At 50.0% G+C, this 279,078-nt stretch overlaps 16 protein-coding genes across 22 annotated transcripts in view; 11 read left to right on the forward strand and 5 right to left on the reverse strand.

Moving 5' to 3' along the window:
- Nucleotides 1–5,116: 5,116 nt before the first annotated feature.
- NOS1AP (nitric oxide synthase 1 adaptor protein) lies at nt 5,117–27,308 on the forward strand. Of its 2 annotated transcripts, none has more exons than XM_084290895.1 (10): nt 5,117–5,386; nt 11,631–11,702; nt 22,673–22,765; nt 22,920–22,993; nt 23,494–23,602; nt 23,701–23,842; nt 24,559–24,716; nt 24,981–25,148; nt 25,965–26,130; nt 26,430–27,308. In XM_084290895.1, the coding sequence occupies exons 1-10, from the start codon at nt 5,282–5,284 to the stop codon at nt 26,831–26,833; spliced, it is 1,491 nt and encodes a 496-aa protein (XP_084147021.1). In that variant the 5' UTR covers nt 5,117–5,281; the 3' UTR covers nt 26,834–27,308. The 2 variants fall into 2 exon arrangements, with proteins under 2 accessions (XP_084147021.1, XP_084147022.1); XM_084290896.1 differs by having other exon boundaries at nt 22,935–22,993.
- A 2,434-nt stretch (nt 27,309–29,742) lies between these two features.
- Nucleotides 29,743–30,288, reverse strand: SPATA46 (spermatogenesis associated 46; the record flags this gene model as incomplete). Its single annotated transcript, XM_084291183.1, has 1 exon — nt 29,743–30,288. One exon carries the CDS (start codon nt 30,286–30,288, stop codon nt 29,743–29,745), a length of 546 nt encoding a protein of 181 aa, XP_084147309.1.
- A 1,010-nt stretch (nt 30,289–31,298) lies between these two features.
- On the forward strand, nt 31,299–33,212 carry LOC311211894 (uncharacterized protein C1orf226). Its single transcript, XM_084290897.1, has 2 exons — nt 31,299–31,656; nt 31,757–33,212. Exons 1-2 carry the CDS (start codon nt 31,406–31,408, stop codon nt 32,202–32,204), a joined length of 699 nt encoding a protein of 232 aa, XP_084147023.1. The 5' UTR covers nt 31,299–31,405; the 3' UTR covers nt 32,205–33,212.
- Nucleotides 33,213–34,056: 844 nt separating this feature from the next.
- UHMK1 (U2AF homology motif kinase 1) lies at nt 34,057–43,581 on the forward strand. Its single transcript, XM_084291091.1, has 8 exons — nt 34,057–34,520; nt 34,740–35,032; nt 37,795–37,986; nt 38,380–38,474; nt 39,037–39,113; nt 42,104–42,202; nt 42,893–42,981; nt 43,339–43,581. Exons 1-8 carry the CDS (start codon nt 34,217–34,219, stop codon nt 43,483–43,485), a joined length of 1,296 nt encoding a protein of 431 aa, XP_084147217.1. The 5' UTR covers nt 34,057–34,216; the 3' UTR covers nt 43,486–43,581.
- A 2,800-nt stretch (nt 43,582–46,381) lies between these two features.
- Nucleotides 46,382–51,768, forward strand: UAP1 (UDP-N-acetylglucosamine pyrophosphorylase 1; the record flags this gene model as incomplete). Its single annotated transcript, XM_084291184.1, has 10 exons — nt 46,382–46,865; nt 46,952–47,156; nt 47,280–47,455; nt 47,775–47,947; nt 48,648–48,841; nt 48,964–49,107; nt 49,244–49,432; nt 49,865–49,912; nt 51,093–51,159; nt 51,245–51,768. 10 exons carry the CDS (start codon nt 46,382–46,384, stop codon nt 51,335–51,337), a joined length of 1,773 nt encoding a protein of 590 aa, XP_084147310.1. The 3' UTR covers nt 51,338–51,768.
- Nucleotides 51,769–53,820: 2,052 nt separating this feature from the next.
- On the forward strand, nt 53,821–61,699 carry DDR2 (discoidin domain receptor tyrosine kinase 2). 4 transcript variants are annotated; one of them, XM_084290690.1, is made up of 17 exons: nt 53,821–53,898; nt 56,174–56,268; nt 56,949–57,051; nt 57,193–57,424; nt 57,504–57,651; nt 57,759–57,864; nt 58,030–58,213; nt 58,293–58,536; nt 58,664–58,726; nt 58,884–59,014; nt 59,163–59,373; nt 59,450–59,718; nt 59,848–59,984; nt 60,121–60,312; nt 60,404–60,638; nt 60,725–60,874; nt 60,998–61,699. In XM_084290690.1, exons 2-17 carry the CDS (start codon nt 56,184–56,186, stop codon nt 61,133–61,135), a joined length of 2,628 nt encoding a protein of 875 aa, XP_084146816.1. In that variant the 5' UTR covers nt 53,821–53,898; nt 56,174–56,183; the 3' UTR covers nt 61,136–61,699. The 4 variants fall into 4 exon arrangements, with proteins under 4 accessions (XP_084146816.1, XP_084146817.1, XP_084146818.1 ...); XM_084290691.1 differs by having other exon boundaries at nt 59,471–59,718; XM_084290692.1 differs by having other exon boundaries at nt 59,495–59,718.
- Nucleotides 61,700–62,166: 467 nt separating this feature from the next.
- On the forward strand, nt 62,167–67,651 carry HSD17B7 (hydroxysteroid 17-beta dehydrogenase 7). The gene is made up of 9 exons (XM_084291285.1): nt 62,167–62,227; nt 62,336–62,539; nt 62,648–62,740; nt 63,295–63,409; nt 63,956–64,150; nt 64,693–64,797; nt 66,096–66,152; nt 66,396–66,494; nt 66,731–67,651. The coding sequence occupies exons 1-9, from the start codon at nt 62,193–62,195 to the stop codon at nt 66,824–66,826; spliced, it is 999 nt and encodes a 332-aa protein (XP_084147411.1). The 5' UTR covers nt 62,167–62,192; the 3' UTR covers nt 66,827–67,651.
- A 6,566-nt stretch (nt 67,652–74,217) lies between these two features.
- OLFML2B (olfactomedin like 2B) lies at nt 74,218–82,375 on the forward strand (the record flags this gene model as incomplete). Its single annotated transcript, XM_084291287.1, has 8 exons — nt 74,218–74,346; nt 75,004–75,267; nt 76,846–76,953; nt 78,661–78,819; nt 79,825–80,062; nt 80,571–81,107; nt 81,324–81,500; nt 81,740–82,375. The coding sequence occupies 8 exons, from the start codon at nt 74,218–74,220 to the stop codon at nt 82,339–82,341; spliced, it is 2,214 nt and encodes a 737-aa protein (XP_084147413.1). The 3' UTR covers nt 82,342–82,375.
- A 1,340-nt stretch (nt 82,376–83,715) lies between these two features.
- On the reverse strand, nt 83,716–157,529 carry ATF6 (activating transcription factor 6). Its single transcript, XM_084291606.1, has 16 exons — nt 157,426–157,529; nt 157,234–157,310; nt 156,500–156,587; nt 156,113–156,207; nt 155,512–155,641; nt 155,135–155,338; nt 152,382–152,602; nt 146,257–146,442; nt 145,752–145,843; nt 135,001–135,144; nt 133,336–133,461; nt 132,270–132,372; nt 131,085–131,149; nt 126,961–127,075; nt 99,409–99,493; nt 83,716–85,506 (listed from the first exon to the last, which is right to left on the reverse strand). The coding sequence occupies exons 1-16, from the start codon at nt 157,499–157,501 to the stop codon at nt 85,298–85,300; spliced, it is 2,016 nt and encodes a 671-aa protein (XP_084147732.1). The 5' UTR covers nt 157,502–157,529; the 3' UTR covers nt 83,716–85,297.
- A 210-nt stretch (nt 157,530–157,739) lies between these two features.
- On the reverse strand, nt 157,740–166,923 carry LOC311212223 (P-selectin-like). 3 transcript variants are annotated; one of them, XM_084291450.1, is made up of 18 exons: nt 166,693–166,923; nt 166,254–166,344; nt 164,256–164,639; nt 164,064–164,171; nt 163,742–163,924; nt 162,377–162,562; nt 161,844–162,029; nt 161,529–161,714; nt 161,215–161,400; nt 160,901–161,086; nt 160,589–160,774; nt 160,274–160,459; nt 159,961–160,146; nt 159,316–159,501; nt 159,082–159,204; nt 158,734–158,764; nt 158,100–158,155; nt 157,740–157,909 (listed from the first exon to the last, which is right to left on the reverse strand). In XM_084291450.1, the coding sequence occupies exons 1-17, from the start codon at nt 166,810–166,812 to the stop codon at nt 158,101–158,103; spliced, it is 2,769 nt and encodes a 922-aa protein (XP_084147576.1). In that variant the 5' UTR covers nt 166,813–166,923; the 3' UTR covers nt 157,740–157,909; nt 158,100. The 3 variants fall into 3 exon arrangements, with proteins under 3 accessions (XP_084147576.1, XP_084147577.1, XP_084147578.1); XM_084291451.1 differs by lacking the exon at nt 166,693–166,923 and adding an exon at nt 166,498–166,549; XM_084291452.1 differs by lacking the exon at nt 160,589–160,774.
- A 3,444-nt stretch (nt 166,924–170,367) lies between these two features.
- Nucleotides 170,368–171,384, reverse strand: LOC311212078 (1-phosphatidylinositol phosphodiesterase-like; the record flags this gene model as incomplete). The annotated part of the gene is made up of 1 exon (XM_084291185.1): nt 170,368–171,384. The coding sequence occupies one exon, from the start codon at nt 171,382–171,384 to the stop codon at nt 170,368–170,370; it is 1,017 nt and encodes a 338-aa protein (XP_084147311.1).
- A 915-nt stretch (nt 171,385–172,299) lies between these two features.
- HTATIP2 (HIV-1 Tat interactive protein 2) lies at nt 172,300–174,778 on the forward strand. Its single transcript, XM_084290965.1, has 5 exons — nt 172,300–172,511; nt 172,591–172,698; nt 172,875–173,012; nt 173,804–173,865; nt 174,399–174,778. Exons 1-5 carry the CDS (start codon nt 172,338–172,340, stop codon nt 174,622–174,624), a joined length of 708 nt encoding a protein of 235 aa, XP_084147091.1. The 5' UTR covers nt 172,300–172,337; the 3' UTR covers nt 174,625–174,778.
- Nucleotides 174,779–178,277: 3,499 nt separating this feature from the next.
- Nucleotides 178,278–185,559, forward strand: LOC311212130 (regulator of G-protein signaling 5). Its single transcript, XM_084291276.1, has 5 exons — nt 178,278–178,372; nt 181,213–181,323; nt 182,064–182,125; nt 182,236–182,402; nt 182,486–185,559. The coding sequence occupies exons 1-5, from the start codon at nt 178,329–178,331 to the stop codon at nt 182,645–182,647; spliced, it is 546 nt and encodes a 181-aa protein (XP_084147402.1). The 5' UTR covers nt 178,278–178,328; the 3' UTR covers nt 182,648–185,559.
- A 2,006-nt stretch (nt 185,560–187,565) lies between these two features.
- On the reverse strand, nt 187,566–192,738 carry RGS4 (regulator of G protein signaling 4). Its single transcript, XM_084290866.1, has 5 exons — nt 192,613–192,738; nt 190,486–190,590; nt 189,528–189,589; nt 188,610–188,776; nt 187,566–188,077 (listed from the first exon to the last, which is right to left on the reverse strand). Exons 1-5 carry the CDS (start codon nt 192,654–192,656, stop codon nt 187,826–187,828), a joined length of 630 nt encoding a protein of 209 aa, XP_084146992.1. The 5' UTR covers nt 192,657–192,738; the 3' UTR covers nt 187,566–187,825.
- Nucleotides 192,739–218,366: 25,628 nt separating this feature from the next.
- On the forward strand, nt 218,367–229,074 carry RGS18 (regulator of G protein signaling 18). The gene is made up of 5 exons (XM_084290922.1): nt 218,367–218,659; nt 219,338–219,439; nt 222,392–222,453; nt 224,735–224,901; nt 227,497–229,074. The coding sequence occupies exons 1-5, from the start codon at nt 218,541–218,543 to the stop codon at nt 227,749–227,751; spliced, it is 705 nt and encodes a 234-aa protein (XP_084147048.1). The 5' UTR covers nt 218,367–218,540; the 3' UTR covers nt 227,752–229,074.
- A 48,560-nt stretch (nt 229,075–277,634) lies between these two features.
- LOC311212138 (regulator of G-protein signaling 1-like) overlaps nt 277,635–279,078 on the forward strand; it is a 3,517-nt gene continuing 2,073 nt past the window's right edge. Inside the window, exons 1-3 of the mRNA XM_084291286.1 lie at nt 277,635–277,775; nt 278,150–278,233; nt 278,861–278,922. Of these exons, the coding sequence (XP_084147412.1) occupies nt 277,672–277,775; nt 278,150–278,233; nt 278,861–278,922 (250 nt within the window). The 5' untranslated portion in view covers nt 277,635–277,671. The remainder of the gene's footprint in view (nt 277,776–278,149; nt 278,234–278,860; nt 278,923–279,078) is intronic.

The following is a 279,078-nucleotide window of genomic DNA, read 5'->3' on the forward strand; positions in this document are numbered from 1 at the left end:
GCAAGGACCCGTCACAAATTGCTCGCCCATGTCACCTGGTGGGCAGGACGAGGCTGTCCCTGTCCCCGCTGTGCCACACTCCGAAGTCCCCACACATCCTCCACAGATCTGGCATGTGTCAGAATTAATCACTCTGGCAGCTTACACAGCAATTAAAGGAAGGGGCCGTGTGCCTGATTATACAGCAAACAAGGCTCGGCAGATTGCAAGCACATCTCAGGTAGCTCCAGTTAGCTGCGTGCTCACGGGGGAGAGCCCCCAGGACATCGGCTCCTCCTTGTGCTGGGGTCTTCTGGTAATGTTCCACTCGAATATGGCTACTGGCTTGTTGCACACATAAAGAAGCTGCTCTTCCTTGCTGCAGAAGCTGACAAAAGCTACAGGTCTCCACATCTCTCCTGATGCACCATAAAAGCCAGGGCCAAAGCCACACTCTCCGGACTGGGGTCAAGGGGGCCAGGCACCCACGGAGGGGGCAGGTCTGGCCATGCAAATTCTCTGTATTCAGACAAAACTGACCTCAAGACCTCCCTTTCTGCCCTGAACCTGCCTTAGGAACACCATCGTGACAAGCTGTGGATGAATTTCAGCCCGATGGCTGGCAGAGCCAGCACAGTGCCCTGCTGCACACCCAGAGGGCTGCTGCAGGTGGCCCCTTGGGATGGATAGCACCTGGGGTCCTTCCCTCTGCCCTTAGCAACCCCCATAGCTGTTGGTTTGGCATTTTATTTTATTATTTTATTATTATTATTATTATTTTATTTTATTTTATTTCATTTTAATTCCCCCCCCTCCCTGCAGCAGCAGCAGCGTGGTGCAGCTTGTTTCCCTCATTCAGAGCACCTGGAGAGTGGTGATTTAAGGAGCTGGGACTCCCCCTGCAGCTGGGGCCAGGTCTGTGTGCAGTAGGGTGGTGGTTTTTATGGGGGCAGGCAGCAGTGGGGTGGCTGCACTCTGCTCTTGGTGCCTTGCTGCAGGTGCTTTCCAGTCCCATCCAGGTTCTTGGAGCTGAGCTGTGGGGTGCGTGTGGGGATAAGAGGCCCCACATATCAAGGTAAGCACTTATTCTTGAATGAATGGCTGTTAATACGTGTATTGATAAGTTTACCCAGAGCTGCTACGGCTGATTGTGCTGAGGGTGGTTAAGAGCCGTGTTTACGCAGCGTGTTGACTTTCTCCTAATGGCATTTAGGCACGCTTATCGCTAACGGGCCGCTGAGATTAGCACAGGATGAGTAAGTGCTGCACGGGCTGCCTGCAAAATGCTCAGCGTGCGGCAGCGACGCTTCAGCCTGCCGTGGGAGCTCCCTGGCTGCTGGGCCTGGGTAGTGGCACAGTGTGGAGCCCTGCAGGAGGCTCGCAGGGACGGGTTTGCACAGCCTGCAGCTCCCCTGGAAGGTCCTGGAGGTCCCAAACCTCCTGGGGGTCCCAAACCTCCTGGCTCTCGCTGCCTGCTTGCAGCCCGTGGTGGAGCTGGCTGAGGCTGGCAGGGAGGAATGTGGATGTTAGCAGGCACCTGTTTTGCCCCAGGGGGTGTGTTTATTTCAGGAGCACCGAGCGTTTGTCTTTCTGCAACAGAAATGCTTCGAGACTGGGGGTCCCCGGAGGGCTTCCGAAAAACTGGGCTAATTGCAAGTTGAAAGGAAATGGTGTCGTGAAGAATCAGAGTGTCTGTGAAGGCCAAACCTGAGTTTTCAGGCTGTCCCGTTAATGTTTTTCTCTGTGCTCCAGCAGGTATCAAAGGCAGGCTTGTGGCTTTAAAAGCAACTCTGAAACTGTTCCCAGTTACACCTCTAAAATAAATACATAAATGTGGCTGGCTGATGAGCGCTGCCAGCTCATCAGAACAAAATGTCAGAAAATGCCAGCAAGTTCCTGACCTTAATTCCAGCAGGCTTGCCTTCCTCCCCTTCCTGAACCTTTTGCTTCCTTCCCAATCATTGCAATTTAGATGCTAATCACCGGGCTTTATTAGGCAGAAAATGCATCTCATTGCTGTGCTGACCCCTGTGCACCGCGTAGCGCTCCTCCCTCCTGGGACTGTGCAGGTGGCAGGGGACAAGGTGACTCCCTGCTCAGCCCCACTGCGGTGTTCAGGGATGCTTGGAATGCATTTTGGATGAATATTGAGCTTTGGGATGCTCTGTGCCAGCAGGGACTTGATGTTAGCAGCGTAAGCTCTACTCGTTAGGCTGTTTAATTGCAGGGCCATGACCCTAGCAGAGTCTTGCTACAGTTTGCTGCTATAGGAGTCTGTGGAAGGGCATTAAAGCAGACTGCAGCGCTGAGCTCTGAGTTGGATCCTACCTTTCCTATCTGACTTCCTGCCGGAGATCCGATTTTCATTACGATTTATTGCTTAGAGCTGCAAAATCTGCCATCTGCCCGTTTCCTCCCATTGCCATGCTCCGTGACGTTTCTCGTTCCCACCCACCGCCAGCAGAATAACAAAAATATTTGCATATGGCCAAAAGCCCTTGTTCTTATCGCTCCCTGGAGGAGGGGCCTGCCGAGCACAAACAGGGCCCGGTGTGTTTTCCCAAATCTCTGCCACTGTACAGCCATGGAAGCAACGTGTGTGATGATGGCTACGGAGTAGCTGGCTGTAGGTACATCAAATGACTTGTTTCGAGAGGGCTGGCAGCAAGAGGAGGGTTTTGTCCTCCTGGGTGTGTGCTGAGCTGCTGCCAGTGCCCAGGTACAGGTGTTGTCCTGCAGGGCTGGGGGCACGAAGCTCTCCGGAGAGGCTGCGGTGCCTGGAGCACAGCGAGCACTGCAGGTGCCTTCTGCTACAGGCTGCGAACAGCCACGAGCACGTCCTTCTGATGCAAAGGGTGCAGAGCCCGAGTAGCTTCGGGGGAGCAGGAGCAGACAGTTCCGGACACGAGCAGGACACTCGCTGCCGGCTCTCCTTCAGCCTCGCCACGCCGGCGCTGCGCGGCGCTCCCCGGCTGCGCTTCGGGGCTTGCCCAGGAGGTGGCAGGGCAGCGCCAGCCGCCGCCCGGAGGGGGCCCGAGGGGACACACGGAGCTCCCGGGACCCCGGAGGGACCCCACAGAGCCCCCGGAGAGCCCCCAGCGAGGGGGCTGCAGCGCATCTCTTCTGCACCTCCGCTGCGCTCCGGCACTTGTGAGGCCGTTCCAAGCAGTCCTTTGCTTTTTTATATATACATAAATATTAATGGTAGTCCTTCAAGCTGTCCTTGTGGTTATTCTGGGTTTATACAGGCCGTGTTCCCCTCAACAGGTCTCCTTGGCCTCGGTGGCAGCCGTCTGCTCCCGCTCGTGTGGCACACGGGACCTTTGTCCCCGCCGCTCCGGGAAGCGACTGAGCAAACAAGCGAACCGGTTGCACAGCTTACGTGCATAACTGCGGGGCTCGTGGTGATTGATTTTGAAAGGGAGGAAGCAGGTTCCGGACTTGCAGGGCAAACAGGAGCGGAAAGCTGGCCCTCTGGTTGCTCCTTGGGGCAGCTCCCGTGCCCGCAGCCTCGGCGCGGGGGTGGCCGGCGCGGTGAGCGCTTGGCAGGCGGTGCTGCGAGGGCAGGAGGGTTTGGACGTTGCCTCCTTCTCCCCAGATCGTGGTTACGTCGCAGGCTTATCAGGAGCGTGGAACTGGGTGAAATGTCACGGGTATCCTCAACTCCCTGCGGAGCGTCTGGGACCTGGGAGTGCTGCCCAGTGCTGCAGGCAGCTCACACGTCATGCTCGCACTGGGGACAGGCTGGCTGCAGGCAGAGCTGCTGCCCCTCCAAGCTGTTCCACATGCTGCATCTGCTGACATGAGAGGGCCAAAGGCTCTAGAGGAACCCAGAGCATCAAATGCCACGGAACAGCCCCAGTCTCGGTACTGTCCAGACACTGGTTTCTGCCTGTTCCAGTCTTCTCTGATCCCCTGCCCCTTCCAGAAATAAGGAATTAATGTTTTCAGGAGCACAGGGCTTGCTGGCTGTTCGCCTCTGATGGAGAACCATCCCTCAGTTGGCTTGTCTGAGTGCTGACAGCTCTGGGCAATCCCAACCAAGCCTGGCACAGGGCGCTGGCACCCGGCAGGCGTTCCTGTGGGCACTGCTGAGCGCAGCCCTTCCTTATCTCCTGGCGTACCTGGCCGTGCTGGGAGCGCCGTCCCAGCCACCACAGCGAGTGATGGTGGAAAGTTCACCCGGCGAGTCAGATGTGGCTCAAACAGCACGCCCGGGGGTGGCTACCAATGAGGTCTGAAGCTCAGGAAAAGTTTCAGTGTGCTGATTCAGTCTGAAAAATCGATGGCCCTGAACCTGCTGTCCAGGGGTGGGTAAGGAGCCTGCACTGCAGTCACTTAGAAACCCAAGGCACGCGCAAGCAGAGCAAGGGAAGGGCTCCTGGGAGGCACGGGGGTGTCCTGTGCAGGGGGCATGTGGGTGCCTGGTGTTCTGGGTGCCACCTCCAGTGCTCACAAGGGACCAGCCCGAGCCCTGCAGCCATATGTTGATGAGCCTCTGGGCTGTTAAAGCACCCAGGGACTGGGCCCTGCCTGGGGGAGCACCATGCATGTGATGCAAGGGGTGAAACACCTCAGTTTGCGGCAAACACCGTGCAAGCAAGCCCCTGTACAAGTGGAAAGCAGCGCTGGGGGGTTAGCCAGCTGGGGAGCCAGTTCACAACTTCTCTGGGCTTTTACAGGGCATGGAGTGCCCAGGTCACCAGGGCTGGCTTTTCATTAAATAGAAGGCAGAGATTTTTTTCCTTTCTAGCTTGTTTGATTTCCGTGCTGTCTGATGTTGGAGTACCTGGATACGAAGCTGCTCTTCCCTTTTACCTCCCCTCCACACCCAGGGCTCAGCTCCCAGCCCGAGGGGTCTGAGCATGCCACGGCTCCATTCCACCAAGCCCCACCGCCTCTTTAACCACTTGCCAACCTTTCTCCTATTTATTTATTTTTTTCATTCCCCTATTTCCTTTTCCACCCTCCCCGGCGCCGGGCTGCAGAGCCGTGGCCGCGCACTAGATGTCAGCGGTGCCTTCCCCAGCGCGCGCGCCTTTTGGCTGATTTTTTTTTTGATTTTTTTTTTTTTTCTCGGGGAATTTTTTTTTTCCCAGCCCCTCCTTCCTTCCTTCCTCCCCTCCTTCCCCGGGAGCAACGCGGGGCCCTCCGGGGGCTCCCCCCCCCCCCCGGACCCCGTTCCCCCCCCGGCGCTGCGCTGCGCGGCGGCGGCGCGTCCCCGCCCCGGGGCCGGTGGGTGGCGAGGGGCGGAGGGTGCGCGGCGGCGGGGCCGGGCGCGCCGCAGGGCAGCGGGGCCGCCATGCCCGCCAAGTCCAAGTACAACCTGGTGGACGACCGGCACGACCTCCGCATCCCCCTGCATAACGAGGACGCCTTCCAGCACGGCATCTGCTTCGAGGCCAAGGTGGGCAGCGGGCGCGCACCCCACGGTGTTTTTTTTTTGTTTTTCCTCCCCCTCCCCTTCTCCAGCGCTTTTTGCGCGGTTCTTCTGCGCCTTTCCCTCGAGGTCCCATCCCTTCGTGGTGCCCCAGCTGAGATCTGGGAGTTGGGGGAGTCCTTCTGCCCCGTCCCAAGCGGTGGTGGAGGTGGCAGGAGCTGGGGTCACCCCGCTGCTTCGCCAAGGAGCCCTCCCGAGCCTCTCCGCAGCATCACCTGGGGACGCGGCCCCCGGGGAGCTGGGCACCGCGGGCATCCTCCGGCACGGGCACCCTGGGGTGCCACGGAGGGGTGCAGCAGGACAGCTTTTCTCCCAGCTCTCCAAGGCAAGGAACTCGCAGTGTGAGCGGACAGAGGAGCCCCGTGCCATTTGTGGTGTGCTGGGAGAGGTCAGGGCCGCCCGCCTGAAGTCAGGGCTTGCTGTTTCCCTGTACAAATATAAACCATTCTTGCCTGCGGATTTGGCAGGAAGCACTGTGTTGGTTTTCTTCTGCTGGGACCTCTCGGGCTCGTACTTCGTTCGGGCTGTGGCATCCCACAGCAGAGTGCTCGTGACCTCTGAGCAGCACAAGGAACAGCCGAGCATCCATCTGCTTTGGGCAGGTAGCTGGGGGCAGGCAGGGGGGCAGCAAGCCATGAGATTTGGGAAGCAAAAGAGTAAAATCCGACCCCCTTTGCTGTTCATGGGGGATACGGTTGTCACGATGACGAGATACTCCAAGTGGGGTTGACTTGGATAAATGCTGGTGTAAAAGAGCTCCTATAAAAGAGCAGCAGGGAGGTGGGCATCTCTCGTACACCATTGTCCTTGGAGGAGAGGTGCTGGCAGGGGAAGGACCACGGGTTTGGCATCGTGTTCTGTGCAGTGGCCTGGTAGCATGCCCACGTCCTGCTGGATGGTGCAGAGCTGTGCTGGGAGGGTTCGTCTGCGGAGCCTGTTGCCCATCCCGTGGTGGGCACCGCGCCGCGGGGAGCACAGCAGGGGAGTTGTTTATGGAGCAAACTTAACACCTGCCTTGTGACTGTTCCTGGGAATGGCTGCTCCAGTTCCAGGAGCGAAGGGATGCACGGTGGGTTAAGGAGCTGGGTGCTGTTGTGCTGCCAGCACCTGCTGCACAGCGGCACCCTTCCTCCGTCCCTTCCCCTGGGTGCTCTGCCCCTTCCCTGCCCACCTGGGGTGGGAACGGGGGCTCGGGGGGAGCAGTGGGGCACGGCTTCGTTGCCCCCAGTATGCTCACATCTCATCTCTCCTCCCTGCTGCTGGTGTGGCTGTGGCACCGGGGTGGTGCGTGAGCCTTTGTTAGCGCCTCTTTCTTTTATTGTGTGCCCCGTGGCACGCGTTACTGCCAAGCACGAGCCGTGGGAGCCCTGCTCCTGAATTTGTGTGTTTCTCCAGCAGCTCCTGATGCCAGATGCAGGATGCAGATGGCTTAGGCAATTACTCCATCCTTTTATTAGATTGGTGGAGATTAATTAAATGCTTACACTCCTTTAGTTCCTTTTATCCCCAAGAATCCCGGGCGCTTAAACCCACACGGCTCTTGTCTGAGCGAGGCACGGAGCGCACGGCGAGGCGGCAAAATGAGAAACGTGGGTTTAGAGCAGAGCTTTGGGGGAGCACAGAGAGAAGAAAACCCCTTGAAAGAAGAAAACCCCCTGTGTCCTGTCTCCAGACAGCCTCTGGCAGAATTACACGGGTGTTGGGAGGCTGGAGCAGCCCAGGCAGCAAGCGCTGTGCCTTCCTCCTCCTCCTCCTCCTCTTTTCCTGGTACCCAGTGTTGGTCCTCTACCTGCCAGCTGCTGCATTTGTCCTGGCAGTGGTCACCACTGTCAGGTTTTGGCCTTTCCCAAGCACACAAGGTGATGAAAAGCAAGCAGTGCTGTCGAAGGCGATGCTGTCAGGAGAGGGGCTTGAGCTGTGCTGCGCGCCGGAGCCGCTCGCAGCCATATGCTCTGGCACGGGGACACCCCGTCGGAGCGCAGCGTCCTCCGAGGATTGTGTTAATCCGTTTTCTGGAGATAAACCCCATGGCTGGAAAATCCCGCTCCATCTCCTTAGGGATGGTAATGCGCTTCACACCTTGTGAGCTGTTTTTGCTGGCCACCTCTCTTGGCACCGAAAGCCTCCGAGTCTCTGAAGTGCCTCCATCGGGCCAGTGGGAATCGGGGGAGCTGGCTCCGAGGGAAGGCAGGCTTCAATTTCTGCCCATTGTGGTCTGAATTGTTGAATAAAATCAAAAGGCAGGCCTCTGGAGTGTGCTGAAGCATTCGGATGAAAGAGCTGTGAGCTGCAGCGTGTCGCAGGGGAGCTGGCATGAATTCCCACTTGTGCAATGGTTTCCTGTTTAAATAAATGGGTATTTATAGAGTAAAGACACCTTCTGTCCTCCTCCACCTCTCTGCCCGGCATGGCTGCTCCGCTTGGGGCAGGGAGGAGGGGACGCGAGCTTGCTCTTTGTGTTCCCACAGTCACGGTGCTGCGGAACAAAACCCAAAAGCAGCTCAGGTGTAGCTCTGCCGTTCCCAGGCCCATTATTTGGAAGCAGCTTTGATCCTTTGATCCTGCACTCACTGATCTGTTGGCAGAGCCCTGCTGTATGCGGTCCCCCAGGAGAGGGGAGATGTGATGTCCGCAGCACTCTTGGCAGGCAGGGTTTTTGGGGTTTGGATGGGCTTTTCTTTTTTATTCTTTTCCCTACCCTTAAGGGATCTTGGCAACCGAGCGTTTTCTGCGGCGTTTGTCAGTACTTTTTCTCCACTTTAGTGCGTGGGAAACTGAGAAGGAACCGAGCATCTGCTGCTGGCTATGTTTGGAGACGGGACACGGAGGAGACTTCACTGGGATCCAGTACGGCCCTGCCCGTGAATCCTGCCAGCTCCCAGCAGACGGGCAGCTCTCCTGCCTGTCCCTTTGCAGGGCTGCGATGGTGCCAGTGCCCGCTGGCCGCGGAGGGGACCTAAATGGGCCGAGCCTCGGGCATCTCCCACCCGGTCCGACCCCCTCGCCTGCTGCAGGCTCCCCTGGCAGGCGTTTCTCGCCCCCTGGCCGGGTGTGCTGGCACCAGGCAGCGCTGGCAGGGGGTTGTTCGAGCAGCAGGTTGCTCGAAGCTCTGCCCCTCTAGCTGGCTGCGGGAGGCTTGGCAGCTGCGCCCGGGGGCTGCTTCTGCTGGCAGCTCTCGAGCAGCGAGCTCGGCGAGGGCTGCTCAGCCAGGAGCTGTGGAGCGATCGAGCCCGGGACCGCTCGCTGCGGGCTATAAATAACCCTCCCCAGTGCCACACGGCTTCCCTGCAGCAGGGACCTGGTTTTTGCCGTGCTGGTGAAGTCGTTTCATGGGTGAGAAGCCCTGGGGGGCTGTTGGCTCCCACTGCCTGGGGGCCTGGGGCCGTGCGGCTCTGGCACCTTGCGCCCAGGGCCAGCCCCGTCCCTGTGTCCCCACGTCCCCATGTCACAGGGAGCTGGCACATGACTGTCTGGGCTGGGACGCCGAGGCTTTTCCACGGAAGGCGGCTGGCACGCTGACTTTTCCTTTCCTTCTGAGTAAATCTCCCCGTGGCTGGGGCAGGGCAGAGCGCAGGGGGCTCGCCTGCCTCCTCCCGGGCCGCTCAGGGATCACCACCATAAGGTTTCCTCTTCGCACCGTGCTGATTTTAGAGGTGCACTCCCCTAATTCTGCCTTGGCCCTGGCTGCAGCCTCATTTTTTCCCCCTGGTGTTGCAGCATCCACGGCACGGTGGTGGGGAGGGAAAGAGCAAAGCTGGAAAGCGCTGCCCTGCTTTTCGTGGGACTGGAGGAACGCAGGCAGGATTTTGGGGTGAGCACCCCATGGGCGATGCCTGCTCCTGCACCGCTGCCTGCTCACAGCTTCTCTGCTCCAGCAGCTCTTCCCCCGTGTCTCGGGGAGGCTTTTGGGGCTGGCGAGCCGCCAGGCAGCCTGCCCGGGCTTCCCTGGCCGCCGGGGATGATTCAGCCCTGACCTTTGCACGGGGTCTGGCCGGCGGGGAGGCGACGTGCCTGGCTTCGCGGCTCCTCTCCAGCAAGGCTTCCCCGGCCCCGCGGACACGGCTCAGGAGGTGTCCCCGGGAAAGCACCTCAAGGAAATTCTTTGGGGCAGAAGGGTATTAAACAACCTCGAGGCGGGAGAAACAAAAAAATAAAATAAAATAAAATAAAGAGAAGCTCAAGGAGCTGTGCAAACACTGCACTGGCAACATGAGTCTCTTGGTTTTCCGGGGGATGAGGAGGCTGCTGTGCTGAGCGGCGTCCCCGGCTCGTTCCCACAGCTCGTGGCAGGACAAGGCTCAGGGCTGTGAGTAAGAGGCTGGAGGAGAGTGGGACCAGAGCGCTTATCTCATGCGAGGGGCTGATAAGCACGGTGGTTTCTCACGCCAGCCCCGCTCCTTCGCCGGGGAGGAGCTGGCTGGAGGCTGACCTCCACGTCTGCATTTTTTGGGGGATGCTCACCACTCTTTGAAGGGTTGTTCCTCTGCAGGGCGCTTCCCGCTTGTGGTTTCTGCCCTCGGCGCTGAAATAACCCAGGGCCTTGGTCCATCTGTTGGTTTTTGTGAAATGTGAAGAAAAAAAAAAAAGCTAAAAAAAAAACAATTTGCAGAGCAAGGGGAGAGGTGGGTGTTTGGGGCTGAGCACAGTGGCTGTGTGAAGCGAGGTGTGGCTGATGGGGTTGAGGCAGATGGCAGTGGGATGCTCTGGTACCCGGGTTTGGGGCAGAGGTGTGTCCTGCGGGGTGCCAGGCACGGCGTGGCTGTCTGGTGGCCATCTCGTACTTCCTAGTGATGCTTTCCAGGCTTTGTATTAAAAGAAATAAAAGGGAAAAAGAAAAAGGAAAGTGATTGGTGGAAAAGACACCTCTTAGACCTGAATCTTGAAGAAGGAAGGCTCCATGCAGGGTGTGTGATTGTGAGCTGGCCAGGACTGCTGCCTTTGTGGCCGTGGCCTCTGCCCGGGCTGTGGTGCAGGGCTTAATTCCCGTTGCATAAGGCTTTCCTGCACCGCCGTGGCACATGATGGCCAAGCCAGCTGTTTGCTGGTTATTTTTATATCTGCTCTGTGTCCTCACGGCACCGGCTGCTCGGTCCTGTCGGTGCTGGGGGCTGTGGCCACTGCCTGCATCCTCCCATGGGAGCAGGATCGGTGCGGGTGCTCGGGTCAGCCAGAGGAGCTCGCTCTGCTCCAGCGTGCCCAGGATAGGATGTAAAGGGCAGTAATTAACAGGGAAGGGCCGTAATTAACAGGGAAGGGCCTGTCACAGGACAGGCTGCCCCAGTTATCTCAGGGTATTCCAGTATCCTGGCTGTTGCAGGTGCAGCCGGGGGGATTTTGGGTTACCCCCGTGGGCTTTGATGCCAGCAGGGGTGAATGAGTCCTGCTTGCTGAGGCTGTGCTCCTTTACCAGGGCTGAAGCCTTGTGGCTGTATCTGCTGCTGTGGCTCTGTTTCGTGCCCTGAATTACCATCAGTCTCTCTAAAAAACGTTGGTTGCAGGTCAGGAGATGTTTGAAAGCCTCCTCGCCCCCCTTGGTGCGTGATGCCTGCTTAGTGGGGAGCAGAGCTGCTTCGGGGGGCACCAGGCTCCAGCTGGGCTTTGCACAATTCACGGTTTTTCTTCTCGATTTATTAAAAAGATCGATCTGGTTCTTTCTGGCAAGCAGGAATACCAGAAAGAGCAAACAGTGGTGTAGACCATCTCGTGTCCCTTCGTCTGCTGGGAAGCCCGAGCTGCGCTGCACCCAACAGGCTGCTGCACCGCCTGCAAAGGACTACCCTGCTTGAGTCACTGGAGCTGTTGTAGGGTTTTCTTACGAGAAAACAACTCTGTTCGTCTGCCAGGCAGAAAGGATGCTTGTACGGGGACTTGTCTTGCTCCTAGGGACAGGCAGGTGGGGTAATGCCCGGTCCCTGTGCCCGCCCAGGATCACCACACCCTGTGCCACCCCAGCTTTTGTCTGTCCCTTCTCCAAGTGACCCAGCTTTCTGAGCTGTCCCCAGGGCCCGGTTCCCATCTGCTCAGTGGAGTTTCGAGGTCCTGCTGCAAACGGGTCGGCATTACCAGCCCGGGACATGCAAGGGGTGCCTGGGTGCGGGCGGGAGGCAGGGCTGGGAAGCACTGGGGGACCTCTGGGCGCAGTGGGGAGGCAAGGAGGCTGCTTGCCGTGCTCCGAGCTGTGGCTCCTAACATGTTTTTTCTTTTCCCTCAGTACATAGGCAGCCTGGATGTGCCGCGGCCCAACAGCAGGGTGGAGATCGTGACGGCCATGCGGCGGATCAGGGTGAGTGCCGTGGGGGTGCCCCTCCGCGCCCCTTCCCCGGGGTCATCCCTAACTCTCCACCTTTCCCCATCCAAATATCCATGTGCCACGTGGCACGCTGCCACCCCGGAGCATCCCCAGCACCTGGGGTACCCAGGACATCTCGCGTGGGCTGCCTGAAAACACACGGGTGGTGTGCGGGCAGGTTCGCTCCTGGCTGACGGCCCCGTGCAAATTTCAAGCCCCGAGCGCGGAGAAGCCGGCGGCACGGGGGCTCAGGTCAGGGGATGTCAGCTGGCTATGAAATCATCCGACTTCCCGAAATAGGCACGGGCAGGGTGCTCGGCGCTCCGGCCGCATAATGCCTGGCCGGCAGCCACCGGAGCAGCTCTTCCTCCGCTCCCCTGCCTGCCGCGTGCGGCCGGGAAGCCTCCAGCCTCCCCCTGGGGCCCGGCGGTGATGTTTGGGTTTATTTGTTTGGTTGGTTGTTTGCTCCCGAATTTCAGCACGGGGAGAGCTCGTGGGCTTCTCTTCCCTGCACGCTGCCCTCGGCAGTGCTTAATGTCGCGGCCTGAGGGCAAGTTGGGATGTCTTTGGGTCTTTTATTTGTTTTTATTGTTGCTTTTTTTGGCATTAGAATTGCTCACCTTGGTTGCAGGCTGGGGTTGGGATCTGTTACGCCGTGGAGAGCTCTCTGAGGTCTGTAGGCGGCTGTTTCCTCCTCGTCCCCCGGGACCCCTGTTGTTCTGGGAAGAGACATTTGGGGTAGGGCTGCTAAAAAAAAATAATAATATAATAATAAAATAATAAAAAAAAACGTGGCTCTGGTCCCAAAATCACACAGCTCTGCATCAGGGCAAGAGGACTGGCACAGCTCTGGGAGCTTAAATAAACCCAAATGTTTAAAAGCAAAACAAACCAAAGCAGCCCTCATGGGCCGATGGAAGCAGCCTGACGCCCGGCCTAGACAATTCGTAGCTGAGCGGATGCAAATTAGGGTAAAATAATGATTTCTTCTGACAAATGATGTGTTTGAAACGCGTAACGTGGGACAGATGCGCGTTGTTAGAGGATGCGAGTCTGCAGATGTGGTCTGCCAGAGGGACTGGGAATTTATTTCTCGCTTTGGGGTGCTGCTTGTGAAGAGGGTGCCAGGAGGGGTGGCGTGATGGGGGGTCACGTATTTGGGGCTGTTCCTGCTCCCTCATTTGGGGCTGTGGGGGCATGGGCTGGGTGCTGGGGCTGGTGATGGCTCCGCTGGAGGTCAGGGAAGTTCTCAGGGAGCTGTGTCCTTCAAGGAGCACAGCACTTACATAAAATCCTTCAAGGATTTTACGCAGCTTTTGATGCCTGTTTTAGGGCAAACGTGGGGTCTCCCTGCTTGTTCTCACCGCCGGTGAAGGAGCAGCCTTTGGGCCACCTCCCCGCTGGGTTTTGGCTCCATGTACCAAAGGATAAAACCGTGCACGGAGGCACCCTGCCTGGCAGCGGGGGTCCCGGGGAGGGCGAAAACACCCGGGGAGCCCCCAGGAGCTGCTGGAGGATGGGGCTGGACTGCGGCATCCCGCTGGGATGGAGCCCTGACCCGGGGAGCGGGGCAGGAGGCGCATAGCAGGCATTGCTGGCATTCCTGCGCTGCCTGCCGCCCGCCCGCTCCCCCGCAGCACAGCACGGCTCCGCCGGAGGTCTCTTCCTTGGGTCTGGAGCCAGAGAGGCTTTTTTATTTTTTTTAATTTTTATTTATTTATTTATTTTTTGCCTTTCCCCTCCTCATCTCAAAGAGGCTGACCCAGTGCAGGTCGCTGGGCGTACCTCCCAAACGCTCCCTGCCTCTGCAGCCGGGAGGGATTCATCCCTCAGTCTCCTTAAGTTGTCGGTGGGCACCCAAACCTCAGCAGGTCCCGAGTTCAGCAGCGATTAAATGTTGGTTAGAGCTGCAGCCGGCCTGCCCTGCGCTGAGCTGCTGAGCTGGAGGGGTTCAGAAAGGAGCTGCTGCCAGCGAGGGACTTACCGCGCCAACATCTTCCCAACCCCAGGCACTATCAGCTGCCGAAGAGCTGAGTTTCAAACTCCTGAACTAGCTGCAAGACGTCCTTTTATTTTTTTTTCTTTTCCCAGAATGCCTGAGCGCAGTGGTCGGTCCCTAAATGGCAGCCCTAGCTGTGTGTTTGCTCATGCTGTTGCGATGTAAATGTATGCAAAATGCACAATCCTCCTCGTGCTGCTGGCGCCTCTCCAATGCAGCCCAAGTTACCTGGCCGGGGCTTGGCACAATCGTCCTGGAGGGTTTCGAGCTCTCCTTTTTGCTGAGCGTGGCCTTAAGCCAGGTTTTCTCTGGTGCCAGGAAGGATGAAATCCTATATAGGCGCTGTTTTAAATGCTGCTTACGCAGAGGTCTCCTGCAAGCCTGCTTCTGGGAAGTGTCCAGCAGAGGTTTGCAAAACCACGAGGCACTTCAGGCACTTTAATGCCTGGCTCCTCCAGACCTCCAGCTCCGTCAGGTACATCTCATTTCGTGGGACTTCTACTGCTTCGCCTAGCTGAGCTTTTTTTATCTTTTTTTTTTTTTTTTTGAGCAAATTGGCAAAATTTCTGCTTTTCAACAAGCTTGTTGAAAGCCCAATTTTGCATCCTCCGACCGCCACGTGCGCAGCTGGTGTGAAAATGGGTGCGTTTGGGCGGTTCTTTGCACAGAACACGTGGTGTCACCTGGAGCCCATTTCACTAAAACCTTCGAGATATACCTGCTTGCACCGCAGGGGGTGCAAAAAAAAAAAAGCGTTAGGTCATTTATATCTTGCTTGAGGAAAGGGGAAAAAAAGAAGGGAAACAGCACAACCAGCGCGGTTTGTGCAGGGAAACGGAGCAGGGTTTGAAAGCAATCTGCTGAGGGTGGGTGGGCTGCGGTCCCTGCAGGGGGGGTGCGTGGTGGTGGGCTGGGGGTGCGCCTGGAGGAGGCGAGGGAGGCAGCTGGCTCCTCGCAAGCAGCGCTGGGTTTGGGGCGAGCTAATGGTTTCCCGGCGTCATCCAGGGCAGGCAGGATTGCCTTCCCTCTGGGAGGGCCTGGTGCGGTGTTTGTCATCGTTTCAATTGCTCTTTCGGCGTCCTGACAGTCAGAGCAAGAAGGGCAAAGGTTCGCAGGCGGGTTTATGGCTCTGCCAGCGCTGCCTGACGTCGTAAGGAAGCAGCCTCCTGTCTGTGCCAGGCCTGGCACCGCTGTCGGCGCTGGGCACGTACCTGTGTGACGAGGGGTGTGGGTGCCACGCCACGCTTGTGCTTCTTCCCGGGCTGCAGCGAAATGCTGAGGAGCCGGCAGCTGGACGGGGCTCTGCCCAGGGCCCAGCTCTTAGGTCAAGCTAAAACGAGTGAGTCTGGGTCAGCCCCTGGGACTTGAGCCTGGGAAATGTGCTGCGTAGTCCTGTTGCTCCCTTCTGAACCCTCTCCCATTGCTTCATGGAAGCAGGTGATGAAACAGGTGATGCTATGTCAGGATGTGATACTAGGGATTTCCACAGCGCTGTGCTTTGAGATAATTTCGCCCTTCTGTTTTGCCACGCACTCCCTTTTTCACGTGCCTAGGGCCGTGCTGAGTCCATCGCAGCAGCACGACGGGGTGCTCAGGTCACCATCCCCCCTGCCGGGTGGCACCGCTCAGTTTCGGGGCCTTTTTCAGCCTTCTGCATCCTGTGCATGCAGCTTCTGTTCCTTTTTCCTTTGGGAAGCCGCCTGGCCGTTGCCACATAAATCCAGCTGAACCGAATAGATACCAAGTTCCTGCACGCTTGACCTGGATATCAAAGGCACTGCTCCCTCCCAGACCTGCATGAAAATCAGCACTGCGCTCCCGCTGCTCTGGGGCTTGCTGAAAGAACAGTGGCATTCTGTCAAATTCCTATTGTTGCTTCGTTTTGGGATCCAGCAGCTAGTGGATGGCATCCCCTTAGGCCGGGCTGTGCTATTGTTTCAGATAACGTTTGTCAAATTGCTTGCAGGGGGGAAACTTGGAATACATTCTGTAAATCTCTCAGAATGAGATGCCTTTGCGTGGTGCGCTTCTAATGTTATTGGGACAGCTTAGGATCTCATTTTGCAAAGGGCTGTTGCCGTGCTGAGTTGTGCTGCAGTCCTTGTGGTTGGTGTGAAGTCCCACATTGGCTGTTTTCTAACTAAAAGCTCGAAACCTTTTGTCAACTTGGAGGTGTTTTTTTTCCAGGATCTGAGCCTATACCTCCTTACAAAACCCTCTGAAGGGCATTACTCAGACCTGCTGATTTCAAAATGTAGACTTCAGTGAGTAATTTTTAATACCTGTGTTAGCTCTAGCTGAAAGAGGAGCCTGGGAACAAACGTGTGATGTGAAGAGCTGCCTCTCCTCTCCAGCTACAGACCAGGAGCATTGCTGCGCACCGCTAGCATCTAACGAGCCCCACAGGGCCGCCTTGTTTCTGGTGCGCTAAGCATTCAGTGCTGTTGCTCATTCATTCTTTATTAATTGCCTGAATTTCATAATTGCTGATTTAGTTACGTTATTGCCAGCTCGCCTTCTTTGGGTTTGCCATTGCTGTTCCGCCCGGCCACTCTCGGCTGCTTTCCGCGCCGCGTTGCTCAAGCTTTTCACGCGGGGTGGGTGAGCGCCTCGTTGGCGGGCAGTGAAATGGGTGAGTGAATGAATCCTGGCCGTGTTTCGCAAGCCGGGCTGTAAACCTCGCCGTGTTCAGCTTCTGCTCTCCGTCAGCTGCATGGGTACGTGTGTTGTGTCACCCCATTTTGTCACCGAGGTGGAATTGGGGTGGGCGCACTCCCCGGCGGTGCTAGCCCTGTGGTTGCCTTGGGGCAGTGCCTCCCTTAGTGCTGATCCTGAGCATGTTTTTCTCTTCTGAAGGTACCTGCCAGGCATTTTCTGGCTCTCTCAGTACCCATGCACCCCGGGCTGGTGCAGGACTGCCAGCCAGCCCTGGCCTCGGGAGCGATGTCCCGCGGGATGCTCGGTGCCTCTCACCCTCCTGGCAGCCCTGCCCCGTGGGATCTTCTCCCTGCTCGGAGGAGCTGATGGGTAGCTAATTAAAAATACCGCAAATTCCAGCCAGATATGGGGTTTCCGAAGAATGTGCTGCCGCTGCTTATATTAGCAAGGGCTGATAAATAGCAGAACGCGTGCGGCTCAGCGCTGGTGTCTGCAGGGCGGCCTGGTTGCTGCTGCCCCATGGGGGTCTCCAAATGGGAATTCTGCAACGGGGGGCTGAGAGGCAGCTGTTATCCACAAGAACCTTATCCCCTTGACCGTGTGTTTTGTATTGATTTTTATCTGCTCTGATTTCTCCTGAAATGCTCGGGGGGAGGGCGGCTGCGGCGCGTGCCCCAGCGCGTCAGCTCAGCTAATGAAACTTGGGGGCAGAAAGGAAGGGGATGGAGGCAGCTGTATGGTGGGAAAGAGCGAGGCGAGCAGACGGAATTTATTGTGGAATAGTCAGTGTTATTGGAACACATATTTTGTGTGATAAATGGGCGTGCTGCTGTGATCTGGGCTTGTTTCAAAGCACCGAGCCCAGCTCTGCTCTGCCGCTCTCGCAGCGCGGGTATTTTTAGACCGATTCCCATTTATACCCGTCAGGACGCACGGCCATCACAGGCAGTTACCAAAATTAAAGCAGAAATTGGATGGGAATATTGGCCCTGACCTTGTCAGCACAAACCACAGCGACAGCTATTTCGGATGCACGCGCACCTCGGAGCTGTGCTGATCCATATGCACAAGCGCAACCTCTGCTGACCCGCGGAGGAGCTTCACAAAGCAGCGTTAAGCCCAAAAACCAGCCTCCAGCGCTTCGTTTCTCTCCCTTTCCACATCCCTGTGCCCCTCGGTGGATTGATAGCCACCGGCAGATCCTGACAGGGGCTGGGCAGGATGTTTTCAGCCCCGGTTCTGGCACCATCACAGGGAGGGCTTCCTGGCGCGCCTGCGCGTCGCCGGTGTCCGTGCGCACGGGGAGGACGCCATGCTCGGCCCAGAGCTCTCCCCCAGCCCCGGGGGACCAGCAGGGACCTGTCTCTGCCTGCCCGAGTAATCTGCTCAGCGTCCTCCTGCTGGGGCTGGGCTCGCTGCAGCAGGCTGCCTGCTGGGGAGGGGACCCAGCGGGAGAGGGGGGCGAGGGCAGCAGCGCAGAGAACAGGCTGGTGGTTGGCAGCCTGCGCCTGCACCCCTTGCCAGGTGTGTGTGTCTTGTCTACATGCGAGCTCTCCCAAGATTTTGGCCTAAAACTTGGCTCACGGGACATGTGGGCATGCCGCAGCACCACGCTGCATGCTTTGGTGTGATGCAGCCCTGCCCAGGGCTGGAAATCATCCGTGGACCTTCTCCTGTTAATGGCACCAGAACCAAGAGACCTTCCTTGTGCTTTGTTACTCTTTTCCTGCAGAAACCATTCTTGCTCTTTGCTTTCCCAGCAATGGGCCAGGGCTGTGTCAGGTTCCCCTTCCATGGGGCAGCTGCTGGGGCTCATCAGAGCTGGGGTTTTGGTGCCATTTCCTCGTGTGGGTCAGGCGAACGCAGCCCCAGTGCTGCTGTTAGCATCCCAGCAAGGTGCCTCCAGGGTCCCCTCTGGGTTATGCCTCACATTTCTGGCAAGCGTTGTCATTTCTTGTGTTTTCGCTGCCAGAAATGGCCAGATACGTAGCTTTCCCCCGGAGCTGTTAATTCTTGGGTTTCTGGAGCTGCAGAGCCTTGATTAAGCTCGCCCTCAGCTGTCACTTGGGAACAAGTTAATCCTTCATGAGCAGATCATTACCGCTGCTCCTCCGAAGGGCTGGGGAAGACTTCACAAGGCTGCTGCTTCTCTGTCCTTCAGTACTCTGAGATGATGCTGGGTTGAAGCCTCGCTTGTGCTTTACCAGCTGGGACGGGGACAGCCCGCTGCATCTGGAGAGCTTCCACTGAGGAATCTCACATTTATTTGCTTTCTGCTACCACTGACAGTAGTCCGCCCATTTCTGATGGAGAATGCTGGTGGGCAGATTGGGGTCTGCACCCACCGAGGTTTAGCTTTTGGACTGAAATGAGGGCGCCTCTGTTCAGGCTGATCTGTTTCAGATGCCTGTGCGTGTGGGGCGATGCCGAACCTGGAGAGGCGCCGTCTCCCTCCTCCAGCATCTCACCTGCCCGACAGCCTGCAGGCATGGCTAAACCTTTCCTTACACTTCTGCCGTGTAGGAGCCGTGAGACAGGGGCAGATAACACGTTTCTAGGGATGTGGAGGGTTTTTTTTTATTGTGCTTTTCACACATACCCATCGCACTCAAGGCTCGTACATAATTTTACTCCAAACTGACAAGGGTACATGCGCTCCCTATTAAGTAACATATGTTCCTCTGCTCTCAAGAAAGGGCAGCTCTAATACCCTGCCAGTAGAAATGTGTTGTGCAATGATGCACACACCAGCTGGCATTATTTTCCATCTAAGAGCATGCCTTTGAAGTTATTTAAATAGCCAGCTCTGCATAAAAGACAGATGTTGAAAATAGACTCCCACTAACCTGAGGTCAGTACTGAGGCTCTTGTGCTCCGCTGTTTAGAAATGTTTCTTTCCTAATTGAGAAGATAAACGTGTTTTTTTTTGTGGGGAATGTAAAATTAGAGGGTAGTGTCTTTATTCACTTGCTTCACGGCTGCTTGGAGTTTACAAGTCATCTAATAAATTTTTTTCCATTAGTGAGACATCCCTAGTTTCTGTCTTGAATACATTACCAAATAAAAAGCATATCTCAAAAGTCTGTTTGCAAGCCTTGAGCGTTTTAGCAGAGTTGTTAACTGGAGCTTCAGTCGGGCAAACTGAAGGACTGGGGAGCTGTGCAGGCCCAGGAAGAGAAGCATTTCTCCATGGCTCTTTCCCATTTCTGGCCATTTCCCTGAAGTTGTGCATCTTCTGGGATCGTCACATTGCTATAGCCAAGGATTAATATAATTGATGTAAGCTTGCAATATTTTTATGGATGTTTCAAAATCTAAAATTGTCCCCGAGAAGGGTAAAACACCTGGGTTGAAAGCCCAAAAACCTTCACGCCATCTGGGTAGTTGTGAGAAAGACGGTGACAGGCAAAGGGGGTGGGGGGGGAGCTGCACAGACCCTCTGCCTTCCTTCCTTCCTTGCTGCCAGGCTGGGTGATGATTTCTGAGCCTTTTCTGCATGAAACAGCAGGCTGGGCTTCATCTCTGCGAACTGGAGACATCTGTAGCCGAGCCTATCCTCCTGGTTCCCCCAGCGGGGGGAAATGTGGGTTTTTTCTTGAAGCAGCTGCTCCAGCACCGTTAGTGGGATCGGTTTTGCTCTCCCCAGGTTTCCTTGCGGGTTGGTCCTTGGGCCCCAGGTGAGGTGGGTGTGCAGGGCCATGCTGAGCGATCTGCTGGGTTTTGGCACACGTGGAGCCGTGCTCGGTCTCGGTGAGGAGCTCGTTAGGGCTGGGAGATCTTATCGTGCGCGTGGGGATGCAGGATGTGACTCCCAGCGAGAGCTGCTCTGGCGTCGGCCCAGCATCCCTGGAAACGTGCGGGTTGTCTTCTCCTCCGGATCCCTCCTGGCTGATCCCTCTGCAGGCTGGGATGCAGTAACAGATCGCTGAGCGGAGCAGCGGCACCGTGAGCTGGGAGGTTTGAGCAAGCCCTGCACAGCTCTGAGTTCATCCCTTACAGCCTGTGTGGCTCCAGCCTGGCTCACAGAAACTGCAGGGACCTGGCCCCGGCTCTGACCCTGCCCAGAGCTACTGCTCGGGGTGAAACCCGCTCGGTTTGCTGAGTTACAGCCTCGTGAGCGGGGCAGAAATTGTGTGCTGTGGCTGCGAGCAGGGGTGAAGCAGCTCCCACAAGGTGCCGGTGTTCCTACTTGCCCTGCTGCTCCCTTCTCCTGCTGCTCTCCCTCCCTCCCAGCCTGTTTGTTTCAGCTCGGGGTCTCTTCCCCAGGGTCACCCTCAGCCCGTGTGTGTTTTGGGGCGCCCGTGCTAACGAGCTGTGGCTGGGGCAGGACGTGGGGCAGCTCCAAGTGCGTGGCTCAGGCTTGCAGGGGAGCTTGGCTCTGGTCTAGGCACTGGGATAAAGGGCGAGATTTATGAGAGCGCTCAGCAGATCTGGCTGCTGGGTCCTCCTGAGTGCTCGCTTCCCTCACTGCCTTCAGTTCCTGCTGGAGTTCTGCCCTCGGCACGCGGGGATTTGGCTTCGGCACGGCGCGGGCGGGCGAGGGATGAGCCCGGGCAGTGCCCCTGGCCTGCAGCCATGGGTAGGGCCAGGCGTGTGGGAGCGTCTGCCGGGCTCTCTGTATCCCCTGTGTCCCATATAACCCGTGTGGGGTTTGGTAACCTCTCTGCAAAGCGCCCGGCTCTGTCTGGGCGGCTTTACCAGGGCTGGTGCTCACCGAATCCCAGGCTAAAAATAGTCCCTCTAACCACGAGGTGTTTTTTGGGTTGCTATCTCTCTGAGCCCAGGTTAATTAGCACTCGGGGTCACCCGGAATAGAAATCCCCTGGCTCCAGCAGCTGGGTGCTGATGACCAGCGAGCAGCAGGACCTGTACAGCAGGAGGCAGCACCGGGGCCGTGGAGCATCCGCCATATGGCACGTGGGGTTTTGGAGAGGGTTTTGGGTTGCCTGGTGCTGAGTGCTCAGGCTGGAGCCCACCTTTTTGGGGCTAAATCGGGATGGTTGGCTTTCAGAGGCACCGCTGTGGTCTTGGCACTGATCCTTAGTAGCGACAGGGGGCTCCTCGTTGGCCAGCTTTGGGGGCAGCCCCCTCCAGCAGGGACACAGGGACCGAGCCCTGCAGGCAGCTCATGGGTAGGGGATTTGGGGGCTGGCTGTAGGCTCGGCAGGAGCCCGAGCTCTGCATCCTGCAGCCCATCACCACGGCTTTGGAGCACGTGGGCTTGCCCAGGCTGCCCGGTGTGCGCAGGGAGAGGCAGAGCTGCGTCACCCCGCCGGGCGCTTCTCTGAGTCATCGGGATCGCTCGTCCCCGCCAGCCGCTTCCAAGTGGCTTTGAGGAATTGTATTTTCGGGTCTTTTGTCATGAAATTGCAGATCGGGGCCAGCAGCTCTCCCTGCTGCCGGAGCTAATGCAGCACGCGGCGCTGGAAATGGCACGGGGCAGGGCTGTGCGTGGGGCTCCCGGCTGGTGCTCCCCATATGGGCTAACGAGGGGATTAATTAAATCCCTCTTCTGCACGTAGAGGCCGTGGGGCTGCTGTGCCGGGAGGGGGCTGTGCCCTGTGTGTGGGACTGGTGCTCTGGGGACCCGGTGTGAGTGTTGGAGCGGTTCTGTGGGTCCCCCGAAATCCCACTGGGATGGAGGTGGAGGCGAGGGGAGCAAAAAGGGGGTCACGAGCACGATTCCCATGCTCACAGTGCAGGGCTGTGGATGCTTGGTGGCTCTCAGGCTCAGCTGGCCAAGTGCCTGCTGTCCCCAGGGCCACGAGCGTGTGCCTGGACCCACTGCTGGGGGTCCCTCACCCCACAAAACGCCGTGGTTTTACCCCAAAAGCGCAGCTCCTGCAGAGGACAGGATTTCTGGGTGCAGTGCAGGAGTTTGCTCAGCCAAAAGGAGCGCCTGAGCTGTTCCCCCCCCCCCCATTTATCCCCTCGCTGCTTGTAGGGCTGTGCGTGCAGGAGGGGCTGGATTTAGGGGCATCGTGGTCTTCCCCCGGGGCTGGGCCGGAGCTTTGTGTTTAGCCGCTGATCTTTGGAAGTTCCTGAGTTTTATTTCCCATCCAGTGACTTCTAACTGAAGTGGGTAATCGCATTATGCCACCTCCCCCGGCGCAGCTCTCGGAGCCCTCAGGAATCCTGTTTCCGTGCCGAGCCCCCCGCACCCCTGCTGATGTAGCATTTCTCCTCCTGGAGCTCTCCGACGGCCACAAACCCCCCCAGCAAACCTGTGGGGCCAGGAAATTGCCCCTCTGCAGGGGATGTGGACCCTCAGAGCATCCCCAGGGCTAACCCAGGCCTCTCTCTGCAGTATGAGTTCAAAGCCAAGAACATCAAGAAGAAGAAGGTGAGCCTCGTCGTGTCGGTGGACGGCGTGAAGGTCATCCTGAAGAAGAAGAAGAAGGTAGGGCACCTCGGGGCGATGGGGACCCGTGGGGTTTTTGGGCTGCAGGCAGGGGAGGCCGTCAGCTGGGGCTGGAGAGCAGCGAGCAGCGTCCCAGCACCGCCTCGGCCCCGTGCTCGATCTCGAGGGCAGCATCTGACGTACTCATTTTCAGCTTCTTCCCTTGCAGAAAAAAGAATGGGCCTGGGATGAGAACAAAATGCTCGTCATGCACGATCCCATCTACAGGTAAGGCTGAGCCCCGGGTCCGGCAGCGGCCGCTCGCAGATCCCTGCCCTGCTGGGAGGAGGAGGGCAGCTCATGCAGAAAAGCCTCCTCCTCCCCCCAGGCTCCCCAGGACAGCCACTAAGCCCTTGTTAATGATCCCAATTAGAGCCATAATTAGTGCTGGGAGGGGGCAGGCGCCCGAGCCAAGAGGCCACCTCTCCAGAGAGGCACTCGGGTCTCGTTCCCATGGGTGCCCCGTGGTGCTGCCCTGCGTGGGCTGAGCAGAGAAATCCCTGGGCAGCCTTCGCAAAGTGTTTGCTGCAGGTTCATGTTCTCCGTGTGGGCAGCACGGCTGCCAAAAAAATAAAATATAAAACGGATGGGCTTTAGCAGGGCTGTGCTGCAGAGGCTGGGCAGCTGCCAGCACCCCGGAGAAGAAAAAAGGCTGTGGCCTTGCAGCGTCCTGGCCACGGTGGGCAGCGTGTGCTGGGGGCAAACCGACTCCGTTTCCCTCCTGGCAGGATTTTTTATGTGTCCCACGACTCCCAGGACCTCAAGATCTTCAGCTACATCGCCAGGGATGGCTCGAGCAACGTCTTCAGGTGCAACGTCTTCAAATCCAAGAAGAAGGTGAGGATGCTGGGGGGATGCCCCTCGGCTAGGGGGGGGGGTGTCCCGGCGGGGTGGCCGTGCTGACGGAGCTCTGCTCGCCTCCTCGCCCGCCGCAGAGCCAGGCCATGCGCATCGTCCGCACGGTGGGGCAGGCCTTCGAGGTCTGCCACAAGCTGAGCCTGCAGCACACCCAGCAGAACGCCGACGGGCAGGAGGACGGGGACAGCGAGAGGAACGGGGACGACCTGGACGTCCCAGGTACCGTGCCGGGGTGAGGTTAGGGGGGGGGGGACTTCAGAGCCGCCGTCTCTCCGCGATGCTGGCTGCTGGCTGCCACCTGCGGGGAGCGGATTTGCACGGCGCTGTGCCCCGCGGAGCCGGGGGATCTCACCCAGCGAGGAGCCTTGGCTAGGTGTCAGCCGGCATCCGCGCAGACATCCCCCGTGCTGCGAGCCCATTAGCGGGGGCAGCGGGTGCCCGAGAGCTCTCCGTGCTCGGCTGCGCACACCACAAGCATTTCCACGCCACTGCCAGGATGGGGGCCAAAGCGGGGACTGTCCCCATGTCCCCAGGCTGGCTGCTGACCCTCTGAGCGTGTACGGGTGTGAGTGTGGAAATGCTGCACCCCTGGAGGCTGCGGGGTCCCCCCGGCACAGCCCACCCTCTGCAGCTGCATTGACCTGGGCAGCTCCCCGCTTGTTTTTCCTCTGCACAATGTACCGGCCGCGGTGTGCAGCTCCCCGGGGGATTTCTGAGCATCTGTTTTTTTTTATTTCTTTATTTTTTTTTGTCTCTTTTCCCGTCACCTCCTGTTTACCTTTAGCTCTCTGTGCCTCCCGATGGCCCATTTCCCCTGAACACATGCAGGGGCTTTGGCTGCCGTTCCCCAGCTGTATTTCGGCCACGAGCCCTGGGCAATGGGGTGGCGGGGGGGGATGTATGGGGGTCCCAGCTCTGTCCCTGCCCTCCCGCAGCCTGCCGCCTCACCGCCGTGGAGCGGGCAGCCACCTCGGCCGAGGAGACCGACATCGATGCCGTGGAGCTGCCGCTGCCCGGGGCCGGCATCCTCGACTTCAGCCGCGGCGTCACCGACCTGGATGCCGTGGGCAAGGAGGCGAGCGCCGACGCCAAGGTTTGTGGGACCTTCTGCATCCCCGTGCCCAGGGGAAGGGGCTTTTTTCAGCATTGCCCAGCTCCCGGAGCAAAGCCATCGGCCTCTGCCCTCTGGCTGGGGGCCTGGGGTGCTCCTGCAGAGTGCTGGGCTCGCTGCAGCCCTGCAAAAAGTGTCTGGGGCAGAGCTGATGGGTGTGTGCCCTTGCTTTGAATGCAGCAGCCTGTCCCCTGCGTGCTTCGGGGGCACTGAAGGGGTCATGCTTTCTCTGTCGGTGTGTTGCAGGGCTGCCTCCACCCCGAGGACATCCTGACGGCCTCGCCCAAGCTGCTGCTGCCCTCGTCCGCCCCGCTGCCCGACCTGGGCACGCCGCTCTCTGCCCACCACCAGATGCAGCTCCTGCAGCAGCTCCTGCAGCAGCAGCAGCAGCAGACGCAAGTGGCCGTGGCGCAGGTTCGTCCCACCATGAGTTCCTGGACCTCTACCGGTTACCCCAGCTTTCCTCGCCCCCTGACACCCCCCAGAGCTCCCCAAAGGTGTTTCCAGATACGTGTAGAAGTTCCTTGAATTATGCCAAGCGCCCTTCCCGGGTGCTGTCCCAGGGGGCTGGTGGCACAAGCCTCCATCCCTGTGCCAGCGGTGACATTTGGGCTCTGCTCGCTGCCTCCCTGCATCCCCGGTGCCTGTGTTGGAGGCAGCTGTGGGGCCGGGAGGAGGGATGCTCTCCAGGCGGGTGCTGTCGGCTCTGAGCTTCTGCACCTGCTTAGCATTTGATTGCGGCTCCACCTCTGCCAGTTCCTGCTTTGCCCACCAGCGTTGGGCAGAGAGCTCCTCCACCTCCCACGTGGTCACTTTTCAGGCCAAAGTAAAACTGATTTTGATTTTCTTTCTCCATCAAATTCATGCTTTGTCTCCCTGGGGGTCTTGATCCATGCTGGAGAGAGGAGCGCTGTATGCGCACAGGAGCCAGGGATGTAGGCAGGATCGGTGCAGTGCCAGCGTGGCTCCTGGGTGGCTCTGTGCTGCTGTCCCCATGCCTGGAGCACGCTCCTGGGGCTCTGCTGCCTGCAGCTGACAGCAGAGCTGCCCCGGGTCCCACCCAGCAGTGTCCCCATCCTTCCCAGGGCCCTGGGGCAGGGCTGACATATCGGTAGCTGTGCTGAAACAAACAGGCGCTTTGCCCCTGGGCAATTCCCTGCCAGCTTTTCCACCCCTGGGCTTGTCCATCGTCATCACACTGGTGTGACGGGGCTGTCCCCTGTCCCTCAGGTCCACCTGCTGAAGGACCAGCTGGCCGCGGAGGCAGCAGCCCGGCTGGAGGCGCAGGCGCGCGTGCACCAGCTCCTGCTGCAGAACAAGGACCTGCTGCAGCACATCTCGCTGCTGGTCAAGCAGGTGCAGGAGCTGGAGCTGAAGCTGGCGGGGAACAACACCAGTAAGTGCTCCCTACCCCGTTCTCTCCCCCTGCAGCTAACAGGATCCCCGTTTTGCACATTTCCCGTATTTTGTGCAGGGCTGTGTTAGTGCCCTTCTGGCCCGGCTTGTGCACGTGCAGATTGTGTGGCCGTCAGCTCCCTGCAGGAGCTGGGTGGGAGACGGAAAACCTTTCCTCCTGGCTCTTTGCAGGCCCCCTGGGACTGTCCTTCCCCTGGAGGGGCTCCGCAGCCTGCTGTGGCGGCCGGGAGGACCAGGGTGGCTCTGTGACCACCTCTCAGCCGTGCCCTTCTCTTGCAGCGGGCTCCCAGGACAGCCTGCTGGAGATCACCTTCCGCTCCGGCGCCCTCCCCGTGCTCTGCGACCCGACCACCCCGCAGCCCGAGGACAGCCACCTGCCGCAGCTGGGCCCCGGCTCGGGCTTCCCCAGCGCCCTGGGCAGCCCCATAGGTAGGAACAACTGCCTGGTGAAGCTGGAGTGCTATCGTTTTCTGCCGGGCTCGGGGCCGCACGCCGCGGAGCCGGCGCTGGGCAGCCTGGAGCTCCTCAAGTTCCGCGAGTCGGGCATCGCCTCCGAGTACGAGTCCAACACGGACGAGAGCGAGGAGCGTGACTCCTGGTCCCAGGAGGAACCCCCGCGCCTGCTCAACGTCCAGCCCCGGCAGGATTTGGGAGACAGCCTGGAGGACGAGATCGCGGTGTAGGGCACGGCGGGAGGTGGCGTGGAGAGACGGGAGCCCTGGCGGGGCCGGGGACGGAGGAGGGAGCGCGTGGCACCGTGCCGTGCCCGGGGGAAATAAGTGGCACCCGGAGACGTGCCAGCTCGGCAGGAGCAGGGCACAGCCCTCGTCCTTCCCCAGGCTGTGTCCCTGCTGCCGGCCCCGTTGTCCCGAGCTCAGCACCCTCAGCTTCGTGCCAGGCTTGCGCTGCGCCCTGGTCCCCCGTGCCTGCCCCCAGGCTGCGTTGAGAGGTCAGGAGGAAGGGAAGCAAAGAGCCCCCAGCACCATCGCGGCCCCGCAGGGCCCTGTCGTGCTGCTGGCATCGCTGCCAGAGCCCCGTGGCACACAGCAGCCCCAAACTGCAGGGGTCAGCCCGTGCCTCCCGTGCCGGGTTGGGAGGTGGTGGAAGTGGTGGAACTGCGGGGGGAGCGGTGAGAGAGGTGGGGGTCTTTGCTGGGGGAATGAGGGAGCAGTTGTGGGGTGGTGAGCGGGGATGGGAGGGAGCCAAGAGGCAGTATGGGGTGGTGAGTGGGGTTTCTGCATGTGGAGGTGGTGGGAGAGGAGGCGAGAGCAGGGGGACTCCGGGGATGAGCCTGGGAAGGTGAAGGGGTGCGAGGAGGTGGCACGGGATGGCCGGGCACGGGCAGCATTGGCAGGGTGCTGGGGTTTGTGGTGTTTTGGGATGGGGTTGGTCCCTGCCCGAGGCAGGAGGGGGGTGTGTGGGCACTGCCTGCCCCTCCCCGGGGCTGCAGAGCGGGGAGCCAGGGAGCGCAGCACGGGGTGTGCAGTCCTTCCCCTCGCTGTCCGGTCCTCAGCACGGCTGCCAGGCTTCGAAGCCTTTCTGGTGCTCATGTTTTTAAGTCCTTCCCTGCACCCACCGCCACCACCGGCTCCCTGCTTCGCTTTATGGACAAAACCCACCCCATTTCCCAGCAGGTGCTTGCCTGCAAACCAGGGCTGGCAGTGGCCGTGCGGGGACACGCACAGAGCCTCCGTGGGGAGCGAGCTCTCCTCCTGCAGGCACCCTGCTCGTCTGGATTCGGGGTGGTTGCTTTGAGGGGGAAGCTGAGCCCTATTTGGGGGTCTCTGCCCCCCCAGGAGGTGATGCCAGCTGTGCACACTGCTGGGAGCTGCCCGGCAGCAGCGGGTGGCACAGGTGAGGAGCGGCTGTGCACGGGGGCTCCTTCAAGAGCCTGGTTTGCACCCTTCAGAGGGGCGAATCGGGGATATCAGGGTCCCCAGCAGCCCCCCAGAGGCCAGTGGTTGTCTTTAGGGCCCCCCAGAGGAGCCTTTCCCTTCTCTGCGAGCACATTTATCAGCTGCCCGCTGCTGCAGCCTCCAAGAGGCCACGAGCCAGAGCCCTGATGCCCCCCTGAGGAAATGCTGGGAGGGCTGGGGGCTGGCACGGTCATTTTCCCCTCCTTCCACCCTCCTGTCCTGCTTCTGCTTCGCTTCGTTGCTTGCCTGCTGCTCTCCCCTTGGCTGGCTCTGTCTCTGCTCGCTGTGCCTAACCCCTGGCTGCGCATCTCCCCGCCTCAAGCTTGTGCTCTGCTCCCTGCCGAGGGAGGCCGGTGGCATCCTCCTGTCCCCATCCCCTCGGGGCTGAGGGTGAGCCCCCCGGGGTGGGCGAGGGCTGTGCTGGGCGCTGCCCACCCAGCAGGAGGGTGGGCGCTGAGGGCAGGAGCTGGGGGTCCCAGTGGGCCTCCGAGCAGCAGCCAGGGGCTTGCTGGGGGCACGAAGGTCGAAGGGACCGTGGGATGGTGGAGTTCAGGGCCCTTAGGGCAGGGAGGAGGGTGAAAGGCAAGCTCGCAAGCCTGGGCTTCACCCGGGGGTGAAGTTAGGGAGGCTGAAGCCAAAACGGAGCTGAAGCTGGTCAGGGATGGGGGCACCCTCACGAGGCTGCCCGTGGCACGGAGCTGGGGGCAGTGGGTGACACCGGGAGCCCCGGACGGGCTGGAGAGGCGGCTGGAGGGACCGCAGGAGCTCCACGAGGGGCAGCACCAATTCCCTCCTTGGAGATCCTCAAAAACCACCGGGACGTGGTCCTGGGCAGCCTGCTCTGAGCATCCCCGCTTGAGCAGGGCTGGGAGTGGGTGCCATCCCGAGGGCCCTTCCAGCCTCAGCCCTTCTGTTCTCCTCCTCACCCGGCGCTGCCTACCGAACGCCTCTCTGGCCTCTCACTTTTGTTACGGACCTTGACTGGGAATTTATAGCTCTATTTTTTGTCCTTTCTTTTTCCTACAACTGTCGTGTTACTAACCGTCGACTCAGCCTATCTGGGAAACCGATCTGTCAATGTAAGTGCACTTAACCCTTGGGTGTCGTCATCAGTTGATTGGCTTTTGCTAAATAAATCTTTCTATTTCTCAAGGCTTTCTGTTGTCTCTTCCTTCTCGCTGGCTCTCTCTTTCTGTACTCCTCCTGCCCTCCACGCTCTGCCAGGCCGGGCTGGCAGCCAGCACCGACACCCCCAGCATCACGCAGCCCCCTCAAAACCCAGCATCCTTCCCCGCGGGACCCCCAGCCCTCCCCTGCAGCTCGGCTCTGCCTGGCTTGTGGTGCCAACAGCAGGCTGGCTGTGAGAGCGAGGTGCCCCGAATGATTTTTTTGGGGTAGAGGCACCGTGTGGGCTCATCTCAGGGCTGGCAGACAGTCAGAGGGTGCCCGATGCTGCCTCGAGGGTATCCAGACGCTGAGCGGCGCCTTCCAGGCTCCGTGACTTTTTTTGGGGGGGGGGCTGCTGGGAAGAGAAAAGTCAGAAACGGCCTCTGAAAGGACATCAGGAGCAGTGTGTCAGCGAGGGGCTGCGGGAGAGCAGCAGGCCCTGCTCCGCGTGGCGTTTATTGCGCTGCTGGCTGCAGCGATGGAGCAGTGCCCTCCCGCGGCGGCTGGGGCTACTGGGGTGCCGGGGGGCCCTCCTGCGCCTGGCTCTCCTTCTCCAGCAGGACCTTGAGCTTGCGGTAGTACGCCTTGCAGCTGTAGCCCTCCTGGGAGCTGTGCTGGATGTGGGTCTTGACCGCCCAGAGCGTGGGGAAGACGCGGCAGCACGCCCTGCACTTGTAGCCGTGCCGCGGCACCGGCTGGCCCCGCGCGGCCGCCAGGATGTCCCGCACGGTGATGCTCACCCTGCCGCTCGTCTGCCGGCCCCTCTGGGAGGGCTGGGGACCCTCCGAGGAGCAGGAGGAGGAGCAGATGGTCTCCGAGAGGCGGTCGGCTTCCTCCGGCTCCTGGGCGCCGGTGGCCAGGCTGGAGGAGAGGTGCTGCTGGGGGGCTGCCGCGGTGCGGATGAAGTAGCTGTACGGTGAGAACCAGGGCCGGTAGATGGTGCGAGCAGGGAGCTCGCTGCCCGCTGAGGCTGCAAAGGGAAGGGCAGCAGTGAGGTGGGGGTCCCTGTATGAGCCCGGTCCAGCACGGAGAGCATCCCCTCCACCGTGGGACATGTGCGGGATGCTGGCGAGACACCCACCAGCACGAGGAGGGCTCACCCTGTGGCCAGCTGGGGCTGTCCCTCGTGGAGCTGCAAGGGCACGGGGGCGAGCTGGCACTGCTGGAGGCAGCACCCGCCGCCTTCGGGGTTCCTGCTGGGAAGACGTGGGGTGAGAAAGAGGGCAGCGCAGAGGTGGGCTGCGCCAGCAGGACCCCCCCGGTGTCTAAAAAGCACCCTTTGCCACGTGGGGCCCCCTTCCCCTGCCCACCCCGGCAGGTTTGTCCGGCCAGAGCATTGCGTGCCCCCCTGCCTGGGTGCTGCCCACGGGCACCGGCCTCAGTGGGCAGGCCCCGGGGGCAGGGGGGCTCCAGGCTGCCCCTCCCGGTGCCACGGGGCATGGCCCCCACCCAAAGGGACGGCACCGCAAAGCTCTCCATCGCCCCGGTGCAGCTTCCGTGCCAGGCCCCAGCGCCACGCTGCCATGGTTTCAGCAGCTGATGTCACTGAGGGCACCCCAGGGAGCTGCTGGGCACCGGGCACAGCCCCTCCGAGGGTCTTCAGGGACCCGGTGCTCAGAGACCCGCTGGCTCCATCCCTCGGGGCTGCCAGGGCGCAAGGGGCGAGGTGTGGGGGTGCTCAGCCACACAGGCTGCAGCTGGCCCAGCGCAGGGTGGTGCAGAAACATTGGGGTTTTGTGCCCGCACCCGCTGAATCCCATCGCTGTAGGCAGCCAGGCAGGGGATCGGCACCGCACCTCGCCTGGCAGCATGGAGAGAGCATGCAGAAGGGCCAGGCCTGCTGTCCCCTTGGTAAACCCTCTTTTTCTCTCTTTTTTTTTCCCCACAACCTGCTTCCCAAGCTGCTCGGCACCAGGTAAGAGACGCTCTGGGTGTGCTGTCAGTGCCAGCATGGTGCCCTGGGCTTGCTGCTCCCTCGTCTCACCCCGCGCTGTCCCCGCTGCATGCACTGCCCTGCGCAGGCACGGCACGGCTGCGGGGCCATGGGAGCAGCCTCCCTGTCCCCAAACCGTGTCCCCAACTTGCTGCTGGTGGACAGCCCTGAGACATTCACCCCCTGCAGCCCAGCTCACGCCCGCTCTCCACTCCCTTTCCCTTCCAGTGGACCAGAGCATGTTTGAAAACGCCAGCGCCAGCACGGCCCCCACCCCGCGCCCGCAGCACGGCCCCGCGGGCGCCCCGGCGCAGCCCTCCCGCCCTGCCGGCAGCCAGCACCTCCGCAACCTGGGCAAGGCCGTGGGGGCCAAGGTGACCGATCTCCTGCGCCGCAAGGAGCCGGCCGGCCCCCCCGGCGTGGGGGTGACGGAGGTGAATGCCAGCGCCGGTGCCGCGCTGGGCACGGGACAGCCGGGAAACGAGGAGGGGTGAGTGTCGCCTCTGCGTGTGCCCCGGGGCAGGGAGGTTTGGGCAGGCTGCAGGGGTCCTGGTGTGGGGCTGCGTGTCACTGCTGCGCTCTGCTTGCAGGCCCCCGGGGCTGGACGCCTTCCCCCGGCTGGACCCGCCGCCCCCCGTTGCCAAGAAGAGGACTCCGCGTGCCCTGAAGACCCCGCAGGACATGCTCATCGCACCCCAGCCCGTGGGCAGCAGCGTGGCGGAGCCCCCCGAGCCGCCCCCAGCGCACCCTGACCCTGCCGAGGAGTGGCTGGGGGCAAGGGACCTGTCCCCTCCCGAGCACCCTGGGGTGCTCGGCGCGACCGGTGCCTCGGCACCGAGTGGGGACCAGCCGCCTGGTGCCCTCCCCGTGCCCGACCTCATCCACAAAGGCAGCCTGGAGACCTCACCCCGCAGCGAGAAGTCCCCCCGGGGCCCAGGGCTGGAGCATGAGCTGCCGGGGAGCGCGGGGCACCCAGAGCCCTGCACCCCGAGCCGGGAGGCAGAGGGTCCCCATCCCGACCTGCTGTCCTTCGAGTAGCAGCAGGAGAGAGGCACCGTGGGGGCTGGCTCTCCCAAACACGTCTCTCGCTGCCGCTTGCTGTTCTTGGGGTCGCTATTTTGGGGATGGGGTGGAACCCCAGGCTAGCAGGAGCCACTCCTCAGCCATCATTCCTGAACCCCTCCTCCCTAGATGCCCAGGAGGAGCACTGCCTGTCTTGCCACCGCTTCTGCAGCCTCATGTGCGGGTGCAGAAGTGCCAGGACCCTCCTCACACCCGCATCCCACCCCCTGTGCCCACTGAGCAGCCCCATTTCGGGCTGCCTACAGGCCCTCCCAGCCCTGCCGCGCGCTGCCCCCAGCCCCGAGCCGTGTCCAGAGGCCGTCCCGTCCCTTTGCGGTGCCATCTCTTTGCTGTGGAGCCCCAGCCCGTGCTCGTGGCATGGGGAGGACCGAGCTGCCCCGGTGGGCACCTCACTCTGTGCGGGCCACCTCCCCTGCCCTATGGTATTTTGGGGGGCGGTGGAGCTTCTGTGGGAGACCGGGACACGAGAAGCCACGCAGTCCCCTGATACCACTCCATGATCGTTTCTGGAGAGGTTATCCTGCACGGGGACCCCAGGGCAGGTGCAAGGAAGCAGCTATGGGATGGCACGTGTTACCTGGAGCATCCTCGCCTCAAAAGTGGGCACAAACTGCCTTTGGGCAGGGCTGGGACAGGTCTCACAGCCCCACCGGTGCCACTGAAGGGTGGACAACCCAAATGGGACCTTATAAAGCCACAAACTGCCTTCCAGCAGTAGTGTTGAGGGCACCGTGTCCCCTGGAGCTGGTGGCAGGCGTGCGGCAGGGTCTGGGGCACCAGAGGTGGGCTGAAGCCTCTCCTCCTGCTGCCCCCGAGCCCATGGGTGCTGGGACAGGGAGCCTGTAATGGGACTGTGCTGTGCGTGGCTGCTGCCACCCCAAACACCAGTGTGTGTGTCCATGCCACCCGCTGAACGCCTGTAGGGCCGCATCGATGGGGACCAGGGCTCGCAGCCCCTCTCTGAGCACCCAGTGTCTTCCACCCCTGCGCCCCACAGCGGGTCCCGTCCCTCTATTTATGGCCTCCGGGCTGCACGTGTACTTGGGGCCAAAAGATGCGGATTGCACAATAAATGGCTGGGGTTGTTTTTTTTATTATTATTATTATTAATCGCTGACACCTAGCACCCCTTTTGTGGCCCCAGGGGGGTACTGAGGGGGAACCAGGGAGGAACTGGGGGAAACCGGGGTGGTGAAGGGGGAACCGGGGCTGTACTGAGGGAACTGGGGGGGTGTTTGGGGGGTAACAGGGAGGAACTGGGGGGGACCAGAGCGGTGCTGGGGGGAACTGGGGCTGTACTGAGGGGACCAGGGGAGTGCTTGGGGGGTACCGGGGCCGTACTGAGGGGACCCGGGGGGTGCTTGGGGGAGACCGGGGCTGTACTAAAGGGGACCAGGCGGTGCTGAGGGGGACCGGGGCTGTACTGAGGGGACCGGGGGTGGTGCTTGGGGGTACCGGGGGGGCGCTGAGGGGAAACTGGGGCTGTGCTGAGGGGACCAGGGGGGTACTTAGGGGTACCGGGGCTGTACTGAGGGGACAGAGGAGTGCTTGGGGGGGAACTGAGGCTGTACTGAGGGACCCGGGGGGTGCTTGGAAGGACCGGGGAAGCGCTGAGGGGAAACCGGGGCTGTGCTTAGGGGACCGGGGGGGTGCTTTGGGAGACCGGGGCTGTACTGAGGGGACTGTGGCGTTGCTTAGGGGTACCGGGGAGGCGCTGAGGGGAGCGGGGCGGTGCTTGTGGGGTACTGGGGCTGTACTGAGGGGACCGGGGCGGCGCTGAGGGATCGCCTTGCCGCGCTCCGCCCCGTTTCCGCCGTCATGGCGGCCGGAGCCCGGCGGCAGCGGCGGCCGAGCCGGGCTGCGGGAACCGGAGGCGGCAGCGGCGGCAGCAGCAGCAGCAGCGGCGGTGGCGATGGCGGCGATGTGAGGCGAGGCTGAGGCCGAGGAGGCCGAGGCGAGGCGGCGCCATGTCGGGCTGCGTGTGGGGCGCGGCGCCGCCGCCGCCGCCGCCGCTGCTGCTGGAGGCGCTGGGCCGGCTGTGGGAGGTGCAGGCGCCGCTGGGCAGCGGCTCCTCGGCCTCCGTGTACCGGGTGCGCTGCTGCGGGGACCCGCGGGCCCCTCCGGGAGCCGTCAAGGAGTTCGTGGCCCCCCCGGCTCGGCCCGGCCCCGCTCGGCGCCCCGCTGCCCGCCCGGCCGCCGCTGACTGCGCCGAGTACGGGTTCCGCAAGGAGCGGGCCGCCCTCGAGCACCTCCGCGGCCACCGCAACATCGGTAACGGGGGGGATTTGGGGGGCAGCTGGGGACAAGAGGGACAAGGAGGTGCCCCCCGAGGTGGGCAGCGCGTCCCCTGGGGTTGGGAAGGGATCCCGTGAAGGTTGAGCCGCCTGCTGCGGGTCTTGGGGCCTCCCCGTGGTGCTGGGGAGCAGCGGGGTGCAGTACTGGGGGGTTTTTGCCCGTTCCTGACGTGCCCGTGGCCGTGTCTCCCCGCAGTGACGCTGTACGGCGTGTTCACCAACCACTACTCGGCCAACGGCCCGTCGCGCTGCCTGCTGCTGGAGCTGCTGGACGTCAGCGTGTCCGAGCTGCTGCTGCACTCCAGCAACCAGGGCTGCTCCATGTGGATGATCCAGCACTGCGCCCGAGACGTCCTGGAAGCCCTGGCCTTCCTGCACCACAAAGGCTACGTGCACGCCGACCTCAAGCCACGCAACATCCTGTGGAGCGCGGAGGAGGAGTGCTTTAAGCTCATTGACTTTGGACTTAGCTTCAAAGAGGGGAATCAGGTTTGGATCCTGCTGCTCTCGGGGCAGTCTGCTCTCCCTTGCGTTGCGCGGGCCTGTGATGCTCTCAGCTCCCAAGTGAAGGAGCGGAGGTGGTCTGGTGGGGATGGCAGCTTGAGCTGGTGCTGAGGGTTTCCTGGAAGGCTAAAATGTGGTCTGGCCCATGAAACAGCAGCCGGTGTTCCCGTTCTCCCCGCGTGTCTCTCGTTGCTGTTGATGTCAGTCCTTGTGCTGCCCACAACGTGGATTCCAGAGTTAACGATTCAGCTTCCTGGAAAGTTTGCTAGTTTTCATGTGGTCAGAGGAGCGAGAGCAGCCAGATCTGTAGGATCTCTCTTATCATCCCTTATCGTACGTAGTAGTAATCCAGGCTTCGCCATCGGTCAATTGCATTATCTCTAGCGGCGTCCTTGCTCTTGTCTTTACTTTCATCCTATCTTCAGCAGCTTCCCTTTTTAAGTCTGGATGTTTCTTTCCCACGTGACTGGGTTGACCAAAGCCCTGATTGTGGCTAGGCAGCGTCTGTTCTGTCCTGACGTGGACAGATCTGTGCCTGTTCTGCTCTGCTCTTCCTGTTCGCTGAGCTTTCACTCCCTCTTCATACTGTCACTTGTTTATTTTGGTAGTGACGGGTTTTGTAAGTTTGTCCTTTCCCCTCTTGTTCCCTTCTGTGGCCTCCAGTGAAAGCACAGGGACTGTCTGCAGAGAGCCTGGGGAGGTTCTGCTGGTGGCTTGACAGAATTTCCTTTCATCCCTCCCTCTCTGAGTAACCTTCTGTGAGGGGTATCAGTAAAGCTTTTTATCAGATAGCCCTGTAGCAAATTAGCCTGTAATCACTGGGCGATGGGCGGTAAGTCGTAAGTGAGCTTCTTTCCACACACTGTCCTGGCTTCTCCTTGCACTCTTCTCATCTAAGAGGTTTTCAGATTATTATTTTTTTGACTGCTTTACCTGGTATTGACAGCAAAGCTCACTGATCCGCCAATGTCTGAGGACTGCGTGGGTGACCCGTCCCTGAATTCCTTGGTACAACATCAGATTTTAACGTGTGCACTCCTTAACGACTCCTCCGTGTTGTGCTTTGGTCCTCCCACGCTCTTGGCTGAGCACCGTTCCGTGCTGGTAATCTGCTGCTGTCTATCAGCAGAAAACACTCTCCTGGTGTCCTGTGTCTGAGGCAGATATTTTTTTTTTCTTCAGGGCTGCGTTTTGCTGCTCGCTCTGGGAGTTGCCTCATAATACTTGATCGTGCATTTTATTTGCTTCGACCCTTCTTCCAATCTGCCTTCTTTGGGCTGAGTTTCCTTCTCTGGTTCCCGTAAATACGCTGCCTGCTGGGGCGAACCTTCTGACCCTGCTTTGAATACGTACTGGCTGGCAGCCTCTCCTCCCCGCCCCTGCCGTGTCTAGCTGCGGACATGTATGAATTCCTTATCTGAGTCAAGACCGTGTTCCTTGCATTTGGGACAACTCTGCTCGGCTTGTTCTTGCATAACTTTCTGCAGTTACTGTTTAACAGGGAATGGCTGTACACAGAGCAAGGTCTCAGCCACATAAATCTCTGAAAATACCTCAGATAGTGGGAGTGAAATTTCCTCTCTCTGTTTTTGCTGGTGGCGTTGACCACGGCATTTTCTGTGTCTCAGTGTTGTTTGGTGGGGCTGCTGAACTGCTGCTTTCACCATGCCCGAGGTTTTGCTCTTTGCTGATTGGAGGCAGTACCCTACTGAGCAATTTGTGTATCTGTTTTTTGTTTTTTTGGTTTATGAAACAATTCTAAGCTCTGTTGCCTAAAAACACCTTTTGTAGACTTAATTTCCAATTGAAGAGCCAGCTAATTTTGGTTTGAGTATACTCCATGGCTAAGAATTCACAATCCTGTGCCTTCTTCAGGAAGTAAGCTTGCATATTCTTCTGTCATTCCTCGAGTCACATCAGGGCATTTGAAACGAGCCCTCCTATATCAGAAAGATCCAGCACCCAGGTTATCACCGGGCATTCAAAGGACTTGATGAGCCCACAGCTGACTGATCTGGCGTCGGCTGTGAGCAGGAGGTCGGACTGGAGACCTTCCGAGCAGCCTCTCCAATCAGCCCGCGTGTGATCCTGTGATTTTGCTGTTTTCTTTTCATCAGACAGTGTGTGGGTACTTGCCTCTGCCAGCCCCAGCAGCCGAGCAGGTATTGATTGCTGCAGCACTTCTCGCTGCGAGGGGAGAGGAGGAAGAGGCGCGTGGGAAGCGCCTTTGATAATTTCCTTGTCTGAGTGTTAGATGCCTGCTTCGTTCTTGTGATGCTGTGTTCCTGAGAACAGCAGCAGCACTTGAGTAATGGAAGCTGTTACTGATCCTCACCGCTCCTTCCGAGCGTTTTGTGCTCGTGCAGCTGATGTGGGAGCGTGCAGTGGGTGCACCACCCGTATCCTGAAGCTCCCGGTGTCCTCCGTGCTTGCACAAGGTTAACAGGCCAGTCCACTGTCACGTCCAGCCTCTTCCTCCAGGCAGTGCTGTCGTTCAGAGAGCTCAGATGCTCGTGGGGTGGCTGCTGTTTAGCTGGAAGATATTTTCCCTTCCAGTCTTTTTTTTTTCCCCTTCAGTTAGTTCAGCACAGCAAGCTGAACTGCCTTCTGGCGCGGTGCTGTCTGTCAAGCCAGCAGCGGCATTTTGGTGACCCGTTAGAAATTGCCCCTGTAAACTGATTTAAGGTTAGAGCAGAGAGCCTGGATCTGCAAAATTAACCTCTTTGTGTTTGTTCGGCCTTCTGCAGGATGTGAAATATATTCAAACAGACGGGTATCGGGCTCCAGAGGCAGAACTGCAGAACTGCCTGGCACAGGCAGGGCTCCAGAGCGAGACGGAGTGTACCTCTGCTGTGGATCTGTGGAGTCTGGGAATCGTTTTACTGGAAATGTTCTCAGGAATGAAACTGAAACATACAGTCCAATCTCAGGAATGGAAGGTGAGTGAGAACGGCTCTGGGCGTCCTTGCTTATGCCAGGCAAGTCCTCCTGCTGCTTGTGTGCACCTTGGATTTGTAAGGTAGCACCTGGCAACTAGAGAGCGTTTCCTTGATGTGTCTCTAATCCTATTGTCCTGGGTATTAAGGCTTCAAAGCCTTAGAGACCTGCCTGCCCTGTGGGACTGACGTGTCTGAACACTGCCTGTGTTCAGGCTGCCGAAATCCTACAGCTCCAGGATTCTGTGTTTCGGAGCCTGTGTCTCCCCAATTAACTGGAAGTTAATTGTGCTGGCCGTAGTGCCGCACAGACAGAGGAACGGTGTACACGGATGATGGCTACTATTGCGCTACTATTTCCTTTCATCCCTAATTACCACTTATTTTTCTTCCCAGGCAAACAGTTCTGCCATCATCGACCGCATTTTTGCCAGTGAAGGGGTGGTTAATTCAGCCATTCCAGCTTATCACCTCAGAGACCTTATCAAAAGGTATCTTCCTGCATTTACTAAGTGTTGCTTAAAGATGTGTCCTGTGAAGTCTTGTGCCTTGGAGCCCACACCTACCACTTTTTTTTGTAATGTCCTTGCCACTATGCTGGTCACAAGTGCAAGCATTAGCTATATTAGCTGTGCTTTCATTAACCCTGTATTATTAGCTGCTCTGAATCCCATTTTTGACAAGATGTGGGAGCTTCTTGAAGTACGATGGCTTTTATGAGACTGCATGTGTGTCTGAGACAGGAGCAGAGTGGCCAGGAGAGGTGGAGCTGGAACATGCAGTGTTCGTTCGGAAATTCTAATGAGCAACTTCCATAATTCGGTGCTGAAAGACATCTCAAAGCAAAACCTCCTGTATTATGTACTTGAAACGCTCTCAGAGGATCCTTCTGGTGTGCTTAAGCTGTGAATTGGAAGATGGGCTCTTGACTGTTCTCCTTGTACCATAAGCACCCGAAAGATAGGCTATTCCTCGGTGCTGGCTTCCAGCCCAAGGTGAATTGGATGCAGGAATGTCACATGCAGGAGCATAAGGATCTCTCTTCTCTTGCAGCATGCTTCATTGTGACCAAGGAAAGCGAGCCTCCGCTGAAAAGGCTTTGTGCAGCCCGTTCTTCAGCATTCCCTTTGGTAAGCTGTGCACGTGGGCCCCGCTCGCAGCTTGGGCAGCATATCCTGGGAGCAGCAGGGGTGTGCAGCTGCTCCTGCTTTTGTCCTTGCTGCTCCTCCCTGGTTTTGTGGCACTTTCAGCCCTCTGGTAGCCAGGTCAGACAGGGCACTTAGCTGGCATTATGACCCTTAAGGTGCATTTGAAGAGTGCAGAGCTATTTAGGGGAGGCTGATGGCTTTTACGTGCCTGGAGTTTCCCAGTTCAGAAGCTGGGAATGGGAGCAAGCTGGTGGGTGCCTCTGCTGCTGCCTGCTCCTTGCAGGCCGAGCAGTCCCGGTGTGCTCTCACGGTGCTGCAGCCTGTCTTGGGGCCTGCCCAGGAGAGTGTGAGCCTACATTTGCAGTGACAAAAGTCACTGAGGACATCAGGGCCTGCCTTTCCTCACATCCGCATGGCAGGTCAGGCAGTTGTCGCTGTTGCTTTGATCTAGCACTTCCTCTTCACTTGAGGAGAAAGGTGGTGTTCCCCCAGGACTGCATGTTTCCCCATAATCCCCCCCCCATGCAGACTGTCAGCAAAAGATGGGCAGGGACTGCCCTGTGTAGGCTCCTATCCCTCCCCATTTTCTGTTCCAAAAGCACCACAGCAGCATTCTTCAGAGCTTGCTGGCTCTCAGAGGACCAGCAAAGAGCTCTGCATCCAGCTCTTCTGCAGCATAAGTCAACGTTTCAGGCATCCAGCTTCTTGCTGGGCTAGTATTTTCTCTTCAGGCCTTGCTTTTCCTAAGCTGCTTGGTGTAGCTTGCAGTGAAGGCTGTTAAATATCGCATCTTCCAAGGCTGCACCTAGATGTTGGCATCCCTTTGTACTGGCAAAGGTAAACAGCTCATCCTGGTTTTAAAACTGCTCTTGCATTTCGGAAGCTGGGGCTGTTGTAATCAAAGCCACCTTCCGTGGAAGGAGCTGAACCTTCCTGCCAGTTCTGCCGTAGAGCAGAGGGAGCAGCGTTTTGGCAGTACGTCCACATCTCGTTATAAACACGCAGACCTCTAACTGTACCCTCTTGTACTAGAAAGGTGCTTCTGTGGGTAGTGCTACAAGCTCATAAAGCAGCTTCGATTTTTCTTTAGCTGCTGGTTCTCTCCTTTGCCTAGCTTACACGTAAGCGTGTCTGCACAAAGAAGCATTCACTGCTGCTTTCCTAGGAAGTCAGAATGTGAGCTGTCACTACCTTCCACTTGGCCACAGTTGTTCTGTTTAGAGCAAAGACAGCTGAGAACGGCCTTCCTTGTCGTTTCCAGCCAAGACGTGACTTTCCAGTTACTCAGCTTCTTTCCTGAGCTGCTTGTAGGCAGCAGCCAGCTGTGTTGTCAGTGCAGTGGGTGTCACCTGGGACTCTGAATGGGAGCAGAGGTGCTGGGCAGAAAGCTTGTCCTAGGACAGAAGGGTGTTGCAAGTGCATTTGTCACTTGGTTATAAGAAGACAGATGGCTCCGGGTTGTAGGGGTTGGTTTGTCTCCCTCCTCTGAGAAAGACACAGATGTATTTGAATAAAAGGAGCTGCATGTAAGGCTGAGGCAATGGTTAAATGTTTCAGTTCCCTATTCCTCTGATGCTATCTCTGGGTTGCCAACAGCCCTAAGGAAGAATGGTCACAGCAGTTCTCTGGGAGCTGACTGTGATACCTCTCTTTGAAGGAATGCTCCCGAGTGCTGCCTGGGCATCGTCTAGATAAGGCCTTTCATCCTCCAGGCTTCTCGTAAGGATTCCTCCGTGTCACACGGTAGAAGATTTACAGCGTGTTACTTGACTGTCATCTCCTCTTGCCCTGTGAAATCAAGGCCGTGCCTGTGCAGGGCAAAGATGTCAGCTTCTTGCACGCTGTGTGCTTAGCGTGGAAAAGTATTTCCAAGGGAGCAGTCACCTGCTGTCTTTGCAAAGCCAGTCAGAGGGCTCAGGCTGGAGAACCGGAGCCATTTCTTCCCTTTTCTCTCCTGTTTCATTTTCAAATGTGAGACCCGTGAGCCCTGCTGTTGTGTTCAGCTGCTGTAGGTGGCTGATACAAGTAAAGGTATGTTCCTGCTCTTGAAGCACTGCAGGTTGGGCTCCCAGATCTTATATTGACAGCCCTGCTGGGCCCTTTCAGGAACATGAAATCGAGGTTTCGTTGTTGAAATGGCATTTCAATGGCCTCCCAGGTGTGGTTCTCATAGTCTGACATTAGTCTGGCCACCTCGTTCCACAGGAGGATCCATGCAGCGCTGCTCCAAGTCATCGTGGAGCTGCCTGTTTTCTTCCAGAGCCAAGGGTCCTGTGGCCGTGGGCTTCATTTCTGCTCCTGTGAAGCCTTTCACAGGATCAGTGCTCACCCACTTGCCTCGTGTGGCACTGACTTAGTCCGTAGCACTGCCTCAAGTAGCTAAATAGCTTTCTTTTTCTGTTGTAAGGTGCTCTCAAAACACCATGTTGCAGCTGGATTTTGATGGTGGGGTTTCACACAGTGTTTAGGGAAGAACCCGAGTATAACCTAGAGTCAGCTGAGGCTCAGGCCTCAAGAACTGAAGTTACAGAAGCTCTCTGGCCCCTTTCCAGCTTGGCTGGAACCGGTAACAGGAGGAGCAGGTTACACAGTGGTTCTTTCATCTTCTTGCATCGCCGTGTATAAAAGATAGTTTGCTCAGCTACCACAGCCCTTGAGGTCACGTCAAATTCTAAATGTGAGCTAGGCAGACATAATTCTAGTCTTAATTGCTCCCAGCTTTGTAATTTTAAAAGCAATTTCAGGTGCTAGCCTCGGTATAATTGCAGAGTACACTGAATCCTTTGGGAGAGCCTGTTAGCACGCAGGCAAAGATAAGTTGGAAACGGGGAAAATGCATTACCTGTAAATGCAGGTAATGATGGAGCAGAGCTAAACTACTGCAAAGAGCAGTCAGTCCTTGTGTATATTGAGTCAGCTTCATGTTTTCTTGCTCCTTTGATTTCCTTTCTCTAACTGTGGGTGTCGCGCAGCTCCCCATATCGAAGATCTGGTGATGCTCCCCACGCCTGTGCTGAGGCTGCTAAACGTTCTGAGCGATGCTTCTCTGCAGAGCGAAGAGGAATATGAAGGTTGGTGTGTGCTGTGCCAGTCACGTGTAGCAATGTCATTTCACTGCTTTGGATTTTGGGGTGAGAGAGCAAGCAGAAGAGCAAATAATAGACACAAGAGTAGTAGCCAAAGAGCTTCTCAGCTGAGTTCTGATACCTAGAGGGTCAGCTGCACTAACAGGGAATAGGCTAAGGCTGAAAGATTGAGCCAAAGAGCAGAGCTTGTAGTGAGTTCCTGAAGGATCTCAAATGTTGAAGAAGGTTGATTTTAATTTTCCTCTCTGGTTAAATGCTCACAGAGCTTGTGATGTGTTCGTGGCTCTGAGCTGCTGCTGAACATGTGCAGGGCTCTGTGGAGCCCAGGAACAGGATCCTCAGAAATTTGCTGGTCTACAAAAGTCACAAATTCTGAACGTTTTGGCTACTGGAAGGCTTTGTGAGCAGGAAGCACTCACTGCCTATGTGCTCCTGAGGCCTGGTGTCAGGGATTCACAGCCTTCAGGTCTGTCCCTGGCCTCAGGTCAGACACTGTCCTGTTACGTGGCTGCTCAGCAGTGTCAGCCTCTGCGGTGACATTCCCTGATTAATTTAAATCGAGAGGCAAAGGCTGTGTTGACTGAAAGGTCTTGAGGTGTTCATCTGGCCTTTTTTTTGCTTCTTAGCAAACCCTAGTTTGCAACGTGAAAGGCAACCATCTCTTTTCTTTCTCAGATATCCTGGAAGACATCAGAGAGGAGTGTCAGAAATACGGACCGGTGGTTTCCTTGCTTATTCCAAAGGAGAATCCTGGTAAAGGCCAAGTAAGTGAAGGGAGGGGAGAGGCCGTGCGATTCCCACGGACGCTGTGTGCTGCAGGGCTGCTGCTCAGCTTCTGGAAGTCTCCTGGCTGACAACAGTGCTAAAAATATCTGGGCCTCTTGAAGGACAGCGCAGGTTCCTGCCCGGTTGTGCAGGGTTCCCTAACCTGGGAGGGCCCCAGACGAGAGTTAAAATTGCAGTTCAGAGATGCAGCTTCTTCCTTTTTAGCTCCACTGCTCTGGACTCAACCGAGGATAAAGGGGAAAAACTTGCTCAGGAGCCGTTTCCCCAGTTGCAGGGGTGGGAGGGAGTGAGTGGCGTGCTGCCTGGAGGCTTCACTTTTCCTCTCTCTTTTTCAGGTCTTTGTTGAATATGCAAATGCTGGTGATTCCAAAGCTGCCCAAAAAATGCTGACTGGAAAGATTTTTGATGGCAAGTTTGTTGTGGCTACGTTTTACCCACTGAGTGCCTATAAGAGAGGATATCTGTACCAAAACTTGCTGTAGGCCGTAGCAACAATCAGGAGAGTTGTCTCGCTCCTCTTCCTCACGTGTTTTACAGTTGAATGTACAAAAGAGCTTCCTAGCCCTGCTTCTGAGTCATCCCTAACGAAGAGATGCGAAGGACTGAGAGGGGCTTTGAAACCTTTACTGCTGCTTTGTGATGTGCAGAGGAGGCCTGGGTGGCTTTATGCGTGTGCTTGTGTGTGTGTGTGTGTGTGTGTGTCGTGCTTGCTCGTTTACACTAGGCGCGTGGCTTTGCCTGCCCCGGCAGGCGCTCGGGTGCCGATGGTGACCGTGGGGACCTCGAGGCAGAGCAGGTCGTGGCAAGCACTCGGGAGTGCTGGAAATAAGAGCTGGAACCTCACCTCAGCACCCGGTTTCGCTCCAGGGAGAGCGAAAGGCTGTGGCTTTCAGCCTTCGCATCCCCCAGAGCAGAAGGTGGCGGTGAAATCAGATCAGCTGAGCCATGCAGAGCACAAGCTGGGCCCGGGGAGTGAGCTGTGGTGAGCCAAATTTGGGTGCCCAGGTGGGCAGGAGCTGCCTGGCTGGGGATGGACACCAGCAGAGCGGTGCCGGCCTCGGTCCCAACACACCCTGGAAGCACTTTGTAGCCCGAGGTGATGTGAAAGCTCTGTCGCGTGGAGTCATCTTCCCAGCCCGTACCCTGCGCCGGCACTGAGGCTCCGAGCTCTGATGCCAAATCCTCCGTAGTATGTGAGTGTCTGTAGGTGATATTTTTGGAAAGGAGTGCGGCGGCGCGCAGTGTTCCTTGTGTCTCAGCAGGACTTCTGCCTGCGAGTCTTAGGAGAAATGACAAATATTTATCTGTTGTAGGCCCCACGCTTGGCTTTTCCGTGTTGTGCAGTTTGTTGGTTTTCTTTTTTTTGCATTAACCCGTTAGACTTGTCGTAGGTTAGAAGCACTGACACTTTTGGTCCTTGAGAGGTGACACAAAGGGCCTGAGGCAATCTGAGATCCTGTTTGGAAAGGGCTGGGCCGGTAACCAGGCTTACCTGGCCGGATTCGTGTCTTTCCCAGTGTCCACGGTGGGTTTTTGGGACAAGGACCTGGGCGAGCAGCATCCCTGCTCCCCCCGAGCGCTCTCCCTGCTCACGCAGCTCTAAAGCACAGGCAGAAGATCTCTAACCCTGCTGAAATACTTGAGGGCAGCTCCGAAACTGCCTCTGACCTGCCCCGGAGTAATAACCCCAGTTACTTTGCAGTTTACGTCCTCGTGGTTTACTTCTCGCATCTAGCTGAGGCTGGACTTGCTGGAATCCTGCACTTAAGTGGTCCTCCTGGATTTTGCCCCGCGTGCATGCGTGCAGAACCGACGTCTGTAGCATTTCACGGGTGTCCGTGCTGGCGTGGAGTCCTGTCTGCTGCTGGTGTGGAGTCCTGTCTGCTGTCGCCCTTGCCAGCCTTCCCCAGAAAGGACCAATCCCTTCCAATTTCCCTTGTCGCCTTTGAGATGGTAGAATTTTCCAGGAAAAAAAAATATAATAATAATAATAATAAAAATCCCGCCGTGAGTTTTGAGGTCTGATTTGCTGGTCAGGCTGTTCCCGGGACGATGCTACTTTGGTGTACGTAGCTGTCGAGCAGCTTTGTGTAGGTGGGCTGTGTGATCCAGTGCTGTTAAGTTACCTGTCCTTGCGGCGAAGCACCTTTAGCGTCTGGAAGGAGTTGGACAATCAGTCGGGTGAGGGGTTTCTCTCCACGAAGAGCAGCGGTGAGATTGCTGACAGCACCCTGAACGTGGCCAGGCAGTGACCGAGCTCCTCAGCTCTGAGCTGGTGCTGTCTCTGGCAGGCTTTGCCGTCGGTAGGAGCGCCGTGGCCCCAAATCCATCGTCAGTGCCACTGTGCCAGCAGCACCAAGCTGGCTGTGTGTGTGCCCCAGGGCTGGTGCTCAGCTGAAGACGAGAGCCGTGCCAGGATTAATCCCCAGAGAGGAGCTGCAGCACGGTGAAGTTGCTCTCCCAGGATTTGGCTGGGGTTTTGTTCAGCTGTTTTGGTAGGAACTGGATACATCTGCAAGATGCAAACTCCTGCCACCGTGTTTGCTCTCTGGATGCTCGCTGACCGGCCCTGAGCACTGAATGGAGCAACAAACAACCCACAAAGCTTATTTTTTTGGCCCGGCTAGAGGTGAGGATGCTGATCTTTGTCCTGTCACTGGGTCCAGGATTCTCCCTGCAGGCTGTGGGAGTGCGGAATGGGGAAATTTAGGAACTCCTCGGAGCAGAAGGCTTTTCTCCCTCACCATCTGCCTTCAGCTTGACAGAGGAAGGCTGTGAAGCTCACCCCGCTGTCTCGGCGAGCTGCGGGTGGCTTGGCACACCATCCAGCCCTGTTAAACCCGTGCTCCTGAACCCGGGGTTGGCACAGCTGCCTTCCTAAAGCTTCCCCCTGTGCCAGGCAGCTGTGTGCCCGATCCCGGTGATTAATAAAGGATGCTTCGAGGCAAAACCCTGGTTCAGCCATCTTTTGGGGTGGCCCTGGGTGTGCATGTCATCGCCTGGAGGGCTTGGGGGCTGCCTGGGGAGGACGGGGCGCAGGATGACGCCTTTCCCTGTGTGTCTGCAGTGCTCCCTTGGGGTTGGGGGTGGTGTTTATTTATTTATTGTTTATTGATTTTTTACAACTCCCCACCCTTGGCCTCGCTCCTGCTCAGGGAGAGGCTGGGTAAGGCCGAGCTTCCCGTGGTGATTCAGCTCCCATATCCTCCAGGGGGGGTCCTGAGGGAGCGAGGAGCGGTGTGAGGGGGTTCTGGGGGAGTCCTGGCACTGTTTGTGGGGTTTTTGGAGCTCCCTCTCTGCGGGGCCGCGCGGCCGAACCCCCCCTCAGCGGCCGCCTCCCGCCCTCCCTGCCTCCCCGCTGACGTGGCGCGCGTTGCCATGGCGCCGCCCGCCCCGCCCCCCCGTCGCTCTCATTGGCCGCCCCTCCGCGCGGCGGCGGAGGTCGGTGCCTCCCGGCGGCCCAATGAGAACGCGCGGCCCAGGCCGCCGCCGCTCCCCATTGGGCGCGGCGCGGCGGCCGGGAGGGGTATAAAAGGGGGGCGGCGGCGCGGCGCGGCCGGCGGCGGCGGCGGGATGGAGGCGGAGGAGGAGGGGGAGCTGCTGGCGGCGCGGCTGGCGGCGGGCGGGCAGGGCCATGTGCTGCGCTTCTGGCCGCAGCTGGGCGCCGCCGAGCGCCGGGAGCTGGCGGCCGAGCTGCGGGGCATGGACGTGGCCGAGATCAACCGCTTCTTCCGCAGGGCGAGGGGCGGCGGTGCGGCGGCTGCGGAGGGGGCACCGGACGGGAGGATGGAGCCGGTGCCCCGGGACGTGCTGGGCAGCGCCTCCCGGGACCGAGGGCTGCTGCCGGGCTGGGAGAGCCGCGGTAGGAGCCGGGGAGGGCGAGGAGGGGAGGGACGCGGGGCGGGGGGCTCGGTGCCGGGCCCCACGCGTGTCCTCGCGTCCCCGCAGGGCTGGCGGAGATCGCGGGGGGCCGCGTGTGCGCCCTGCTGCTGGCCGGCGGGCAGGGCACCCGCCTGGGCGTCCCCTACCCCAAGGGCATGTGCGACGTGGGGCTGCCCTCCAGAAAGAGCCTCTTCCACCTGCAGGCCCAGCGCCTGCGGAGGCTGCAGCAGCTGGCGGAGGAGCGGCACGGGGAGCCCTGCTGCATCCCATGGTGAGCTGCTGGTTGCGGGTGTCCCCCCTTTCCCTGCCCTGGGTGCCCACCCCCCTGCCCAGGGTCCCAGGGGTGCTCCGAGGATGTCCAGCAGGGTTTTTTTTGGGGTGTTTTCCCGCCCAGGTACATCATGACAAGCGGCCGGACCATGGAGTCCACCCAGGAGTTCTTCCAGAAGCACCGCTACTTCGGGCTGAAGAAGGAGGACGTCGTCTTCTTCCAGCAGGGCATGCTGCCCGCCCTGGGCTTCGACGGCAAGATCCTGCTGGAGGAGAAGGGCAAGATCTCCATGGCGCCAGGTCTGCGGGGCTGAGGGCGAGTTTTGGGGACAGCTGGGCTGCGTGTCCTGCTGCCCCACACCCTGCTCCCCGCTCCTCTCAGCCCGGCTGCCTGCTGATGGCTCCCGGGGGGCAGCTCGCAGCATGACGCAGGCTGGGAGGTGTCGGTGTTGGCAGGGAGGACCAGGGTGGGGTGCAGCCTGGTGGGGGATCCTTCGTCATGCTGAGCACATTTCCCGGCTTTGGGGAGGATTTGGAGGAGGAGGAGGGTGGGTGTGGATGGCTCAGCGGGGCGGCCGTGTGTCACTGCACCCCAACGCCGCCTTCTCCCCCCCCACAGATGGTAACGGGGGCCTGTACCGGGCCCTGGGGGCGCACGGCATCATGGCCGACATGGAGCGGAGGGGAGTGCGCAGCGTCCACGTCTACTGCGTGGACAACATCCTGGTGAAGGTGGCCGACCCCGCGTTCATCGGGTTCTGCTTGGAGAAGGGAGCCGACTGCGGTGCCAAGGTATTGTTCCTGGGCTGCCCTGCTCCTCGCACGGCTTCCCTGGGCCTTTTTACCCTTCCCCACCAGTCCCCTGTATCCAAGAGAAGAGCTCCGGGAGGTGCAGGGTGTTGCTGACCCCGTCTGTGCCATCCTGGCACCGAGCCTGGCCCCGTGCCCCACCTGGAGGATGTTGCACGCCCAAAGTTTTACTCGATCAGCAGCGAAAGGGGCTGAGCGCTTGTGTTTGCGTTGGGCTTGGCTCTGGCAAACAGGTGACAGGGCTCGCTGTCCTTGAAGCTTTCAGAGCGCGAGCTGGGAGGCAGAAAGCTGTCAGTCCCTCCCTCTGGCCCGGGTGGCAGGAGGAGGAAATAAACCCAGATGTGCACAAAGCGGAGCCCTGCGTGCCTGTGGTGGCCAGGTAACGTGTTGGGGTGGCTCTGCCGAGCTGGCAGCCCTCTGCTGTTCACGTGGGGGCCAAATGCCAACATTTACCTGCGTCCTCTGCCTGCCACACACGGGCCTGGTGCCAGGTCCTGCCCGCGCCCTCTGGGTGTGACTGACAGCCGTCACCAGCCCTGCCACCGCGCCCTCTGGCCACCGTCACCAGAACCAGCTGGGCTGCAGCATCCTCGGCCCTCCCCAGGCCCTGCTTTCAGAAAAATGACCCCATGGGGGCTGCTGGATATAGGGGGCCTTTCCCTGACGTGCTTCCCGTGGGCAGGTGGTGGAGAAGACCAACCCCACGGAGCCGGTCGGCGTGGTGTGCCGCGTGGACGGCGTCTACCAGGTGGTGGAGTACAGCGAGATCTCCCTGGCCACCGCGCAGAAGCGGGGCGCGGACGGGCGGCTGCTCTTCAACGCCGGCAACATCGCCAACCACTACTTCACCACCGCCTTCCTGAAGGACGTGGTCAAGTACGGGCTCGAGCGAACGCACGGCTCACGTGCTCTGCCCCGTGTCCGATGCCTGTCCCCTTCCTGTGAGATGTAGGGTGGCCGCTGCGTGCCAAAGTGACCCCCCTCTCGGCTTCTCGCAGCACCTACGAGCCGCAGCTGCAGCACCACGTGGCCGAGAAGAAGATCCCGCACGTGGACGTGGAGACGGGGCAGCTGGTCCAGCCCGAGAAGCCCAACGGCATCAAGATGGAGAAGTTTGTCTTCGACATCTTCCAGTTCTCCAAGTAGGCCCTTTTCTCTCTGCGGGGGGCGGGCTGCTGACCCTACAGCCGGGAGGGGCAGGGAGAGAGGGAGCAGGCACATCTCCCAAACATGCCCCTGACCCTTCTGTGTCCCGCTCCCTCCCTCCCCATCCCCCAGGAAGTTCGTGGTGTACGAGGTGCTGCGCGAGGACGAGTTCTCTCCCCTGAAGAACGCGGACAGCCAGAACGGCAAGGACAACCCCACCACGGCCCGGCACGCCCTCATGTCCCTGCACCACCGCTGGGTCCTCAACGCCGGGGGACACTTCGTGGATGAAAACGGCACGCGCATCCCCGCCATCCCGCGGTGAGCCCCTGCTCTCGCTGCTTTCCCCGAAAACCCTCTGCCTTCCCGTGGGTTAGAGCTGCTGGGAAGAGGAGCCTCCTCCGTCCCCTTGGGCTGGCTGTAAAGCACCAGGCAGTCCCCAGCCCGTTCCTGCTCCTGCAGCCAGCACCGCTGGAGCCCTTGTCCCGGGTGGTTCGTGGGGCAGAGCCGGGCGTGAGCTGCAGGAGGAGCTGTGGGCCCGCAGGAGCTGCTTCCCTTCTCATTTCAAGCCCTGGAAACTGCACCCTGCAGTCTCCCTTGCGGCCAGGGGTGCCCGTGCAGCCCGGAGGTGGCTCCCCAAAGCCCGACACAGCAGATCGCAGCACCCCACTGGGGGAGGAGAGCAGCCCCCGCCTCATTCTGCCCTGTTGTTTCTCTATCCCAGCCTCGTTAACCCTTGTTTATTCCCACTAGCCTCCCAAACGGAAGGTCAGACGCCCCCCCGGCCGATGTCACCGCCAAGTAACTATTCGTGCAGCCGGGCTGCGGTGCATGGTGGCGGGGCTGCGCTCAGGGGCTAACGGGCTCCGGGCAGCTCTCCGGGGACTAACGGGGGCTCGGGGCGCATGCTGGCACCGGGGCACGTCTCACCCTGAAGGCTCCTGCAGCTGGGCGATGGGTGGCACCGCTCCTGCCTGGGGCTCCTTTCTGCAGAGGCTGAGGGTTTTGGGCTGCCCGGTTGGTGCAGGAGGGCGGGCAGCCTGCTGCTGGTGGGCAGCAGCACGGCCTGGGAGCTGTTGTGAAACACTCTGGGTTTTTTTTTCCTTCCCGGAGCAGCAGGCAGCACAGCCCGGGCTCGTCACGCAGCGCAGCCAGCTCCGAGCCCGGCCGGTCCCGCAGCTGGAGGTGGCTGCTCTCCTGGTGGCTGCCAGACAGCCGGCAGCCCGGCCCCTGGAACGGGATTAAAAACACAAACTGGCCTCCAGATCCTGGCTTTGATGTAGCACATGTGGATCTGAACGTGGGCGGTCAGCTGCGTTCGTGTGACTTCAGCTAGTGAGCTCTGACGAGCCAGGCTGCGAAATTGGTGAAAGCCCCTGGCTAATGAGGACCTGGAAATTTATGGGAAGAGGCTGGAAAGCGTTAAGAAGTGTTAAAACATCTCTGGGACAGCAGGCTGTTCCGCAGGCGCAGGGAACACCTGGGGCTTCAGCTTAGCGTGTGCCCCTGGGATTAGTGAGAGTGGACGGGCCCCGAGCTTGTCACCTTCGTGCCCTTCCCCAGCAGTCACACCTCCTGCTGCTTTGGGGTGGAGATGTTCCTGCTTTGTAATTCAGAACCCCAAGCGCTTTCAGGTTTATGCTGGTTAGGATGCAGGATAAAGGATGCAGCTCCTACATGAGCTCGAACCCAGTCAGCCTGCAAGGAGAACCCAGCAGGAGGAGGGGTGGCCGGCTCGCTTGCAGCGCCGGGCACAGCGGGGCTGCGCTCTGGGGACGTAGATAGATGCTAGATCCTCCGGGGAGCTGCACCTCGAGCTCTCTTCCCTTTCAGCTGCTGCTGGTACCTAAACCTTGGCTCGCACCTACCTGGAGGGCACGGCACGCGAGGCTTGACTAACCCGGGGAGCGGCACCGCCTGGCTCAGCCCGCGGGGCTCCCGGCGGGCAGGCGCTGATGCTGGGGGGGCTTTCTCTCCGCAGCCTGAAGGACGCCAGCGACCTGCCCATCCAGTGTGAGATCTCTCCCCTCATCTCCTACGGCGGAGAGGTAAGGGGCTGCGCTCCGGCCCTGAGCTCTTGGAGCACGCCCGCCTTCGTTAAGCGTCCTAACGAGCTGCTTCCCACCCCGCCAGGGCCTGGAGAAGTACGTGAAGGACCGCGAGTTCCGAGCGCCTCTGATCATCGACGAGGACGGGATCCACGAGCTGGTGAAGAACGGGATGTAGCGGCAGGCACCCCGTGCCCTGGACACGTGAAGGTTTATGGCTGGGGCTGCCGGGGGCTGGTCCTGCTCCCTCTAAGCTCCCGCAGAGGAGGACGCAGCCCGCTCGGTTCCTGGCACGCTGTATGCTTCTATTTATATTTTAATTTAAAAACCAAACACTTTATGGATTTCCCCTGCCACGAAGCACAGCTGCGGTGCTGCTCTTTGCACCTCAGGCTGTGGGCATTTATTTTTAAACGTGTATATAGGAACAGTCATTGTACATGCAGAGGATTTTTATGGTACGGGGCTGGGGGTAATCTTTGAATTTTTATTTTTCTCGAATCTACACGGCTATTTTTTTTAATAGGGTTCTCGTCATTGCCCGTGTCCTCCCTTTAGCTCATCCTTTGTATGTTGCACAACTGGAATTGCCTGATTAAACCCCTGAGGCCCTCCTGTCTGTCGCTGGTGGTGGTTTGTGCACGGGGCTTTCCACAGGGGGTCTGCTTGTGGAGCGGAGCCCAACCTCTCCGTGCTGAGCTCCCAGCACGGCGGGGAGGGCTGCCCGGGGAGGAGTCGTGGGCAGGTTCCCCTGGCACAAAGCATGTTTTTTTTTAGTGTTTCTTGGGAAAACGGGGCTGTGCTTTCCTCGGGAATTCCTGGGAATGGCTGCAAGCCTCGGGCAGGTAGGAACAGGCAGGTGCACAGCTCCAGCGCAGGACAAAGCCAGCCCGGCACAGTGCCCTCTGGCAGCATCCTGCGGCTTTGTGGGAGGACGCTTCGGCTCCTGCGTGGTGTCCCCATGCCTCGGGGCACAGATCTCCACCACGGATGTCACCAAGTCCCCTGGGTGCTGAGGTTGGGCAGCCCTGGGCTCAGACAGGGCCGTGCGGGGGGTCCTGGCTGCTGCTGGGGCGGGCTGGTGGCCGCTGGTCCCGGGGGAAATGGGGTGGGACGGGGCCAGGGGCTGGTGCAGAGTGCTGTGGGTGGTCCATCCCACCACCCTGTGTCCCCACACACAGCTCTGCTGGCCCGGGGAGCGGCCACCACAGGGAAGGGAGCCCCCAAAGCAGGATGGGGCGCAGGGCACAGCACACGGGGGGATGCAGGTGGCCCCGAGCAGCAGCAGCCGGGGTCTGCAGGGTGCAGGGGGGGCTCTGCTGGCTCCCCGGGTGCTGAGGAGGGCCGGGGAGGAGGCGGTGTTTGCCTTGGCCGCCGGGCTGTGTTTGCACAGCGACACCTCTGCACCAGGTCCTGGGACGGAGCCCGCTGCCAAGTTATTTCAGCGCTAATTCCAGGTGGCAGCGGGCGAGCGGGGCGGGCTGGCGGCTGTGCCGCCGTGCACGTAGGGGATTCGGGGGGCATCCCGCAGCGGGGCGACCCCCTGGGGCTGTGGGGTGCCACAGCCCTGCGGCAGGCACTGCTCCTGCCCACCCCGAGATTTGGGGTGCCTGCCTGCCGTGAGGGTCCCCAGCGCCCCTCCAGCACCCTGCCGGGCAGCCGATGGCTTCCAGCACAGCTGACTCAGAATTTGTTTGTCTGCAGCCCAGATGGGCCGGCAGTTTGGCAGCGAGGGCTGGGTTGGGGTTTTGGAGCGAGGCAGCGGCACTGAGGCGGGCGCCGGGTCCAGCTCGGGGTGCCCGGCAGGGTGGGAGAGATTTTGGGGCCGCTGCTCGGGGAGGGGCTGCTGTGGGAGCGCGGCTCCCGGCCACGTGCGCCCTGCGGGGAGGGGGCTGCAGGTCCCAGCACCCCCAGCCTGGCTGCCAGCACGGGCGCTGGCACAAAATCCAGCAAAAAACGGTTAGAAATACTACTAATTTTTAAACTATTGCAGAAAAAAGGATTTGAACCCGTTATTGCTGTTTCCTCCGTGCTGCGTCGCGCGGTCGGTGGCCGCGGTGCCGAATCGCTGCCTGGAGGTGGTGTGATGAAAACCCAAATTTCAGCGTGCGGCCTGGGGAGCCCCTGTCTGCTCCTGCTCCCCACATGGGGCAGGGCGCTCGGCCACGGCACCGCCAAGCACAGGAGCTCTGCAGAGCAATCGGGGGGCCCCGAGCGGGTTGGCACCCGGAGAGGGGACCAGGAGGGTTGTGGGGGCTCCTCCATCACCACATTTTGGGGAACCCCTCGTCTGCGTGGCACAGGAGGAGGGTCGGGGCACTCCGTCCTGCAGCCTCGGGGTTGAGCACGGAAAGAAAAACGCTGCCTATTGCTTTAAGCTCTCTCACCGGCCACAGGTCTCTCTTTTTTTTTTTTTTTTATATTTTCTCTCGCGCTATGAATGGGTTTTGCTGTAAATTGTAGCTTTGCGCACATTCCCTCGGGTCGAGGAAAATAACCTCCACCGAAAAGCCAGCCTGGATTGGTGACTGGCTCCCCCCCTCTCCGCTCCCTAATTGAAACCAAATGTGCAAGATGTAGGATTGTGGGATTTCTGGCCGGCTCCCAGGAATCCGCAGAATGCGAGCGCGCTCGCAGAGGCATCTTGCATCAGCCCGGGGAAGTTCGCTCCTCGCCTGGCTCCCCCAGCCCGGGCGAGGAGCGAGGAGCCCGCCCGCCCTCCACCGCCTCCCCGCTCCGGTGAGTCTCTTGGGGTCCCTGGGGAGGCGTTGCCGCCCCGTCCTGGGGTTTTGGGGGGATGTCGGGTCTGCCCTGCTCTGCCCGGGACCCCAAAGCTGGATCGGGTCCCTCTGTGGGGCCAGGAGGGTATGGGGCAGCAGCGGCTCCGCGTGGGGCAGCATCCCTGCCTGGGCTGCTGGCGCTTGGCCTTTTCTCTCAATTTTTCCCCCGCTGCCAACGTTTCGCCCCTCGCCCTGCGCCTGGCCAGCGTTTCCTGGTGTCTCCTCCTCTCCCTCCTGCGTGTGCTGGCACAGCCGGCGGCGGTGCTGGCCGGCCATGGTGGCCCTGCTGTCCCTCTGGTCCCCGAGCTGGGCACGGGCTCACTACGGGGGGGGACATGGCACGAATTGTCCCCATCCCGGCGCTGGGGACCTGCTGGTGGCTTCCCATGCCGTGTGGCCGTGGCGGGGCGATGCCGTGCGGCGTGGCACGCAGCAGGAGGAGGGCCCCATCTCCCGACACGGGGGGCCCGTGTTGGGTACAGCACCCACGGGGCCACGTCCCCAGCCCTGCCACCACCCGGCCGTGCTCTTGGCATCCCCCCGGGGTGGCCGGTGGCCCTGGGGACACGCCGGGTGCTCCTCGCGCGCTGCGCCACCGCGGTGAGCCCCCTGGCTGGGGAGACGCTCGCAGCTCCAGAAAATGGGGCTGCATCCAAGGCAGCTGAGCTCTAAAATGGCATTTTGGGGGAGGAGGGGGACTACGCGTCCCGGCATGCTGCTCTCTGCTCCCGCAGCGGCTGCGCCGGCGGCACGGCACGCCGGGGGCTGTAGTGCCAGGCCCCCTACCCAAAACGCCACCCGCCTCGGGCCTTGGCACACCCCGGTTGCCTGCTCGCCCCGTGCCAGCCTCCTTCCCGGCAGCGGGGTGTGCTCGGGGCGCCCGCGGGCTCGTTTCTGAACAAGCATGGGTTGTGTTTGTTTATCCATTCCCCACCTTAATTTTCCCTGCTAGTTTGGGTAGAACAAGAAAGGAGGGAAAATAAAAGGCAAAACAAACAAACAAAAACGGAAGCGGAACAGGGAGGCCTGAGGGAGGATCTCCCCAAACGCCGTGCAGTAACAATTTCCAGCACTCGGAAAACTTTTCGGGTGAACCTTTTCGGGCGAACCGTTGCAGAGCCAGCCTTTTTGTCAGCGCTGGCGGAACAAAACCGCTTTCCAGCCGTCCTGCCAGCAGCGCTGGGCTGCTCGGACCATGCGCGCCTTCGCCCGGCGCCGCCTTCCCGCTGCCTCCAGCCCGGCTGCGAGCGCTCCAGCAGGAGCAGACGCCCCTCCGTGAGCCCAAACCTGAGCCCCTTCCCTCGGGGAGGTGGCAGCATCTGCTCCCCTGATGCCTGAAGAGTTTACTCAGCCTGAAAGAATAGTGGGAAAAAATGTCTGCGGATATGCGCTGGCATGCGGGAGGAAATTGAGATTTTGGGGCCGGAGAGATTGGATCCGTCAGCGAGCAGCGGAGCCTCGCGCGCTGCCCACCAGCCCCCAGCTCTGTAGGTGAAATTCCCGTTTGCAACCCAGCTGGCTGGCAACATGGGCAGCTGCCTAGGATTTTGGGGCTGGGAGCAGGAAAAAAAAAGCAGCACTATGCATGTTTTTCCAAAAGAAAGAGGGGAAAAAAGGGGGGAAGATGGCTGGAAGTCGGGGTGTGCGTTTGCACCGCCCGTGGAGGGGATGGTGTTGGGCAGAGCCGCCCGCTGAATCCTACAGCCCCTGCTCCGAGCCCCCAGATGCACGTGAAGGATGCGACCACTGCCCCCTAAAAGCCCCAGCAATGAAGCAGAGCTGGGAACAGCGCCAGGGCTGGGCCGGGGGTGCCCCGTGCCCACCGCCTGCTCCTCTCTGACTGTGCTCACCTCCTCCTGGGCAGCTCTCACCCCTCTGGTGACACCGAGGTTGGCACAGGAGAGGAGAGCCATCAAAACAAACACCGCATCAATCTCGGGCAATTACCTGCTATTACGTCTCCGCAGCCAGGAGGCAAGGAAAGCGCGCTGCGCAACGTGATGTTGCTGCCACGGGCCAAGGTCGTGCAACGTGCTGCTTTCCAAGCCGCCCCCAGCGGGTCTGCCCATCCATCCGGGACGGTGCTGACCCCGAGGGGGGCTTTTGGAGGCTCCGCGTGCTGCCCGTGGCCCCTTTGGCAGCAGGGGCTTGGGAATGGGGTGCCTGAATAGCATCACAGAGGCTGGGGGGGGTTGGCAGCAGTGGTGTGACCCACCCTGGCCGTGTCTCTGCAGGACTGCCGACATGCCAGCCCTCCCCACACCGCTGCTGGTGCTGCTGGTGCCGCTGCTCTGCGTCCTGCAGGCTGCACGAGCCCAGGTCAACCCGGGTAAGTGAGAGCCCGGCGGCAGCTCGGTGCTGGGGCCGAGGCAGGGCTGGCCTCACCTCCAGCCGGGTTTGCAGCTTGGGAACGGGATGAGAGCGGTGCCAGGTGTGCCACAGGCTGTGCCCAAGCCGTGGGTGCTTGGTGTCACCGTGGCCCCGCACGGTTTCCTCGGGGCGGTTTGCGGAGGGAGCTTTGTGGGGCCAGAGCTGGCGGGGAGAGGGTAAACACGGCCAAACAAGCCGGCCTTTCAGCAGCTCTCCTGGCAGCCAGGCGTGAAAAAATAACCCGTGGGGATGCGGTGCCGAGCAGGGGGCGCAGCCCACCCGCCGCTCCGGGTACTTTTCCACTCCCCGAGGGGCCAGCAGGTTTTGTCCCCTGCTGCCAGGGGCGGGTGGGGAGCAGCAAGGTGGCACAGCTGAGGGCAGGCGGCTGCGGGTGGGATTTGGGGCTCGGGATTGAGCCCTCTGGTGCCCAGCGGCTCTCCCACCAGCGCCAGGCAGGTGTCGGAGACATCCCCTCACCCTTCGTCCCTCCTCCGCAAGCTGGGGGGATGGAGCACGCTGCCTCCCCTGCAGCTGCACGGGGCGGTCACGGCGCGGAAAGGTGACCTCGATGGGGAGCGAGGGGACACCCCGCTCAGCACCCCGCTCAGCACCCTGCTCAGCACCCCGCTCTCCTTGCAGCGGTGTGCCGGTACCCCCTGGGAATGTCGGGGGGGCACATCCCCGACGAGGACATCTCCGCCTCCAGCCAGTGGTCCGAGTCCACGGCCGCCAAGTACGGACGGTGAGTGCGGGGCACCGGCAATGGGAGACCCTCGGGGGGGACCCTCGGGGGTGCTGAGATGGCACAGGCTCGGCTAGGGGGCATGGGGACAGCTTTTCCCACCTGCAAACCATCTCTCTACCCTCCCCGTGGCGCTCGCAGGCTGGACTCGGAGGACGGCGACGGTGCCTGGTGCCCCGAGATCCCGGTGGAGCCCGACGACCTGAAGGAGTTCCTGCAGATCGACCTGCGCGCCCTGCACTTCATCACGCTGGTGGGCACCCAGGGCCGCCACGCCGGGGGCCACGGCAACGAGTTCGCCCCCATGTATAAGATCAACTACAGCCGGGACGGCACCCGCTGGATCTCCTGGAGGAACCGGCACGGGAAGCAGGTGGGGAGGCAGCCGAGCGCATCCCTCGGCGTCCCCGCGGGGCGCTGGGGCCGTGCCCACCGCCGTTGTGTCTCCCCAGGTCCTGGATGGCAACACCAACCCCTACGACATCGTCCTCAAGGACCTGGAGCCGCCGCTCATCGCGCGCTTCGTCCGCTTCATCCCCGTCACCGACCACTCCATGAACGTCTGCCTGCGCGTGGAGCTCTACGGCTGCGTCTGGCTCGGTGCGTGCTGGGTGCTCATCTCCCTCCTGTCTGTCTGTCTGTCTGTCCGTCCCATTGGGGCTGTGCGGGGCCCTGGGGCCGAGCAGCTCACGCTCCCTTCCCCACAGACGGGCTGGTGTCCTACAACGCGCCGGCTGGGCAGCAGCTCGTCCTCCCCGGCGGCACCGTCATCTACCTGAACGACTCCGTGTACGACGGGGCCTTCGGGTACAGGTGAGGAGCGGGGTCTTACACAGCCAAAGCTGCAAGGATATGGGGTCCCCCTGCTTCCAGGGGCTCTGAGGAGCCGTCAGGTGCCCAGGCTGCTGCTCTCATGAGCTGGGCGCCATCAGGCTCCCGGTGCTCACGAGAGCTCCCCAAATTCCCCGCCTGTGGCAGCATGACGGAGGGGCTCGGCCAGCTGACGGACGGGGTGTCGGGGCTGGACGACTTCACGCAGACCCACGAGTACCACGTCTGGCCGGGCTACGACTACGTGGGCTGGCGCAACGAGAGCACGGCCGGCGGCTACGTGGAGATCACCTTCGAGTTCGACCGCATCAGGAACTTCACCACCATGAAGGTCCGTGCGCCCCGCGTCCCCCCCGGCCCCGGCCCCGGCCCCGTCCCGTGGCGGGCCGCGCTCACGGGCTGCCCCACAGGTGCACTGCAACAACATGTTCGCCAAAGGGGTGAAGATCTTCAAGGAGGTGCAGTGCTATTTCCGCTCCGACGCCGGCGAGTGGGAGCCCAACGCCGTCTCCTCGGTGCTGGTGCTGGACGACGTGAACCCCAGCGCCCGCTTCGTCACCGTGCCCCTGCTGCACCGCATGGCCAGCGCCATCAAGTGCCAGTACTACTTCGCCGACACCTGGATGATGTTCAGCGAGATCACCTTCCAGTCGGGTACCGGCACGCTGACAGCCCCCTGCTGCCGGCCCCGGGATCCCTCCTGCGTGGGGCATTCGGAGGGGAGATGGGGTTGGGGGTGCCCGTGCCCCCACCCTGACAGGTTCTTCTTCTCCCTTGGCAGACGCAGCCATGTACAACAACTCGGTGGCCCCCCCGGAGATGCCCATGGCCCCCACCACGTACGGTAAGGCAATGGAAAGCCGGTCACCATGAGCTGGGCAGGGCTTGGGGTCGCCTCCCCGTGGGGAGATGCTCGGGGGGGCTCCAAAAGGGGAGAAAAGGGGGGTAGGGGCCGTCCCCTTGGCCCAGGCCGACCTGCTGTTGCTGTGCCCTCCCGCCAGACCCCACACTCAAGGTGGACGACAGCAACACGCGCATCCTGATCGGCTGCCTGGTGGCGATCATCTTCATCCTGCTGGCCATCATCGTCATCATCCTGTGGCGGCAGTTCTGGCAGAAGATGCTGGAGAAGGTGGGCGCGTGCGGGGCGGCTGGTGGGCTCTCACCGCAGCCCCCAGACATCCAGACTCTTCCCTGTAGGGTCAACGTGACCCACCAGGGCCATGCTGAGCCCTGGAGGCCCTGTCCCAGCCCTCTCCTCCCTCGTCCCCCTCTCGCAGGCATCGCGGAGGATGCTGGACGACGAAATGACCGTCAGCCTCTCGCTGCCCAGCGAATCCAGCATGTTCAACCAGAACCGCTCCTCCTCGTCCAGCGAGCACGAGTCCAACTCCACCTACGACCGCATCTTCCCGCTGGGGCCGGACTACCAGGAGCCCTCGCGCCTGATCCGCAAGCTGCCCGAGTTCACGCCGGGGGAGGAGGACACGGGTGAGGAGCGGGGAAATCCTCCCGGGGAGGGGGCACACGAAGCTGGTGCTTGAAGCCCACCCTCGTGGTGTTGCAGCTCTGAAGGACACCGCGGCAGGGCTGGCCCCGCTGTCTCCCCCAGGCTGCAGCGGCCTCGTGAAGCCATCCCCGGCCGCCGTCCCCGAGGGCGTCCCCCACTACGCCGAGGCCGACATCGTGAACCTGCAGGGCGTCACGGGAGGCAACACCTACTCGGTGCCGGCCCTCACCATGGACCTGCTGTCCGGCAAGGACGTGGCCGTGGAGGAGTTCCCCAGGAAGCTGCTGACCTTCAAGGAGAAGCTGGGGGAGGGACAGTTTGGGGAGGTGAGGGGGGAGCAGGGCCATGATGGGGTTGGGATGGGAGGTGCGGAGCGCTCCTGCTCGCTGCCTTCGCCCCAAAACGGGGCCTGGAGGGGGGAGAGCAGGAGGTGGCGGTGACATCTGCCCCCTTAGGTCCACCTCTGCGAAGTGGAGGGCATGGAGAAGTTCACGGACAAGGACTTGGCCCTGCAGGGCCTGGAGGCCAGCTCCGACCGCCCCGTGCTGGTGGCCGTGAAGATGCTGCGGGCGGATGCCAACAAGAACGCCAGGTACCGGCACCCCTCCCCGTAGTTCTTCGGTCCATGCTGGTCCTAAACTGCTCCCCGAGCCCCCTCCATCCCCTGCGCACACCCCAAAAAGGATCAGCCCCGTGTCTGCCTGACCCACGCTCTCTGTCCCCGCAAGGAACGACTTCCTGAAGGAGATCAAGATCATGGCGCGGCTCAAGGACCCCAACATCATCCGCCTGCTGGCCGTCTGCATCGCGGACGACCCGCTGTGCATGATCACGGAGTACATGGAGAACGGCGACCTCAACCAGTTCCTGTCCCGCCACGAGGCCCACAGCCCCCCGGACGCCCAGACGCCCACCGTCAGGTAGCCCCACGGGGGACGGGGGATTTGGGGACGGCGGCAGGGCCCCGGCCCCGCTCCGTCCCGGCACCTCAGTGCCCCGCCGTCTCCCCAGCTACCGCGACCTGCGCTTCATGGCCACCCAGATCGCCTCGGGCATGAAGTACCTCTCCTCCCTCAACTTCGTGCACCGCGACCTGGCCACCCGCAACTGCCTGGTGGGGAAGCGCTACACCATCAAGATCGCCGACTTCGGCATGAGCAGGAACCTCTACAGCGGGGACTACTACCGCATCCAGGGCCGCGCCGTGCTGCCCATCCGCTGGATGTCCTGGGAGAGCATCCTGCTGGTATGGGGGTGGTTTGAGGAGCCCGGGGTATTTGGGGCCGGGCATGGTGCTGCCCACCCTGACCCCGCTGCGCTCCCCGTGCCCAGGGTAAGTTCACCACGGCCAGCGACGTGTGGGCGTTCGGCGTGACGCTGTGGGAGACCTTCACGCTGTGCCGCGAGCAGCCCTACTCGCAGCTGTCGGACGAGCAGGTCATCGAGAACACCGGGGAGTTCTTCCGCGACCAGGGCCGGCAGGTGGGGACGGGATGGGAGAGTTTGGGAGGGTTTTTCCCCCTCCAGGACCCTCTCGGTGCTGTCCCATAGGGTTTCCGTGACCCTAACCCCCTCCCTGTGTGCTCTCTGCCTCTCGTTTTCCAGACCTACCTCCCCCAGCCCGCGCTGTGCCCGGACTCTGTCTATAAGCTCATGCTGAGCTGCTGGCGACGGGACACTAAAGACCGTCCCTCCTTCCAGGACATCCACCGCCTGCTCCACGAGCCCGCCGGCGACGAGTGACCCCGTTCTGCCCGGCCCCACGGGACCCCCCCTGCGCCGCCCGCGCCCGGGCAGCTGGTTTAGGTTCTCGCTGCACAGCCCAGGAGGAAAAACCCCAAAGAGGACGGGGACAGCACGGCCCCGCAGCTCCCCTGCTGCCCCGGGCTGGCTGGAGGTTATTTATTGAGCCCCGCTCCTGGTGGCGGCGGGACGGGGACGGAGCGGACGCCAGGAGCCGCGAGGTTATGGGGCGGCGAACTGGAGCATTTGGGGGATTTTTGGGACGTGCTGCCCGGAGGGCTTGTTCCCGCGTGGCATCCAGCCTAAGCTGCCGGCCCACAGACGGACTGATGGACAGACGGACAGAATTATGGACAGTAGGGCCCGCCGTGGCCCTGACCGCGGCTTATGGGGTCGCCTGAGCCCCCCGTGCCCTATGGGGCCCCCCGTCGGGCCCCCCGGCCGCACACCCCACGCGGACCTTCGTGCTTCGCCGGCCCTGTCCGCGTCGCTGCGGCCCCGCGGGGCCCCGCTCGCTGTGTTCTGGGGGGGCCCCTCCCGGCAGGGGCCACCCCGCTAAGAGCCCCTCGCTCCATCACCCGGCCTCGTGGTGTCCTTTTTGGGGGGGACAGACCCTCGGGGGGCAGCACAGGGGGCTTTGGGGTGCCCGCGGGGGGCGCAGGGAGGAGGACGAGGGGTGGGTGGGGCGAGGAGGGGACTGGGACCCCTATGGGACCCCTATGGGACCCCTATGGGACCCTATGGGACCCTATGGGACCCTATGGGGCATGGGGCGGGAGGGGTGAGTCAATGGAGTGGGCGTGGCCAAGGGTTATGGGCGTGGCCAAGCCCGAGGGTGTGGCCAATTGTTGTGGGCGGAGTCACGGTTAGGCCCCGCCCCCCAGCTCTCGGCCCACCATCACGCCACCGCCCCCCGCGGCCCCGCCCCCGCGGCGCGCGCCGATTGGCCGGCGGCGGAGGGCGGGGCGGTGACGTCAGGCGGGAAAGAGGCGGTTATAGCGCGCCGGCGGGGAAACGGGGGAGGGGAGGCGGCGGAGATCGCGATCGCGGCGCGGGCATGGAGCGGGTGGTGCTGGTCACGGGCGCCAGCGGGTGAGTGCCGCCGGGACCGGGTCAGGGGTGGGGAGCGGACACCGTGGGGTGCCCACGCGTGCCCCTAACGATTTTCCACCCCCCCCCCGCTCCCCCGTGCCCTCGCAGCGGCGTGGGGCTGGCGCTGTGCCGGCGGCTGCTGGAGGAGGACGGCCGCATCCACCTGTGCGTGGCCTGCCGCAACGCCCTCAAGGCCGAGGCCACGCGCGATGCCATCCTGGAGCTGCACCCCGCTGCTCAGGTCTCCACCGTGGAGGTGGACCTGGGCAGCCTGGCCTCCGTGCTGCGTGCTGCGAAGGAGCTGCGCTGCCGGTGAGTGGCCCCCTCCATGCGTGTCTCCTCCACGCGTGTCCCGTCCCCACGCGTGTCCCATCCCCACGCTCTCCACCCCCTCACCCTGCTGCTCCCATCTCCACGCAGGTTCCAGCGCCTCGACTTCGTCTACCTCAATGCCGGTATCATGCCCAACCCGCACGTGAACTTCAAGGCGCTCTGGAAGGGCCTCCTGACCGGGTAGGGGGATGCGGGGGTGGTTATCCCATGGAGCGGGTGTCAGGGTGCTGCTGGTGTTGGGGGGGGTGAGGTGTGCCCTGAAGCCCTGCTCCCCTTCCACGGCACAGCCCCACGGGCTGCTTTGGGTTCATAGGGGCATTAAAAACCAGGCAGGGACACCTCCCACCAGGTCCAGGTGCCCCGAGGCCTCTCCTGCCTGGCCTTCAATGCCCTCAGGGATGGGCCTTCCCCAGCTTCTCAGGGCAGCCTGTGCCAGTGCCTCAGCCCCATGAAAAAAATCTTATATTTAACCCAAATCCATTCTCGTTCAGTTTAAAACCTTTGCCCCTGGAGCATGGCCCCATGCAAGGCGTGGGCTTGCTTGGGGTGGGCTCGGCAGCCAGGTGAGGTGCCCTGCAGCACCTGAGGGGCATGGGGTCCGATATAGTTGGATGCCCAATATAGATGCCAGGCTCCTTTCTTCATGTGCATTAGGCTTGGTGCTGGGTCTCTGTCCATGGTGGAGCTTCCCTTCTGTGCCTGATTCCTCTCTAACTCCTGTCCTCGGCTTCCAGGAAGCTGCTTCACATGCTGACCACAGCGGAAGGCGTAATGACCCAGACGGACAGGCTGAATGGCGACGGGCTGCAGGAGGTGTTTACTACCAACCTCTTTGGGCACTTTATCCTGGTGAGGCTGTGTGCGAAGATTGGGCTGTGGGTTTGGTTGATGCGGCTAGGGATGGGCATGGTGGGGGCTGAGGGATCAGTTCTGCCTTACAGCTGCTGACACTGCTGCAGGCTGGAGCCTGACACACAAGGAGCGATAGGACAAAGGTCTCAGGCTTTGTTAAAATAGCTCCAAGTGGTGGCAGAGTCATCGTTGCAAGGGGTAATGCAATCTGAAGGTCCCTGTGGTCAGTGGAGAGAGGCAAACCATGCGTAGTTCTCTCCCTGTCCTGGGAGAGGACACCAAGGCTTGGTTCTGTTGAATGCTGAGGTGTTGAACAGCTGTGCCAAAGGATGCCAGCTGCTTGCAGGTGTTCCTGGGGAAACCTGGGCTGAGGCTGCACCTGAGCTGTGGCTTCTTTGTCAGAACTTCCTATATAGCTTGCTGGCTTCTGTGCGGCCAGTCTGGTGAAGACTGGCTAAGACTGGGAGCAGCTCTTCAGAACGGTAAAACCGTACCGTAAGCTTTTAAAAGCGTGTGCTCAGCAGGCTAACACGTCTCTTGCAGATTCGTCAGCTCGAGTCTCTGCTCTGCGGGAACGAAAAGCCCTCCCGGCTCATCTGGACCTCTTCCAGCAACGCCAGGGAATCTGCCTTCAGCCTCTCCGACTATCAGCATGCCAAGGGGCAGGAATCATACAGTTCCTCCAAATACGCCACTGACCTGACGAGCGTGGTTCTCAACAGGAAACTTAATAAGCAGGTGACAATGGGATTTGTGCATCTGAAGAGGCTAATGAGCACCTCCTATTTGTAATTATCGTTGCATTGTTGCTGCTGTGTTGCATTAATTCCTAGCAATCAGGTCTGTTCTCTAATGCACATGTAAGAACTGATTGGGGGGGCTCTCAGACTGCCAAAGGAAAGCAGCAGCTTTTTAGGAGAGGTTCCTACCTTCCTAAAGCTTTCCCTCTAGACAAAGAGTTGGTCTTAAAGAGCAAAGAGCTGCTGCTGTGACTGTGTGGGCTTGTGGGGTGGCTGCTGAACTGTATGTAGAGCACCAGCACGAGGTCCTGATGTGTCAGGAGGCCGTGTGGTGGGCTTGTAACGGGCACAGACTTAACGTGAAGGCCTCTAATTTGGGACCCCTCAAAAATCAGTCTGATCACTCTGGTTCCTGCAGTCCCAGAGACACGGGTATGTGCTATTCTCTGTGATCCCTGTCACTGTCCTGCTGGGAAGTGCCCTGAGGTATGTTCCCTTCTCTGCTCTGGGGTACTCACAGGCCGTGTTTCCTCTCCACAGGGTCTGTATTCCAGCGTGGTTTGTCCCGGTCTCGTCATGTCCAACATGACCTACAGAATCCTGCCAGTGTTTCTGTGGACGCTGCTCATGCCCATCATGTGGCTGGTGAGTGAAGCTCTTGGCTGGTGTGGGGGCACGTGTTGGAGTTGCTTTGGGTTGGGGCGTTGATATGTTTCACTGCAAGTGATGTGCAGCCTGCCTGTGTGCTCCTGGATGTCCCTTTGGTTGGGTTGGACAGGCTGGCCCTTTGCAAGTAGCCTCCTGACTTTATTGAGGGGCTGGTGGCTCCTCAAGGTACCACTGACCTGAGGCTGCAGGCTTCTTTGGGGAAAGAGGTGGTCTCCTTCCTGCTGCTCTTGCTGGCAGCTCAGCTGTCCGTGCTGACTCGTGACTCAGTGTTAGGTGCCTGCGATCTGTCGGAGGGCTTCCAGGGCTCTCTCTGGGTGTCTGCTCCTCGGGGGCTGTTCTTCCAGCGAAGGTGCAAGGCACAGGGCTTGGGGAGTTAGAGGAGGGGGCTTTACTGCACCCACATGGTGCTGGGCAGAGGGCCCTGCTGGTGTCCGTGTTCTGCTGTCGGTTCCTCCTGAGGAACAAGCGAGAAGGAGAAGCAGAGAAGGTGTAGCCACATCTTGCGGACCTGTCCTTTAGCACCTTGGGGCTCGGTTTTCCCAGCTGAGCTCCCCTGAGCCCTCCCTGCGGTTCTGCTGCTGGGCAGTGCTGTGCACACAGCCAGAGCTCAGCCCTGCAAGCTGTGGGCCTGTAAAACACTGGGTGTCAGTGGCAGCAGAGTTCAGGACAAAACTTGTTCCTTGTGCCTTGAGATGCTGTTCACTTTTGCAGCAGGCTTTGCTTTGTAAAGGTATAGGAAAAAAAAAAATACTGAAAAATACCAAGTCATCTGCTCTCTGTTGCCTCCCCAAACTGTCTTTCTTCCTGAGGATTTGCCTTTTAGGTTGAGTACTGGCCCTGCTTGCAGCCTTGCGTGTGGTGCAGCAGGATGGGCCTTCCTGCTGGGGCTGCCCACGTGGCAGCAGCCGACCCTGCGGGATCACCTTTCTGCTGGCAGAGGAGAAGGCAGTGCCTTCTTGTGTGTCCTCCAGCGCTGGTGGCACTGCCACTCTGCCTCCTGCCTTACGTGATCCCGATACCACCGGGACAAAGCATCTGCGGGGTGTGGGTTGGGCACCCTGCCTCTGGAGGTGTGGGGCCTGGGTTTGGTGGAAGGCTCCCAAGAACCCAGCTCCTGATGTTAAAGGGATGCTCTGGTCGCAAGCAGGTGGTGAGGCCTGCAGTTGGCTTTGGAAAGCCTTTCTACCCCTTCTGGGTGATCTTGTGTTGCTGGGCTTGCCAGAGAAACCTTGGGCCGAAACACTGATTCTGCCTTGTATTTCGTTTCCCCTCAGATACGCTTTTTTGCCAAGACTTACACCCTGACGCCATTTAATGGAGCAGAAGCCCATGTAAGTGGTTCACAACGTGATTTAACAGCCCTCCCTCCTGGGTAGCTCTTCTCAGTGCCTGCAGGCCGCATGCTGCATCTCCCCTCTGAATCGCTCCCAGCAGGGAGCCCCGGGGCACCAGCAGTGCCAGGGCTGGCCCCCGGGTGCTGTATGCTTCGTGCCCATCATCGGGTGCCTACAGAAGGGAAGGATTTGGGGAAAAGCCCGTCCCTTAAATCTCTGCTCCGCTGCTGTTTGTCCTAGGTGTGGCTGTTCAAACAGAAGCCAGAGTACCTGGATGCGCTCGCCAAGTACCACAGCTGTACCTCCGGGCTGGGGAAGAACTACGTGGAGCCCAGAAAGGTGAACGGGGCTGACTGCTGTGGTGGGGGGCTCAGCTGGGCCGTGGTCCTGCCCTGGAGCAGGAACTGGGCGTGAGTTGGGCATGGGGAGGGATTGGGGTTGTCTGCGAGGCTTCCTGGGGTACCTCCAGTCCCGTGCTGGGGTCTGGGAGCTCCTAGGGCAGGCCAGGAAGGTTTGTGGTAGGTGATGTGAAGCTCGGGGTGGTGTGGAGCCTCTCACTACTTATTCTTATCCAGATGGATGTGGATGAAGAAACTGCTGAGAAGTTTTACCAGAAGCTGTTGGAACTGGAGGAGCAGACTCTGGAGAGATACGGTGACCTCCTAGACTAAGTAAAAGCCCGTCTCTGTGGGTTAACAGGCTCGTGTCAGCAACGTGGGCTTCCTTCACTCTGGTGCTAGTCGTGCCTGCCGTTCTGCAGGCACGCGGCTTCCTTCTCTACAGAAGGTGAACAGTTCCTGAAGAGGGAAATGTGAAAACTGAAGAGAAACACTTAGTCTTCCTGGGATGGGACCTTTCTGGGATAGAACTGGAAACCTAGTGTAGGTGGGAACCGTCTCAACACAGTTGTGAGTTTTGTTTGTTTTCCAAAAGCATGACTGAGCTGCCTACAGCTCAGGAAGGACCTCAAAACATGGTTTACACCTGGCTTAGCGTGGGAAAGGCATCAGCCTGGGTGCCGCCGTGCCTCGTGGCTCCACCAGTCTTTCGAGACGGCCCCGACTCGTGACGGGTGGTTAATCCTGCACTACTTGAAGGCCCGTCCTCGGTGGAGCTGCTTCTGTCCCTGCACCTGAGCTCTGGGGCCGGCTCTCCGGGCGTGTTCAACAAGATCTGACCTCTGGAAGTCGGGCTCTGTGGCAGCTGAGGCAAAGCTCTGGGAAAAGCTGGGCTGGGCCTAAAACAAACACGCACCCCTTGGCTCAGCTGGGAGGACAGTGCCTTTCCAGACACGAGCCATCCTGTGGATTTGGGGCCATGTAGTCCAGCCGTGACCATCCGGAAAGGCTGGAAGTATTGATGGTGGCTAGGTTTCAGGGCTACACCACTCTGTGTGTAGCACGAATGAGAGGTTACCCTGTTATTTTACCTATTTAATTGTCTTTTAATGTTTACTGTACCAAGTATTCTTCCTGTCATCTGTCTCGGGAGCTGCACTGAGTGCCTGGTGTACTTCAAACGCTGCAACAAATAAAGAGTTGGAACTGACTCGAGGCCTTGCTGCAATGGGGTTTTTGCTCAACACTTGGTGGCTGGTTTGTGCCTTGCACAACGAGCCCCGGCCTTTCTGGGGAGGTGTGGGGTTGGGTCCCCCTTCCCCAGGGGCGCTCTGAGCAACTGGTTTGGGCCTACTTCTATTCCTCCTAATTAGGGGAAGGCATTAGTAACTTCTGAGGACTTCAGTGTGGTTTTGTGTGCCGAACTCCTGTAGACTATTTCCCAGCTTTAGGCACCAGAGGAGAAGTAGATGTCTCTGGCACTTACTCACCCGGACTTGTCACATAATTACTAATTTATTAGTGGCCTATTAGCGAGTGCTCGGCATGCCCAGGTGCTGCCCTGCGGCCTGGCAGCAGCAGGACGAGGCTGGGAGAGAGCCTGACCTCTGCGGCAGACTGGGGCCGTGCTTTGTGCCTTCATTTCCCTGCAGCAAGGGTTGTCCCCGGCGGAGCCTGGTGCTGTGTCTTGGTTCAGCTGAACCCCCAAACCCTCCAGGCCAGAGCTCCACCTTCCTGGTGCCTTTCTCTGTGTGGAAGGAGCCACTGCCAGCAGCTGGCTGCCTCTCCTTGGTCTTTTCTGTGCCTGAAACACCTGGCTGCTGCTTCCAGAGAGGAATGAAGCATCTATCTTGACTGGCTCTTTTTCATGTATTTAGGGGCTGAAGTTGTGCAGGTGTCAGGGAAGCTGAGCCTGGTGGGATGGGGCAAGTCCTTCTTGCCTGTGTCGTGCCCAGGGGAAGGCGAGGCACGATACTCCAGCCAATTCTTCAGCTATTGATCATTTTGGAGTCAATCAGAGCTACGCACGGGTCTCTGGGCTCATCCCACAAGCACTTTGTGGCCCTCGCTTGAGGGGTTGGGGTTGGAGGTTGGCCAAGGGTCTGAGCTGTTGTGCAGGGTTCAGTTCCACCTGCTCGCTTGCTGACGGCACCTGGTGGGTGGCAGTGTTTGCTCTGGGCTTTGGGGGCATCTCCTGCAGGATGTGGTTGTGGCTGCTGGACGTGGAGTCACCTCTGAAGATCTCCAGCTCCTCTTCCTGCTTCAACAGAGCTGGATGGAGGAGGAACAAAAGGCACTGCAGCATGATCACAGCCTTGGGGAGAGGGGACAGCCTGGGAATAGGGAATAAACCTGGTGGTTTCCCCTGGGTTTGGTTCAGCGTGGAGCTGGAGGTGCTGTCAGCTGAGGTGCCTCCAGTTTGAAGAGGTGCTCCAGGGCACGTCCTCTGAGGTGAGGTCTGCTGGGAGGCCACCGAGGAGGTTCAAGGGCTCTCTTGTGTGTCCCTGCACCAGGCTGGGTGTGGGCCCTGGAGCCCTGCTGCTGAGCTCCTGTGGTGGGTTCTCTGCGGGGTGAATCCGTCCTGGCTTTTGGGTGTCTGCTCTGGGTGCCGAGCTGCCTGCCCGCGGGCACGGACGGGGATGGCTCCCAGTGCCCTGCCCTTGGCTAACAGGTGCCTGCACGCGGAGCTTAATCCCCAGTAATCCCCCAGCCCGTCGGGCGCAGCCGGGCGTGAAACTGGGAATGGAGAAACAGCAACTGGGTCAAGGAGAGCAGTCTCTCCTCGCCGGGTGAGCCAGGTCAGCAGAGACCCTGCCGGTGGCACGGCTGAGTCAGGCTCAGGCCCAGGCCCTGCACGTGGAGCTGACGGGCCCGTCGTGTGTCACAGGCAGCTCTGACCGGAGCACGAGGCTCGTGGTGGGGCCGGGGTGATGCACGAGGGTGGGAAACGCTGGGATGTGTGACGGGTGAGGAGCAGCAGTGAGTCAGTGCCAAAACGGGAGCCTTCAGCTCGCGGTGCCTGCTTTGGGAGCCACCAGAGAGGCTCTGGGGCAGGTGCTGAGCGTGAAAAGTTGCTGTGGTTGCTCCACAGCATCCTGCACGGCCGGGCCGTGCGATCTTCCATCATTACTGATCGTGCTTAGTCCCAAGCCACCAGATTCTTATCTCCACAGGACAACGAGCTGCCTTGCTCCAAATGCAACTGGAATTCACTGTTGTTTACAGCCCAGCTGGCTCCGTGGGGTGGGTGGGAGCTGCAGCCCGAGATGTGGCTGAGAGAGGAGGGAGCAGGAGATGGCTGAGGGCTGGGTGAGCTCAGCCTCTCCACGAAGGAGTCACCAAGGACCAGAAGGAGCACAGGAGCAGCACCCAGCTGGGCTCCCACAAGGCCTGGGACCAAACCTGTGCCTTGCCAGGATCCATGCTCGGGCAGGCAGCTCCTGACAGATGCCAGGTCTACTCCTGATGCCAGCCTTCCTCCCACCCACGTGGCCATGGCCCCCGGCACTTCCTTCCCCAAAAGAGCCCCTGGCAAACTCAGCAGCTCCTCTGGCTGCTCATGTTGGACATGAGAGCCTCTCCGAGCCTCCCTAGGCTGGCTCCACAGCACCTCCTCACTTAGTTCCCTGTGAACGGGGGGTACGGATGGGAGGCACCGTGCCGTCATCCTCCGTGGGTCCCCCACGTGCGGTGAGCCATGGGCAGGGACCTTGGAGGAGCTGACGTTGGTGCCCCATGGCACAAAGGGACAGGATGGGTGGTGCTTCCACCCCAGACATCCTGCTGGGGGGATGCTGATGGCATGTGGTGGCTGTGTCCCGGAGCCACCTGGTGCCTCATGGCTTAGCCTCCTGCCCTGGCTGCCCACCGCGTGCCAAACCCCATCTGTAAGCAGCCGCAACAGGTCCTGCCAGCCTCCTCGTGACCCAGGCCTCTGCCAGGGAGCCCTGCCACGTTGTTATCAGCCCTTCCTAAGCCGTCTTCGCTCCCCACCTTTTCCTCTTGGCTGTGCCCCAGCCCGGGGACCCTGGCAGCAGGGTGTAGGCACCCCGGTGGGTTGGGTTCCTCACCGCGTGGGAGCTGGGGGCTGAACCGCGGCACCCTGGGCACCCTGAGAGCACGGCTGGTTGGAAGCAGACCCGCAGCCCCAAACCTTACCGTGCTCCCCTTGCCCATGTTGGCCAGTGCTGACCACCAGCAGCCTCAGCAGGGGCTGCCTGGGGTGCACAGGGCTCTGCCTGTGGCTCCCTACACATCCTGCCAGGTCCCCAGCTGAGATTAGGGGTGAGCAGAGCAGGGCAGTAAGGACAGGGCATCCCAAGGAGAATGCCAGAGTGGCTGGGAGTTATGTGGGATGGCCAGGTTGATCTTCCTGGAGCCAAAAAGTTTGAAGCCAAGCTGTCCTTGGAGACTTCTGTCCAACCTGGAATTCTCCCCAGAAAATTCTTTCTTTTTTTTTTTTTTCCCTTTTTTCTCCCCCCCCCCCCTTTTTTTTTTTCTGTTTTCTTTTTTTTTTTTTTTACTTTATTTTCTTTTCCTTTTTTTTTTTTTTTTTTTCCCTTCTCTTTTTTATTTATTTTTTCTTATTTTTTTTTTCTGGGAGATCAGAATAGGTTTTGCATCCTCGTTCCACCCAGCCATGAGAAGTGCTTTGGCCCCTGGAAGTTGTCAGCTGGAGCCTCCCATATTCCTGCAGGGCTGCGCTGCCCAAAACAGGTCTTGTGGGGCTCCTGGGGCAGTGCATGTGCATGCGAGGTGCTGTGAGGGGATATTTCTGTCCTCCTGGACCAGCTTGCCACATCACAGCCTTTGTCTACAGACCTTTTATTTTGCATTTTCCGTTTAGGCTCACCTCTAGAGGTGCTGTTTGTCATGGGTTTATTGAGAGCTCCTGCAGGGCATGCAGGCAGATGCTGGTGCTCCCCAAAAGACCCCAAAGCTGACAGGCACCTCAAATATCTGTGTCTCTAGGTACACCAGCGTGGGAGGTGGGTGTAAAGGAAGCATGGCAGGGCATCGGTGTTGGCAACACGGCCTCAAAACCCCAGGAAGGTCTCGCCCAGCTGCCAGCAATGGCTAGGGCACGTTGTGCTGCCCTGGTGTGCGTGCTCAAGGGGATTTGGGTTTTGAAACACGGAGAGGTGGAACCTCCCCTTGATCACAGGGGCTCGGGCGGGTTTGATTACAGCACGAGGTGGGCACAGCACCAGCTGGCTGGCATGTCAGCGAGGCAGGATGCGTACAGCTGCCCGCACGCAGCCGGGAGGAAGAAGTAGGGGATGAGATGAGGTCAGGGGGTTGGATGCTCCCCTTCGTCACCCTCTGGCTGTTTTGACTCATGATGCCCAATCTGGGCTCCTATCCTGAAGCATTTTCCAGGCTGTGCTGCCTGCACCCTGCATGTATAGGTACAGGGCACGCACCAAGCTGCATGGGTCCCGGTCTCTGACAGCCCCAGCCCGGCACAGCTCGGTGCAGTGGCACAGTCAGGGAGTGTGGATTTCAGAATAATGCAGCTACAAGGCAGAATGTGTTTGAAGCCCACTTTTCTCACATCGTGGCCATGTGGCCTGAGCTCTGCACTCAGCTCCTGTGCAGCTCGGTTTGGTGTGGCTTCTCCAAAACCCAGCGCCAAGCTGCTGTCAGAAGGCCTTCCCAGGGACAGCTGCCCAGGAAGCTTAGGGGCTTATCGCAGTCGAATGGCACAGCAGCTCTCCTGGTTTAAAAACTGCTCTTTTAAAACACACATCCTATTCGGCTCGGGCAGAGCTCCCCTGTGTGCCCAGGGTGCTGCAATCCCAGCTTGGCGCAGGCGTGCCTCCTGCAGGTGACAGGCGTTGGGCAGCCTCGGGAAGGGCAGGCTCCCAGCGCAGGCACACCTGCATTCACCCGCTTGACTCACGGGTGCAAACGCAAGTGTCACTGCTGAGGTCAGCGGGGAAGCCTCTCAAATTGCCGTGCAGCTCGGGCTCACGTCAGGAGCCTTCCTGCCTCGTCACACGGCTCCGTGGGACAGCTCTGCTGCACCGACGGGGATGGGAGGGAGCGCGCCTAATCCTGGGCGCGGAGCGGATGCACGAGGGACGGGCGTCAGCTCCCTCGTCAAGCCGTGACCCCAGGGGCGTGCAGCTCTTGGGCCACCTCTCGCCCCGAAGGTTTGCCTCAGCTGGCCCTTGGCAGTCACGGGAGCGCCGCCCTCGCAAGCCCCCGTTGGCACTGGCGGTGGCGGCGTGCTCCGCGGGCACGTTTCTGCGCGTGGGCCCTGCAGGGCGCAGCTGGGGTGGCTTAGGGTGCCGTGCGAGACCAAGCACGAGGATGCTGATGGTGGGGCCTGCCCCCAGCAGCTCTGCTCTGTTCCAGCAGGATGTGGTGCTGGCGCTGCTGCTCACGGGGCCGGAGGCCACAGGAGGTGAGGGGCAGAGAGGTGCTGGAAGAGCCGCGGCACGCACCGCAGGAGCCCAGCGAGGGGAAGCACCGATTCCTGGCACATGCAGCGTGCCCTCGCTGTAAGAAAGAAAATGATCTCTGGAGAGGCCTGAGCAAGAAACCCAAGCTGGCAGCGCGTGGCAGCGCACATCCTGCCTTCCCCAGGGCTTTGTGCCCGCAGCAGCTCCTCTCCTCGCTCGGCTCCGCGCGGTGGTGCTGCGGCCCCGCTGTGCTCACTCAGGGCTGCTTCGGAGAGCTCTGGCTGCGGGTTTCCTCGTGGTGGTGTGTTGTGTTTTCTTTTTTTTTCCTTGGAGGAGGGATAGTCAGAGTTTAGAGAGGACCGCAGGGAGCAGAAGTGCCTGCTGCTGTCTCCGCTCGCCCCCAAAGGACAGGCTTAAACCTGTCTGCAGCCCAGACCAAACACCACCGGCACCAGCTCCTTGTAAAAAAAGAAGGCAACAAAGGATGCCGGTGGCGGGGGAGACCCTGCCTTCTTATTCCGAAACCCCGTGGCTGATTCCTTTCCCTTCTTTCTCCAGCCTTTGAGAGTGGCCGTGAGGAAGGGGCTGAAGGAGTTACAGGGGGACAGGGCAGCCCCCCGGGTGGCAGCCCTCCTGCAAGCCCCCCTCCTGCCTTGGCTGCAGCATCACAGCAAGGAGCAAACCCGCCTGTCCTGGGGGGTTTTGCCCAATCCCCCAGATGCAGTCTGGGCAACCCGCAGGCCCCGTGGGACACGAGCTGGGACCCCAAAAGCGCCCCGGTCTCACAGCTGCCCTTGGGGGACCCCCGCTGCCAGCAGCACGGAGCGATGGAGGTGGGCGTGAGGGAGCTGGCGCCCGGGGGCTGCTGTTTGCTGGGAAGAAACCTCCTTACCACCCATTTTCACCCGCTTCCCACACGCGTGACCCCCCCCGGGCTCCGTGCCGGGCCTCGCCCCCATCTCCCCCCTCTCCCCTCTCTCCCCTCCCCAATTTCCCCGGCCGGGGGTGGGGGTGCGCTCGGGCAGCCCCCTGCGCTCCGCAGGTGGGAAGCACCGCCCGGGGCGGCCCCAAACCCCGACCCCAAGCCCATCCCCGGCTCCGCCCGCCGGGGAGGGAGCCCGGGAGGCTGGGGGCGAGGCCGGGAGGCTGGGGGCGAGGCCGGGGGGCCGGCAGGGAGGCGGGGGCCCTGCCCGGCCCCGCCCGCGCCCTCCGCGCCGCACCTGAGCGCGCAGCGGCGTCCCCATCCCCATCCCCATCCCCATCCCCATCCTCATCTTCATCCCCATCCTCATCCTCACACCCCCCCCCAGCCCTCCCATGGCGCTGCGGCTGCTGCTGTGCCTGGCGGCGCTGGGAGCCGGCTGCCGGGCAGGGCCCCCCCCCGGCCCCTCCACCGAGCCGCCGCTGCAGGACGAGGCGGACAACCAGGAGAACATCCTCTCGCAGGTCCGGGGGGGTGCCGAGGGGGGGGTGCCGCTGTTACTGCCCCCGGGGGGGTTGGGGGAAGCCGGGGGGTCCTTTGGGGGGCGCTGGGTGGGCGCATGGGGGGGCTCTGGGTGCCCGGAGAGGGGCGTCCCATGGCCGGTCTGTGCGCCCCCCCTTCCCAAATGCGCTGCGTGCTGCTGTCTGCCCCCCGGAACAGCTTTTTGGGGTGGCTGCTGGACAAACAAACCCCGTCCCGGTTGTGTTCGGGCTCCCCAAAGCACTTTCTGCAGCTGAAGGAAATTCCTGGCACGGTGTGGGGCTGCTCGGCGGGGCCGTCCCACCGCCGGGTCCCGCTGTCTGTAGGGTTATTTCGGCTGCCCCAGCCCTGCAAAGAAGCCTGGCTCAGGGCAGCAGGTGGCTTATGGGGTGGCTGTTCCCAAAAGGACACCAAGCATGAAGGGACAGCAGGATGGGCTTCACCCCTAAAGCTCCTAGAGCCTGGGTCCATCTTATTACATGGACAAGAAGACCACCCTGGTGCGGGAAGGCGGCTTTCCCCGTGTAGGGGCAGAAAGCCCAGCGCTTTGTAGGGGACTTGTCCACCGGTTTTGGGATGATTTCCCGGAGGCTGGGGGCACCGCGAGGCTCCCCGAGGGGCCTGACGGTGCCGGTGCTCAGCTGCTAGGTGACTACGACAAGGTGAAGGCGGTGTCCGAGGGCTCCGACTGCCGCTGCAAGTGCCTGGTCAGGCCCCTGGGCCGCGGCGCCTGCCAGCGGATCAACGAGGGCGCCTTCAGAGCCGAGGACTTCTACACGGTGGAGACCATCACCTCGGGACCCGGCTGCAAGTGCGCCTGCGTCGCCCCCCCGTCCGCCCTCAACCCCTGCGAGGGCGACTTCAGGCTGAAGAAGCTGCGGGAGGCGGAGAGCAGTGACCTGAAGGTAGGGGCACGGCGAGGATTTTTGGGGTCCTCGCGCCTCCCGGGGACGCGTTGTGGGAGCGGGTGGCGCTGGTGACGTCCCGTGGGCACCAGGGGGATGGTTTGCTGCCTGTGGGCGCAGAGGCACAGAGGCATTTTCCAATAAGTTCATCCATCTGGGTTTAGGAGTGTACAAAAATCCCCGGGGAAGCTGCCACCACCAGCTGGCGGGCGTCAGAGCCCTTGTGGATGGCCGGGACTGCCTCAGGCAGCTGCTGGCAGTGATTCCCCACGGCCCCATTCATCCCCCCCTGCCCTCGGTGCCCCGCAGCAGAGGGACGCCCCGCGGGATGCTCACAGGGCTGGTTTGGTTTCTGCAGGCTGCAAACCACTGATGTGTCAGCACGAAAGTGTGCCGCAGTGCTGGCGGGGACGGTGGCGGGGTGGCTTTTGTCCTTGCTGCGATCACAGTCTGGAGTTTTTTGGTGGCCCCTCGGCCGGCAGCACCGTGCCGTGTCCCCGGGGACGCCTCGCAGCCAGCACTGGCCCTCGAGGAACTGGCCCTGGCTCCCCGGGTGTTTCGCAAGGACCCACGGCCAAACCGCCTCGCGGAGCCTGTCCAAGCACTGCGCACGTGGGGATCGTCGCTGCTGCTAGAGCCCGGCCACGGGGGCTGTGGGGAGGCTCCCCAAAATGAGGCGGGCAGTGCTGGGAGCACCCCAGGGCGTGCAGCAAATGTTGGCGGGGATTCTCAGAGCAGGGAAAAGCAAACCCACGCTGGGCAAAGCGAGGGAGATGGAGTTGGTCGGGGTGTGTGCATCGGCACGGTGCGTCAGGGAGGGTCAGCCCGGGGCAGCTGAATCCAAAATCCCCTTTTGAGGGATGGCAGCTTGCTGCTGGTCCTCTGCTGGTGTTCCTGAGGGCCTGGAGCCTGACCTGGAGCCCTCCCCAGCCCTTCCGTGCCCGTGCCCGACCACAGGGCTCCTCTGCCCTCTGCTCCCACGGCCATCCCCACCCAGGTGGGACCAGGGCAGGCACCTCTTAAATGGGGGCTGTAAGGAGGAGGCAGGAGGCAGCATCCCTCCAACGAGGGGGTTCCCCGGGGCAGCCGGCTCTTACTAGGCTGGCGCTGAACTTCGGCCCCCGCGCGCTGTTGCCTTTGTGAGTATTTTTATTTTTTAACAAGCTTCCCCTGGTTCCAGGAAAAACAAGCACGGGATGGCAGGAGCTCAGAGTCTGATCTCAAACGCGTTTTATGTTCGCTCGTTGGCTCCTCGGCTGCCAGCCGTGTCGCTTGGGGAGCTGACCCTTGGGGACGCGAGCGCCGCGCTCCCCTCGCACCCGGCACGCGGTGCTGTGCGCCATGTCCCTGCCTGCCCCGTGGGCTGGGTGGGCCGAGGTTGTTTATCCCCTCCAGGAGCATTAAGAGTAGCCCATCGTCCCCAGATGCAGAGTGCTGGCTGTACAGGGACAAAACTGCTCTCTAATATCCCCTTGTGCTCGGATGCGTGCGTTACCCTTGAGTTTTGGCTACTGAAACCCTTCTGGGTGCTTCATATCAAGCACCTCTGCCTGACGGTGCGCTCCGTTTGCCTTGCAGCTGTCCTCCATCATGGAGATGCTGGAGAGTGCCTTCTACGGCTTGGACCTGCTGAAGCTGCACTCGGTCACCACGAAGCTGGTGGGCCGGGTGGAGAGGCTGGAGGAGGTAAGGCAGCCCCCTCACCTTCGGGCTGTGGCCAAAACCCTGTACCTGGTGCCTCGGGTGGGCTCGGAGCCTCCTTAATGTTGGAGGAAACCATAATTAACTCTTCTGGCTCATTCCTTGGTGCTGCTAAAATATAGATTTGGTTCAGTATTTCCCCTGGCTAGCACAATGCAGGGTGGCAATTCGCTGAGCCGTGCTCAGAGCGAAGAGCGCGGCGCGCTCCCCGGGTCTGTGTCTGGGGCAGCAGTCCCACATTCTTGTTGGAGCAGCACGGACCCGTTCGGCTGCAGCCAGCGGCCAAGACGCGGTGATTTATAAAGCCAAAATTCCACTTGCAAAGTGTTTTGGGAAGGCACGGGGTGCTCCGCCTCGGGGTCAGGCGAGAGACAGCCGAGAGGAGCACGCTTGGCCGCGAGGAGCCGGCTTTCCAAACAGGGTGTTGACCCAAAAGGAGGAAAAGGGTTTTGAGGTCTGAAAAATAATAAAACACCGCTGTGTGTGCTTGCAATCCCACCCTCCTCCTGCGGTTTGGCTCGCTCCCCAGGTGTTGTTGGGGCTGCCGTTGAGTCCTGGGTGAGGAAGGAAGGGGAGCGGTGACACGGGGCCGTGCCGCTGCGGAGCGGGGCTCGGCGTGGGGGGCGTCCTGCCCCGGGGGTTTGTGCACGCCTGAGGCCAGCGAGGTGAAAATGTCAGCTCGGAGGCTTGGGGAGTGCCAAGGAGAGCGTCCCCGTGCTGTCCCTGCTCTCACTTTTCCAGCAGCACCCTCTGAGGATGTGCCCGACAGCGCCGCGAGCAGCCGGGGCTTGGGGGAGGCACCTCCGAAGGGGGCAGCTGCGGGCAGCAGCTGGGAGCAGCCTCCTGTCCCCGGCCTCGCACCCAAATTCCTGCCCGCGGGGCCGGCTGCAGGGGACAGCTGGGTGCTGGGGGAGGTCTCGGCATCGCTCCAAGGTGTTGGCCCCCAGGCGAGAAGGGTTTTGGCAGCTGCTCCCCTGAGAGGCAGCTGAGCGGCCTCGGAGAGCATCACAGGGCACCGTGTTGGCCCTCTGCTCACAGGGAGAAGGGTTTTGTCCCCCTAGAGCAGATATTACACAAAATAAGTGACAAGGGCACAGGACAGTTGGAGACAGCCATGCTCCCTGAAGGAGGAGGGTGTCAAAGCTGCTTCTGCACCTAGGAGAGCATCTTAAAGCTCCCCTCTTCCTCTCCTTACTGCAACAAAAAGCTTGCCGAGGAGTCCCCGTGTTACAGGACTCGGCCTCAAAACTAAACACAAATCGAGATTAAATGCCCTGCGGGGTGGCAGGCTAACCAGGCTCAGGTGGCTGTTTTTGGAGGGGAAGGGACTGCCAGTTTTTTTTCCAGCATGACAAGGTGTCGCGCACAAACGCTGCGTGGTTGGACCCCGGAGCTGAGCTCGGCAGAGCTGGCACCTCCTCTGCTTCGTCGTCAGCTCGCAGCTGTTGCTTCAGCTGGCAGCTCCGGGGTCGCAGATGGAGGTCACGGCGGATTTTAGGAGAGATTAATGGCAGGACAGATTCGAGATGAAGGATCGGGGGGGAAACTGCCTCCAGGCTGTGTGCAAAAGTGCTCTGATTGACGTGCCGTCTACTCGAGCGGCTGAAGATGGAGAGGACCAAGAGGTTTTGAGCCCAGAGCCCCCCTCCTCCAGGGGTCCGGGCTGGGGTGAATCCCCTCTCTCCTTCCCAGGGCATGGCCAGGAACCTCAGCGGGGAGCGAGCCGCCGTGGAGGAGCCTCTGCAGGAGCCCCAGGGCCGGGAGAACTGCTCCAGCCTCATCTCCAACAGCCTCGCCGACATCGAGGGCTCGCTGCAGAGGGACGCGGAGGCTGCCTACGTGCACACCGAGGTACGGCCGCCTGGCACCAGCCCTGCCCTGCCTTCCCCGTGCCCCCAGCGCCACGCCGTAAGGCTGGGCATCGAGGCAGCCCAGCTCTAGGTTATTATTTTCCCTCCCCGCTCAGCAAAGCCCGGCCCCAGCCTGCTGCTCCCGGCACGGCCCAGCTGCGGCCGGGACGTGGGAGGCAGCGGGACCGGGCTGCTCCCCGCGCCTCCCCCTCCTGCTTTTCCAGGTCGGAGTGCTCGGAAAGACTGATGTCATTGCGGGGCCGGCCGGCAGCCACTGGGAAGCCTTTGATTAGCGGGGCTCGGGGGCTCCGGGGACGGGCAGCGCGTTGCTTTCCATCACCAGCAGCTCCCCGCCAGCTCCCGCGCCCGCAGGCTGCGGGCAGAGACGTGGGCATCCCGTGGGTCTGCCCCACGTGGGGACGATCCTGCTGGGACAGGGGTTTCTGTGCTGCTGCTGCGATGAGTGAGAAGGGTGTTTGCGGGGGAAAAGCCCCGCTGGGGTGTCCTGACCCCCTCCCTGCCCTGGTTGTACGAGCTGGGGAGGCTTTGTGCTGTTCCGCGCCCTGGTGCTCCGGCCTCTGCCCCCTGCCCGTGTGATGCTGGGGACCCCAGGCTGCCCTGCCCGTGATGTGGGGGGCATGGCTGGCAGGGGGGTGCCCGCTGGGGGTCCCAGCCCTGCCACGGGGCTGTTATCACCCTGAGTGACCTCATTTCCCAGCACTCCCCCTTCCGCGCCGTTAATTGCAGCGGGGCTTCGAAGGAATCCTGGGCCCGTCCCCGCAGCCAAATGGGCACGGCTTCAACGCTCCGTCTGTCTTTCCATTTCGCTTTAATGAGGTGAAATCCCACAGCCCTGAGCCGTGGCTGCTGGGCTCTGCCTGCGCTCGGCTGCCCAGCATCACTCGTGAACCAACGCAGGGCACGGCAAGCCCCGAGGAAGGATGGCACAACCCCTGCCAACCTCCTACCCAAAATCCTCCCATAACAAGCTCCCCATCTCCTGCAGGGCAAGTACGAGGAAAGGTTCCTGAAGGACGAGACCATTTCTCAGCAGATCAACTCCGTCGAGTCCCTCCCGGAGCTGCACCTGGCTCGGGAGGAGGAGAAGCCCAAGCAGCTCCTGCAGAGGAAGCTGCGGCTGCGCAGCCGGCCTCCTTCCAAGCCCACCATCGTGCGAGGGGTCACCTACTACAAGGCGCAGTCCGGCGAGTTGGAGAACGACATCGAGGAGCAGCGTGAGTCGGGTTTGTGGCCCCAATCCCCAGCAGGAGCAGCCTCGTCCCTCGGGAATCTATGGGGACAGCGTGGGGGACACGGTGCCTTCGGAGTAGGGAGCAGGGGGCTTGGAGACGTGGGCTGGGGGACGGGGCGCGGAGGTGCTGGGCCAGGCTGCTGGCAGGGCAGGGGAACCAAAGGAGTGAGCCGTGGGGATGGATGAGCTGCTAATCCAGGAGACGTGGTTTCTGAGAGGAGGCCAGAGCAGGAAAACCGAAGCTGCGGGATGGAAATAAAGGGGCAGGAGATGAAAACACGGGGAGGAGGGGAGCTCCGAGTCCCGCTCCTCTCAGGGGTGCTGTGGGGCTAGCGCTGGGCGTGTTGGTCGAGCAGCAGGACCAGCGGGCAAACCACCACTGAGAGCATCAGTGTGGGCATCCAGCGCCCACACCCAGACGGGTGGGCTTGGCACAAGGGACGTGGGGTGGTGGGAGGAGGAGGCTCGTGGCTCCGCTGACGCCCGTGTCCGTGCGGCAGAGGACGAGCTGTTCAGCGGGGACAACACGGTGGACCTGCTGATCGAGGACCAGCTCCTGCGGCCCAGCGGGCGGGCGGGCGAGGCCATGCGGAAGCCCTCCCCGGTGGGGTGGCCGCCCACCCCCAGCAGCGACCCCACCACCGCCGCGCCGACCACCCTGCCCTTGTCCCCTGCCGCCTCTGTGGGGCCGACGCCGGACCCCAACACCGTGAGCCCGCCGCCCCCCACCCCGGGGACCATGAGCGCCCCATCGGGGCTGCCCGAGGAGGGGACCCCGCAGCTGCCGACAGCATCGGCCAGCGCGGTGGCACCCACGGCCACCGAGAGCCTGCCCGCGGCCACCAGCCACGTCCCCAGCCCCGCTGCGGCCACCGCAGCCCAGAGCCTGTGGGACACGGGGACGAGCCCTGAGCCTGGCACCGGGAGCAGCCCGGGACCCCCGGAGCAGGCGAGCACCCCCGCGACGCCGCTCAGCCCCACGATCCCCGCCACCCCGAAACAGGCGCTGGAGGAGGAGGACATCAGGAACATCATCGGTGAGTGCTCCTGCGCGTGGCCATGGGGGCAGGCTCGTGCCCAGGGTGTGCACCCCTGGGTTTGGTCGCTGGTGGGAGACGCTGGGCTCTTCTGGGGCACCAAGCTTCACTTGTTCACTCTGGAACCTACTGACGTCCCCTCCCTGGTTTGGGGGTGGAGAGGGGTGATGCCCACTGCCCTGCCTCCAGCCTGGTGACCCCTCTCTGCCCGCGCAGGGCGCTGCAAGGACACGCTGTCCACCATCTCGGGGCCCACCACCCAGAACACCTACGGGCGCAACGAGGGGGCCTGGATGAAGGACCCCCTGGCCAGGGAGGAGCGCATCTACGTCACCAACTACTACTACGGGAACACGCTGGTGGAGTTCAGGAACCTCGACAACTTCAAGCAAGGTGGGGTTGCGCCGTCCCCGCGTCCCCGGGGCTGTGCCAGGCCCTGCTGGGCTGCCACAAATACCCTCCCAATAGGGCTGGGAAGGACCTTTTTGGGTGGTGGTACCCGGTGTGGGGTTCACGGCACAGGGCAGGACCAGCTGCCTGTGGTGGCTGTGACCTTTCATGTCACCACGGGAGGTGTGGAAGGGGGTGCAGGAAAGGGAGGACTTCACCAGCGCGGTGTCTGTGCCTCTCAGGGCGTTGGAGCAACTCCTACAAGCTCCCCTACAGCTGGATCGGGACGGGGCACGTGGTCTACAACGGGTCCTTCTACTACAACCGGGCCTTCACCCGCAACATCATCAAGTACGACCTGAAGCAGCGCTACGTGGCCGCCTGGGCCATGCTGCACGACGTGGCCTACGAGGAGTCCACGCCGTGGCGGTGGCGGGGCCACTCGGACGTGGACTTCGCCGTGGACGAGAACGGCCTGTGGGTCATTTACCCGGCCATCAGCTACGAGGGCTTCAACCAGGAGGTGATCGTGCTGAGCAAGCTGAACGCCGCCGACCTCAGCACGCAGAAGGAGACCACGTGGCGGACGGGGCTGCGGAAGAACTTCTACGGGAACTGCTTCGTCATCTGCGGCGTCCTCTACGCCGTCGACAGCTACAACAAGAGGAACGCCAACATCTCCTACGCCTTCGACACGCACACCAACACGCAGATCATCCCCCGGCTGCTCTTCGAGAACGAGTACGCCTACACCACGCAGATAGACTATAACCCCAAGGACCGCCTGCTCTACGCCTGGGACAATGGCCACCAGGTCACCTACCACGTCATCTTTGCCTACTGAGCCCCCCGCCACGGCGGGGCACTGCGAGCGAGGGGCCGCCAGCACCTTTTGTTATTATTATTATTATTTTTATTATTATTATAATTATTATTTTGTACAAATCAAAGAGTAAATGATTTTTTTTTTTCGGCGTTTCAAGCTGTTTTTTTTTTTTGTTTTTGTTTTTGTTTTTTTTTACGGCGGATTGTAGATCGATCCCCAGGCCGGGCCCACCCCCTTTGTCTCTGGTGCACCCTGCTCCTGATCCCCGGGGCGGCGCGCAGGGGCCGGTGGCAGCAGGGCTGCTCCTTCGGGAGGGGACGCCGGGCTCTGCGCACGCAGGAGGAGGTGGCCCTACTCCTCAGCTTTTTTTTTTGAGCAACCCCAGCCCCTGGTGCAAAGCTGGCCTTTCTGCTGCAGGCTGCAGGGCCCGGCGGGACGCTGGTGTCCTAGTGGATGGGGAGCGTGTCCCCCCTCGGCAGCAGCAGGTGCTTTGGAGAACCCCTGTGCGATGCGGCTGCGAGCGCAGCCCCGGTGCTGGCACTAACGCTGAGGACTGTCCCCTCTCCCCCTGGAGCCCCGGGGGGCTACGGGTGCCAGGCTGGGAGCCAGCAGCGGGAGGGGGGCTGTAAATAGCTGTAGATGACATGTTGGTGCGCTCTGTAACCCCAAATCCTCCCCCGTTGGGATTTGCCAGGTGCTGCTCTGCTGGAGGGCACGGCCAGCAGGAGCCCCCCGCCTCCCCAGCCTGGCACCATCTTGTATTTACCTGCTGTTAATAATAAAAGATCAAGTACCTTTGCAGCTGTCTGGGGCTTTCTTTGGGGCTGGGTCATCCTCCGGGACCCCACAAAAGAAACACGTGCATGGGGCTGGTGCTCAGGCTGGGTTCTGCCTGCGGCCGCTTGTCCTGGTGTTGCTGGAGCAGCCCCTGTCCTCCCAAGGGACAGGGAGACGGTGACAAGTGTGGCTCGGGGCTGCCTGCTGCAGTCCTAGAGGGGAAGAAAAAAAACCCAACCCGCCCAAGGTGGCACCTGACCTGCAGCCACCCTGCGCTGCCCCCCCTGCAGCCGCCTCTTCCCCAGGGGGCCAGAGGAGGGTGTGGGTGCCCCGCCAGCCTTTTGCGCATGTAAAGCAGCATGAACAAGCCAACTAGTGTAATAAATAAGAGAACCATTTTATTGCCATCGGTGCTAGGGACACAGACAAGAGGACCACACGGGAAGGGAGGTGCCCTCCGCCACCGCGCTGCGGCGGTCCCACGTCCCCAACCCCTCTGCGCCAGCCCCCGGGCTCGGGATGCTGCCCTGCCACCCCCGTGGCCCTTTCCACGGCACCGCTGTGGCTGCACCCATGGGTGCACCCCCTCCCCACCCCAACCCACCCACCCACGGCACGGATTTGGGAGCGCGGCCATCACCGCCGGGTCCCCGCCGTGGCTCCCCGCAGCGAAGGGTCCCCCCGGAGCACCGCGGGGCCGCGTGCCTCTGGCTGGGGCACAGCCGGGGAGTTTCTGCTCGATGACTGCGCGAGCTGGCCCGCAGTCAGGTGGGGCCCGGGCCAGGAAAACAGAACTGGTGCAAGGAGCGCAGCCAAGCCCCTCGCCGAGCCCGGCTGCTTCCCAGCAGCTCCAGCGCCGAGGGGACGGGGGCCGCGCGGCGCTGACTACGTGGCAAAGGGCAAAGCTTTTCCACAGTGTTGCAAGGCACATATTTCACAGGGGTGTATTGCTGCTCGCTCTCCTCCTCGCCTCCCCCGAGCTGTTTGTCTTGCTGCGGGATCAACCTTTATTTCCTAACAGCCCCACACACAGACACACACGCACACACACAAAGAATAATAATAATAATAATAATAATTAAAAAAAAAACACATCGGTAAGTGGTTCAGACGAGGAGGGAAAGCCAATGGGCTGGCAAACCGAAGCCGATCATCTTCTGTGCTAACTGCAAGGGGGGAAAAAAAAGAAGTAACAACATGCTGAAGTCATTACGCACGGCCGATGCGCTGCTGGCGCCCGACCCCAGCTGAGCACTGCGCCGCAGCCCCTCGGCCCTGCCCCGGCTGGCCAAAAAGGGCAGAGGGCTTCTGCGGTGGCACTCTGGGGGTGTGTTGTGGGCAGAAGGTGCTCCTGTGTGTGTCTGTGTGCATGTTTCGGGAGGAAGGAGCTGTGGCTGCGTCCCAACACACTCAGTGTGCCCCCCCTACCCCAGCTGGGCTGGCGCCGCCTGCGAACACAGGCAGAGCCACTCAGCGGGCTGGTAGCAGTGAGAAACATTAAATATCACCCCAAATTAAAAAAAAAATAAGCACAGGGAGGTAAAGAAATACAATCTTTAGTGATGGTTACGCTGCACTAATCCACCACCTTCAGGCCAAGCCCCAGCTTTTTGCCACCCCGCAGGGTGCACGCAGGTGAGGCTGCGCGCCCGGGCACCCCGCTCGGTGGGCACAAACCCACCGCGGGGTGACCCCGGGAGCAGGACGCTGTTTGAGCAGCTCCACGGGTGGCCGGGCTGCACGGAGCCCTCGGGGCACGCCTGGTGGCCGTGCAGCTCGTTCTGCTTGTAGTGCCTTGGCTGCCCCAGGCAGCAGCCCCCAGTTTCCCCAGTGAGGGAGGCTGCGTGGGGAAGGGTTTGGGGCAGGTGACGAAACCAAAAAAAAACCACCAATTTTGGGCAGTGCATAAGCAGCAAGGACGGGCAGTGCTCCCTCTGCCAGTGCGGGGCACCAGCTGCTGATGCCGGACACCAGGACTGCGGCAGCACATCACCCACGCCTCGGGCACGGGGCATCACGGTGTGTGGGTCCCCCAGGCTGTCCCCAGCTGGCAGAGCTCTGCAGTCCCTGGGTTAGGACAGGACGCAGCCGCGTGGCAGGGTGAGGCACAGGAATGGGCTCTCAGCTGCCCTCGCTGTGCCCGGAGCCCCAGGGACCTGCCGGCGTCGTCAGGCAGGGTGCAGGGGCCGTGCAGGGGCTACTGCAGGGACTTGACGATTGCCCTGAGGGCGTGGGGCGTCTCTGAGACGGAGGGGGACGAGCTGTAGAAGGTGTTGGTGTGATTCCTGCGCTGCTCGCGGAGGTAGGGAGGGACGGACGAGCTTTTGATGTGGAGGATCCTGGTGTCCATCACCTCGCAGTCGATCTGCATCATCACTTCGTAGTCCTGCCCGTTGATCACGTTCTCTGCAAAAAAAAAAAAAAAAAGGAGAAGTCGGAGTCAGCCGTGCAACCTCATGACACAAGGGCATCACAAAGCAGAGCTTTCCGGACACTTTTCTGGGTTGGACTGGCTTCGGCTGAAGGCAGAGGCAGAGCTGGAGCAAGGCGGGGGGGATGGGAACCCTTTTGTAGGGTCACACGTGGAGATCTACTGTGCACAGCACAGCCCCGGCCTGCTGCTGACACTCCAAAGGCCCAGCCCACGCTTAGCATCTGCACTCACGTGTAGAAAATAATGTTACGTCTTTTCTTTTCCACTTCTTCATCTGCACTTAATCACGAATGGCATTTGCAGTGTCTAACATTTATTCCTGCAGAGTTGTTCTTGAGCTACTAAAGCACACAGCTGGTTAAAGATAGGGCAGAGCTCAGAAAGCTGAGTGTTTTCACTTTCTTTTACTGGCTTAAGAATCCTGTAACCCTCCTGATACTGAGGATCTAGAGGAATTTCTTCACCAGTTTATTATTTTTAGAAGTGAAAAACGTGAACTCTCAAAAGAATTAACTGTGCCTCATTAACGGGCTGAGCTGGCTGCTGTGCTCGCATGACACCACGGTGCTGCTGACCGGGAAGCCGTGACCAAGCAGCCCACGATGGGCACAACCACGGAGACGTGCCTTTGGGAAAAATGTTTGAGAGAAAGAGCTGAGAAGGAGACAGTGATGGTCTCCTCTGCCCTGAGAGCTCAGCTGGTGGCAAGACACAGAAGCCACAAGCTGCGAGCACTCAATGAATGTGGCAGTGATGGCAGCGAGGAGCCGAGGCTGCCCAGGAGCCCGTCTCCCTGGGAGAAGCCCAGAGATGTTTCCAGGAGGGGAAGGGAGCTCGGCTTGCAGAGATTTGTGCATGGCCTCAGGCTGGGCACGTCTGCTGCTGCAGAAGCTGCTGGGCTTGCAGGCGGAGGCCCAGCAGTGCACATGGCCAGCATCTGCTGCCCGGCCGGGAAGGTGGGAGACGATCCCTGCACAGACAGCGAGCCCAGGAATGCGAGAGCCGAGATCAGGTTTCCAGGCACGACCAATCCTCGCTTTCCCGAGTGAGAACTGCTGACTGCCATCGGCAGGGTTTTCTTTCTGTGCTGAGGAGGATGGAGGATCACCTAATGGAAAGCGTATGGACTGCAGGAATGCAATATACAGTGCTAATTTTTACTGTTTTCCTGGATTAGCTCTGATTCTGGATGACAGCTGACAACCGCGGCCGGACCCTCTTGCACCCTGCGCCACCTGCAGAAGCCATTAGATGGAATATGTCTGGTGCAGTAATGAAAAGCAGGAGCAGACCCTTGCGAAAGGGGGCTGGGAAATCAAAGCTCCCACCTGCAGGAATGCACCGCAGACAGCTCGACGTGCCACCGAGCCACTGGGGCCAGGAGCAGCCGTGCCGGGCACCGACGGCCGTGGCTGTGCTGTGGAAGCTTGTCCACAGCGTTCGGAGCCCTGTGTGGGGCTCTGTCTGAGGCCAGTCCCTCTGTGTCACCCTGTCTCTTGCCCTTTGGTTGCCAGCAGACAGCTCGGGGGATGCAGAGGGGCTGGGATGGTGCTGCGCAGTGGGGAGCAGGAGGAAAGGCTGAGGGAGCCGGACAGCCCGGCCTTTGGGCTGGAGACAGCTAGCAGGAACAGATCAGCTCCCTGAAAACACAGCTCCTCAGCTCTCCTGCTGTGGAGGCGATGGCTGAAAAGGAGCCCGGCCCTGAGAGAAAATCTGCTCCAAAGCCACAAGTGGGTGAGGTGGGCTGGGCGGGCAGCCAGGGCGAGGAAAACCCCTCGGGAAGCTCCCCGAGGCAGTAAGGGGACCCTGCATTCGCCTGCAGCGGCCAGCCCCGTGGGTTACCACCAGGCTCCCTGGCACTGCAGAAGCCGGAATAATAACGCCCCAGAGAGCAGCGACGTGAGCGAGGGAGCTGTGCTCTGTGTGGGTGGCAGCCGAGAGCATGGGAACGGGCTCCTCCAGCCTCCCGCTGCCCTGGCTTTGACAAAAGCTCCCCCCGTGACAAAATCCAGCCCCAAAATGTGTGTGAACAGGCACGAGAAAGGCAGAGCTCCTCCACCTCTGGGTGCTGAAGGCTGGCACTGCTCCGATACTCGCTGAGCAGAGGGCAGGCAGCTCAGAAACGATTCCTCATGGCTCCGGCCTGAGCTCGAGCCCACGGCATTGTTTCATGGTCTGGATGAGGACTGGAGAGCGTACTTACAGGGTTTCTGGAAGATGCTACGCTGGAGAGCTTTCAAGCACCTTGGAGGACTGGATTAGGCTACAGCTTCACTAAAAGAGAGGGGCCGTCCAAAATCCTCAGGATGCGTTTCAGCAAAGGCGAGAGCGAAGCACAACGCTCGGGAGGACTCAGAACACGAGTACGAAGGGGGCCGGGCAGGAGCACTGCAGAAGAAGTTGGAGGGCCGCGGAGGCTCGCTGGGCGCAGGCCAGCAGCACAACAGGCCTCGAAATCATCAGCTCCACTGCGAGAAAAACAGCCTTACCCTTGCCCAGGTTTCTAACGTGGTGTCCATCGAACCTCCTGCAGGGAGCTGGGAGGACTGACCCGGCTGCAGGCCAGCACTGCCCCTGTGTGCCCCGTGGGGCTGCTCGCATGGAGCCACTTCTGATGCCTCTTGCGTTACCTACGAGTGGTGTTCTGTGGGATTACACAAGTGAAAAGGGAACGGCTGTCCCGGAGAGGTGTCGGGGTTTATAAATAGGTTTATTGCTCCTCCGTAAAGCCCAGGACGTACAGCCTTTCGCACTGCGCGGCGTCAGAACAAAGCTCCCAGTTGGGCTTCAGACGCTCCCCTTTGCAGGCCAAGAGTGCCGGTTATTAATTGCGAACAGCTCTCAGGCCGTGCTTCGTGGAGGCTGTTTCAAAATACGAGCAAGGTAGCTGTGCCAAGCACTGCAGTTCCCTGCCTGCACCTTCCCGGAGAGGCGTGCTGGCCTGGGCTGGACCCAGCTCCCAGCGCTGAGCCGGGGCCGGGCAGCACAGCGCCAAGCCCCCAGCGCTGCTCTCCAGGGCTCGCCGCGGCTCCTCCGACAAGCAAACAGGCTGTGAGTGCCAGCTGATGAAAGACGAAGTCAGCGGCCCAAAGTAAAAATGTCCAGCAAACAAAGCCGAGGGTTATAGCTACTGCTACCAATTACCGGAGAAGGTGGAAGTTTGTCTTAACCTTTGGAGCACCGGATTTTCAAAAGGCGTGTGAGAAAGGGCAAGAGGACAGAGTCCTCCTTCTCCCTGAAGGGAGCTTTTCAGTCAGCCCCAGGACCCACACAACTCCTTTATTTGATGCCAAACGCCATGGAAGCCTCTCTCCATAAGGTATCACACAACCACCAACTCTTTTAAAGGCACCTTTGCTGCACACACGCTCCCACCCTTTGTGTTTTCCACGTTTCCTTCTAACAAGAGGGCTCGCTTTGCCACATCAGATTCCCCACAGGGTCCGTGTCAGTGTTAATTTGCGCCTCCAGCCCCTTCAGCAGTCCCATCTACGACACCAGCAGGAACCCAGCCAGCCTTCACACAGCCATCAGAGGTGTTGGTGGTTGCTTTGCGCTAGCTGTGCGACGCTGACAACGATGAAGTTTGGCTTGAAGAATGATTTAGCACCAAACCACCAAAACAATTCACACTGCAACCTGTCCCGGCCCGACACAGAGATTATTTTAGGGCAGCGCAGAGCTGAGAAAGCAGAAGAGAAGGGCACCAGCTGCGTGCAGCTCCGGGGCTGGGCTGCTGAAGCGCTTCAGCTGTCCCCAAACAATCTTCAGGGGGTTTTCTCTGCCCCGTCACTGCTGCGACCTTCCATCCCCTCCATGGAGCGGTGCCGACTGTCCGCCACATCTGGACAACGTTTCCGTCTGAAGGCTTGGTGTGCACTACCAAATAAGTATAGAAATGCAGCAGTGTTGCTGTAAAAGCTACCAGGACTAAAAATACACTCATTGCAACAACGCAGCAGGGTTTCTAAAATATTTACAGATTTGCTTGTTACACAGGATTACTTGAGGCAAGGGAGAAAGTTAGATTGTGACCCAAGTCATTTTTTTTTTTTTTCTTAAATCAACTTTCTGCCTCCAACTATTTCCAAGCAAACCAGTCGCAATAGCCTTGTCTCTGTGGACCCAGCTGCCCCCAGACCCTGGGGTGAGTTAGATGAGATCCTGGGTGTTTCTGCTCTGCAGGTCTTCCCACGGAAACCCCTCCCAGCTGTTCTCCTACCTCCCCGTCACATCTTTCATGCTGCAGCATCGCTGCCGCCTCTGCAAGAAGATGCCGGGCATGGCCAGAGAGGGCCCAGTTTGGGTAAATTGGGCTTGCAGTTGGTTTGGGCAGGGAGCCGAGGGCCTCTCAAGAAGAGATGAGAATCAGTGGTGCTGATCCTCGCAGGCACAGCATTTAAAGCTCCCTCAGGTAGAGCATTTCTTGGCAATCCGGAGACACTGGTGACAGCACGGGCTGTGGGCATGCCTCTTGCTGGCAGGATGGCCAGATCTGAAACCCAGCCAGCTTAGGCAATGCTAACTGCAAAGAAGGAGGGAAAAGGGAAAAAAAAAAAGACAGAAGAAAACAAAGGCAAGGCACAGAGGAGTTTTCCTTCACAGAAAGCTCTCTTGGGAGCACAAGAAAGGAAAGAGGCTGGGGAGAGCAACTCCGCTCGGCAGAACCATCCCATGGCTGCTCGGGAGGCACCACGTGTAAACAAATCTGCAGAGTCTGCAAAACCAGACAGACCCACGCACAAGACAAATAGCTGTACACAGCAGAGTAGCCAAAAAAGGAATTCCTCTGCAGGCTTTGTTCACGAACAAGGGCTGGGAGCTTGTTGGGGGCAGCAAGCAGGGGGCTGCTCCGAGCGCAGCAGGACGGGACCGAGAGGCATGGGCACCAGGTCAGGGCAAGTACGTGATTTTGGGGTAGAATAAAGAGCAAATTGCTGCTTCCTCGCCACCTGACCCATGGCGTTCATGGTTCTTTAGGTTCTGTTCTGGCTCTTCTCTCAGCCATCTCTTGCCAATTCAGCAGTGATAAGTTACACTGCTCTTCTTCCTTGGCTAAGCTGGAGCTTCAGGGAATGGTCCCCAGTGAGCAGGAACAGCTCGGGCAGAACCCAGCACTGTAGGTTTGGGCAGGAACACTCTTTCCATATTTTTGTGTTGTTTTGTTGTTTTTTTTTTTTTTTTCATTTTTTTCACACCTGCTGAAACGAGTCCCACTCTCTTCTGAGACCTTCCACCCTCTGAGGAGCCGCGCTGCAGTGAGCCCCGGCTGTCAGCACCCCCTGCACATGAAGCCAGGCCAGCTGCTTCCACCTTTCACTTACAGCTCTTAGGGAGACGCTAACCTACACGCCAGCCTTCCCCTTCGCTCACAAAACCTCACTTTCTTTGCAGTGTCTGCAGAGCTACCATTTCACAAGTTTTCTCAAAAACCAAACCTGTTATTGCACCGAGGAGGCTGCCTTATCCTCGAAATCGCTGCCCCTGAGGCCCCCAGCAGAGCACCCTTGGCTCTGCAGGAGCTCTGCTCTCCCTTCCCAGCCCAAGGTACCCACGCGTGCTCAGCTCCAACAGGTTCAGCCAACCCGTGCTAACGTGAGACCTGATTGTTAACAGTTCCTGATGCCACTTGTCACTTGCCATCCCCATGTTTATATATCCTCAGACACAAGAATGCTTCAAGTGCTCTTTTACACCTTGGTCCTCTGCAGGCACTACAGATTCCCTGGCAGGCTTCCTCTGAAAAGTTGTTTTTGTTCTTTTTTTATGCCTTAAGCGAGTTGTTCCTCAGTATCATTTTTGGCTGGGCTTCTTACGGCTTGATGCTAAGTCTGCCAGAAATCGTGTGCTTTTCCTAATTCCCTCATTTGGTCGCAGTGTCTATTGTTCAAGAGAGCTCTTCTTACTTCTAAGAATCTACTTTAATGTATTATTTAAGCCTGCTGGATTTTCTAGGGTCCTTTTAAAGGTCCTTTTGCACTGTCTTTAATCATTCTCCAGACCACTCGCCAGCATTTTACCCTATTGTTTTCCTTTTAATGTTTTCCCATTCTTACGTAGCCCTTAACCTCTGAAGTTGTACTGTAGTATCTACTTCACCATTTCAATTTGCAGGCACTTACTGATAAAATTAACTTAATTAGTCGACTTCATTTGCTTTTCCAGGAGGCAGCCATCACTTGTTCACTGACACGGACCTTTTCTGTCACCCAGTGTCATCTGTACCCTGGTGTTAAAGTGTCTCCCTGATTTAAGAGTGAAGGCTGGTGAGAGCCTGTACGCACTCCCAGTTCAAATGTCTTTACAGGTTGGATGTTATCCAGATAATGAGCTGAATTTTCCACCTGTCTCACTTGGATACATAAAATTACCTCATTTATTTAGATACTGCGATCAGCCCTTGCTTGTAGAAGCGTGTTTTTAATACCACCTCCTCGAAGCTTCTGTCTGCATGGGGCAAGCACTTTCCTCCACGGGAACTTCTCTGCTACAATAGATTTGCCAGTTAATTAAAAATAAATACGAATTGCACACGTACTGCAGAGTGCCCCCCTGAACAATGCACACTAATAAAAATGCTAAGTCCGCTTCAAAGACTTCTGCCTTGCAGCTACATCAGCAGGAGATGTCCAGCTTTAAGACACAAGCGCTAAAACATGACTGAAATTGCAAATCTCCTTCAGGTGCTCAGGAGGTATTTTTCAAACGCTTTCCTGCAGCAACGCTGACGTTGGCTCACACCAGGAGGCCAGCACCAAGTGCTAGAGGTACGGCGACCGGACGAAGTGGGCTAGGAAAGCTGCAGTGTGGAAGACTGGGACTGGGGTAAGAGAACAAGGCAGAGTCCTGCTGGCCCAGCTGGCTGCAGTCTCCTAAGAGACTGCAATCAAAACACAGAAAAAGACTGTCTTGGACTGCTGTGTTTTTACTGATCTCGAGATTTACCCCAGTGATGTTCTCAAGACAGAACTCATAAATGTGGACCTCATCTACCAGCCCCGTTTCAGCTCTTTATGTTTTTACAGGGTGAGCTCATTACGTATAATTATGTTTCAGATCATGGCAGAAATAAAGAGCTACCAGTAACCAGGGCCGGCCTGTGCATCACAAACATAAAACTGTATTTGCCACCTCTAAATTAACACGACGAGGAATTATGTAATCTTCAATTTACAACACTTGAAAATGTATTAGGGCAGATCAGCTGGACTCGGGGCTAGAGTTACGACGTGCCGCACAAACACAGCTCAAACCAGCTGAGACGGAGAGTGCAATCTCACCGATCAGGATTGAAATTTCCTTTTTTGCTTTGCAGCACAGCTCTCGGCACGGTGCTGACTGTGAAGCTTGGTGGGTGAGCGTTACCTACACGGCAGAATCAGCATCCAGCTTTAACGGGTATCTAGGAGATAGGCTCTCTGCAGCTCAGCTCCAAACTCAACCTGGCTCCTGCGGCTCCGTACCGGCAGCTCATGGCATGGGTTCCTTTTTTCTTCCACGCTGTGAATTTTATATAGCATGGCTTTTATATGGAAAAACAATCTGGTGTAGGAACTCTACGCTGGCACTTGAAATAGTAAATCTGAAGTCCAATTAATTTGTGACTCATTCTTTACCACTTCTTGGACAACATGTTCCCAAGAAAATGCCATCTGTAGCATTTATCCTGTCTGTGCAGGGAAGACCAGTCACACTGGGGCCTTAGCCAGCTATATCACACAAAACTCAAGAGATTTTCCCGTTAACGAAGGGGCAAAAAGACACAGAAGATCCTCTGAACTCATCTTCCTGTTCTTTTGAATACTTAAAAATAGGTTACTTATTTAGCAGTTTAGGTAAACAGACCATTATGAAAAGTCACAGGGGAATAAGCCTTTATGATTTCATTTCTTGATCGTTTCCTGTCTAACTAACTAAACATGAACTCAAATGACACGGATTCCTTTTCTTCTGCATGCAGAATATTTGAATGATTTCTGTCATACTTCTTTGACTAATTTAATCTTCTCCTTCCTGTCAAGGACAACGCACATTAGCAGAAAAGTGGTGGGGACTGCAAAATCTCTCAAAGAACAAAACTTAGCAAAAACTTGTGTTTCAAGCTGAATCTAGGCAGTGATCAGTTTTATGTTCATGGAAACAGGGAAGATGAGGGGGGTTATTCTGCTCTGGCAAACAGCAATTGCACATCACTTTGAAAAGAGAAAAGCAGTGAGAACAGCAACATCTGACAATCTGACTAAAAGCTGTGGTTAGAGTTCCTTGACAAAGCCTGTCCTGCCAAGCTTTCGGCCCTGACCTCTGGAGCAGAATTTCAGATGAGCTCAAGGGGTGAAGCACATCTGTGACACCAGCAAACCGCCGCTACTACAGCAGGACCACAGTAACCCAACACGCTGCTTGTCTGACTGCACACCAGCACAGCAGACTCTCCACGTCGCAGTCCAGGCACCAAAATCAGCTGCTGCAGAGAGTCCTAGCCAAGAGCGAGCTTCGGCTTGTGTTTGTCCTGGTCTGGCTTCACCAAACTCCTTGTGCTCCTCAAATGGACAAATTTGGCAAATGGCCTGTAGACTTACAGCACAGAGACACACTCTAGATAGATATACTATTAGATATAATATAATATAATAGATATAATAGATATACTATTCTATATTCTGATTGATTAGACTTGCTGCTTTATAGGATTCTCAGTGACCTTCTGAAAAAAACGCTAGCAGTCACCCTACCTTCGTCTCATAGATTGTAATCCTACCTGCACAACTTCCAGATCCTCTTCCCATACACTATAGCTTATAAGGCTATGCTGATTTCTCAGTGCTTTCTGCTAAATCCAGCCATAAAAGCAGATTCAGCAAGGGAAAGCTCTCTGCAGATCATGCTTGTGCAGCCCAGAGGTGAGCCCTCTCTCTGTACCTACTAGCCTGGCACGAGCTTCCCAGTCTGGGGCCAAGCACAGCAACCATGAGAGGGAGCCACAGGGATTAACATCTGGCTGCTAAGCACGAAGAAGGAACTGACAACACCTAGAGACAGAAGGCTACCTGAACTGTGAAGCAGCAAAGGAAAGTCAGCCACCCGTAAATGTATTGTTTTAGACCTTCCTCGCTCAGTGACTGGGAATTCTGCTCCTTCTCCTGCAAGAGGGAAATGACATCTTTTGTTTGCTTGACCCTGAAGGCAGAGGAAGTTGGAGACTATTTTTTTAACCCCGAGACATGAGAACTTATAGAACATTGCCATTTCCCAACTCGATTTTGTTTTTTATCTTCCTTCTCGGCCTGTGTGGGTTCTGTTTGCCTTATGGATTTTTCACAGAGTTTGCTACCAGCCTTGGACATCTGCAAGGGGCTGTTGCACGTGGCTGTCAGTTGAAAGAGCGTCCTTTGTAGCTGCGTGCAAATATCCGTGCTACTTGATGGCAGCAAGCCCTCTGGTTTTGATCAAAAAGCCTTCCCACTGTATTTGTTATTAGCCATTTTAATTGAAACGTGGATTATTTCAGAGCACTTTTGAAGTCTGTTACATCAGTAGGGTGAGAATTGCTGGAAAGGAAGGCCGAGGGAAATAGCTGCGAGCAGGAGCTGGCCAACGCAACCGAGCATATGGACTTTGCAAAGCTCTCCATTCCGCTCGGTAGATTTTTACCTCTAAGAGCCTCTTTGGCTGTTGTGCTCCATCACAAAAAGCAGCTCTTAGGCTAACTCCATCCAGGAACACACACATTACAGAAGATCAGGCACACAAACAAGTATAACAAAGGCAGGCTGAAGACAAGTCCCATTGTGTGACATCAGACCTTGGACCTATCCAGAATATCTGCAGAAAATTCAAAAAACTCTGCTCATGGCTGTCAGTTCTCAGAAAATAAGGTGAGGAACTTGTCTGCTGGCTGGACATGTACTTGCTTATTGCTAGGCAACTGATAAACTCCCCTGCTTTCAACAGCCTTGCTGTTAATGCTCTCCTCGCAGCAGCTCTCTCTTGGATCGACGGATACTCAGGGCTCAGTAACCAACTCTGGTAACTTATTCCACGTACCAGCAGCTGAACTGATCCCCATGAATCAGCCTCCATGTAAACAACCGCTGGCCCTGTCTTCTACACTCATGTATTGGGAGCAAGGGGAAGGGGAGAGACTAATGCCAAAGGACACGTTGACATAGGACAGGATATCCAGGGGGTTCTAGGAAGAGGATGTGCAGCCTTCACCTCCAGACCACGAAGGATCCCAAATCTGCACGATGTGAAGACCGTACATTAGCCCTTACGTGAAATCAACAGGAAATCTGCAGCTTAGTACTCAGCTGGTTGGTTTCCACGTGGTGAATGGCCTGATGCTGGCACTAACAACACTTGTGCTTGTAACTAGCAGAAAGTCCAAGGCACTAGCTCTGCTTCTTCCAACATCTGCAACACCGGCGTTTGCCTGGGGAAAAATACATTAACCAAAGTGTCTTCTTCAGCTGAATTTTGACTGCTGTCTCCTACAAGGAGTGGCTGTACAGATGTTCTCTCTTTTGCACGCTGCATGGAGAGGACTACTGGTAGTGTGCGCTGCGCTGCGGAGCTGCGGACGTCCTGCAGAGACAAAAGGCCCGTGCTTGGGGTCGGAAGAGTGGCTTAGCTGTGCTGCTCTCTATAGGTTATTTTGATCCAAAGACCCATGTTATAACCCACTGCATTTTTTACAGCAGTTAAATAAATACAAGACTAATGGCAAATGTTTTCAGTTAAACTTCAAGCAAGGCACCGCCTATATGTCAATTTGGAACTGGTGTAATGAGCCAACACGACTCTGAATTACAATAAAAGCAAATTTAGGAATGAAATCTACTGGAGACTTAACTGGTCTCAAGCGCATAGTTAGATTTCTAAAATAATAGCTGCAATCCAGCATAACAAACATGACTTGCTCAAAAACAAAAGCTGAAGTTTAACTGTAAATTGCAGTTGGCTTTCATTCCCATGAGAAACTGTCAGATATTTCTTCTTGGAATAACTTCTCAGCAAAGTCATACCAGTGGTACTCCCAGAACCACGCACGGTTGGACTAGGGCTACACAACTCTGCTTTTTTTCCCTCCAGGCTTATCAAGCCCGGGTTACTTAAGTCCCATCAGAAAGATTGTTTTTGACTACTACTTGTGTCCAGAAATGCTGGGGCTTCGTCGTTGGGCAGAGGGAGGTCAAGACGTGGGCTCAGCTGGCTGCAGGGACCGAGGGGAGAGTTGGGCTGAGTGACAGCAGCCAGCAGGGAAGTGGGACAAGGGTAAAGCACAATGAGAGCAGCTGGGGAGGCAGCAACGCAGAAGCTGATAGCAAGCACTGGCTGTGAATTGCAGGAGTGGCCTGGTGAGCATGGAAGGGAGGCTGGAACAGGGTGGGGAGAAACCAATCGGTGAGAGAGGAGGGATTAACATGCACCAACACAGTTGCTGTCTACTAAAAAAAAAAAGAAAAAGAAAAAGAAAAAGAAAAGCAACACCTTAATACTTAAATATATTTCAGAGTTAACACACTTTCAGGCACCGGCACACACGCCCTCAGTGGAGGCTGTGCTGGCTACTGGTGCTCGCAGAGAGGCATTGGGCAATTCAGGCTGAACAAGAGACGGAGCACATAGGGTGTATTTAAAAGGCAACGGCCACCTTTAACCACATAAAACTCTGAATCGTTTTTACCAAGTTTTTGCCTTGAAAATAAATAACTGTTATTGCTTTGTACAATATTCTCTTAAATATTCCAGCTACAACTTCCATTGTACTGAACACGCACACACACACGTCTACTAGGAAGTTTTCTTTCGAGATCTGCCATCAGCTGAAAAGCACTAGCGCTGCTGGACTTACATCAAGTTTTCCCCCGAGAAGAATTACGAAAAACTTTTCGAACTACAAACCAAATTCTGTTTTGTACACGGGTGAAAAAGAGTCAAACAAACCTTGCAGAGCTATGTCACTAACCTCCACGTCGAGTCACACAAGACAGTGAGTGACAACTCGTTTCATTTCCCGGTCTCTGCCCGCACTTATTCTCTCCCCATTGCTGCTGCTGGGAACTGCTCAGTGAGCTCAAGAGTCTCCAGCAGAGCTCAGAGGGCACTCAAGAGATCAAAGCACAATCAGAAAAGGATGACAGCCCTGCTGGTAAAAGACCGTCCAAGTTGTTCAAAACATCCTCTAATGAACTGTAAAGCTGTTTCATGTTTGTAAAGTGTCAGGGGTAAATGTTAGTACTCAGATAAAATTAAGATCCTGTCGAAGAAAGCAAGTGAAGTAGCTGTGAAAAAGATTCAAAGCAAAGGCCATTCCACTTGTACTCCCTTCAGCTCCCCTGCCAGTGGCAGTGAAAAGGGTTTCCCTTCTTCCACAAAGACCTGTCTGAGGCATGAGGAAAGGCAGGAGTTCTTTCACTCAAAGCTTTGACAGTTCCGCGCAGGGAGACCCAGCCTTTTCCAGCAGCCAATTCTCTGCAGGTGGACAAAGAATTAAGGTGGCCTTTAAAGCAGAGCAGACAGCTTGGAGAAAAGCTTCGCTGTCAGCAAACTTCCAGATGCCTCTTCAGGACACACTCAGTCCCCGCAGAGGCAGGACAGGGTGGAGGAGCAATGTTCTCAAAGGAGAGGAACAGGTTTGTCTCCAGGCAGAAGTTTTTAGGGAATAGTCTCCTATCAGCAATCTACTAATTAACAAATTAAGCATTATGCCAAGGTACCCACTGCCTCTTATGTACCTTGTAATTTTCTTCCTAACACCTGGCCGAGTGTCACAGAGGAAGCAGTGTTTGATGCCATTGTTCACGTAATTGCTGTCCTCGTGTCTGATCCATTTCAACACCTCTACCAAGTCCCAGGACATTTTTTATTTCCTGGATTATACCGACGTTCTGAAGAAAAATCCCAAAAAACTCCAGTAACTGTAATTTCACAATGTTTCATTCTTAATAAAGGGTACGATTTATCACTGGACTCTGATGTGCATTTTCCAAATTATATGTACTCCAATAACTGAACAGCTATCCCACTTCAGACTCAATAACATTTTAAGAATAAATACTTTGTAAATTAGAAATAGGGTTTATTCTCCAAGTGATAAAGTTCACATTTGCATGTGATAATTCAGCTCAGCCAGAAAAGGATTTTTGTAACAGACATGAAAAGGGAGTTTCAGACTGAGGAATGCCAAAAATAATTCTGATACATCTAATAAAAATTTCCCTAAGACAGCCGGTTATATATTATCACTCTAGACTTACCATACTGTAGTGCATGGGAAAACATAATTATTAAGATGTTGCAAGCCCGAACTGATGTGTTTGTTTGTTTATGGAAATTTATGTCATCAGACAATGTTTTTGGCACGCTTGAATTTAACAAAAACATTTGGGTTTATGATTCACTTGTACTGTAAAGCATGTATTACAAAGGCATTGCAGTGTATAGAGACTCAGTGAGCAAAGTTTGTACTGTCACAAGGTTCCTGCTGCATTTGATGACTGTGACAGTGACACTGTCTTAACCTGGCAGCTCCTCATCACATGAATTAATGGTATATTTGTACAGTTCAAGTCATATCTCTCACGTGGGACTAAAACGGAGGCCAAGATCATTTCTTTTCACTAACAAGCCTGTGCCTTTAGTACAAAGCTGTTTTCTCTGTTTTCTATGCACGAGGCCTCTTGTGACAGGGATGCCAGGCACGGATGATGTGCCAGTATCCCTTTTCCAGGAGGAACTTAGTCAAGTACCAGTTTGACATCTTTTCCAAAGCTGTAACAACGGCCGCTTAGTCTAAGCTTGGTTTCCATACACAAGTCAGGCATCTCTTTGAAATTATTCTCCTATCAGTCTCTTTCATGTTTCGCACTTACCATTGATGTTTACAGCTGGCAACACTATAGACATCTTTGGTCTTCTGGTCTTGTTGTGTGTGGTGGCTGGCAATAACAGGTGGTCCTGAAAAACAGGGGAAAAGATGTGTTAAATCTACCCTGGAAGCACAGAGCTGGGAAAATTCCTTTCCATTCTGTGTTACAGGCATTCCACATAAAAGTATTTATGACAGCTTAGCAATTTCAAATTGTTGAGAGAGTCTTCCAAAAGTCACAGCAGTTGCTCACGCTGTGCAACCAAGGAGAAATCCCGATCGCATGCAGCAGAATATGAAAAGGCCTTGATCATGTGGAGAGAGATGGAAACTCCTATTAGGCCCTAGTTCAACAGCGTACTTATGTATATGATTAAAGTAATTGAACTTGACTTCAATGATATTTAAACATGTGGTTAAGGGCTTTGCTGAACTGGAGCCTTTACTGGCAGTGCTGTCTGCTTTCTATATAAATATCGTCTTGCTGTATCTATGGCAAGCTCATGCCACATGCCTCTTGCAGCAGGGCTCTATCAGTTAGGGCTGTGATGGGGTGTGAAATACGGGCTCTGCTGACAAAACCTACCAAGGTTGTCTGATGGCAGAGCTATGCCTTAGGAGTTTATTTCAGCTGGGAGGTGGCTAGGCGCTGCCGTAGGACAGGAGGGTTCAAACCATCCCGGGTTCTCAGCAGCAGAAGCTGTGTCTGCAGGAGAAGCTCCAGACGTGGACCTGACCTGCCAGGAAAAATGCCGCCTTTCCTCAGTTCTCTTGCTAGCTGTTGCTGAACTCGTATCACTCAGCCTGTCATCTGGGAAAAGAGAGCCTTTCCCAGGCTCCAAAGAATGAATTCAAGGGTTTATTTTCCCACGTGTTTGTCCCTCGCAGCCCCAACAGCTCCGAATTCACCCCGTGTCACTGAGAAGAACCAAACCAGCAGGTGCCATCACGTCAAACACATGGAGACAAACTCCTTAAGAAATTTTTGCAACTGCCAGAAAAATAGAACTGGAACATCTGCCTTTCACTCCTCAAGATCCAGGCATCTATCTCACATAGGTAAAAAGCAGAAGGAAGCTTGGAACTTTGATCTTATTTCGTGCTTTCCCAATTGTAAAACTCCCAAGGTATTTTAGGAAAGCGGCACTCAGACACCTTACAAGCAGCTCTTCAGCTCCCTGGGTAAGGCTAAGAGCAGGCACACAAACGCCTTATGCTTCTGGAAAAGGTTTTGGTAGCCTGAATTATACTTCCTTCAGGACACACTTGTTAATTCCTTAATTTCGGGAAAATATTTTTCCCATTTTAGTATCAAATCGCTCAATTATTATGTCTAAAATTCAGGGTACTGAGTTGCACACAAAGTTAGGTGTTAAATATCTCAAGATACTCTGTAGATATTGCAGAAATATCACTGCTTTTCCCCACAAAAAAAAAAAAAAGAAAAAAGACTGACGACAAGAAAAAAAAACAAAAAACGACTTCAATAAATGAATATAATTAAAACCATCTTGGTACCAAAATTATAAAGCCACTCCAGCACAGTTCTCAGGCTACATGTGTAATTCCCATCTCATTCCTGAACCACTGAGATTAAGACAACATTCAGTAAGACAACGAACTTTTTTTTCAACGAACTTAAGTTTTTTCACTGAAAAACTTCTCTGAAATTCAACGGGGCCCCATGTCTCGAGGGAACAGCCTGAAAGTCAGATGCCCATCAGTTTGTGACAAAGTCATGATCTGAGGACTATTTTTTATTTTTATATTAAAAATGGTCGTCCTTGTCTTTTTTATTTTTAATGCTTCTGAGAGTCCATAATACTATTACCTGGCAAAAAAACAAGAACTGTACAGAGGAATTATTAGAAGTTGCTACTATTTTCTGCTAACATATCTCAAAATCAGTAAATTAATTGACACGGCTTGCTTTTGTTTCTAATGGCACCTTCATTTACTGTATGTATAAAATCTATTAAGAAGCAACGCACAGGCTTTACAATCAGAGCCACTCTACAGAAATAAACAGCGATGTCACGACAAAGTTACCAAATGACTAGATAGCAACAAACTGAGGAGAACTCCTAATTTTCCTCCTACATCATTACCTTCCTGGCAGACCTTTTAAACCAATCTTCCAGTGCACAGCAGCAGTTTGAAAGCCTAGGTAGAAAAGTTTTGATAATCCCACTGAGGCTACCCAGCTGGTGAGAGGTCCAGAGCCCACATACCTGCATGGAGAGGCAGAGGGAACTGGGCTTCTGTCTTCTTCCACTGAGAAGGTGAAGGGACAACCTAACAAGCCTATGACCACCAGAAGAGTGGCTATAAATCTAAAGGAAAAAAGCCTTTGGTGTGGTGCCAAACAATTTACCAGTTGTGACGGTCACATCCGCTAGAAAACAATACTTTACTCAGAACATTGCACTGAAAATGAGGTGTAAAATTCAGCTTTCTTAGTTCTGCCGCAGCTAGAATCCATGTTTTTAATACCGGGAATAGATGTAATCTCAACTAATTGTACACTTCTGTGAATTATTTTTCAAAAGCTACAACCAAGAAACCCAGCAGATAACTACTACCTGCTCTCCTTTCTCATAGTTTGTGAAACAGGATGACCAAATGATCGAGCTGGTTTTTGCTGATCGGGCAACTGAACTGGTTGCAGGGCTGGAGCGATTCTGTGGCAGCAGTCGGAGGGAACAAGGTCACCCCATTTCGTACCCTGAGTTGTGCAGGTGGCTCAGCTGAGTGGCCCACCCCTGAGCTATTTGCCCTTAGCTTCCAGGTTCTGAAATGCCTCCTGGAATTAGGCAGCACAGGGCATTACCAACTCACCTGCTACACCACTCTTACTGGTACGGTTTGAACAGCGTGGGAAGGACTTCTGCTCCCCTAGCAGACAGTGAGACAATGAAGTCATTTCTACTCACATTTGTGTATCCAAACACGCCTTGGAGTTGCTGCACAACTCGGGGTTTCAACACCAACTTTGGAGAAGACACACACAGAAAAACCCAGTCAGTGCTACGTCGAAGCTACTAGCAGGAGCTGAAGTCCAAAATGCACAGATCGTCTGGAAGTTGAACACAGCCCCTCTCTACTACAAAGAGCCGGACAGGTTTTTAGTTCTTTTTTAACCTGGAATTAAGGAAATTGATCCAGCTCCCTATCACCTTTATCTTTAGTAAGCAGGACTGTCCCTCTGACAGCCGGTCCTAACTTGCAAGGTACAATGCAGAATATCATAAATACTTTGCCTACAGTTTGGCTACCCACAACATTTTCTTGAGTCCAGAAGACCTCAAATAGTCCACAAGTTTTACAGAAAATAATGCCTAATTATTTGTATGCAACATAAATGAGTGTAAAGTGATTAGAAAGAAATGAGACATTTGGAAACATAGTGCAAATGCATTTCTAACATGTAAAACATTTGGTCCTGTCCTATCTTATTCCAAAGTAAGCTGAATCGCATCCCATGTGCCATCCCACGTGCATTCAGGGGAATGTGACACTATTACTCATCCCTAATTTTAAACACTAGACAAAAATATCTAAAATTAAAACACCGTTTGTGATATTAACACATGGCATAAAACTGAAAATGAATAAAAGCAAATCCTACAAGTCAGCATCTGGCCCATGAGCATGAACATCAACCAGAGGCAAAATAAATCACAGCTATTACCCAACAACAGATGGCTTTGGCTTGGGCCAAGATTTGCACTTAGATGAGATGACAATTTAAATAGACGACGCAGACCTGAAAGTGCTGGCATAATGACTGGAAAAATATCGGCCTGGAAAGACAATATTTCAAGCGAGCCCCAAGCTTCAGCATTCTCATTTTGCTTTTGATCATCTCTACAGTTCGGTGATATTGAAGCCAGATGAGATGTACAGATACAGATATGGATAATAAAAATCCAGCCACAAATGCATTACCTTAATTTATTAAGCTGGGATACAGAAACACATTTTTTTCCTGGGGGTAAAGTCTGAAGTTATTTGTTAAACTTCTGATAACAATCACATTTATTAAGTCCTTGCAACCACAAAGCATTGAGGGCACTATATAATTAGGATATAATTAACCAGAGTTGCAAACATTAAGAAATTAGGTACCCCTATAAAATGAATATCCTCACTGAATCTTTTTGCTTTTCTGGCTATTTCAGTGTCTGCTGATCTGCTTCTGGACTCAACAACACATGGAACCGCAATAGAGATTTTAAGGCTTCTTCCATATGATCAATGTTGTCAAAGCTGTAACAGGGATTTAGCTTTGGAGCCTCATGTATCTTTAACCCTACAGTCAACTGGCAAAAGAAAGCTTCATCCACTGTGCTAGAATATTCCCAAACTGGCTGTTCCTGCCTGCAGCTTCAGCCTGAGTTGTAATATGGGTGGTTTGTTTCTCAAAGTACCTACTACCTAGAAGTGCATGACAATTTGCAGGCATCTTAGCCTTCATTAAAAAAAATCATCTCTAACTCTCACAGTTACACAACACAGAGTAAACATCGTCACTGCATACTAGGAAGTTTCATTAAATGCAGGAAGAACATGCTAATCCAAAGACCTTTTAATTTATTTTTTCTAAGCTATCATTGTTTCCAAAGCTGGACTCTTGGCTTTCAAATGTAAAGAACTGGCAATAGTGCTCGGTTTGGGTTTTGCAATGCATGTTCCATCAGCAATGCTGCACGCAGCAGCAAGCGTTTCCCAGGGGAGCCGTATGCCACATAATTACAGGCAATCTATGGAGTTCCTCCCCCATTTCTGTTTGTCTGAAAGAAACAACCATGAATTAATGCTTGCAGCCTGCCTGTGATGTAGGAAAATAATATCGGTGCTGTGGGAAACATTTAGAGTAGAGGTACATGCATTTGTGGAGTACCCGAGTGGCACGGGACACAAAGGAACAGATTTCCCAATCACCAAGGCTCTGCACTCTCAGTATGAGCAGTCTTTCCTGCTACCTCGATGTTATTTTATTGTTAAATCAACTCCCCAAGAGTTATCTTACCTTCTTAGCTGATGTGCTTAGGTATGGGTAAGTGTTTTTCAAAAGCTTTTTCAAGTATCCTGCACAAAAGCATCACCTACCCCAAAAATCTGAACACAGCTTGATTCCCATGTGCTTTATTACGGTGTTTTTAGCACGTCTGCCTGTATAAGCATTGGTTCTCTGACCTTTCCCTGCTGGTTTTGGGCACAGAACCTGCAAAGTGTAGATGTGCTCCACGTGGAAGCCGTGACCCCTCTCCTGTAAGACAGGCCTTATCTTTGCATCTCTCTTCTCACAGACTTTGCTAAGATGTTCAGATGAGCCCAGCCCGTTAGAGATCCATCTCCAATGAACTAATGACATTGTTTTCAAAAACAAGTGACATTTGTTACTTTACAGGAATAAAAGCTCCACAGAGACTGGACTAAAATACCAAAGGAAAACCTTAAAGTGCTGTTCTTGTAACTTGCCTGGATGAGGAGGTTTGATCTTTACCACTGCCTTGGAAACGAGCAATGTGCTCGATTATTGCAACTGACAAAGCCACTGCCAAAGCGGAGAGGGCAAAAAAAGCCAGGCGCCTCGGCATGCCAAAGGGTACTCTGTCCAGACAGCTTTAGAAGATTTCTGACAGTAAACAAACACTGTAGCTGGGCATTTGTTCATCTGTTTATGACTAACAGGTCTCCCAGGGAATCCTGCCTCAATCTCTTCCAGCCTGAAGCTTCACAGCGGCGATTCTCAGACCGTGTTACAACTACTGCCCATGCGGACTGCAGAGCTTCCCACATCCGACTGAAGTGCTGGCGGTTCCCCAAAGCTGCTGAGGGTACCATTTTTCTTTAATCATGCTACTTTTATTACTGCCCAGCATGTCCTGACAGCTTAAAAGCTTATCTATCAACTATCCAGCCACACCTAGTGATCTCAAGATGAAGCAGATACAAACCAAGTGTTTATTTCACCACAAAAGCCGTGCATGAAATCCATGTATCATCTTTCATATTTTGTTCTGACATCTGCAGGGATTTCAGGTCAATGAGATGAGACTGGAACTTCTTTTGAGCTATGTTTTGGCCACACAAAGCCTGTGAGATTAAAATGTGCTTCCACAGGCCCAAAAAGCTACGTGCAGCCTCTGAGACAGCCCTGGACGAGCCCTTTGAGGAGCTGGAGTGTTTAAAACCCTGAGCCGACAGCAGGGTTGCTGGGAGAGCTTTGCTTTCATCTACCACAGACTTCACACTTTCTGAAAATTTCAGAATAATTGCTTCAGGCTGTCTGGCTGTTGCCTGAGATGTGACGTTTACACCCTGATCTCCTAAGTAGGCCATCGAACCGGCACCGAGCGCCATTACAGGCCTTGGCACGCTCGTCCTGACTGGGAAACCCTAACTGAGAAGCTGGAACCTGGTTCTCCACACAGCCTTAACCCAAAGAGGGCAAGCCTCTCTGGGAAAGGAAGCTGTTCTCGAGCTTCCTTTCCAGTAAGTTCTAGAAGGGAACTTCCTGCAGCCTACCCATGGCCTAAGGGCTGAATCTCATTTTCCTCAGCAGTTCCTGAGAGTGCCAAGCACATAACGAGGCCCACGGTGTAAATGAGAATCAGGCCTTGGCATATCTGTTTCTGGTTTCCTCTGTCTGTTCGAAGAACAACCGAAGAGGACGTGTAAGAAAGTTTACAAATTTGTACAGGAAATGGCTGTATAATTTCACTATTGATTTGTTTGGGTGATGGCAACCATATGGTGTCCTGAGGATACACCACAGTGGATGCGGCAGTGGTCTGCCTAAAAATGCCAGCAGTTCCTGCAATGTTGCTTTTGATACCAGAGGACATTAAATGGGGAGGTCACCGTAGAAGGGAGGGTGCCTCCAAAACTACTGCTATCCTACTGGTGCAGTCTGACCCTCACATCTGAAAAGCATGGGCATGGTTTTGAGAGAAGCTTAAAAAAAAGAGAAAACCAGTTAAAACCTTTACACAAACCACGTAGCCACATTATTTGCCTGTTATACCACAAACCGTGAAAGCTGCACTGCTTTTAAAGTTGGGGTGTCTGTGTTTTGTTTCTTAACGCTTAGAAACCCAAGCGAGCCCATCATGGATGGATCCTTACAGAAAACACGACATGCAGCGATGTGGATGGGAGCGAGTGGACGATGGGACAATGACTGCGAGGAATCCACAGAAAAACCCTGCTAAAAATTCACAAGGTCTCAGCCTCTCCGCACCGGTTCTTGACAGCTCACCCTGGGAGGCCACAGCAGCTCTACTGCTTTGGGTTTAACAATAACAATTTCACTTAATTTGAAAGCGTGCTGGCTCTCCATATATTAAATTGAGCTTGGCTAGCACATATTAACACAGTTTGATTTCGCAGTATGTTAAAGAATTAAGTCTGTAACTGAAAATTCAACCCCCACACCATAATTGTAGACTTAAAATGTAGAAGTGATTAAATTCTATTCTGAGACTGGGAGGTTGTGGGGGTATAGAGAAACTGTCCCATAACAGGAAAGCTCCCAGAAGTGGTGGGAATGGAGCTTCTTTTTCTGCTTTTATGTCTGCCAGCAGTGCTCCTGTTCACATCGGTGCTGTTCCAGTCCCAGTGTTTCTATGTGCAGGTGGTTTATACAGCTTATTCATTGCAAGCAGCCATGACGTGATGAGATATGCTTTTTGTTTAAGCATTTTACCAGAAATAACTCAATCCCACGGTCAATAAAAAGCCCTGTAGTATAAGGTTACACTTTTCTGACATTCCCAGACAATCCTTTACAAATACCACCTAACGGTGATCTGGAATACCTTCTGGTCACTATCCCCGCAGAAGAGAGGGTGGCTATCCAGTTTAGTTCCCACATGAGAAACCCTTTAATGAAGGAGTCTTTACTGCCTTTTATTATCAACTGTGTTACTGCCAGATGTGATAGGGCCTGGGCTGCAAAAACTAAACTGACTGGGAAGCATCTCACTGTGAACCAGAGCCTTGTGAAAATCCCAGAGACCTCAAGGGAATGGAAAATTTACCCTATTACAAGTCTCATTTTGAGGAGTTTCTTCCACTCTCTTCCAGTGGCAGCACTGCTGCACTTCCAGGAGCAGGGCTCTGCCTTGAAGGTCAGCACGAAACGTTTGTGCAGTGTTAAAGAGGAACAGGGGCCACAGATGTCTTCTGAATTAAGAACTAAAAAGGTTATGGAGACTAACAAGGATATGGAGACCTACTGCAAACTGTCCCCCCTCTACAGATAACAAGGGGAGACAGCAAACATTACTACAGCAAGAGCTACTACTTTGTTCTGTCCTTTCACCTTTTGGATTGAATTTATGCCTTGTCACCTTAAAGACCAAAAGGAACCTAAAAAGCAGAGGGCAAATTAAGGTTTAATTTAGATTTTTAAATGGACTACAAGTATCTCACACTTACACATTTATTCAGATCACCTCTCCAGTACCTCTTGACTTCCAGAAGATCCAAGACATAACAGCAGTCAACATACGCCTCTACTTCAGCACAAAAAACCTCTCCAGGTATAAAGACAGAGGACATGGTTTCGCAATGACTTGAAGTTAATTATGCCTTCCTGCTGCTGAAGCTGTTCCTAGTTTCCTCCTTCTGCCTGTCCTGGGCTGGGCATTCAATCACTGCCCGAGAGCTGATGCTGTCCTCCTCTGGCTCCATGGAAAGCCATCTTGCTAAGCTGGAAATAGGCAGTGTGTACGTACGTGACACTTTCCCCTACCTGCCTTCCAGCTGCTAGCTGTTTTCAGTGACTGCTTTAGAGACTTCCTAACAAAGATGCAACTTGCACATATTTAGTAGCTCTTAATAGACTTCTATTACATGAACGATCCCAGTCTTACCTTGAATCCATGTAAATTCACATCTACATTTCGGCACGGCATTCCACAAGTCTACCTCTATTATATGAATCGCTTCCTTTCCTTTGTTTGAACCTGTGCACTACTAGCTTCATCTGCTGCCCTTTGTCTCATTTGTTACCCTACTCAGTTCCCCTTAGGTAGAAGACCAATTTTACAACTGAGAGAGCAAGAATAAAAATGCAAAGAGATTTTCCAGTATTCCTGCAAAGTTAGAGAAGACCAACATGACAACTTTCTGATGCACAACAGAATATAATACAAAGTATTGCTTAGGTAAACCAAAGGTAGCTGTAAAGCAGATGTCACATAAAGGTGGAAATAAAAATATATAACGTTCCTTTTTTCTATTTTCATGGCTTAAAATCCCTTTATTAAACTTCTACCACCAAATAGAGGGAATTATGCTTTAAAATAACATTGAAATATTCTGATAATTATTAGTCTAATAGCAGAATCTGTCTAGTGGCTTCCATGAGAGAATTGCTGTCTGCCTGCAGGAATCAGAATATAGCACAATTCCAGAAGCCAGGCCAGCTGACCTTACGTCCCACTGAAATATCTGTCTTAATCCGGTTAACACAGTGACAGCAGCTGCCAAACGACCAGCTATTCTCAGCCCTCCCATTCCGCTGCGAATCTGCCCTTCTGTAGTTTCTAAGACAAACCTGCCTCGTTTCTGTGTGAGCTTTTTGAATCTCACTTTTGACTTGCAACACGTCCTAAATAGGAGGCACGAGATACTATCAGCATTCCTATGTGAATATGAAATACTCTGGGAAATCACAGTTAGCAGAAGCTCTATTTTTACCATAAATGTACTTTTTTTTTTTTTTTTTTCAGTTTTGACTTTTTTTCTTAGAAAAGGTATAGGAAAGAAAAAAAACAAGCCCTTGTGAACAAGGAGGGCACAGGACAGACTGGACAGAAATCCAGCCAATTAAACTTTTTTGCAGAACTGCTTTGCAAGGCCCAAAAGTAAAGAACAATGCATGCATTTGCTATGATGTAATTTTGGTTTGGCAGCAGATTAAAAAAAAATTCCTAAACGCAAAGTAAGAGGATGTGAAGAACAGAATTCTATGTTTAAGTAAACAGTTTTGGTTAAAATCATATCGGGAGATTTCTTAGGACTTGAAAATGCTTCGATTAATTTGTGTGTTATTTGTGGAAATTGTCTGTGTACAAGACTAACTGGAAAAGATACGTGCATATGAATGACTGACTCCATTCTGTGCTTCTCTAAGACGAAAACCATCCCAGCTTATACTAGTTGAAGAGCTCTTCTTATGTTTGATAAGGATCAGATTTTCTTCTAAAGGCTCTCTCAATCAACCCAGCATAATAACGCTAAAAAAAAAAAAAAAGTTAGTTCTAAGTTATCCAAAAACGATGTTTCTCTGCCATTTTGTGCCCTTGTTAGCTGTATAAGCACAGGAATGCAGTTCTGTATTTCCCAGTTGAGTCTGTCAATTATCTTTGTAGATTTTACAAAGCTGTAAGACCCAAAAGGAATTAATTATTTTATTACTACTACCCATAAAAAGATATTCCCCTCCTTCTCTAATTCACTGCAGCAGAGCTCTGCTTTTGCATAGCATCTGCAGGCTATTAGTTTTGCAACTGCAATCTGTAATTGCAAAAACATGTAATTTAGGTAGGGCATGTGAATAAGGTCCAGGAAAACCAAAAAGGATATAATCCAGATTCTTTGCTTCTCTGACAAAACATTAACCCAAAGTTTCTATATTTGCTCGCGAGACCTCAGGTCTCCTACTGAAGACAAATTCTGGATTCCCAGAATTACTGCCCAAAACGAACACACGTGATACAAACTAGAGAGGGTTATGTTATTACCAACAAACACCTTTTTTCCGCTGCTCTGCCTTTGCAGCCCAGCCACATAAAGCAGAGAGCCAACCAAAGCTCAAAAACAACGTGGGTTTTATGGACATGCTCCTTGGATACGGTATCACGAGATGGTTCAGACTGTAAAACCTGATCTGTCTCTAGACCAGATTCTCCATGAAACAGAATTTGGATGAGTAGAAGGAAATTTCTGTAAGGCTTTCTCTAAATGCTGGATCTACATGACACTGGGGTTCAAAATCCATTTGCTAACGCAGCTGTGCTCTGCTTTCTCATTCTAGTAAGTTCAAAGGACAGCAAAGCATTCAAACACTGTGTGGTGAGATCTCCATCCTTGGAGGTCTGTAGAGCCTTCCAGACATGCTCCAGCCACCCTCACCCAGTGCTGGTGACAGCCTTCCTGCACCCAGGAGGGCAGGACCACAGGGATCTTCTAACCAGCCAGGATGTTTCAAATTTGGAAGAGTCTCTCATTATTATGCTTCTACATCACCCCTTCCCTGTTTTACTAACCTGCAGCCCACTCATGAAAAGTACTGGAGAAACACTGACAGCACTGAGGTAGGGATAGCTGCTGAAGTCCGCTCTGGGATTGAACAATCATCGGACAAAACAATTCCCTTGGAGAGCAGAAGATGCATTTGTTATACAGCAGATGTGCCCACACATAGAGCTAGTCAGGAAAGCAAGTGAACTTTAAAACCCTAACCAGAAACAACCGTCCAGTAGCATCAAAACCTTAACGTTTTTTAAATGAAGGCAATTAATTTGATCACGTTGTGTTCCATCCTAAATCATGCGGAACAAAATCCACCCCTGGTTTGAAATTACTGTCTGCAGCAACAGCAACACTTTTTCTAATATGCTTTTTCTAAAAACAGTTCTTTAGCCCAAATACTGACTGTCAGCAGATGCATTCTTGAGCAGAACACCTAGCATGGGATTTATCTCGGGACACGTGTTTCTGTCTTTAAAAAGAATATGTACGTCCTTCGCAGCCAGGCACTGGATTCAAATACAGTACTGGACTCAGATATGGTTGGAGGGGATAAAATTACACTTGGCCAACAGCAACTTAAATCTCACAGTCACTGGTGGTGCATATGGGAGGAGAAAAAAAACAGAAAGCAGTGAATAGCACAGAAACAGGAATAGCTTTCAAGGCCAATAACAGGAGAGAATAAAGTAATAGTGTGAATTAAATTCTAGGTCAAAAGTCATTGGTCAAAATGATTCTAGGTCAAAAAAAAAACAAACACAAATAAATGCTAGGTCAAAATCATCATTAAATAGATGCAATTAAAGTTGCCTAAAAAGCATCCCAGTTCTACAAGTGACTTTCTGCCCTGTTGAAGGTTCCAGCTAACAGTGAAACCCAGATCTCACTAGCACAGAGTGCTCTCCTCTGTTCCCCCTGTTGGCCTGTCCAACAGCAGCCTCCTCCGATTTCCCTGCAGCAAACGGTTTCCTCCTCCTTCCACATGCTGCCAAAGCTGAACAGAAGCGTGCCTTTAAACAATCCCCATCAACGCAGGTGCCGTTGTCAAACCCACAAAAACAAGGCAACCTCGGAGACAGAGGAGGAAACGCAAGCAGACAACAAGGAAACAAACGCTCTTCCCAGCCAGCAGCGAGGCTGCATTTTTCCTTGAATCCCCTCGATTTACCCAGAGCTCCGCAATGACTTCAGCTCAGACTTGGGTGGGTCTCTGTACGTCTTGGCAGCAGGGACAGGCGAAGTTCCTGCGCCGCCGATGGCTGGACGGTGGTCTGGCACACACGGGCCGGGGCTGGTGCTCCCAGTCCAAGTTGCCTTTTGTTTTTCTTAAAATGTCGGATCAGAGACAGCAAGGTTTTAATATCAAGATGCAGTGGGCCAAATCCAGAGTTGATGGCAGCGTTTTAAACCGTGCAATGTGTATTGCATTACAACTGCTTGTAGGAAAGATGTTTCTCATTCTGCAGATCCCAGGACATCTCTATAGCTGATGATTCATCAACTATTCATAGTTTCTTTTAATTAAAGAGATACTCGGTATAATAATGTTAAAGAAGCTGTCACCTCTGTTACTAATAATCTTAGTTAAATAAAGATTGTGAAGATGAAGTTTCTTTTCATTTTGTTGCCTGTTGGTTAGCTCAAGCCAGCCTGATGAGCTCCCTCCTCTTCAAGTTTGTAGCTGCATTTCACTTTTAAATCCCAATTCTGAGTCCAGTTGTTGCCAAATGCCTGCTCTGTTTGAATTTCTAGTATTGCTGAAGAAGTAGTAAATTGGCTCTAGAAATAGGCTTCATTTTATAAGAGGAAAAATGTTTATAAACATTTCTTAACATTTTTTCCCCCAAAACAAAAACCTGAAACCAAATCAAGAACAAAACCTGATGGAAAATAGCCCTTAAAGGCATAAATAAGTTACGTAATTCAGTCACGCTTGGTGGCCAAAAGGATCTAGATGCCTGATGTGGGGGATTCCTCCTGGCAATTGTCAAACTCCTCTGAGAGTCCCCTCATCTCTGCAAGCAGCAGGGAAGCAGCATCCTGATGGCACAATAAAATGGCTCAAGGAAGGACACATGAGCATGCAAAACCAAGGAGATAACAGTACCAGAAACTTGCTGGTGGTGACAGACTGCTTAATAATCTCGCTGGTATCACTGAAAGCAGCTCATCTAGCTCGGGAAGAGAAGAGATCCTTTTTTTGAATTCACACAAGCCATCAAAACTTAGAGCACGACAAGAGATGCAAAGCACCACGCACTTTTCACGGCCAAAACAGCTGTTAGGAAAAGAGTTTTTTCTCATGACAATAGATAACTCAGATCCTGTGTGAAGCCTGACTAATAAAAGGATAAATGGGGGTTGATCCCAGGGTTGTAAACTGGTGCAGGAACATCACACTCATCCATCTCGTGACTGCGCGTGTGCCTGTCTGTCTGCTGCAGAAACTGCCTGAGTGAGGCCACGGGCACCAGATTAAAGAGAGCAAAAGGTCGGCATTTGGAAGAGAAATACGCAGAGAGATGCTGTCCTGCACACTGCTCAAAAGACGTATCGAGCTATAGCAAGCAGGGCCCGACAGTCCCAGTGGTACGGCTCTTCCTGGAGAGCAATGTGTTTTCTTCTATCAGTACTTGCCAACTCCTAACCACATTTAAAACAGAATGGCTCAAGCAAATAGAAGCCTTTCATCTCCCCACTTAGGGGGAGATTAATTTTTTCCAGCTTTAGCTGCCTGACAGAGTCGTCTAGGCTCCCTTTAAAATCCACAGAAGGGAGGCATCTCCTGAAGGAAATTCAGTCCACGTAACGGTAGGTGTTGGGGAGAGCTGGGAGAGACCAGGAGCGGCTTTTCTGTCACCATTTAATGCAGGAGGAGTTTGCACGGTGCTTGAGGATCCGTGGTGCCTGGGAGGGCACAGAGCAGTACAAGCAGTCTGAAACAATTTAAGAGAAACGCTCAGGCAAACCAAACTAAATCTGGGGAGTGTGGACAGGGAAGTTTTGTCACTTTCTGTTCAGCACTGCCCAGTCCGTAGGTGGAACACCACCTAAAGTTGTGGGTCCCCCTCTCTCAGTTCAGGTGAAGATGCGTGTGGGGAAACCGGAGAAGGGCCAGAAGCTGTCAGGATCATCAAGGCCTGGGGCGTGTGAAAGATGAAGAGCCACGAAGGAAGCTGGGCTGGTTCAGTCTGGCGAGGAGGAGGCCTGGGGCCTACCTAGGAGCAACCTACAGCTACCTGAAGGGAGCTGCAGAGACAACGGAGCCACACACAGCTCTGTGGTGCTGAACGACCCAGCGAGCTGCCGCAGCCGTGCGCTGTGCTTTGGGATGTTCAGACCCACCCTCAGCAACAAGTCAGCACAGGGGCAAGGCGTCTCCAGCCACGGAGGGTCCCAGGTCTCACCTGGACCACCCCACATGGCCTGACCCACGACTGACAGCACTCCTGCTTTGGTCTGGGCACCTCCAGAGGTCCCTCTGGCAAACCCTCCTGTGATTTTGGGAACATGCACTTGTCAGTGAGTGAAAAACTGACTAGCAATACTGCTCACGACTGCTAGTGGATTTTTTTTTTTTTTCAAAATCCTTCTTTATTAAGGGTTATTTAGAAACTCCACTGTACAGGGAGGTGGTGCCAGCGACGTCAAACAAATAAAAGGCTGCATTTCTCTGCCTTGATCTGCACACAGCTCACTCAACGTGTGCTACTAATATCTAGAACCATGGTAAATGCTTTTGCCTTTAAGTATTCTAATTATGTACATTTTCTTTGCGAAAGTAGAAGCCTCAAGCTAATTTTTTTTTTTCTGCCAATATCCTGCAAAATATGATGCAACCATATCAGAGAACCGCAGGAGATGTGTTTCCATAACTATGGGTTTTAAAAATGAGACATCCCATTCATAACATTTCACCGAGTGGTTGGAGATTCCAGCTTTTCTAACTGTTTCAAAACACAGGAAAGTTTTAAGTCAAAAAAAGGCTCTACTGGAATTCTGGTCACAGAATAAAGATGTGAGGAATGATACCCAAAAGTTTTTAGACAAGTAGGTACATCGGTGTACTCTTAGGCACTGAGACTATGAATGCTATTGCAAAATAACTGACCTGACTGTGTGGATAACATGAATTGCATATGTACATCTAAAGCTATAGATATTCTGCAGTGTTTTAACATCTGAACCATGCTCCTGTATGAATCCTCCTTTTTGTTTTTACTACTGTAGTAGATTTAATTTTACAGAAAAATATTGAACATCGATCTCACCACGATTTCTGCAAAGTATCAGAGAAGAACTGAGCACCTTGACAGGAATTAAATCCCAATCCTCTCCTCAAACGCAGCTGGAGGCCCATTCAGCTTGCCATGAACTCATTTAATACGCATTGGCTCTATTCTACCTCCCCAACTCACCAATGAAGTGAAAAGTTAATTCAAGATATACCATCTATTCTACTTTTTCCTTACCCAGACCACCAGCTGCAGAAGAAAACACGAAGAGCTTGGAGAACAGGATACGTTTTAGACGTGACTAACATCACCTGATGTACATCCCAGCAGGTCACTGAAATTCCTGGTGATTCTGGAGCTTCTGAGGGTTCTGAGAAGTTTTTGGCTGAGTTTCATGACAGTTCCCACACAATTTCTACCTGCTATGAAGATTTCATGTGTAACTCATCAGGCCCTCAGTGCAAAGGGAGGGAGAAAACAGTAAAAGCCTCATGCTGCTTTGTTCTGGTGGATGTGCCCTCTTTCATTTACCTTCCTGCCTACCCTTTGAACCTCTCCTGCCTCTACAGAGCCACCCCTGACCTGCACAAAGACTGTGTGAACTCAAGGCAGTCCCTGAGCTTCAGAACATTTCCCTCTATCCCTATGATCACGCAGAAATGTGTTTATAAGCAGATGTAAAGTGCACACAGTGCTGGAAAAACTGCACATGCCATTACTGGGAGGGAAACACAGTCGAGGAACACAGTAACTTATCGTTCAACGGGTCAAATTCAGTACTGTAATTTCATACAAGACAAAGTACCTGTAGCAAGGCTTCACCAGGGTATTTTCCAAACAGAAAAATGCTACGAGCAGATAAAGGTAATTTATAACAGAATCAGACAAAATGTGCCACAGCTGAGGTTCAGGGCTCTGGGTTTCTTTTCCTTCTTTTAATCCATATCTGTCTTAGGGCTATATTTCCTATGAAAATTAAGTTACAGGAATCGACTTTGATAAACAAATAGGTAAGTTCTTAAATCAACTACTCAGACTTGGAGAGACTTGTAAGTTGCAAGGGCTGTGAGCTTTGAGCCACCTGAAGAGGTCCTGAGTCCGCAGGAGGACAATGGACAGCAATGGTTACACCTGCCAGGAGCCAGGTGTAACCACTTTAACCCACGTTATTTTTATACACTTTTCTCTATGTTGGCTCTTCAGAAACTGAGCTCGAGAAGCTAGGAAACTTCTTGCCTACACTGGATGCGGCACCTTGGTTGTCTGCCGGGGAGTTACAGCTCGCAGCTGGTAAGCAAATACCAAACAGATGGTTTAGCAAAAGCAAAGAGAAACCCACAGTGTATTTCCCTGACGTCAAGGAGATACCCTTCTGGAGACGCAGGCCTCAGACTGCCTGAAACAGCAAAATGGGCCCTTTCCAACCCATTGTCAGCCATCAGTGCCCAGCGATTAGTTACTGAGCTCTTGATCCTGGCCAGAAAGTTCAGGTTCGAGCACTCGGGACTGTTCTCAGGAAGCAGAGCTAGGTACGGATTCCCTGGGGAGTTTAAACAAGGGCCTCCCAGATGCTAACAAGTGACTCAGCCCAGGAAACTCCGCTGGCCAAGGCTTCGTGGAAGGAGCCATCAGTGGGGAACAGCTTGGGAATGTCCATTTCTGCAGTCTCGTAGGAGAGCATTGCTTAATACACACACGCCCGGCTGGACTTGAATCAGGAGAAGACGGACTGTGTATCTCCCCGTATCACAGGGAGCTCTTAATTGTGTACAATTTGATTTTTTTCCTCATATAAGGTACCGCTCTTTGAGATAACTGACAATTCGGACCTCACCTTGCATAGTCATGAAACCACGGAACAACAACAACCTGTCAAGCACTGCCACACTTAGTGGGGCTTTGCTAAACGAACTGCCAGAGCAGTCATTTAACACACCAGCCATTTCTACCTAGGACTCTCGTGGTGCACACACCCTGAGTCAGTTGTTCACGTGCCCCTCCTGCACAGCTCTCCTCTTGCTGAGAAGTATTTTCTAGTGCCAGAATTATTCACTGATCTGCTTGCCATCAGAACACAAAGAGAATTTCCTGAGCAGTGGTTTCCAGCATGAAAAGATTTCTCATCTTAGCCCAAGATATTCCCAGTTCTGAGTCACTGATCCAAACCCAGAGTTTTCATCAACTGTGCTGGCAGAAGTGCAGTTTTCCAACGAGATGGCGAGGAGCAAGCCACGCCAGGCATCAAGCACATGTTCTCGTTCTCATACCCCTTTCTCCACGTTAACCGACAGGAGCAAAAGTTCACCTTGCTGGGAGCTGTGATGGAAGTTTAATTTAAAAGGATTACCTGGACGAGAAGCTGCAGGTAGAGCACACATATTCAGGACTCTCTGAAGAACCTCTAGTCATTGCGGATATGATTTTGGAACAGAACTGTCCTGACACTTGAGTAAAACAGAGCAAATAAAAAAGACTGTGGCCATGGAAATGAAACTGCTGCCTTCCAGGACTCACAGAAAGGAGATCTAGATGCCAAAGAGACTACTAGTTCTTACCTCTTTATGAGAACTAAGTGAATTTCTGCAGCCTTTGTCTTTCTATCACAGCAGATAAGCTACAAGCAACCAGGAGTCTCAGAAGCAGAAAAGTTTTATGTTTTGGTCACAGTTTCAAAGAGAGTTACAAGTTTTAAAACAGTGTAAAGATAAAAACGTACAGTTCATTTTGTCATGTGTCTTGTCCTAGGAGTGTAACTGATTTAAAAATAAAACCTGGAAGTCAAGTGTTCTGTTTGGTCCAGTGGGAGGTGGCGATAAGCTGTACACACTCATAATAACACCTGGGCTCTTGATTCAGAAAATAAGCTTTGTGTGCTGTCCAGCTAAAAATCTGGCAACAGGAGTGATTCAAACTGGAAGCAAATAACTCCACCTGACAAGAATTAACTCTAAACGTGTTTTTAAGACTTTAAATAACGCTCTCAAATGCAATACTGTAATCACGATTAACGTTTGTTAAAAGGTAGGATTTCTGCTGTGGACACAAACTCTGCGCTTAGGGAAGCCAAACATATCTGAATTCTGCACATCTTGATTTTATAAAGACTCTACCAAGGGCTGTCACACAAATACTGAAAACAATCAGAAAAAAATCAGTACTCCGAAGCTGTGAAAGCACCAAGTCCAACTAAGACAATAAGCTTGGATACTGCAAGGTGCTCTCTGTATATACCATCACTGAAGGTACGTGAAAGATCATTAAGGTCGATTTTTCACCCAGGAGCTTGTTCCTACTGAACACTAAGTCAATGCCTTACTGGGTGCTGCAGCTCTGGAGTCGAAGGTACCATTTAGTGGAGGACTTGTTAGTGTTAGGTCAGAGGTTGGACTTGATGATCTTGAGGTCTCTTCCAACCTAGACAATTCTGTGATTCTGTGATTTCTGTCTTTATGCAGTTAGGGCTCTGTTAGCATCCATTCCATAATTAAATACTGCTACAGATCATAAGAGCCCATCATTCACTTCTGGGAACTGTTCGGAATACTCTGAGCCAAATTTGCCTCAATGAATGCAAATCCATCACTAAAGAAAAAAGCATTACTATCTGGCACTATTAAGATATTACTAAATTTGGGCTTTTTCCTGAAAAAGGAGAACTGTTTCAGAGCTGCATTTCCGCTGCCAGCTCTCCTGCACTGCACACTGCTTGTCCGTGGATACACTCATGTTCCTGCACGCCCTGCTGCTGGCAAGTGCCCGTTCCCTGCTCTTAATAAGAGACACTGCTGTCACTTCCTGCACCGAGGCAATTCCCACTTTATAATCACATCTTCCTCCCACACTTCCCAGTTATCCTTCTCTATCCGATGTCCGCACCAATTTCAGAAGCAGTGGGTCTTTTACAGAGGCTTTCCAAACCCAACAATCTTCCTCTATTTCTTGCCTACAGCTCCCTGCCTGTCAGGCACGCAGCACATTTTAAATAAATGTATGCTATTACTGGTCACATCTGTCTGCAACCAGTTTAGGTTTTGGAGACATTTTTTGCAGTATGTTCTATTTTCACTGTAATTATCTCCAGTGTATGTTGTCCTTCCAAACACTAGTTTAAAAATAACAAAGTATTAGTTAGGCCTGGGACATATGAGGCTGCAAGCAGTTCAGTGACGGCATTAATATGATTCATGAAGTTCCAGCAACCATACAGAAAGACAACAAGCGGATCAAGACGATGCACACAAAAGTCAAGAGTGTCTTTTGGTCCATGCCAGACATATTTGAGTGACTTGCTGTCTGTGCTCATACATCTGTCCCCAACACCGCGTTTATTCTCAATTTTATGCGGAGGACAGCGAGGTTCGTCGGGACCCCAAGGAGATAAAAAGCAGAGTGATGGAGAGCTTGCTTCCTCAGCGCCTTGGAGAGCCAGCAACAGAGCAGACATCTCCAAATGAAACAAAACCCCACTTGATGCGACAAGGCATTACCTCTCTCCGCAGGAACGCTTTTTGCATTCTTGTCCTGGTCCTCCTGACCACTGTTTGCAGCCGGCTGAGCCAAACAGCTGCTGCCCCGAAGAGGCTACGGAGCAGCTGGTACTTGCTGGCTGCTCCCCTTTGGCTTGCACTCACTCCACCCGAGGTGCCTCGTTGCCTGGCTCCTTCTCTTCCTTCGTCTCAGCCTGCTCTCCTGGATGCCAGCCCTCTAAAGCAACTGCCCAGCCCTCCTTTCTTCACCCTTAGAAGGTGAGACAGGAATAAAACTTCCAGGCATTGCACTGAGAAATAAAGGAAACTTCAGAAGCTTTGCTGGAAATATTATAAGGCACTGAGAGAGACGTTTTCTAAGGAATTGCTGGCCCTTATCTAGAAGCATAAACCCCTCTACTTTGAACTTCCTGTTACTGAAACTTGGAGTTGTTTTCTTAAGCACTTATTTTGCTAATCCCAGGATTCAAGTAGGGCCATTTGCACTGTGTAAACCAACACACATTTTCAGACTTGATTTTAGATTATTCAATTTCTTTCTGGAGATTTTTAGACTAAGCAAGAACAGCCTTAAGATGCTATCACAAGCACCATTTCCTAGATGAGCATCTAGACAACCTCCTTCTCCACCTCTCAGTCCCTCTGACAGTCAGCTCTCCCCTTCTCCCTGCCTACCAGAAATATTTCGCACCAGGGGGTGACAGCTGAAGAAAGGCCAAAAAGCAAGCTTATTTCACGTTTTCAGAGGGATACGTGGGCTTTGGGAGAAGAAATGTTCACGGAGAGAATCCACAGCTCAGCTAGAAAAGAGGGAAGCAAAGTGTGCAGCAGGGCAGGATTCATTTTCACTGGTGACACTCAGATGAAAACAGGAGGTTTTCATAAAAGATTTTCAAATCTGAAAGTCAATTGCAGCCATAATTTGACAGAGGTCAGCTTGCTAAGCTCCAGGGCACGATGAGGTACAATCACACACACTGCTTGCTTTCTCAGATTTTTTTTTTTTCCCCAAAGAGACAAGGTCTGGCTTCACAAAGAAGACAGGCTAAGGGGTGACCTCTGCTTTGAAAATGACAAGCAGCTTATTACGGATACCATGCCCTTAGCCTTGGCTCTTTCAGCACATATTATTCTCTGCATCTGCATACTGTATAGGATGAGATCTTAAATTCCTAGGTCAAAGTAATTTTTTCTCTCAACAGCAAAGGTCAGGCACCCCAGGAAAAAGGGGAATTTGTAAAAATCTTTTGAAAAGCTGCATTTTAACTTGCAGCAGTTGCAAATCCACAAGACTCAAACTTACAAATTAGATATTTTGTCTTTAGGAGCAGCAGTACTCTGTGGGTCTCGTTTTATCTGAGTCAAATTAAATGTAAGTCTGCCTTTTATCTGAATGTGAGACCAAGTGATACATCCTTATCCACAGAAATACACAAGGAGAAGAAAACTGCATGGTCAATAAAAACACCACCCTTTGTCAAATGTAACAAAATAGGAGAAAAGCTTATGTTTGGATTGAATTTACGGCTATGAAATATCATACGAAGCCAACTTATCACGAGGCAGTTTTGCCTGCAGGACGCATACGGCATCAAGCCTGCAATGAATTGCAACTCTCTGAATAAATGCCAACTATTGCCACAACCGTGTAGCACAGCAAACTACTGCCACACAACCATTTCAGCAAGGCAACGTCTTTAGCAGCAGCACTTTGGTCCTTCCCAGCAGCTTACCTGACGACAGAACAGAGCTAACTGGGATGAGGAACGAGGTTAGATGACATCTCAAACAACCATCCTGGTTATGCTCTTACTGTGCACACCGTTCTGCCACTGCGAGACCCCGGGGACGTCGCAGCTACTATCTGAGCTTTGGTCGCCTTTCTGCAAAGCAGGCACAGTGCAGAACTTCTATTTCGAGATCATGTTGCACCACACACATCTCTGCCCCAGTGGAAACCTATGGTCTCCTCTCAAAAAAAAAAACCAACTTTTTTTTTCAGCATGTTGTAATCCTTTGCTGCCTGAAAGCAATAGATCATCCCCAACACAATTAACACATCACAAGCTTATTACCCACAAAAGCAAAACACGAATCAGATATTTTTATTCCTAGCACACTGAGTGTTCACACAAAGATACTGACAAAGAAAGAACAAAAGCTGTGATTTAAATTTGGTGTAATTACTTCAGTGAAAACTTGTTGCAGAACTTGAGAAATCCTTCAATGTTTGTTCCAGATGGTGGTTTTTAGGACCAGAAATTCACATCCTCAAATAAAATATTTATCTGAAGCTCTGTGGTTTATGTGTCACGGCACTGAAACACACTGGCAAAGAGAACTTCCGGTTTTGGTGAAGTTGGTAATGGCTTTGCCAATGATTTCCATAGGGCCAGCGTTGCCCTTGCTCTAACACATAATAACCAGAATCAAATTATAATATGCATTTTTTACTGCAACATGCTGTAAGACATTGTATGTGCATTGTTTAAATGTAGTTGGCAACCTTTGATACCAGGAGACATCTGCGCTTCGAAATAAATAGAGAAAGGGAATGTTAGTGGCCTTCCTTAATGTAAGTAATTACAGTTACCCTAAAAAATGTCCTTGTCCTTAATAAGCCTACACAGATGCCAGCAAAGCGTCTCTGATGAGGGACAGTGAAATCCACTGCTTACCCATGGGAGGCCGAGGGGACTCTGACCCTAACCACACGAGCAGCGTGGGGATGTGGGGCAGCATTTGCAGGTCAAAGTAAATTGGAAGGGATGTTTTCTTCAGCTATTTACTCAACTGCCTTTCAAATTGTTAGCTATGCGTGTTTTTAAAAGCAGCTAAGATTGGCCAGAAAACACACAATTGTCTTCAGAAAAGTTCTGTTCCTATCTGCTGCTCTCTTTTCCTACCTTCTGTGCCCTATCAGCAACGTTCACCCTCTCAGAGCACGATACCAGCCAAACTTCCCACCACTTCCACAGCAATCTTCGTGCAGTTGGCTGTAGCTCACTTGGAACCAGCAGCAGCAGCAAACATCCTATGTATATAAGTTACCAAAGCAACTCTAGAAACAATCTCAAGGCCTGAATACTCCGTGGCCAAACAGATGTGAGCTCTGAGAAAGACCAGCCTCTGTGCCAGGCAGTGCCAGGCCCGCGGGGGAAGCGCCGTGGTAGCCAGGTGCTCCCTCACGTTACGGCAACGACTCTGAATTTCATGGCCATGCTCCACTGGGATTTTAGAACAGCTCGAGCAGGTTTGGTGTCACAGGTGTCAAAGGGCAGAAATCAAAGGTGTTGGCAGAGCAACAGACTCTGAATTCTGCCTCTGAGACCTGGGAGAAATGGAAGGAGGGGTCAGCACCAACTGCAGGCTCCGACACGGTTCAGTGAGGTGACAAACCTCACCGGCCTCCGCTCCATCTGGGGACAGCGAGGGAAAGCTACTTAAAACATGACAAATCAGGACCACGGTTCTTCACCCCACCAAGAGCAGTGCTTTCAGACATTTCTACAGACCACTGTACCAGAATGAGGCCTCCATGCCCATGCCATTCTCCTCTGGCTAGAGCTAGCAGCAGAGCTCAGTTTGTGGCACTCTTTTTCAAACCTTCACGGCAACTTGCTTTCAATACTCACTGCACGGACCTCTCAGCTCTAAACAGACTCTCAAAATCCACCCAAAATAGCACAATTTAGATCCATGCTGCAAACAAATGGCTTCTGAGCACTGGAGTGTCTGGGGACAGCAGAGGGCCGCAGGTGTGCATGTGTATTTTGGTACATTTCCACGTGTCACGTTCTGCAATGCTAAAGGAAAGCTGAACAAGGGCTTCCTAAAAGGTAAGTAATGTGAAAAAAAAAGATGAAATTAATGAGTTAATATCTGAAGAAATAAACGGTGACAAGCCCTGGCTACAAGGGATGTTAGCTGCTGAGGCCTGGCAGAGCTGGGAGACAGCACTGACTTCATTCAAAGACTTCATTGTTTGCTGTCAGCTACATATTTCTTGTTAAAAAATGACATTCGAATCCCCTGGCAATTGCAGAAAAACAATTTTTGTAGTCTCTCAGAGTGAAAGTCCTGCCTCATATATGGGCTTAGTGGATCCAAGGACTACTTTATTCTCCTCTGTCCTCTTCAACAAAAAAAGAAAAAGAGAAAAAGAAGAAAACAAAAGAAAACTCCAACAGTGATAGGCACACACGCAAGCCTTCCAATGCAAGGAAAGAAAACAAAATTGATGAGACCATGAGAAATTCAGTCTTTGCGGTACCACTGCTAACATCCTATTTATTTTTGGAGTGTCTGCATAGCACAGGGCCAGATAGGAGAATAAAACCCATCATCTATCTCCAGGCACTGCCTTCTACCTTGGGCAAGCGAGCAAGCAACACAAGTGACTCTTAATGCTAAGGAGGAAATCGGTCCCCTCTCTCGGCTCCCAGTCACCAGTGGGAAGGAACTGTGGTCCTGAGAAAAAGTCAGCGGTGCTGTGAAGGAGAAAGGGCCCGATGGCACCCCTCAGGCTGTGCAGGACTCCCTTCTCCTGTCTCACAGAAAAATCCAATTCCCATTGAAAAGTGCCTGAGGGCAGAACTTGTCACTAGATCAGGTTTGCCCTATTAAAATAACCAATGAGGTGGTGCATGGAACTGCCTTCGATTTGAGGACATTTCATTCATAAAACAGAAATACCCACAGCTTTGCTGCCATATAAACTTCAGAGCTGCTTTTTTTAAAAGTCCCCAAACCTCTCCTCGTAATAGAGCAGAGCCAAGCAATAGGAATTCGGTGGCACAAGACTCACTCTGATTTCCAAGGACAGCTCTGCGAGTCCAAATGAAAGCTGCCAACTTCTGGGTCATTAATCCAACAGGACACACAACATGAACAGAACCTGTGCACCAGTGCTTGCATTCAGGTGGACTGCAGCAAGGACAGAAAGTGAAGAAGTACACAAACACTACCCTGCTTTTTGCTCTGAGTTTCCAGAAAAAAGGCTTTTATGATCAATTCTCCACCCCCTTCTACTCATCCTCAGGGTACGCAGAGCCTGGTGCTGGCTATGTTTGTGTTGTTAGCTGAAAGAACAGCAGAACGTGCCAAATAGTTAATAACAAAATTTCAGTCTTGTGACACAAGCCAGTAATCCCAACACTGGAAACTAATCTCATATTTCTCTTGAACCTTTACAGAATCCTCATCCTACCAGAAGTACTATTTTTGTTTTGCCTGAATCTCCTCTAAATACATATATTTCACACGTTAAGGAAGTTACTGCAGGCCAGACCAAACGGGGACGTGTTACCCAAACTTACATATGTACATACATTGATTTACGTGGGGCAGAGAGACACGAGAGTCCTGAGGCAGGAAAAAGTAGTAATTGGATACAGTGGTTTTCTTTTAAATAATCTTTTAAGGAAATAGTATGACAAACATATCTAGACAAACAGTAACACGACTCTGTCTGGTAATCACTGTTATCGCTGTCTGGAATCCTAATTCTGATCTCTGAGGTCTGTGTCCTCTCCCTGAAGGTGTGGGGAGATGTCCTCCTCAGCTGGAGCAACTGAGGACATCTCCACTCTCAGCTCTGAAACTCGACCCTCTAAAGCAGGGTGTAAATCAGCTTTGCTGAGACTTCACACGGGCACAAGATTTGGCAGTGCCCAAGCTCTCAGCCTTGCAAAAGCACACACACATGCATGCCACCCGATCTGTGCCCACTGCAAAACAGCAAGGCAGGAGGCCTTATTGAGCTGTGAGCCCAGGTTCAGGCCTGGGCCAAAAATGCAGGAGAGAAGTCTCAGGACCCATCAAGACCTTGCAAAACAAAGGAAACAAACTCTCCCACCCACAAATTGCTGTTTCAACCACTGTCGGCCTTGATGACTTCCCTTGCCAGATCCCAAGCAGCTTCTTGCTCCTGTAGCTATCCTTGCTTCAATGCCACTCTGGCCATCACACATCTGTAATTCCAGTTTTAAAACAACTTTTTCTCACCAACTGTGCTGCAAATGTGAGGCTATGCCAGACAACGCTGGAGCACAAGCTGATGCTGTATTCCAGCACGGACAGAAAAGAGATCATCCATCTCAACTTACAAGTCACAAACCAGCAGAAAAGTCCTGCACAGCCACAATATGGGACACAGAAAACCTCAATTGAGACTATTTTAGGGGAAGATAAAAATAATGTTATGTTGAGCTAGCAGAATTAATTTGTGCCCAGGGTACATTTCTTCCTGTACCCTGAAGCACAAAAGGTTTTTACACCTATTAAACAAATATCTAGTTAACCACTCTGATTATTGGCCTGCTATCATGAGTAAGTGTTTAACTACAAGTCAGGTCCAGTGGGTATTGCATCAACCCAGAACTTTATGCCCTGTTCTCAAAGCAGGCACAGGCTTGTCAGAAGGCCAGTTCTCCTTACACAACTCTGAACACTCCCTTCATTCCCACCAAGCATCTGACCATAAAACTGCTGTGGTAAAGAGCTTGACAGAGCAACACAACCACTTATTTTTTAAAAAATTGGTGCCTCTCGGTTTCATTGGACACTTTCACCCATCCTGATCACTTTAAAAAAAAGAATTGGTTTGGACCATTTGCTGTTTTACACATGTCAAGCCAGGGCTGGGAGGAGGGTGGCTGAGAGGAAGAAATTAGCAAAGCAGATTTGCCAATCTGCCCCGATATGATGAGGTGCACACGCAAAGCTGAATGCCTTTAAGCACAGCTCTGTGCCACATACACCCTGAAAGAGCTTTTAACACATTTACAACACTCACAGAATGGTTCTGTGTCTTTAGAGCTTACTGTGCTTGGCCCTGCACAGATTCCCTCTCCAAACTGTCATTGTGTTCCTTAATCCCTTCCTTGCCTGCACAATCTGTAACAGAAACATCGCACATCTGGAAAAATGAGCAGGGTGGCAGCCCAGGAAGAGCAATGAAACTCCACTCTCCAATTCTTGCAGAGTAGCAGGGATCATATGCTGGCTTTGGAGGATTTTATGACTGTTTCCAGAAAAAAAAAGTTATTCAATCAGAAGGCATAGTGCTCATACCTCATCTATGCTGAGATTAAACAACTCGACGACCTAATGTTTTAACTATACCAGTCAATATTAACTTTTCAGCAACAGTGTCTAACAAACAGTCCCAGTTACCTGATGAAACTGCATCAGTGTTTTATTGCTTTACAGTGTTTTACCTCTCTGTGCAGTTTTTACTACACAAAGAGGAAGACCCCTTCTTTGCAGACTGCCTCTCACCTCCAGATACTCCCTCAAATCCTGCTTCTCTGTGCTTTTCATACAATTTCATGCTGTCTTGCCCGTGCACTGCAACTTTTCCTGCAAAGTTCTCTTTCCATTCCTAACCACGATAGGCATATTTTGAAAAGACCATGATCTGGCCATTTTACTGTGAAGTTCGTGCTGAGGCATCACTTACGAAGAAATGAATTTAGCTTCAACCTTGACGACATCATCTTTTGTATCACAAGGAAAGAGGTACGGTGTCAGAAACAGTCTTACAGATTCATATAAACTTACTCTGCGAAATGACACCACGTAGAATGTGTCTTCCCTTCTGCGAATAGCTTCAAGGAAGTCTTGATAGCTCCTTGGAGAGGCATAATACACTTGCAGCTCGTTCCCTGAGTTCCTGCTGAAATAAAGAAAGGGGGAAGGTAATTATTTTAGACACGAGAAACTTAACTTCAGTGAGACAGTGGCTATAAACACCTGCTTTTCAAAAGAACAGCAGATCTTTATGCACTGAGAGCAGCACGAGGAACATTAAACATAGGTGAAGACAGTGAGAACTACTGCGTACTTTTTGAGAGTTCAAAGTGCTTTAAAAGTCTTGCCCCAGGAAACTGTTTCAGGCTTAATTTTGATCATGCTTTGGAGGCTAGCAAAAAGCCACATACTAGCTCAACAACAACAACAATAAAAAGTCTCAAATCAATCTAAAATGTCTGGAAATTTGCGATGACTTCTGAAAACAGATCATAGCAAATTTTAAAACAAAATGTTATTCTGAAATGAAAAATCAAAACATTTAATCAGTTTTTGATTTATTTACTTGTAAGTGGCAACTTCATCTTCTCTCTCACCTGCCTTCTTTTTTTGCCTTTGGTCAATTCACAGATTTGCTCTTGATTTTCTATTTAGACAGTGGAGCAAAAATAAGATATTCGTAACATTCATATAATTCATACTTTTTCACAATTCTCATCTTACTGATATCAGACACGAGGAAAAGACACTGTCTGAAATATTCTAAGCAGACACACTGGCAAGTCAGGCAATCGTGGTACTTATCCACTGTTTATCTTGGAAAGGTGAGAAATTCCCAGCAGATATTGCTATCATCCCATTCCCACTCAAAAATAACATATTTAATCAGATGGGAAAGCTGTACTTAGACAAACCATTAGCTGGATCTTCAACCAGTTATTTGAATTCTTCCCCACGTTAATAGCATGCTATCTGTTTGCAGTATTTGTGGCACCATCACTGATGAGCCTGCTCCTCCCAAACTGTCTTGTGCTGACCCAGATTTTAAAATACGGTGGCTCATTTAGATTATTTTGGTATGTTTCTATAATATACATAACTACGCAAAGAAAACAAGGCACAAATATATCATCAAGTGATTTTCTTGAGCAGCAGTAATAGCAGGCCACCATTATCTCCTCTCCTACTGCTAATCTTGCCTTGCTGCAATCAGAGGACTGCAGCTGCCAAGCCAGGCTTCCCTTTAACGAGATGAGGGGTGAAAGTCCTGGGGGATTAAGAGTAGGCAGTGCTGTTCCATATATCCTCATTAGCAGCCCTATGCAAGTGAGGGATCAGATCATGTCCTTCACGCACAGGAAACAAAGATCCAAGCTAATCTGAACTCGATTACTCATTCACAAAAACACGTAGGCCCACTAGAACACCCCTGAGATTCGGCATTGAAGTTGCACTGTGATAAAAGGCATCACACCCACGTATTGCTTTGTAAAAACACATCCTGAAAACTGAAATAGGTCCCACAGTTCCGTTTGCTCGCCCACGCTACAGAAGATCCAGCTCGACCTGGAAAACAGCCTTTCATAACTCTAAATCCAGCCACAGGAGAAAGTTGTTCCAAAGCACTTGGAAACCACTGGGCCTTCCCTGAGCTCTGCTGGTTCCATGGAACAGGTCCATCGCCAGCTCCAAACTCCCAGTAACACCAGTAATTACCGGTACTACACCATGTTGACCTGTGTGCAGTTAAGAGCACTCACTATGGACTGCTCCGTGAAGGAAAGGAAGAGATTGAAGATCCAAAACCAGCTACAAAGATACCAAATTTTTTTAGCAATACCTTACCATATTACAAGAAAGCATCATATTAAATATGTATCCAAAAGGTGGTGCTGAATCTGTCCACTTATTATGATATAAATAAGTCTTCATGGTTTTCAGAGTTATAAGGGCTCTCTGTTATGCATCACCAAGCACAAGCATGGTGCAAGACTGTTGTTCGAGCAGTGAGGCTGTGGACACAGTGCTTTATTCACCAAGAACCGCGATTTTAATAGTGCAAAATTCAGAAATAGGAAAAAAGCTGGAGAGTCCTTTAGCACTTGATATCCAGAGCCCCAAATACACATTTGCAGAAAGCCTCATCAAAATAACCCCCGATGAAAGCTAAAAGGACTGAAGTGGGTTGGGGGTGTTTAATGATTTTTAAAGTCATCTTCATTTTGATCTTGCTCTGCTTTGACTTCACTGCAACACTTTACATCACTGCTGATATCATCAGCACCACAAAGATGAATCCAAACCCTATTAATGTCCTCTTATTCATGGATTCACCCGAGATCCACAGGTCAACAATAAGGCTATTTCAGAAGGAAACAGTCACTCAAATTCCAGGCGCAAGACCAATACTAAAAAGAAGTCTTGACAGCATGCTCCGAATAACGGCACTTGCATCATTAACAAAAGCTTTGTGGCTGTCTGCATGCACTTATGTTAAGTATCAGAAAGCTTACAAGTAGCTTAGTTTTTGACTTAGACATTTGCAGAAAAACTCCTAGCTCATTAATAGTTTTCCAAAGGCAGTGCCTCATGGATAGCATCAATGACAAACTTAGATAAACAGCATCTTTCCTGTCTTCCCAGCGATGAAGCACATGGGCCGCAGGAAGGAGCTGAGGTCCTGGCAGAGCAGCCAAATACAAGTCAGCAACACATCTGGGCAGCAACTGCATGACCGTCAGCACCTGGAGCACAGGATGTGCAAGGAGAGACAGGAGGCAGAGGGAGCAGGGTTTGATCAGCCTGGAGAAGAGAAGGTTGAAGGGGCTCCGACTGCAATCCTCAGCTTCCTACCGGGGGCTTACAAGGAGATAGAGGCAGTCAGTCTCTTCTGACAGATGCACAGTGAAAGGGTAAGAGGCAGCAGCCACAAATTACTACAGGAAAAATTCCAGCTGGCTACAAGGGAATAACATTTCACAACGGCAGTGGTGTAGCCCTGGGACAAGTGCCGAGAGAGCTGGTGGCATCTCTCCTTCAGGAGATACTCAAAACTCTGCTGGACATCACCCTGAGCCACTTGAAATTAAACCTTCTTCAAGTAGGAGGTTGGACTGGACATCTCCAGAGATGCCTCACAACTTTAATTATTCTGCAATTCTGTGATATCATGGAGCATCTAATAGCTGATGTCTCAGGGAGAAACTGGAAGCCTGTTCTATGTTCTTAGCAGTTCCAGGACGGTCCCAGCAAGCAGCTGCCCTGACTCACTCACTGGTCCTGTTCACTTAAACATCATTTGTCCAGAAAAAAAACACTCACTTCTTTCTGAGCACAGTAAATTATATCATGCGGAGCTGCATGTCACAGATTGTTTTTAATAATCTCAATACTTTTTTTTTTTTTTTTAGGAGTAATGCAGGCATGTATATAAACTACCTTATGCCATGAGAATAAGCTTGTCGGTCATCCTACATCTGCCTGTAGAACTAAGAAAGCTCTTTTTTTTTTTTTGCCAGCCTCGTTTCCAGAACACTTGCCTACAGATCACTATTTTCTCCCAGACTGTCCTGCTTTCAAAGCTGCTGCAATACAAACAGAAGGTCCACAGCTGTCTTACTTTCAATAGCAACATTTCAGGTATGTTCCTTCAATAAAAAGTCCACTTTGTACTCCATTTTCCTTATCCTTCCTTGCCACTTCGAAACAGAGATCCTTTTAAACACTGTCACAGAGAATTCAGGAGAGAGAATTTTTATTTTCCTTAAGCTTTTCTCTCCAGCTTTTCCTATCCTCCAGGAAGATGGACAGGACAGGTAAGCAGGAGAGGGCAGTCCCAAAACAATCCCCCTTTTATTTCCCCTTAACGATTCAAATCTGTTGATTTGTTTAGGGAGGGACCCTGCTGAGTGAAGTAATGATTTTCTTCAGACTTCTTGGTAGGAAGACCCCAGAAAAGAGCTGTGATATAAGGGTTCCTCTACGTGTAGGTTGAAACATTAGAAGCAGCTAGGGATGGAAATTAGGCCAATAAATGTAGCTAGCCCCTCACTTAAGAAACCTGACAAGGTGAAAATAAGCATTTTTCACCAGCCGTTGGTGAGAAATGATGTTAGTAAGTAAAGAGCAAAAATAAAGCAATTGTTTTGCCTTACCTGAAGCTGGTGTCTGTATAAGGCATGGCCATTAGCTGGGAATCTACTTTCTTACTGAGGGAGCTCTGAAAAAGAGGTAAAAAAAAAAAAAAAAAAAAGATAAATGTAAAACAATAAACATCCTCTTGGTTTTGCACTACAAAAAACATGAAGCACAGATGTAGCAGAGTGAATATTTACGGAGGTACAGGGGTTAATTAGTGCCCCTGGACAATGAATGCACACTTTTTCACTGGTGACAAGTGACTAACTGAAATGGTAACCAGCAATCAAGCTGCAATCAAAGAAAAAAGCAAGTGTTTTAATACAGCCAAATTTAAAGTCACACGCTCAGACACAAATAAGAGATGCAGGTACCATACACAGTAGTTGCATACATTCTTTTAGGTCATATTCACTTTGTCTCTCTGCCAAAATGTACTACCCACAGCACATCTCTTGTGTTTGAGACACGAGAAACACCTGAACTTGCCTTACCTTTGACATCTCACTGATGTCTTTTGGACATCGGTGAGAAGTTTAATATTCAACAATTTTTCTCTAGAAGCGTGTTGTGTTGCCCACAGTGTGAAGTTCCATTCCTTTTAAGGCTGTTCCTATCTCTTAATCAAATGAAAGACTTCAAAAATTCATGCTCTTAATTACGTCCTTGCTATCGATAAGCCATGTAGATGAAAGGCATTTTTAAAAAGGGGAAATATGAACACAAATCTCATAATTCTGTACTCTTACCCAAAATGTATCCTTTTAGCAAGAAATATTTCAACAATCAGCTGTGCCTCTTACCAGTCAGCCTGATCAATGTGCAGTAGGTTGTGTTTCTCCATCAACCGTTTAACCTTACACAACCTTACAGAGAAGTCATATAAAAGGTTTAATTTTAGAGAACAACTAACATGTTTTGAGGACTGCTAAAAAATAATATGAGACCAAGAATGAAAAATTGTATTCCCAACAAGAACTCTGGACACACAATTATCAACCAAAAACAGCAATTTAAAATGGCAAGCGTTTGGTAACCCTAATTACAGGCACTCTTGCTACTCTGGTATATAATAACAAGCACAGACAAGTAACATTGAATATTTTTGTGGTATGTTTATTTTTTTATGTTTATTTTTATGTTTATGTTATGTTTTATATTATCCTGTCACGATACTGACTCACCAGTATAAACCTGCCTACCTGTGTAACCCGTGCTTTCTGCTGTTTGCTATTTGACAGCCTTCTAGACCTTGTTCTTTCCACTTCATGTCTATGAACCCACCCTCGAAGTTCATGGTTTAGCCTAAAAACAAACAACAAACACAACACAGCATGAACAGATGTTTCAAAGAACAGTGGCAAAATTTTTAATTATAGAAAACACTTCAAACACGCTGCAGTTTAGTACTCTTTTGCTTTACCGTATCTTATTTTTAACACCAGAGCAGCAAATTTAATTGAAAGATTAAATTTTAAGGGAATTCATACGTAATAGAACAGAATAGAGTTGTTCAGTTGGAACGAACCCACAAAGATCATCGAGTCCAACTGGCTAAATATCCATAAAGTATATGAATTATGGATGTTTTAACATAAAGCAGATACAGAATTTTCTTTTGCCCAATGAACAGTAATTCTTAAATTACTAGAAGGGCTACTGAAATTTAAAAGAAAAAGATCATCAGTTCAAGACTAAATATTGGCTAAGAAAGCTAAAATACTGCAAATAAATTTGAGAGAAAGAATGGGCAAAGCAGAATGGAGCTAATTTTGGTGATACACTTGTATCTTTGGAAAAAAAAACAGAGCTAAGTTTTTCCCAATAATGAATAAAGCAGATCTGCAACGTCAAGTTTACTTGTCTTGGAAGTTGAAGGGTAGGAGATCATCTTTTGCGTATTTCTGATGGAAGTGCCCTTGATTTCCATTTTGTAAACATTTCCACTTACGAAGTGATTTCTGTTTTAAGTCATTAAAAACCTCCAGGCAACCAGAAAGTTGTTATTCAGTTATTGCTAAGTGACCAGTGAGAATACCTAGTGAAAATCATTAGAAAAAACATCAGAAGATTACGAAGATCAAAGTCAGTCTCATGTCTCCATGGAAGTAGGTGCTGGACAGCACAGACACTGACAGAGGCAGTGGTCCCAGACTGGATGAATGCTATGAGCGGATATAACACCATCCAGAGCCATCTGTCCACTCACCTATCACACAGCTTGCTCCTACTAAATGCTTAAATGCTCAGAAAAAATTGTTTGCTCACCTCTGCGACTCTGTCCGGTTGATCAGGGGCTGACAGGGGGGTGGGGGTGGTGGTGGTGAAATATATAATAGTGGTTCTTCTGATACTATCATCAGGGCTTTGTTGTCAGACACTGAATGATCGTACCTGGGAAAAAGAGAAAAAGACTCCAACCTTTGACCAAACCCAGAAAATTAAGAATGACCAGTGGCAAACCCGCCAAGGTTACAGCTGCTGCTACGAGACCTTCAAAACAGGTGAATAATTTCTATCAAAAAATCAGTGGTTCTAGGCAAGTCCTCCAAAGGGCCTGGTGGCACTCAACACGGGGCAGACAGATGAGCATTAGTGGCTGCAAAATTTCTTCCCAAATAGGGCAGATATTGAAAGGAAATGCAGCCCATAGAATATTTCTCATAAGATGTAAACTGAGAGATCTCAGCAGACAACTTTCTCTTTCATTCCAGAGCTGTGAAGGATTTGCTATCGAAATACTGAATTTATTAGCCACTAAAACCATGTGGATACAAAGACCATGAGCTACACAACAACAGAGCAGCCAGAAACCATGTTACAACCAAGTGGCGAGGACTGCTTTCCCAAACATCTCCAATAGTCTCTAGCAGCTTGCTCAGCTACGAGAAAAAGTGAGAAAGAGCGTGCATTTCAATACACAAATCCACAGCAATTTCAGCAACAAATCGAAGAATAATGTTCCTTTCTCCTGGTTAACTGTATCACAGGCACTAGCACAGCCTCCTAAGAGAACCTCTCTACTACAGTGTCACATAAGTCACGGTCTGAAACGTGCCACATAGGACACAAAGCCCTCACCATGGCTACAGCACTGAAGTGTTTGTGATTTATTGTCTTCTGCATGGCAAAATGTATTAAGACCTTCTGCACGTCTGTGCCTGGCTTTGTTCAACCAGCCAAAATACTCTACTGGAAAGGGACAATCTGATAGGATAAATCCTGTGAGGGGAAAACATGAGCTGGATTCGCCAGACTTCAGTCTGGAGACAATTATATGTTCAATTACTTATGCACTGAATGCTAGAGATCGAGGAATCTTTAAAGCAACTACATGATGCAATAATGGGTAAGCACAAGGATGGACTCAGAAATTTCTGAAAAAAAAAAAAAAAAAAAAGTGCAGTTCTTCTTAAGTTCAGAGTATGCTCACAATTGTGAGCTTCCCTTCTCCGCTCTTGAGTAACTAAGAAAATGCATATTGCGACTTGAAAAGTAAGGACAGATAGATAATAAAACAAATATCTCAATTCTGCTAGGTAAAATAAAGATCGGGAACAAAAATCAAACAGATGAAGAGCTGAAGAAGGTCACAAAAATCTCCCTGACACACACTTGCTTATATATTCTCTTTCACCACTCTCTCCTTAATAGCATATAGCAAGGCAAAACTTGCCAGCTGTACACCTCTACATACTGGGTAATCCTGTGGATTAAATGACATATTAATTTGAAAAGCAGCACAGTAAACTGTTACATAATAAAAATTTAAAAAAGAGATCATCAGCTTTCAAAACACCGTTTTTGTAAGCTCAGTTGCTCTTTAAGAGCTGCAATAATACTGGACAAAAAGGTTCCCAGATGGAAGGACAGTGAGGTCTAAAGCAACATTGCCCTCTGCCACTTAAAACACATCAAAAGTTTTCATCTTACCTATTACTCTTCTCGGAAATTATGTCATCAGGTATTTTCTGTGCTGTGCTGGACTCCTGGCTAGCTGAGAACTCCAGGAGATTTCGGGTCCGGTGGTTGGAGCTCACAGGGGAGTCAGCTCCACTGGGATCTTTTTCGAATACACTGGAAACAGAACAGACACAGCAAAATGTATCACTCACATCCACATGGTCTGCAAGACACTTTACCCTAAGGTGTAAATACTCAGGTGGATACATTTCTGGCTGCTGCCGTGTCACATAAATAAGGTTCATGTCACATCTTATGTAAAAACATGACGTCTTTTGGCATTATATTACTGTCACTGAAAGCACTAATAGGGAGAAAAGCAATTCTCTTCTTCAGTTCTACTCGTTTGAAGGATTTTGATGCTCTGTTTTTCTTGTTGCCCCATAAATGTCACCTGCTGAAACTGAAATCAATCTGTAACACAGATCTGCAGGCATAAGAAAATAATTTATGTTCAAATCCAAGTACCTCTATACTTCCACTTACATCGTCCTCAAAGCTAATTGACGAGTTTATACAAATACAATACGTAAATAAAATACAGCTCCCTAATTCTGTGCAGCTGCAGGCTCGGAGTGTTACGCCAGACATTTAACAGAACTGTACACAACTTATTTATGTCCAAAACTAGATGGATTTAGAGTCACTGGTAGGGCTGACAACCCCACCTCCACAGCAGCAGCGGGGCACGGTCCCATTTCCCTGCCTTCCTGCTCTGCTTGCACTGGATGGAGGATCTTCCCCCGGGGCCTGCTGAGCCACCCAGGCAGTGTCAGCACATCTGTGCTGCTCCCGAGGCCAAGCAGGGTGGCGTTTCACACCAGCTGGAAAAATGACCCGGCGACTGCTACATGAGATCCACCGCCGCCTGGTTCAGAAGGGCGATTTGCAAGAGAGAAGTCCTGCAAGCAGGAAAGCAACACCTCACCACGTCCTTCCCAGAGACTGGCTTTGCTTTTCTGTAAACACGGTTGCTTCCCGAAATACACATCAAAGGCAAGTCCTAACGCTCCTGGTTGACAGCAGCAGAGCATCGCCGCCAGCAACACAGCAAAAGGGCAAAAATACAAGAGCCCAGCATGCTGAGGTCTTTGCCACGCATGTTGGTCACTGCTCACATAGCACATTTTAATTCGTGCCCATCCCTCTTGTGCAGCAGAGCATAAACCCTGCAGGGGAAGACCTCATTCTCCTATTTGTTACATGGCATCGTGTTGCAGCAGGCGATGAATGCAAATGGTACTAGCAGAGGAAGAGAAGAACTAGCAAGGACGAGAGGTTAAACATTCCACAACTAAGGCACGCAGATGTAGTCGCCTAGCAATCCCCTCTCTTTTGCCAATGTATTTGTGCTCCTTTTAACAGCAGCTCAGGTCTCCTGGGAAGTAATTTTGTCACCTCCTGCAGACCCATGGAGGCGGGGGCAATTCAGAGACATCGCTCGGACTGCCCCGTGTCCTTCAGGTCCCCAGGCAGCAGCACACAACCCGGCCAGCAGAAGCCCACAAGGTGTTTTCCCTAAAGCAACAGTGGGCAGAAAAATACTTCCAGATAGTTTCTTACTGTAGATGCACGCTGGCATCCATTGCTTCTGCTGTGGAGAATGGAAAGCTGGATGGCTTACTGACAGCCTTATAGGTCTGGCACTTTGTCCTGTCCTCCTCCTCTTCTTCCCTGTTCAAACTGACACTTTGAACTAGAGAAACTTGCCGTGTAATTTTTTAGTTTGAGCTTTTTAAAAACCTAACCAGAAGTCTAGTAGCAAATCTGCATTTTTCTGTGATGTTTTTTTCTTCTTCTCTTGCAGGACAGGTCTGCAAAGGCAACTCTTAGCAGTTCAGGTCCAAACTTGGGAGGTGACAAGCCTGAAGCGAGGCACCACGCGTAACGTGCTCAGCCCAAACTCTGCACAGAAGTAGAGAAATCAAAACCAAGTCCATCCAGAAAAAAGATATGCCCTGCTGTGCAACCACAGCTAATCTTCAGTTGCTGTAATGTCGTTGTTTTAGCTGCACAGCCACTCAAAACGGCACCTACCTCGTTTCATTATATCAGCTTTAGTATAGAGAACATGTCTATTTTTACTCCTCTCATACTTGAAACACCCTAAACTTTTCCTCAAAATTAAAATTTCATTTTTGGCATTGGCTAATTATGGGATGTTTTGGCCTGAAAGACGATTTCTTCAGCAGCAAGAGATAAAGAAGCAGATGAACGGAATATCTTTTGCAGTCCCTACAGGCATGAACCATGGCTCCCAGTTCTGAGAACATACACAGAAAATCCTGAGGGCAAAATATGGTATTATTTATAGTACTTACTGCGGTGCCCTTTCCTTTACCAGGATTGTTATTTCTCCCCCTAAAAGGACTCTTTTGAAGCAAAACCAGCAGGAATTTCTGCTTTATGCTACATGGACTACACTTACTTCCCCTATTGCAATTCATTTTTGTAGGACAATGACCAAAAGTACCTTTCCCAAGATCTCAAATATGGCTAAAAAAAACGTAATCGACCTTCCTTGCTCCTTTGGTTTGTGGTAATGATGCAATAAGAAAAGAATTTTCATGTCTTATAAGATATAAAACTCCCACTGCAACTTGAAATACAGCCCAGCTCCCACTTCGTTGTTGTTGTTTCCCAACAACGAGGCTGAAGATGAAGTCAATGCTGGGTGTTTGAAAGGATGCAGAAGAGGATAGGAACAATGAAAAGGAAAGGATCCCCCCTCAAGAGGGGAAAAAGCTTCTGAAGATAACTATTGATATCTTTGCTGAAAATGCTGCTTAACAAAATGTTTTCCTATGACAGAAGGTCAAAGCAAGGAAGTTTTGTGTTGTTTTTTTCATTATTTTGGTCCAGAAGATGAGAATTTTGGAAAGAAAAAGCACATTGGCATATCTGCTGTACAAAATTTCTAGTTTTTGTAGGAAATGAGTCACTGCCCCACATTAGTAATCAAGAAAGATCAAGGCTAAGAAATGGCTTTATTGGCCAAGATTACCAGTAAGATGTTGGGAACTGTGATCTTCTCTGTTTGGCCACACTTACGTACCTGGGGTCCCTCTCCGAGCTTTGTAGCCTTCATCTGAGCATTCCGGATAGCACGGGCATTAAAGGGTTTTCACACAGCCACAAACACTCTGTCTAAGCTGGCTGAGCTATCACTTCATTTAAGATGCAAAACCAGATCCAAGGGGAAAAAAAGAAAGAACCACTAACTACTCCATGCAGATGGCTGCTCAGAAGTGTAGATTTGATTACAGGAGGGAAAGAAAAGAAACACTCCCGTCATGGTTTCTCCAGAAATTCAATGGCACCTGATATTTTAGCTGTATTTTTGCTCCTTTGGTTTGAACGTCAGTTTGATAAACGTGAAAGAAAGGCTTGCCAAGAGCCTGAGCTGAAAACTTCATTTGTAATTCTGGCTGAACAACCCTATGCACTTCAAGTTTTGAATACTTAAATGCAAGTTGCACAGCAATTTCTAGATGAAAGCCAATCGTAACATCATAACAAAGAGTTTTCTGGGGACAGAATTATCTCTGAGCATGAGCTGGGATCCTTCCAACAGGCTAAAGTTGGCAATGCTAGGAGCCTCCAACCGAAGACGTTGTCATTTTCCTAACTGGTTCCAGACAAGGCTGTGACAACTCCAAACGCTCTCTGGAAAGTTTTCTCGCTTGTATTCAGTGAGGGCACCAGCTGCCCAGCTGCCCAAAGCAGCAGCAAGACGTTACCCACTCCTCAGGTCTCCTCCTGTGCCACCCTCCGAGTGCTGGACTGGAGAGAGGAGCTCGGCCTCTCTGCTCTGCAGGGAAGGACGAGGAAAGTCACTGAAGTCGCAGGGACAGCCTGTGTGTTTTGGTTTGCCTTCTTTAAAAAGCAATTCATTTTAATAAAGCTGTTCAAAAAGAAAGGAAGAAAGCAAATACTGACACCAAGAGCATTTGGTTTTGCTTAGGAAATTGTCTACAGTGCTTTCAAAGTGGGCTGGCACTTACTGCCACAGCTTGGGCAGGCCTGATGGAAGCAGCCTCAACTGCAAAGTTCATCAAGGGCGAAACCTGTGCATATTTCAGTCCTACTCCCAGCAGATGAACTGATGGAGACAGGGGGAAGCTATCAGTGAGTGTTATCTGGCATTCTGCGAGGCTCTGCGACTGCACCAGCAGGACAAGGTAAACAAGTGAGCACAGCCAGCTCGAGGCACGGCTCTGCCAGGATGAACATGTGGCTGTGATCAGCAGGAGGAGGAGGAAGGAATCGCTTCCTGCTCCTGCAGCTGTAGTTTGTAAGAAAATCGAGAGTATTCAGTGTTAGTCAAGCTACCAGCACATCAAGACAGATCCTGAAAAGGCTGGACCCTAAACTCATGTCCAAAATACTCAGCTCATCTTTTTGCTCTTTATATTACAACACAAGAGCAACGGTGCAACTTAACTTTTACATCTTCTAGCTTTGGGCCACCTTCTACTCAAATGAACACTCAGCTCAGCACTGAAACTTACACTTTCACCATCACAAATACTGAAAAAGGTTTCCCCCATTGAAGCACTAAAGCCACAAACGTCTTCCTGGGCTTCTGCCGTTTCTCCTAAAACACTCAGAGGGCTCCACATTTCCTTGGGAGCCAGAAGGAGCTGGCTAGCGCGGCACTGCTGCATGCCTGCTGCACTCATCTAACAGTTTTCACATTTCATCAGTTCCTCTATGATTTTACGAAGAAATTAATAGCCCTTTGACTATCAACATTTGTACGACTGATTGTTTGTTAGCATATTCCAGGTATAGACCCCTTTTAAACCCACCATGCTCCTGAAGACAAGTGGAAAGATATCGAGGCTCACAACAGGCAGAGAAACAGCAGGAAAGTCAACCTGTTGTACAGCCATAATTTGGGTGATTCTGTTCTCAGAACCTCTCCTAGGGGTGCTTCAGCAGCCAGTGCGAGGTTACCCTGCAGCTGAAGGAGAGGGCAGGCCACAGGTGTGATGAGGAAGGCTCACAGATCAGCGCTGCTCCCTGACCAGGCACCAGCTCGGCTGGAAGGCAGCAAGGGCCAGGCAAGGTGCCTGGTTGGGGAGCTCCCCTCCATTCCTCTCAAAGCGATGGTTGCAACTAACCTGCTTGCCTTCGTGCTGGGATGGAGGGAGGAAAGGGCACGCACGCGGCTGGGAAGAACTGTTAGGGCAACAGAAGCAAACAAGCAATCAAAAATAAACAAAAAAACTTGTCATTTTAAGCAGGGGTGCAATCTGCACGGGGTGACCCACAGCTCCCCAGTCTCTCAGCAGCACCAGGCAGCAAGGTAAGAAGGCTTTGCCCACACAGCCGGCGCTTTCTTTAAGGGAACTACAAATGCTTTCTCTGACTTTCCAATATCCCATCGCTGAGGTATGCAGCAGCTCCCCAGGCTCCCGCTTGCTGTAAGACGTGTCTGTTTCTTTAATCAGGCAGCCCAGCACCGAGACTCAAACAATAGCAAACTTGCAGAAAAACACTACTGAAGGCACCACACCTCAGAGCAACCCTGCTCTCCCACACATTAACTCGAGATTGCTCGGCTCGAGTAAAGGCTCTAAGCCCCACGGCCACTGATACAGCTCTGCACAACGGATGGCAGCTTTGGCAGCCCAAATAACGTGGCTTTGATAGCTCAGCAAGCTCACTCGTGAGACTAACAGCCTGCAGACTAGGCAGGACACTAGCCTGGGCAGTGGTGAAGCCTTGTGTTTTGCTTCACGCTTACAAGAAGCAGGCTGGGGCAGCATGCAAATGAACTACCCTAGGGTAGCTTCCTCCTTGTTCGTAGAAGATGATTAACCTTACCACTTCTGCTTTTTTCCTAATGTTTGTGCTACCAGCTGAAGAAATCAGACACACCCTTAAGTCTTTCAAGAGTCAAAAACTGCTGCTTCTCCACGTGCTGTGCCCTGCAACAACAGCAGACAAATCCCAGCTCCCAGCTCCCCAGGCTGGTGCCTTGATTTGCAGGTTGCTCAGCGGATCTAAACTTTAAATAGATTATTCAGTGTCCACGACAGTCCTGGAAAGGAGAGGAAAACCCATCTGGACACTCCAGAGAGGAGCTACAACGAAATCTCTATGAAAGGCCAGCAAATTCCAGCACAGCTGCTGGAGGTCAACAGGACACAAGAGAGTTTGAAGCAGCAGCTTTCCTTAGTTCCATCAATCACCACCTCAGCCATCTTCCATCACAAACACAGGATTTTTGGTTGCATCATCAAGTCTATTTTCCTGTTTGAAAGGGATTCCAGCCACACAGAGATGGCCAACTTGTAAGGAGAAAAAAATAAAATAAAATAATAAAAAATACAATAAACCTACACCAACTTCTAGACACTCCCTGTTCCAACATCTTCACAGATCTGTCTTTCCCCTCTCCAGCTTCGCGTTTGGTTTTGTTTTCTGTCCACTAGATAGCTGAAATAGTAGTTGAGAGATATTCTGGCTGGCTATCTTTATAAATATTTAAAAACTCTTGTTAGATGATGATCATGTAAGCTTGAACAGACAGATCAGGCCAAAAAAAAAAGTACCTAGCCAAATGTTTTCTGTAGCCCAAAAAAATAATGCTAGGGCCACTAGCAAGCATCTGGCTTATTTGCTTTGCTGCTACTGCCCCAAGAAGTACAAATACAGAAGTACAAACACAAAACACAGATACATCCTCTGTGGTTGTTCTCCCTTTCCTACTTCTTATACGTTCCTTTTATTCCTACCAAATAAAACAAAGAGACAAATAAATGAACAAGTAGGCCAGTAGTCTGCCACTTCTAGCAACTCATTGGTTGGTTCCCTGCAAATACATTATTATCACATGTAGAACTTGCATTAAAAAATTCACAAGATAATTTATGTTCAAATGAGAGCAGGGAGAAGAAATAAAAGAAAAAGGTTCCCAAAATAAATACAGGAATTCTTTAGCACGTACGCTTCATTTTCTGTTGTTTCAGCATTGTTTGTGCTTGTTTCAACACATTTTCAGATCTGGTTAGTACCCAGGCATGGTCTAACACAAATACCGAAATTAAAAAGGGGAGAAAAAAAAAAGCAACCTAGGAATTGTAACAGTCCAGAAATCTCCAGATTTCATATTGTAAGCGATAAAAAAACGCACAGCTAGTTAGAGATGTCTTAATGCCAGAAGTCAGCACTCTGTGAGAGGTGCCATGCCAGCTGAGAACCCGGCTGTGCTGACGGATGCACGCTCTCACAGAGGGCGAGCAGGAAGGCAGGGGACTGCCTCTCACAGATACCTGCCTCCAGATGTTGTGGTTCCAGCTCCCAGCCCTGCTGCGTGCCAAAGTCTGTGCTCGCGCTGCCTTTTGTGCAAACACTGCGCGTTGCCAACTCCTGCCTTGCACCTCGTGGTATGTAAGACTGAGGCAAGAGGGTGACCTCTCCAAGGAATGAAATCTAAACTGCGCCCTTCTCCCTTCATACACATCACCAATCATTCTTAAGTAAAAATAAAGGGAATTTTTTATGCGTGTTATAATCAGATCTAAATAATTCACGCAGATTAGAGAATACTTCATTGACACACAGACGAGAAATTCCTGGACACCTTTCACCTAATATAAAGCAAATACGTCAAAGAGAAGCTTACACTAACCGAATGCCCATTGAATTACTCTTGCTTTTAATAATTGAAAGTTTCAGTTTCTATACAAATATCCAATATAAACAATCCCAGAATAGTTTAGTAGCACGGTGTGCTGCGATGCAGTTCCAGTTAACTCGACACACGCCACGTGGGCGATCAGCAAGCATTCCGTTCACATGTACTTTACTTACTTGACTTTCTTTTACCAGAGACATCATGGTGCCAGTTCCAAGGCTGCAGGTCATCTGACAATCTTGTCATCAGTTACACGAACTGGACTCGACTCTCCAAAATTCTCTAACAGGTTTCTCGCTCTGATAAGCTGGCTTCCCTACCAGACTTCCAGCACCACTCCTATATTCACTGGCTCAATGGCACGGATTATCCACACGCATAATGTATTTGTCAGGAGGCAAAATTCTGTGCCAGCAGAATAATTTTATCCACTAAACATGTTTGCCAAGGGCTGCCACATCCTGGACTGCTTCCCATAAGCTTAAAATAGCAGAACAGTCCTCCACGAAGAGGACTTCAGAGTCCTCCACGAAGCATCACAAACATCTCACCTTTGACACACACAAGATGTGGCCACGCAGCTCTGTAGGAAGGGACTACCTGGGGATTGTTGCCACTGGCCCCTGTAAGCCAAGGAGCTTCAGATCCCCAGCCCCAACCATCCTAGCCACTTCCCTGGCTTCTCTGATTTGACAGAAATAGACAGCGAAGTAGAAAACCGATATATCTCTTCCTTTGTTTTACCTCCAGCCTTCAAAGAATCCTATCACTTCCGATTAGAAAACCGAGAAGCATCTTACAATAAAGCCAACTAAGGGAACTGCAAAATCTGCTGCAGAATTTAGGGGGTGAAATTCCCACATTTCTGCTTTGTTTGGATGTCATTCCCTCTTTGCAACGGTTCGTTGGTTTTAAATAACACAATATTCACTGCTAATATGTTTGAATCAAAACATTTTGTGCCTGAATGCTGTCATGCCTCCACGCAGGTTTGCGAATGATTTCCTACGCAGAGGAAATGGCAACACTGCCACAAGGTTTCAAATCAGATTTATCTCCAGTTGGCCACTGCTTACAAATTACATCTTCCACAGTTAGCCAACTCGGGGAATTTTTCTTTCGATGAACTCTGGGTTCACATGGACGTTATCACAAGAATTTCGTATTTTTGTAAGAGGTTAAAGAGTGAAAAACATCACTTTGTTGGAAGTTTCTGTGAAGGTCTAAGCAGAACAGCAGCCATGGCTATCACATCCACGGAGCCAGCACTCAGTAACACCTCTGTGAGGGTAAGGAAGTGAATATGGGAGGAGAGAACTCTGAAGTAACTGTTTGTATATCCCACGTTCAGGGCCTTCCAAAGGGTGTTGCACAATCAACATTCACACCACGTTAATATAATCCAGTATTTTAACTGCAGGGCAAGCAGTCATGCTGCTAGGGGAAAAAAAAGAACAGAAAGATAAGAGTAGTTCCTTGCTAATAGGCATTTCTCCTCACTGTCTAAATCCAGTCCTGGTGCAGACCACCAAGTTAAGGCTCAGTGATTACACTGGCACGCTCGGGTATTATACTGGCCAGGAACAGCCAGACATGCAAGAATTTCTTTTTGCTTTATCTAATTTATTAAACATCCAACAGGTCAAAAAATTAACCTTGTCACATTTCTGTAGTTCCCAGTTGTTGCAGAGATATGAACACAAACCGACCTCTCAGTCTACTCTGGGAGCAGTTTCGTGCTACCAAGCTCAACCCGTTACTCACTGCTGGGGGTAGAGGAGCTGACACACAAACCTCAGAGCACTGCAGGAGGTCTTCCTACTCTCATCTTCTGTCTTGTTTCCAGGTCTCTCAAAACTAAGCGAGCTTCAAGCATTCCAACTCATTTAGAAGTTAAAAATTCCAATATAATTGCTAAATGCACTAAGACACTGCACTGTATTTTACTGCCTGATAGCAAGGAAGCAGTATTTGCAATAAATGCAAATACTTCAAAAGTAATTTCACCTTTATCAAATTTACTAGCGTTATTAAAAATACAAACACCAACATTGTACAAGTTTACCAGAGATGGAAACAAAGTCTTCTTCCAGATTTATCCCATCCTATTCCTTTAGTTTGACAGGGCTTTTAAAGACAAATGCTGACTGGGAATCTACCGAAAGATCCTCCCCTTTTGGGAAAGGGAACAGTTTCATACAAAAGATCCTTAGGTTCCAAAGATGGGTTAAATAGACAGATACATGCAACAAATCATTATCAACGTAGTAATTACAACATTAACCCTTTTTAATCTCCTCTATTCTGTGGATTTCTTTTTGAAATGAATGGGCATTTCAAAAAGCATTTTTTTTCCTGCTCCCTATTCTCATGTCCCACTGACACAGTTCAAATGAGACTTTTGATTACCACTTCAACGAACCCAGCAGACTTCCTAGCTTAAAAATAACAATAACTTGTTAAAAGAATCTTTGGCAGATCCTCCGTCAGCTCGGAGACAAAGACAACAATGGCTCTTCAGCATCTCATTTTAACAGACACTGGAATTAGAAAAGCCCAACATTTGATTTATATACTCATGAGCCCAGCTGTTCTCTAGTGACAGGTATGCATAAATAAAAGTGGAAATAAATCTGCACAGTTTGAAAGTTTACGACAAAATACACAAGACAAAACAAACAAAAAATGAATTATAAGGACAGAAATAGCCTTTTCTGACTTTTTTTCTAAAAGGATTCAAAACACAGGTCTTTAATCCCCTCAAGTATAAGTGGAGCAAGCTGCTACACTCTGCATTGGTTAACAAAACGCCAAAGGCAAGAGAAATGAGAAGTACAAGATGCAGCTCTTGTTGCCAGAATGATTTCAAAAGAGGAACCATTACACAGATTAGTCTGCCCCTGTGAAGGAGAAGCATAAAGGACAGAAGACAGGTTTCAGGCTCAAGGCTTAAAACAAACACAGCCTACACTAAAAATTCAAACAAAAATCACCTGGCAGCAAACTCACTACTGATTGCAATCAGGAGCAAGTGTACTGGTGTAAGGCAACGAGGAATTCTCAAGCATCTTACCTCAGTGGACCATAATTCAACATTATGAAAGCCAGTATCACCATCACACACAGGGTTCTTCTCTTAGGAGATGATACTTTGAGCTTCTGGTTCTAGGCAGAAAAAAACAGAATATGTGAAATAAAAAATGGCACCGACAGTTATGACAGAAGCTAAATGAACCAGGTTAATCTTATTTTTTAGATTTATATTTGTCTGTTTATGTATGAATACACTCTGGGACTACTTGAAAATAAAACTATTTCTTTTGTATACTATATTCCAATGTGATCCAATCTATCTTTTCAGTAAAATCTCCAGAAGCACCATGAAATATGAAATTAAAAGCCGACTACATGATTCAGCAGCCCACCTGACCAAGAGTTTGTGGAGGTCCTGCTCTGAGTGGGAGGCTGGGCTAGAAAATCCCAAAGGTCTTCCAGTCAACACCTGCATGCGTCCACTCAAGTGCCTTCCACCCGAGCAACTGTTTATATACAGCCAGATCTTCATCACAGCCTCTTACCTCTAATACCACTTCATCCAGCTGCCTCTTCAGCGTGCTGTTTTCCTTCTTGAGTTTCTCGTTCTCCAGTAAGGCTGCCTCCAGCCTGGCCTCTAGCCCCAACATGTATTCCTTTTTTTTCTTCCGTGACTGAAAGGCTGACTCCCGGTTTTTGATCATGCGCTGCTGCCTTCTCAAGACATTGACCTAGACAGGCAATACCAAGGGCCGTTAATAACCTGCAAGTTAAAAGTGCCTCTGCTTCATGCATAATTTCTGCTGCTCTACTTCATCAGAAGTCTATGCAGATTGCTTCCCCTCCTCTGCTTCTAAAGAGCCAACGTGCTCAGCACAGAGGCAACTGGCTGTCGTGGTTCACCTCCAAGAGTTACAGCTCGGGGATAATTTTAAAAATCAGGCCCTGCACTCTGTTTTCAGCTGCAATCTCAACCTTCTCCTACGTGCAGGGGACACAAAAGGTATACTCAAACAACAATTTGACTCGATCAGTCAAATCACAAAGAAAGCAAATACACAGCTAATCTACAGGTCTGCGAGGCATCAAGGATGCCTTTCGCCTTCATTTTATCATACACCATTTTACAGGCTACAGTCAGATCTCTGCTTTCTTAAGTCCTACAGTTTTTTAGTCTCTCCTGCACAGAAACCATTTCCACACTGACTACACCCGTTTCTGTACCTTTTCCAGCTCTGCTGTATGGTTTTTGGGATTTTGAATGCTGCTGCTGATCTCAGGGTGCATGTTCAATGTGTATCAAGCATCTGCGTGGCAGTTTAACTGCGTCCTCTGGGTGAGCATCTACATGAGCAGTTTAATTCAGATCATACGTGTGGTTTTGATGCAAATTTCCTGATTGTCCCGCTTCATATGCTTGCGTTCACAGAACAGTTTCTGATGAGAGCGCACGAAGCAGACTCCTGGATGAAGCTACAGCAGCAAACAGGCTGCAGGAGGGCACACGATGCACTGCAACCGCTAGCAGGCAGGCAGTCTGCGAGACCAGACAGGGACAATTCAAAGCAACTCCCCCCATCCCCCAACAGTCTCGCCGACTCTGATTTCTTTCCCAAGCAGGAGCAGTCTATCATCATTTACCACTTACTCATTTTGTGGTTTGCACTGAGTGGGACGCCCCAGACTGAAAGCATCTCGCTGCTGACAAGGACAACGATGATCGATACGGCACAGCTACACAAAACGACTTGGAACTCGAAGCTCAAAGACTACTCTGTTGATTTCCTTTTCACACAGATTAGCAATGGCAACCGTGCTTTTTGTTTGATTAAAACCAGAAGAATTCCATCACATCATTAAGCCGCAACAGGATGTGATTTAATTATGTTTACTTTGAAAGACAACTGAACGCTGTATCTTCCACAGACCTGAATATCCTCCAGTAGCTACCAACACACACACTGGAGGAGCCTTTATCTATTAGAGCATGAAAGCTAAAGAAAAAAAGATGAGATCTATTTTAGAAGTATTAGTGTAAGAAAAAAAAATAAACAAGATAAGTCACAGAACAGTAGCATTAAAAAAATCAGATGCTGTGCCCCAGTGCAAGTTTGGCTGCTTAAAGAATCCTAAGCACAGCTTTGCAGCTCCCTCCCTGCCTATACTTGCACATAGACAATATGTTGCTCTAGAGTTTTGGCATCTGCGAGGAAAATGGGCCACAGGTTGTTTGAAGAAGTCATCCTTCTTCATGATATTGCAGTCTGGTGACAAAGACTAAGAAAACACGTTACAGTGCATTAGCATTTTGGGCCGTCTCCATGTTGACCTAACTGCTTTCTGTAAAGATCATTTATTACAAGTCTAGTCTGCTGCCACCAAAAGCCTGTGAAAGTGAAGCTGTTTGTACTTACTCCAGTTTTTCTCTTCAGCAGAGAGTGAAAAAGGAAGGGACGTTAATATATTCTCATTAGCTCTAAGCTTTGCTCTGAACTTTTTAAGTACTCCAACACTTAACATAAGCAAACTTCTGCAAACACATAAAAGCATCGGAGGGGAAAAAGAAAGATTCGGGCTAACCGAGGACTGGAAGGTACAGAACACACAAGTTTGGTGCCAGCATCACTTCAACCACCCAGAGATGCAAAAACAAGGCATGTGTTCATGCAGCAGCTTTGGCTTCTCTGTGTGATACTCCAAACAAGTACCGTAACGTTCCTCTCTATTTATAGAGGTTTTGCATCTTGAAGCAAAACAGAGAAGAGCAATTTGTTTACATCCATTTATTTGCAGACTTGTTCAGGTTTATTCACGACTGGATATATTTTGATTCTGCGTCTGGAAAATCTGGCAGATCTATGCGCTCTCCGAAGAAATCACGGAGCTAAAGCACTGGTGTGCTGTTTGCCCACTAACGTACACCCCAAGGTACCTCTGCGGCTGTTTCAGAACCCACCAGCTCTGTTTCAGGTGGTGCTTATCCAGACTGCCCTCCTTTACTCGGCCTTCTCCAAACGCCAGCACGGACAGCAGCCCTACCCTGGCCAGCTCGAGGTCCCCGTGCAATAACTGCGTTTCAGTCTCTGCCAGACCGATTTCACTTTGACTCATTTCTCAAGCTTCCTTGACTGAACACCAACTATTCGTGTCCCTGAGTTACTGTGGGTTAGGTGACAAACCCTAACATAGTTTCAGGTCCTCAGTCAACCCTCGAGCACTTGCCTGGCTTTTCAGGAGTAATAAACCATAACTGCACACCTGATCCTGCCTTAATCTGACGCAGGAAGTGGAAAGAGTTGTGTGAGTGAAACAGCAGTGCTGCTTACCCTTGGAAGCAGTACAGAGCCAGGCACTGCATAGCTGGCTTGGCATCAAGATAAACATGCTGCTTGCTGAGCATTTTGATAATCAGAAGAAAGAGAGGGAAGCAGTTTATGACAGACAGCTTGAACAACACCGCCTTGCACATGCGCTGCACGCAGATGAAAGGTAGCAAACGCCTCTGCTAACTTTTTTTTGCAGCCTCCCCCTGTGTAGGTTGTTTTGTATGGATTTACTGCTCAAGATAGTAACTTCTGGTTCTTGGGAAACAGAAAAAAATGACATTAAAACCAAACATTAACCAGTGATGCAATCTTGCTTCCCAGCTTCAAAAATTACACAATTACACCAAAAAAAAAAAAAAAAGAAGATGTAAATATGGAGAGGGGAAATACTCATTGCAAAACCTCATTTTAAACAGTACTAGCTAGACTCAGCTTGTCCCACATCTTCAGTCTTTACCAGGGGTCACACATTTTACAAACAAACACTGCTACCTCAAAATAGTCTTCCAAAGAAAACTCAGTTCTTAGGAAAATTTAACCTGCATTCAAATGCCAGCTGCACGGCACAAGATGATATATTCTTCCCACAAGCCGGCAAGAGTATCTCACACAGGTCACGGGGTAAAAATTAATTTAATGACTAAAATTAACAGCTCTCCACAGGGTTTTGTGTACACACACTGAGAAAGTCAGCACAGAGCTGCAAGCCCAAACCACTTCAACTTTTTATCAGATGTCTTCTCACATCAGCTTATGGAAGGTGCTGTCTTTGAAGACGCACCTTAAATGCGGGAATAAAAAAACTATTAAAGTATTTCTCTGCTCTTATGAAAAATCTGTTTTTGCCTCTATCTCAACAGAACAGAATTTAAGAGTTTATCTCATCTGACAATTACCTACAGAAAATAGGATCCTTTAACAGAAATCTATACTTACACTCAGTAATTTTGCATAAACTAGTTTATTTTTCTTAGCAATTAAAATTATGAGACAGAATGAAATCCTTTCTCATTAGATGGAAACATGAGGGGTCCCTATAAGCACATGACTAACCCGGATTCCCTCACAGACCCGTTTGTACCTTCCTATCCTTTAATTCCAACAGAAACAGCAATCTGCATTTTCAGTTAAGAGCTTCTGTCCTTCACTGGAAGAGTGGCTTGCGTAGGCAGCACCTCCAGTTTCGTGGTGAAAAGCTCTTCACCAGTCTCCTGCTGAAGAGTGGCTGCGCTGAAAACCCTGCACTTCCCTGCTGTTGGCAAGCTCCTAAATCGGGACAAGCACAAAGCAGGGCCCTCACAAGGTTAGGCTGCTATCAACTGGTCTTAGCCTAATCCATCTGAAGGGCTGAGTGTTAAGCTAACACTTTATCCCTCTTAAGCTTGAAAGAAAGTCCTGCAGTGTTTCTTTTTACCCTGCAACATCTGCTCAGACTAGCAAACAAAAACATGTGTTGGAGAGCTCAAATGACAGCCACATCTGTGCAGCTCTGAACACCCCATATGGCGTCTGTGGCAGTCGCAGGATGTTTTAACTCCACTGCTGCTGCCTGGATCCTGAAACATTTCTTCTTTTTCGAAGTGCTATTTCACAATACGTACCAAAGAGCAGTTGCAATTGTTTTTTTCGTGCTTCAATAAACACAGGTAAGATGTCCAATGTTTAGGCCAATAAAAAGTCCTAAAACTGCCTCTTCAGGTGGAAACATCCATACGACTATCATTTAAAACACAGCTACTCGTTACCTCAGTTACACAGTTGACTATTGACTGTCACAGATGTGTATAAGCAGTGTGATGACAATAAAGAGCTTTTGTCAATTAAACCTCCAATTCAGACAATGGCAAGGTGCCGCGCTAGTTTTGATTACAGGGAGTAACAAATCTAATGGCTGCTGACAGATTTCTTCAGCTTGGCTTCGGATGGCTGCCTATTATCATTTACAAATGTAGTCCTCTTAACTGTCTGTCTGCTGACAGACTTTTTTTGCTTTTTGCAAATTCAAGATTAGGTTTCCACTGCAGTGTGGTTTCTGAATTATTTGCAGCAAATAATTATTTTTTTTTTCATTTAAAAATGCAGCCCAGTCACAAACATGAAGAATTAATAAAACTTATTATTAAGCATGACTGGCAATTCTTGGATGTTAGGAAACCCATATAAAAACACCCTTCCAAAGAAGGGAGAAGACATGCTTTTGAGAAACAATGTACTGTGCTGCAATTTATGAAGTCAAGGTGGCAGATCAGGCAGTTATATGGAAGAAAATTAGGCAAGAGTGCAAGAGGAACATCAAGCAAACTGCATGATAAGCAGTTGCTGCAACCCAGACCACCACTTTGTTAAGTAAAGCTGTAACAACAACAGCTTTGGTCAAATTTATGTTAAGTTCTTTGCTGAGTCAGGGTCCATTGGAGAGGCTCACTGACATGTGGACTAGCACTCTGAAGGGCAGGTACAAAGAGGTATTTGAAGCACTATCACAAAGATGGCAAAATGAAACGACACAGTGGATGGAGACTTACCATCTCCTCTCAGTTAAAGGGGAGAAGATGTCAGTGTTAGAAAAGATTTGGTAACAGTGCCTGAAAAATGATCTGGCAAGTTTTAATTGAGCCTGCAGGGCAATTTGGAAACGTTAATGCTTTTTCTCTTGCATAGTTAAGCAAGCCTGATTTTCTTTTGGTCCAGCACTGCTTTGGTCCAACACAGCCAAAGAGTCTGTTAATGCACAGTGCCATTTCCCCCAGACAGGCAAGCTTTCCAGCAAGAATACTGGGAAGTTCAATTGTTCAAGGAGAAACCTCTAGAAGTTCTGTTTCACAAGAAAAGATGGAACTCTGCTTTTCCAGCAGGTTTGGATCAACAGCCTTACTGTTTTCCGTAGCTGAAAGTTTCAAAGTTTGAAGAGAATGGCTTTACCATCAACAGACAGGAAGAACAGAAAACATCTTAAGAACCTGAGTCCTCTTTATCATGAAACTCGGAAGAGCACTTGTTTCTGCAGATAAGAACAGTACTTGAGAGCAGAAATTGGCCATTTGGGACTGAAATACTTCTGTGAAGTCTGATACTCCTGAGGAAGGAGTACAAAATGAGTCAGAACTACCAACTAATAATTAACACACTGGGAAGTCATCCAGCCAATTTGACGCTTCCCCTCTGCTCTGCACGAATGCCAAATTAACACAGAGCTAAGCCCGCTCAGCCAACCTACCTCTAGTAGAGCAGCACCGATTTGTACCTGCTGGGTGTGGGGGTTAAAGGCTTCAGACACAAAGTATTTTGTGTCTTATCACATCCTATTAGGGCTCAGTTACTAGCTATCAGCACACAGAACTTACATCCAGCCCCACCGTCGGTGTGGTGCTTTGCAGCAAGGGTTTAGTCACCGCGATCTTGCCACTTGGTGAGCCATTTCCAGCAGCCGGGGGCAGTGCATTCACCGTGTGGTTGTGGAGCTGCGTGGTCCCCCCGGTGACAGCAATGACTGGCTGGGAGGCAGGAAGCACCCCAGAAGCCTGGAGCTGTACCACGGTGGGCTGGGGGAGCACCACTGATTGACCTAGAACACAAGAACAAATGCGAGTGCTTAGCATGTGGTACAGAACGACTTGTAGGTGATCAGTTTGTAGAGCGATACTGATAGAGGTGGTAGGAAGCTTTGCTTCCCTGCCCTATATTTAAGTCAAATTCTTCAACATCTTACCACAGGGAAAAGAAAAAAAGTCTCAAAAGAAGTTTGCATGGCCCTTAATCCATCCTGCAAACAAAGAGCACACATATGAAAGGGATCCATTAAATCAATCTCTCTTAAAACCTGCTGGCTCTTCAAGGTTAACAAAAAATAAAAGAAAAATCAGCACTTTTTAGAAACTTACTCTTGTTTCAATATTGCTATGCTAACACTTCATGAACACTGAGCAACTTTTTCAAAGAACCTAGGCAGCTCACCTTAATCCTTCTGCTGCCTTTTGTCCATCTCTACTTCACTACTGTGGAAATGTTACCACACAGAAGTGACTCATGCTATACAATTCAGAAACAGTGTAGAAAAAGATGAACAAGAAAGAACAACCCCAGTTATGCTTTCAAAATGCAAGTTAAAGCCTCAGTTCACACTGAGACAAGAACAAGTTTTTGGAAAAAAAAAGTACTGCCTTATATAAGGAACGTTACACACAAGCTGAACAGAGCCTGAAGAAAAGCAAGCAGAAAAAATGAGGTAATTTCCAAAGAGCTTTGAAATGGAATTATGAACAGTCACATCCAAGAAACTTCAGTCCAAGAACTACATTTAACTCAAGCAGGTGCTTAAGTAATATTTTGTTGCATGAAAGAACATGAACATCTCTTTAATCCTTTGTAACAAGATGACCTGGCTGCCTCTTAGGAGCAGCACATTCCAGCTGAGCATTCCGATCAATATGCATGACTCTGTATTACAGCACTTATCCGACTTTCTGGAAGATGAGGAATGAAGTCATTTACCCAGCGCTCCAAGATCTTTTATGTGCGAGCTAAAGGATCGGGTCGCTTTATTGCAGGGATGGTATTAAAGGCATAGTAAGTGAGAACTACCCTATTTAAGCACTTCAAACGGTAAATTTGAGCTGCTTTCAATAAGTTTTTTAATGCATAGAGCATGTGATGCTCTAACATCATGCTTTCTTCTTCTAGGCTTTCATGACAGTGACTATAAAAAGGAGGATCATTCCTTACCCTCCTTGAAGATACTGGCACATCTCAATCTGGCAGCTCTGATGTGCCACAGGCAGGGGACTTTGATTAAGATAGATTAATCAAAATATTTTTGTGCTGGAAGGGGCACTACAGAATTTTTAAATATGCCATCAAAGTAAATACTTTGCACAGAAATACTTTTCCAACAGTATTTCCTCTGGAGTGCCTCACAGAAGCTATTCTCCTGACTCTTCTTCAGGGGAAAGGAGAAGCTGATCTTCACAGCACTGTATTTATACCCCAAAACTTCGTACCCGCAACATTCCTTATTCCAAATGGTATTTTATCAGCTGGAACATCAGACACAGTAAGAATTAGGTCACGCTGACTGTGCCGCTCTGTGTTTTAAGCAGTCTAACAATCCTAGGCATGTTGCAACAAATGTCAGCCTCTGCAGCTTTGGCTTAGCTCCTGATGGATGAGCAATTAGTAAGAAAGACAAAATTTCACTATTGTAATGGTTTCTAGATACATTCACTGACATATTTATCGCCTTTCCCTTCCACTCCTCACCGCCTGTATAGTCAACTGCAAAAATCTGCAGCCATCAGCTGGTGAAGACAAGCAACTGCATCTGACTATTTCCACAATGCAAGTAACATCCCTGCTCCCTTTGCAGCGGCATAAAATAGTGCTTGGGATTCCAAAAAAAGAATCAGGCTTCAACAAACTCTTACAGAGCAACAGGAGGAGTGAAAACTTGTCAATGGACAGGAAATCATTTGCCTCTTGTTAACATCAGCTCATAGCTGCACGCAACTATTCTAACGTCTGGCACTGTCCTCGTACCTGTTAACAAATTTCGTAACTTCCTTTTAAAAGTTACTGAATTAGAGAAAAAGTCATAAACTCATTTTCCTTCTGTTCTGTGTCAGAGTTTCATGTAGGTAAAAAACTTTTATCACTCCTTCCCAAGCTTTCAAATTGCGTTCAGCCATTCTGACTGATGGATCTTCCTTAGGTTAGGGCAGAGTAGAACAAGGTTCTCCCCGTGCACCACTTGCCAATCACAAGTAGAGCAGAGCAAAGGATCCCCAGAGATCTACCCAGATCAGCAGCTTTATTTCCACAATTCCCAGTGCTCAGGGAATTGCCACACTGTCTTCCATTCCACGCCATGCTCAGGCAACTGCTGTTTTGCACACAACTACATGACAAAGAACTAAGGCCATTTTCTCAGTGTAAACCTTTTTCAGCAAAGCATGCAGCATCCCTCTTTTATTCCCACCCCTCCTGCTTCTTTTTTCCTACTCCCTGTGTTTCACCTGCGAAACCTAACTTCAGTTTAGGGAGCATCCCAAACAGACACAGCGTTTACCCCCAGGACCCGGTGCAGTCATGACAATTCACCCACCTTTGGGAGGTGCTGGCTGGATGTTAACAACTGGCTGATGCTTTGGCAGTGGCACAAGTGTTGGAAGAGTCTGAATAATGATGGTTTTAGCTGGGATGCCAATGTTAGCCTGAGCCTCAGGTACAGCAGGCAGAAGGGGCTTCGGTTGTATTGAAGGCCTGGATGCTGACTGACATTTCTTCGGAGTTTTCACGGAATTATTTGCTAGGAAAGGAAGAAGAGTCAGAGTAGGGCCAGAGGATCTAAAATTAAAAAAAAATCCAGCAGGAATGGCTGGATGCAACGTGGCTTTTGGTATGTTTCATTATCCATCTGTCACATTTATTAAAGTTGACATATCCATAGTTGTGGAATCAAAGTAACTCAATCTCTCCTACCAGAGCGAGAAGTGGCGCTGACAGCAGGCTTCTTCCCTGCATCTCCGTCAGGGGACGCGGGGCTTCCAGAACTCTTGATGTAGAGGGAGATGGGAGACATCTGGGAGCTACAGCTGAAGTCCATATCATCCTGCAGACAGAAAATAGATGAGGTTACGCTTCAAAAACAGACAAAAATGACTACTAGAAACTGAGATGTGTTGCTGCTGCAGGACACAGGAGAAAGGTTTTGTTCTATTTTATTCTGGTCAATGCTAAGCAACACTGAAAACCCAAGCAGCACCTTCTCCTCATCAGCAGAATGAAGAGGGGCAGAGACCAGCAACTGCTGGACTCAGAAGCCTTTAAAAGGCATTTTGTTTGGCAAGCAGGCACACAACTGAGGTAACAGAACTGAACCCGCTCTTTTTGGAATGGATCTCAGTAGGAGGGTAAGGAAAACATTACTGAAGGGAAGTTTTTTGCACAAAGGTTGGAAAAATAAGCTGTTTCCTCTTATTCTGCAAAGTTGGTCAGACACATAAATCAACAAGCTTTTTGTTTGCCACAGTTGGGTCTGAATGACTCCTGCTGTCTGTGTTACGGGGAGGTTTCTGCATACAGGCACATTCTGCACTGGCGAGTCCACCGACGATGGAGAAGGGACTGAACAACTTGAAGCAGCTGGTGATAAGGGCTCTGTCTTCACGGTTGCATCTGCAGGAGACAGACAAAGAAGTCTTACCATAGGAGTCTTTAACATGGGGAGATCAGTAATGAACACTCCGCGCCAGCTTTTTAATTCCTGAAGCAAGGCACAGCAGAGCTTTGAGAGATGAAAGACACCAGCTGCACCCATCCTACAGAAACACCGCCTGACTTCTCAGCAGAGGGACAGGTTCAGCAGGCATCCAACGGTGCCAAACGATCGGTACCTTAAGGCACTAACAGCTCACCCTTGTGGTGCGGGGGGACATTGCCACGGCTGCTGAATACAGCCAGGAGTTACCTGAATAAGCGTGGCTTGTGATGTTCCAAAGGTCTGAGTCCCAGGACATCAAATCCAAGTCAAAATGGAAGTTACAGAGATCGCTTTCCTGAAACGACAGTTCGGAAAAAGAAACAAGACAAAAAGACAAAAAGACAACATATATCCGTCAGCTGTTGTGTTCATGTGCTTACAATTACAAGCGAAGGAAAGCACAGGACTATCAGTTAGTTGCCTGAAGGCGTGCAGAGATAAGAGCCTTTAGAGGGGCCTTCTCAACTGTACTACAGAAAAAATAAATAAATAAAAAAAGATTCTAGGTTTCTTTTAATGCTTGGAGATATAGGAGAAGAGCATTTCAGTTCAAGGGCATCAGTGGTGGTTGTTGGTCTGTTATCAAAGCTTCACAAAGCAAAAGTTCCAAGTGCAGCCACTGAACATGGTATAGGTTTGGTGACTTGTTGCCGTCTTCTCCTTTCACCTTCACTGAAGGATTCAATTAACGCCCTTCCATCGCCACATCTCAAGGCGTTTTACAAATTACAGCAGAGAGCTGCAGCAGTTTCCCAAGCGCAGGAGACCCGCGGCTCAGGATCACCTCCGTGCTGTTACGCACGGATCAGGCCTCCCCACGCCTGACCACACCGACATCGTCATCGCCTAAAACCGGAGCCACGGCTTCCATTTCCCACCAGAAATTAAAAAAAGAGGCTGCGACCGCTCCCCCACCTCCCTCAGCCCCGGCCCTGGCTCACCTCGGGCTCTGCCCCCATGTCCCGCGGCGGCCCAGCGGCGCCCAGCAGCTCGCCCAGCTCCTCGCCCAGCACCGCCTCTGCGGGAGGGGGGGAAGAAACAGCGGCCTCAGCACCGGCACCGGGCTCGGCTGCTCCCGGCCCGGCCCCATCCCCGGCCTCCGGCCCCATCCCCGGCCCCAGGTCCCCCCTCACCCCAGTCCAGGCCGCCCCCCGCGGCCGGCAGCAGCCCCGCGGGCTCCCACTCGGCCTCGGCCGCAGCCGCCGCCATGGCTTCCTCCTTCCTGCTCCGCCGCTTCCGCCCCCCCTGCTCGCCACACCCCGCTACGGCGGCCTCCGACGGACAGGGCCAGCCCCAAAAATAAATAAATAAAGTAAATAAATAAATAAAAAGCACCTCCCACACCCCCTCATATACCCCCCGGCTCCCCCATGAACCCCCTTCCCCTTCGGTACCCCGCCATGTACCCCCCCCCTTTTATCCCCCCCACAGCACACAGAGGCACAGGTCAAATACACACACACACATTTATTTATTTATTGCCCCACAAAACCCAGCTGGGGGCTTCCCCCCTTTCCCACACAAGCTGAAGGTCCGTGGCTGAGCTCTGGGGTCTTCTCCACGCACATGGGGTGGCAGGGTGAGGTGTGAGGGCAACCCCATTACGGCATTCCCTGCCTGCAAGGAGAGGGGAGAGGTTTTGGGGGGCTCGCCGCCTGCTTGGCCTGCGCCTGGGGGTCTCCTCCTCTCCACACACACACACTTTCAGGTGGAGGAGCCTGCAAGCTTGTGGGTTTTCCACAGGCAGCTTGTTCAGAGCAAGGGATGTCGCCAGTGTGCTGCGAGGAGGCAGCGTGCCGGCACGCACCTCACAAGTTGGAGTCGTAGGCTGCGTTGGTGAAGATGCCTGGTGATCCGAGGTCGCTAGGAGGAAAAGCAGAAGGGTGTCAGCTTGGGGGAAAAGAGGCAGTCATCGTTACAGAGTCATTAGGGTTGGAAAGGACCTCCCAGATCATCTGCTCCATCACCCTACCACCAGTGTCACCTGCTAAGCCATGTCCCTAAGCACCACGTCCAACCTTTCCTTGAACAACCCCGGGGATGGTGACTCCATCACCTCTCTGGTCACCCCATCCCAATGCCTGACTGCTCTTTCTGAGGAGAAATGTCTCCTCATTTCCAACGTGAACCTCCCCTGACGCAACTTGAGGCCACTCCCTCTACTCCTATCACTAGTTAATCATGTGTGTGTGAGGAAAGCACTCGTGTCTGCCACGTCTCCCCAGGGGCTGCACAGTCAGACCTGACATCATGCACTACAGCAGAATCACAGGGTTTTGATGAGCACCAATTAACACGACATCGTTAGCCCCTGAATAGGCTCCCACTGCTTCTCAAAGCAGCCTCACACACACAGATGTGGGGAACTGGACCCTAATGTAGTGACTGCAGGGGTAGCACCCATGCTGCCTGCAGGGCACAGCCCCGGGCACAGCTCTCACCTGGTGGGGTTCAGGAGCTTCTTCTTCTCCTCTGATAATGGCGTTGAAGTGTCCATGTGGATAGTGCCGATGCAAAAGAAATAACCAGATCTTTTTAGATGGCTTGGGAAGCAGCAACACTTGACAAAGTGAACCAAGTTTGACAAGTATGGGATGGAGGAGAGGGGTGCAGGGGCAATTACTTTCTCCCTCTTCAAGGGGAAAGTGTTTTTCTGGCTTCCCCCCCAGTCTGGCTGCTGACACTTTTTAGCTGGACACAGCATCACATTTCTGAACTCTTTCAACCAACCCACCCTCCCTGGGTCTCCCATCCAAAGCGAGCACAGGCTGCAGGAGGTGTTTCTGTACCTCTGTCGCTGAGCCGTTTGGCGAGCAAGGCAAGGAGCGTCCCGGAGAGCACCACGCCAGCTACCACCAGAGCACTGCTGCTGGTGTAAACCAGGACTTGCTTTAAGAAGGGGGCAGCATCCTCTGCAACAGATCCACAACACCACAGGTTGTCACCAAGCCAAAGCCACCACAGTGTCCCCCTCCACGCTCAAATTGTGCTGCAGGAGGCTGGGGAGTGCAGCCCCACCGTACCTTTGCAGACAGGGGAATGGCCGGTCCAGTTCCCTGTGGCCTGACACCTGAGCAGCCTTGCTCCCATCCGGACAAATCCATCCTCGCAGGAAAAGGCGCAGGTGGAGTTGTACGTGAAGTTGCCGTGGGCGTGAGAGCAGTTCAGGCGGCCTCGGCTCGGGGGCTCCAGCACTGGGCAGCTGATGGCTGGGGGCAGAGCACAGCAGCAGCGTTGGTGGGATGGCATTGGGGGTGGTGGGATGAGGACCCAAGGGCTGGGGAGCCAGGGGGTGAGCTGCCACAGATGAGTGCTAAAGGGAAGGGGATTCTGGTGAACGCATTCTGCTAATGCATAGCAGTGTGCACTGCGCTGGCCATGCATGGCACTTCCCAGGAGGCTTGATTTCAGAGGGTCAAGCACCCACATGGTGCTGTGCACCCAGTGTACACACCCCTGTTGGGGTCACAGAAGGCATAAGGATAAGGACAGTGATGCAGGGGCTTCATTGCTACCTCCTTACACAACTCCCCCCTTCCCAGCACCACCTGCCTGAGCACATGTGGCTCAGCAACTCTAACAGAGGGACTCTGAGGACAGATCCTGAGGATGTGGCATCTCTTCACCAGAGTACATGATCCAGGCACATGTGCGAGCACCAGCTGTACCTCTGCATCGTGGGGTGTCCCCAGTCCAGGTTCTCATGGCCATGCACGCACGGCTCTGTGACCCTTTCAGCTCAAACCCTGGCTGGCAGGAGAAGGCACACGTGGAGGTGAAGGTGAAGCTCCCATAGAGATGGGAGCAGTTCATCCTTCCATGTTCTGGAGCCCTGAGCATCGGGCAGGTGATGGCTGCAAGGGAGAAGAGGCACACCTCAAAAAGGAGCCAGGGGAATGGGAGGCTGAGCTGTTGGGATGAGAAGCCAAGAACATCCTGGGGCCAAACCCAGGCCAGCAAAACCTTTACCAGCAGCTCTACCTTTGCACTGTGGGGTGTCTCCGGACCAGGTCCCCATGGCTGTGCACTCACGGCTCCCTGGACCTATGAGCTCAAACCCTGGCTGGCAGGAGAATGCACACGTGGAACTGAAGCTGAAGTTCTCGTGAAGGTGGGAGCAGCTCATCTCTCCATGCTCTGGAGCCCTGAGCATTGGGCAGCTGATGACTGCAAGGGAGAAGAGACACACCTCAAACAAGAGCCAGGAGACTGCGAGGCTGAACTACTGGGGATGAGAAGCCCAGGAACATCCAGGGGCCAAGTCCATGCCAGCAAAACCTTTACCAACAGCTCTACCTTTGCATTGTGGGATGTCTCCGGACCAGGTCCCCATGGCTGTGCACTCACGGCTCTCTGTCCCTATGAGCTCAAACCCTGGCTGGCAGGAGAATTTACATGTGGAACTGAAGCTGAAGTTGTCATGAAGGTGGGAGCAGTCCATCCTTCCATGCTCTGGAGCCCTGAGCACTGGACAGGTGATGGCTGCAAGGGAGAAGACATGCTTCAAGCAGGAGCTAGGGGACTGAGAGGCTGGACTCTTGGAACCAGGAGGACCAAAACCTCATAGAGCCAAACCCAGGCCAGCAGAACCTTTACCAGCAGCTCTACCTTTGCACTGTGGGGTGTCTCCGGACCAGGTCCCCATGGCTGTGCATTCACTGCTTTCAGGCCCTATGAGCTCAAACCCTGGCTGGCAGGAGAAGGCACACGTGGAACTGAAGCTGAAGTTGTCATGAAGGTGGGAGCAGTTCATCTCTCCGTGCTCTGGAGCTCTGAGCATCGGGCAGGTGATGGCTGCAAGGGGGAAGAGGCACACCTTAAGAAGGAGCCAGGAGACTGCGAGGATGAACTGTTGGGATGAGAAACCCAAGAACATCCTGGGGCCAAACCCAGGACAACAACACATTTACCAGCAGCTCTACCTTTGCATTGTGGGGTTTCCCCAGACCAGGTCCCCATGGCTGTGCACTCACGGCTCTCTGGCCCTATAACCTCAAACCCTGGCTGGCAGGAGAATGCACACGTGGAACTGAAGCTGAAGTTCTCATGAAGGTGGGAGCAGCTCATCTCTCCATGCTCTGGAGCCCTGAGCACTGGGCAGGTGATGGCTGCAAGGGAGAGGAGGAACACCTCAAAAAGGAGCCAGGGGATTGTGAGCCTGAACTCTTGGAATCAGGAATACAAAAACCTCATAGGGCCGAGCCCAGGTCACTGACACCTTTACCAACAGCTCTACCTTTGCACTGTGGGGTGTCTCCAGACCAGGTCCCCATGGCTGTGCACTCACGGCTCTCTGACCCCATGAGCTCAAACCCTGGCTGGCAGGAAAATGCACATACAGAACTGAAGCTGAAGTTGTCATGAAGGTGGGAGCAGTTCATCTCTCCATGCTCTGGAGCCCTGAGCACCGGGCAGGTGATGGCTGCAAGGGAGAAGAGGCACACCTCAAAAAGGAGCCAGGGGAATGGGAGGCTGACCTGTATAGGATACGAAGCCCAAGAACATCCCTGGGCCAAACATAGATCACTGACACCTTTACCAGCAGCTCTACCTTTGCATTGCGGGGTGTCCCCAGACCACGTCCCCATGGCTGTGCATTCTCTGCTTTCTGTCCCTATGAGCTCAAACCCTGGCTGGCAGGAGAAGGCACATGTGGAACCGAAGCTGAAGTTGTCATGAAGGTGGGAGCAGTTCATCTCTCCGTGCTCTGGAGCCCTGAGCAGTGGGCAGGTGATGGCTGCAAGGGGAGAGCAGGGTTTCAGGGGAGGATGTATGAGATTGAATCCAAGGATTAAGCCTTAATCCTAACCTTATCAAACTGAACCTATAGGGGTATTTTTGGTCTAGCTTTCCTAGCCCGATTCCAGGCAGCAAGCCTCACTTCCTGAGACATTGAGGTACCGTAGGTGATACAGGGACTTCTGCTCCACACACGTGATTTTGTGGGAGCACTCACAGCTCTGCCAGAACCCTGTTTATCCCCAGCACTCCCAGACTGCAGCCCCAGGGCAAAGGACTGCAGGCACCCTACGCAGAGCCCATTTCCCCACAGGATGTCCCCCTCCAGACACTCCCCAGCTCTACCTTTGCAGTGCGGGGGAGCCCCCGACCAGGCCCCCTCAGCCGTGCACCACAGTCTCTCCGGTCCCGTCACCTCAAAGCCCTCCTGGCAGGAGAAGTCGCACGTGGAGCCGAAGGCAGAGGCTCCGTGTGGGTGGGAGCAATTGACCCGGCCGCTTTCGGGAGCCGCCAGCTCGGGGCAGGCGACGGCTGCAACCAGACACAGGCAGAGCTGGTGAGGATGGATCAGGCACAGCCACCTCTCGCCCCTTGTCCCTGTGGTACCCAGGGCACGTCCAGCCCCGCCGCAGCAGAAACCCGTGCTTAGTGCTGGAGAAAACCCAGCTGGCAATGCTCGCTAGCATAACTCCATTATCAGCAGGGGCAAACAACTGACTCATCTGAATCTTTGCAAAAAGAAAGGAAAGAAAAACCCAGCATACGTACAGCCAGCAGGTAAAAACAGAGCTGCGCTCTGGAAAACCAACCGTGGGAACTCGGAAAGCTGGAAGCAGGGTCAGGGCGGCTTGCTGGATGGTGTGTAGGGGGACTTCCAAAAAGCCAGGGCCAGCTCCTGCCCCTGCCACCAGCAGACCATCACTTCACCCCTCCATGCCCGTTTCCCATAACTGGGGAAAGCCCCAGGCCACAAGCCCACTGAGCTCAGCACCATCGGCAGCGCTAACTGCAAGGCAAGCTTTGTTTCCCAAAAACCTACATACAGAGAGCCAGCCCCCCTTCTGGCAGGAAAGATCCAGGGAGCTCAGGGGGTCTGTATCAGTGTCTGTGCTGCGTTATCTCTGCATGAATGACCTCACTGCTTCCCGCTGGGTGTCCCCATACAGGAGGTGCCCCTTTGCGTCCCGTATCTGCTCTGGGGCTCCACTCGTCCCGTCCTTGTGCAAACACACTGAGCTGGCACCCAGGGGCACGGAGGAGGTGGAGCAGGGCTCCGCACACACCCCAACCACAAGAAAGCTCAGCACCTCTCTGGGGCACCGGGAGAGCAGCTGTGAGCCCTCGAGATGCCAACAGGAAGACTTTCTCTGTCTCTGCAGCATGGCAGACCGCAGCTCCCTCCTTTGTGGCTTTCCCCCCCGCGGTGGCTTCCTGCCCTCTGTGTCCCTCCCAGCTTATCTCACCTCATCTCACCGCCCCTCGCCCCTGCTGCCCAGCCCTGCCAGGGCACACCCGTCCTCCTGCCACAACAGCAACCCCCGTCCTTATTCCCTGAGCCCCCCTGGGGTGCCCAGCACCTTCCCAAAGCTGCTGGGGGCTTTGGGGAGGAGCAGAGGGTGCGATGGAGGTGGCAAGACACCACTGAGCACCTGCACGAGTGATACTGGGCATCGCTGCCACATCTGAGTCCCAGCCCGCGGTGGTCCCTACCTGCACACGTGGGGGTCTCTGCTGACCACTGCCGTGAAGCCAGGCACCGCAGCGTGCCCTCACCTCGCCGCTCGAACCCCTCCGGGCACCCGAAATCGCAGGTGGAGTTGTATCGGAAGTCCCCAAAGGGATGGCTGCAGGTCATGAGCGCTGCTTGGGCATCGAGCATGGGGCACTGCACGGCTGGGAGACACACAGCAAATCCTTCACTGGCGCTCAGCAATAAGGGTGGGGGGCTTCTGGGGGCATAGCCAGCAGCAAGCAGAGGCTGAGCCACTCGATGCCACCCAGGAGGAGCACCCTGACCCCACCAGGCACTCACCAATACTGCAATCGTCCCCTTCGAAGCCGGGGTGGCACTCGCACCTGTAGCTCTTGATGACCTCCACACACTCACCGTGCGGGCGGCAGGTGGAAGCCTGGCAGGAGGCTGCACACACACAGACACACAGAACGCGGTCAGGAGCCACCAAAACCGCAGACAAACCACCGCAGCCCCCAGCCCCGCGCCCACCTTTGTAGCACAGCGCCGTCTTCTTCTTGTTGCAGGGCTCGTCGTTCCACTTGCCCGCCTCCTGCTGCCGCTTGATGTAGATCTCCACGCAGTCCTGGTTGGAGCGGCGGTTGTTGGGCTCCCCCCTGGCCCAGTTCTCCGCCTCCTTGGTCAGCGCCTTGTTGGTGCCCACCCAGGTCCAGACGCCGCCCTGCTTGCGGATGCCGATCCAGTAGTACTGCCTGTGGAAGGGCAGGGTGGCGTTGAGGTAGGCGATCTCCTCCTTGTTCTGGATGGCCACCAGGTCGGTGAAGAAGGTCCGGCAGTAGTTCCTGGCCTGCTCCCACGAGTAGAGCCCTGGGTCGCTGTAGCTGTACGTCCAGGCCTCCACCTGCGTCACCATGCCTGCGGGAGAGGACACGGTCCAGGGTCACCACCGAAAAGATCAGAGCTGGGGACGGGTTGGTGAGGACACGAGGGCGAGCTCAGGCTGGCAGCAGGGCCAGGAGACGCCGGCCAGACAAGGGGGCACGAGGGGACAAAGGGAGAAGCGTGGGTGAGAACGGGTCTCAAAGAGGGCGTGCAGAGACCTGTGTGGGGCAGGCACAGCAGGAGATGATGTGGGACAGAGAGACAAGAAAAGTGGGAGGCAGCTGGGGCTCCCCTGCCCACAAGGGCCTCCCAAAGAGGAAAAATGGTATCAAGATGGTTCCTTAATACACGTTTCCTTCCACGAGTGCAGAGCTGTACCACTTTTGTAATTCTTTTTCCTCATTTGCTTTACAATTCCACACGAGGGTCAGCTTGGTGCAGGGAAGAGGACCAAGTGCACCCCATACCCAAAAGCATCTGGCAGCTGGAGGTGGCCTGAAGAGTCCTGTAAACCTCGGTATTGCACAACAAAGCCTTGCAAAAGCGAAGCTGACATCCTCCTCGTGCCCACCAGGCAGGATGAAGCCCAGATTAACTGGAACCCACGCCCAGAAGCAGAGGGTACTTTGCTGAAACACTGCTTCTAGAAACAGCGCTTCACATCACAACCTGATGCAATCAAAAGGTTTTTGCTATCAAGAAGCTTCTCCCTAGAAGGAGGAATCCCCACAGCTGCAGAATGAAGCCTGAAAGCAAGGTGGGAGCCAGCATTTGCTCCAAGCAGTCTGCCTAGAGTACCCCGTGTCTCAGGAGAGCACTTCATAAACCTTTATTATGAAGGCAAAAGACTGAGCTTTGTAAATTAAATGCAATTTTAAGGCTTCCCAAATCTAACAAGAAGTCTACTCAGGCCAGTTACTATGCATTTATATAGGCAAAATCCCCTACATTTTTCTGTCCTTCCTCGTGAGAGACTAAACTACCCATTTCTGTTAAACAAAACCAAACGCAGAAAAATGTGGCCACTAGCAGCAGCCCTGCTCCTCGCTCCCCAGGGGCTCAGGACACCTCCTGGCAGCCTGCCTCCCCTCGGGGCAGCCACCCCACTACCCCTGCACACCCCGACCCCAACCCCAGAAGGACCAGGGAGCCCATCCACACCTCACCTGTCCTCCACACACTCTCCTGTCTCAATCTTCCTTGTGCTCAGCCTTATCTTACCTCTCCCTGCCCACCTGGAGCTGAGCCCCACCTGGGTGCCGTTTGCTTGGGTTTCACACCCTGATGCCCCTGCCCCTTGCAGCTGGGCACGGTGTGGGGCACGGGGCTGCCACACTCAGGGTGCATTTGTATTTTTGATTTCCTGGCTAGACCTAAATCTCAGCCTCCTCCTGAAACTTCTGCATTTGCCTCTACCCTTCAGCTGAGCCACGAAAGGTCTTTTAGAAAATAGCCCAGACCCCGCAGGACCCCTGGGGACACAGCAGATACCAGCGGGTCTTGCTCCGTGCAGTGCCAACGTACGAAGGAAATGCCCTACGGGCAGCAAAGCCCGCTGGTTTCTGAGTGACTGACGGGCTCCCAAAAATAACCCCGCTGCCCTTCTCCGGTTTCCCAGCTCTGCGGGGTCACGCTGGGCTCACTTACCCCATGTGATGGCAGCGATGCCCAGGTAGCAGACGCCACGAGAGCCCAGAGCCCCCGTCCTCCCAGAGAAGCACTGTCCCGCGGCGGTGCCCTGCGTGCCAGGGAGAGAGGCGTGAGCACACACAGCCCACAACACCGGAGTCCCGTGCACCCACAAGGGCACCTGCACCAGCTGTGGGATGGATGCTGGTGCTCTCCTGCCAAGCAGACCCCAAAATGTCCCCGGGGAGAGGAGCAGACCTACCATGCTGGTGCTGCAGGGTGCCCTGGCCCTGGGCAGACAGCGGTGCTCGCGCTTCCTCCGAGCCACGGAGCCTCGCTCCCTCCCCGCAGCCTCTTCCCCTCCCGACCCAGCCCCGCTGCCAGCCCGCATCCTGCCCCCGCTGGGCTCCCCACCCGCAGGAGCCTGCTCCCCTCTGGGGGCTCCACGGGGACCTACCTGTCTCAGGAGCCCACCACAACGAGCAGGGCTTGGCCGAGCCCCCGGGGAGGTGCAGAAGGGCACCCCCGAGGGGGACAGCCCCGATCCACAACCACTGAGACCTCTCCGGCCCCCCATGCCCACGCTGTGCCGGCGGTGGCAGCAGGAGGACGGCGGGGGGACGAGGTGTGAGGAGAGGTGGCCGCGGGGGTTCCTGCGCTGGGCAGAGCAGGAGCGTGGCTCGCAGCCTCCCAGTTCCTGCTCCGGATGCTCTTCTCATTTGCAGGCTGTGAATCTTCATATACCGCTCAAGAACAATTAGTTACACAATGTATTTTCCTGTCTCTGCCTCTTTTAAGTCTTTATGAGAAAGGTCCAAAAACAGGACAGAAGAACCCCCCCCACCCCCTCCCATTAGCATCCTTTATGAACTTCCACCAGTGCTCCAGGAAAATGCCCCATTGTGTCCACCTTCTTGACTCATCATAAATCTTTTTTTACCCCTCTTCTGCTCGTGAGTGAAATCGTCTTGGCAGGGCTTTCTGCAGGAATTGCTCTGCTCACTTCCAGCTAAAGGCAGCGCGGGAGCCCCTCGGGTCACGAGCGTTTCCCACTTCCAAAGAAATTAAACGGGGCTCCAGTGGGACTTGCCCTACACAAAGGGAGGAACCCATCCCACAGAACCCACGAGCTGCTACGTACTCCGCCAATGTAAATGCAACTCTGTTCCTGGGTTTTGTCATTAGCTTTGCAAAATCCTGGAGTGCAATTTTCCCGTTTTATGGAAGAGCTGCAGCCCAGCCTGTGCACGCAGGAGTTTGGCAGCAAACGCTGTGTGTCAGCTCCCATGCAAAGGGTGAGCAGCTTTGGGATGGGGATGGGCAGCGAGGCCACCAAGGGGTGGCTGCCAGGGCAGGGGGACACCTCGGAAAGCCGAGGTCCCTTGGCCAGGATGGGAGTTGCCACTGCTGCACCGGGGCAGGAGCAGTCAGAGGTGTGTTTGTGGGTGCTCAGCCCCGGGGGAGGACAGGAGGAAAACAGGTTGTGCCCCTGCTGGTTTCACTTCTGCTGGGCCGGGACGCGGCAGGGCAGGGCAGCAGCAAAGAAATATTCCCACCTCTGTTTTTGTAAGTGCAAATTGTAAAAACAGAAGCGAGGTGGCTGAGCCCCAGGGGCTGCCATGGGCAGGACACGGCCACGTGCTCAGGGGTGCTTTGCAGGTAGTGGAGAGGGGTACACGTGTGGCAGGGGGGGAGCAATGACCACAATCAGCTCGGGAGGAGCTCCCCAGGCAGGCACACGCTGCCCTTGTTTTCGGCAGAGGCTCTGGTCCCCAGGCAGCCCAGCCCCTTGCCCTCCTTGCGCAATGTTCCCTGGCAAACCGCAGAGGAACCGACTCACCCTGACACAGCCCGGCTGCTGCCAGCGATACTGCGGGCACCTTCCTGGGGACCCCCGCAGCCCCCGGGGGTGCTTTTTGTCCCAAAGGGGGTCCCGAGCCGCAAGGTGCCTCCGGGTGCATCTTGCCTCGGTGGGCCCTCCAGCGCGACGCCTGGCCCGCAGCGCCGGGGGGAAAGCAGCACCCGATAAAATCTTTCTCACGGCTTGAAAGTGAGAACAGTTTGGCCACAGGAAAACATGTTTATCCAAGCGCCACCCCAACCAGCACGGGGTGAGGTGGTAGCAAGGACAAGCTGGGCCAGAGGGATAGGGTTGTCCCTGAGATGTCCCCGGGTACCCACGAGGCGTGACAACTCCACCTGAGGGGTCAGGGGGGTTGGGGACAAGTCCCCCTGCCCACCCCCACAGATCCCATTGCCTGCTGACCCCTCTCAGAGCCGATTCTTCGACCCCTGCTGCAGCAGAGCTCTCAGCCTCCTGCCTTTGCCCCGGGACCCAGGTGATGGAGAGTTTTTGGCTGGACATCGCCGCCACCCGTGTGACCCTGCAGGCTGGCTCCCTGGCGCCTGGCTGCGGCATCACGTGCCTGGCACAGATAAGGGTTTGCCAAACAGGATGCCGGGGGCGTAGATAAGGCCAAGGTTCTCGTGCTGCTGGCGTGGGGCGTTGTAAACAAGTGCTGCTGCCCGCCGGGGTGCAGGGTGGGTGCGTGGAGCCCGAGGCATCCCATCCCCCCTGTCCCCCCCTGACTGTGCCGTGACCCCTCCTGGGGGCTGCAGCAGCTCTGCCTGCACCCTGCCCGGCTCGTGCCACCCAGACATCAGCAGCGCTTTTGACACGTGTCTGCACAGTCTGTTTTAATGCAGTGAGCAATTTCAGTCTTCCCACATCTAACAGAGCAAGCCCAGAGGTGGGTTCCCCCGCCCATCACCCCCGGCGCATTTTTGGGCCTCTCTTCCCTTTCCTCTCCCTCACATCTGGCTCCATCCCCTTGGTCCTCGGCCACGGCAGCTCCCGGGCAGAGCCACCCCGGGGGAGCGGATGAACGCACTCAGCAGTGAGAGCCTCGTGTCCAGCCAGAGCCAGCCTCTGCGGAGCAAACAATGTCCTCTCCTCCTGCCAGGAAATCCTGAGGCACCCGTGTGCAGGCAGCGAGGCCAGCTCTATTTTTTCCCTGACACAGAAGCATCCTTGAGCGTGTTCTTCACCTTTTGGCAGGCCGGGGCTGAGCTTTCCTCTTCTCACCAGTGCCGGGCGAGCAGCCTGCCTCGTGCTTTCTGCGCCCTCCTTGTTGGGCGCTGACAGCAGGTTGGTGCTTTCTGCACCAAGCAGGTCTCGGTTCTCTTTCTGCTCCATGTAGCTTGTCCTGCAGCTCCCCAGTCACTATTTAAGTCGCTGGGTTATTTTCTGCAGGGTTGGGGTTTACACCCTTCGCTCTGTCCTGCCAGCTCTCCGCGTGTGCCGAATGCACCAGCCATGGAAAACTGCCTTCTGCACGGGGCACCTCCCCGTACCTGGCCCGGGTACATGGGAAGGGATGTCCGTGACACACAAGCCCTCCCCTGCAGGCACCCTCCTTCCTTGGAAAGCTCTCGTCTTCTCTCCTCTCCTCTCCTCGCTGCTGTCCCTGTGTGCCTGCAGGATGAGCCCAGTGATGGGGACATTTCTCCTGCCTTCTCGCCCCGCCGTTTGTTGCCGGCTTGGTTGAAGTTGCCTCTCTCTAACAGTCCTGACCCTGGGGGCAAGCCCCTGCAAGAAAAACAAAACAAACAAACAAAAAACCCACCTCGAATAACGAGGGGAACGACATTCCCAACATTTTGTTGTCACCTTTGAAATTAATTCCTCCTTCCCCGTGTCGTGGCCTCCCACAGCTGTGGTTTAAGGGGCTGCGAACACCAATTTCACCGTGCTTTGGCAGTGGACAGAGGGCTATGGGCTCTTTCATTGCAAAGCAGGAAAAGCAAAGGGGCTTTTCCATGCTATTTTACACTTTTCTGCTGGGAAAATGCAAGGAAATGTAGGGAGTGATTTCCTAGCTTCTTTTTGTTATTCATGGAAAGGGCAAGGGCTGTGCCGCAGGGCACATCCAGGTGGACTCACTGGTCCCAAGGGGAGGCAGAGCAGGATCTCCACCCTCCGCCCCGTCCCTGCTGCTCTGCTGGGGACTTTGCAGACCCAGACCCACACCAGGCTTCACTCCCCCACACCGAGACCCTACCTGGCTCCTGCTGGGACGCGATGCACAGGGGCAGCTGGGGGCTGCCCGGCTCCGACCCGGCCCCAGCGCTGTCACGCAGCCGTCACACGAAGGCTTCGCGGTGCCACACGGGAGCTACGGCCTCTCTTCTTCCCCAAGGACACCGATGTTTTTCGGCGGACACGTGGGGCTGGCAGTGCCACTGGGGACACCGGCCCCAGCGGTGCCGCCCGCAGCGCTCGTCCCCTCCGCCACCGGGGTGCCGCGGGGGTGCCGGGTGCCTCCACGACGCTCCCGCTGGCCCACGGGGCGTTGCTGTCCACGATGAGCCGCAGGAGGCCTGCCCCGGGGAAGTCCATGATGACCACCCCCCAGCGCACCGCCTGCCCCGAGCGGCGCCGCAGGTGCCGGTAGCAGCGGGGGTTGACGAAGCGAGCCACCTCCTCGGGGCAGGTGAAGAGCCCGTTGCCGGAGCAGAAGGTGAGGTGCATCTTGGCGGGGTCCCCGCCGGCCGCCGCCTCCAGGTGCCTCCGCGCTCGGGCCCATTTCCTCTCCAGCGAGAGCACGTTCCAGGCGTCACTGATGCTCAGCTGCTCGTAGGGGATGCCCAGCACCGCCTGCTCCAGCGCCTCCAGCACCACGATCTTGCCCCGCGCCTGGCCCAGCGTGGGCACCTCCTCGCGGCACCACAGGCGGCCCCGTCCCTCCTCCAGCAAGCAGCGCTGGAGCCGGGCGGCAAAGCCGGGCCGGGAGAAGAAGGGCAGCTCCTCCTTGATGCGCATGAGCACGGCCTCGCCGGGGTGGGCGCGGAGGAAGCGCAGGGTGCGGCGCAGGACGCCCCGCAGGCTGGCCCGCTGGAAGGTGCAGAGGTGGTAGACGCGGAGCTCGCCCCGCTCCAGCTTGCAGCGCACGTCCAAGAAGCGCACGCCGGCCGCCAGCTGCGCCTCCAGGCCCCAGCTCTGGCACCGCAGGCGCCGGCCGCCGAACAGGCTGAGGGAGTCGTGGGTGCCAGGGATGGAGAGGCGGGAGAGGGGCAGGGCGTCGGGCAGCCCCGCCATCCAGTCGGGGCAGCAGGCACCTGGCTGGGGCGTGCAGTCGAATGCATCCATGCCGTGAGGAGCACGGGCACCCCGGCACCACCGAGAGCTGCCTGGAGGAGAAGTGGCACCATGATCCAGGGTGACAGCACCGCATGATCCCCATCGCTGTCCATACCCCAGAGCCACCCCACACATGCCCGCACCCCACACAGCTACACCTGATGCACCCACAGCTCCCCAGCCCCGGTGTATTTCGGCCTCCCCCCCTGCACCCACCTGGGTTTGCCGGTGGCGGCGGGTGCAGCGTGCTGGACGGGGCACACAGCCCGGGGGGCAGGCCGCGACTGGCAGGCTGAGCGGGGTGCTGGCCATTAACCAGGAGACACTCATGACGCGCGTCATGTCCCGCACGTGGCACGTGCTGCGGGGATTCAGGCTCAGTCCTTGCTGACGTGCAGGGCTGGAAAATTGCTGGGCTGATCCCAAAAGCGGGCATTGGGGCCTCGGCACCTCCCTCCCCAGGAATCAGGACAAACGGGATCAGGCACCCTGGGGTTCCTTGGAACTGCCTGTGCCCGGAAAGGCACGGCAGGGTCGGGGCTGCGTCACCGCTGAGCTGTGAGCCCCGTGGCCAGTCCTCAGCCAGCCCCCCGGGGCTTGACTCATCTCCTGCCCTGGGGACACGGCTGCCCCTTGCCACCCCCTTGCCGCTCTGAGCTTGGCAGTGCGCACCAAACCCCACGGTTTTTGAAGGGTTTGAAGCCTGGCGGGCCACAGACCCCTCCGAGCACCCTTCCCATGCCCACACCTCACAGCGGGGGGGCACGGAGACCCCAAGAGCTGGGGCCAGCCTTGGGGACACTTCCATGCCAAGCATGACATGAACATGACAGAGCCAGTGCTCTGCAGGCCGGGATCCCGGCAGCACAGCGGGGAGGAGCACTGAGCACGGCCGGGCGGGGAAAGCAGCCGGCAACACAGCACGGCACGGCACGGCCTGCAGCACGGCGCTGCCCTCACTCATGGCGGCCACGGGCGGCGGTGGCAGCGGGGCCGGGTCCTGCTTCGTGCTGGGAGCCTCGGGGGTCACGGGGCAGGCGCTGCTGCGGGAGCTGCGGGCACGGGGGCTCTTCGCCAGGGTGACGCTGATCGGGCGGCGCCGCCTCAGCCTGGCCGAGGAGAGCGGCAGGGCCGTGGTGCGGTGGGGACGTGGGGTGGCGGGGGGGGTGCTGGAGGTGCCCGCTCCTCGCTCTGAGCCCGGTGCTGTCCCCGCAGGAGCAGGTGGTGGTGGATTTTGAGAGGCTGAGCCAGCACGCCGCTGCTTTCCGGGGCCACGACGTGGGCTTCTGCTGCCTGGGCACCACCCGGAGCAAGGCGGGTGCGGTGAGTGGGGCACCCGTCCTGGCAGCCCTATGGGGGTGCACCGAGCACCCTCCCTGCGTGGTGACGGGGCACACGCTGGCCATGGGGTGGTCTCCCTGGGCAGCCCTGCCCCAGGGGGTTGGGGAGCGGCGGGGAGCCCCTGGCTGCGCTGAGCCTGCTGTCCTGCTGTGCCGTAGGATGGCTTCGTCCGTGTGGACCGGGACTACGTGGCGCAGGCGGCAGAGCTGGCACGGGCAGGGGGCTGCAAGCACTTCGTCATGCTGTCCTCGCAGGGTGCCAACGAGCACAGCCGCTTCCTCTACCTGCGGGTGAAGGTGAGGAGGGGAGCCGGGGCAGGCTCCTGAAGCCCGGGGGGTGAGGAAATGCCAGGACACTTGGGATTGAAGCCGGGGCTGAGGTCGGAGAAGATCCAAATGGCCCCAGGGTCCTGCTGCTGGGAACAGAGAGCTCAGGGGAGGGGGCTGGTAGGACAAGAGTGTCACCTGTAGCGTCCTAACCAGCAAACGCCCCGCACACAACATCCCGAGAACCTCTGAGAGCCACCAGAAAGGTCTGGGCAAGACCTTTCACAACCATCAGGAGGCTCAGGGCGGGTGCCACTGAGATCCGAACTCCCCAGGGACAGCAGCATCCATCACAAAATCCTCTCCCCTTATACGTCCCCAGGACCCGCTCCTGCCTGGCAGTGTCCCCTGGCTGGCCATGCCCAGGCTGGGCAGAGTCCACCCCTGTGTCCCCACGTCCCTCGCCCTGCCAGCCCTTGTAGTTTACATGCTGGCTGCAAGGGTGCGCTGCTGACTGCCGCTCAGCTATCCACGCCGTTCCTTCTCCTGCAGAGCTGCCTCTGTCCAGCCCCTGGCCTTGCTTTTACCATTACTGATGTTTTTGGGGTCCCTGCTGACCCACCCTGTGGTGGTCCCTCCAAACAGCCACCCTGCCAGTTTAGCACTTTGGCATCTTGGCAAAATGTTGTACATTTTGGGCAGGATTGGCTCTGGCTCTTCTCTCCCTGCTCTCTGGGCAAGGCTGAGCACCGAGGTGTTCGTGGGGCGGTAGAGGTGGTGCTTGTGGTCACCCTCGGTTCGTTTCATCCCTCCTGCGACAGGGAGAAGTGGAGAAGCTGGTCCAGGCTGTTGGCTTCGATCGCTGCACCATCCTCCGGCCAGCGTGAGTAGGATGGGAGCAGCCTCTGGCTTCAGCAGGGGGAGGCACAGGGGGCTGGGAGATGGGGCCACGGGCAGGACACAGAATTAGAGGGCTGGGGAAGGAAGCGGGGAAAGCCTCTGGTGCAAGCACAGCTCCTGCCTGCACCCCTTCCCCACCACAGCAGGGAGCGAGCACGGCCATTCCCCACAGCCCTTCCCAAATTTTAGGTCATACCCCATGACAGGAGAGGCTTGAGTTGAAAGCAGAGGTTGGGAGGCACCAGGAAAAGCTTAACCTCACTCGGAGGTCAGCCTACACTGGGAGGTTGCTCTCCTTACTCCTGCTGAGTGTGCATCCCCCCATACTCTACCCGGGAGAACCAGCATCCTGGCAAGGAGTTGGGTGTGCCAGGGATCATCCCAGTCACATTTCAGGACCCCACAGGAGCCCCTCATGCCCCGTGCAGGTTTTTAAGCCAGGCTGTGTCCCTCAGCACAGCAGGGGACGTCGTTCTCTGGCTTTGCAGCCTGACCCCCTGTCTCCTCGCCCCGCAGGGTGCTGCTGTGCGCACGCCAGGAGTTTCGCCCCCTGGAGTGGCTCACCCAGCACATTCTGGGAGCTGTGGCCTGGCTCTTCCCCACCGCCTACTCGGTGCCCGTGGAGACAGTGGCGAGGGCGATAGTGGCCAGCGTGCTGCAGCCGGGCGGGGGGAAGGTGGAGGTGCTGGAGAACAAGGCCATCCATCAGCTGGGAAAGGCAGAGCCGCAGCTGGGCACGTAGGGTGAAAAGGGTGGGCAAGAAGTGCTGGGCTCACCTTCCAGGTGCTATTCCGGGCCAAGGATGAGCGCATGGGAGAGCGGTGGGGCGTTTGGATGGGTGTTGGGGAGCTGGAGGTGTGCTCCTGCAGGAGGCAGCCCGTTCTGCCCAGCGCTGCTGGGAGAGGAGAAATGGTGCTCTGCTTCCTGCACCCGGAACGCGAAGCTGGGTGAGAGCTGTACGCCTCAAACACTGCTCTGAACTGAGGCCTCGAATAAAATCCTGTGCCCGCTCTGTCCGTGCCAGCCCCGTGTTGAAATTACACCTGCGCATTGCCAGCCCCTTGTGATGACACCTCCGGGAACGCAGGCGGGCAGGAGCACAGGGGGAAGGAGCCGGGGCCATCGGGGCTGCCCAGGGCCCCCCTGCCTCACAGGGGGCTGCGCCGTGCCCCAGCTCCTGCCACTGCAGCCGTTCTCAGGCCTCCCGCAGGGTCAAGGACCGCGGTGGCTCCGCAGCTGGGACTGGGCCTTACGTGACTCCCGCGTTCCCTGCTGGCCGCGGTCCCAGCGCCCCGGGCAGCGCAGCTTTCCAGGGTTTTCTCCTCTTCGACCTCCCCGTGGCTCCTGTGTCAGTGACTTGGATGGGGAGAGCGGGAGGGAGCCTGGGTCCCTGTGGTCTCTGTCCTCCCGCACAAATAATTGGCTCGGCGGGCTGGTACCTCGGGGACACGGCAGGGGGAAGGGGAGGAGGGCAAGAGGGACACCTGGAGGGTCAGACTTCATTTACAAAGGGAGACGTGAGGTGGGCTGGCCAGGATTATCACACAAGCCTCTGAGGGGTGTTCAGGAGGGTTATGCTGCTTAAACATGCAGGGGTGGGTTGCATTGCCTTAGCTACACGCCAGTGCTCAGAGGTTTTAAGAACAGATGCTGTGCTTAAACAGGCAAGTATAAATGAACACTGGAGGTGACGAGACCTTCAAAGAAGTGAAGACTGCAAACAGATGAGAGTAAAAATAAAGAATACAAGCTCTGGAAAGTTACAAGTAAAAGACGGGCCCCAGGAGGTTTGAGAAAGGCATCGTGAAGGTATAAAAATTCATCATGGCTGTGTGAGAAGCAAAAAAACTCTGCAGAGAGCCCCGGGGGACAGGACACGATCAGGTTATATGAAGGAGCCATCACAGGAGAGCTTAATCAGTTACTTGTATTAGCCTTTGTAGCGACAGGCTCACACTCGCATCATTCCTTTGGGGAGCGTGTTTGCATGACTGTCCTAAAGCACTGGGGAAAAATGATTTTTAACTACATTTTTAGAGCACATAGTTAAAAAAAGAAAAACGCTAGTGCCAGAAGGAGCTCTCAGCTGAACTGGAAAACACTGAATTGGGTGAGAACGAGAGTGATCCTGCCATTAAAAAGTCAATGTAGTTAAATTTGATGCTAATTTTCAAAAAGTTCCAGTGGGAACCAGGAAGCTGCAAAGCAGTAAGATGGCCTCTATAAAAGGCAAGTTGTTAGAAAGGATAATAAAGTCCTGAAATAACAGAAACCAGGATAAATATGGTGCAATGGGAGATTCCGCTTGTCTTTTGAGGGGGCAGCTAGGAAGCACAAACCTTTGCTGCTTTTGGAGGAAATCAGCCGCTGTGTACATAAGGCGGTCTGGTCCTCAGGGTGCACTTGGGTTTCCACAAAGCTCTCCCAAAAGGGCTCTTAAAGAAATTAAGCTGTCGTGGGAAGAAAAGCAAGGTCTGTTCATTTCTGATTGGAAATATTTTCTTAGCACTATAAAGCCTTGAAACGGACAAAACAAACATTTATTCCTAGACAAAGGTCTGCAGAAAACGCCAGCGCTATTTCTGTGCAACCCCCGGTTTTGCTCGGCGCATCGGCACCGTGCAGCATCTCCCCAGCCCCTTCTGGCCCACCCGGGACTGAAGGAGCAGAGATGGGTCCTCAGGGGCACCCCTCGGTGCTAAGACCCCCCGAAACAGCCAGGGCAGAGCCCCCGCACCCCTGCGAGCAGGAGGTCGGCACGGTGGGAGCCGTGCTCCGGGCCGCAGCTGGAAGGAGAGCATGCAAGGTTGCTCGGTGTCTGCTGGACGACGTCCACGCGGACCGCCTGATCCCACAGATCCCGGCTCCCCTGGGATTTCTGACGCTGGCTGTATTGCTGGAGATTAATGAGGAAAAAACAACCCCCGTCCCCATGGCTCCGCAGCCGGGCGCAAGGCTTCCCGTGCGGCTCTCATGGCCCCGATGCCCTCCTGGCTGAGGAGCTGTGAGAACCGCTGTGCCCGTGCCTGCCACGCTCCCCCCAGCCCCAGCCGGGTGGCAATGTCACCTGCAGGCGAGTGGCACAGCACAGCACACCCCGCAGGGCTCAAATCCCACAGCCCAGCTGCTGGCAAAGGGACCCCGGGCTGTCCCCAGACAGATGACCCTGCCATCATCAGATGAAACAGGCCCAAAATCCGCCCCAGGGACAGGCAGGCACAGCTCTGGCACTGCTCAGGGGAGGAAAGCGTGTGCCAGGATGAGCCTAAATGCAGCCCTGGGGCATGGGGCAGCTCAGGGCCAGCAAACGTGCCGGTGCCCTGGGGTCCAGAGCAGGGGGTGGGCATCTGGGGGCTGTAGGAAGCTGGTTAGTGGCCCAGCCACAAAGGCCTTGCTGGCTGGGGGTTGAAATTACCTGGTGGCAGGTCCCTGCTCTCAGCACAATCACTCCTGGCCAAGGCACCTGCAGCAAATATCAGGACAACTTTAGAGCCAGGGATTTTGTTGCCAGAGCCTCTGGAGCCAGGATTTGCCCCTCGTCTGGCAGCCTTGCCAACCCCAGGGCTGCCCCTACGCCGTGCTGGCTGAGGCTGGGAGGAACTCATGCCATGGATGCCCTGGCCACAGGTGGGCATTGGCTCCGTGGTTTCCAGTTTTGGGGGAGGAACCGAAGGGAACTTACCTGACCCGAGAGAAAAGCTGTCACGCTGCACAGGACGAGCTCAGGTCCCTGCTCAGGGACCGCTCCCCCCTCCGCAGGCAGCTGGGGGCTCGGGCGCTTCACTGGTATGGAAGGAGATGGGAGAACCTGCTGAGTTACCAAAATCACAAAATTCTGGGCAGGAATGTGTTTCAGCCTTATCAAAGCATCGCTGTCAGATGAAGCTGAAAGATTTGTTATCATTAAAAGATTTTTTTTTTTTTTAAGCTTACACGGAAACCAATTGGTTTCAGAGCAAACCTGTTACCCACCAACCAACACTCACACTGCCGAAAGCGCGGAGGTTTGGGCATTACCCACAACCTTTACATCAACAGCAAGATCTTCTCCTAAGCACGTAGATCTTCATGAAAACATTCTGCACCGAAGAAAATAAAGCTCGCTTCAACACCACATTTCCACCCCCCCCCTTCCAAGGAGCCTGACGCACCACCGAGGGGAAACCTCACGGCTTCCTTGGAGCTCCCCAAAGCGCAGCTCGGCCCTCGTGCTGCCGTCACCCGGCCTCACCCCGGGCACACACATTTCCCCCCGCGAGCCGCCCGAGGAGAAAACAAGAGCCCGAGGCGGCCGGGGCCAGCTGTGGCGGGACGGCGCTGGGGGGGCTGGCGGGGGTCCAGCTGCCGATGCTATAAAGCCGGCGCCGGGGGAGCCGGGCCGCAGAGAGAGCCGCAGCCGTCCCGCACCCTTTTTCTCGCAGCCGAGGGAAGCCGCAGCGTGTCAAGATGTGCAAAGGGCTGGCCGCGCTGCCCCACACCTGCCTGGAGAGGTGAGGCGGCTGCAAGGGACGGGTGGCATGGGATGGGATGGGATGGGGCTGCTCGGGGGGATGCTGAGGATGGCTTGGAGCTGCTGTGACGCCGTCATCCCGAACTCTCCCCTCTGGTTTGGAGACCTCCCCCACCTGCACTGCTTCGTCTCAGGTTTGCAGCCTGCAGCGGGGGAAAGGCAGGGCAGCAGCTGTCTCCCTGCAGCAAGCACAGCCCTGGCTCTGAAGTGCCTCGAAACACTCTGTCGCTGCCTGCATTGCCCTCGGCAGCCGTGTCAGTGGTGCTGGTGCAGGAGGAAAGGCTCCTCAGGGGGCTGGGGCTCCGGGGAGCCGGGGTCTCTCTGGGGCACCCCCCAGGCAGCAGGGGCTCTGCCGGAGGAGGAAGGTTGGTGAAATGTTTGAACACAGGGATTTCTTGGCACTGCAGAGATGCTTAGTGCTGGCTTTTAGAAGGGAGCCAGGTCTCTGGAGACCCCCTGTTCACTGACAAACCCTCTGCCACGGGAGCCTGATGCTGCCCCTTGGCAGGCTGGCGGCCGTCAAGGCACCAGGGGTAACGCGGGACCCTCGGCTCCAGGCCAACCTGACCGGGGGGCGCAGGCACCACAGGGCTGTGGGCACGGGCAGCTCAGGACCACCTCCCCCTGCCCTCACGGAGCCCTCTGAGCCTTACACCCACCCTGGGCAGGACACAGCTCACCCCCGTGGGCCCAGCCATGCTCCTACCTTCACACCGCCCTCCACGAGGCGGCCTCTCCTCCCGCAGCCTCCGGGGGTCTCGCCGAGGGTCTGCCTTGCCCTCTGCCCCCCCCAGAGCACACGTTGTGCGGAGGGGGCCGCCGGGAGCCTGCCGCTGCCTCCTCGCCAGCAGTCCATATTTGTCCATGCGTGCACCGCGCCGCCGGCTGCTGACACGCTCCTGCAGCCATCGGCCGTGCCGCTCGGCAGCTCCCCGCAGCTCCCCGGGGCCTTTCCCCCCCTCCCGAGGGACGTCACATCCCAGGGAGGCTTTCACGGAGACATTACACGCCAGCATCTTCCCATGAAGTCTCCTGGGGGGCCACCATGGGGCTTGAGGACCTGTGCTCACTCCCAGCCCCTCCTGAGACATCAGGATTTGAGGCAGACCCCGTGCAAAGGAAGGTTTCCCCATGCAAACAGCCCCGGAGGTTTTCCTGCCTGCATTCAAGCTAAGAGCTGCAGTTCTTCAGCTATAACCTCTTTGAGCTCCTTTGTTTTGTTTTCTAAGGTCGAGCCTCTCCTGGCTAGCATCTCGGCCCTGCTATGTTTGACAGAGCCCATATTTTCTCTTAATGTCTTTTGGAAGCTGTTTCTCAGACTTTTTCTTGGCTTGCTCCCATTTGTTTTCACACTTAACCTTGCATGCTTTATGGCCGCCTCGATTCTTCTCACGTGGACGTGGCTCTGGGATTTGGGGAGAATTCCTGTTTGTTTATAGCTGCCTTTTTTTACCCTGCTGTTTAGCCTTCCCCAAAACTTACAGGACATCTGCTTGAGGACTCCAGGATGGAGTCTTTAAATAGTCCTGCCCTCCTGTGAGCACTCAGCCCTTTTGGCTGTCCCTTCTTGCCTCTCTTTGAGGAGCTTCCTTGCTTCTGGACCTTCCCCACTGTGCGAAGCCACCCTTGGGTGCATCCATACCTTGAGCATGGGTTGGTGTCACCACGTCCTGCTCCGTGGGGACAAACTGCTGGTCCTGTTCTCCCCTTCGTGACAGCAGTGCCCACTGCTTAGCCAGAGGCCACATCCCATTTATTTATTTATTAGAGAGACCGGGATGAGCCGTGCACGGCAGCATCTCTGCAGCAGGGACACCTCGGTGCGGGGAGCATGGGGACCCCGTCACCCTTCACCCAGGGTCCTGCTCCTTCCAGGCAAGATCTGAGCTTTCTTGGAAGCACGAGGAACGGAAGCTGTCCCCGCAGCCGCTGACTTTTTCTGAGAAAACAGTCGTGTTCTTGGGCTCTGTGCGAGGGTGGCTGTCGGAGGCAGGTGGCTGCAGCCGAGGCAGGAGCGGAGCCCGTGCCAGGTCCCCAGAGTTCACCCACGGAGCCTGGCGGGCAAAACACGGAGAGAGTTGTGCAGGCAGGGAAAAATAAATGAATAAGAGGAATGGCAGTGAAATAGCAGACATAGCAAGGGAACAATCTTACACAGAGGGCATGTGAAAATAAACAGCCCAGAGAAGCGCGGCGAGCCCTGAGCTGGGGAGCTGCAGCGTGGCCTCCGTCAGCGCGCCATGCTGGGGCTGCAGAGCAGCACCCGGGGGCTCCGGGTTGGCAGGACCCCCCCCACTGAAGGTGCAAGAGAAAAAAAAAATATTATAGTCCTTACAAACATGCCTAGAAAGGAGGGAGCCCCCAGGCATGAGTGCTTGGGAGGGTCGGCAGGGATGAGGCAGGGAGCGCTGCGCCGCGTTTTGGTGGGCGCAGAGGTTGGTGCTGGAGGGTGGGCGCAGCACCGGAGGGCACCGGGCAGGCTGCTCGCTCATTTTGTCTGGGCTGAGCACTGCAGAAGCTGCGCAGACACCCCCTGAATCATCTGCACAGCAGCCAGCTCGGGTGATGCGATTATCCCGGCCGCAGATGGGGACAAAGCGCTGAGCTCAAGCTCAAGAGCTGCCGCTAATTCCGAGCGCCTGGCTCGAAACGCCTCGGACAGGCTCCTTTACAGCATTAGCGCCCATTTGTTGGTGTGTAATTAATTACACGGCGCTGTGCCTGGCACAGCCTCGTGTTATGGTCCTGCTGTGCTGCCCCGGTGTCTGCGTGCCCCCTGCCCATGCCCACGCCTGACCAGCCTCCGCTCACACCCCACAGGGCCAAGGAGATCAAGACCAAGCTGGGCACACTCCTCCAGAAGCCTGACTCGGCCATCGACTTCATCATCCCCTACCCCGAGAAGCCGGAGAAGCCAGCCAAGGCCCAGAAGTGAGTGGGGGCTCGGCGCCGTGCAGCCCGAGACGTGCCGGGCCACGTGAAAACCAGGTTTCTGATGGAAACTCGATTTGTGTTTGATGAGATTTCACGTTCATCTGATAGAGGTTTTGCCGGAGGCGTGAGGCACTCGGATTTCTCTGAGTCATCCGCCGCGGCACAGAGGTGCCGGCGAGGCGGGGAGGGTGGCTCTGGGGCTGCAGCGTGTCCCCGAGCTGGGGCACGGCCCCAGGGCACGCTGAGGCTGTTCCCACCTTGCTGCTCGCACCCCGAGCCCCTGCTCTCCAGCATCCCACGGTTATAACATGGCTAAGCAGAGGAGCCGCTGGAGAGGCTGATGGTTGGTTCTGCAGGGTTAGCAGTTTGAGGGATGGAGAAGTGTGTCGGGAGGCAAAGCAAGCCTTAAAAAAAAAATAGCTTAAATCTAAAAGCAGAACAGTATCCTGCATGTCGGCAACAGCCTCACCCAGGTACCCCCAGCCCAGCCTCCCCACGAGCCTGGGCATCTGAGCCACTGCCCCAGCAGCTCTTACACCATCCCTCTGCCCCGACTCACTGTCACCCCACCTCATTGTCCCTAAATGGAGCATCAGAGCTCCTAGTGACCCACCACCCCATTTCTGCAGCCTCCAAACCCCTTCCCTCCATCCCTCCCTCCCTCCCTTTTTTTTAAGGGAATGAGGGGCCCACCACATGGCGAGCCCCTCTACCCGGGCTTTCTTTACTCCCTCCAGGCCATCCCCGGAGGAGGCTCTGCAGTGGCGTGACTCCCTGGAGAAGCTCCTGCAAAACCCCTGTAAGTCTCCCCCCTCCCGTGGCCACATCCCCTCATGCCTAGGGTCCCCCCGGGGGCTCAGCGGGGTCTTGGGACCCCCCCGGTGCTCAGCGGTGCCCGGCCCCCCGCAGACGGGCTCGCCAGCTTCCGCAGCTTCCTGCGCTCCGAGTTCAGCGAGGAGAACGCCGAGTTCTGGGTGGCCTGCGAGGACTACAAGAGGACCAAGTCCCCCGTGAAGATGGCAGAGAAAGCTAAGAGGATCTACGAGGAGTTCATCCAGACCGAGGCGCCCAAAGAGGTCGGTGGCTGAACACCAGGGGGTGGATGGTGCTGGTGGGGATGAGGGGTTTTGGGGATGATGCTGTCACGCTCCCCTCACAGGTGAACATCGACCACTTCACCAAGGCCATGACCATGAAGAACCTGGTGGAGCCGTCGCCGAGCAGCTTCGACATGGCCCAGAAGAGGATCTTTGCCCTGATGGAGAAAGACTCCCTGCCCAGATTCGTGCGGTCGGAGTTTTATCAGGAGCTCATCAAGTAGCAACGCGGCCTGGCTGTGCGAGGCGCTCCCTGCGGGCGGCCCTACTGCTTCTGGCTCAGCACCTTCTCCTCCCGCAGCCGCTTTGCTTTCCTGACGCCACCCTGCAGGAGCACCCAGGAGTGTTGCTAAACACCTGCCCCAGTGCTTTGGACGCTCGGAAGGCCCGATATCTCCCACAGCCTCCGTCCTCCCCTGCAGAAGAGCAGCTAGCAGGAGCCCCCGGGGCTGCTCAGCAGGGCAGAGGTGGCCGTGTGCGAGGCAGCCCGTCTGCTCCCCGCTGGAGGCAGCGCAGAGGATGAAGCACGATCGACTCGTTCAGAACACCGGGACTGTTTAGCAACGCAGCCCTCCTGCCCGCTTGCCTTCCGTACCGAGCTCGTAGTCCCCACCTGTGCTCCCGGTGCCTGGAGCCACGCCACCGTGGTGGCCGGTGCCATGCTCGGGTGGCACCTTTGGAGATGCTGCTGTAGCCGCTTCCCGCTCCGGTAGCTTCTCTCCGCAGTAGGCACGCCAAAGCCATCCTTCTGCACAAACCCAAACCAGGGGCGCCGGTGAGAGGGGAGAAAGTCATGCTGGGGGAGAAGAAAGCTGCTGAGCGACACTGGTCAGAGCCAATTCCAGGGGGAAAAAAAAAAAAAAAAAAGGAAAAAAAAAGCAAACAGCAAAGCCAAAGCCAAAAATGTCATTGGAAATATATAAAAAAATAAAACCCTGTCTTCTTGAACAGACGGCAAACTCTGCTGAGTTTGTGTAGCCTGCTTCTCTCTTCTGTCTCCCCCTCTCTGCCCAGGGCAGGTGTTTCCATACGGCAGTCTCGTGAAAAGACCACATCTTTTCAAGCAATCCAAATGCAGCCCGCTGTGTGCTACAACAACAAATGCCATCTGATGATGGGGCAAAGGCAAGTGCAAAAGGCCACCGAGGCCTCACTCGTCCCCAAATGGGCAAGTTCTCTGACCAGATATGCTGAGCCCTGTTCCTGGGGCCTGGAGGTCTCATCCCCACGATGGTTTCTTGCTGCAGCATCTGAGTGTGAGGAGCACACAGCCAGGGATCGGCCACGAGTGAGCGGTCATGCTCCTTGCTAGCAGCTCGGACCAGGCCCAGACCTCTAAACTTCATCACGAGGCTCCACGCAGCCTCTTCGAGGCTTTCAGAATCGGCTCAAAGCCCCACCAGCCCCAAATATTTGCATGCGGTCACTGCAGCGAGGAATGAAAACACCGCAGGATGGGGGCTGCGTTTCCCAGGCAGGGATGGGGAGGCAAGGGAGAGATGAAGGCGACCACAAGCGTGCTCACGGCGGTGGCTTCTTTCTGCTGTCGAGTGCCCTGGCGGGGAAGTCGGAGCGGAGCAGCAGGGCACGAGGCTGGTGGGCACCTCCTGGGGGCAGCTTCAGCTTCAGCTGCCCCCCAGAGGTGTGGGATCACCCCAGAAGGGTGTGTGGAGAGCAGAAGCGGGGCAGGAGGGCTCGGGCAGCCCTGGTCACGCAGGGCATCCCCACCACCACCTGAATGTCTCCAGGATGTGGTGCCATGACAAGCGGGTTCGGCACGCTTACTCTGCCTGCTCATGGTGCTGCTCACAGCAAGGCGGAACCGAGCAGGCTTCCCTGCAGACAGACCCAGACCTTTCATTTTCATTGACGCTTTGGCAGCTATTTCCAGATGCCCTCACACGTTTTGCAGTCGAACACCGACGCTGTCGAGATTTGGATTCTGCTGGATGAAAACCTGGGATGTCACCGGCTGCAGCAGCTCCACGCGGGGCAGGGAGGTGGCACCAGGTACGTACGTGCTGAAAAGAAAGCTGGAGGCCAGAGAGGTGAAACTGCTCCGCTGGGAATCCCACCCCAGCTTGACTTCTGCTGAAACCATCGGAAACCTGCTTTAGGGGTGATTTAACAGGTGTAGGAAGTGACTGGGTGGCCATGAAACGTGCCCCCCAGAGTGTTGTGGAGCTCTTGTGAAGTTGTGTTTGTGTAGAAGGGTCGTTTGGCTAATTGCTGGGCACGCTCGCTCGGAAATGCAGCAATGCCTGTACCGCACAGCCGAGCTTTCTGCAGGCCCAGAAGCATTTAGGTGGGCTAATACCAACCATCATATCTCTGGTAGCAAATACTTCATGTATTTTGTCACTCTTACTCTTACCAAGTTTGGCATATATACGAGCACGATGCACATGACACGATACATCCATACCGTTGCAGACATACAGAAGTATACACACACACATGTATTTGTGTACTCTTAACGTTGGCAGCCAGCTCCCCAGTGAATCAGTGAGCCCAGATGCAGAGTTTTTGCATGCAGCACTTGGGATTTGAGGGATGAGTGTGAGAGGATTTAGCACGGCCCCCGGCACCACCAAGGGAAGCCTTGGCCACCCACCCCGATGCCAACAGAGGCACGTCCTCCCAGACACCCTCAGAAGTCGCCCCGTGCTCTCAGACCACCAGCAGCCCTGGCACTGGCACACCGAGCAGGCCTTGTGCTCTCCGAGGCACGCGGGGTGCCCGGGGACCCCCCTCTGCTGTGGGGCAAGACAACCCCACACTGCAGCCCGGGGCTGCTCGGGTTAATGCCGGGGCACTGCTTGCTGCGTGCGCCCTGGCTAATTTGGCAACTGGGCCCACGGGGGGCTGGGGGTGTCCCAGGGCTCGTCCCAGCCCCTGGTCACGGGCTTGGGCTCCCTGGCTGGAGCGTGCCAAGTGCCCCATCCAAAGATGGGACCAAGGTGGGAACGGATCGACTCCTTACACGTCCGAGCAGCTGTCTCAGGGTGATGGTCTCTGTGTGATTCCCACCAGAGAGGTCTCCCGAGCAGTGATGCCGGGTGCTGGTGGGCACTGAGGAACTGGTTGTGTTAACCCACGTTTTTGTACCACTCAGTAATCCACATATAAACATGTATTTCTGCTACCGTCTCGATGGACTATTTTTTTTTCTCTTTGCACCGAAGGGGCAGCATGTCCTTACTTTCCACAGAGCACTCCCAAAAGTTGTTCCCAAAAGCCCTGGCAAGCAGCAAAGTCCTCTGAGAGCTTTGGCAGCAGCAGATGTGGCAGTTTCCCAAGAAACTGGAAAAAGGAATAAAAATATCACCCCAGGAGACTGGCCTGGAGGAAACCCCCTGATGCCTGCACAGCCTGGGCAGCCTGCTCACCCTCAGCCACGTCACCTTCAGGCAGCAGCTCTGCACTTGGAGGATTTGCTCCCAAGGCTAGGTCAAGCCCTGAGCTGAAATGTGTTTTCCTCTGGAGCTGTGATGGGGAAAACATTTGTCTGAGGGGCAGCTGGGCCTGCTGCAGGCAGCGGGTGCACCTGGGGAAAGGGAGAGGCTCTCCCCAGCTGCGGTCACTCACGCAGGACACTGGGGGTTTGCAGCAAGGAGGTGCTCCTTGGGGTTCCCCCTTCCACAGCTGGCTTTGGGGTGGCCCCGTGCCCACCCCAGCCCCTTGGTGAGGATGGTTGCTCCCCGCCAGGCACAGCATGGACCCCAAAAAGACCAGGATCCCCACAGCCCCAGGCTCGCAGGGCTGAGGGGTGGGTTCCTCTGCAGAAGAGCACAGCTGGGGGGTATAATGGCTGTTTCACCATCCCGTGATTTAAAACAATCTGAGTGAAAGCAGTTACAAAAGACTAATTTTAGAGGAACCTTAGTCAATGAATTGCATCACCACGCAGTCCTTGGTTCACACAATGGCACTTTAGAAGAGACTAATGCAAACGTTTTTTATTTAGAATGTGTTCATCGTTATTTAAATATCAATACATCTTGGCAAGTTATCAAGAGTTCCCAGTACCAGGGGAAAATAAAACATAGCCACATGCTCAGCTATGTTCAGAGTTTTAGCAAGCCTCTCCATCTTGCAGCTGAACATGCAGGGTGGTATGTGTCAGCACACTAATAAATACAAAATAAAGCAAATGTTAGAAGAGACGCTTCTTTGTGGACCTCAGAGCACCTACTGGAGAACCACAGCCCTCCCCTGCTGTACCAAAACCCCAGTGTGGGAACAGATCTCTAGACTGGGATGCAGAGCAAGGAACACGCGGCTGTCAGAGAAGCAATTTCCAGCTAGAGAAAGGCCAAGGGGAGAGCACGATCGCCAACCCAGGAGCAGTAACAAGGCCAGCGTATTCCTCCTACCACCTTCAGGACAAATTGAGTAATGCAATTACTCAATCACAAACTCAAATACGTAACATTTTATTTATTTATTTTTTCTGAAATACTCCCAAGCAGGGCCTTTCCTCCTCCGCTGTTGTGGTAGTGGTCCTATCCCATCACAAACTGCTTCATACAAGTCAGGGCAGGCAAACCTGAACTCAGATGGAAAAGGAACCTGTTCCTGTTCTGCTCAGCTACGGTATCAGGATGGTGTTCTTAGTCTGGGAGCACGACGGATATAAATATGCTTGAAATAATGAACTGCCTGTAAAATAATAGCTCTGTACAGCCCTAGAAAAGATCCTTGGCCAGCTGCAACTAGATGCTACAGAGAGAAAAGCAGCTGAGGGGAAGAGCTTTCATGCAGTTTGGGCTGTAATGACCACAGCAGGCTGTCTGCTAGTCTGAAAAGTTCTGGTCTCCAAGAAGGAGTAGGAGCTTCTCGCACGTCTGATCGCTGTAAAGCAGCACAGCCCGAGCTCTGAGCAGATACTACTGAAAGCCGAAATATCTGGGAGCTATATGAACAGCTAAGGACCAGACCAAGTCTTTTTCACTGAAGCTGCTGCTGGTTAGAAAGGGGAGATCTCAGTCCCTGCCACTTCCCTTGGCTTCCCCTGCCCCCTGCTAGGTGTCGCACTGCAGCCTGGCAGGACTGGTCCCTTTGTGGTCAGTGCTGGGCTCAAAAGTGTCTGCCCCTTCCCTTCCCTTCCCTACTGCTCCTGCCCTCCCGGGCTTGGTGCTCGTCAGACACCGCGGGCACGCGATGATTTCGCCCAGCTTTCACATCAATCCCCAGGGCTCCTACGCAGGTGGAGTCAGAGGAGGGTTTGCTACACAAACTGAGCCTGGCTTGGGTTACAAATGCTGGCTGTTGCATGACATGGGACACAACTGGGACGTTAGACAGCTACTGAAGACAGCTCTGTTGCTTCATGCCAATGAATGCTTTTGCTGCCAAGTATTTCCTTGCCTGCCCAGCCTGCTCCTGGCCTTGCTGCAGGTTCAGGCACACTGAGAGATGATGTTGGAGTTGCAGTCTAAGGAGTGAGCGTGGGTTCTTTGGCAGCTTTCAGGCCCGCAGCCAGCACCAGGTGGGCTGACCAAGTCCAGGTAGTAGGGGGACTTGAGGAAACGGCGGTACGAATCCTTCTCCATGAGGGTGAATATTTTTCTCTGAGCCTCATCAAAACAGGAAAGCGTTGGCTCCAGCATATTGTGGCTCGTTTTCTCCCTTGTGCATGAATCCAGGTTCACCTGTGTGGGCCAAAGGGACAGCATAAATGGAACCTGTCCCAGAAATTGTTAGAAATTATAAGGGAAAATCCAAGTGCCTCCCAACTCCACCAAATGTGCTTAATCTGTCCTTGATGGGCAGTGGTCTGAAATGACTGTCTGACAGACACCCTGCAGCCTTCACAGAATCTGTGCAGCTGGATACCAACGCATCTCTGCTGCCAGACGAGCTGTCAGTGCAGACTGACACATGTTCCTCTGGGGTGCAGCCAGACAGAAAACTCAAGCAATTTCGTGGGAGCAGCTGGAACACTGGCAATCACAGTCCTCTTGGGCTTCTCCCATTCGAGTGTGCATGTGGGGTGGCCACGTCATCAAACACACTTCCTCTCTATCCAAGTTAAACATTAAGGCAATAAAAATGACACCGTTTACTTGCTAAGCAGCACCCTTCAACTCCTGTGACACTACCAAACTTCTACTTCCCTGTGCTTCTGGCCTGTTTCAGGATTTAGAGTGATACCTATGCCCAAGCGATGTTCTGTGTACACACCTCTTTTGTTGCCTGCACAGAGATGAATTCGTCATAGATCTTCCTGGCTTTGGGGTTGAGCTTGGCTGGCGACTTGGTTTTCTTGTACTCCTCACAACTGACCCAGAAATCGATGTTTTCCTCACTGTACTCAGATTTGAGAAAAGCACGGAAGGCAGCCAGTCCTCCTACAGATCATTTAGAGGAAAAACAAAACAGGGAAGAGAATTAGTCACACCTGTGAAACCCAGAGCCTCGGCAAACAGCAAGTCTGGATTCTCCTTTCCAGAGCTGAATGAACAAGTCCCCTGCCCCTGGCAGCTGGCAATAGCCCCTTGCCTCCGCAGCAATAGCTCATGCAAGCCAAAGGAGGCCGGGATTCATGCAGACCCCACAGGGATGTCACACATGGGTCCTCAGCTGCCTCCCACACCGTGACCTCCAGGGGCTCAGCCAGGACAACGCAAGCAAGCTGTGTGTTCCCAGCGGGCCCCGAGGAGACAGCTAGCACACGCTGCAGGCTCTCGGGCCATGGGAACGGTGTGAGGGAAACCTCAAGGGCATCGGTGTAGTCTGGGACCAACAAGAAGATAAAGTCTCCCATGGGCTCAGCTTGCAAGAAGTTTCTCCACTTTTTGGCTCTTGTTTAACCCAGTGTTAACTGCGTGCTGCAGTCTTGCCGCTCCTAAAATAGGCTTGCACAGGGCTAAAACAGTTGCCCTCACGAAAGGGACTGCTCAGCAGCAGGCCAAAGCCCCACTCATGATACAGCAGGATCGTCCCTTGGATCTGAGAAACAGATCACCGCCCTTCCCAAAGGAGCCACTGTGTGCGCTGCTAAAAGACAAAAGGCAAAATCCCATGCTTCCCCCGGGGACTGCAAAGCACACTGCAGGCAAAACACTCAACATCCCCAGCAGAAGCACACGCTTTACTTACTGTCATGATGGATCAAGTTTTCCAAAGACTCTGCCCACTTTTTGACTTCCTCTTGGCTAACCCTATCAGGACACAAAGAGAGAAACACAAAGAATTATAAATGGTTTAAAAACATTACCCCTTGTCCTGTCACTACACTCCCTGACAAATATTTCTTGTAGACCTCCTTTTGTAGGATCTCAGATCCAACCTACAGAAATCCCAGTTTGCAATCTCCCTCACCAGCCATGGTCTGGAAGGGAATTTTCCTGTAAAAATTGTTGACTTTACGATTATTTTATGACTGGCTGCATCTGCCGCTCAGGCATGGACCTGGGATCACATTTACAGGTCCTATCAGTGAACTCCAAAGAGCTGATTTCTTTAACCTGTCAGAGAAGCACTAGATACACGGAAGGGAAGAACCTGGGAAATATAAACCATGTTTGCACTTCCCGTGTTTGTTCCGCTCATCATACCAGCATATCCTAGGGCTGATCTATTCCAAGAGCATATCTTGGCCTTTGGAGGCCTCCTTGCAAAGGACATCTCCTTGCAGCTCCGTGAGAGCTGTGATAGCTGGCAGGTCTGTTTTCTGTGCCGATATTTCTGTGTGACCATTACACAAATCCAACTCAAAGAACCAGCGTGTCTGATACTGAAATGTATCAAGCCATACTGGGTCTTGGGATGGTCTTATTGCCCTGTGCAGGAGACTGCAGGAGCCTTTCAATGTGCGCGTGCATCCTGAATCAGAAATGCTGGCAGAAAGAAACCTCTCCAGTCTCCAGTCCCACCTTCTCCTTGGAAGGGGACTATCAGTACTTGAGGACTACTGACAGGCTGGATTCAAACACAGAGGCATTTGGGAGGTAATAAAAAGCAGCAGTAGAAATGCAAATGAGTTCAGCTCAGTGCGGGAGTAAACACCACATTGCAGCCAGCCTTTGCTTAGCTGCAAGGCAGCATCTGCTCTTACCTCTGGCTCGGAGACACTTTCTCCTTCTTGCCCTGGGAAGAGCTGTAGTCACAGGAGTCTGACTTCTGCAGCAGGACACCCAGGCGATGCTTCATGTCTTTGGCACTGAAAGAAACAATTCAGGAATGCCATGAAGTGAAGGTAATGGATTACAACTCCCTCTGCAGCCTCCTCGCCCGCAGCTCGCTTGTTCAGCATTGTTCGGTCACACAAACGCAGGTCACAGCCCTGACTTCTCACTCCTCACAGTGCATATTTCAGTGCTAAACAAATACAGCAAAGTCAGGGAGTTCATTTGCCACCTTCAACAGCACAAGCTTATTGCTGAGAAGGTCGTCAGCCTGGAGGGAGGTCTGGCAAAGGCGGAGGAGCTGCTGGTTTACTGCTGTTCAGGTAAAACATTGTGATAGGAAGGTATTGCTGCTGGGTAAATGTGTCACACACTTCTCCCTGAATTGATTTGCCCAGCTAGCCGGTGTCTGGTTCTTAAATGCTTACTGATCCTTCCCTGCAGCCCTTGTTATCTCCCTCCTTGCCACCCCACCAGGCAGCCAGTGTGACTCGGAGGGAAGGGAAGGAAGCAAAGAGCCAGGGGCAGGATCAGTGCTGAGACCAGGGGTGAGCCAGGAGCTTCGCCACAACCAGCCCACGCTGACTGCAAGTTGCTCCCTTGCCCTACAGCAAGCTCCTACAAGGATGTGAGCTTAATTTTATTCTGCTATTCGGCGTGCCCAGGACAAGTGTTGGCTGAGTGCACAACCTAAATATGCAGCTGGGATTGCCTTCAGCATCTCTCTGGATTTCCATTCAGTCTAAGGATGAGGGCGTAGGTAAACCAGCCTTGCTTGCTGAGGGGCACACGCCCTGGCTTGCCTCAAGGTGTAATGATAGCAGAAGCAGGAAATTTTCCTCCTCCTGCTCAGATCAGAGCCTAGAAAAGAGCAGGGGAACGTGCTGTGGGGCTGAGCTGCAGTAGCTGCTCGGCCTGCCAGTCAGGGCACTGTCAGCATTCCCGGCCCTATCTTATCTCACTGCCTGCTCCTGCTCATAAATGCTGTCTTAGCAGCGTGAGCAGTCAGCCCTCTTTCTATGGCGCAGGCTGAGAGTGGAAGAAACTCATAACTTCTTCCGTGGAGAAGAGCAATCAGGGCAAACACCCCGGCACCTCTGGCAGTAACGGGATGCTCGGCGCTGCCCGATGCGCTGCCTTTCAGGGCACCCCCAGAATCGGACCCCTCTGGTCTGTGGGAAGGAGGCAGCAGAAGGAAACAAGGCACCGCTGCCTGCAGCACGTCCTGCAGCTTTCTAAGACATGGAGATTCTCTGGGGATTCCTGGACAGAGGTGGATAAAGGATGTGCACTTCGTTTCTTTACATTTTTGCAATTTTTTTTTCCCTGTCAACATTTCCTTCAAACTTGGGAAGAAGGGTGTTGGTATGGTTTGTTTTCAAAGCCACCACGGGAAGCTTTTTCCCCCCGATGAGCGCAGGGTGAATCTCAGCTTGTACCTTCCCGGCCCTCCAAGATTGCTCAGCGCCTGGGAAGAAGCCCGAGGAGCTTGCTGTCAGACGGCTCTGCCAGCACGGAGATGCCTGGATGGTGCCACACACTGTGGGGCATAGCCCCACACTGAGCCCAAGTCATGTTTGTGGGGGTACAGCCTGACCCCACACCAGCCCCGCGCTGCCTGGTCCTGCCACGCTTGCCTTCTGCATTTGGGCTGGGTTTTGAGGGATGACCCTCGGTTTTTGTTGAATCTTGTCTGCCTCGCTTCCCCCTCACAGAAATCAAGACAAGAAAATTCACCAGAGAAAAAGGGTTCAAAGGAGAAAGGGGTGCAAAGCTTGCAGCAGAAGCAGCTGACAGGAATATCAAGCTGTGGCAGTGCTGTGAGCTGCTTGGTTTGCTGATAGGGAGGACGGGTTTAGAGTCCCCATTGTTCGCTACAAAACCTTTATGCGATTCTGGTTCTGACTAACAGAAGAAACTTGCAAACAAACATTTGTATCTAATCTTGCAAAAGATTCAGAGCCAAATCTGCCACTTCTTTTTCAGACACGACGTGCATAAACCCCTGTATTGCCAGACAAATGAGCCCACAACACAGTCCCCAAAATAAACGGTACCTTTTTAAGCAAGTGGCTGGCAGCGCAGCGAGTCCCTTGCACATCTTGCTCCCAAGGTCGGTTCTGTATTCCAGGGAAAAATAACAACGCAGAGGCTGCGTGCAGGTCCTTTGCTGGCTGCGGGATTCAGTCTGCTCTCTGAGCCAGCTGCTCCAGCTCTGCTGTGTTTTATAGCCTAGCCCAGCCAGCCCAGCAGCACTCGGTGACCCAGTCAGCAGCCAGCACAGCAGCAGCAACCGTCCCCTTTCTGCCCACCCAAGAGGAAGAGGCTGACGTATAAGCTGAGACAAAGGGCTGAGTGGGACTGAAAACCTTACCAGAAATGAAGCTCGGTGTCTGGCTGCAGAGGTGGATTCTTTTAAAAGGATGGAAAAAGCTCCAGGGGCTTTCCCCTATTGCAAAAGGTGGAATGGTGCAGATGAAAGGTTGGGGAGATTTCAGAGGGGCACAGACAGTGAAAAGGGTCAGAGAATCAGTTCTGAGAAATGTGGTGAGCTTTGTCAGCTCCTCTTTTCATTTTCCTATTTAAATCAACCTAGGGAAAATAAGGGGCAAGTATTTTAAGCACAAAATGTTCGCATAGTCTCAACAAATACAGAAACTGGGGCTCCAAGGAAACAGGAATGTAAATTCACCAGGGAACTACCCAGGCAGATGAAGCTGTCCAATCTGGTCTAGAGGCATGGGGATATGTGCCGTTGGTGAGGCTGAAAGGAAAGGTCTGCGGGGCACATCACTACTGAAATGCAAAATGAGTTAGCGTGTCCCAGCACATTTATATGTAAGGACAGCTCACACACATGCAGGAAGAAAAGATGGGAAGTTAAGAACATGACTGCCTTACATCCATGGGTACCACTAGTGCTTTACTTCTCCATTTGCCCCTAATCCAAAGCCAGGCCTAGGTACTTGGGAGTATCTGGGTACCCAAGGGAAGATGATTCATTAAAACAATAGGAATAATGGTGTCTCCTCAGAGAGGGCTTTCTGGCAGTGTTGAGGCTACTATGCGCTAATGGATGAACCCATGAAACACTTGGTTATGGGGATGTTTGGTGGTGACTGCACTGCCTGACTCTCGTTAGTCCCAAAGGAGAGCAGAGTGACTCCAGCTATGCCGCTTATCCTCAGTCCTAGCAGGGCGCAGAAGGCAGATGCAGGCTGAAAGCACTCCTCTGAAGAGAGGGAATTGGCTGGTATTTATTGAGTTGCTGCTCAGCACAGCCTGTACCATCATAAGAGGGTATCATGCACCATCATGCACAAAGTCTGCTCCTGATGTAAAACAAAGAAACTTCAGTTTAGCAGCAGGCTGTCTGCCCATGTTACCCACTGTTGGGATCCCTCTTTCCAGAAATCTTTAAATACTTTGCCTGTAACCTGCAAAAGATTTAAGGTGAGTTTTTCTCTCCCGTGCCTACAGCCAGCAGCATGGAAGACCCAAATGCTGGACGAGTTTACCTGCCTTGGCATACTGCATCCCCTCAGTTCATTAACTGTGCCGAAAGGCAATGCTCTAATAAACTTTAAACTGCTTTTGTACTAATGTGACCATCTGGTTGCTAGTCCTGGGGTTTGCAGTTCCTGCACTCTTTGGACTAAAAGTTAGCTCTAGGGCAAAGCACTGTAAAACCTGATCTGAATGGATCTGTAGGAAGCGACTGAACGCTGCCAGAGTTGGTGCCAAAGCTCTCTGATGTCTCCTGTTTGGGGAGAAGAGACACCAAAGAGCAGAATATAGCCAAGGAGAAAATTCTTAATTAATTAAGCAAATTAAATAATTAACTGTTTTTTATCTCACACTTGTAAGATACTACTGCTGTTGGCATGAGACTTTAGCTTCTGGCTCAGGAAGCTGCCAGCAGGCTGCTTGCTTGCTAGAACAGGGAACGTGTGCAGAACACAGAAATTCTGCATTTTCTCTGCAATTTGGTGTGCTCAGGAATTTTGGAATCTCACCCTTCTCTGTGGATTGTAAGTACCTTGGCTGTGCAGTTCTACTGACATTCAAAGGACTGATGGTGTTGTCAACATGAACTCACCTGCTGGATACCCTCATTTCTGTGTGAGAAGGCTGTGAGAATAATAAGAATTTTCTAACACTGCTCTCTCAATGGACAGCAATTAAGAATTAAGCAATTTGCAATCAAAACCATCCTCCCAGGACTTGGTATACAGACTCCCAGAACTGCAGTGTTTGAAATTTTGACTTTTCCAGTTCATCAACACACATTTGTTCGGCCCATTCCCCCTGTGAGGAGTTTGGGTTTGTATACTGCTTCTCCTCTAAGCTGTGTTCCCCAGCTGTTGCAGTTTAATATCATCTTAGCCACTCCAGCTGGTACCCAGTGAAAAATAGCCCCTTCCATCTCTTATTCCTACCCTCCACACGCACGTCTTTTCTCCCAGGGCACTGACAGGGCTGTATTTAACACCAAAAACGTTTCCCTGCAAGTTAGGAAAGCAGCAGCTCAGGCCAGTGCTTATGTCTGGCTCAATTCACCTGTGGGCAGAGAATTATGGAGAAATCAGCAGTGAGGATGGGCTGGGGGTGTGCAAGGCTGGGGGTGGGGGGCACCCCAGCCAATACATCCCTGACAAATACCGCTGCGGCCTTGAAACATCACGCAGTCGAAAGAGGGAACCAAACTGAAGAGCATGAAGTAAATGCCAAGAAATTCCTCACAGTGGCCTGGGAGATGCAGCTAGAGACAGAGACATTAAACAGAGCTTTCCCCCTCATCCCCATTGCTAGGGAACAGTTCACACACATGCTCGCCCGCCCCCGTGCACAAGCGCGTGTGGGATCCGGCCCTCGGCTCACAGCCGCCGGCCGTGGGAGGAGGCAGGGAGCATGAGGAGTGCTATTTCGGTGGTCATTGCCCAGAGACAAGCTACTGCAGGCTGTTGCCCTCCAGACAGCACAAGGCTTTCCCACCTCGGCCCCTTCCCCTCTCAGAGCAGCACGCTGTGGGCTGGAGGAGCACGCAGGGGTGGCGGCCGCCTTGTGTCACTGGAATTGGAGAAGGGCATGACATGGGTGTTGTGAGGATGTGCTGCCATACAGAGCCTCTGCTGCTGCTGCTGCCTTCTTCCCTGGGCATTTGGGGTCTTCACGTTTGGGTCTGAGTTGGGATGAATCAGCACATGTCTGTGCATGGCCCTGCAGGCAGCCGTATGTCCTGTCCTGGGGCTCTGCTGTGGCCTGACCTGTAGAAGAGGCACATAAAGGCCAAATTTGTTTCCACTGTGTCCCCTGGCCTGCAGAGGGATTCCCAGAAATGGTATTCCACAGTGCAGGGAGGAAATAATTCTTTCCCATGTCTCTGCAACGCGCTGCCTGACTTCACGCATGGCCAGTGCCACGAACCTTGCAACAGGCCCAGAGGCAGGCTCTGAAGGGAAAGCGTCTGTTCCCAAATTAGCCCTGGCACCAGGGGTGGCTGACTCACCGTGCTGCCACACGGGCGGCTCGCTGCTCACACACACAGAGCTGCTGCAGGCATGTGTATGGCTCTCCAGCCTGACCCGGTCACCTTTTGGCTTTCCTTGTCTAAGGTGAAGATGAACTGTAAAGGCAAAGCAGCTTCGATTTATTGTTGCAGTTCCTTGCCGAGCCTGCTCCTCTCTGAAGTGATGCTCTGTGGATGCTAGCGTATTCAAGAAGCAGATCACCTAACCCCATTTTCACATAATTTCTACAACATAACTCAGACAATTTTCCCATACTCTCAGGTATTTTCTACTTGCCTATGCATCTACATTACCAGATTTTTGTCACTTCTAAGTGCCTGCAAATTCCTGATCCTTTGTGTTTTGGCTTCAACCCTCAGCTTTTGGGTTGCCTACTTATGTTACTACACTAAGAAAGCCGAGAAAAATCAAAATAAAATATTTAACCTTGTATCAGAGGAAGAATTTTGTTTAGCCCAAATGGACTTTTTTCTCCTGGTTTGGGTTTGCTAATGAAATAGCTTTTTTTGTCTGACTATTGTTCTTGTTTCTGGACATCAGACAATAGAAAAAGCTCCAATTTGAGTAATTTGCCTTCCAGTTTCCCATATCTCTATCTCATCATCCATTTTGATTAACAGCCCCTTAAACATTCCCTCTTAATCACTAAGAACATTTTGAGTAACACTGGACCACAAACCCAGCCAACATGTGGCTATTCACTGATGCTTTCCCAATACTAAAAACACTTTGAAATGTCTCATTTACCCAACTTTAGTCCATTTAATATGGATTTTATGATATTTTAACCCAAATATTGATAGCAAGTCAGATTCATTTATAAATCTTTCACCACCACAAGTGCCTCTGAAAAGCATCATTAGCTTTGTTGGAAAAAGCCTATTTTTCCATTAAATCATGTTAGCTGGTATCAATTATATCACCTCCTTTTCAAATGAGCCTGCTCTCATCCATACTAATAGTGTTCCTGCACCAATCCAAAGGTTAATAGCTCTATAACGATATAGCTTACCACCTCTTACAGGATGGCTTTCCTCCGGTCTCCTTTTATGCTGAAACGTATTAAAAATGACCATTTTTGGTCCTGAGCGCTCTTCAGCCTATTCTTCCAAGAATCTTAGTGCAGCCCCCAGGCAGGGACACACTTGCTGTATCCTTACTGGGAAATCCCCTATCGAGACAGGAGCAGAGATGGACAATATCAGCACAGGAGCTAAAAAGACAGTGGTTTATGTACTCCTCACTCGTGGGCCGACCACTTCACCTGAAAGTGCCCTAAGGTACGGGGAGGAGGCGGCAGAAAGCGAGGCAGGAGGAGGGTGGATGCGTCAGAAATGTAGAGCATCAACTCCTTTACGTACAGTGCACAGCTGAAACGCTCCTCGCTCCTTCTGCGCCTTAGCAACCCAGCTGTGCAGGGACTTCTTTTCCACAGCTTTATGAAGCCCAACTTTTAAATGTGGCTGAGGTACCTTCTGCCTAGATGATTGCTAAAAGATGTGAAGTTACAGGATGTGAAAGATGTGAAATTGCAGTGGCAGCTGAGCAGGATTAGAGCTGCCACGGCACAAAGGCCCATGCCAGGGAACAAAGGCTACAGCTTTGTTCAGGAGGGCAAAACCCAGGGGTCGTTTTATCTGTGGGGTCATGGCTCAGCATCCAAAGCATGTTGCTTACTGCTCTGGTCACAGTTTAGTTGTTTAATGCTGGGAGCTTGCTCACAAAAGGCAGCTTGGAAGCAAGGAGCATCTGTCAGTGCCTGCCTCAAGGGTATGCTGGTTATTTAAAAGGTGATGCCTGACAAGTCCGCGGGTGGGGTTGCAGAACACCACGATTGCAGGCTAAAGAAACACAAAAGCAAGGACAAGCACCTGCAGCAGAGAAAGAGCATCCATACAAAAGCACTGTAAGCCCAGCCTGATGTGGCCCCAGCCTGGAGGGCAATTCTGGAAGGTGCCAGGTATTCAGTGGATCCGCTGGCCCTGAGGCATGCCGGGCAGGGAGCTGAGAAATCACAAAAAGGAAATGGTCAAAGGAGAATGCACTGAAAAAAACGGGCTGATCCCAGCCTGGAGTTCTTTGACCTGCGGCTTGGAGGTGAATCAGACAGAATGAAATCACAAGTAGTAAACACGCGGAGTAGCACAACCGCGGAATTACAACGCTGGGAAAATGTCACTTGCTGAGGAGGCTGACTGCACAGAAAGGCGTACAGTGCATAACAGGCAAGCAAAGACTACTGGAAAACAATCACTGCCCAGTGAGCTCTGCTTTGCCAGGACCTCTTGCTGTTCAAAATGTGTGTTACAGCAGGCTGTAAATCCAAGCAGACCTGAACTCACTGTGCCACAGAAAAAAAAAGCAGAGACAGAGCTGTGTGCCACAACCTGTGGCACATGGTGCTCAGCTGTGCCCAGCAGCTGATGCTCACGGCTCCTCGCTAAGTGACAACATTTAATGCTTCATCATTTAGAAATGCCTGCTTTTTGCAAAGAAGAAACCAACGGTCCTGTTGTTACACTTTGTCCTTCTGAACTTCTCAGCAGAATGCATGTGGCTGAGATCTTTCTGTCTCTTCTGAAGCAGCATTTGCCCATCTGCTGCTCTGCACGCTGACGGGATGCTAAGGATGGCAGTTCCTGGCTCAGCTGGCAGGACTCCTGCAACCTGACGTCCAAGGCACACGTGCACTTTGGTGCTTCACCTGGAAATCAGTTTAACCACAGGAAGAAAAATAGGGGCTTTGCACCTGTTTCGAATCATGCCTCTAGCACCAATAACTGGCTCTTCTAACACAGGATTGCTCAGAAACTCCCACAGGGTACGGTCTCTAAATGGAGTGATTAACATATAATATAAATAAATTAAGAGATGCCAGGAAGAAATGCAGTTTCCACAGCAGTGCCTTGGCACTTGTGGCCAAGAGCAGTCCACGTGCCCAGAGATATTAAAACAAGCTTCCTCTGTCCCTTGCTTGGTGCCTGCACTGCTTCACCACTGCTGGGGAGAGCTCCCACGTCTTGCAGATACCGGGGTCAATGCCAGGCCTTGTCCAGAGGAATAATGGAGCTGAGGGTGCAGGACCAGAGGCTTTGGCAGCACTAAGGCACGTGTGAGTGCCAACAATGCCCTGCCACCCCAGAGAAACTCCTGCAGGATGCCACGGTGCCAGTGACTGGAGGCGACAAGCCCAGAGTATTTCCCTAGGGCTGGGGCATCACCGAGCTGCCCAGGTTTGGGAGGAAGCCAGGGAAGGAGGCCTGCTGGGACTGCATCAAGCTCTGCATGTAAAGCAAGGTGCAGTGCAGACAAATAACAACCGACTAATCATGCTGGGACTGTCAGGGATCAATATCCCTCTGGACTACACAACAGGAACCTGGCAAAGCCGTCCTTAAACTGCCAGCCACAGGGGACCTGTGGTACCAAGGATATAATGCAAGTGCCGAAGGAGATGCTGCCCTGGGTATTCTCAGAGGTAGACCCAGGAAGGTATATTTTGGACCCAAATTCTCTTGGATCATGTGTGTTCAGATCCAAGGTACTGCTTCTGATCGCTGCAGAGACAAGCTAGCTCTGAAGACCAGCATGGCTCCGAAGGGAGTTGTGCTGCTCAGCGTTATTGTGGCATAAATTGGCTGCTATCATGTACAAAGCGCTCAATATTCCGTAAGCATGGAGTGTTTATCTTATTTGTGCATCACTGGAAATTGCAAGCCTCTGGTGAGGGCAGCACTGACATATTGTGTTGCCTTGTTTTTTGCCTTTTTTATTTTTATTTTTTTTAAACAATGCTGCAGTTCCAGTCAGTCCAGCTAAACTTCGCCCCCAAAATTCTCACATCAGATTATGATCCTCAGCCCAATTTCAAGGGCTAGCCCCACACGGAAAGGATATCAGACACAGACTCAGCCTTTTTATGGAGAAGCACCAGATGCCCCCAAACCAGCAAAACCTCCCTGGACGTTGCTAGTTCTCTCCCTCTCTTACTGAAAAAGTCTCACACCACAATCACACCGTGCTCCGCACCCATATCCATTCTGTAGGCACGTCCTACCTCACCCCATCACAACCCCCAGCTGTATATATGGGACCCTCCTTTGTCATACGAGCACAGATGTCTTGGGGTGGCTATGGAGGTAAGGCCACGCTGAGGAACAGGACCATTTTGGCCATGCTGCCCAAAAGGGGAAAGACTGGGGTCATGAGAGCTGGAAGGGAGGAGAGCAGGAGGGAGAAAAGTGGTCAGTGACGTACAGAGGGGGCAGGAGGCTATGTGAGAAGCCCTAGAGATGAGCCGTGGGAAGGAGGAGGATGCATCCCATGGCATCTGGACAAGATGATCCTTGGGAATGCTGTCTGACAGCCAGGCATCTCCTGGGAGACTCGGCTGTGTCCGGAGGGAGCACGTGCACGTGCTGAGCAGCCTTGCTGCCCTGCAAGGGAGGCTGCAGAGCTGAAGCCAGTGCCCCGGGGCGTTGGGGCAGTGTGGTGGGACCTCTGGAGGAGCTGTGCTGGGCACAGGCCTCCTGCACCAGCCTTCTGCTCGGCAACATCTCCAACTGTCTCTATTATCTCCTGCTTGAGATCCATAATGGAGAATCACTTCTGTTCTCTCTGACTAAGAGCAGCTAAAAATAGCGCTAATATAACAAGGATGAGAGATGAATTTACAAAGTGGAGCAAGAAAGCCCAGAAGCCCCTCGCAGTCATTACATGCTCCTGCAGCTCTGGGCTGAGCTTGCCAGCAGTAAATGCGCTTGCTGTTTGTTAGGGAAAGAGGGAAATTGCCTAAGACAGCGCCATACGCCTGGGAGGCTTCTTGGTAGAGTGATTTCTTTCTGTCCCTTCTCCTTTCAGCACTCCTCCCTGTTATTTACCTTGCAACCCCGTGTTCTTCACCCCCCTGGCCCCCTTCCTACCAAAATACGTGGGGCTCGGCTGCCAGCAGGTACGCACAGAGCATCTGGTAAGGCATCACAGCAAGCCTTGTGCTGGGAAAGAACAGACTGACAGTCTGCCATTTTCCAAATCATCGAGAGGCTACAAAGAGGCATTTTTTTCCTTGTCAGAGGCAGACACTGCCCAAAACATGCATGGCCTTTTCAGGCTAAGCCTCAGCTAGGGTGTTGCAATTTCTGCCCTGTGGGGAGGGCCTGTCCCCTCTGATGTGGGCTCATTAGCAGCTCAGGCTTCGAATAAAGCTCTATGGATTTGTTCTATTTTTAAACACTTTTTGATAAACGAAAAGCAGAAGCCTCGGAAGGGGAATCAGCCAAGAGCTCAGGTTACCAAATGAGCTGAATCCCTGGTGCCCACAGTCCTTCAGATGGTGTCACAGGTGCTACTGGTTGCACAGTGTCCCATTTTCAGAAGGGGAACACAGAAACAAACCGACTTGCACCACACCACACCAGCTGCCTACACACCTCTCCTAAGCTGCAGGAGCTCTGAGCGTCAGCCTTATCTTTACAAAAAGGTCATTTTCCCTCACAAGTTCTGCCCTTTGAATCCAAGGGGCAGGGTGACACCCGATCTGGTGCTCTTACCTGTCTCACACCCACGCTGGGTCTGATCACGCTGCTCTGTGCACAGTGCTGTGCAGACACTAGGCAGCCCCTGCCCCACTGTGAGGCTAATGCAAAGGGAACAGCTCATTGAAACTCTCTGAATCCTTCTGGAGACTTTTGGGGGTGCTTACCTCTCCTATTCTAACAGATAGGGGCTCCAGAGAAGCTGTCTTGCAGTCTGTGCTGCTTTCAGAGTGACAAGCAGCTGATGCAAAGCAGGATCAAAGGCAGTTTGGGGAAAATAACTTGGGTAGAGGGAGGCCTGGCTCACTCCCCCATAGCCACAATAAAACATCTGATGTCTCCCTTCTCTGCACTTCATCACGTTCCTGTTGCCTCTGTGATTCATATTATGCAACTGATTGACTTTGCAAGATAAGAGAACAAAGTGTCTCCTCGCCCTGTTCCCTGATGCGCATTAAGTGTGTTAGATTGGAAGGCCGAAGCAGAAATCAAAACAAGCCCCCGAGCCTGGTTTCTCTGCTAATCACCGGTGTGTTCATACACTTGTTATGCTGAGGGACTCAGCGCTCCAGCAATCTAGCGACACCCTGGGCATGCTTTCATTGGTCTGTGGAGCTGTTGTGCTGCAGCTGCCCCGTGTGCTGTGGCACTTTCTGTGTCGAGCAAAACTGTCTTCCAACAGGATTTTTCTCCTTGAGGGTTAATGAGCATCTCTTGAAGCAGCCTCTGATCAACTAGATATGAAGGACGTTAGCCAGGAGACACAGCCAGCTGGCAGGACAGCTGCACCCCTATCATAAAACATCACGGAGGAAGGACTGCAACCGAGGGCATCCCCTGCTCAAGCAGTGCCATAACCTCTGAAAGCGTGGCTCAAACCATATCTCACAAAAGCTCAGCTTGCTCCTGCTGAAGATCTTACTCCCTAGGGTCATCGTATTTCAGTTTAGTATCTGCTGCCCAGTGCCACATGCCCAGGGTTGGGCTGTCAAAGGGACTTCACACCACAATGCTCGTAATAGGACGGAGCAGGCACTGTCAGCAGATGACACCCACATCACGTACCTTCACAGGCAGGGTACATCAACACGACAGCACGGAGCTTCACAGAGTTACTCCAGTGCATAAAATCTGGTGTTGACAGGAGAGGTTTTTGCTTCTGTTTTTCTCCACTTTCCTGTATCCAGCTGCGGAGTGCCTTTATATAGGGCTCCTGGATAACAGAGGCTGAATCCTGCTGTGCTGCTTTACTGCTTTTTAAACTCTCTAATATATGTGCACTTGGTCCAGAAACCATCAGTCCAGTAGGGGAGGCAGGCTGGACTCTGTCAGCAGCAGAGACCAAAGTGGGCTCAAATTTTAAAGACATTAGCTCTAAAATGCAGTTTGTCTTTGTTCTGCATGAGTCACACAAGGTAATGTGCAGCAGAGGCTGGAAGAGGAACGGAAACAGCTCTAAGAGGGGAACAATTTTTTTCTTCAGTTTACTTTTCGTGTAGTCTAGAGTTGTTCATGAGCTGTTCCTTCAGTCCATAACAAGATCTGCTTGATATCACAAGAAAGCAGTAACCTTCCCTGAACCCCAAACTGACCAGCAGTACATGCTCCAGTGTTATTATACAGGGATATAGAAGTTATTCTCAACCGATGTTTATCCAGCTGCTAATGTGTTTTCAAGAAACCTGTTAAAGTACTGGTGCAGAAACAATTTATCTCAAGCATCCTCTGTGGATGAACTACCTGGTCCAATTACCCAGAGTTTACAACTCAGTGAAGCAAACACTTTGTTCAGCACCAAACCCATCAGACCAGACCTCCAAATGGCTCGAGTGGAGACATATCCCCTTCCTAATCAGTCCAGAATCTTCAAATATTCAGCCATGGAAAAGCAGTGCTGAATGCTGAGCCACATACAGGGCTCAGAAGCAGTGTAAATAGAGGCATGGCAGTGAGAAAAAGCACAAAGAATGGCAATGTGAGCAGTCCAGCACAGGGATTGAAGGGAGGAAGAGCAGAGCGTGCTGTCCATGCACAGTCTGCTGAAGGTCAGTGCAGGAAGAATGGACGACGTGGCTAAACTGATCAAGTTTTTACCAGGAGGAAAAAAGGCATCGGTCTAGGACCACTACACAATGAGGAGCAGGACTAGGACTACACAGCCAAAAGCCTCAGTAAGCAGTGACAACAGGGGCAGTGCAAGGGACAGCAGGTAGCTTGGAAATCGTGACAGCTGGGGAGGAAAACCAAGGCAGCTGGGATGCAGCAGCAGTGAAAGGCTTGCAAGACCAACAAGAAAGATGACAGACTGCAGGAGAGAAGCAGCAGAGATCAAACAAACAACAACAACAACAACAACAAAAAGACCTGGATTGATAGTCTGGAGAACAGCAAAGACTGAGGCAGCCCAGTGCTGCTGGAGAAATGGGATGGAAAAAGTTGCTGAAGGCTGAGAAAGATGCAGGAGGTGCAGAAAACAGGCTTGTCAGCTTAAAGATATAAACAGCATCCTTCTAGCTACAAACAAGATGGGCTAAACTCTTCAGATCTGAGAGTGATTTAGGACAGTAGGTGTAGGTTAGAGGACCTCTGGGTGCTGTAGAAAGCTACTTGTGGTTAACTACAGTCTGCTCATACAGTTCAGCTGCAGGAAAGGTGATAGTGGTTTTGTTGTTGTTGTTTTTAAACAAAACCTTTAACAACCAGTTGATTTTATGTACACAAAATCCCTCTCTTACAGACTTTTTACTCAGACTCTCACACTCACTTACCCACAAGCACCGCAACGTGAGTGTCCAAGGGGCTGGATGAGATCAGCCACACGTGACATGAAGTCATCAGCTGTTCTGGAGTGGGTCTTTGCCTCAGAAATGCCAACTTCAGCTTCCATAAATTCTAGGCCAGGGTGCAGCCCATCATCTATTTCTTCTGGTTATAACACGTCTGTTTTTCTGGTGGCCTGTCAGGAAAAGGAATGGTATGTGTTATGCTGCAAGCTCATTGTCGTCCCCCGGGCAGGATGTAAGGTCTTCAGCCGATGAGACCTTATCACCTGTCTGTGCTACCTTATCAGGCAGGGCACAGGGCTTTTGGTCCTGCCATAAATACATTCTCTGGTTTTACAACCAGGAATGGCATCCTAGGAACACGATCCTGGAAGTGGTGCTCTTCATTATCAGTACTTTTAATCCTTTTAATCCTCATTCAGTTATTTATCCCGGTGTTTACACACACGTTTCCATTCAGACTTCACCTCAACCTTAATTTCTGTCACAAATCTCTTGCACATGCTAATGCGGCATAATCAATATGTTCTGCCTTAGATATTCAGCAAGAGGTTCCAAGATGGTATTGCTCTTCAGGAAGGCTGTAGACTAGCTGGAGAGAGTCCAGAACAAAAATCTATAAAGAAAGATGAAAGAATGAGAAATTGTTCCATCTAGATGTGAGCAGATCTAAAGGACACTGGTTAATAATACATGAAGTACCTAAATGCCACGTCCATAAAAGGCTGCAGTTGCAAAGACGACGATGATGAACTGTTCACCATGTCCATGCTGGTTAGGACAAGAAATGTTTGTCCTGAATTACAGCAAGGAAGGATTAGATGGTAGACAAGATTTTCTAGCTGTAAGATCATGAAGTACTGGACTGGATCAACTGGGGAAGGGCTTGTAACAATCACTTAGAAAAGGTCCTACCACAAATGTGCTTTGTTTCTCTCCACCTTGGAGCTAGGCAAGGCCCTAGATAATAAGGCTCTCTGCATTCATTCCTTCAGCTTGGGGTTATTCAAGAGGTGATAAAACAGAAGTCTAAAGTCCAGTTTCAACACCCACATTCAGGATTTTTGGTTAAATATAGGATACTCTGCATATCTTGCTCCTAAGGATCCCGCCCGGCTGCCTCAGAAATAAACACCCACTTGCTCTTAAACAGCAGGAGCCCACTGGTTCTGGGCAACCTGTCTTCAACACGGAAGGTGCAGATGCCCTTTGCAATCCAGACCGTTTCACATGTGCCAGGCCTTGCTGCTGCAGTAAACCACACTTGGCTGCATCACCAAACCTACCAGCAGTCAGGTAACTCTCCAGTTGCAAACACTGTGAAGTTCGCTGTCAAAGCCTCTCTGCAGAAATCAGGCTGGCCCAGGCACATTGGGCAAATTTTAGGTATGATATTCCATTCATAAAAAAGACATTGTCTCTAGCACTTCATGCCTGTGTTCCCACCTCCCGACCTCCTCCTTTTTTTTTTTTTTTTTTTTTTTTTTTTGAGCTGAATAGATTTCCAGGTACTCTGCAACCTTGGGGAAATATAATCCAATCTTCTGGCTGGAGAAAGCAGCTCACAGTGACCAGTCCCAAGGGAAAAGATGATATCAGCGTTTCTGAGTTCCCAGTTAATTGTGTTTACTGAAGAATACATAACATTAGAATGCCTTGAGCCTTGGCCAGGTTTGTAAAAGTAAATAAAGCCAATTCCAATCTAATGTTAGAAAACTGACCCTTGAATTATTTCTGAGCTCACTTCTTCCAGCAGCTAGAACAAACGCTGATGTGTACTATGTGAAATAAAGAGCATCAGACCCATATCTTAATATTTTAGCAAATAAATGTGTCCTTCAGAAGAGACGAGACAGGAAAACAGCTCCTTCCTCCTAGAGTTTGTCTGATGTCCCCTCTACAGCTTATCATGTTTCCAGTCACCTCCTCCAGAGAATCCCCTACAAAACGTGATGTGTCCAGGTGCAGCAGGAGCAGACCTGCTCTCAAAAGGACTGGCCAGGAGCTGAGGATGACCAGACTGTTCCTTCAGCTGAGAGGCACCATCCCACAAGGCTTGGGCAGAGCAAGCAGCACAGAGAGCTACTAACAGCCCATCCACAGCTCCAGGGACAGATTGAGGCAGGGGACAACTGGGGAGCCCTATCAGGAATGACAGGGGAGGGGGTTGAAGATAGACCTACCTACACGATAGCTCAGGAGAAGATTAAAGCCCATGTCCTGAGTTTAAATATAGCTCCTAGTCCATGGCCCAGGTGATGGTGGTTGGTGCAAATAAGAGCAAATAATGCCCGCAGAACCCTGACACTGTATCTGCTCTCTGAACCTGCTCCGTGGATGGACAGAGCTGTCTTGGACCTCCCCATGAAGAACTATGAAGTGCCGTCTGTCCCAGGGAGGAAGACAACCAAGTTCCCCCCTGATCCTTCCCTGTCTCCTTGCTTTACCATTTTCCTTCCTTCCTGACAACGGGGTGTCAGCTGGGGTCCTGCTGATTCCTCCTGTGTTCTACAAAAACACCTTGTAAATTGCTCACAGCAATCCTAATACAGCCATTTCTGCCCAGTAGAGTCCCATTAGCCAGCAGCTCTCTCTTTAGCCTCTAATGATTCAAACCACAAAGCCATTTGTCATGCTATATCTTCCTTCCCAGTGAGTAAAAGTCAATTAGCGTTTTCAGTTTTGCTCTGAAACAGCCCTGGCTCCCTCTTGCTTCTTCATGCTACCAGGAAACCTTCTACAATAATGACTTGTTTGGTTGTCCAGCGCTGTTAAAACTCTCATCTCTGTGTATCAAACACTTTAAGCAGGAGGGACATTGTACGTGCTTAGCTTCATCCCTACGCAGCAAGGGATCTACACATTTGCTTAAATTTCATTAAGGTCAATCATATGTGTTTTTGAACCACAGCCTGAGAGAAAAAGCTTGAGAAGTGCACACTTTGTACGTGTATACCTCGGGTCTCCTTTAGCAATAGCTGTCAGTCAGCTGCTGGTAATGGTTCCTATTTCTCAGCAAGACTATTATATGATATCCAAACTTCATTCTGCCAGCACAATGTGACACAGATTTTGTTGGGATGTTGCCTCTCCATCTGCTGCTAAAATACAACAATCTCATTTTTCTTTAAGGTTTTTGTCGCTTGCATTTCTCTGGGGGCATCCCACATTGAATCTCTTAGCAATCCTTCTCTGGGCTGGTTTGCATGGAAGGAATAATTCCTCCTGGGCAGTTTGCACTGTATTACCTGCTTCAAATAACCCATGGAATAATTCCTGGCCTTTGATTTCCACGGCATCACTTAAGGTACTTCATGGTGTAAACTGTGCGCAGCACCCAGGCCTTCAGTGCTCCAGTGAGTATGTTCTCCAGCATCTACTTCCCATGATTGTGTGGAACTTGTCTTGGGAAGTCAACACAGGAGGCACAAATGCAATTTGAGTCAGTTTTTAAGGAGAAGAGCCGCTGTTTAGATGCGACCGAACATGTGCACAGTGAATTGTTTGTGAGGATTTTGCTCATCTCTGATTCAGCCTAGGAAGCAGCCAGTGAAAACCACCCAGCCTGGCTTCAGGCCCAGCTCACACAATTAGAAAAGTATTAGTTGAACTTAATAGGAAAATCAACATTAAGCAGATAGGAGCTGGTGCAGTTGTTAAAGACAATGTAGTGTTTTTCGCTGGCAGAAGCCCAGGCTAATGGAGGGCTTCCAGCACCCAGAGCAGCCTCCAAATGAAGGCTTAATTGGCCTCTAAAGCCACTCATATAATTACAAACACTTGTAATGAAACATGAAAAATACAAGAGACCAGGACTGTGACTTGGAGGGAAGAAATGATCTCATCTGTCTCAGGAAATAAATCAAAGCTCTTTTACCTTTTTCCTTACATTTAACCTTCTTTCCAGCTCCTATCTGGCCTGCAGACCCCACTCTGGTGCTCGTTTCTACAGCAGTGCTGAGACCACGGTGAAATTTTGCTGCTTCCTAAAATCAGAAGCACAAAACTAAATTAATGCCTTTCCCTAGCAGTTGGGGACACCTTTCCACTCTCCCCCCCTTGGTGCAGGTGCTTGGACATTGGGTGAATGCTAGAATGGACTTAGACTGCCCACTACTGGTATGCTTGGCACAAACCTGTCAGCGGCAAAACATCCGCATGGGTGAACGTTTTATACTTAGATTCTGTCCGACTTTAGCTAAATGACCCTCCACAATTTCTGTGTGACAGGAAGAACAGAACACAGTGTTTGTGTAGCTGCTCCCAGAAACGTGCATCTCTGTCAACTACTCACAGGCAGCAGCAGCAGCTGCAGCACCTGGCCCTAGCAGATCCAGGTACTTCACCCTCTGGCCCCCTACCAGGGACCTGCTGCTCCTGCAAAGCGTGTCCCAGAGCAAACTGGGGAGGAATCCAAGGTAGGATTCCCTCCGTTGGTCTTCTGCATTGAGACAAAGATCAATGAAATTTGTGCCATTTGGTGCTCTGCAAGTTTCTGGTTCACTGGGGATGACTCGATGGGTTGTTTGTGCTAGGACAGACTCGTAAGTCCTTCCATGAGTTCAGGGTCTCAGAATAACAGAGGCTAGAAGGGAGCCAGGAGCCATCTAGCCCAACACTCACACAAAGCAAGGATAGCTTTGACATTTTCTCTGCATCCTTTCTACAAATCAGATGGCATCAAGTTCCACTGAAAGGCAAATTAAACCAGGCTTGCTAGGGAGTGTCTAGAAGTTTTTTAACTTACATCAAGAAGGATTTCTTTCTACAGATACCAGAAAGACAGCTGTAACAGCACCACACCCAGCCTCACCAATTAGTCATGCCATCACCCTGGCTAATTAGCCCACTCAAAACTTTGCAAGACCACAGCTATGTTACATTTTATTTATTTATTTATTTATTTAAAGTGTCATTTCAAATGACATCACATCCTTCTTCTTTTTCAATGTTGGTCATTCAGGCTAGGGACAGGAGATGTGTGCATCTGTCACCCGTGTCTCTGTTCCCAGAACTCACAGCTGCTAAGGCAGGAGGGGAAAAAACAAAATAACAACAAAGCAGGAGAAAAATCCCAGTCTCTCCTAAGAAAAGGGAAGGCATGGCACAGGGACTACCACCCCAGCCAGGACAGCAAGGAAGCAATGGCTCGTTGGGTGCCTGCCATGGGGTGGATACACACCATCGAGCACCACTTTTGTTTGGGTTGGTTTCCACCAGCGTGCCTTGAAGGCTCACTTCTCTACATGCACCTTGGTCTGCTGGCCTTGTCCCTGTGTCTCTTGATCAGGGAAGCTCTGGTGCTCATTTCTGGTGTGTCTACACATGCCCAACACAGTGTCCATACAAAGCCACTGAGTCCTTGCCGGTGGGGATGAGGAGAGAAATTTCCATTTTCTCCAAGAAACTAACTTTGGCTGGACTTACTTAGTATTCAGCCTTCTGTTATCTCTGCCGCATTCAGCTGCAATTAAACACGTTGACGGTTGAGCCTCGGTCAGTGGAGGACCATTTGTTTCATGTGACTAATGTTTGTCAGAAACTTCTGTCCAAGAGTTTAAATCCTGCGTGAGCCAGACTGCGTCAAGAAATACCATAGGACAGTCTCACATCTAGCACTCGTGATCTTACAGTGCACCAGCTGGTCTGCTGAAGTATTCAAGCAAGCGGTGAGCATCCTATCAGACTTAGAAAGATGGTGGTTAATGTAAACTACAGCTTCCCTGGAATGGTCTGGGCATAGGCAAGCCCAAAGTCACACGTTTTTCCTTGCTTGTACTGGCTTTTGTATCATTTTACAGCTTAAAATTCTAAAACGTGATCAACTCATATTTAGCTAGAGCAAGACCTGGCATGAGCTTAACTGTTCTCAAGTGATGATAAGCAGAAGGTTCAGATGAAGAAGCCACCTGAAAAGAAGCATGCTTTGCAGGAGCCTGAGTGAGACCTGAGACAGGCTCACCTGCGTGCAAGAGGTTTTCCTCCACTTTACTTTCTGTAGGCTCAAGCCTGGGGTTTTCCTTTGAAGTTTCTTCTCTGGCTCTGCCCCAAGGACTGGGCTGGGGTTCCTTGTTTTCAGCTCTGCTCAGATAACCATCACAGTCCATCTGGCTAAATGAATACCGAATGGCAAGCACAGAGGTGAAGCAGTGACAAATGTTTCTTCAGCGGCCGTAAAAGGACTCCAGCTCACAGTCCATCTGTTTTTTGCAAGTGAGATTATGCAGGTTCCTGCACGCACTCAGTTACTAGAAAATGACCCCAGGTGCAAACATCAAGAGCGGTTTGTGTGTTTTGCCACGTCTGCACAGCCCTGCCATGAAAGCAGCAGAAACAAAAAAATAACCAGCGTGCGTACCCTCAGCTCAACCATGGGTTTCTTATTGACGGAGCTGTCATTGGGAGAGGGTGACCAGGAAACCTGGGCTCTGTCTCCTGGCTCTAGATACAGGAGATTCACCAGAAGCAACGATGTGCAGGCTGGGCAGGAGTTCGGTAAGAGCATCCTGGCAATTCTCAGCAGGGACAGAAGGTTTCACTGACACCCAAGGATTTTTCCTGAGGTCTCTGGGCATGGCCATATGTCAGGCTGAGAGCTTGAAGCCTGACAAACAGTCATCACAAGGCCTGCACACCATACAGGCTGCCCCACTGGAGACACAGCTGGGCCTGCTCGTTCTCCTGCCATGCTCAGGGCCAGCGGGGCCGTCCGGGCTGGCATTTTTTCCTGTAGCACATTGGGAGATAGAATCTCAGTGCCCAGCAGAGCTCTCACAGCCCTTCCTGTCAGCAGCAAAGTGGCTGCTACTGCTGTGGCCCTGCATTGTACTCCTGCCCACAAAATGAGGTGGTGGCCATAGGGACTCTCCCTGTCCCAGGGCCTGCGGCCCAACTCCTGTGGCCTTTCCTGGAAAAAAACAAACATCCCTCTCACTGAAGTACTTTCTAGGCAAAATATCAGCTAAATATCAGACTAAATGTTTGACTTCAGGCATTAAACGCGTATTTCTCTGTATATTGCTACTGCTGTTAAAACAAGAAACCCTCTGCTGGGATACATCAGGCAAATCTCAGCACTATATATGAATACAAGGAAGGAAAGTGCCTGCTGCAGAATGCACACAGCATGCACAGGTCGCCTGGACTTGAACAAAAACACTGCCATCCATGCAAGGCTGTTGTGTCCCTTTTTTGAAGGGGAAAGGACGTGTCACAATTTTTCCAACAGAGGGAGCACCGTAGCCATTGCACTGCCTACCCCTCCTCTGAGGTGCCTTGCTTTGCCACTGGAAGTCCCCCATACAGCTATTCTTACCTTTCTTCCAGGGGAGGTTTATCATCATTGGCAGGATCGAGGAGTAATTTGGTCATCAGAAAGCAAAGACATTAAACTTGGAGACCATTCTGGAAAAAAAAAAAAAAAAAAAAAAAAAAAAAAAAAAAAAAAAAAAAAAAAAAGGCTTATGCTCACTATGAATTGAAACGGAAATTATTTCATACACACCACCACGAGGACAAGCTTTACACTATCAGTTTCCATCATCAAGCAATTTGGGCTGATTTGCAACAAATGAAACGTAACATTTCTGTTAGATTCAGTGGCTCCAGAAATGCTGAAATTATTAAATACATTTATCAAATTGACAGGGTAACCTGATAAATGATCACCTGTTTTTCCTCAACAGAGAGACTAGAATAGCTTGCTTCCTGGTATGCATACTGAAAGTGCAAATATCACGTTTTCTTCATTTTGAGGAAGTATTTTTGGCAAGCTTTGCAAAACTTATTTTTGCAATTACAGTTATTCTAGCTGTGACAGGGAAATGCAGGCAAGAGAAAGACAGGACCAACAGACTGTAGCAGATGAGAATCGGGTTTAGAAGTTGGTATTGAAGTAAAAGGTTGCCATGGTCAACATTTGGAAAAGTCATGGACTGTGTCAAATCAAAATGGTAATAGCGAAGCACACCATGACGTGGGCTAAAAGCCAGACAGCGCCGAAATGGCACGTTCATTTGTCATGAGCAGGACAGCAAGGGGTGACAGTGAGGAATCCATAAAATCCATACAGCTGCACTGAATCCAGAATGAAGAGGTGGGTTCAGTTCTTTCCTTTATTGCTGCTCACTTCTGCTGCATACCAAACCGTCTCAGATTTTACCCAGATGACCATCTCCAACCCGACTTAGCAAATTCATCAGATTAAATTTCTTGCATGACTGAAATGAAATGTAAACATAGGTACTTTACGAGAGCAGAGTTTTATCTGTACTGTGCCTGAAGCTTTTCTGAAGCCTAGTTAAGATTGTAGCCCTCTGCGTATTACTGTATTGAGTAATGAGATTTTCTTGAGGGTTCTTGCAAATCTGAAGAAGAAATTGGCTGGCAGTTTTGGGAAAGCTGGTGTTACCCTGGTGTTTGATAGCTGAAGAATTTTGTTGCAAATTCTGGTATCAACCAGGAGCAGGAGAGACTATGACCGGCTGGTGAGCAGTGACAATGAGCATCCCTGCCTTGAAGCCAGCCTCCTCACCATAGAAGATTTATAACAGATTAGGAGGAGGAAACTACTACTGCAGATCCTTTATCATCTAGGAGATAAAACTGCACCAATTTTCATTTAAGAATACAGGTTTTCTTGATCCTCAAATAATAGTTGAACCTTCCTGAAAAATTCCCCAGTCATGAAGTTCTGAAGATTCGTTAACCATTGAAATTTCACCTGGAATGATTATTAATTGAATGGTCTAATTTTAGTGGTGAGCTTCCTTTGTGTAATGGCTGAGGAGAAAAAAATCAAAGTAACTGGTAGCTTTAAAATCTTCAGACAGTCTTGACAGAGATATTTTGTAGCTCATTTTATATGTTTATATAAATATATTTTATATATTTAGTGGTGACTGAGATATTTTTTCTTTTATTTGGCTTCATTTTTTTACTGCTCTGATGAGCAATTCACCATACTATTTTCTAAACCCTAGCACTATTTATATCAGCTAAATCAGGACATCAGAGCAATGCACTTTGAGGAAGAAGTAAAAATGAATATAACATAACCTATAAACTGAAGAAAGTATTATTGCAAATATCTTGGCTGTGCTTTAAATAAGCATAATTCTGTATATCTGCATCAGTGTGATGATACAGAGGGAGGGCTAATACACTGAGGAGGCATGAGATACAGCACTACAACCACCAGGGGTGTCTCTACAGTAGAACCTGAGCTCCTACGTCCTGCCTAATTTAATCCTGAATACCTAGGGTGTGACCATCAGAACCTGTTTTGACTACTCTCCCAGCCCTGGGAGCAGCCCTCTTCCCCTGCAGAGCTGCCTTTTTTTTTATATGAAATGCTCCTCACATCTTCCCCAGCTTTGTGCTATGGACGATGCCTGGCCTAGTAGTTCAACCCACCTCTGCTTCAACCACACAGTTCACTGATAGTGGACTCAAGTCTGAGGTAGAAAAGAGATTTTCATCCCTTGTCTGCTGTAGGGAATTTGATTTTATGACCCAGCCAGTGGACCAGGACTCACTGTGTTCTAGCATGGCACCAGGAGGTTACTAAACCACAGTCCCTCTGTTCTTTTCTCCCACATCTTTCATAGAAAGACCAGAAAACGCTCAGCCCAATACTTGCCATTGCTTGTACTGTTAGTATGGACTGATAGAAACTTTCTCTTGAAAAACAAGAAGGTTGTCATGTGCCGAATCCCTGTGGGTTTCTGTAAGTAATGCTTAATTCCGGTAGGATATTCTGGGCAGAATTTAGAGTACGCTCCCGCCTTCAACATTTCCTGTGAGTACACACTGGAAAAAACACATTTTAAAATGTATGTGTTCAAGGTAAGCACTTCCAGAAGCTGGGCATTAAAACGCATTTGTCTAACAAGCACTGATGTCACTGCTATACACTTGTGGAAAGCTAGTTGTAAACACTGAGTGGTTCAGCTGGGAAACCAGCTTCCTGCAGATTAATTGTGACAGTGACGTATGTAATATGTAAATAGAGCTAATCAGAGATGCAGGCCATATAGCCATGGGGCAGACAGGAAATGAATACTACTGAGAACTTCGCAGACTCAGTTTCTTATTTTGACCTTCCAAAAGACTAAATAATAAGTTTCGTTTAGCACAGATGTAAACATCTTCCATAGCAGAAGTTCTGCAGAAACTACGAGCATTCCCAAAGCCTACACCAGGTTTGATTTTTCATCTAGGATGCCTTACAAGATTCTTCTGAGACCTCTGGCTGACAGGGCCTACGGACCCTAAATGCAAAGCACACTGTTTGTGTTTTCTGTGATGCCTATCTATAAGCAATGCAATTGTGTTTCCTTCCTTTTAAACAGCAGCAACAAAAGATTTCATAACGTGAACTATGCATAGATGATATAATGGTTCTCTTCCACTAACTCTTAAGTATCCCACATGCCAAGTTCCTCCATTATGATGAATCTTTTAAGTGCACCACTAAATACATTCACTGAAGTAGCAGACTGCAAGCTCCTCGCCTTGGGATTTACAATAAAATTATCTTCCCTGTGGTACAGCTTCATGAAGCTTTTTTTTTTTTTTTAATTTGAAGACAAATAAAACAACAATAGTGTTGTTGATCATAGTGCTATTAAACTGTAGGTCCAATTATGGTTTCCAATAATGGGTAAGCAACAAATATTGATGAGTGGTGAATTGTTGAGATGTTTCTGAAGAGCATTAGAATTATTTTTGAAAGCCAAATTCTTTCATTCAAAACATGCAGTTTTCATTTTCATCATTTCAAATATCATTGCAATAAAAGGAAAGAGAAATATGGAACAGAAAAAATGGAAATATTTTTTCAGCCTGTGTTCTTCAGTAAAAATTTTTACCTTGCTTATTCTTCCCTGGACAATAAAGATACTTTTACATTTTTTTCTTGATAGAGGGATGAGTATCACTTCCCTTCAGCAGAAAAAAGTACAAATATAACCCCACAGAAGCCATATAGCTGGTAGAAAGGGACTGAATAAGAACAGTTGTAGAGCTTGACTGTAGAGAAATCGGGGCAGTGCTAGAACATGAACATGGATGTGAAGGAGGCAAGGTTTACAATTACCAGGCAAGTAATAAAAATAATTTGAAGAAAGATGTGGAGGGGTTGCTAACAAAGGAGAACTTCTGATTGTTCTAGTTCTTAGCGCTGAGCTGAAGCACTCAATCAGGGCTTCACTTGTTTTCTGCAGAACTGAAAGTCTGAATATTTCAGAGCTTACCTTAAAAAAAAAAAAAAAAGACATTCAACATATAATACAAAGTCTTTATTGCTAATGCAGTCAGTCAATTTTTCTTTCTCAGAGGACAGCTATCAGTTCTATACAACTCAAATGTGACTTTATCATCAGCTAGATGGGTCCCCATCAAACACTTACAGAAGTCAGTGCAGAGACATTTCAGATGAGAAGCAGGTCCAAAGAGATGGTGCGTCACCTCAAGGAACTTCCTGCACTTTGTGATCTATTCTTTTTTTTTTTTTTGTCAAGTAAATATTGTTTTGGAAATACATATTCTATTCACCTAGTTGTGAAATGTTTGTGAATACATTTCAGAGTTCAGATAAATGGTTGTGAATTAGGACATCAGTTCTCATCCCAAATTTCTTTAGAGCTTTCTAGGGCTGTAGTCATGTCATCAGCATAATATTCTGGGCCTGTTTTTCTGGCTTAAAATAACTTACTCTTCTAGATTGTCATCTTGCAGTATATAAAACAGTCCAGAAGCATTTACAGGGTCATTTACACTGTTGCTATAACTACTGTAGCCTGCAGTGCAAAACAGAGATGCTTATTAGCACCAGCACTGTCACTGACAAAACACAGACTGACTTTGATGTAATTTAGTTACTTCAGGGACAGGATTTAATATTAGCTTTCTATTAATGGAGGAAAAAAAAAAAAAAAAAGACTGATTGCAATTATTCCATATTTTCTTTCAAAATTTCCAAATGAAGTCTCTGGAGATGTAGAGCACAACGCTGCATTTGGGACTGGTGCTATTATCACAATACAGTACAGCAATATTTCAAGCCTCTAAACATAACCTGTTGCTCTGGAGTCATTTAAGAATGGATTGGACAAACCATTCAGACAAACGCTGCTGAGAGCCCATCGTTAGTGCATGCTGGAGGAGGTGTCTCAACCATTCATTTCCATCTATAACTAGAACAGTTACTGTCCACTGGCATAGTGGCAAGGCCAGCAGAAAGTTATTCACTTATGAGTGATGTTTCATGCTACAAATCTTTCTTAAATCAGCTTACGTGAACTACTGAGGCTACAATTGATGACTTTTTTTTCAGGAACTGCAATCACCAGGTAATAAAATTATGACAGATCAACACATAGACAGCATTAAACTTCCATAAAAGGTGGAAAAAAGAGCTCACGTGACTACCTCTGTTGCAGAAAAGTGAAACAAAATAATGCATTCTCTATTTATTCTTTACTTATTAGTAAAAGGCAGAATATATTATTAAAGACAGCTGTGGTTAAAGCCAGTTCACAATAATCAGGATGTGATATATAAGCCTACTCTGAAACTGAAAATGCTGTTTAAAACCATAACCCTGCTTCTTAAAGGTTCTTGGGCTACAAAAAGCAGTTTTGCACTGAATATTTTCCATTCAGTCTGATTTTAAAATTTGTGTCACAAAGATAATACTATGTATTTCTCTCTCTCTCTCTCTTTTTTTTTTCTGTGTTTTTTTAAAAAATAAATTCACAGTAGATTTTTTTTTTTTAATTTTTTTTTTTTGGTTATGCTTCAGGAATACGGAGTCTCAACACAGTTTTTTTTTTTTTTGACTATGAATGCCTCAACTCTGCAGCCACAAAGACAGGGCCATGGTATGACTCTCACCAGAACTTACCAGCATTGCATTAAGTTGCAAAAGTCATGGGAAGGTGATGAGGTCACATCTTCTCTCCAGGGCTTGATATCTTACCTGCATAATCAAAATGAGACATTAGCATTAAAAAGAGAAAGACTATATAATTCTTAACCAATGAACTACTGCATAATTTAGCTGTAACAAGGAGATTTCCTCTAGGACTTAGGATGTAGGTTGCTCTTTTCCAAGCCTTAACTCAACTAATAGTGAAGAGGTTTCTTTGGTAGTTGTATTATTCCTGTCACATCTCTAACACCAATCTTTATTAGAATGAGAAACTTAACTGAGACTGAGCTTGTACATTATAAGGTCATTTGTGGTGATCAGCCTAAATAAAACAGTACATTTAGGCTATGTGAACTGAAATAAGAATTTTTTGTTTATTTATTGCCAAAAAGAGAAGAAATCACAAATTTTGAGCCGAAGGACATTTTATCCAGGCTGGGAGATTGTAAATGAAAATAAAGCCACAGGTATAAAAGATAAATGAGAAGCTTTAAGTGGACAAGCTTGAAATTAGGTGTTCAACATTTCTGAAAAATGGTGTAAAATTAAAATTTCTGCTTACAAAAGTACCTGATTAACCACAGCATCATCAAGCTCTTGCAGGACAGACCAAGAGCCCCCCAGTTTCAGCTTAGCATATTGCAGATAGAGCTAACTTTGTATCCAGCTTATGGCATCTGAGACTGCAGAAAGCAGTTAAAGGTCAGCTAGAAGCTCTGCTAAGAGCTTAAAGAAAATTCTGCATGTTTTTTAATGCAAACCGATTCTCTTTGAAGTTCATTTCAAAAAAGCTATATACACTTCTCACAGGTTTTTGGAAGACAACGATGGTACCGTCCTAAGTCTACTAAAATATCAAAGTTCTGCAAGCACAAAAGCAGGAGTTGCTCTCTGCTGGTAGCTGCGTTTGTCCGTATGATCAACGGCCATTTTGCAAAGCTGTAATCTCACTTCCCTAAATGACGACTGTAAAAACAGAACTGTACTTAAAGTCCTGTGTGTGTGCAGCTGCAGTGACAGCGAAGGTGGAGAACCTCCTTCTTTCCACTACCTGCTCTGGAAACCCTTCAACAGCCAATTGGGGGCAACGCAGCCCGATACAGCATGAGCACGCCTTCCTGAGCACACCAGTTACACCAGATGAAACTGCTTAAGGAAGTTAAAGAAACATTTTCTAAAGCTGGGAAGGTTTTTTAGAAGAAGATGGAAAACCCACTTCTTTTATTCCCCCAGCTAAACATTTCTGCTTCAAAGGATAAATCCTATTACAAAGTCACGAAGTCAGCAGTTATGGAAGAGCCAAATAAAGCAAGCAAGGCTGGGTAAGTTTTAAGGTCATGCTGACACTTTGAGTGCTCTGTTTATATACAGGATTCTTCTAACATAGCTCGTGGGTATGAATTTAGGGCATAGATATTTTTATTTCTGGCCAATATATGTGAAAACTCATGAATTGCAAGCCTGGGAATTGTATGCATAAAATATTAATTTTATTTTAAGAACAAGAAACAAATAAACTAAGCAAATAAGAAAGGAAGGTTTCATAAAATTCCTAAAAATGCATTTCAAAGTGTTAATATGATCCGGGAAAGATTCTTTTTTAAAGATTTCAAATGTCTGGAAGCAATACTTCCCTTTTCTTTGCAAAATGTTAAAAGTAGAAGATACTGAGTCAACTGTTTCATGTGTTCATGAGTTGCGTTCATGTCCTCTAAATGAAATTTCAGCCTACTATCTTTAAAATAAGGGAAAGAGCTGCTGAAAATGGAAAGATGTCCATTTCTCTTTGCCAGTGCTTTGCATATGAATTCATGTTAATGTAAGAAGAAGAAATTCATTAATGTGAATAACATAAATAGGAGATTAACAGAAATATTACTGTAAGTGAACATTTGAGGGTTGGTGATGCAGAGGCAGAGTTTCTTTTTCTTATGCAAAGAAACAGTTTGGGAAAACCTTTAAATGAGGTTGATCTAAAAGCTACCTGAATTCTGTTGTAGAGCAAAGCAGAAGAGAAATAGGCTGAGCCTTCTCCTGCAGAGATCTGAATACCACGAAAGTGAACATCTTGGTAAACCTGGAAACTTGACAAAAGCATCAAGGTAGGCATTATAAAAGACCAACAACGGGGATTCCTTCCAGGAAGTGTGACTCAGAACATTTCCTGCATTTTTGTCCGCATTCAGACTTGGCAGAGAGAAATGCTTTCAAGATCTATTTCATTTAAAAATCAGCTATGTAAACCAAACATACAGATGATATAGAATTATCTGGTATACATCAAGGTAACTCACCACTAACGTTTTCATACCACTAAGTGTATACTGGTTACCACCCACACACACATATGCATAAAAGCTTTTACTCATGTCAACAGTGCTTTTCTTAATCCACTGACTATATTGAGCAAGCATTGACTCAAAAATGAAGCTGACAAATTATTGCTTTGAAGGAAATCGTATAGCTACTGGATAACACATTTTCCAAAGAATTTGTGATGCATATCTAATACTGGATGTATAGTTCCTCAATAATTGCAGTAATTGACTGAACACTGTCTTGTCTCCAAAATTTAAATATCAATATTTAAGCACTGTTGTAATATCATCTCTATTACACTGTTTCCTATTAAGTTGCAGGGTGAAATCTTGTTTTTGTTAAATTCGGTAAGAGCTTAGTTCCTGACTTCACTAGGATACCAAAATCTCAGTGATATACTAAGAATTACATTTGTAGGTCTTGACTTAAAAGAACTGCAAATGTACTGCAACTCCATGGCCTAAAATATTTGTAGTTCTTTTCTTTCCATCACAAATCACTTCAGAGATTCTCATGTCATTCTTTGGTCTTGTTAAGCCTGAAGAACCTTGTTTAAGCACCTACGCACCTGGCTAATTAGGTGGTGTTTGTTGCTATCACATCCAAATGTCATGGGCATCCAAATGAAGGGATGTACTCATGACATGGAAGACTTTCCACTCTACCATCCCAGGGGATTTCATTGTTATTTTTTTTCTTTTTTTCCCCCCTCTCCCTCCCCCCCCCCCCGCCCCCTTTCTTTCTTGTGCTGCTGTTGGCAGAAAACTTAATTCAATTGTTTTACAGTTCACCCAGAAATAGAAGACCTTGAAATTATGAACAAAGGTAAAAGAGTGTTGAGAACAACCTTTTTCAGTACCTTGGTTCCAGACATATAAAATTCTGCTAAGACTGTATCTAAAAATAGAAAGTGCAATCTCCATATCACCTGTAGGTAGACTGTACATTTCTAATACTCATTTTTATTTAAGTGGCTGATTACCCTTGGGCATCTCATACAAAGTACAGAGCCATCAAAGCATTCTTACCAGCTGTGAAAAGGCACTTTCAGACACAGATAGAATATTGATAAGGAATTCTCTGAAGAATTTCCCTCTTCTACCAGACCAACACTTCCTTGCTCAGCCAACTACATTTTACCATGTTACTCTCAGCCAGATGCTTGACTAGCATGGATTCAATTGAATAAAAGAGAAACTGGTTTTGGATTGCATATGTGCTCTGAAGCTGTCAGGGTTTATCTTTCACTACTGCAAAACTCATTTCTCTAGCTGTAGAAATCCACTGTTCCCAGATGTATGAGTACACACAATTCGGAGAACTGCAATTTTGTACTTCCCATGATTAAAAAAAACCTCTGTAAGAGAGTGAGTTCTCTTTTTCCCCCACTCAAGAATTCCCCTACCTTATTGGCCTACTTTATTATTATTATTACTATTATTATTATTATTTAAATTTCAGTTCTCCTGCATTTGTACTGCTCAAGATCTGTTTGTCTTTCCCTAGCTAAAAATTTCATTCCTATAAGTGATGACTTCAGGAAGGAGACACATGACATCTATAAAAAAAAAAAATAAAAACACCCTCTTTTCAGTTTTGTACAAAACCAAGATCATTACTGGCTCAAATTCCTGCCCATACTCATTAGAGTTTCCCTTCCTCTAAAATTCATGTTCTTAGAGATTTTGCCAAGGGAGCCCAAGCTATGTAAATCAGGCTACAGAACATACGTAAGCATCAGGCAAGAAAAAGAAATCATTTCCAAAATTGTTCAATCCATAACAACGGATTGTTCTGGTTCTCAGCCCCACTATCAACTAACCCTGGACAAGTTGCTTATGTGAGGATACTTTCAGTGCACAATGCTGTGCTACGTCAAAAATGGTTCTAAATATTAATACTCCTTCTTCACCTTCAGGCTTAGAACTAAGCCATAGTCCTGGTCTCATAAAGTTAATTCCAGGCCTGTACCAGCTCTGGTCTACAAAAATCAATATACTGTTCAGGGTTAATTTATACAGCACACATAAAAAGTGTTTCCTGAAAATTTCATTTGGGTGAATGAAATTGGGTCTTTTTTTTCCCTTTCTGTATTGTTCTCTAAGACAGAATACTTGAAACCAATGAAAAATACATGTAACTTAGCATCTTTGATGAATATGTGGAGTTTTATAAATAGAGTGCAGTGTCTCAGAATAGCATGATATTTGAAAGACGATTGTGGTGAACAAAGCAGATTATATGCTGTTACCCTAGAAGGCTGTCACCTAAGTCATAGTGCTACAACTTCATCTTCAGCCTATAGAATTTCCTGTAGTTCATAGGCTGTGGCAACACAGCCTCAGACTCCGTGCATTCAAAACCACATCTCTGCAAGAGTATTTAAGTTTAAATAGGTGTCTGAACGGCTTCCCTTGTAAGTTTTGCCATACTGCATCATCTCTATTGCCTTAAAGATTAGTAGCACAACGCAGACACTGAAGAGAAAAATCTCAGTACTGAAAATGTGCAACTCTGTATGAAAAATGTCAGGAAAAATTTTACCGTGTGTTTCTGAAGTCTGTAGTAGAGTTATTAATAATAATAAATAAAGTGTTCCTTTAGCAATATAATGTAATCAAATGCTTTGTGAAACAGTGTAGAGCAGTAACAGCAATTTATAACATACATCAAAATAGCTTTGTATATACACAATACATACAACTCTTCAAAACCATCTTTTGTTTCTTAAACAGTGTGTCTCCTGAAGAAGCAGTGAAATGGGGTGAATCTTTTGACAAATTGCTTTCCCAGAAAGGTTAGTAGTTTTTTTTTTCCCCTCTTCCTGTTGACTATTGTGATGGAAAATTGATGGAAAATTACAAAATCCAGTTGTGCATTTAAGTAGACATGGCTGTTACTTAAATTAGGTATGATGGGTCATTTGTAGCAGCATGTGTTTCTGCTCTGCTCATGTGCTTAAGCTATAGCATGCTGTCAACTACTGAAAATAGTTGAAAATAACTTTTAAGTTGGGTATTTTGCTGAACAAAGCCAAATAACAGGAAGTGAAGATTTCTTGCAATAAACTGTGAAAGGCAGCCAAAAGTTATTAAATTGTTCTGTAATGAATAAGGTGCTTTTCTGCTGTATCAATTCTTATCAGGCACTTGGAAAAATCCATTATAATAGTGGCATACTAATAAATTATTTAGAATAGCATTCACATTAACAGAAACTGATATTATCTTTTCTGGACTAAATTTTTTGACATAGCCAAGAAGAACAGCTATGTTCTGATGAGGTAACTGCTATATTAGCATGAAAATACTGAATGACAGTTTAAAAAATGCTTGGAAATCTGCTGGCTACTCTCTCATCCATCATTTTGCCTCTGCCTAGAATCACACTGTATTGTTCCTGTCCTGTCGTATTAGCAGGCTTGTATAATGAAGGCTGAAAATGAATTTTTGTGTTATTATTATTGTATTTGGCATGAAGCAGTAGTTTTTTTGTTCTAAAATATTTCATAGTGATTATTTTCCTACTAGGGATAACTAGCCATGTGTGGCATACAGGCACTATTAAAATGAGCTTATAATAGAAAGAGGACTTGCAGACAGAAAGTGCCTCTATATTTTTATCAGGAGAAACATAAAAATAGGGAAAAAATCCAAGTTTGCATGGAAATCAATATTGCATCTTTGTCCTGCATCTTTGTACAATATATGGAAGTTTGATACTGAATTTCTTAATCAAACTGCTCATTAACATTGTGACTTTGTCTGAAGGCTAGGACACTGAATTATCATTATCAACACATTACTCTTAGTAAAACATATCAACTTTAATATAAAAAGCAGAAAACGGGGAGTCCTTGCTTCTTATAAATATCTATTTTTCATTGCTACATTGGAGCTACACTATTTAACACTTCTGTTAACCTTGGGAAAGTAAGAAATGTTTAAATGGACTTCAGAAGATCTAAAATGTCTGCAAGTGTCAGACCATTGCCTATTTCTGGTCCACATCTTTACTACCCTCTTTCAGGTAGATAAATCCTTCCAGAACAATTTCAGTGGTTTTAAATTCTTAAGAACCAATGGTGAAAGGCAGGTGAACTCAGTACTGAGAGTATTTAGTCATATGTTTGTGGAAATATAGGGTCCCAAGGCAGAAATCACTTGCTTCAGATATAAGAGCTATACGAGGCAACATTTGGCCAAAGAATGGATTTTTCATGATGGCTATGAGAAAGGCCTGTTACATCACCTTCATTTGAATATTGCTCAAATATTTCTGACAGCAAGACTGGAAACTTAAAAATGAAAAAAATAAAAATAGATTCTATGTACCTAAAAGAAGAACTTGTCACTTTTGACACAGCTGGTTTCTAAAACAGTGATAGGGATCCAAACTGGCCATCGTTTGCAAGGGCCAGTTTGCTTACATAATTACCAAATGCACACATGTCCCCCTATTCCCACTCTGGATGGATGCACGTATGATCCCACTGCACTGCTGGACACTCTATGGTTTTCAGATATGATCCTTGAGCAGTTGACTCCAATACAATTGCATTACTTCCCCAGACTAAGCATCTTTAGGAAAGAAAATATCTTCAGCATGTGATCAATACTAGGATAAAACAAAGAAAAACAAAAAGAAAAAAAGAAAAGAGAAAAAGAGAAAAGGAAAAGAAAAATTGTTACTGGAGAACAGTCTGCTTGTGAGCAAAGGTTCAAACTATTTATGTTAACCTAAATGTGATATTCAACTTGAGCAAAATCCATCACTTCCAGATTTATCCAGATCTTTTGATTGCTTCCATTTATAAATTCATAAGGTCTTGGTAATTAATTTTTACAGATGCTGAGAATTCTGTAATGGGAGTTACAGCACTCAGGATCATAATCAAAGAAAGGCACTTAATTAAAAACTTTATATAATTTAAAATAATTATCTCTAATAGAATGTAACTCAAAGGGAGCACAACCTAGTTTGTTACTTTGCATAGACTGTTTGAAAATATTAACTGTCTAATAAGTATATATATATATATATATATATTTAACACAATTCAATATTCCTTTCTGTAGCTGGACTGGATGCCTTTACAAAGTTTCTGAAAACTGAGTTCAGTGAGGAGAACATCGAGTTCTGGATAGCTTGCGAGGATTACAAGAAAAGCAAAACTACACATGAACTCTTCCCAAAAGCTAAGACCATTTATGAAACATTCATAAGGAAAGATGCACCAAAAGAGGTACAAACATTCTTCATTGTACACAGTATTTGTCACAAATGCATCTGATGAAATCTGCCTTTAAGAAGAGCATGCCCAGAAGCAGTGGCAACAGTTAATTGTGTACTCACTGACTTCAGAAGACTGTATCTTAAATGTCAAAACTTTGGAAGGAAGCCTGGAAGCAACTGCATAGATTATTCTTGCTGTCCTCCAGGCTCCTGGCTCCAGGCAGAAACCGCTGCATGTTACTCATTTAAGTGTAAACGTTATATCTCAGGAATCAAAGATTCCTAGGGGGCTATGGAGCCAGGATGGCTATATACAGGCTATGTATGAATGTAGAATACATATATATATATTTGTATATAAAAGGGCAGTGTTTATATACACACACACAAATACATACATACATACACATACACACAGACTATTTTAAAAGAAAAATATTAATGATAAATGTTAATGTTGCCATGGAGACTTATCAGCCAGTGTTTGTGAAAAAGTATCATCTGTCTTTAAAGCCACTTTCAGAACAACAGAATAATTCTTTCATTCTCTTTAACTAGCAATTATTTATGAAATTATTACATAGCTGAGACTCAGAAGCTTTTATTTTAAAGACTAAAGGAGAGTAGAAGAAACTTTTAAGTTAAACATGTCCTTTAAAGTAATAATTACAATGTTTTAAGCATAGATTTTTCTCGATTGATCTCCCTGCAAAGCCAAAGCTCTGGCTGAGCATTCTCGCTATGTTACTGACAGCACAAACACAAATAAGTTCATGTGTCAATCCTCATTAGCACTAAGGCCTTTTTGTATTACTGTCGTAGTACAAAGTCTTCATATTTATGTCTTTGCATTGCTGAAATGTATTGTAAAGGAATCGTATTATAAATGAGCAAAAAGAACATTTTTTGCCTGGTCTAGGAAGGAGATAAAGAGGTTGAGAAATGATGAACTCCCACTGAAATCAGGATCAGCTTCTTCAATAGGCCATTTGGACTTCCAATTTCCTGTAATTCTATCAAGTTTGAGCAGATAGCAAGTTTAGCAAGTATTAGCTAAATTAGCAAGTTTGTCACTTGCTAATACTCCTTTTTCCTGTATTATTATTACTCCTATTATTACCATTATTATTTTTTTTGTATTTATTTGTCAGAATAGAAGTTAAATCCTAACTGCTACTTCCCTGTAACAAGGGTGAAAAAGGTCTAATTCTTATTTTAAGAGGATTGCAAAATGGTGCAATTTCCACTCATAATTCCCACAGATTATCTTTAAGGTTCAGATCTGTTTTTAGGACAGGGGGCCAATTTGGTAGGTCCACTTGCAAAACTTACAGGTATTTTTATTGCTTTTCCTGCAGCATCTCAGCGGGGTAGACCTTACATAAAAAGAAAGCCCCACAATTATTTGAGGTACAACCCATCAGTGGCAGCAGATTGGTCTATAAGCAATTATGGTGGGGCAGCAGGCACTGATACTATCAACTCTTGAGAATGACATAAGCAAAAGTATGAGCAGGATGCAAGCTGGAGAGGGGATGGGGTATGAAAGTCACACTTTGACCAACAGTAACGAAATGATTTCTTTAACTATCGTACTTCTGGTTTGCTGCATGTGGCGTGGGTGCTGTTGTGCGAAAGCAGATGGCTCTGGTGAGACTTCCTTCCGTGGGTTCAACCAAGCAGCTGAGCCCAGCCAGCAGCATCTCCCTGCAGACCACTCAGCTCTGGAACTTGCATCTCCTCTGACTTCTTGTCCTACAGAGCTCTTTTACAGACATTTTTTACTGAGCATAGTTAGATAGGATCCTAAAATCGTGGGTCTGATGGAATGGACTATTTTACCATCATTAATTACTCTTCAGTTTTTAGATCTAAGCTATTTGTTATAGCTTTAAGGAAATGTCACGTTGTCATTTCCTTAAACAATAGCTTGTTATTGAAGCGACTTTTGACTGGATCAGGAATTTCTTTTTTCTTTCAAAATAGCATGCTCAAGCCTGTATCTGACACTTCAATAAAATCCTCACACTAAATAAATCTTCCCAGAATTAATCCAACAGTACGTGGAATAAATGATGATTTTGATATGCTTTCCACATCTCTAAAACCTCCAGAAGCCTATTACAATTATTTTAATATTTTAATTATTAGAATTTTCTCACCTTCCTGCCACCAAAACTCTATACTGGAGTTAGAAATTTTAAATACGCACTAGCATATTCTAATGAGATGAAGTCTACATAAATCCTAAATGAGAACGGAGGGAGTTCTGCATTAGGCTGGTGTTGCAAGCTTGACAACAGGAACTATATAAAGATCACCATTAGCAAATCCCTTTTACTCCAATGCTACCACAGCAAACTTGATCAGTTTTATTTTACCAGTTAGTTCACCAGTTTTTCATTGTATCAGTGACACATCTGTGAAGACTTTCTGACAGCCATTATTCAGCTAATTCTGTGGCATTCATACACAGTTGTGTAAGGGATTCAAAGTCCTCTTATCAGAAAACACTTTCACCCAAATACAGTATCATTGCTACGGATAATAACACAGGAAATACATTAATGTACATTAAAGAGATACACTTTTCTTCGTTCTCCAGGTGAATTTGGACTTCCAAACCAAAGAAGTTACAAGTCAGAATATTGAACAGCCCGTCATCACCACCTTTGATGCAGCACAAATCACAGTCTACAGGCTGATGGAACAAGACAGCTATCCGCGTTTCCTAAGATCTGATACTTATTTAAATTTGGTTAAGGGAAGAAATCCTGGTCGACCCACTCTTAGGAGGCGGTCTCGATCTTTTACAGTCAATGATTTCCAGGGTGTACGACCAGACTTTACTGCTTGGTAATAGGAAACGCGACCCTTACAAATTCTAGCTCCTGCAAGCAAACTGTATGTGTGTTCTAAAATCCAAATCCTTAGCTGGTGTAAATATGTAGAAAACAAAATTGCATGCATTTATACCAGGCCATACTTCTGTTACCAGTGAGTAATCTCATTTATTGTAGCTAAGTGGGCACTATATATTGGCAAGACATGTTGTGTGAACCTTTTGTACAGTATTTTTTTTTAACTCAGTCAAGAGCTGTTACCATATCTGAAAGAAGAAGCTGAGTTTCCAACATGAAAACGTTGTTTAAAAGGCCATTTGATAACATCCATCATATATTCTGAGCCTGTATTATTTAAAACAGAGTTTCATCACAATTTGAACCTATATACATAGCCTTTGCACATAACTGTTTTTGCAGTATTTCCTACACTAAGCACAGAATATTTGTGGTATTTCTCATATTGCAAAACACATGGGAACATTAGTTGGGTGAAATGTAAAAATTATACGGATTTTAACTACAGCCACTGCATAATTAAAATTTAGCTATTGCATATTTTAAGAGAATCATAAGAAAGCCTATTTAATTTTTATAGGGATATATTTTGCACTGTTTTCTTATGTGTCTGTTCTCTCTATTTAAATTATTCTGTATAAATTCGCTTTGTCATCAAATGTGTTCTATTTTTTTTTTTGCAACCAAACAAGCAGCAATCAAGAACCAAGAACGCTATTTTAATGCAATGTGTGTTAATATCAAGTAATGTATATATATAAATATTCACTTTTATTTGTAAATACTCATGTTATACCACCTTTGTTACTAAACTTTGTTCTAATTTTTGTCTGCCTTTTAATTTTCAGACTCTTTTTCAAAATAACAGCTCTTGGACTAAGTAGAATAATGTTCAGTTCTACCTGTCATAGATGTACTCTCTGTGGGTGTAGAGCAGGAAGGAAGAATCCCCCATTTTATTTGTTTAAAGTCATGCATATCATTTTCGTAGCAAGCATATGCAACCACCCTGTCCTTTTCTTTCAGGATTGATGCAGACATATTTAGAAACTTGGGGAAATTCTTAAAATCTTACATGTTGGTTCTGTTCAGCAACTAAGTGACTCCAGGCTTTAGTTGGAACTGTGACTTGAACACACAGTCACCTTGCATAGAATGTAAGCTTTCTCCCTTTTTTTTCTCGTTCAGTAAATGGTCAAAGTGATGAGGTACAGCTCATCATGAATTTTATGTTCAGTACTAATTCAGAGTATATATGAACTGCTTGTTCTGAGGACTTCAGTGTCTGCTTTACTAACTTTCAATAAATCTGAAGTGATCTACTTAAAAAGTTGCCAGGATTCAGTTTATCACTATTACGTTGATTAAAACAAACAAAGAAACAAACAACAACAACAAAACACAGAAGCTTCCCGTCACTTATAATTAAATAGTAATAAATCAATGCCATTTCAATCAAAAGTGGTAAGCAAAGCACAGACGCAGAACTTACCAGGGGATGCTGCTGAGTGGCAATGACCCAGGATCAGCGTTCTCCAAGCTCTTCGTTTTACCTGCTAAATAAATAGGAAACATATTTGCAGTTGAGGAGTGTGATCCTTCCTGATTTATCCTATTACTCTTCCCTAATCCCAAAACTCTGGGCAGAAGTTTCACACAACTGAATGCTGCAGTCACTATTTCTAAGACTGTACGTGGTCAGAAACCAGGCACGGTGATTCGGGAATAAACTGAATGTTTTTAGCAGGTTGGTATTGTACTTCAGTCACCCTTATCAATATAAAGTGCAGCTTTGGAGCTTGTCAGCCTCCATTTTTAAAGAACTGTCAACATTCCTGTTGTCATTGTTACAAGCGTCACATGAAGGAGTGAATGCAGTGAACAGCAGCTTTATAACCCAATTTCACTGCTGAAGTCAGTGTATTTGTCTAGATGGTTGATGTAGCCTTGTTCTTTGACTGTGTCTCCCCTAAATGTGAATCAATTCTTCTCAGAATCCTTTTAATTAAGGAATCCCTAGTATCACCAACAATGGTGCCAGAGTTCCCAGGTATTTAAAATATGCATTTTCTTATGCTTTGTATTACTAACTTTGTTTGACATAGAGAACAGACCACCTCAAGGTATTCCATTCTTTGTGGTATAATCAAATTATTCAAACCCTTAAAAAGCAGTAGCTATTACCCTATTTGGATATTATTCATATCAACGACTCACTCTGAGTCCTTTTTCTGCAAACATGTAGAGAAGACTGTCATTTTTTTTCCTCATTTATTTGCACGTCCAGCTCTTGGCCCTAAGGTTTTGATGTCTGAAGATGGTCTGGGAAATATAAGTTCATTATTGCCTAAACCTGTATATGCTGCCTATCCCCTTCTTGCCTTGTGCATCACTACGCAGCCATCCTTTACTGTAGGTCTCACTGTTTTAGCCCAGCGAGTCTTGCATAGTGTCTGTCTACAAGCAAGCCTCCTTTTTTCCTCCCCAAGCTAAATCATGCATGAAACCAGTTAGATGGATGAATTAACTGTTGCTCACAATATGTACCTCTGTGCACAAAAACTGAGTAGCCATTACTGCACCCAAAACGTTCTTCTGTGTGCTCACCTATCTGAATGATATCCTGCCAAATACCTCACTGGGTAGTTCACTTGGGAGGTAGCGGTGGGTCTGTTACAACACAGGCATAAGATTTAGATGTTTGCAGCTAGATTCTCAACTGGTGTGATTCTGTTCCTCCACACCAGCTAAGAATCTGGACATTTACTCTTACCATGGATTAAATAAATTTAAAAGATTGTGTATATTCAATACATGTCCAAAACCCAGACAAATGACAAATACAATGCTTTGAGTAAGACATTTTCTACTCAGCAAAGAAAGCCCAGCTGTTAGTCAAAAGTGTCTGTAATGATAAATATAAGTAAGCAGGCGCCCTTTGTTTCATTTCACAGAAACATGGAAAATTTTGCTTATCTCCAGGGAGGCCTTCCTCAAAACCATCACTCTGTGGTACTGACAGTGCTAGTCCCTTTTATGAGTTTTATAATGACAGCAAACAAATAAGATGTTCTTGGTAGCTATTTATGCATGTATGTTTTTCAGAGATAATTATGAACCAGAACTGAATTTACAGCAGACTAATGCCATGGGAACTACTGTAAGAAGACAGTCGAGATAAACTCAGAGAAAGGAAAACAAAGGGCACAAAGATAAACCAAAATAACATAATTATCCGGCAAAGGGTTCTTTTCTAAAAGTGGCTCCTTTTAGTGGCAGAAAAATTAGTGTTCTATTGTAGTTCTGGAAAACGCACTAAACATAGATTTAGGACAAGTCTGTGATGCTTTTTCCAGGAGTCAGTGAGACAGGATTGATCAGACTAGCCTTGCACTGGTGTATTTATAGTATAAACCTCAGAACAGAGCCAGAAATCATAGTTAGGTTTCTGTAGGTTTGGCAGAATCAGTGTCATAGTTATGTAAATTGTTTATCTGACCTAGTGCAAATAATACATACAAAGCCTATTGGGCACGTATTTTTATTGGAAATTATTTTATGTAGCAGCATTTTTGTAGCATCAACACAATACTTCACCCCTACAAAAACACTTCACTTTACTTCTTGCATATATGAATTCTTGAGACCGAATGTATGAGGGAAATAATCTACTGAATTGTGTCAGTTTGTTGCCTGTTTGGATACCCAGGTCTGATTAGATGCATTGAATTAGCTAAAATTATCATCTGCCTCTTAGCTTGAGGGAGATTAAAATACACATGTATACTTTTTTTTTTTTTTTTGGCTTTTAGGATTTGATTTGCAAAAGACAACTAATTTTTGAACTGACAAGGAACAAGAAGAATGAGATCTAACATAACGAATCTCAAAGAACAGGATAGATTTCTATCTTCCACTAACGTAGGCAATTGGTAATAAGGCTCTTATAAGTCTCTACATGCTACAGTTTATAAGTGACTCACAAAAGGCAGGTCATTTTTTTCTCTTTTCTTTTTGTCCCCAGCTGCTCAGCCTGCCTTAGTTGACTACTGTTTTGAATGCAGTTCCCTCTCCTTCCCAAATTCTTTTCCACACTTACTATCAAAAAAATAAAAAAAATGCATAAAACCATCTTCCTCTCTTCAGTGATTCATATGCTTATGCACATACACCTTGCTCAGAAACCTGGCCTAGTTCCCTCTCTGTTTTTTACATTACAGCTAAATGCCTCAATCAAATAAGCTTTAAGCTCCTGTGTGGCTCCGTGCCAAAGATATAAATATCTTTCCTCTATACAGCATCCAACTTCTCTGCATTCCTACTTTTTTCTTGCTAATGTCTTGTTGCTACATTCCATTTTTTTTACACCAACCATATAGAACTCTGCTTGTAAATGCTCCCTGCTTATCTAGACCACGAGGTTTATAATTTAGAGTTTATCTTCGCCTTCATTATGAAACGTAGCTAAAATTCACTAGCATGAAATACAATAATGGACAGCAATTCATATTTTTCAAACAGAAGATTAAGCTGAAGCCCAACACAATGACAAACCCTGAACTGTTGTTTCTCCACCATGCCATTTGCTTGTACTCTTGTTTCTACACAACTTTCCAGACCCATTTTAAATTTAAAGCTACTATTGAATCCTAATGTGGACTGTTCCCCTCAGGGGAACGCAGCAAGAGCTTTTCTGCAACATACACATGCAGGCACACAGGAGAAGTGAGAGATATACTTCCAATAGTCTTCTACAAAAATAAGGCAACCAAGAACATCTATATTTTGGTTTTCCTTTTCATCCATTTCCTAGCACAGCTTGGCTTGGGACCCACCACCAGCAAGGCACCACTTAAGAGAAGACTGATATGGGGAATTGTGGTTCAAGAGCCTTCTGAGGCATCATGCCTACCTTTCATACATTCTTGTGTTGGTGCAATTCATACCCATCTCCAAGCACAAGGTCACAAAATGGTCTTTTACATTTGCACTATACAGGCTCCTTCCGCAAACCGACGTTTTGTGAAGTCTGATGTTATATAAATAAGAGTTTATTCATCCAGGACATGATCTGTGACAAACAATCTGCCAGCTAGTGCTAAACAAGAATCTTCAAAGTTGCACGTTTTCTTGAGAATTGTCAATTCTCCTCTACTGTAGATTTGTGTTAGTATAGGATTTGGAAATCATGCATATAAGGAGCCTAGAATGATGTAAAACATTTTGACAGATTGTTCTTGAAATCAAATCTTTTACCTGAAGGGCACACTTTGCTTGGGTGGAAAATAACAGCTTATTTCCTTATGCAAAAAAACCCTCAGTGGCACACCAAAGAGATATTCACATGGAAAAAAAAAAAAAGTAGTAAGTTGACCGCACCATGCTATTAGAAGGTGGAAGGCAGACATTTGCATAGTGCTGTGATTAAAATGTATTTGCATCCCATATGACAGGTGGTTCCCTTTTACTAGGATGTCGGCAGTACTCCACTCATCTTGGCTTCTCCCGATGTCAGAAAGGTAGTAAAGTCTACATGTACTTGCATTACTTGGACCAAGAGAACATTAACTTTTCTGCCGAGGTTATGTTATACAAAACACTATCCAACAAGGCTCAGTGTGGAATGGATTCAACAGAGGCCAGGTGCTGAAGGGCAATGGTATATTGAACCTGATCCAGGGGAAACGCCAAAACTGCTGTTGGAGAGCGTGACCTTTTCTTACACTGAGTACAAGGTGAGTACAAGGCAACCCTGTCAGGAACATATATAAATGCAACGGATTTCTTAGGCTAATACACCAAGAGTTTGAACGTGAGCAGATGTTTTATGCTGCCTGTTGAGATAAGTATCTAGCTCAGGTGTGGCTCAGTGGAACACAAAATGATTTGCTTAATTTCCCTAATCAGCCAATAGCTTTTCATAAAGGCAGATAACTTAGTGAAACCAACGCATAAAGATACATAAAAATTGAAAGATAAATACCATTAAAAAGTCAAGAAGTAAGCCTTAAAGTTCAAAAGATTCAAGTACTTAATAAATCAATGGTTCTTATCAGGTAACATCAGCAAAGGAAATGTGCAACTGATAGATCCACGTTCCCTTTCCTACAGTTCTAGCTCTCCTACAGCCTGTCCAATGCAGGACACTCGGAAATCCACAGCACAGTCAACAGTTTTAAGTCAGAAGCCTCATAGACTTTTATTTATTTATTTTTAAATACACTGAAACCAGCTAACCAAATATGGGTCTGAGCTATTTGGCAAGTCCGGTCTGGGTTATTAGTGAACTGAAGCTGCAAACATCAACAACACCAGCTGGATCCAGATTTCCAGAAAGTTTGGAAATAATTCTGTGTAATTTCCAGCCCATCTCTAGTATATCTTCATATTTCTCTTTGTTTGCTTAATACAGGATATGAATAATTAACACATCTGCAAAAGCAGCTGATGGATTTATTTTGTAATACTGAGACAATTATTCTCATTATGAAATTTCAGTAAAATATTAGGGTTCCTTTTCAGAAATTATTAAATTCCAAACAGAGGAGTTATACAACAGAAATTCTTAAACTTCTTATACTAACAGCTACTCGTTATGGGAAGAGGTGACTGTCTACCTTCGGTATAGTATAGTTGTGATATCTGTACTGGGATAATAAGAATAAGCCTACTACCTGGTGATGATTGTTATATCTTCTTTGCAAGAGTCACATGCTGCCAAAAGGATACCTGAAAATAGACTGTATTTCTGAGGGCCTGGAATACAATCAGCTTACATTCACTAAGCAGGCACCGGGCAGCATAATACACGATGGTGAAAGTCTCTCATTTGTTCTTTGTGCTTTTGTGAACCGTGATCAGGTTCCCACTAAGCACCTGGCCAGCTGACATCTATTTCATCAAACCATCAGCACAGAAATAGCATGTGGCTGCCAGTCAAGCAAGGTAAAGGCCCAAATGGGCCAGGGAGCTTAAGCTATCCTATTTACACCAGAGACATTCTTCCAAACACAGGCTGGGGCACACAGCGTGCAGATGATATGGAGAAGGTGGTACTGTGCTTCCCAAGGTCCCTGGGAGCTGCCTGTCTTTGCCAGCTTCCAGTGATAAGTACCCCTTAAAATGCAATAGCAATCTGATTGCGTCCAGCTAGTTACTTTGTGTGCTAGTCAGAACACTCGTGGGTGTGAGCACCTACTAAAGGCAATAATACTGAGCCTGAAAGCATCTTATCTGGATGCCTAAAGACTAAGCAAATCATGATGTCGAAAATGAGGCACTTACTTGCAAATGGAAGTTACATTACAGAGCATCCAGCACTATCCCCAGCTGGCAGTTCAGTATCAGTTTTAAGACCTGAGCCCTTGCATCTAAATTATTATCCTTCGTGTCTTGCTTTCCAATAGATTTCACAATTACATTAACCATATCTTGCTCTATTCTCAAGGCAAAAAAATATTTTTTCTACACCACAGAAGAGATTAAGAGCATAACACAATAAATGCGTGTTTTTTAATTATACGTTCAGACACTCTTTATATGCTGTTTACTGTTCACAGTTTACCATTACAAATACACACTATCTTCATGCTGGATTTAGCAAGTTCATCTCCAAATTATGAAATCACGGCCATATTATTTAATAACAAATACACTGATTACGTGAAAACCGGCCAAAAATAAGTACGTTCAGTTAGTTTCAGTAAGTTTGCACAGCCTTCTATTTCTGTATTAAAATGCTAAACCAGCAATCATGAACCATAAAAACAAAATTTCAATGGTCATTGAATATTCACTAACAAACTAAAAATGTCTCACTGTTAGAAAATTCAAGTTTTAACTATTTACAGTCTGTCCAGCCACAATCTCTATAAATCAATATTGTTTACATTTTGTACTGTGTTTATTCTCTTTTACCAGGCTCAAAACTGGGACTAAATCAGTCACAAATGATTTAATGTAACTTCAGATACTGGAGGTTTGCCCCCTGCCTGTAAGATGCTGAAGTTAGTCTTAATAACACAATGGATGGAAGGGTTTTGGTTCTGTCTGGCACTATGTTATAGTCCAGGGTATATATTCTGTTGAAATGAGACAAAATAACTAATTAAGGGAAATGAGAAGCACTGTAGAGAATCAGGTTGATAGATCATATTTCTGTCGTTCTAATATTACTTGCAGAAGAAGGTAGATTTGAAGGTAAGAAATTTGAAATGGGAAGAAAACACGATCCCTATTTTGCTGCCAGGAACCTTGTTTGGCATTAAAAAAGTAGGACTGGGTCATCGTTTCTAGTTTTCTACTATCAAAGGCAATAATGTAAAATTATCTCTTTCATAAATATATCAAGCTCTGTCTTTGAAGAACAGAGGAGTAGAGAGGACAAAGATCCTACTGGGAGACCGTTAACAATGACACTTTCTGAAGCCTCCTTCTGATTTCCAGCCTAAAATTACTCACTGTCTGTTTATAACTGTTTGTTCTTTTTACTAATATGTTCCTTAAGCTAAAATATGTATATATTTTCCCCTCCATTAAGGGAGAATAAGGGAAGCTGGGTAGACTGGCTGAGCAAAGGATGATGCAGCAGCACAAGATTTGGAGGGAGGCAGGAAACCAGCCAGGAAGCCTGCTTGATCAGGAGAGCAAGGAGCACACAGGGAAAGAAAAAAGCTGAGGAGGAAAGAATAGAGAAAGAGCAGAGAGATCACATAAAGAGCAAAAGACAAAATGATATGAGAATGTTTCTGGGACAGAATGGTGCTCCTAGAAGGGAACAACACAGAATGAGTTAAGACTGGAAGAAATCATCACATCAAAATTTTCAAATATCACATGATATCATTATTTGTAGCAGTATCAATGTGAGCAGTCTTGCTTGAATAAACAACAGAGAATGGTAAAAGGGCCTTAGACCTTCAAGATGTATAAGGTAATGGATAAGTTATATATGTACTTACTGCAGATACAACATAAGAGCAAATAAATATAATGAAAAAATTGCTAGTTATGTGCACTGAATCTGTTTTCCTTCCTTGTTTTCCACTCTCAGTAAGCCAAACACAAAATAATTTCTCTGATAAGATGTTGTTCAGAGCATAAATGTGTTTTAAAAGATATTTGCATATAAATTGTATTAAATTAAAATAACTACCTTTGGTAAATTAAAATGGAAGGGTGAAATTCTATTTTTCTGCTTTATTTTTCTGGTGAAAAATAAGCCACATTTCTGAAAGAAAAATTTAAAGGAGGTGTTATAAACAGGTTGTCAATTTGCATCGTACTCTTTGGTGATTCATGTGCTAATTGTATTGTTCCTACTGTCACATTACCTTCAGCTTGAAGATCAGTCAGAAAAAGAAATTCTGCTCTACCTGTGACAGGCAGACAGTGGAAACAAAAATGCCAGTGAAGTGAGTTGCTTTTTATGGCTATTTTAATCTTAGGAGATTTGTGGGATGGTCCTTGGGTTTTGAATGACCTGGACAGTTTTTATTTTTCTCTCCCCCTTTATAGCGTTATGTTTCGGTTCCTTGTTGTCAATTCTGCTTGCTATTCCTATTCAAGTAAATCCAAGGAGATCAGCGAGATCATTCTCCAAGTGATAAACAAACATTAAATTAAATAACATTACTCATGAGGAAGAGAAGCAGAATTAGGTTCATACTGTCTTGCCTTCATCTTTCATTATGCGTCTTTTTTTGACAGGAAGATTCTTAAGTGTTCACTGAAGCACCCCAAAATTTGTTAGATTTGATTTGTTTATTACAGTAACTAAAAGAAATTCTCTGCTGATTAATCCCATTAGCACACGACACCTCACAAAGTACTACATAATGCTGCATTTAGGTGTCATTTATTTTTAATCCAGACCGAATATATTTGCACTCCAGTTTCCCTCCTGTATGTGTGCATATGTATGTCTAAATATATATATTTTAATTCTGTTTGAATATCATTTTGTGCAGTCTAGATATAAGCAAATTGACAACTACAAAAATGCTTCCTTCCTAAAGTTGTCAGTGCAAACATAAATTGTAATTTTTATAAACATAACTGCAGTTACTTAATATGATGCCATCCCATAAGCTTTTGATAAATTTATGATTGTAAATACCATTACTGGTACACACAGTGGCACAAAGTAAGTGTTCTTGTGTCAGTGTCACAAGCTCAGCCCAGAGGAAGCAGCACAGCACGCTCAGGCAGGTGCTCCAGCAGAGCAGAGGCCTTTTCAACCCCATTTTTGGTGCTCCAGCAGAGTTTTTCCACCCCATTTTTGGCACACCGACTTTTCTCACCCCTCGGTGTCACGGCCAATTAGTCAGTTAGTGCCTTGTCATTCTTTTCCGACCCAGTGACGACCTCCTGTACTTTTGGTGAGGCCTGTCTGCCCTCAGGGACACCAGCTGCGGCCTAGGCCGCAGGCAGAACATTATGCCCCCTGAATTTGCATGTCTGAAACCAAAAAGACCAGCTTAGAAGAACCTTTCAGTACAGAGTGACTAACCTCCACAAAAATTAAATTTTGATTTTTTTTTTTTTTTTTTGAACAGGAACAAGGACTAATCAGAAAATAAGATTTCTGTTTCTGGTAAAAATTCAGGGATTTGTTTTGATTCTGCACTGAAACAAAATGTTTCCGAATTTTCCAGTTCCCCCTTTCTTACCACCAAATGAGAAAGAGGATGCACACAAATGATTCCAGATCTGCCAGTATGTCAAGTGACTATTATGTACACACAGAACGTAAATTAAGTTTCAGATTCCCCGCTATCATAACCTATATGAGATAGAAAACCACAGGATTAGAAAGTTGGTTTCCTCTCTAGCTATTTGTATAAAATATGACAGTTTCAACAAAAGCAGCATGAGATGGTCTAAACTGAATATGAATGAAGCCTTCCCACATTACAAGAAAAAAAAAAATCCCCCCACTTAGCACGCAGTTCCCTTATCTGACGCCCTTCTGCCTGTCAGAGCTTGTGGGTGCCCGCTGCTGGCCTCCACACCACGCCTTGCTTCCGAACCACCTTGGACTTCTTCAGAGCACTGAGGTAGAAGCAAGGCTCTGTTTAGTTCAGTGTCTCATTTCTAACAGAAGCCTACAGCGAGTTACAAATGAAGAGCAAAAGCTAAGAATTTGTTCAATTTTTTTATACCACTAAGAAACTGAAGAAATGCCCATTATCCTACCACTGTTAGCTAGTATGGTAAACGTTTGGATAATTCTACTCAGTCCAAGGAAAAAAAAGTGTCAAATTAATGGTTAATTCATCTGAACTTGAAAAGAAATTCTGTACACACTCCAGGACATTAATATCCCTCCTGTGCCTTTATTGTAGTTCAACCAATTGCAAACACTATTACTGCTGTCTCTTGGGTGAATGATCCAGTTGCCAGTGCTAAATGACATTCTACTTTACGAGTCTATATGGTTCTCTACACTCTTCAAAAAAAATAAAAAAGAAAAGAAAAATGTGTCACACTTTGTGCTGACTTTCTGCTATTCAATAGGCAGGGTAATATGAACTACCCTGTTCCCTCAATGAATAGCCAAATAATAGAGTAGTTACCGCGGCCTGCAAAGGCAAAAGATCACAATGCTATTTTCAAGGATAGATGTTGTTTCCACAGGTCAAACATTGAGGAAACAATGGCTTCGTCTGACTCCGTAGATACGCTACTAGCTAATAAAGGTAAGGAGTACTTGAAAAATAGTAAACAGAACACAACCACGTGTCAAAACAACTCCCAGACATTGCCGTCAGGTTTGCACAGTGGTGCCCACCCAATTCGCCACATGCTTTGAGCCACACCAGTGCTATGGCTGGAGGCATCTGAGCTTGAATCAATTTCAGACTCATCACTTGAAAGGAGACGAAGGTGCTGTCTGGCCAGGCTAACCTCAGCTCTACAGGCAGCATGTCACCGCAGTAAGAACTCATTTCCATTGTGCTGCTTACTCCAGGGGTCAGCCCTAAATCCTCAGCAACCAACATGTTCTAGATCTCCTTTTGAACTAGCAGCATTAGAGACACCAAACAACACTGGGAAGGTACTTGGAATATTCTTCAGTTAATTCTAAAAGAAATCCAATCAACACCTTAACACTGCTCATTTATTCTCCTATTTATTTCCCACCCAACAGCCTCTTTGGGCTAATTCCTGGATGACAGACAATAAATGACACTACATACCCCACATATGTGTATATACATACACACACAGATATATAAACTGCATTGGTCTTTTGGCTTTCCTCTACACATCATCTCATGCATTTTTCTCCAGATGGCTTGGAGGCTTTTAGGAAGTTTTTGAAGTCAGAGTTCAGTGAGGAGAACGTAGAGTTCTGGCTGGCTTGCGAGGACTTCAAAAAAACCAAGTCCTCCACCAAGATCACTTTAAAAGCCCAAAGGATTTATTCTGACTTTATAGAAGCTGATGCTCCAAAGGAGGTAAATACTTTTTTGCATGTACTTTGGGTACTTACTGAAGATGGGAATAAAATGGAAAGTTCAGGTCCAAAGTTCCTGGAAGGACAGAAAACACTGTTCAATGTGGTTTCTCTTCCATTTTTATGACAATCGTTTACCAGGTGGAAAACACTGTGAAACTCTGAAGCAAACAAAGATCTCTTATGGTTGAATGCAATATGCAACATTGTTCACATGGGGCATGTGTTTATCTCACTTCAGAAATTTGTCTTATGATTTAAGGAAATATATGTTCAATACAATTTGTTTTCCCTAACTGTTTTCATGCAATAAGCATAATTTCCTCCATGTTCTAGGTACAAGCAGATTGGGATGTTAATGATTGTATCTGTTCATTTTCTTTTGTACAGATATTTTTGCCGTGATGAATATTAAAATGTAAACTTGCAAAAATTTCTATCACAGTATTCCATTTTATCATTATTTAAAAAAAAAACAACAAAACTCATTGTGGAGGAACAAATTGCTAATTAATTGTTGCTTCGATGTATGATTCCTGATAAACTTTAATACTGATGTTTTTTGCTCTTGACAGTGACCATGCTTTGAACGTCTCCATATCTTATGCATGATCAAAATCCATTTAATTACTATTAAGAGCAAAAAATCCTTGCCAAATGAGTAAGGCCCAAACCTAAACTGATGTGGAATATCTTCATCTCTAATTTACTTATTAGTAAACTATACTTCATAGGATTTTGTCTGGCAAGATGAGATAATCAGAAACAAGTTCCCCCCCCCCCCCCCCCCTTTTTTTTTTTTCAGTGATGCCAACTTTTAAAGAACCAAATAAAATACAAAATTCAGCATGCTAGAAAAGAAGGGAAGACCTCCCTGCTAATTTGCATCAGCCAGGATATTTGGGAGGAAGGTCAACTGCAGATTGTGTCCTGTACACAGACTTCAGCTTTTCAGTCAAAATGAAATTGATTTTTTCCTCCTTTCTTCCTACAGATAAATATTGACTTCCATACCAGAAACCACATCTCTCAGAACATCTCCGAGCCCACCCTCAGTTGCTTTGATGATGCTCAAAGGTTAATTTATAGTCTCATGGCAAAGGACTCTTTCCCCAGGTTTCTAAGGTCAAATGAGTATAAGGAACTAGTAAAGAAGCAACAGAATAGAAATCAAAAAAGGTGGCTCCCATTTTTGTGAAAATGGAAATGGGAAAGACTTGAGTGTTTACAAGTTTATAAATGTCTCCTGTTGCAGATCAGTACAGGTAATATTTTATTAAAGTGATAGTAGAAACCAGAACTAGTGTGTTTTTAAGTATGATAAATGCATGATTCTTTTTTCTGCTAAATTTGGTGGAGAACTATCCTAGAAACAGAATGGAAACATGCTAAGACATTTGAATTAACTTTTCAGTTAAAATAAAAATGAAAAGAAAAAAGCTTGCTATTAAATTTTCCAATACTTTCTTTGTTAGTCAAAGTGTTCTCACATTTTGTAAACAGAATGTTCTGGTTTCCTGGTTTGCCATTGGTTTTTCTTTAGAAGTATGGCCTCAAAAAAATAAATTCCTTTCAAGGAACTTAAATACTTTTATTCACCTTCTTATTTATAATTGGTAAAATAAATAAATAAATAAATAAATAAATAAATAAATAAATAAAAGTTAAAAACCTCTGTTATCAGGTTCTGTACCAGTTCAAAAAATGGAGAAATACAAGAAATATAGTAGATACCATACTATGAATGATAATAAATTAAGGAGAATATTTAATAAACACGCTTTCTGACAAATGTTCCTGGCATTTAGAATGTTTCACTATGAAACAGCGAATGTTTCATACTACAGCCCTCTTTAATATTTTCTTTGGGTTTATTTCATTTAAATTTTTCATTGAAATTTTTCATTTATTAATTGCATAGGCATTTTGGAAAAGAAGTGGAAACCTTTGTACATTTTCTATTAAAAATTCATTTTCTTTCCTTTTCCAAATGTATTAATTGTCTACTTACACTCATGACAAAGTAATGTCAGTAATGATTTTTTTTTTCCCAATGAAATAAAGGTAAGCACAAAAGTAGGCCAACAGTTTTAGACAAATAACCACATAAATCAGAATTTAGTGCATGGTGTCACAAGATATAAAAAGATTCTAGTACAATCTTTGTATGTCTACAAGCATGCACACAATGAATGATTTGCATGTCTACAAGCACGCACACAATGAATGATCTCATTCATAGCTACTAGAGGATTTAATGCATATTTTTAGGTGAAGGAAGGAGCTATGGCATGCTCTTGAAGAAAAAAGCATTCTAAACCATATGGGACAGGAAGAATATTCACAATAGAAAATAGTTCTAAACATAAGAGACAAAAATAAGATTTAAAAACAAACATACAACAACAGAAAAACACCAACCAACTTTCATTTGATATGAATTTAATTCTCTTGCTTTGAGCTGCTCTAAATCTCCAGGGATCCCTCCCCTTTTTTGGAACCCTGTTCCTCTTGCCTTCTACATACCATTGCATCCTATACACAAAAGATCCTCTCTATTTTATCAAACTAAATTAAAGAACAACTTTGTTTAGACAATAAAGAATACTAAGCAGTCTGGAAGCCCTAATATGCTGCTCTCAGTTATGTACTTAGGTACCACAGCTTATGTAGGTGAATTTGGTGTAAAATAGCTACTCTGTGATACCCACAGCCTAGGCTATTACCTACATTTTCTTCTTGCTTTCTGCATTTCTTTTCATTTCTTTATTCCCCAGCATTAGTGGTTAACAGAGAAATGAACATGAGCACTGAGGTTGAGCTACAAGGAGGATGTGGTTTTGTTCTGCAGTCCCGCAGCTACCATTCATTTTGCAATGATACTTCAGTGGAAAATTGCAGCTTCCGCCTGCAGCGCAGCCTCGGCATCACTTCTGCACTGGGGAATTTCTGCTGATTAAAGTCACAGTGAAGACAGCGATCAGGATAGCTGAAATTATATGATTTACTCAAAAACGTAGCAAGTCATTTTTCCCTCTTAAAATCCAAACCTCATTTTCAGAAGAGAAAATGCCCACATGTAGGAAGGGGCAGGATCAAATCACCTGTCTTAATAGGTCAAGTAGAAAACCAAAAAATTCTGCTGCATCAGTTGTTAGTGACACAAGGACAAAAAGTACCTCGAAAATAGATGTACGATAATGAAATCTCACGTCAGTACTCCTTTAAAAATTCCGCACTTTTGACTTTATCACAAAGAGAAATAGAAAGTGCAGACAAGGTGGCTGCTAGGGATCTTTGATTCCTGACTGTTTGAAAACACAGGATAAGGAGAAGTTAAATATAAAACAGTCTAACTTGATAAAAACAATGCATGCTATTTTTCTGATAACTCTATAAATCAATAGTAGGAAGCCCTCAGTGTCAATACATCCTATGTCCACTGCAGTTGAAGATCTGACTAATTCTCTTATTACCAGCATAATTGTCATCAATAGAGGAAACCGTTCTTAACATACATTCTTAGCATTTGACATTCATTTTAACAATTACTTAATAAAGTACCATGGATGGTTTTAACACTATTTCAATTAATTTAGAAAATTTAAGCAGAAATGTACAGTAATTGCACTTTTAAGGCTTATCACAGACTGAAGTGTAATATAAAAATACTAATTTTTCATAGCCCCTGATTAAAATTATATTAGTTTTAATTAATTAACAGAGTTAGTAACAAATTTGCTAAGCAGACCTTTCAACCCTTTTATAAATTAGTCTATTTCTGGAGCTTAAATATGAGATGAAACTTTGCAAAGTTTAAATATACGATCAATTTAAATTTGGATATATCCAGTGATAATTGGATGTGTGCACACAGTTAATTTTTCAAGCCATCAGAGCACTATCTCAGTACATAGCAGGCAACCAAACAAAAGAATCTACAAGCGGATTGAAGTGTTTCAGAGTTGGGCAATCAAATATCTGAAAATGTATATAATACAAGATGTGTATTATCAAAGATACATTTCAGAAAGCATCTGAAAACACCCAGATGAGAAAGCTGGGAGCTGATAGTCTTTATTTCTGTTTATCCTCTGGATCTAAAACTGATGCTTCAAACTTTCACATGAAAAAAACTGAAAACCAAGCATCCAAACTCGAGTAGTTTGGCACAGGAAAAGGCTAGGAACAGAAGTACAACTTAGAAAACTGAATTTTTCCCAAATCCCAGAGCTTTACCAAGAATTTCCAACATGAGCTCGGCCTGTTTGTATAAACTGTTGAGCAACAAATATGAAATGGAGAGGTTACCTCCACCTTCCATTGAAATGTAGTACAGATGTGCCCATTAGCATTTAGGGAGCGTGTAAATACTACAGGAAAGCTGGATCTCTGGTTAGGCTTCAGAGTGATCCTTCAGACCAAAGTCACTTAGCAGCAGTCAGAGAAACATCTGCAATGCCGAAGCCACTAAAGCTTGAAAATCCCAGATATAAATTTGTGGAGAGGGGTCACAAATAATTCCGTATGTTTGTAAATCACCTATTCCTGTGGAACATCAAGTGCTAACATGTTACCAGAATTACTTATACTAAGAACAGTTTGGGGTTGTAAGGGAAGGGAAGAAAAGACTGCAGTGTTAACAATATTCAGCATTATGCTTTCAACAATTATCTTACAAAATTTATGGCATTTTTTTTTTTTTTTTTAAGCTAGTCTGCAATAAAAGGATGAAGAAAATACTGTTGTGCCTAAATAGAAAGCACTCACAGAAAGTTCTATTAGGAAGAATGTTTGCACTGCAACCCTCCCACTTGCTTTCGCTAAAAAATAAGAAGTGATTATTTATTCGTTTTTTCTCTATTTACAACTCCAAGTCAGGCAAAAATCTCTATTTTGAGAACTATTTTTTAGAGGACTCAATCTCTTTCAGAACAAAAAAAATCATGCCAAATATAAATGATAGAAATAAAATGGGGTTTATTTCTTAATAACACCACATTTCTTAAAACAAAACCAAACCTCGGCTCCTGCATGCAGTGACAATCCTAAACCTCCCACAGCATCTAGACTCGCAGACTGCCAGATCCATCATGCACACATCATGACAGGACTGTCCCAGAATTACAATTAAAGACATAAAAATATTATAAATAAATAATAATAAGCAAGTAACAAACAAGTTCTATATATTCTCTCTCTATATATATATACGTTTTATAAGTTTTATATATATAAATTATATACATATAAAATAAAGGCATAATTAGGTCCTCAACACAGGACTGATTCCAGGCTTGCCCCAAGGCCTGGGATCCCGAGTTACAAGCGGCCTGGTATATTTCCAATGGCAGACTGGACTTTGCAAGACTCCTACCTATGCTTTGTCTAAGGTTTGTCAAGTTCTGCACACCTCTGTGAATGTTGGATCTGAAAACATGGCATTCTGAGCTTTTATCAGAAAATCTCCTGCTAAAACTATAACACATAAATGTACTTGAACACGCACACTGAGCCCCAGGGTTTGCACAAGACCCTCCTAGACTCATTTCAGCCTTGATCCAAAGAGAACGCTTTTAAAAAAAAAAGTTCAAAATACTGAATCCCTCCAGCAGTGTCTGCTGCTAAATAAGAAGATTATCATGCTAAGATGATTAGAGGAGTTTAGCACCATTAACCTGCACTGAATAACAATTTTGCTTGTGTACCCAAATGTGTTAGTCTAATATCCATCTCTGATTACACAGTTGTCATTGTATTTAAGTAGGTATTCAGTTAATAAATTTCCATGCAGTGCTTTCCTAAGGCATTTTTATTGATGTCGAAGCTCTGGAGATCCATGAAATCATTATAACATTCTTACTCCTGGAACGTTGAAACACATTGTGGGCCTGAAGCACTGAATATATTTTCTACCTTTTCTCAAGCCATGAAAAGAGGAATTGCCGTGTTTGTTAATATTGGTTAAAGATCTCAGGTAGCTTAAGAAGTCCCTGTTTTATTACTTGAGTAACAAAAACAAGGTCCTCGTGCATATTCACCTTCAAATACTGTGTGATGTGCAGTCTTTACAGTGCTTAGAATTATGATTGTTCAGTATTGTAATTTTGAACTAATTCATTTAGCGACAAAGTATTTTGAAGAACTGACACATGGCACTAAAAACATCAATAGAAGTTCTACTTCATATATTCTTAAGCTGTTCATTTTGAGAGAAAATGCCTTCTAGAAAACTTTTCCATTTTCCCCAGTTTTTCAACTTCTATAATATTAGGTTCTGTAAATTAGATTCAGTGTATTCTTAGACATTTCAGAGGAGGCTCTGGATGTTCTGAGCTTTAGTGAAACAAATGAGACAGCACTAGAGCAAATTATTCCCTTCGTTTATTATTTTGTTGCTATGGTTTCTGGCTGCCATGATATCTTTTCTCTGCCCTAAATGAGACATTGCCTTGTATTGTTTTCTGCATTGCATTTATCTTTGCATATAAAATGAATACAGCTGGACTTGTCTCCCCATCTATACCTGTTTGCATTTAGGTTTGCATGTAAGGTTATATTTGTTCTATGAATAGCTTCCCCACTATGCATAACAGTGCTGGAAAGGCAAACAAAAGCACGTACTCAACAAAAGTCTAGGGAAAACTTTTTTTTTTTTTTTTTTCTTTTTCCTAATGCAGTGGTTATAATGTGAAGACTCAGAAGCCAGAAAGGAAAGAAAAAGCTTCTTAAAACTATATTTCCTGAAGAATTTTGCATGCATTATGTTGTTTTCTGAACATGTGCAAAAAGAGGGGAGGAAGAGAAGAAATCATGAAATTCAAGACCGAGTATTTTTGAGGAAACACCTCTTATTTTTATCTGTGTTGATAGCAACATTCCCCTGCCTGCACACCCTTATGTAAAATGTGTTACCTTTTTCTCCTCCTGAAATACAGAAGAATTGTACTATGTTAACTACAGGCTACAGTCTCTAAACGACCAGCACACACAAACAACATTATTTAATAGTAATTCTGATTTGTATGTAGATATTTCTGTTCTAACCTAAGCAAGTAGCCAACATACATGGCACAAAGGGGATTTGATTCTAAACAGATAAAAGATAAAGAACCTAAAGCAGCATAAATATATCACAATCGAAAATTATGATCTCAAGAAATTCAGAGAATTACCAGGGTTAGCTCCTTTGAAAGGCTGAACTAGTTTGTTATTTAAAACATTCCATTCAGTAGAGGAGATGCATAGGTGAATGCAGGCTGAATTTGCTGACAACAGAAGACTTCAGAATTATTCTTGACACTGTAAAACAATGCTGCATAAACTAGGAGATATCAGACAAAAAATGCTCTTGCCTAAGACTAATTCTTGTGTTTTCTCTAAGTTCTGCACTCCACCTACCTGCCTAGGCTCATCACCGTGAAAAGACATCTTCAGGTTCATTCTAAACTTGCACAGCATTATTGCTTCTCTTGAAGCACTATCAGTAAAATTACATACAAAATACATTTATATAATCATACCAAGTTCATTGTTTTAGATTTGAATTTAATTTCCAGAACAAATGGACTGGATTTTGATCTACATGCAACCATTTTGCTTGCTACAATGAGATAAAATGGCAGTTCTTAAAGGTCCTTGTATTTATTGATTTTCTTACCAGAGGTTTGTCTTTTAGAGAAATAAAATGAAAAACATAGCTTGTCAAATGGCATAAAATATTTTTTGTGACACATTTATCTTTCATGTCAAATGATAAGTGCAGCATATTCTGGCTAGACACTAATTCTGACACTTTTCACAGTGTCAAGTGGTTTTCACTGATGATAGTGAATCAGTATTGGAAGTTTTATATACTGAGACAGGAATTACTAGAATAAACTGCACTTCTGTCATGCCTCCTACTTTGATATTTATGTTGTTTTTCAGTTAGTCTTACATTACACTTTATGTTGATCTCTCTGCACTTACAATGTACATACTACAGCGATGCTGAATTCTGTAGCCAGGAATACATTAGTTTTCTTAATGAAATTACCTTTTTGCCTGAATTATAAACACGTTTTTTTTTTTTTTTTTAAATAATAAACTTCCTGGTTGTAGTTCTTCTTATGGTAACTCCCCAAGTTTTTTTTCTAAAATATTCAAAAAATATTTTTAGAAGGACTAACACATTATCTAGCCATGCATGACCAGGTAGTAAGTCTCTACTCTGAACTGAAATTAGAACTGGAGGAATGGCAAAGGGGGACACAAAAGGAGGATTTCGGTAACAGACTGCATTTTTTAAAAAGTGCTTGTCTGCTTTTCTAAAAAAATCTCCACAGGTTTTGTGAATAAATAAAAAAGAACGCCCACCACCATTAAGTACTTTACACCCTAAAAATGCAGTTTTGTGTCAACTGTATCTATGGATTTAATAATTATAAAAATAAAAATATTCACTTATTTCTTAACAAGGCTGATTTGCTTTGCTTCCTTTCAGAATGGAGTGAAATCAGAGTTATTTCATACTTTGTTGTCCTCTATGAAAAGCTTTTGATGCACTGGTACTAGAAGTCCATAAGGCAATTCCTATGAGTTACTGCTTACCAAGGTGCTTATTAATGTACTGTACACAAAATGGTGACGTATGTTTCTTTTTAAATTATCTAACACAATTTTTGTAATAAATTTCATTATTATTTTGGTATTACTATTTACTTTTATAACAATTATGCATTAGAATTATCCCAGGAGTTGATTCTTTTTGGCAATCCATGTGAAAAAAGAATTGACAGAAGGAAACAACATCAGGTGGTCTCTGATGGGTTGTAAGTTCTTTGATTATATAAAAGCATGGGAAATTCATATGCAAATGAAAGCTGCAGGTTTTACAAAGGTAGGTAGTACAAAGCAGTTGTACAAAACTGCACACAGCAGAATAAAGACAGGAAAAAAGGTAATGAGGCAGTTTCATAAATGTGAACTAATATAGTGAAGGAAAAACACCTTAAAATGCAGCCCACTAGGCAGGTGTTACCTAGCAATATTGTTGAAGGACATTGCGCACCTTGGCAAAAAAGCTTGTTTATTCAAATGTGTATTTTAATAGTTACCGAAAAAAAGCTTCCCAAGATCTGAACTAAAGACAATGTTTATACAATGCTCTTTTAGGATTTGGCTACCATGTGGAGTGTAGAAATTGAGCTCCAGGGACATCACTTTTCATTAAGGACAATCTGCTGCTGAATTTTGTTTCAAGGACTGGAAGCACCACACATGGAGCTGAGCATGCAGGCCCAACTCCAGTCCTACAATTCTATGCACATCTTGAATGTTACAGCCTGGAGATGTATTCAGGGCTCTTCCCCCCTCATGATACTATTGGTATGCAGAGTTCAGAGAATTCATCTTCTCTCCAAAAGTTTAAAAATTCAGTATTTTGAAATCAGTTGCACCCTATTTATCAGAAAATTCCTAGTGAATATTCCTAGTGAATAGGCAGGAGTTTGGTTACTAGGAAATTAGGGGAAAACGTGTTTGATTTATTAACAGCATTAAAGAGATGAGCATAAATACAGTGTCTTGCTCAAGGAGGTGCATGAACCGTACGTGTTAAAGGAGCATGAAGACAGAAGGCACAGAGTGTGACTCAAGAAACCATAGTAATGAGACAAGAAGTATACAACACAGATGGATTAGCAATGTTTCCCTATTTTCCCTGAGAGAAGGGACACAATTCCTATCACATGGGATACTCACTGGAATAAGTAACGGACCAGAGAACACATCCTCACCACTAAATAATTCCTTTCTGTCTGTAATTCACTTCAGTCTGACACTGACACCGCCACTACAGCTGGCACAGAACACAGAGTAAGAGCTCAATTCCCATAATGCAAAACTGTCCAGGTTTCCTATCCCATTGACTCCTAAGTGTCCTGCCACTTTCAGATAAATGCCTTTAAATAATTCAGGAACAACTGTCCTTGACAAAGAGCTGAAAAATGTTACAGCAGCTAGCAGACAAGAGAAAGAAGGTGAAGAATTTAGCAGAACATAAAGATTTTGCTTATTCAGACCATACATTAGGAACCTATTTAATCTGCTTCACTTCCAGCACCTAGGTAGCGCTACCTTGAGGAGTGATGGCAGAAGAACACATTGCAAATGTCAACGTTTTGTTCAATCAATGTCACAGACAGACAAAGCCGCTTGCTCGTGCATGTATAGGAGCAAATGGACATTCTGTGAAAAGTACCTCTGAGGGGTTTTATCCCGAAACAAGGGCATGTCTTGTGTATCCACAGCTGTTTTACATTACACTGACATCAAGAAAATTTTTGTTTTGATATGGTAATTTCAACATTTTACAAAATACTGTGGTACCACCTTGTGGTAGTTTTTTAGATAGCACTAAGACTATGTATATTTAAAAAAATTATATAACTAAAATTTGTACTGATTAGTCTTGAGCTATGTTCAGAACCATCTGCATACCATGAGCAAGTAATATACTTGATGGATTTATGGTTCTCTGTGTTAGAGAATATTTGAGGCAAATTTCAAGTGTGCTTCCATGAAAGCTGAACATCAGTGTTTCAGCACTGTTCAAAAATTACATATGCAAGAACTTACTTGTTGAGTCTTCTCAGTCTGGCATTGCTCAGGTACACAAATATTATCAAACCTGGGAAGGAAAAAGACGCTAAAACAAGGGTAGCTCCTGCCTCTGTTACGGCCGTCAGATCAGTGACAGTGTTTCAGACTCTGAGCTCCAGAAATGACAACAAATCTCTTCTGAAGCCAGGGCTCAGAGAAGCCATGGGTACATCTGTCAGGTAGGACTGGCTATGGCTCCTGACATCCCATTCCATGCAATCTTGAGACACTGCTGAGCACTGATAAGCATCAGCGATATGAGAGCACTAACAGACCCAGAGGAGCCGGGGGTGTCCCTGTTGCCTCTCACATGCAAAGAGGAAGAAGCCAGTAAGATGTACAGAGAGGTGACAGCAGCTTCTGCTCTCATCGTGCTAAGATTAGAGGAAGGCGTGGACAAATCCAGAAGGCAAACAGGCACGTAAATGAACTACCACTGTAATGATGAGCTTTTGGAAAGAAGAACACAGAGATCCAGACACTGCTGTCTTGACAGCAGATGTCAGACTAAGAAAGCATTTGGTTTAGGTGACCTGGCTGGGCCAGTCCTTAGCTAACAAGCCTCTTGTACTCTTCTGGTTTTTGACCTTATTGGAGTCACTGGAATTTAAACAATACTGTGTCAAGCATCTTTTAGTCTACTTCTGACAGCCATCTTCATCCTTCTTTTTCAACATCACCACAAGAGATGAAGTTTCTGCTCTCAATAGGACATAACATTTATTTAGACTTTCTGCTTTGGTTTAGGTCCATCTTCGGGTATTGAAACTTAGGTATAATTTTCTCTCTTACAGTTTTGACTGCCAAAAACACAGAGCAGAGCAGGAAGGAGAACTTCTTTTGTTTGAAAATGGTAGTTAACAGGTTGCTTGTTGTGTGTGCTGGGAAGCTCTGGATGTCTTCAAATTAATGCTTCGACTTTGAAGCAGCTTCCACATTCCAGCTCCAACTCATGCTTGCTCCTGTTTTGTTCGCTATCTGCAAGCATCAATTCTGTTGTAAAAAAGATTAGAAACCAGCACAGAAACTCTGTGTGAATAAGCCATTTTAAAGCAAGGACTTTAGCTCTGCAAGGTCGGGTTCTCTGCCAGCAGCCTGCTTTCTTCTTTCCAGCTGAATCACAAAGGGAGAAGCACTGGGATTATATAATAAATTTATTAAGTTTGGTAATGAAATAGGAAAAAAATGCCAATAGAGCAGGTGTTTGGGTCAAGCTGAAGAGAAGGCAGAAAGCTAAAACATAAAGCAATATAAAACTTTAACAAATGCTCTTGCACCATCTGAAGAACCCTATCGTCCTTTCACATTTTTTAATCTCTCCACCCTGAAAGCCTGCATTACCCCTCTATCTCAGGCTCAAATTAAAAAAAAAAAAAAAAAATCAGAAAGAGGATCCATTAGGTGATTAGCGATGTAAAAACAATTTGTTCTACAGATGGATACAGATTCCTGATAGAATAATCATGTTTACTCTTTGTTATCTTCTTCATTTTTAAAAGCCAGCCTTCAAAAGCCCACACTGCTTTGTTAGGAGCAAATGTCAGGGTCTGTTACTGGAGTAAAACATTTTCCACTAAGTAGGCACTTATGTACCTGAGACATTTGTTTTCCAAACTTTCTCATGCATACTCTATAAGGCAATGTTGACAGTAACCTGCCAAATAATCTTTGCAAATATCCATCATTATAGTAACTATAAGCCCGTGCCTTGATGTTATATTAAATAGGTTGTAACTCATAGCAAGAAGAGAAGCAGAAAGAGAAGATACATTGGGCTAATTTAAGGAAGGTTTCTTAAGCAGTTTCTTTAACCTTAACATACTAAAGTCCTGTTTACCATTTTATGCTGTATATTTGTGATATACTACGTCACGTTATCTGCTCTAGAAGGAAGGCCAGTTCAGAACATGCTTAAACACATGCTTACCGCACAGCTGGTGAGCAGTGAAGGGGAAGAGAGGGCACATTAGAAAAAAAACGCTTGGACATGAGTTCCTGAGGAGAACAGCAATGTACTTAAGTGTAACAGGAATTTATATTTCTTCTGAAACCATCTTAGAAATCAGTTAAGGCCTATGTAAGAAGATAAGTGAAAACCCCTCCAGTCACGGCTAAGGATACTGTCACAAAGTTGTGTGCATTAACCTGAAAAAAACAAAACCGAAATTGAAAACTGTTCAGGCTCATTGAGAGTCTTCAGAAGCCACAGGAAGACGGCAGAGAGAGAAGGCTGGAGGAGGCATTCAGACACGTTATTTTTGCCCAGCAGCAGGCTAAATGCAGCTACCCGGCCTGCCAATGGCAGATCACAAGAGAAAGCCGCGTGCTGGGTGCGCTCCCGGCCTAGCGCTGCACCTCCGGCCTCCTCCTGCACCTGGTGCTTTGAAGGGCTTTGTTTGTAGCTTATCCGTACCTCCGTCCTCGGCCCTGTAGGCGGGATCCTCTCACGTTCGGGTCGTGCAGCTGACAGACAAATGAACTGCCCGTGATTCTGTTTCTGTGCGCAGTGGTTTTAAATCTGGCTGGGATTTTTCAGTGAAAGCTTTTTGACTGGGAAAGTCTGAGTGACTGAAACCCTGAATTTTCTAAGGAAAAACGCACATTTCAAAAGGGTCGTCAGGGAATTTTCTCAGGACAAAGTTAAAAAGGAAAAAGAAGAAAAATCTGTTTTATTCATCACCAACACATTTACTCTTTGTCTCCAAAACAGCCCCTGATTTACAAGCTAAGCTGGGACACAGGGAGGTGCACGTGGAGCCCAAGACATGTGCCTCAAGCCTCCCTCATTCCAGATACCGCTCGTCTTGTGACTAAGGAGTGTCTGTCTGTCTGGTGTGGGTTCTTTTATGACAGCAGGAGTTTCAGTTCTTCCATAACGAGGAGCAGAAGCAAACACTGCAACTACTGTATCTTTCCTGAAGAAGAATGCTTGCTTTCAGACCAACTTAGTCTTGACACAGTCGCTACCAATTCCTCTTTTTTTTAACCCAGACCCATTGACCCCACTTGACATTCACCTCTTGCCTTTTTATCTTGATTTGGGGTATTTTGGTTTTTGAGGTCCTGATGATGTCACCACCCCGCCTGTTTCTCAGCCCACGGAAGTCTAAATGCTCCTCTGTGTGGAGGTGAATTTATGGCCTTGCATGCTTTTTTGGCTTGTCTGACTTGTGGGAGGAGGTGGGTGATAGCACTCTGGCCCACATTCGAGTCTCTCCATCTATATATAAATGTATATGTGTGATGTTTCCACAACTGCAGGCTTTGAGGGCCATCTCAGAACAGCAGAAAGAAGGTGGTGACTCAGAGGGAAACTGTCTGCCAACATGCCCACCCATAAACGACGCCTGAGTCAGTCAGCTGCGTTCTCATCTGTGCCACTCCTGAATTGCCCATCCTAACCTGGCCTGGTACACAATCCCCTCCCCTGCTCAAAGAAGTCTCCTCCTTAGACTCAGAAGTGAAAATCTAGCTTTGGCATTTGCAACTGCATCCGTTTAACAAGTTGTGGTGAGAACACTGGAACCAGTGAATCCTGTTCTCAGCGTGGAAATTGGTGACATACAGTCTGGCCCTGCTGTCACCTTCCACCTAACCCCTAGGCAATGCTTCCGTTTCTTATGCCCACAACCCTTATGTTTCACGCCTTCTCCCTCCCACTGCCTGTAGACCTCTGGCAAGGCAAGAAAAAGCAGACAGCATGTGGTTTAGAGACATCACACGCTCTTTGTCGGCAGCGTATGAAACCCAGTCTCTCCCACTGAGCCACCAGTTTCATCAAGCCGAAGGGACCAGACCCGTACCCCTCCGCCAAGGCCAGTTACAGTCAGCTGAAACCCAAAAGGGTTACTGTGCAAGGTGGCCAGGTAGATAGAAGAGAGCATAACTAGGCTTCATTTCCTTAGGAAAGGAGTCTGATAAATCATTTTGATTTTTTTTTTTTGATAAATCAAATAACTTTGATTTATCAGACTCATTCATTTTGAGGAATAGACCACCTAGGAACAAAACCTGTTTTCAGCCCTGTTTACCCACTCACATGGAGTGGCTTGCACCAGCAGACCACTGGCTTTGAGGGCTCTGCCTCAACCTCTTACTAAGCCCAAGTGATTGACTAAATGACCCAAGTCACTCAATCATGGGCAAAAAAATACAAAAACAAAACAACAAACCAAACCGACCAACCAAATATGTACCAGGTTTTAAAGGGAACAATGAACAAGAGTCTGCAGTAAAATAGGCTCAGAGAAGACTCTGCAAAAGGTGTTTCAAACAGTTCAGATTTACTTCACTCACCAGCAGGGGACAGCAAGACTATATACACACACAATTTTTTTCTGCTTCTCTGGTCTGATTAAAACAAAACAAAACAAAACAAAACAAAACAAAACAAACAAACAAAACTGTTCAGTCTCTACATACCATTAAGCAAAGACTTCTAAGAAGAAAGTCATGAATGCTCAACTTCAGCCAGAACTGTAGGATAGCAATGGCAAAGACCCAGAGCAGAGATTTTAAGGCTCAATTTTGGATTAAAAATACAAACATCACCCTATTTTACTTATCTAAGGAGAGGTTTAAATTATTTTAAAATAAGTTTTTAGCACTATTTTATATGCTGAATGGAATCCTACTCAGCCTTAATAATATTTCAGAAGGGCAGAGATTTGAACGTTCAGTGTCATAGCTGACAGCCCCCATATCTTCAATATTTTAGGACACCTACAGTGACATTAAACAGCTATATTTAAAGCAGCTGGCTCACGCTTACTGTACTTTGGGTGGGGAAGATGATTAGAAATGTAAGTAATCATTCCTGACCACAGCTGTCCTTCCATGATTTTCCATCCCACATGATTTGATGACAGTTATCACCATGGAATGACGACATTTATGCAGCCCCCCATCACACACTGCCTGCACCAACAGTGCCTCAGCAAAAATAAGAAATTTTCCTAGTCCTGATTTAAGTGGAATAGTGAATAGTCTCATTTTCAACTTTTCCATACAAGAAAAAATGCCAATTTTGAAACAATATCAATAATACATTTTCAAATTATTAAAAAATTTCAAAAATGTATGTTACCATGTAAAATTGCCAGATACTGAAAAATGAACTTGAACCATCTCTCAATAACTAGTAGTGTATGCATGTGCTGCAATTCCTCTGAAGGAATTCTGCAAAATTAAAAAAGGAAAGCTCTCTGTTCTTCATGTACAAAACTGCATTCAGAAGCTGTTTGTATTCACCCAAAAACAGCAGATACCAGACCCACAGATAACAACCCTAAACTACACACACTTGCATATTTTTTATTTCAGTTATGATTATGAAGTTCTTTTTTGTATTTTGATTGTTCACATGGAGAGGTATTAACAAACTTGCATACAAAGAAGGCCATAAATACAATCCCATGACTAATTTTGATCTCCATGTTTAAAAAACACTGCTTCCAAATTTAAGGGGTTTATAAGAAAACCATGGTTGAGTTCCAGCAATCTGCTTTCTAGGAAAAGAACAAAAAGAATAATGCTTAATCTTTTTAATTTATTGAGGGACAGATTAATGAATAACTATAACAGAGAAAAAAAAGCAAGAGAATTTCAAACTAGAATGAGACACTTCTTAACAACAACAATTAAGAGATGTTATGCTTATACTGAGACTTCAAATCCGGATTGGAGACATCCTAAAATGTTTTACTCACACCTGATTCTAAATCCCTTATTTTACGGTGGGTCAAACTTGGTCACCAAGGTCTCTTTTGGTTTTAAAAAATCTCTGAATCTATTGTAAGAATTCTTCTGCGAGTATATTTAAACATTGTATATTCTCATCATTACCTCTGATTTGACACCTAGAATTACTCTAGGGCTTACTGTAAACTTTCTGAATCTCACAACAATGCACGTGGACTTCAGAACTTTTTTTTTTTTGGTTTTATTGCTGTTCATGATGTACATGAGATTGTAGGATTGTGCCAGATATCTCTTTTTTCCATCAATAAATCTTTTTTAATGCAAGCTGAGTGTACTAACATTAATTAAATAATGTTCTCAAGAAGAGAAAACACAGAACACCCTGGCTGTTGGACATGTAACCTATGACACGCACTGGTTGCTATTAACAGCTAGAAACAGCCTTAAGCTTCTGGCAGTTGTATTGTTTCATTGTCAACAGAATTTGCAAGAACTTGAAAATCAGAGCAATGAGTAATGAACTTGATTGAGGAGCACTCCCAGAGTTCCATTTATCCAGACCCCACCGAAGTCTAAAGTTCAAGAACTGACACTGAAGTGCATTCGCTGTTTCTTACTACTCTGTTCCTTGAAACTATTGATTTTTCTTGAGGCTCAAAGTGTATCTACCAGTCCCAAATCTTTCTTTTTAGAGTCTTGAATAAGTATTCCCCAGATCTCACCTTTTCCAAAAGCGGTGCAAACAGTAGATGGAAGGTCTGCTGGTTCACTGGCAAACACTTGTCAGAGTCCCATATCCCGCCCCCCCCGCCCTATTTTCCCCCATTAAATATTTTAACTAAAGTATTTCTTTAACCCAAATCTTTTAACTAAATTGAAGTGGTGTTACGGGGATCTTCCTGAATTTTTACAAATTTCAGCCTGGTAAAATAAGTAAATTAATACAGATACATACATACACTCCTTATCCTCCCCATCCCCTAAACAGATATGTTACATCTCACTGCACAACTAAATGTCACATGTAAATAATTTCATATTGGAATTTTAAAAAGTTTGAATTACAAATCAATTGGTTACCCTTTTATGTACTAACTTTTGTGTTCACAAATCAACAATGTATGTTTGGTCTTAAAACGGTAATGGATGCATTTTAGAGAAATGCCATTTAAATACCATGAAGATGTTTCTTTCAAAGTTAGGCTTTATAAAACCTATTTCATCCTTAGATTCAAGTACTAGAGCGACTGAGTTAAAAATTCATTTGACCACATATTTAACATAGGTTAGAGCATTTTTCTTCAGGGTTAAGTGCAGTTACATTTATTAGAATAGTTCAGGGCAGAGTATTTCCATTAAAAAATGAATTCCATATACTGAAATACACAGTCTATTTGCTTTAATATCTAGCATGAATTACTACTGATCACACTATAAGAGAACAGAAGAATATCCTCTAGAAAATATTCCCTTAGAACATGCCCTTAGAAAATGACATAGCATAATTGGAAAAGATATAGTACCAAAATATGTAATGAAGTTCTACTAAGTATGTTGATTTGTTCATACAACAGGGAGACAGTGCGTAAAACCAGGTTTGAGTCTGTCTGGCAAAAGTGTGTGGTTATGTGGGACGTATGTCTCAAACGCAGTTTTTCAGACTACTTGTCCCCAATTTCCTTTTTTATGTTTGGTCTCCTCTATAACGTGGTTCTCGGTGGAAGTCTTCTGCTTCCGTTTTAAAAGACTGACTAATCAGTTGTGACTTGTGTTACTCATTTCACTCACTATCTGTAATTTCACAGTTTGATAAAGAAAAAGCTGCGTAGGCAAAAGACTTTCAGGACGAATCTAATATCCTATTCTAATGAGGGGGCACTGTAAGAGTATGGAAGAAGCATAGCCTCCCTACATTCCCCTTTTAGTTGGGGGATGTAGGGAAACAGATGGGAGTTCAAATAAGAAAGACAGCTGTAGATGTAGTCAGTTATATATCTAAAACTGTAGAAAAAGAAAGAAGGAAGAAAAAAATGTTTTCCGTTTTCGGTTAACTAAGTGAGCAATAAAGCAAAAAATAGAAGATACATTCTGAAAGACCTCAAGTGCCAGCTAAATTAACCCACTGTTAACTGTGATGCGGGTTCAGTCTCTCTAAACCTGCCAGAAATCTGTGCTTTGGCTATTCACACTCTGAGCAAACCACTTTGAGAAAATCTAGTCAACCCCAGGCCATGTACCTTTGACAGCTTCATAAAACTCATCAATTCACTTCCGATGCATCTTACACCTTTGGTTGGGCTAATAACCTTCTGAGTTCAGCCTTGACCAGGCTGGACACATCTAAACTGGACAAAACTCCCCTGAAAAAAGCAGTTTTTAGCTCAGGGTTATGTGAAATGCAGATGTCCTAACATTCTGACAATAAAACTCGAAGTTAGTCTTTGCCCACATGAAACCATGCCAAGGTTCATTTCACATTTTTTCCTTAATAAGTTTACTCTTGGATCTTGATTTTTCTACCACCTACGGCGCATTTGCTAAATCCCATACAAATCCTCACCTTCAACTCTGGTTCTTGCCACTTAGCCCATCAATAGCCAAAATGGATGTAAATACCTTCAACCTTTTCCTTCTTTTATATGAAAGATTACAGGTTCTGCCTTCCCTGCAATGATGTGCAAGACCCAGGGCCGAGACTTCTATGCCCCAGACTGAAGGTGGTCTCCCTGTGGGTTGCCAAAGAGACGTTTGGTGCTTGCAAAAGGGAGAGCACAGCACTGGAACCTTTAAGTTTCTAAAGCAGACAGAAACAGGACAAGACACCTGACATCACTGACCAAAGATGGCACATCAAGTTAGGAAAAAATAGAATGGCTTTTTATGGTACCGATAAAGTTTAAACTCATATTTTTTAAAAACCTTTAAAAAAATATTTCCCCTTTAACTGAATAAAGGGGCAGCCCATGTTCACACCCTGTCAAATGTTGGCAAATTTGTTTTTTTTTCTCTGTGGTATTACTTATGAGAGAGAAATACTTTTGTGAATGCTCAGAAAAGGACTGCTAGAAAGCTGTCACATAATCTTTGTTTCTATATGGCTTCTAGAAAGCTTATTGTACAATCTCATTAGAGAGAACACAAATAGGATGGAGCAAGAAATAATTACTCCTTCCCTCATTTTACAGATAGCAGAAAAGAAGATTCAATTCAGTTGCCCACACGTAGTGGTGGAATACTATTTGATATTCACTCAAATATCACCTGATCTTCTTTCTCTTCCCCATAGGCCCTGTGTCATACTTGCCAGCACTGTCTAGACTTTCCAGATGCCCTATGCCTACTCCAGATGGCTGTAGACACCTATGTCGGATGACTGGTCTGAACTCAGGTTCAGTTTTGTTCTCACTCACACAGGAAACCCATGGCAGACCCAGAAATTAGACCCAGTTGACATTAGTATCATCCAGTAACCACAAGACCCCTAGTTCTGCTGGCACTGAAACTTAAAGAGATCACCACCTTCTGGTGGTGAGAAACGGCCTTCTTTTTATACATCCTTCAATGCCAAAAAAACCCACGTGCTCTATCTTCCAATCACTCTGACATGACTTCTCAGCTATTTTTGTCCCTAACATTTGATCTACTTCCTTCTCTTGTTCTCTGTCTCATTCTGATCTCACTGCTGTAGCAGTAAATAGTGCTGATACATGACCAACAGCCAGATTAAGATCCATTGAAGCACTAAGCTGCTTATCTACACGTCTAACGCTCTGGGTATTCGCAGGGTGCTCTTCAGAAGTGAAATCATGTCTTGCAGATTAGAGTTGATCTTCTTGTTTATGAAACTTCAATAGTTGTGAGCCGAAAACAAACAACAAGCAAACAAAACAGCAACACCAGATGAAGTTTTTGAATTCAACATACACAAGTTCCAATTCCTCTAATTGTTCTCAAGTGGCAAGCTGATCTGCCTTCCTCTTTCATGCCTCCACAATGCTACATTTTCAACCAATTAACTAATTTCAAATATCTTTAATCTACTTTGATAGTCAGACAGGTGAACGGCTGCATCTAGTGAACTGATGAGTGAACTCAACAGGTTTTAGAATATTAGTGCATCTTCTGAAAGTCAACGAGGACGCAAAAGGAACAGCAAGCAACCCCTTGTGACAAAGAAAAAAAAGCAGAAGCACAAAAGGAGGAACAAAAATCATATTAGAGACACATTAGCAGAGTACAGAGGCTGTTCCATGCTAAAAAGTGCTGATTAGGATCAACACCTGACCCTACAAAGCAACGTCATTCCACACTTCCACTCAAAACTACAGCTATGCAAAGTCAAATATCTTACGGTGATACTTGGTAAAGGCTAGCAAGCATTTATCTCTAGGTTTCTATCAGGAGGCTCTCCATTTTCTTCTCATTCTGTTAATGTTGAATGTTAAAATCATTTCCAAAAAGTCAGCAGTTTAGAACTGTGCAAAGCATTTGACAGCCACTGAGAACAGGATGGGAGCCTCATGTATGTCAATGGGATTCCAGCCCATCTGAAAGTATGGCTCCATGTATAACCTGTGACCCAATGCACAAGAATCTCTACTTTTAGAGACCCATTTCTCTACCAAACTTCAAAAACATTAGTGCTTAGGGACAAACTTGACCAAAAAGCAAATGCGATCAAGTTTTGCAGGTCCAAGGATCCCCCAAAAGAGATTCATCCAACAGCTTCTTTTGTTTCTGAACCTGTAGCAGTCATGCTAAGAGCATACCAAGTTGGCACATCAGCATTTCTTACAGGAATTCACAAACTACATTTTTACCTTTTTATTTTTTTTTAAACATGTATATATGACCATGGCAGCTTTCTTGCTAGTACGTGGATTATCAGATAGAGGGAGCAGCAGGGACACATGGAAAGCTGGAACACCCGCAGCTAACAACAGGTGCATGTAAATAGGTGAACCACACCCCGAGGAGGAGGAATGTGTGCTTGTAATATGCACGCCTATATTGTTAAGGGAATAAAATAAAGACAAGAGAGGCTTTTCTCTTAATAACTGGTAGGAAACAGCTAGGAAATTGAAAGCATCAAGCAGAGCAGGGGCATGAGGATGAACCTTGCAAGACATCTGTGGTGAGCCTGAAGTGAGAGACCCTTGACTGAGCTGGATATTAGACTATGAAGCAGTACATTTGTCTCAACTTAAAAACTAGGTTGAGAGGGTTTTCTCATTTATATAGATGCATTTCTATTAAACGGTGTTGTTGGTTTCTTTCATTAGAATTTTCTAATGAACAAATACACAGAAAAAAATCCAAACCTGTCTAACAGTGATGAACGAGCTTCCTAATGCTATTCAAGCAGTGCCACAGATTTCTGGGTCCATAGCAAGATAACTTCCTTTTACCTGCTTATGAAATAAGCAGTGCTTCCCAGTGTTGTGGTTGGCTCTTAGTAGTTACTAATTCCTATTTATAGAGCATCCAACAGTTCTGTGAGTGCTGCATAGAAGTTCCTCACCTGCCCCTGCAAATTGTTTTGTAATGAGCTGCCAATTGAGCAGAGATCCCAACAAAGGAGGTTGGGTTAATTTACATGGAAAGGAGGAGAGTGTGAGTTAGCAAGACACTCCTACATACATACTCTGTATCATACTCTGTATAAAACAGACAGCAGACTTCCAAGTTTATTTCAAAGAATCATGGCTTTGGGTTTGTCTTAAAATTCAAGTATGCCACCCCTACCCCATCTTATTGGCTGTTGTAACACTGAAAAGGAATCAGTTACCTTTTGAAAAAGGCTGATAAACATTACATAGACAGCGGAAAACCACATTCTGAAGTGGTTTCCTTTTGCCAGCCCCTAGGGACAGCAGCTGCAGATGCTATAGTGGCCACGACTGCTTCAAGTGTTTCTGAGGGTTGAGCGCCATGTCTCAGATGCCATGAAAAAGGAAAGAGATGGATGCCTTACAGTTTTGGTGTGAACTCTAGAACAAATAGGTTTGTGCAGGTTGGGTTTTCTGTGTCGTTCGTACAGCCAGCGTTTGATAATAAGCAGAGCTCACCAGCACCCTCCAATACTGAGACATTTAAAACAATGAGTCATTTGTTTCTAAAGCCTCGCTGCACATATCCTTACAGCTCTTGGCAAGTTTTAACAAAATAAAGTTCAGTACTGTCCTAAATGTACTTCCAATGGAATGTGAACATGAGGAAATTTCAAGCTAAACTCCACTATCAAGTTTAGGGAGAAAATGAGTTTAACACCTCCTTTTTCCTCTCACTATTGACCTCAGGCAGTCCAAGCTTTGCACCCTCATTCCACAGCACAGCTGCAGGTCATATGGAAGAGCGTTCTCTCACTGTTCTACCTTTGTTTGTCCTTTCTCACCAGCTCCTCTGCTAGTTTCGGTCAGCTGTTACCATTACCTCACAGCCATAAGCCTCCTGCACACTGTCAGCTCCTTGAGGTTCCTGTGCAGGAATAACACGAGGGAAAGGCTAAGCTGAGTGGTCTCTTTAGCACTACTGACAGATGCTTCACAGAAAGAAGAGGATGAGAAGCAAGAGTTGACGATCATATAGGGAAAAAAAAAACAACAGATAAACGACAGAACCAGAATGATTTTATGTGTCTATGTATCTATATATATAGATATAGATAATTTAAATACTGTCATTATTTGTTTCATAATCTTTGCATTAGCCCTCACTTAGTTTCTTGAAAATACAAGCATACGCAGTGCTGAATAAAGCCCTGTGGTTGTCTGTCTTCAGAGACAAAAATCCCTAATGAGATTCTTATAGATTGCTCATGCACTTCTTTATGAATACAAGATAAAACAAAAATTAAGCAAAAAGGAAACAGGTGCGAACATGCACCAGTGAAAGCGAGAAAGTAAAATTCACAGAAATGACATTTACAGAAATAGCAATATATACCGAAAACTTCTTTGCTCTTGAACTGAGCCTGTTAACACGTAAATCAGGTAAACAGCATCCTCCTTCAAGAGTATAATCACACACTTCGTAAGCTATATGTTCTGCGTACTATAAGTGCCGTGAGGTCTGTGATGGTCCCTTGGGTTCTGAGATCATATTTTTCCTATTGTTTTGCTCTGTGACTGGAAACCACATGGAGCCCTGGGCTCTGTTACACCGCAGCTCCCTAATATTTGGAGTGTTCCATAGCAACACACAGTGAGACTAAACCAGATGACAAGTGAAAGTGGTGCTGGTTATTCAGTGAACGCAAAAGGAATCAAAAAGGAAAAAATTGGCTGGTAAAACACAAGACTTGCTGCAATAGAAGACAAAAGCAATAAAAAAGACTGAGAACAATATGCAAACAGTATTCTGAACTTCAAATGACGCAAGCAAGCATTGTTAGGTCTATTTTGTTATGGCCTGTGCTCAGAGGTTGATTTGCATGAAAAAAGAGAATACCGTAAAGATGCATTAAATGCTTTTCAAGCTTCACTGTAGCTTTCTGTTCAGTATATTCTGCTTATACCATCCTTAATGGTCAAAGTTAGAAATGCCACATCAAGCAAAATGTCCAGTTATTCTTTTTTTTTTTTTTTTTCCCCCACCCAGCAGTATTAACACATCTTCATTCTGTAATTGTCAAAGCAGTGATATTTGTATACGGGAAGGGGAATCTGCCATATTCATAGCAAAGTAGAATAATTGTAACAGGAAAAAAATATCATGGGAAAGAATCCATGAAATAAATTCTGTACAAACAATAATCAGCTGATAAATTAAGTGGTGTGGCATGGCAATTTACTAGAGGGAAATAAACATAACATAGGAAAAATCGTGCCTTTTTTGTTCCAATGGCAGGAGGAATTTCATCAATAATCTTCCACTGTTTATCCATGTTTTTCTGGTGCATTTGAAGGCTGTTATTTCTTATTCAGTTCAGCAGTTAACTTACTTGCTGAATTGTCGTCCATACTTATTTGGGTCCTAGGTCCCAAGCTTTATAATAAAAAAAATAATCCAGGATGCCTTTGCTCCACACGCTTCTGACTTTCAACAGAGCAGCAAAGTAATGAATTTACTATGGTTTTATGTTCCTCCTTCCGAAAACAATAGTGAGAGGAAGGAAGTGACAGGTGAAAAGAAAGAAAAATCTTCAGCTCTTCAAAGGGAAGTATCTCAACGTTACGGTTTAGGTGGAGACTTTAAGGTCAATCAGTGTGGCTACACTGATTTTAGTTCAAAGTACATTACTACCTGACTTGATTTTTTCATTAAAAGGGGGGGGGGGGGCTACATTACAGTTTTCAGAAAAACAAATTCAGCAAGTGTTAGCATTTCAAGAGCATTAATGAACATGAAAAATGAAAAAGTCATACCTGAAAATCTAGTTGTCTTCTATTTCTTTGATTTACCGTGGATATCCCTAAATTAACTGAGTTTATGATAAACCTAAAACATACTCAGACCCCAATCAATTCTAAGATCACTGCTGTGCTTCTATACAGACTAGCATTTTATTAAATTGCTCTTCCAGGCAGAGAAGGACCTGGGAGTGATGGTTGATAGTCGGCTGAATATGAGCCAGCAGTGTGCTCAGGTGGCCAAGAAGGCCAACAGCATCCTGCCTTGCATAAGAAGCACTGTGGCCAGCAGGGCTAGGGAGGTGATCGTCCCCCTGTACTTGGCTCTGGTGAGGCCGCACCTCGAGTACTGTGTTCAGCTTTGGGCCCCTCGCTACAAGAAGGACATGGAGGTGCTCGAGCGGGTCCAGAGAAGGGCGACGAAGCTGGTGAGGGGCCTGGAGAACAAGTCTTATGAGGAGCGGCTGAGGGAGCTGGGCTTGTTCAGCCTGGAGAAAAGGAGGCTCAGGGGTGACTTTATCACTCTCTACAGATACCTCAAAGGAGGCTGTAGCGAGGTGGGGTTTGGTCTGTTCTCCCATGTGCCTGGTGACAGGACGAGGGGGAATGGGCTTAAGTTGCACCAGGGGAGTTTTAGGTTGGATCTTAGGAAGAACTTCTTTACCGAAAGGGTTGTTAGGCATTGAAACGGGCTGCCCAGGGAAGTGGTTGAGTCACCATCCCTGGAGGTCTTTAAAAGACGTTTAGATGTAGAGCTTAGGGATATGGTTTAGTAGAGCACTTGTTAGTGTTAGGTCAGAGGTTGGACTCGATGATCTTGAGGTCTCTTCCAACTTAGAAATTCTGTGATTCTGTCCATCCCCTTGAACCTGCTATTTTCTGCCATTTTCTCTTTTCACTATGCTAGAAGGAGCCAGAAAGGAGCAAGAAGGATTCTGTGATCGGTACTTCAGTTTTGACTGCTTTAGCCTTGTGAATTGGTCTGGTTTGGGTTCGTTGGTGGGGTTTTCTTTTTGTTAGCAAGAGACTCTGACCCTTGGAGATCTGGGGAAAAAACGGGTCGAGGCAGGGTTTCATGGGGCAGCCTTTCTCTCTGGCAAGCCAAACGGCCTGGGGGGGAGCCAGCCCCAGAAAAGGGGGCCCACAGCCCCCCCAACCCTCGTCCTTCCTCCACATGAGGGCATCTTCCGGGCCTCTCCCAAGGCAGGCGCCTTCGGCCTCGCACGGGCCGCTCCATCACAGAGCTTTGCCAAGGTCACAGTGGCCACCAGCGGGCCCACCCTTACCCCAGCCCCTATAAAAGGGGCCCCCCTGGCCCTGGCCCGCCACTTGCTCAGCGATTTGGTCTTCTGAAAGCCATTGGCTGAAGGAAGGCCAGAGTTAAGAGCAAAGAGAGAGAGAGGCGAGCAGCAGCCCTTCTCAGTGCGAGGACAAGAAATTGTTCCTGGGACCACTGAGAAGGATGTCTGCCTCTGAGAGAAAGCGCCATGGGTCGAGGGCCAGCACCTCAAGCACAAGAACCAGCAGTGCCCAGGAGGTGTCTGGTGCCCGGCCCAGAGGCTATTATGATAAATATCATTGGAGCCGAAGTGATGCGGGGAGCAGACCGGCCCCTCGGATGGACAGCAGCAGCAGGCCTGGGCCTAGCCGGAGGTCCAGTGATGACGGAGAGCGTGGGTTGGAGGGCCACGGGAAGTGGAGCCGTGCCCAGCGGACGGAATATGATGCAGGACCCAGCCGTGGCCAACGGTCTGATGACAGCAGGAACTCCGTGAATGAAAATCAAGCGGAGAACGGAATGGACCCGAGGCACGGAACTGGGAGGCGTCCTGGTGCGGCACCGTGGCCGGAAAATATGCCCAATGGACGGCAGCCTGTGTGGGCAGTCCCTGCCAGGGACTGGCTCGTCCTCCAACCCGCGGAGCCCATGGAGGTGGGTGCACAAGATGAAGAAGAACCGATGGAAGTGGACCCACCTCGGCCACAACAAACATGGGACTCCCCCGGCAGCTCTCTGAAAAGTGTCATCAAGGAACACCGGCAGCTGTGCAGAAGGGCTCGGCAAGCTCCCTATTCCGCATCGCCCAGGCTCCACTCCAGGCATTAGCCTGGAGCCACGTGGCAATAAAGACCTTTGCCAATTCTCAGGGGTTGTGTGAGTGCTTCTTTCCCATCCGCCAGGCCTCATGCAAGAGGTGGCAGCCCTTCTGCGCAGAGCCTCGAGGAAGAGCCCAAGAGAGGCCCCAGCTCCCTTGGGACTGCTGCGTTGGGGTGACAGGAGGAGTCCCCAGGAACCACCGTGCGCCTTTAAAAGTTGTAAAAATAAACCGAGGGGTGAAAACAGTAGTGTGTGAGAGATTATAGCTGGCTAATTTCTTATATTAGGAGTGAGTTTCTATAACTGAATAATTGGTAATGACAGACGTGGAGAAGGCTGAGGTACTCAGCAACTTCTTTGCCTCTGTGTGCACTGGTAGATGGGCTTCCCACATCTGTCATTTCCCTGAACCCATAGATGGAGGCTGGGGGAGCAGAGTCCCAGACACTGTAAGCGAAGAGCAGGTTCGAGACCAGCTGATGAATCCAAAGAGGTACAGGTCTATGGGACCTGATGAGCAGAATCCCAGGGTCCTGAGGGAACTGGCTGATGGAGTTGCCAAGCCTCCCTCCGTCACAGCAGAAAAGTCCTGGTAGTGGCGTGATGTCACTGGGGAGTGGAAAAATGGAAACGTCATGCCCCTGCTCCTCAAGAATTAAAGAATTGAACAAAGAGCACTGCTCTTCAACAAGTAAAACAATTAGGAGACATTACTTCTCAGAAGAGCAGTCAGGCACTGGGACAGGTTGCCCAGGGAGGAGGTGGCGTCACCGCCCTGGGGGAGTTCAAGGCAAGGTTGGACGTGGTGCTTAGGGACATGGTTTAGTGGGTGACCGTTAGTGTTAGGTCAGAGGTTGCACTCGATGATCTTGAGTTCTCTTCCAACCTAGAAATTCTGTGATTCTTCTATCTAGTTGCAACACCAATATGGGTTTTGGTGTTTGTCACTGAACACACTACGTTCCTATACATAGCGAGTGTTGAAGATGACACTTTAAAGCCTAACCTTAAAAGAAAACCAAGAATAAAGTGCTTGAGATGACTTGTAAGTTGCAAAAGTGCTTTAAGTAACACCAGAAGAATACATGTAAAGATCTACAAACATTTCTTAACAGCTATGTTCAGGCCACCTGCAAACATCGCGGTGTGGGTATAAATCAAGTAAAGAATAGAACAACTCTACTTCTACATAAAAGGGATATTTGATATCCAGTTATACATACATGCAGATCCATGTTTTGAGAGATATCTTCCATTCATAAGACAGAAAACATATTAAGAAGAGAAAGGTTCAGAGGATGGATTTATTTATTTTTGCTCTCATTTTTTTTGCTTCCATTTACACTGCCCAGGTAATGCCAACGATTAGAAAAGCCATCTTCATAAGGGAGTCGTGATCCCGCGGTTTCTAGGCCCCATTTCTCAGGCTGAGGTTAGGAGAACATACATCGAGCTTTCACGATTGCTTTCAGAGTAACTCAGAGCAGCACAAAAATGCTCAGCAGTTAACAGCAAAGCTACTACTGTCGTGAAACTCAGCGGGTTCCACTTCCTGCAGCTCGCATGAAGCCATCCCTCCACATTTGGTTATCGTGGTTTGCACACTGCATTTTCTTCTGTTCTCGTCTTCAAATTCAGTTGAAAAATTAAAGGGAAATGGACACACACACATTAAAGCTCACCTGGTTTACAGTACAGCAGCACTGACACGTACAGCACACTCGGTGGGGAATTCCAGGCCTAGCAACGTACAGGCCACACTGTAGAAATGAGTGTGGGGTTTTTTAACCTTTCTATGGACTGTCACAGAAACTAGGCTGAAGTAATTAGTTTTCACCACTAGTGGGGAACTGGAGGGACACAGTAATCACTTGGTGTTTTAATAATGACACACATTAGGAAAATACATTCTGAGGTTGTGACTACCCCTCTTTTGGGCAAAGATTATATATTCAGTACTCGTAACAGCCAAAGACTGTTTCTGGAAGTAGACTTTCAGATAACCTCTGAGGAACTGTACAATGGCTTTGAATGACAAAGGCTCACCTTTCTGTGTCCTGGAACTTAGAAGCAAATTAAAAGCCTGTAATTTCCTACACATTTTGGAGAGAGGCCAGGTACTTAGTGACCCAAAGAGGCAAATATGCCTTTTGATAAAGCCATGAGCACCTATACAAGTTAACTTCTCCTTGTGGAGTTAGGTATGTAAAGAATTAGGCTGCTCTTAATCAAAATCATGCATCAAAACTTTTCTAAGCATTCAGACTGGTGTCTTGAATGATGCATGCCTGAGAAGTGAGTGCCAAGCATAGGTAACAGGGCAGGGGGGGGATACATTCGGAAAGACTTGTCTTATTAAATGCAAAACCACCTGTTTGTTACAAATAACTTGTGTTTACTAAAAAGCATATGATTAAAGAGGTCATTGTTCAAAGAAACATGGTAGGCTTACATTGTAATAATCCTTTTGCCCTCGTTCGGACCAGGAATGAAACACTAACTGCTAGTAGCTGGATTAGTAGCTGGATTTCCAGTAGTACCAGCAATTCCTAAGTAGCAGCCACCTCCAGCAAAGAGACTTCCTACAGGATTCTTCTTCGTTACCCTAAATTGACAATAACCACCCTGCTAGTCAAAAGTCAAAACCCTTCCCTGACTAAATTAGAACTTCTCAGCAACTCCATTGCACAGGGTTAGCTTCATTTCTTTAAGCATGTGGAGACTGAATCCTCAGATCCCCCTCCTCCTTCTTGCATCCTGCCCCTTTCAGCACCTTCTTGGCAGCGCCCAGACGTGCAGCGGCATATTTAGCACACTAAATACTAGTAGCATAGCCACGCGTTCCCAGCCAGCCCAAGCTCTGCATGGATGAGCATGCAATCTCAAAGCACTACTGCAGAAGCTTTTGTTTTACCGCGTGCCCAGAACTAGGACTGACTATCTTAGAGGACAAAGAGATTGAGGAAGGCAGCACATCTGTCAGGAAACAGCCTTCCTGAGCATTAGGGAAACCAGGTCAGGTAGGTGTGAGGCACATGGGAGGGCAGGGAGGCAGGCTGATAGGATGGAGAGGTCTCTCTGTGTGGTACAGCTTGTGGAGTGCCAAGCTCCCACATAAAAAAGCAAGTATGATGACTTTGAGCAAATTTAAGTCTTTCTGTTGCACATGTTCTAACACCTGGTAATTAAAAGTAGAGAACAGGTGAGACTCAAAGTAAATGACAAGAAAGGGAACTCTCTTCCTCTGGTTCATCACAAACAGAAGTGGTTGTAACATCACATCCCCGAAGATTTCTAGCTCTTCTATCCTTTTATGTACTTAAATGGAGAATATATAGATATCTCCCATTTTCCCATTTCTTGAAATAAATTGCTGCTACTTTACCTATATACCAGGCAAGTATTTTCAGAGGGAGATGGAGGAAGCGATAGTTTGACCGATGCACTTTCAGAATGTGGTTCTCGTTCAAAAAAGACAAACTGGAAACCCTTATTAGCTTTTACAATTACCTTTCTTTCCTAAGCAGGACTCTTAACCGAATTACAGTTCTATAATAACATTTGTTCATGTCCCAGCCCTAGCCATCTTGGTTGCCTTCTGCTGAACTTGCTCACATCTGTCAATGACATTTGTATTGTCGTGGCCAAAAACTGCACACAGTTCTCACTGTGGTCTACGGAGTGCTGAGTAGAGGGGGTAAATCACTTCCCTTGATCTGCTGGCTATGCTGTGCGGATGTAGCCCAGGATGCTGTCGGTCTTTCTTGCTGCCAGGGCACACTGCCAGCCTATGCTGACTGCTGTCTGCCAAGCCCTGAGTTTACCCTTCTCACCCCACCTTTCTGTCAGAGCTGCTCCCCAGCCAGTCAGCGCCCAGCCTGCATTGATGCACGCAGTTATTCCTTCCCACCTGCAGGGCTCTGCATTTGTTCTTATTGAATATCAGAAGACAATTGCCTTTTCCTCCACCCTGTCTAGTTCTCTCTGGAAGAAGGCATCCCTGCACTTAGGTGTATCTCCATTTGAATCCTCCTCATTTTGGTGTCATCTGAAACCTTGACAAGAATAGGATATTGATCAAGATGTAAAATTCAGCAGATCCTAGGATAGACCCTCGCAATGCTCCACTTATTATTGCCTTTCAGGTTTATTATGACCCATTAACCAGTGGTCTCTAAGCCCAGCCATCCAACCACTTTGTTTATTCATCTGGTGGTTCATCTGTACGACTGTAATGCCCTAACTTTATATTCCACAAGAATACTATAGGACACAGCATCAAAGCCTTGCTAAAAATCAATGTGATATCCCCTGCTCTTCCCTCATCCTCCCATTTTAGCCTTTCACAGCTAATGTAGTGGCAGATCTTGGTGTCCTTTTACATCCCATGCACATCTCAACTCTTGGCTTTCCAAGTTTTCCAAGAAACTTGGCTTTCCAACACATCTGGGTGACATTTCTAAATTCCTCCTTTACAGTCTGCCCCTTCTTCCATCCCTTGTATGGTGGTGCTTTTTTGAATCTGAGCTGTCCTGAGTGCCTGGCTTAGCCAAGCCAGTATCCCAATACAGCTACTTGTTTTCCCAAGTGTCAGATGGACCCTTCTTGTGTCTGGAATGGCAATTTTCTGATGAACTCATTTCTGTGAGGATTTTTATGGTCAGAAGGAAAGCTAAGCCTGCATTGAGGTGATAGTTCAGCTAAGAAATTTATAACAGCAAGTATGAAATAGTTTCCTGAAAGTGTTCATAATTATGCTGAAACGAGTTCTGTAGAACTCCACCTAATTCTTTGGTATTACTTTTCCTGTTCAAAAATGCATAAAAAACATTTTCAAAGTTTTAGCTTGCTGTCCATATCCAATCAAAAAAAAACAAACAACCCAAACCACTGTTTTAAAAAAGGAATGGAACCTCAGTTTAACATGTCAGATCAGTAAAAGAAAGAGCATCTGATTTTTCTTCATTAAGATTCATCTGAAGAGGAAGCCTGCTAATTTCAAAAGCTAAACTGGTATCGTGTTCACATAGCACATTTCCCTGCTCACAGCGAGAGCACTCAGCAAATTCTGCTTCACACCTCACCACCTCAGACCACCTTCTCACATTTTCTTGCTTAAAGAAATGTTGCCCTGCTTCAGTGCACCAACATGCGAGCGCATACAAAATGTGGAGTAGGCAATCAGAAATGTGCGTGTTTCCCAGATAGTGCGTGGTGAACACATTTCCTGCACTGCCGAACAACAGACACAGGAAGCATCACCATCAGCCGCCAAAACTCACTGTACTGCATTTTTTTCTTTCAATCCAGGTGTCAGTCAGTACAGCTGAGAACCAGAAGTCCCCTGAATTCACAGAAGTAAAACAGTTAATTTATTTTTGATGGAAAGCCCCAGAATGAAAATGATCTGATTTCTGATAAACTGTATAAACTTATCATACTCTAAATAAGAAATGGCCATAAGAAAAAAGAGAGTTACTGGGTATGTGCATTTCTCAGATTATGAGAGATGTGCTTTGGCAGGAGGAAGAAATAAGCATATATAATTCCTTGCACTGACTCTACAGTATAAACAAGATTGCTAAATACTAACAACATTCATCATAAAATGTTGTTAATATTTCTCTGTAAAGAAAAATCACGGAAGTTCTAAAAGATGCCACAGAGAAAACAGTAATTTGATAAGAAAAATGCATATTCAACTTTTTTTTTTTTTTTTTTTTAAACTACGGATTTCCAGTAGTTAATGATGACTCAAAACAGCCACACAAGTACCAGAGAAGCTAATAACGTGTCTGAAGTCACACAGACCAAAAGTTCAGTGTCCATTGGGACCGTGTACAAACATTGAGAGGTAGACAGGTTTTCTTTTTCTTTACACAGACTGTAGGCATTCCATAATGGATGCAGTGAGCGGACTATATTTTAATCTCCAAGTGATCCACATGGAACACTTCACTTATAGGCTGTCTTCTCCACAGTGCTTTCAAGAGCTCCTGACAAGTCATCCCTTTGCTGTCATGATGAAAAATTCCATGAGGTCCTCCGCAGAAGCTGGGGGAACCCCTAAAAAAAATCCCCTGAAAGCATTTCGCTGATAATTCAGAAGACAACAGGGCAATTTTGGACTGAACTGGCTGTCTGCAGGAGCATTTCTATGAAGACATTTTATAGTGATGAAGGAAGTGAAAGAGCTAAAAACTCAGGAAAGGTCTGGTTGCTTATCCTCCAGACTCAAGTCTCTTGCTCTGTCATGCTTGAACTGAAACACTAAGCATGTCTGTTGCACATTTGCAGCTGCCCAAAGAACAAAAAATAGCAGAACTAAGTGGAAGATATCTACCCAAATTTCAATGCATGGCATCCCTTGCTGTAGGTTGGCACTAGGATGCAGATATTTTTCAAATATAAAAGTTTCTTTCAGTGCTGGTTACATCTTAGTGATTGCCAAAATAAAACTCCCATTAAATTGATTAGGAATAAAAGCTAACATGGGGAATACCAAAACGTTCAAGCCAAATAAATATAAAAAACAACAAACAAAACAATTCTCAGTCAAATCAGTCCAACACCAAGAGTGAGACCATTAGAAGCATTTGCAAGATATTAATCTGTATCTTTCTAGACACAGATTAATATTTGTGGCTCACTTGTAACAGAAAGAGTTAAAAGGAAATTCATAAGGGATATCATCACTCCATTATGGACTGACTATGTGACGGTAGATAATAAAATTAATGTTCCAAATAATTATCCTCACCACCCAATAGCAGACCCCCCTCTTTTTGTAAAATGAGCACTATTTCCTTTTCACACAGAAACTAGTTTCTATTTCCTTTAAGTGCCTCTTTTGCTTAAGAGATGGATTATCAGTAACTTACCTCTTTAGGTCACGTAAGAAAGAGTAGCATTTCAAAGAAATCACTTGTTTTCATAGCTAAGCTAAAGCTCAGCGACACAACTATCAAGGGGATGAATATTCTCTACTGGGACAGCACTGCTTGTCTGGGCACCATGGAGCTCAACCCTTCCAGCCCAGCACCAGTTTGGCCAGTTAAATCCAGAGAAGTGGATGGTGAACAGCAAGAATACAGTAACGCTAAAACCTGTAAAGCTGGCCTTACACTAGCATGGGAGCTAACAGCTCACCTAAAGCCAAAATGTTTTGTTCATGAACAAAACTGGGATGAAGTGGAAAAGGAATGAGGGTAAGGCCTGTCAGAAGAAACATAAAAGAAAATTAAAAACAGAAGTCAGAAGCAGAAGTTTGGAGTCATTTACACCAGCAAGTGGCACATTGAAAGTTCATAGGAATTTTTTTCTCTTTGTTTTACCTAAAATTGTCCACTGCTGTAATCTTGGAAATTCTCTCACATGTTCTCTTGCACTCCACCAAGTGGTTGCTAGAATGAATGGGAAATAAAGCCTGGGAACAGGTAGAGTAAGAGCAAGTATTTTATGTATGTGCACATTAAATCTCTTCTACACGCATTAAGAAGTTAGATGAATTACTCATCACAAGTCTGTAAGAGAACTGAAAATAAGAGAACTGAAAAGCAGTAAAAACAGCTAGTGATAGCCAGCTGTGCTACTGGAAAAGAAAAAAAAGATCTCTATCCATTGGACAGATTTAAATAGAGGTGATACCAGCATCAGGACAAACATACGTTATTTGTATCAAATAACAGGGATATTCTAATAAGCTGTAAAACTGTCAGATTCAAAATACATTATTATAGTAATTGAAAAAAATATATATATTAGAAGAAAAGAACAACTATTAAAAATGAAAGCATTTCAAGCAGCAATCCATAGTCAGAAGTGGGGAAAACTATTTTCTAGATTAAGATGGTGGGAGATGAAACAGATGGGTCTGTTACCAACCGTCACATGATGAAACTGGGGAAAAAAAAGTGAAATTTCTGACCTCCAAATATCTGAAAAGCTTTCTACTGAGGCAGGACACAACTATTGCTCATAGCATCACACTCAATCTGACCAGAGCCTGGACTACACTGCCTGTCTACAGGAAACAAGGATAGGAAATGATTTTTTTTTTTTTCACTTTGCAAGCTACACTGTTATCCAATACCAACATAACCGATTTCCTCTACCAAAAAAGTTAACTGGTAAACATAACTCAGATCCTGTGGTACAGCAATGTTACATGGATGTAAGTGAAAAGAATATTACTCCTTATTTACTCTAGAGAATATTTATTGCAAGAAGGTTATCTTCAATGTCCTTGCAGTAGCACATGATAATCCCTTTCTAGAAGGTCTGAAACAACACCTGCAACACGTACTGATATTTTTAACATATCCCAAAGGTAAAAATAGTAATTTCATTTCAGATGGGCGGTAGTCATTCCTTGTCTGGCAAACAAACCATCAGTCTTGCACTGATACTAGGCACAAAGAAACAAACCAGCCAGTTCAGAGGAGGAAGTCTGTCTAGTCCCTCATCCTAGACTCACAGAACCTAACTGGTGACTTACAGCTGCTTGTAACTGGAAGTCCCAGTGGTGCCCCCCTCTCTTTTAACTTTAGTCTGCAAGGTACAGAGAGATGTGGTAGAGAATAGGCTCCCTTGCCTCCTCTGTTTCCTGTGAGAGCTGAACCAGCAGTCTGCACTCAGTTCTGGAGTATGAAGTCTTTAAATTTGACTTCCAGAAGAATGTTCACTTATATATCCAGATCTCCCCAAATGTAAGAGTGGGCATTTACCCATCTAGCAATCTAAGCATACAGATAAACCACGTGCTGCCTATGTCCGAAGGTTTGGTCCAGTATACTATAGATTAGTTTATTTTAAAATCCTGAATTACTTGAGAAAGAGTCCAAGCACTTCAATTATTATTATTTTTTTTATAGAACAGAATCATAGATTAGCTCAGAAGAGACCTCTAGCAACTATCTAGTGCAAGTTTTGTTCAGAACAGGCTTAAGAATTACATCAGGTTGCTCATGACTTGGTCTGTTTTGAATATTTCCAGGGAAGTGGATTACTCAGTCACTACACAGCCTGCTCCATTGTTTCCACTCTTGTGGTAACTTTCTTCCCCAGAAGAAAACCAATAGTGCACCCTTTGAGTAGGGTCTGGATCTAGCATCCCTATAACCCTCCCAGTAATTCACTGAGGAGAGCCCCAACCTGAAGAAGCTCAGCTCCCTCAGCCTCTCATTGTTCATGCTAGGTATGAAAACAAATACGGTACTGATACCATCTCTTCCTTCCTTTCTTATCCTGTTCAGGGGGGTTAAGAGCAGTTGGTAAATAAGTCTGTCTGCGTGAAGGTCAGCGTTTACCTGATAACGTGCAGATAAATGTTTCCTGTGGTACAGACTATACAGGGGCATTTATGTCACTACTAGCATGCAGAGGATCAGTAGCCTCCTGTGGTTAAAATCATCCTGATACAGAGTGTCCCTGCATGTGCATCATCGTCCCGAGTCCTCTGTACCACAGTCCACTACTGGACTGTAAATAAGTGAACAACTCAGTTACCACAGCCATACGCAGCCTCGTACAAAACATTTGTGAGCTGTTTCTAAGAGCTAATGAGCTAATCAAAGCTGCAAGCATTATCTAAGAACACAACATTTTTGAAATTGTCCAGAAAAAAAACAAAACATGGATATGTCCAAGGACCAGATGAAGTACTTACACCTCTAAAGCAACCCAGACAAATAAACAGAGGCTATTTCTATCTTTTCAGGGTAACAATTAATTCATCTTGCTTTATATCTATGGTGTCATCTTTGCAGTGGAATTCAAGTAGATCTGAAAAATGCACATCTCCCTGGAACAGCCTGTAGTGTTCACATTGCCTTCACAAACAACAGCTCTGTAACTCACGTCAATCTTTAGACCGTTCTGAATCACCTCATGTTTCAGAGACTTTCCTGAAATATGTCAGTGTACTTCCAAATAATCTGACTTGGAGAAATTAAATGGAATTTCCCCAAATTTTCACTACACAAAACCCTTTCCTATGAAAATTACTTTCAAACATTTGCAGTGCTTTTGGGGCTGAACAAATCAGACGCCTAAGAGTATTCTTGTTTGAAGAGCAACTGGTACATACACAACTAGCAAATAGTTTGTTACATAGGGAATGTTAATACTGGTATATCTGAAAGCACTCATTCCTAGCTTACAACTGATTTGATGGGTTGAAGCAAGAGTATGCAATTTCAGAAAACACCTGGTATAACAGACACGTAGCAGGTGAGTTCTGTCAAGATTAAACTGCAATATTTGGAGCCCATTAGATAAACTCAAAGAAGAACTGCTGATTTGAAAAGACCAATCAGAGAGGGACAAGAATTCAAGGTTATGAAGTTTTTTTTTTTTTTTTTTTTTTTTTTGATTGGGGGGTGTAACACAGACACACAAAACAAACCCAAAGTAATTCAGTTTCATCCGGTTTAACCTCGACCACGAGACACTGCTGTCTGTTTTCTTTCTCAAAAGACTCACGTCACCGCACACTGAAAAAAGGGAACTTCCACAGTTTGCGGTGAGGCTGCACGATAAACAGATCTGTTCACACCAACTAGCAGGGCTGCCTGCGTCAATAAAAGGAGGTAGCAGTCAGGGAACTGGCATTTGGTGCTTGGAGGATTATCGCTGCGCAAGGCGCTTCGCATCAAGGCTAAGTAAAATGCCAGGATTATTTTTCTCCCACCACAACATGACTGAAATAAATGGAAAAGACGACTGCAAGCTTGCAGAAGGCAAAATCCATAAAAAGAAGCAAAAGGCTTTGTAAGTATACATGTCTCAGTCTAAACTTTAATGTGTTAGAAGTGAAAATAGCACTAGATCTTGAAGATTAAGAATTAGCGCCTTTTTCAGGCTAACTGACTGCAAAGCTTGCTCAAAGCCCAGGAATATAGCATCACTGTAAGTGGCTTGAGCTAATAGAAACCAACGAATTGATTAATTTAGGCAAGCAGGATGAGATTTTTGGATACAGTGGCAGTCTGTCTTTTGAGAAGAATTACATGGATATGCAACTTCACAGGCTTCAGTCCTAGGATTGAGCTGTTTGCCTCTATTTAAGCTTTAAGGAATTTATGTAGAAATGAAATGCAACTGCAATTGTAAAGGATTACAGAATGTCTGTTCATTGGTTTCAGTGGTGCGGATCTCAAGAATTATTTGAAGTGCATGGTCCCGCATCTTGAATCTGGGATTAAGGCTTCCAACTCCAGAAATGTCATGTAAGTACAAAAAGTAAATCTATGGTTAGATTGCTATATATTACAACTACTTTTTACTGGCTTCTAAACTACTCTTAAACCAATAAATTATTTCTAACACAACAAAATAGTGCCTGAAATTTTCAAAAGGGACTAATATTATAATTTCATTAATAATTTCTGCTTCCTAAATTCATTGTTAGTGATGATTATATTTGCATCAAATGATGGGGAAGAAGAAGCCTCTCTTAAATCTATCTTCTTCAGAGGCATATCATATCCAATCTGTAAAGGTTTACAAGAAAAAATGCTTCATGCTCAAGGGAATAGCCAAGGTATTACAAGTCTCATTTCATATGTATGGAAACAGTAGTACGGATTCAAAAAGATTTGGTCATAGTCACAGTAGCAGCTCATTTTTCAGGGAACAGAATTCAGAGTGACTGCACAGTTGCCTGTTTTTCCATTTCTCCAATTATTTTTCCTCAGTCTGGGCTCTCAGATCTGCACTGAGAAAGCCATGAGTTTAATAAATGTGTTACATATTTCTGAAACAGAATAATTAATTATAAAACTTGTCTGCTTTAAACATGCAAGTGAGAAATGTGATTTCTTACCTAAAGCCTTTTCCTTCTTTTGTCAATTTAGGCTTTCTGCAGAGGAAGTAATGCAGTGGTCCCAGTCTTTGGAAAAGCTCTTGGCCAGCCAAAGTAAGTACTTTACTTTAGTACTACTTTTTTTCTTATTCTGCAGATAAAAATTTATCTAATGTTACCAAATATGCAAAGCTGTAGCATCCTGCAAACACTGACAAAGAATGAGCATTTCAGTTGTTCACAGCTCCAATATTCTAATTGGATTCCAAA

This window comes from Netta rufina (assembly GCF_964035555.1).
Source record: "Netta rufina genome assembly, chromosome: 8".
Lineage (NCBI taxonomy): Eukaryota > Metazoa > Chordata > Aves > Anseriformes > Anatidae > Netta > Netta rufina.

Bases quoted from the DNA above. Each gene is read 5' to 3' on its own strand.
- RGS4 (XM_084290866.1), bottom strand. From the start codon at position 192,656: ATGTGCAAGGGACTCGCTGCGCTGCCAGCCACTTGCTTAAAAAG. The intron at 190,591-192,612 runs GTACCGTTTATT...TGTTTCTTTCAG, and splicing joins CCAGCCACTTGCTTAAAAAG to TGCCAAAGACATGAAGCATC. The intron at 188,777-189,527 runs GTAAGTAAAGCG...AATGATCTGTAG, and splicing joins AAACTTGATCCATCATGACA to GAGGACTGGCTGCCTTCCGT.
- UHMK1 (XM_084291091.1), top strand. From the start codon at position 34,217: ATGTCGGGCTGCGTGTGGGGCGCGGCGCCGCCGCCGCCGCCGCCGCTG. The intron at 35,033-37,794 runs GTTTGGATCCTG...GGCCTTCTGCAG, and splicing joins GCTTCAAAGAGGGGAATCAG to GATGTGAAATATATTCAAAC. The intron at 39,114-42,103 runs GTAAGCTGTGCA...GGTGTCGCGCAG, and splicing joins GTTCTTCAGCATTCCCTTTG to CTCCCCATATCGAAGATCTG.
- HTATIP2 (XM_084290965.1), top strand. From the start codon at position 172,338: ATGGCGGCCACGGGCGGCGGTGGCAGCGGGGCCGGGTCCTGCTTCGTG. The intron at 172,699-172,874 runs GTGAGTGGGGCA...GCTGTGCCGTAG, and splicing joins CCCGGAGCAAGGCGGGTGCG to GATGGCTTCGTCCGTGTGGA. The intron at 173,866-174,398 runs GTGAGTAGGATG...CTCGCCCCGCAG, and splicing joins TGCACCATCCTCCGGCCAGC to GGTGCTGCTGTGCGCACGCC.
- DDR2 (XM_084290690.1), top strand. From the start codon at position 56,184: ATGCCAGCCCTCCCCACACCGCTGCTGGTGCTGCTGGTGCCGCTGCTC. The intron at 59,374-59,449 runs GTGAGGAGCGGG...GTGGTGTTGCAG, and splicing joins GCCGGGGGAGGAGGACACGG to CTCTGAAGGACACCGCGGCA. The intron at 59,719-59,847 runs GTGAGGGGGGAG...CTGCCCCCTTAG, and splicing joins GGGAGGGACAGTTTGGGGAG to GTCCACCTCTGCGAAGTGGA.
- LOC311212223 (XM_084291450.1), bottom strand. From the start codon at position 166,812: ATGGGGGGCCGGAGAGGTCTCAGTGGTTGTGGATCGGGGCTGTCCCCC. The intron at 161,087-161,214 runs GTAGAGCTGCTG...TCCCCCTTGCAG, and splicing joins GGAAACCCCACAATGCAAAG to CCATCACCTGCCCGATGCTC. The intron at 158,765-159,081 runs GTACAGAAACAC...CGCCATTATCAG, and splicing joins CAAACGGCTCAGCGACAGAG to AGGAGAAGAAGAAGCTCCTG.
- NOS1AP (XM_084290895.1), top strand. From the start codon at position 5,282: ATGCCCGCCAAGTCCAAGTACAACCTGGTGGACGACCGGCACGACCTC. The intron at 22,766-22,919 runs GTAGGGCACCTC...ACTCATTTTCAG, and splicing joins TCCTGAAGAAGAAGAAGAAG to CTTCTTCCCTTGCAGAAAAA. The intron at 25,149-25,964 runs GTTCGTCCCACC...CCTGTCCCTCAG, and splicing joins CGCAAGTGGCCGTGGCGCAG to GTCCACCTGCTGAAGGACCA.
- ATF6 (XM_084291606.1), bottom strand. From the start codon at position 157,501: ATGGCGGCGGCTGCGGCCGAGGCCGAGTGGGAGCCCGCGGGGCTGCTG. The intron at 155,339-155,511 runs GTAGGAGAGATT...TTCCTTTCCTAG, and splicing joins CAGCGCCACTTCTCGCTCTG to CAAATAATTCCGTGAAAACT. The intron at 152,603-155,134 runs GTGGGTGAATTG...CTTGTGTTCTAG, and splicing joins CCAGCCAGCACCTCCCAAAG to GTCAATCAGTGGTGCTCCCC.
- HSD17B7 (XM_084291285.1), top strand. From the start codon at position 62,193: ATGGAGCGGGTGGTGCTGGTCACGGGCGCCAGCGG. The intron at 62,741-63,294 runs GTAGGGGGATGC...CTCGGCTTCCAG, and splicing joins TGGAAGGGCCTCCTGACCGG to GAAGCTGCTTCACATGCTGA. The intron at 63,410-63,955 runs GTGAGGCTGTGT...CGTCTCTTGCAG, and splicing joins TCTTTGGGCACTTTATCCTG to ATTCGTCAGCTCGAGTCTCT.
- LOC311211894 (XM_084290897.1), top strand. From the start codon at position 31,406: ATGTTTGAAAACGCCAGCGCCAGCACGGCCCCCACCCCGCGCCCGCAG. The intron at 31,657-31,756 runs GTGAGTGTCGCC...CTCTGCTTGCAG, and splicing joins CAGCCGGGAAACGAGGAGGG to GCCCCCGGGGCTGGACGCCT.
- LOC311212130 (XM_084291276.1), top strand. From the start codon at position 178,329: ATGTGCAAAGGGCTGGCCGCGCTGCCCCACACCTGCCTGGAGAG. The intron at 182,126-182,235 runs GTAAGTCTCCCC...GGCCCCCCGCAG, and splicing joins GAAGCTCCTGCAAAACCCCT to ACGGGCTCGCCAGCTTCCGC. The intron at 182,403-182,485 runs GTCGGTGGCTGA...CTCCCCTCACAG, and splicing joins AGACCGAGGCGCCCAAAGAG to GTGAACATCGACCACTTCAC.
- RGS18 (XM_084290922.1), top strand. From the start codon at position 218,541: ATGGAAAACCCACTTCTTTTATTCCCCCAGCTAAACATTTCTGCTTCA. The intron at 218,660-219,337 runs GTAAGTTTTAAG...ATTCTGTTGTAG, and splicing joins AATAAAGCAAGCAAGGCTGG to AGCAAAGCAGAAGAGAAATA. The intron at 224,902-227,496 runs GTACAAACATTC...TTCGTTCTCCAG, and splicing joins GGAAAGATGCACCAAAAGAG to GTGAATTTGGACTTCCAAAC.